Raw genomic sequence first — 288,358 nt, 5'->3', positions numbered from 1 at the left:
AATTGGGAGGCTAATTCCTTTCTGTCACTGAGTCACATGACTCCAGGGGCAGTTTCTGTCATAGACCACAGGGTGAATGGCGCCCCCTGGATTTGTGCAACACAATCACCTTGCTTGCAGCATCTACTCACCTACCCACCCCAGCCTGTCCCCATCTTTAACTCACTAACTTCTAACTTCTGCTTCTTCAGGACTGAGCTCTCTCTTTTTTTAAAAAAAATTTTTGGCCGTACCATGTGGCATGTGGTATCCCCAACCGGGGAACCTACGCCCCCTACATTGGGATCACAGAGTCTTAACCACTGGGCTACCAGGGAAGTCCCTCTTCCGGATTGAGCTCTTCGTCTCCTCCTCTTCCAGGAAACCTGCTCTGGCTCCCAAGGCCGGGTGAGATGCCCCTCCTCGCCTTGCACAGCACCCGGTGTCTCCCTCTGCCAGAGCACTGATCACTGTACTGAATTATCTGGCTACCCATTTTTCTCCGCCACTGGACTGTAAGCTTCTTAAGGGCAAGAACTAGGCCTCCCTCTCTGTCTCTATTCCCACCTCCTCCCCTGGGGCCTGGGCAATGGTAGCCATTGAGTAAATAGCTGCTGAATGAACTAGCACTCTGGGATGTCGAGCATTGTACAGCTGGAGAACGCTGGCAGTACAGCTGACTTCCCTGCCTCACCCGCAGAGGACACGGTGCTTGTTTAATTATTTGTGTGTAGGGGGCTTTCAAACAGATGTTATAACAGCTCGCTTAGCAAAGGACAGTGATTAGGGTTTTCTTTTATTAACTAAATAGACAGCACCCAAGTAGAATATTAAAAGCCAGATGGCACAACTTTCATTTTCTGTATATCTGGAAGGGCTGCACTAAAGTTGCCAGCATTGTCCTGTTTAACCTTAAGTTCAATCTCAAAAGATACTCTCTACCCACTTCAGGCCCAAGGCAAATGCATAGAGTTACACAGGCCTAAGGTCGCCGGGTAGGTGAACAAGGCCCATTGTGACTCAATGCGTTTACCTCCACTGCACACCCATTTCCCTTCTACCCTAGTTGGGAAAAAGCCAAGGGTAAGATGGAGGAAGGGGTCTGTTATGTGCTAAATTGTATCCCCCAAAATTCATATGTTGAAGCTCTAACCCCAATACCACAGAATGTTACTGTATATGGAGATAGGACTTTAAAGAGGTAATTAAGTATAAAATGAGGCCCTCAAGATTGGCCCTAATCCAACCAGACTGATGTCCTTATAAGAAGAGGAAAGTTGAGCACACAAAAGGGACACCAGGGGCATGTAGGCACAGAGGGACAACCACTTGAAGAGGCATCAGGAGGGTGGCCATCTATAGGCTAAGGAGATTGGCCTCAAGGAATCTAAGCCTGCTGGCACATTGGACTTTCAGCCTTCAAAACTATAAGAAAATAACTTTCTGTTGCTTAAGCCCACCAGTCTGTGGTATTTTGTTATGGCATCCCTAGCAAACTAAGACAAGGTCCAATCATCCGCAAACCTTGGGCTCCAGTTCAGCTTTGGGACACTGGGGAACCCTCAGAGTCATCCCTGGGCCCTAATCATCTGGGCCTCTGACATGCAGCTTGACCAGGTTTGTAATCCGCCCCCAACAAGCACCCTGGACCCAATGCCCATTTCTCCATAGCTGAATTCACTTGTCTTTTTTCTCTTTCATTCACTTCCTCCTTCACTCAATCACTCACCAGTTATGAAGTGCTACAAGCGATATAGCACATTGCCCTCAAGGAACTTAATGTCTTGTAAACGCTACATATCTACCCTGTAGCGTGAGGGATGAACTAGGTGTGTGGCATCACTTCTAGCTGAGGTGATTGGACTGGTCGCTGAAAAAGGAGGAACATTAGTCTGCATAAAAAGGATCTCAGACTTGCAATGCAATATGGTACAGCAGTAAAAGCTTAGGCTCTGAAGGCACTCTGCCTGAGTGTTGCAGTTAAGAAGATAGACTCTAAGGCTTAAATGTCTGGGTTCAGATCTGGTATTTATCAGCTCAATGACCTTGGCAAGTTACTAAACCTCTCTGTCCCTCAGTTCCCCAACTGTAAAATGGGGCTATATAATAATACCTATCTCATAGGGTTATATTAAGATTAGATAACTTAATACACACAAAACTCTTAGATTAGTGCATGACACATAGTAATCACCAAATAAATTTTACTGGTATAGAATTTAGGGACAGAAGACCCGGCTTTCAGTCTGTCACTTACTGGCCATGTATCCTAGACCTAATCAGTTCTGCTCCAGCTTGCTAATTTCTACCTGACCAGGTGCTTGAAAGGATCAAGTGAGAATATCAACATTTCAGGGTGTTGGAAACTGGGGGGCAGGGGGTATTATTATTGTGGTAATTGAGTTGAGCCTCAAAAGATGGTGAAGATTTAATATGAAAGCTACTATTCACGGAGCACTTAAGCAGGGGGGGTGGTCAGGAGTCCAAGGGTGGTACCCACGGCAAGGTAGCATCAGCAGTGGCATTTTAGTTAGACTGACCCTGAGATGTGAGCTACTTGGGGGTCTCCCTGCCCAGCTTCCCTTGGTCCCTGACCCTTTTCTGAACTGGATAGCCAGCCTTTCCAGTTGATTCTGTGAGCAACCTGCTATCTTTTCAATAATTCCCTCTTCTGAACATAACTAGAACACTGAATGTCTTTTAAAAAATTTATGTATTTCTCCCATCAGCCCTGAATCGTATTGTTTTTACCCCCATTTACTGATGAGGAAATGGAAGTTTAGGGGGGCAACACAACTTGCCCAATTTCACACTGATAGTAAATGACAGGAGCTGTCCTTGGCTCTGAGTATGGACTTAGCAGCGATGTCCCGGGGGGAGAGATTAGTGAAGAGCATTTTAGGTGGAAGGAACCCTCAAGTCAAGCCCAGATGTAGGACAGCATAAGGGAGAGTTCAGAAAACTGTGAGTTTCTAGACTGCCAGGAGTAAAAGGTTGATACTGGAGATGGTAAGAAACAGAATTGGAAAGAGAGCTTGGGATTAGCAGTGTGGATTCCATTTGTTGGACACCATGGAACCGCTGAAGACTTTGGGCTTTAGGAGGCAACTATGTTATATGTTAACCTGAGTGTAAAGAACTTAACTGGGGAAGAGCAGAGAGAAATTTTATAGAAAGATTAAGCAAGTCTTGGCTAATTAATGATTAAATAGTGAGGAAGAGCCTGGTGACTGAGAGGCTATTTACATCCTTGACAGAAATGGGAAAGCCTGAGCCAGGAGTGGTTTGGGGGAAACGAGAGGATGGAGCATTCTGTTCCAAGGGAAGGACCTTCTTTCTGCTTCTACTAGGATTAGTCTTCCTTGAGTCCAGGCCACACTATCATAATTCCTAGGCTTTCAGCCTCTTATTTCAAAGCCCTTGTCATTTGTCATTTCTCTATGTGGTTTAAAAGCCCAAACCACCTGGGATTGGCTGATAGGACTGTGGCTTCATTTTGGGAACTGCGCCATTACCCACAGGTGTGGGAAGCGATGGCTTATTTGAAAAGTGGAATCCTAGCCAGTTGGAGGCAGTCACCTCTCTGTGCCACCACAGCCTAGTTATGGTTATTAATAACGAATGGCTCTCCCATCTCTGGTTCCAGCAGCCCAGCAGGACCACATCCTCTTATAGTCTGCTGCCCTCTTGCTACAGCTGTCAGGAGTGACCCAGCTGACAGCCCTTTAGCCTGCATTTCCATCTATCTCCAGGGCTTCTTGTGCCCAGCCCTTGACATAGCTCTGCCAGCTTTTGTGATTCTAGGAGAGGGAAAAGGGGGATGAGCCAGCTCCCAGCCCTCTGGCTAGTTTCTCTGAGTTAGGTCAGAGGAAAGATGATTTTGACCCAGCGTGGTGGTTCCTCTCGTTCTCTCTCTCACTCTCCCCTCCCATCTTCTCTATCTTCCCTCCCTCTTCTTCTCATCCTCCCTATCTCCTTTGTCTCAACGGCCTACGTATTATTGCCTCAGCATCCTTTTCCTCTCCTTCTTTCATGCATTCAACAAAAATTGAGCCCCTACTGCATGCCAAGACCTATGCTAGGTGTTAGTAATACAGATATGAATAAGACACAGGTTCTGCCCTCTGAAGAGCAATGTGGGAAGATACGCAATGCTAGAAATAAGACCAGGACATAATTAGAACATAGAGGACTGCCTTGTTCACATTGGAAACAGGAGAGAAGACAAAATAGTTTCCTGGAGGAAGTTATACCTGAACAGAATCTGAATGATCCCGTCATGTGGAGGAAGGAACAGGGCGAAGGTATTCCAAGCAGAGAGGGTCAGCAGAAGCAAAGGCATAGAGGTGAGAAACAGCATGCTGTGTGGAGGGAATAAGCAGTGTGGTGATGCTGAGATGTGAAATGAAAGGCAAGTGGTGGTAGCTGAGGAGCTGGAGCACAAGGAAGAGCAGGACCTTGTACGTTATTTTAAGTGCTTAGTCTTGATCCGGTAGACAACAGAGAGTCATTGCAAGATCTAAGACAGAGAAGAGGAATGGTCATGTATGTTTTCAGAAATACAGATCACTCTACTGCGGTGTGAGGGATGGGTTACAGAGGGACAAGACCATAAAAGGGGAACCCAGTTGGGAGGCTGTTGCTACCATCCACGTGAAAAATAATGGTGGCCTAAACTGGAGCAGTGTGGAAAGGAGAGAATGGAATTAAGAAAAAAAATCAGGAGATAAAATAGGCAGGGCTTTGTGATCAATTGAATATGGATGATTTATGTGAAGGAAACTTCAAAATGATACTCAGGTCTCTAGTCTGGGTAGCTCTATGGATAGTACTAACAACAGCAGTAATAAAAAGAGCAATAAAATGGTGGTGCCGTCAGCTACGATAGAGAATCCAAAAGGTGGTGCTGGTTTAGAAGAAAATGGAGCATTTCCCCTTTTGGACATGTTGAGTTTAATTTGCCTAGGGAGTATCCAAGAGGTGATGCCTAGCAGGCATTTTGAAAGGTAAATGCTTCCATTTTAATATTAAAAATTTTAAACATTTTGGGCTTCCCTGGTGGCGCAGTGGTTGAGAGTCTGCCTGCTGATGCAGGGGACACGGGTTCGTGTCCCGGTCCGGGAAGATCCCACATGCCGCGGAGCGGCTGGGCCCGTGAGCCATGGCCGCTGAGCCTGCGCGTCCAGAGCCTGTGCTCCGCAACGGAAGAGGCCACAACAGTGAGAGGCCCGCGTACCGCAAAAAAAAAAAAAAAAATTAAACGTTTAAAGCCCTGGGGAGTGTCTGTGCTAGAGATTTAGATGTGAGATTACACTGAGGATATTAGTCATGGCCTGCCATGACCACAGCACTTCTAAGGGAACTTAATGCAGCCACTGACTGATGTCCAAGCAGCTATAGTTTGTGCTACATGATCCATCTAACCTGCTCCCCACACCTGCCGTGCTTGCAGCCAATGGAACCAAGTATGTCCCTGACCCAAGGGCAGCCAATCTGTAAACTGACCAGAGATTTATGACCCATGGCCTGGTGAAAAAGATAAACTGGGATTATTAGAATCTCTCTCTCTTTTGAACTAAGGACTACAGAGACTTCAGGCCAGTTAACACTGGAAGTCGAAGATGGAAGATTGTAGAAAATTGGGACACGACAAGCTGAGGCCATTTGAAGCTGAAGTAAGAAGGGGATGAAAACAATGGATAAACAGAGGATATCAGGCAGTAGAAAGAGAAGAATGGAGTAGACACTGGACAAAAGGATACAAAAAGAGAGAAAGTGAGCATGTGGCCCAAGAAAAAGATGGAGGGACTTGCCCATTCTTGAAGCTGCTTCACTACCTGATAGAGTTCCCGTCTCAGTCTATGTGCAGCCTCAAATCAAAGCCCAGCCATCGAGGATAATTTGAGTGAGGGTTTTTTTTTTTTTCTCCAACCAAAAGAGGAGTTACTAACATGAGAATGAATGAGATCATGCAGGGAGAAACTAGCACAGGATGAAAGCAGGGGGCTAAGGACAACACTGGGGAATACCAACAGTGAAGAGGTAAGTGGCGGAAAAGGAGCCTACACACGTGCAGAGGGATAAATAACGTGTATTACAAGGAGAACAGGGGGCTGTGGAAGCCAAGAGCCTGTTATTTTTTTTCTTTAAAGAGGGAGTGGTCAGAAATCTCAAAAACCTCTGAGAGATTTGCTAGGAACTGAGCAGTGTCCATTGAGTTGGCAAGGAGTAGTGATTTTTAGCAAGAGTATTTAGCAAAGTAGTAGGGGAGGGACAGAAGCCAGACTTTAGCTGGTTGAGAAGTGAATGTAAAGAATGTGAACATAGCATATGTAGAATACTCTCCTGAGAAAATTAGATGAGAAGGAGAGGAAAAGAGACTGAATAGTAGCTAGAAGGGATCAAGAAAAAGGGCCAAAAAAAAAGGTTTGGGTTTGTTTTGGCTTTTTTGTTCTGTTTTTATAAGAGAGGCTTGAATTTTTAGGCTGAGAGGAAGAACCCAGTTGAGGAAGAGATATAGAGGATGAGGGAGAGAGGGATCATCTGACAGAGTAAGGTCCTGGAGGAAGCAGGAAGGGTAGGTCCAAGGCCTGGCTAAAGGTGTTGGCCTTAAACAGGAAGAGGGTACCTCACCCCCTGAAACTGGGGGAGAAGAAAGGAAGGATGGCTGTGGATGGAGAGGAGACTGTAGTTGATGGGAGTAGGAAGTTGGAGAGATCCATCCCAATGTCCTCAAATTTCTCAGTGAGGTGGTAAGCAAAGTTTTCTGCCAAGAGGGAGGCAAGCAGGGTCAAGTAAAGGGACTGAGGAGGGTAGTGAAAAGTTTGGAGACATCATCGAGAAGAGTGTGAGAGGGATTGGACCATGGACAAGTGAGAGGCCTGATGAGTGGGCTGCAGGCCTAGCTGAAGAGACTGGAAGTTTATAGGAGCAGCAGTCTCCAGAGTTGTGGGATTTGCCTCCAGCAGTGCTTAGCCATTCAATCGTAGGAGCAGAGAAGTCGCGTTGTGCTGTCCCTAGTTGGGGTTTGGTTGGGTGTGTGTGAATGAAGTGTAGGGGTGCTAGCAAAGGGACAATAATGCTGAGGGGGCATGCCATGGGGTCCTGCTTTGTAGAGGAGGAAGGGAGACCAAGAAGGGACTAACAGACTGGGAGAATGGAGAGCTCATGAGACTGAAGGAGGCAGAAAAGCAAGTGTTAGAAGGCTGGGAGGTGTGAACCCAGCATGCTCCAGGAACTGTTCACGGTCCTGTTGGCTGGATCGTGGGACAATAGCAGAGACTTGGAGAGAGAGGAGGTCAGAGTGGTAAGCAGGGCTTGGCACAGGGAGACCTCATGGGTCACCACTGAAGTTGGATAAGTTGGATATTTCAGAGGAGGCACAAGCCAGACAATCTCACAGAGGTGGTTTTACAAAGTGAGTTATGGAAAGAAATAGACATCTAGAGTCCCGCTGGGCCTTTCCCTGAATTCTTGTATTCTCTTCTGATGATTTCCAAGGTTATGTTCTCATCCTAAAATCTGTGGTGCAAATCATCCCCCCCTGCTCCCTATATAAAATTGGGGTGGCAGGAAAATTAGATTAATTCTTCACCCAAGGAGAACCAGTCTGTTGAAAGAGCCCTGGAACCCTGGACCTCAGCTCTACCACCAACCAGCTGTCTGTACACGTCTCCATCTCTCTGGGCTTCTTTTTCATATCTATAATGAGAGAGAAATAGTACCTGTCCTGCCTATTTCCTAAGGTTGTTGTGAAGGTGAAATGAAGTGGTAGATGTGGATGAACACATTGGATGTTTATTAGCAGAGTCTGGCCAGGTTTGCTTTGTGTCTTTCCTTTACAAACTTCTGCTTCCTTCCCTCATTCCCAATCCCCACATGCCTGCCAGATCCCCCAGAGGGCAGGCCGGTGCCGATAGGAGTCAAAGAAACAGTCTCAGCAGCTCTAAATCAAAGGCTCTTTCTTTGCCAAGGAAAGGGTTTTCTTTGCTTTTTTTCCTCCTCTCCAATACATCTGTCTGACTCCGCCGTTCCATGACGAGGTGATTGGCCTTGCCCTTGGGATGTGCCAGCTCAGCATGGGACAGGGAGATGCTGCAAGATTTGATGCCTCCCTTTTAGATACATGTTTAATTCATTGCTGCAAAGACTTGGATAAGTAAAACACTAAGCTCCCTCCGACGGGGTTTCCTGGAGAGAGGGATTCCAACAGCTTTTAAAGGAAATGTCAAAGTGCTAAGAGTTCAGGCTTCAAGCAGCTTAATGCTTTATAATGTTTCGGAGTGAATGTCTCCTGGATTCTTAATGCCTGGCTTATTTGGAATTGAAGATAACTGATCAGCTAGTCAATCTGATGAACATGCGACAACCAGTCAACTCTGGAGAAAGATGAATCCATCTCACACATTGCTTTATACCTTTTCCCCCACCAAACCTTTTAGCTGAGTTACTGATCAAGCAATCAATATGAATTAGGCACCACTGTATGCACAGCTCTGTGCAGGGTACCACAAAGGTCATACCAAAACAAACAAACAAAACCAAAATACATATTCCATACTGTGATGGGCTGAATTGCGCCCCTCCTCAATTCATATGTTGAACCCCTCACCCCTAGTAACTCAGAATGCAGCGGATAGGGACGTTAAAGAGGACATTAAGTTAAAATGAGATCATTAGGGAGGGCCCGAATCCAATATGACTGTGTCCGTATTAAAAGAAGTTAGGACACAGGCAGAGACACCAAACACATGCTCGCACAGAGAGACAACCACGCGAACACACAACCAGAAGGTGTCCATTTGCAAGCCAAGGAAAGAGGTCTCAGAAGAAACCAACCCTGTAGACACCTTGATCTCGGACTTCTAGCCTCTACAACTGTGAGAAAATACAGTTGTTTAAGCCACTCAGTCTGTAGTATTTTGTCATTGCAGCCCTAGCTGACTAGTACACATACTGTTGTGGAACTTGTAGTAAGATGAAAAAAAGCCTCATGTAACACTTTACTTATGCTTGTAATATCTGGGAGGGTGTGTAGATATAGAAAAGCCTTTTCTATGACCAATCACAATTAAAATATGGAACTCAAAGAATGGTATACAAATTGTCTTGACTTTTCCAAAACCTCAGGTCTTCTACTAGGCAACACATAGGCATCTGGAAGGGGTATCTGGCATCCCTTTGCTCTATAGTCTTTCTTTCTCTTCTCTTCCACAGACCCTTGGGTCTTTTTCTAGCCTGCTTCTCAGCTCCAGGTTCCTGGCTCTATGGGTTATGTATGTAAAAAGCCCTCATGTCAGTAGTTCTGTCTACAGAACCATTCAGGGTACCAAATGAAAACGTAGATTCAGGAACTTCACTATTAATAATTCAGGTTCAGTAGATCTGAGCAGGGACTAGAAATCTACACTTAGATTTTTCACTGTGAGGTCTGCATACAAAAGGGTATATATGTTACATATGTATAATTTAAAGAACCGTAATGCAATGAACACCCATGTACCAAACACTGAGCTTTATAAATAGAACATTTCTCTGTGTACCCCTCCCCAGTTGCATTCCTCTCTCTTCCTCCAAGAGGCAAGCACGTTTCTGAATTTTATATTAATTACTTTTTGCTTTTCTTATTGTTTTCCACGTGATGGTATCTTTGAATTAGAAAAAAACTATCTTGCTTGTTTTAGGAATTTATATAATGATGTCATACTATTTATATTCTTTGGCAACTTGCTTTATCATTCAACACTGTTTTTTTATTATTTAAAAATTTTTATTTTATATTGGAGTATAGTTGATTTACAATGTTGTGTTAGTTTCAAGTGCACAGCAAAGAGATTGTTATACATATATCAATTCTTCTTCAGATTCTATTCCCATATAGGTTATTAAAGAATATTGAGTAGAGTTTCCTGTGCTATACAGTAGGTTGAGTTTTCTTAATTCAAAAAATTTTGCACTTCAGAAACAGCATTAAGTGCAGCTTATCAATTTTTTTCATTTATGGATCATGTTTTTTGGTTTCAAAGCTAAGAATTTTATGTCTAACCCAATGTCACAAAGATTTTCTATCTCTTCTTTTAAATGTTTTAATTCACTCTTATACTTAGGTTTATGTTCCATTTCTTTTTTTCTTTTTTTAAATTTATTTTATTTTTGGCTACATTGGGTCTTCATTGCTGCATGTGGGCTTTCTCTAGCTGTGGCGAGCAGGGGCTACTCTTTTTTGCGGTGCACGGGCTTCTCATTGTGGTGGCTTCTCTTGTTGCGGAGCTCGGACCCTAGGCACGCAGGCTTCAGTAGTTGTGGCACACAGGCTTGGTAGTTGTGACTCGCGGGCTCTGAAGTGCAGGCTCAGTAGCTGTGGCACACGGGCTTAGTTGCTCCGTGGTATGCGGGATCTTCCCGGACCAGGGCTTGAACCTGTGTCCCCTGCATTGGCAGGTGGATTCTTTTTTTTTTTTTTTTTTTTTTTTTTTTGCAGTATGCGGGCCTCTCACTGTTGTGGCCTCTCCCATTGTGGAGCACAGGCTCTGGACGCACAGGCTCAGTGGCCATGGCTCACGGGCCTAGCCGCTCGCGGCATGTCAACACTGCTTTTGAGATTCATTCATGTTGGTGCATTTGACTGTAGTTTAGTCATTTTCATTGCTATGCAGTATTCCATTTTGTGAGTACAGCACAATTTACTTATCCATTCTCTTGTTCATGGTCATTTGGGTTGTTTCCAGTTTTGTTGTTGTTATTGTTTGTTTCCTTGGCTATTATAAATAACATTGCCCTAAATATTCTTACATATGTCTCTTGGCTCATAGAAATCTTCACTTTTTAACCAACTCTCCAAATTGGGTCTGATGTAACTGGTCCAAGAAACACTATCTATGGTCTTTCATGCTCTTCAGAGTAACACATGTACAACATAAACCTCTCTTGCTAGTATCGACCTCATCTTGAAGCATGACTCCAATGTTTCATTTTGGAGGGGGAAAACGCTGAATCTTTTCTTTTATTTGCAAAAAGCCCACTCTTAGTAAGAGGATAAAGTGCAAGGAAAGAAGGGGAAGAGTGGAAAGAGTGGGAAGAAACTTCCACATGTCACGTGTTCAACTATGTGGTACAGATTATAAGTGTATGGATACTTACGGATAGTTATTCAGAGACAGCAACCAACTCTAGTCACATACTAGGTGTCAACTTATTCATTCACTAATTTAAAAATCAAGGTAGATGAAACGAGTTAGAAAAGGCTTCCTGAAGGAAGCATGACAAGAACTAGGGTTTGAAAGATGGGCAAGCTGGAAATTGGGTTGAAAAGTGGAGAAGGTGTCAGTTGATAGCCAGAGTTTGCTTAAGAGAGAGAAAGCTAGAAGGCCTATGAGGCAAATCAGAAAAGTAAATGGTGAGACCAGGGTGGGGTGGGGTGTTAAAACCTGCCAATCCAGTCCAACAAGGGCATGGCAAATCTAGTTCAGTTTTAGGAAACCACTGAGATCCAAGGGAATCCTATCTGGGGAACTCAGGGAGAGGGCACAGCTTTGGAAGTACTGGGTGGAAATCATGAGGATATCGGAATCAGGGTACTCTAGAAAATAAAGCTCAAAAAAGTGATCATGGAGTCAAGGATTCAGGAGAACAGGGCTGGTAGAAATAAGGAGAGAAATAATTCAGCTCTAATAGAGGGTTCCTCACAGATGTCAAAGCCATCTCCTTGCTCTTCTAGATATTAAATTCTGTCTGATACCTTCTCTATTCTATACAACCCTCTACTGTCCATTTCCATTCTCAACTGAAAACCTCACCTCCCACCGCATTGAGAAAAGACAATGAATTAAATGAGAACTTCCTTACTTTCTCACCACCACATCTACCCACCTACCTCTACCTGTACCCTTGCTTTCTGATATATTGGATGAACTGTCTGCTGTTAAAGACCATTCCTTTCACTTGTGCATTGGATCCCACCTAAATCAGTTAAGATTAGGTTCATCTATGAGCAACAGGGGTCCAAAATAATAGTGGCTTAGACAAGAGAGTTTATTTCTCTCACACATAAAGGAATGAAAGTAGGCAGTCCAGAGTTGATATGGTGACCCTGCTCCACAAAATCTTCAAAGCTCATGTGCCTCTCAACTCACTGCATCCCTTGGATGTGGCCCTTGTCCTCAAGGCCCAAAATGGTAGCTTGAGTTCCAGCCATCACATCCAAATTTCAGGCAACTGGATGGAGAAAAGGACAAAAGATGGGACAAAGGGCATGTGCCAGCTGTCTTTCAAAGAAGGTTCCCAAGAGCTGTCACATGACACTTCTGGTTATATCTGATTAGCCAGAGATAGTTATATTGCCACATCTAGCAGCAAAGAAGGCTGGAAAGTATAACCTTTATTCTAGTAGGTCATGAGGCCAGCTATGAATTGGGAGTTTTATTATTGTGGAAGAGGAGGAGACAGTTATTAGAGGATATCTAGAAATCAATGCCATGGCATCACTTCTCTCCTTTATGAGGACTTTTGCCGTCTCTACTGAATAATTATTTTTTTAATTATTTATTTATTTATTTTATTTTGGCTGTGCTGGATCTTCATTGCCGTGCACGGGGTTCTCTAGTTGCAGTACGTGGGCTCTCTAGTTGCAGTGTGCAGTCTCTAGAGCGCACAGACTCAGTAGCTGCATCGCGTGGGCTTAGTTGTGGTATGTGGGATATTAGGTCCCTGACCAGGGATCGAACCTGGGCCCCGTACATTGGGAGCACAGAGTCTTAACCACTGGACCACCAGAGAAGTCTCTCTAGTAAATAATTCTTAGCAACATACAATTCTTAGCAGCATATAATTCATGAGTTAGCATTTACTATCCCCTAAATAAACTTTTCCTTGACCCTCCAGCTGCTTCCTCACATTTCTGTATCCATTAACAGAAAACATTCTTGAAAGAATTGCCTACACATGCAATCTCTTCTTCCTCACACCTTATTTCATCTTAAATCCACTCCAGTCTGGCTTCTATGGCCATCAATCTACTGAAACCACTCTTGTCAAATCCCCAGAGATATCTATGTTGCAAAATCCAATGATCATACAGAGTGAAGTAAGTCAGAAAGAGAAAAACAAATACCGTATGCTAACACATATATATATGGAATCTAAAACAAACAAACAAAAATGGTTATGAAGAACCTAGGGGCAGGACAGCAATAAAGACGCAGACGTAGAGAATGGACTTGAGGACACGGGGAGGGGGAAGGGTGACCTGGGACGAAGTGAGAGAGTGGCGTGGACATATATACACTACCAAATGGAAAATAGATAGCTAGTGGGAAGCAGCTGCATCGCACAGGGAGATCAGCTCGGTGCTTTGTGACCACCTAGAGGGGTGGGATAGGGAGGGTGGGATAGGGAGGGTGGGAGGGAGGGAGATGCAAGAGATATGGGGGCATATGTATATGTATAGCTGATTCACTTTGTTATAAAGCAGAAACTAACACACCATTGTAAAGCAATTATACTCCAATAAAGGTGTTAAAAAATAAACAAGTAAATAAATCAATCTACTTGTGATCTACAAAGGAGCTTGAGAAAGGGTAGAATGACATAAAATTAAACAAAAGGATAAAAATAATCAATTTAAGACCTTGTACTTAACCCTTCAATCCCTTTTTTTAGGTGGTCCTTCTTCAGTAATAATAATAAAACATGGGGCTTTTGACCGCCCCCCAAAAATATCCAATGATTATATTTTTGTCCTAATTTTATTAGCCCTCTCATTAGCATTTGACATAGATGATCACTCCTTATTTCCTTGAAACTTTTCCTCTTTGGCTTTGTAAATACCATATTTTTTTACCAATCTTTACTTCTCAGTGTCCTCTACCTGAACTCTAAACATCAGAGTTACCCACGTTTTATCTTGAGCTCCCTCTTCTCTTCTCTCTCAAATCACTCCTTAAGTGGTTTCATCACTGTCTATGGCTCTAAATACAATCTTTATGCTGATGATTCCCAGTGAAGACCCTAAAAATACTCTAAACTTCAGATTCATATATACACCTGCCCATTTAAAATCGACACTTGGACTTCTATTGGACATCTCTAATACGACACCTATAAAATAGAACTCTTGACACCCTCCTCCCACCCAATCTGTCTTTCCCCATGTTTTCCATCTTAGAAAAATGACACTAACTTATGTCAGAAACCTGGGAGTCATCATTGATTCCTCCTTCTCTCTCACTCCCCAAATTTAATCCATCAGCAAATCCTGACCATTCTACATCCAATATGAATTTCTAATTCATCCAGTTCTCCCACCTCCACTTTTACTATCCTAGCCCAAGGGAAACTCATCGCTTGCCCAAACTGTAAGATAAGGTAATCGTTTAAAAATGGAAATTAAATCATGTCACTCTCCTGATCAAAACCCTCTACTGGATTCCCATCACACTTAAAATAAAATTCAAACTCCTACCAGATATGGCCCCATGCATTTCTCCTACTCTTCTCCCCTCAACTTACTATGCTTCGTCCATATTGGCCTTCTGTATTTGCGTTACGTATCAAGCTCTTTCTAGCCTTGGAACTCTTTCATTTGTAGTTCCCTCTGCCTAAAATGCTTTTCCACTGGGTTCTTCACATGTCTGCTTCCTTTTAAAGCTTCAAGTCCTGAATCAAATGTTACTTCTTCATAGAGGTGTTCCCTAAATACCCTACCTAAAGTAGTTCCTTCTTACTATTAATATTTTCTATCAGATTTCTTCAATGGTAATGTCACAGTGTGCAAGGCCATGAGGTCAGAAACCTTGTCTTTCTCATTTACCATCATATCCCAGCACCTAGCATAGTTCTTGGCAGTGCACATGTCACCAGGCTCAAGAGATACGTAACAACTATTTGTTGAAAAGATGAATTGATGAATAGGAGTTGTCTGAATCCCCTTTTAGTGGTTGAGAGGGGAGGGGAAAGTACTAGGGAAGCAGTGAAGTTGGATGGACCCAGCAGAGCTGCCAGTCCAAGCCTAGAGCCAGAGTTGGGGTCCTGAAGGGACAGCTAGAGGAAATGCTGTGCATACACACTTGAGCCAAGTCCTTGAGGAAGAATGGAATCACTAGATGGGAAAAGGAAGATTGTAAAAGAGGACAGAGCCAAGACTCAGAGGCAAAATGGAAACCCAGTTGGAAGATGTTGGGAGTGAATGAGAAGGGTCCTAGGCAACTGTCAAGAACATTACTAGAGAGAGAGGCTGCTAACCATAAACAAAAGATTGACTAAGAGCTGAGAGTTCAAATGAGGCTGAAGACCATGTCAATGATCTTCAAGCTTGGGTAATCTTCTCCAGCAGTTCTCAGAAAAGGTAGATTATAGGACTGACTTTGGGTGGAGGCTTATAGGGCAGGTGCAGCCAGGTCCAAAAACAAATATCAAAAAAGAAAAAGAGCTGGTGAAGTGGGATCTTACAGTTTAAGGATGGAAATTGGAGCTTAGAGATTCAGAGATAGAGCGGTGGGTGATGATGAGGTCCATAGCGTGGCTAAGGCAGTGGGTGAAATGGGACAGAGCTGAAGATAACCTGAGATGAAGGTGCCAAGAAGCTAAGAGTTGGGGCTTCCATATGGGGCCCGCGGGCTAATGACAGGAAGGGGAGTACAGAGGAGTACCAGAATCTTCCATGGATCTGGGGTAGTGACCAGGATGCCAATAAATGATAGCAATGAGGAGGCATAGGAGTAAATGGTGTGAGAATGAAAGAAGGAAGAAATGTTGCACAAGAGTGAAAGAAGGGCGCTAGGAAAAAGCTGGTGGTGTCTCTCGCTCTCCGACTTTGGGAGAAAGAGCAATTCCCACAGGAGACAGCTCTAGGGGAAATGTTTCCGTTTGTATTGTTCCCAAATCAGACTCTGAGATAAGGATTCCAGCATGAGTACTCTGTTTGGGAGGTGATTGTAGGAAATTCCCATAAAGGAGTGGGGAAGTGAGATATGGGAGAGAAGAAAGCCAATAAATGGGTGTGTTATAAAGCAAATTACCACTGTGGATAACTGGAGTTTAATCATGCTGGAGAATTCTAGGAAGTACAGTAGAACATGCATCTCAGAGTTATCCCGCCTGAGGGATAACCCTCTCCTGTCAGTTATTGATTCAGAGATGTCTTAGGGAGGTATGCATGCCCTGGTACTTCTGGCTTCTATGTGCAGGCAAAGAGGACTCTGGGGGCTGGAGAAAAAAGTCCAGGCAAAGAGACAGAGGAGCTGGTAGTTGGAAGTCAGACTAGCATGGACAGAAATATTAAAAGCCCAGAAGACATAGGTAGAGCATCAACAACATCTGCTGCAGGAAGCAATGTGCAAGCAGGGAGCCAGGACTCAGAGCAAAGAAGTGGACAGACCATGCTGTAAAAAGAGTGAGAGTGAAGGACATAATTTACTTTTGAGGGGACATTTTTAAAATAATCATATATATTCTTTACTTCAGTGTACAAATTCTTTAACACCTTCTAATGCTCAAACCGTACTCAAATATTTTGTGTGTGTGTGTGTGGTACGTGGGCCTCTCCCTGCTGTGGCCTCTCCCGTTACAGAGCACAGGCTCCGGACGCGCAGGCTCAGCGGCCATGGCTCACAGGCCCAGCTGCTCCACGGCATGTGGTATCTTCCCGGACCAGGGCACGAACCCGTGTCCCCTGCATCGGCAGGCGGACTCTCAACCACTGTGCCACCAGGGAAGCCCCGTACTCAAATTTTGCCCAATTATTCCAGAAATGTCCTTTACAGCTGGTTTGTCCAAATCAGAATTCAGTCCAAAATCATGCATTCATCTTAAAATGTCCCTTACAACTCCTTAACTTCAGAACACTCTTTTTTAATTTCATGTTAACTTGACTTATTGAAGAAACCAGGCCAGTTGTTCTGAAGAACGTCCCACTTTTGGGATCTGTCTATGTGCTTGCTTGTGGTATTATTTAGCTGTTCCTCAATCTCCTATATTTCCTGTAAACAGGACATTAGGTCTAAAGGTTTGATCACATTCAAGTCCAATATCTTTGGCTACTATACATCAACGTGGCATTGTGTAACATACTGCAGCACATCAGAAGACACACGTCTGGTTGCTCCACCGGTAGTAACGCTATGACTGACCACTGCATCAGCATGATGGCAGCCGGATCCATTATAGAGTTATCTTTGCCTCCCGATGCCCAGAAAATAGTCTGTGGACTGTTACTTTAGCCCCACACAGATGTCCAGCTCCTCATCAACTATCCACACAATAGTTTTAATCCCACTTGACAATTTTTGCCTGGATCATGAATTCATGACAGTTTTAAAAATAGTTTCTTTTTTTTTTTTTTTTTTGCGGTACGCGGGCCTCTCACTGTTGTGGCCTCTCCCGTTGCGGAGCACAGGCTCCGGACGCGCAGGCTCAGCGGCCATGGCTCATGGGCCCAGCTGCTCCGCAGCATGTGGGATCTTCCCGGACCGGGGCACGAACCCGTGTCCCCTGCATCGGCAGGCGGACTCGCAACCACTGCGCCACCAGGGAAGCCCTAAAAATAGTTTCTTAATTCTATCACTCCATCTCTATTTACTAGCTGGCATTCTTCAAGAAAGAACTTCCTTTGTTCAACCAGGGCAGCCTAGGGCAGCGGTAAAAGTATGGACTTTAGAGTCAGACTGTCTATATTCCAATCCTGGTCCCACCACTTGCTACCTGTGTGACTAAGTCACTTAACTGCTCAGTGCCTCAATTTCCTTATCTGTAAAATGTGGTTGCTATGAGAGTTAAAGGAGGTAGTATTACTAAAGCAATCAGAGTAAGGCCTGGTGCATGGTAAGTACTATGTAAGTGTTAAATAAATACAAAGTAAAATGAAACTATGGCTATTTAATTATGCTGAAATATAGTTCCTACTGAAAAGGCAGGATAAATGCTTCTTTCCATTTAATTATCAAGTCTCAAAGTAAGGATTTGGTTTAATAGCTGCCACAAGGGGTGACAAATGAGCAGAATGAACATTATTAACGAGCGCAGGGAAAGATTTTGGAGGGAGGGGAGCTGGGAGAAGAGCCCAGAATGATAATATATGTGCAGGATGGGGCTGGGAAATAGTCTTCCCCTCCTTTATTCTCCATTTTGCAGAGCCTCAGTCAAAATCACACATGACCAGGGCCGCTAAAGGAAATAGGAAACAGAGCTCCTATCTAAAGGACAGGCGCTTGGCCATTCATGCACATCTGCAAAAGATATTCACACTTTCTCTTCATTTACTGTTATGACTATACGGTTGCATTGTTTTAATAGAATATATATTATACAATATAAAATAATATAAGAGTTTTCAAATTCAGAAAACAAAGCTTGGAACAAAACAACACAAAAGTTATTCTAGCCCTATCTTCTTGATTTATTAAGTAAAAAAGTGAGGGACTTCCCTGGCGGTGCAATAGTTAAGACTTCACGCTTCCACTGCAGAGGGAACAGGTTCGACCCCTGGTCAGGGAATTAAGATCCCACAGGCTGCATGGCCAAAAAATAAAATAAAATACAATAAGCCCATATTTGGGGACCCACTTAAAAATGTTCCTAGGTAGGGCTTCCCTGGTGGCACAGTGGTTGAGTCCGCCTGCCGATGCAGGGGACATGGGTTCGTGCCCCGGTCCGGGAGGATCCCACATGCCACGGAGCAGCTGGGCCTGTAAGCCATGGCCGCTGAGCCTGCGCATCTGGAGCCTGTGCTCCGCAACGGGAGAGGCCACAACAGTGAGAGGCCCGTGTACCGCAAAAAAAAAAAAAAAAATTACTAGATAAGTCTGGCTTCATGGGTGTGTGTCCCATGCAGTCCCACAGGGTCCCACGCTCAATAAGGCCCAGGCTTAGTTTAATCTTCTGCTGTCACTGTCTTGGAATTCTTAATAGCTCTTGAACAAAGGACCCTACATTTTCATTTTGCACTGAGCCTTGCAAGTTATGTAGCCATTCCTCTTCCTAGGGCCTCTCTGAGCCCCTGACCTTGACTCCAAACCAGCAGCCAGCCTGCACCCCAAAGAACAGCATAGGTGGGTAGCCTTTTGCATTTCTAAGCTCTCTGCTTTTTAACTTTGGGGCTGCTATAAGCCTTGCTCTTCTTACTGGCAGCTTTTTTATTTGGTTGCCTGTGTGGCTTGTTCCAGTCTCTGTCCCCTCCTGGGGCTCCTTTTCCTCTTCAGAACCATTGATGAAATGCATTTCTCCATGGGCAGTGCTCCTACCTACACCCCCAGGAACAGGCTTTCACCGGAGTTGTGAGGACTGTCTGTCTTATCCTCTTCCCCCTCAGTCTGAGCATTCTCTGTATTGCTTGTTGCTTATTACTAAAATAAGACACATGGCCAAGAAAAGAAAAGAAACCTCCCCAGCTCTACCAGGCAAGCATTTTATCGATGTGTAGCCCAGCTCAGCTCTGAGGCTCTGGGACGGTTGCCTCTTCTCTGAGGCAAGAGAGGAGAAGCAAAAAGAGGCAGCTGAGTAAAGGATACGATTATCCAGTTCCCCCTCTGTCTCTCCGTTCGAGCTGCCCGTGTTTTACGCCAGACAAACGAAGGGCTAAGCCATGTCATGGGGGTTTTTTTTGTTGTTTTTTTTTTTGTTTTTTTAATGTCTGAAACTATTATATTAACCTATTTCCATACAAATAACCCGAAGACAGTTTAGTATTAGTTGTTTTTTGTTTGTTTTTTTATACTGCAGGTTCTTATTAGTCATCAATTTTATACACATCAGTGTACATATGTCAATCCCAATCGCCCAATTCAGCACACCACCATCCCCACCCCACCGCAGTTTTCCCCCCTTGGTGTCCATATGTTTGTTCTCTACATCTGTGTCTCAACTTCTTCCCTGCAAACCAGTTCATCTGTACCATTTTTCTAGGTTCCACATACATGTGTTAATATATGATATTTGTTTTTCCCTTTCTGACTTACTTCACTCTGTATGACAGTCTCTAGATCCATCCACATCTCAGCAAATGACTCAATTTCGTTCTTTTGTATGGCTGAGTAATATTCCATTGTATATATGTACCACATCTTCTTTATCCATTCGTCTGTCGATGGGCATTTAGGTTGCTTCCATGACCTGGCTATTGTAAACAGTGCTGCAATGAACATTGGGGTGCATGTGTCTTTTTGAATTATGGTTTTCTCAGGGTATATGCCCAGTAGTGGGATTGCTGGATCATATGGTAAGCCTATTTTTAGTTTAGTTTTTTTTTTTTTTACGGTACGCGGGCCTCTCACTGCTGTGGTCTCTCCCGTTGCGGAGCACAGGCTCCGGACGCGCAGGCTCAGCGGCCACGGCTCGCGGGCCCAGCCGCTCCGCGGCATGTGGAATCTTCCCGGACCGGGGCACGAACCCACGTCCCCTGCATCGGCAGGCGGACTCTCAACAACTGCGCCACCAGGGAAGCCCCTATTTTTAGTTTTTTAAGGAACCTCCATACTGTTCTCCATAGTGGCTGTATCAATTTACATTCCCACCAAAAGTGCAAGAGGGTTCCCTTTTCTCCACACCCTCTCCAGCATTTGTTGTTTGTAGATTTTCTGATGATGCCCATTCTAACTGGTGTGAGGTGATACCTTATTGTAGTTTTGATTTTCATTTCTGTAATAATTAGTGATGTTGAGAAGTTTTCATGTGCTTCTTGGCCATCTGTATGTTTTCTTTGGAGAAATGTCTATTTAGGTCTTCTGCCTATTTTTGAATTGGGTTGTTTGTTTCTTTAATATTGAGCTGCATGAGCTGTTTATATATTTTGGAGATTAATCCTTTGTCTGCTGATTCATTTGCAAATATTTTCTCCCATTCTGATGGTTGTCTTTTGGTCTTGTTTATGGTTTCCTTTGCTGTGCAAAAGCTTTGAAGTTTCATTTGGTCCCATTTGTTTATTTTTGTTTTTATTTCCATTACTCTAGGAGGTGGATCAAAAAATATCTGGCTGTGATTTATGTCAAACACTGTTCTTCCTATGTTTTCCTCTAAGAGCTTTATAGTGTCAGGTCTTACATTTGGGTCTCGAATCCATTTTGAGTTTATTTTTGTGTAAGGTGCTAGGGAGTGTTCTAATTTCATTCTTTTACATGTAGCTGTCCAGTTTTCCCAGCACCACTTATTGAAGAAACTGTTTTTTCTCCATTGCATATCCTTGCCTCCTTTGTCATAGATTAGTTGACTATAGGTGTGTGGGTTTATCTCTGGGCTTTCTATCCTGTTCCATTGATCTATATTTCTGTTTTTGTGCCAGTACCACATTGTCTTGATTACTGTAGCTTTGTAATAGAGCCTGAAGTCAGGGAGTCTGATTCCTCCAGTTCCATTTTTTTCCCTCAAGACTGCTTTGGCTATTTGGGGTCTTTTGTGTCTCCATACAAATTTTAAGATGATTTGTTCTAGTTCCGTAAAAAATGACATTGGTAATTTGATAGGGATTGCATTGAATCTGTAGATTGCTTTGGGTAGTAGAGTCATTTTCACAATATTGATTCTTCCAATCCAAGAACATGGTTTATCTCTCCATCTGTTGGTATCATCTTTAATTTCTTTCATCAGTGTCTTATAGTTTTTTGCATAAAGGTCTTTTGTCTCCCTAGGTAGGTTTATTCCTAGGTATTTTATTCTTTTTGTTGCAATGGTAAATGGGAGTGTTTCCTTAATTTCTCTTTCAGATTTTTCATCATTAGTGTATAGGAATGCAAAAGATTTCTGTGCACTAATTTTGTATCCTGCTACTTTACCAAATTCATTGATTAGCTGTAGTAGTTTTTTGGTGGCATTTTTAGGATTCTCTATGTATAGTATCATGTCATCTGCACACAGTGACAGTTTTACTTCTTCTTTTCCAATTTGTATTCCTTTTATTTCTTTTTGTTCTCTGATTGCCGTGGCTAGGACTTCCAAAATGATGTTGAATAATAGTGGTGAGAATGGACATCGTTGTCTTGTTCCTGATCTTCGTGGAAATGCTTTCAGTTTTTCACCATTGAGAATGATGTTTACTGTGGGTTTGTCGTGTACGGCCTTTATTATGTTGAGGTAGCTTCCCTGTATGCCCACTTTCTGGAGAGTTTTTATCATAAATCGGTGTTGAATTTTGTCAAAAGCTTTTTCTGCATCTATTGAGATGATCATATGGTTTTTATTCTTCAGTTTGTTAATATGGTGTATCACATTGATTGATTTGCATATATTGAAGAATCCTTGCATTCCTGGGATAAATCCCACTTGATCATGGTGTATGATCCTTTTAATGTGTTGTTGGATTCTGTTTGCTAGTATTTTGTTGAGGATTTTTAAATCTATATTCATCAGTGATATTAGTCTGTAATTTTCTTTGCTTGTAGTATCTTTGTCTGGTTTTGGTATCAGGGTGATGGTGGCCCCGTAGAATGAGTTTGGGAGTGTTCCTTCATCTGCAATTTTTGGAAGAGTTTGAGAAGGATGGGAGTTAGCTCTTCTCTAAATGTTTGATAGAATTCACCTGTGAAGCCATCTGGTCCTGGACTTTTGTTTGTTGGAAGATTTTTAATCACAGTTTCAATTTCATTACTTGTGATTGGTCTGTTCATGTTTTCTGTTTCTTCCTGATTCAATCTTGGAAGGTTATACCTTTCTAAGAATTTGTCCATTTCTTCCAGGTTGTCCATTTTATTGGCATAGAGTTGCTTGTAGTGGTCTCTTAGGATGCTTTGTAGTTCTGCGGTGTCTGTTGTAACTTCTCCTTTTTCATTTCTAATTTTATTGATTTGAGTCCTCTCCCTCTTTTTCTTGATGAGTCTGGCTAATGGTTTATCAATTTTGTTTATCTTCTCAGAGAACCAGCTTTTAGTTTTATTGATCTTTGTTATTGTTTTCTTTGTTTCTGTTTCATTTAGTTCTGCTCTGATCTTTATGATTTCTTTCCTTCTGCTAACTTTGGGTTTTGTTTGTTCTTCTTTCTCTAGTTCATTTAGGTATAAAGTTAGATTGTTTACGAGATTTTTCTTGTTTCTTGAGGTAGGCTTGTATAGCTATAAACTTCCCTCTTAGAACTGCTTTTGCTGCATCCCATAGATTTTGGATTGGCGTGTTTTCATTGTCATTTTTCTCTAGGTATTTTTTGATTTTTTCTTTGATTTCTTCCGTGATCTCTTGGTTATTTAGTAACGTATTGTTTACCCTCCATGTGTCTGTGTTTCTTACATTTTTTTCCCCTGTAATTCATTTCTAATCTCATAGCATTGTGGTCAGAAAAGATGCTTGATATGATTTCAATTTTCTTAAATTTACTGAGGCTTAAGTTGTGACCCAAGTTGTGATCTATCCTGGAGAATATTCTGTGTGCACCTGAGAAGAAAGTGTAATCTGCTGTTTTTGGATGGAATGTCCTATAAATATCAATCAAATCTATATGGTCTACTGTGTCATTTAATGTTTGTGTTTCCTTATTAATTTTCTTTTTGGATCATCTGTCCATTGGTGTAAGGGAGGTGTCAAAGTCCCCCACTATTATTGTGTTACTGTCGATTTCCTCTCTTATAGCTGTTAGTAGTTGCCTTATGTATTGAGGTGCTCCTATGTTGGGTTCATACATATTTATAATTGTTATATCTTCTTCTTGGATTGATCCCTTGATCATTATGTCCTGTCCTTCCTTGTCTCTTGTAACATTCTTTATTTTAAAGCCTATTTTATCTGATATGAGTATAGCTACTCCAGCTTTCTTTTGATTTCCATCTGCATGGCATATCTTTTTCCATCCCCTCACTTTCAGTCTGTATGTGTCCCTAGGTCTGAAGTGGATCTCTTGTAGACAGCATATATATGTGTCTTGTTTTTGTTTCCATTCAGCAAAACTCTGCCTTTTGGTTGGAGCATTTAATCCATTCACATTCCTAGAGTCTGTCATACAGAGTGAAGTAAGTCAGAAAGAGAAAAACAAATACCGTATGCTAACATATATATATATATATATATATATATATATATATATATATATATATATATATACAATCTAAGAAAAAAAAAGGTCATGAAGAACCTAGGGGCAAGACAGGAATAAAGACACAGACCTGGGCTTCCCCGGTGGCACAGTGGTTGGGAGTCCGCCTGCCGATGCAGGGGATGCGGGTTCGTGCCCCGGTCCGGGAGGATCCCACATGCCGCGGAGCGGCTGGGCCTGTGAGCCATGGCCGCTGAGCCTGCGCATCTGGAGCCTGTGCTCCGCAACGGGAGAGGCCACAACAGTGAGAGGCCCGCGTACCGCAAAAAAAAAAAAAAAAAAAAAAGACACAGACCTACTAGAGAATGGACTTGACGATATGGGGAGGGGGAAGGGTAAGCTGTGACAAAGTGAGAGAGTGGCATGGACATATATACACTACCAAACATAGAATAGATTGCTAGTGGGAAGCAGTCGCATAGCACAGCGAGATCAGCTCAGTGCTTTGTGACCACCTAGGGGGGTGGGATAGGGAGGGTGGGAGGGAGGGAGACGCAAGAGGGAAGAGATATGGGGACATATGTATGTGTATAACTGATTCACTTTGTTATAAAGCAGAAACTAACACACCATTGTAAAGTAATTATTCTCCAATAAAGATGTTAAAAAAATAAAATAATCCATTCACGTTTAAGGTAATTATTGAAATGTATGTTCCTATGACCATTTTCTTAATTGTTTTGGGTTTGTTTTTGTAGATCCTTTTCTTCTCTTGTGTGTCTCACTTAGAGAAGTTCCTTTAGCATTTGTTGTAGAGCTGGTTTCGTGCTGCTGAATTCTCTTAGCTTTTGCTTGTTTGTAAAGCTTTTGATTTCTCCATCGAATCTGAATGAGATCCTTGCAGGGTAGAGTAATCTTGGTTGTAAAGTTCTTCCCTTTCATCACTTTAAGTATATCATGCCACTCCCTTCTGGCTAGTAGAGTTTCTGCTGAGAAATCAGCTGTTAACCTTATGGGAGTTCCCTTGTATGTTATTTGTCATTTTTCCCTTGCTGCTTTCAATAATTTTTCTCTGTCTTTAATTTTTGCCAATTTGATTACTATGTGTCTCGGTGTGTTTCTCCTTGGGTTTATCCTGTATGGGACTCGCTGCGCTTCCTGGGCTTGCGTGGCTATTTCCTTTCCCATGTTAGGGAAGTTTTCAATTGTAATCTCTTCAAGTATTTTCTCTGGTCCTTTCTCTCTCTCTTCTCCTTCTGGGACCCCTATAATGTGAATGTTGCTGTGTTTAATGTTGTCCCAGAGGTCTCTTAGGCTGTCTTCATTTCTTTTCATTCTTTTTTCTTTATTCTGTTCAGCAGCAGTGAATTCCACCATTCTGTCTTCCAGGTCACTTATCCGTTCTTCTGCCTCAGTTATTCTGCCTTTGATTCCTTCTAGTGTAGTTTTCATTTCGGTTATTGTATTGCTCACCTCTGTTTGTTTGTTCTTTAATTCTTCTAGGTCTTTGTTAAACATTTCTTGCATTTTCTCGATCTTTGCCTCCATTCTTTTTCCGAGGTCCTGGATCATCTTCACTATCATTATTCTGAATTCTTTTTCTGGAAGGTTGCCTATCTCCACTTCATTTAGTTGTTTTTCTGGGGTTTTATCTTGTTCCTTCATCTGGTACATAGCCCTCTGCCTTTTCATCTTGTCTATCTTTCTGTGAATGTGGTTTTTGTTCCACAGGCTGCAGGATTGTAGTTCTTCCTTCTGCTGTCTGCCCTCTGGTGGATGAGGCTATCTAAGAGGCTTGTGTAAGTTTCCTCCATGGGGTTTTTAATTATAAAAGATTCAAGATATTCTGCCCATTATACTTCATTTCCTATCACCAAACACCTTTCCACAAATGGTCGACACCACTTTTTCAACACACTAAACTCTAATCTTCACCCTTTCCCCATCTATGGTCTTAGTACAGTAGTCCCCCGTTATCCGTGGGGGACTTGTTCCATGACCCCCATGGATGCCAAAATCCATGGATGCTCAAGTCCCTTATGCAAACTGGCAGAGTATTTGTATGTAATCTAAGTACGTCTCCCATATAATTTTTTTTATTTTTATTTTTTTTTGGTGGTTCGCGGGCCTCTCACTGTTGTGGCCTCTCCCGTTGTAGAGCACAGGCTCCGGACACGCAGGCTCAGCGGCCATGGCTCACAGGCCCAGACACTCCGTGGCATGTGAGATCTTCCCAGACCGGGACCCGTGTCTCCTGCATTGGCAGGTGGACTCTCAACCACTGCGCCACTAGGGAAGCCCCCTCCCATATACTTTAAATCATCTCTAGATTGCTTATAATACCAAGTAAATGCTATGTAAATAGTTGTATATATAATGTAAATGCTATGTAAATAGTTGCCACAGGGTGGCAAATTCAAGCTTTACTTTTTGGAACTTTCTGGAATTTTTTTCCCAAGTGTTTGCACGCAGAGTTGGTTGAATCCACAGATGCAGAACCCGTCGATACAGAGGGCCAACTGTATATGTTATTCCTGCTCTGACAGCTTGCTGTACACACACACACACACACCAGCATTCTCCTACTTGAATAAGGCTTTATGTCTAAGGTCATGCCTTTTGCCCTTCCTCCTTTGGTTCACTCTCTTTCCTTACCAGGAGAAAAAAGAAGTTTTCATTAGGGCGGGGATAATCCTCAACAGTGTATTTTGTTTGTTTATTTCATTTTTTTTTTAAGTAAAAAGACGGATGAATAATAGAATCAATAGAAAAAGTAGTAGGAGTACTAGTACTAATAGTCATAATAGTGAGTGCCTCCTATGGGCAAGGAATGGTCCGTACATTGCTAATACTAATGACAGCCCAGTGATTTAGGTTTTATTGTCCCCATTTTACGGACAAGGAAACTGAGGCTTAGAAATCAAGGGAACTTGCCCAAAGTGGACACCTTTTAAATGACAGAGCTAAGATGCTTAATGCCACTCTGTTGACACAAATGCTTGGTCACCACACTGCCTCAGTCTCCTTTCTGTTTAAAACAGAGGGACCATAGCATCTACTTTTGTTTTATCAGGGCTCCACTGGCTGGGTAGCCATAGAATTTCCACTCTTTATTTACATGCGGACAGTAAGTGCTGGGGTCCTCCTCCGCATGCACACCCTTCTTTCCATCATGTTATATATTACAATAGCTTTCACTAGCTACTTGTTATGTAAGATGTTCCACGTGACATCTCTGCTTTGCCCTCTTTCTTACAGTCCCTGAAGCCTCTTAAAGATCTTTCTAATGTCCTCATACCCTCATCCATCAATTTCTATTTTATAGGTCTAGCCCTCCTTTGATATTTCTCTGTACATCATTTTCCTGGCCTTCCCTTTTAGGTCTTTGCCCTTTCTTTTTCCCACTACCTCTTCGTTGTCATGCCCTTTCCACAGGTCAGCCTCTCCTGATACTGTATAGGCTGTGTTCCATGATGTCAACTCCTCCTATTAGTGTTTCAGTGTTAGCAGGAGGAATTTGAAGCCTGCCCCCGAGTTGTCTTCTTCTGTTATCTTACTTTGAAACAAAAAAGCATTAAACTGTAAGTCAATTCTGCATTGATCAAGGCTGGCTCCCGTCCCCACTGCCTGGCTGTGACCACTGAATGCTGAAACTCTGAGTTTTCTTCTGTGGTTGATCTATTGTTGCACAGGGCCAAGAAAAAGTCGTCATCAACAAAACTGCACACCTTGTTGGCAGAAGTCAGGCAGAAAAGCTGGCAGCCAAAACTTGCTCAGTTCTACCTTTCTTTTCTTTTCTTATTCTACCTTTCTTTTCTAATGATAACTTTAACCTCTCTAATTTGCTTCCTTTTTATTTCCCTACTCCTATTGCATCTTACTGTTTTCCCAAGTGCAGCCAGACAGCCCTTATCCCTCACATTTGCATTTTCTTTTTTCTCCTCTCCTTCTGTTCTGCTCACTTATCCCTTTGGTTTGATTCTCACCTCAGTTTATTTGGATTATTCTTTTAGCTTTTTAAAAAAATTCAGCAAGCACCTATTGAGTGCCTACTGTGTGCCGGCTACTAAACTAAGCGCCGGTTCCTGCCTTCAAAGAGTTCAGTATTTCCATGCGCTCTGAATACTTGTGCAACCCCTGGGTGGAAGAAAGAGAGAGATTAAAAGAGCATGTTAGTTGGTCACCCATATATACACAGGGTGCAGAAAAATGCACAAAATGGCCTTTATTCCCCGTTTAAATCACACATTCTAACCAATCCGAATCTATAGGACATGTTGATTTTGAGTGGCCCCTTACTACTCCACTCAATTCTCACTTCCTCATTGGGCACAAGACCTCTGTTCTAGATGCTTTGGAGCACTCCTCCCCCTCTTGCAGTCGGTGGGAAAACTTTCCCTGCCTCTTCTCTCCATCCACCTGGACCTCTGGGAACTTCCCTGTCTGATGTGGGTGTCTAGATTGGGTAGTCACTCAGCTCCGTCCAGTTCCAAACTTGAATGGAGATGAAGAAGCCTCTCCAGTCCTGTGAGTGGCGGGGGATGGAGAGAGCAGAAACCAAAGACTGGCCTCGGGGTGGAATCTCTTTGAGAAAGCTGAACATTCCACACCGTCATTGACATTCTCTTGGCATGCCTTTTTGCTGGATTATGATGCTAGAAGAGTCTCTGTCCCTTTACCTATCTTGATTTACAGTAACAAAAACCCCTCCAATTAATATAGCTTGAATTTTTTGCCAGCCCTTGGTTAGGGAGATAATGAGAAAAAAACATGTAATCTGCTCTCTTTCCATTTTGGGAAGTGTGATGTGCTCTGCCTGGGTGTTGCTGGAACTCTGCTTGCTTCTCCGAAACTCCCCCTTTCCATCCAAGCACTTTGCACCCCTTTGTTTGATATATAGTTCCTTTCTCCAAACTTCTTCACAACTGCAGTTAGATACCTAATAGGCTCCTCAAATTTAAAAGATCCCAAACTCAGTTGAGGATTTCCCCCATCCCTGAACCTGTACCTCTCTCATTTTTCCCCATCTCAAAAGACGTCACCCCGATTAACCTAGTTGCTCAGGCTGAGACACTGGGAGTCATCCTTGACCCTCTCTCACACTCCATGTCCAATTCATCAGCACAGCTTACTCGCTTTAACTCGCTTTGCGTTTAAAATGGATGCTGATGGGGATGCGCCAGCCCAGCTGCAAGCGAGTGAGCGCCCTTCGGGGTCGTCTGGGCTCCCCGCTGCCATGGCCGAGCGGTCAGGAGGGAGCCGGCCCCCGCGAGGCCACCAGGGCCTCGGTTTAAATGTAAGACTGGGGGCTTCCCTGGTGGCGCAGTGGTTGAGAGTCCGTCTGCCGATGCAGGGAACACGGGTTCGTGCCCCGGTCCGGGAGGATCCCACATGCCGCGGAGCGGCTGGGCCTGTGAGCCATGGCCGCTGAGCCTGCGCGTCCGGAGCCTGTGCTCCGCAACGGGAGAGGCCACAACAGTGAGAGGCCCGCATACCAAAAAAAAAAAAAAATGTTAAGACTGGATGTTTAGTTCTCCTTCTAAGCCATATTGTTCCAACAAGCTACAGAGTCATAATGTGGCAAAGTATCCTTTTAGAGAGGTGAATATTACGGAAAGAAAACGGCTGACAGAGGTGGGAAGATTGTTCCAGGGCATGTGTATATTGAAGTACAGTATGATTAAGAATACAAAGCGGGGCTTCCCTGGTGGCACAGTGGTTGAGAGTCCACCTGCCAATGCAGGGGACACGGGTTCGTGCCCCGGTCCAGGAAGATCCCACATGCGGCGGAGAGGCTGGGCCTGTGAGCCATGGCCGCTGAGCCTGCGCGTCCGGAGCCTGTGCTCCGCAACGGGAGAGGCCACAACAGTGAGAGGCCCGCGTACTGCAAAAAAAAAAAAAAAACAACGAAGCGAAGGACAGAAAGGTCATGATAAAACAAGGTGAGCAATACATCCTGGTGAAGAAGACCAGCGATGCCTGGTTGCAGGTCAAGTTGGACGAGAACTCCAAAGCGTTTTATGTGCCTGCCCAGTACGTGAGGGAGGTCGGCCACAGAGGCCTGATGCCGCCTGTGCAACAGGCAGCGGGGCTGCCGCATCATTCTGTGAAAACGATGCAGAGTCTCCACCTTCAGAGGTCAGCAGAAAATGTGAACAAATTGCCCGAGCTTTCAAGTTTTGGAAAGCCATCGCCGTCTGTTCAAGGAACAGGTCTTATTCGTGATGCCAATCAGAATTTTGGACCCAATTATATTCCAGGTCAGACTGTCAACCTCAGCCTGAACCTGACCCATAATAATGGAAAGTTCAACAGTGACTCACATTCTCCCAAAGTTTCTGGCCAGAATAGGACACGTTTATTTGGTCACTTTCCCAGTCCAGAGTTCTTGGACGTAGAGAAAGGTGGCTTCTCCCAGGAACAGTCTTGTGATTCAGCAGGAGAAGGCTCGGAACAGATATATCAAGATTCAGAGTCCGGTGATGAGCTTAGCAGCAGCTCCACTGAGCAGATAAGGACGACAACACCTCCAAATCAAGGGCGGCCAGATTCTCCTGTCTACGTTAACCTGCAAGAACTGAAAATATCCCACTCGTCTCTCCCCCCGAGCCCCGGAAGCCCAGCAATTCAGATTAATGGAGAATGGGAACCTCATAAAGATAGTTCAGGGCATTGTTATCACTATAACAGAGGAACACAGGAAAGAACTCAGAAACCCCCTCGTTGGACTCGAGATACAAACATAAGCAAAGGAGATTCCCAAAGTCCAGGAGATCAAGAGTGGCTCAAGCATGTTGATGATCAAGGTAGACAATATTACTACAGTGCAGATGGATCTCGGTCAGAATGGGAGTTGCCAAAGTATAATGCCTCATCTCAGCAGCAAAGAGAAATTATTAAAAGTAGGAGTCTGGACAGGCGGCTGCAAGAACCAATAGTGTTAAAGTGGAGACATAGCACCATTGTGTTGGACACCAATGACAAGGAATCTCCAACTGCCTCAAAACCCTGCTACTCTGAAAATGAGTTTTCTCCCTCTTCACCAAAGAGCCAAGATACAGACAGCAGTCCAAAGGGTCAAGAGAAATATGGATTATTAAGTGTAACAAAAGTTACTGCAAATGGGAAAAAGGTTCGAAAGAACTAGTTGTCTTCTTGGGCCGTGTTGCAGGGTTCATCTTTACTGTTTACCAAAACTCAAGGAAGTAGCACAAGCTGGTTTGGGAGTAATCAGTCCAAACCAGAGTTCACGGTGGACCTTAAGGGGGCGATGATTGAGATTCAAAGGATAAATCCAGCAAAAAGAATGTATTTGAGCTGAAAACCCGTCAAGGAACAGAAGTGCTGATTCAGTTTGATAATGACGCTGTTATCAATGAGTGGTTTAAAGTTCTTAGTAGCACTATCAGTAATCAGACAGTAGAACCCGATGAAGCAATTGAGGAAGATATATCAGATTCACCAGGAATAGAAAAGCATTGATCAAGGAAAGGACCATAAGGATCTGAAGAAATTGCGTTCCACAAAAGTATCTAGCAGAGATTCTTCAGAACAGAAAAAAAAAAACAAGAACAACTTAAAGAAGTGTCTTACACGACGCCCCACTTTGCAAGCTGTTCGTGAAAAAGGTTATATTAAAGATCAGGTATTTGGAACCAATCTTGCTAATCTGTGTCAGAGAGAGAATGGCACAGTGCCAAAATTTGTGAAATTGTGCCCTGAACATGTTGAACAATATGGGTTGGATGTTGATGGGATTTACAGAGTTAGTGGCAACTTTGCAGTGATCCAGAAGCTGAGGTTTGCAGTCAACCATGATGAGAAATTGGACTTGAAGGATAGTAAATGGGAAGATATTCATGTCATCACTGGAGCACTGAAAATGCTTTTTCGAGAATTACCAGAACCTCTCCTTACATTTGATCATTTTAATGATTTTGTTAATGCAGTTAAACAAGAACCAAGACGGCGTGTCTCTGCTGTGAAGGATCTAATCAAACAGTTGCCAAAGCCAAATCAGGACACAATGCAGACTCTGTTTAGACATCTCAAAAGAGTTATAGAAAACGGAGAAGAAACCAGAATGACGTATCAGATTATAGCAATTGTGTCTGGTCCCACTCTGTTAAAGCCAGAGAAAGAGACTGGTAACATAGCAGGTTTATACCGTCTACCAGAATCAGATGGTAGAGTTAATTCTTCTCGAGATAAATTCCATCTTCAGACGTTGACTCTTACTGAAGACAACCTGTGGAATAGAAGCCAGATTTCATCAGATTCCAAGTCCTTATACCTGATGTATTTTATGTTTGGACCAAGCAGTGACTCTTTGATTTTGCACTTTTCTGAGGGACCGGAAGGGAATGGGAGAGTCCAGATGTGTGATAGGCCCTCATATTTGCTGCTCTGTTGCAAGTTGATAGAATTGTGTATACGTTTGAATTAATTTTATCCTGAATGTTTGCACTTCATACTCTGAATTCCAGTAAAAATCAAAACTTGCGATTCTAACCAGTCATATACACTGGATAATTTGGTAAGAATACTACATTTTTTCTCCTCAAACTGGATAATGTAGAATTTCTTCTTATGATTCAATAGGTTCATCACTCTATAAAACAATACTTACTATCAGTTATTTTGAAAATGCTCCTGGGCATTTTAAACAAAATGAAGTATATCTGTTTTGAAACCTGTGTATTCTTTTTTCAGGGTTTCTTGCATACAGTGGCATTCTGACTGCTAGGACCCATTATAACCCAGATGCGATCCCTTGATGAAGGCTTGCTGTCTTCACGGAGTAGCACAGCAGCACACTAATAGTACTTAAAACATTGTAATATACTGGACTTTAATTTAGCATAAGCCGGTTCAGGGTATTTTGGGGCTGTCTGTGCTACACTGACTTGTAGCTAACAATCCTAATTCTATCTAGTGCCATACTGAGTTCTTGGTATGACCCTGTGGAAACCAACATTATTTGTTGTAAATACAGGCTAAAGACTCACTGTCCTTTAGCTTATGTATATAATTGTGCTATATAGTCTCAGAGCACATTCTAACCCCTCATTTCTAATCACGATATTGGTCATTCTTTTCTGTGAATATCAGGTTTCCTCCAGAAGTAGGCCGTTATTTAAGAAAGTTAACTGTGTGCACTTTTAGATTTTAATTACATTTACAGGCAAATCACTGTAATGCAAATGGTACTGGAAAAATGCTGAATAGACTTGCTAAATGGTAAATGCACTACAAGAGGAACCTTTTAGATTATTTAATATGTACAGAATACATTAGAAAAAATTTATTACAGAATTCTAACTCTGCAATACGAATAGTGGAAACCCATGTGTAAATTAGATGGATGTCAGATCGAAAATGACTTAAATTTGAGAATTTCTTTTTACACTACTATTGTAGATTGGTTTGTATAATAAAACAGGGTTTGGAAAGTTTTGTTACAGAGAGCATGGTCTGCTGAAGATTTTTTTAAATGTATTTTTCTAGATTAACTGCTGTATATGAAATGTCTAATCTGAATAAAGAAAACTATAAGAGGTTTAGAGATTTTTCCATTGGAAATGTGCATTTTGGTTTTTAATTTTGGTGTGGTTTTTTTTTTTTGCATTTACTGGCACACTCTTATAATACCTCATTTTTTAAAAAATCAACTGAATCCAGTATTTCCTGTGGCAAATGTTTTCCTCATTTCACACCTTTTGTGCTCCCTGCCATGCCACTGCCTCTACCACCCACCCCTACCCACCCCTCCATTCTTTATTTCTTCATCAGTATTTGAAAGTGAATGATTTGTAACCAAGACTCTTTTTCTTAGAGTTGCATCTATAATTTACAGATTGCTTTTCTTGGGAAAAAATATTTTTTGTATGACCTGTGTAAAAACCTCTCACCTGAGTTTTGTGGTGAAAATGTTGTTTGTTGTCATGATCTTGTTAAACTGATAACAAACCAAGCTACTTGACAGCGATGGAAAAGCAGATTGTTTTGGGTAGGGAGAAAAAGCTCCCAAATGAGAATGTTTATATTTGCCTAAAGATGTCCTTAACAATATACAGTATGCTTTCGGCCTGGCCTATATAGTGATTGCATGCCAGGAAAACGATTAGACTCAAATCAGTGTTCTTTCTCTTGGTAGTTATGACATATCAAAGATTAAAATTGTCCTGTGTTTCTTGTTTCAAAGTACACATGTGTGTATGTGAAGTCTTAAATGTTTTCATAGTCCACAGCTAATCAGCTTATTGTAATATTGTATGTATAAGGAGATCAATGTCTTGTGCTTTCATCTTTTGTGAATTAAGAATTCTCACTTGTTTTCTGGTCATAACAAAACCAAAACAAAAGAAAAATAGATGCTGAATCCACCTACTTTTCACTGCTTCCCTTGCTGCCACCCTAGTTGGCACCACCATCTCTTACTTGGACTCACACAATAATCTCCTGTCTTGCCTCCCTACTTCACCTCCCACAATCCATTATCTCCACCACAGCCAGAGGGATGCTTGTAAAAGGTCAATCTGATACTGCCAATCCCCAGATCAAAACACTCTAATAGCTTCTCATCACAATTAGGGAAAAATACAAAGTTCTTACCCCAATCTCCAAGGCCTGCTGCAGATTGGCCCTTGGCTACCTCTCTGACCTCATTTCCTACCACTCCTCCTTTTAACTCACCTTACTTCACTGGTCTCCTTTGCTGTTTTTGAACATGTCAAGCACCTCCAGGCCTTCGTATTTCCTGTCTCCCTAGCCTAAACTATGTTTCTCCTAAATATCCACATGACTCATATCCACATTTTATTCAGGACTGTTCACTCCTTGGAGGGCCTCCCCAGCACATACTGCCTAAAATAGCACTCTACCCCATCACTTCCTGTCTTATTACCTGCTCTATTTTTTTTCATAACACTGATGAGATTAAATTATATGTGTAATTATTTGTTATCTAATTATCATCAGAACACAAGCTTCATGAGGGTAGAAATGTTGTCCATTTTATTCACTTCTATATTCTCAGCTCCTAGAACAGTGTCTGGCACATAGTAAGAGCTCAATAAATATTTGTTAAATGAGTGATTATGTGGAAGGGGCCTAACTTAGCAGCCTAAATTGGATTCACCCTTGGACTCACATATGTATTGTTCTGTCTGGAGGGTCTAGGAGGTGGGTCCACTGAGAAACTATGTGTTTAGAAGCTGAAAGAGCTTCGCAGGAAAGATGGCATCCTAATTGAAGAAAGAATGGACATCTAAGATCCCTCCTAGACCTCACAGTTGAGGGGGAGGGAAGATGTTGAGTATAACTCTCAGGTTGTAATTAATCAGAACATTTCAAAATAAGAAATAACAGAACCCCAACTCAACCCACCTTAAGCAGAAAAAAAAAGGATTGCTTTGGTTCAGAAGGCTAGGAAGGAGCCAAGGTTGGAGACTCAACATTGTCAGAACTCTCTGGGTCTATATTTCCTCTCTGCTTCTCTTTCCCCATTTGTCTCATCCTTTCTTGCAGACTGGTCTTCTCCATATTGAAAGAGACATGGCTGTCAGCAGGCAAAGCCTTACAAAGAGAAATTCTATCTCCCAGAGTCCATGGATCTATCCCAGGGAACATTTCTGACTGGCCTTTTGTTGTTGTTGTTCATGTGCCCATCATTCCATCCAATCACTGTTGCTAAGAGAATGGATGTTCTGTGACTGGCCAGCTCTAGTTCACATACTTATCCCTGAGGCCAGGAGTAGAGGCTATAACCAGTTGAAGGGGAGTGGAAAAGCTCGCTGGGAAGAGCAAAACCCAAATAACAACAACGACAACACAATACCCACCAGAGGGCACTACCCTGGTTATCTTCTGATCTACCTCCTGGGACTCACACCTGAGTCCTAAGTAGAGAGGGCTTTGTAAGAGTAAGTACCAATTTAAAGGACTATTTCACTAAAATCTCTGTGGGACGTTGAGTACACAGGGCACATCAGAAGCACTGGCTTTAGTAGTTCCAGTTGGGTGGGAAACAGCTTTGCGACAGCACGAGCAGCGGCCACCTCAATGCATCAATGCCTTTGTTACAGGCATCAGAAGACTTGGCAGCAGATTATCACCCCAGGGAGCTACACAGAAGGAAGGGAGGAAATGGTGGAAGCCACTGGGGAGTTGAAAGGATATCGTTAATGAACCTATGTCACAGACTTCTGGGAGACTCGCAGAAATAGTTGGATTAGTGAAAGGCTTTGAAGAGGGGCAAACACAGGCAAGGGCAGAGTCAGAGAAATTCCTCTCTGTGATTATGTTGTGAACTTGATTTTGCTTCCAATCTGTTTGCCATGTCAAAAGGATGTCCACAGACCACAGAAAATAGGGACAGTATATCACCCAGTGAGGCCCCATCCCCCGGAGCCCGTAGCATTGTGCTGAAGTCACAAAAATCTGGGAAGCTTCGAAATAAGGCAGGGGGCAGTTGGGTCCCATTTCTGAGATCCAGTGGCACATCCCTGGCTGAGCCACGATGTGGACCCACCTAGCTGTTCTGATTCAGGAGATACCTGTCCCACTCTGATTTTATCTCCACCTATTTCTCTCTTCTTAGCTTGAAGCCCAGCCACAGACCCATACCACCATTAGACCAAGATTCCCCTGACACTGCTTTCTGCCTGGTTTGGACCTCTGCAGGATTACTCTTTCCTGTCTATTCAGACTCCAGACCTTGTCTGTGTCCTCCAGTTTGGTTTTACACCCTGGATTCAGACCTTGGCTTCAACCTCATAACTCACGGTAACTAGTTCCCTGGGCATTCATTCTAGCTCCCCTATTCACCTGCTGGCCCAGCCTGGCTGTGAGTCCTGGCTTGCGTTGTTTGGCAGCCACCCATGACTTAGCACTGACCATGTCCTTCCACCCTACTCACCTTGTCACTTGAATTGCTTTCTCTACCCACCCTTAGAATATAAAGATGCTGCTCACGTTGGTACATAACGTCTTCATATTTCAGCAGCCTGTCTGGCTGGAGGAAACTTCATAACCTCCCCTGGCAATCCATTCCACTGTCTAATCACGCTGATAGTCAAGGTTCTTCCTTCTGCCATACCATTTAGTAGAAGTCTGAGTGCTACTGAACAATAATCATTCTAAATGTCACCCACCTGGGAGAGATGAGAACAGAAATCCTCAGGGCCGCACTATTTGGAATGTGCCCAGAATGTAGAAACACCTGTTTGAGATGGAAATTGTGGTCCCCGAACATATGTCATTGATAAGCCCAGGGAACTATAATAGTCACTCCCAGAGCTTATTGGGATAATATGAGGAACCAATGAGGTCACTTTGTGGCTCCTGAGCAACTGAGGTTCTTGAGGAAGAAATCCTCAAACTGGAGGTAGAGAAAGGCATCCTTCCGTGGACGGCCCGGCTAATGCAGCTTGTAATGTCCAGTCCTGTGCTTGGCAAAATAGATCCCAATTCATTCATTTTTACTTCTCCCCATTTCAACTGTCACCCCCCTCCCTCCTCAAGTCCAGGCACCCAGCTCCTTCTGCCTAGACAAAAGTCATAGCTCCTATCTGGTTTCCCTGCTTGTTCTCTCTTGTTCCCTCTCATTTCCTTCCATTCTATTTTTCTCACAGCTGTAAGGAAAGATCACAGAGTGATCTTTTAAAAATGTAAATCAGATCGTGTCGCTCTCCTGCTTAAAATCCTTCAAAAGCTTCTCATTTCGCTTAGAAAATCCAAACTCCTTCCCATGACTTATAAGGTCCTCCAGGATCAAGCCCCTGCCTACCTCTCAGACCTCTTCTGGGGCTACAGTCTCCATTGCTCACTATGCTCTAGACACACTGAATGGATTTCATCTTCTCCTACGTGAGCTCTTCCTTCTCTGGAGGGTCTTCACCCATGTGGTTCCTTTTGCCTGCAGTGCTCTTTCCTGGGCTTTTCTCAAGGCTGGATCCTTCTCAGTTTTTAATTCTCGGCTAAAATGTCACCTCCTTAGAGAGGTTTTCCCGGCCCACCCTTGCTATAGAAGTTTTCTCCTGACTGTTTACTTCCTTCTTTAGCATCCACTACAATTGCAGTTGTTTGATGTGTCTATTTATCTATTCAAACTCGATCTTCCTCACTAGAACGTAAGTTCCAAGAGGACAATGCCATGCTATCCCTAACCTTACCACAGTACCTAGCGTATAATAGACATTCAATGAATGTATGCTGAATTCATGTTTTTAATAGTAAGTGCTCAACATAATTTTTAAATGAATGAATGTTGTAAAAGTAGAGGGCATCCCATGGAAATTAAAAAGAAAACAAAGGAATATTAACAATAACTCTATGCCCGCCAATGTGATAACTCAGATGAAATGGACCAATTCCTTGAAAGACACAGTTACCGAAACTCAGACAAGGAGAAATAGATAACCTTAAAAGGCCTATATTGACTAAAGAAATGGAATCAATAATTAATAACCTTCCAAAGGAGAAAGCAACAGGCCCAGATGGTTTGACTTGTGAATTCTGCCAAACATTTAAAGAAAAATGATATCAATTCTCTACAGTGTGTTTCAGAAAATAAAAGCAGAGGAAACCCATCCTAACTTGTCCTGTGAGGTCAGCATCACCCTAATATTAAATCCAAACAAAGACATTACAAGAAAGGAAAAGTACAAATCAATATCTCTCATAAACATAGATGCAAAGATCTTCCCAACTTGATCTATAGATTTAACTCAATCCCAATCAAAATACCAGAGCATTACTTTGTGGATATTGACAAACTGATTCTAAAGTATATATGCTAAGGTATTAAGACCCAGAATAAACAACACAATATGAAGAAAAAGATGAAGAAGAAAGTCAAAAGACTGACACTCTCCAACTTCAAGACCTACTGTAATCAAGACAATGTGGTATTGGGAAAGGAATAGACAAATAAATCAACATAACAGAATAGAGCACCCAGATGTAGACCCACAGAGGGTGGGGAGAGGAGAGAAATCGGTGTGGGAGATTAAGAGGTAGAAAATTCCAGTTGCAAAATAAATGAGTCACTGGTATGAAATGTACAGTGTGGGGAATATAGTCAATAATTATGTAATATCTTTGTAGGGTGACAGATGGTAACTAGACTTGTTGTCGTGATCATTTTGAAATGTATAGAAATATCGAATCACTATGTTGTACAACAGGAACTAACATAGTGTTGTAGGTAAATTATACTTCAAAACCAAACAAACATACAAGGAAACCCATAGAAAAAGAGATCAGATTGTGGTTACCAGAGGCAGAGGGGGAGTGGAGGGGGAATTGGATGAAGGTGGTCAAAAGATACAAACTTCTATTTATACGTAAATAAGTACTAGGGATGTAATGTACAACATGATAAATATAATGAACACTGCTGTATGTTATACATGAGAGTTGTTAAGAGGGTAAATCCCAAGAATTCTCATCACAAGGAAAAATATGTTTCTCTATTTCTTTAATTTTGTATCTATATGAAATGATGGATGTTCACTAAACTATTGTGGTTTGTGGTAATCATTTCATGTTGTATATAAGTCAAATTAGTATGCTGTACACCTTACTAATACAATGTGTTGTATGCCAATTATATCTCAATAAAACTGGAAGAGAAAAAGAAATAGACCCACACAAATATAGCTAACTGATCTTTGACAGAAAGATAAAGGTGATTCAATGAAGAAAGGATAGCCCTTTCAACAGATGGTGCTGGAATAACTAAACATCCACAAGCAAAAGAAACAAAAGAGAGAGAAAGAACATAGACACTGACCTTATACTTTTCACAAAAATTAACTCAAAATGGATCTTAGATCTATATGTGAAGTGCAAAACCATAAAATTTCTAGTAGATAACATAAAAGAAAATGTAGGTGACCTTGGATTTGGTGATGATTTTTAGATACAATACCTAAAGCATAGTCCATGAAAGAAAAAAATAGTAAGTTGGACTTCATTAAAATTAAAAAGTCTTCCCTGTTAAAGACACTCTTAAGAGAATGAAAAAACAAGCCACAGACTGGGAAAAAAAATATTTCCAAAACACATAAGAGATAAAGGACTAATATCCAAATATAGGAAACTCTTAAAACTTAGGAAACAACCTAATTTAAAAATGGGTGAAAGAGCTGAGAAGAAACCTCACCGGAGACATATAGATGGCAAGTTAGCATATGAAAAGATGCTCAACATCATGTCATTAGGGAATTGCAAATTAAAACAATGAGATGCCATTCACTACACACCTATTACAATGGCTAAAATCCAGAACATGAACGCCACCAAATGCTGGCAAGGAGGATGTGGAGCAACAGGAACTTTCATTTGTTGCTGGTGGGAAGGCAAAATGGTACAACCACTTTGGAAGACAATCTGGCAGTTTCTCACAAAGCTAAACATAGTCTTACCGTATAATCCAGCAACCACACTCCTTAGTAGTTTTCAAATGAGTTGAAAACTTAGTTCCACACAAAAACCTGCACACAATGTTTATTGTGGCCTTCTCTATAATTGCCAAAACTTAGAAGCAATCAAGATATCTTCCAATAGGCAAATAAATAAAATCTGTTACATCCAGATGATAGAATATTATTCGGCAAATGAAAAGAAATGAGCACTCATGCCATGAAAAGACACTTAATATCACTTAATGCATATCTCTAAGTGAAAGAAGCCAGTCTGAAAAGGCTACATACTACATAATTCCAACTATATCACATTCTAAAAAAGGCAAAACTATAAAGAGTAGAAAGGTTAGTGGTTGCCAGGGGCTAAGGCTAAAGGGGAGGTATGAATAGGTAAAGCACAGGGGATTTTTAGGGCAGTGAAACTATTCTGTATGATACTGTAATGGTGGATACAGTATTATACACTTATCAAAATGCATAGAACTGTACAGTACAAAGAGTGAACCCTGATGAAAGCTATGGGTTTTAATTAATAATAATATATTATTATTGGTTCATCTATTGTAACTAACATAGCGCACTAATTCAAGATATTAATAATAGAGGCAACTGGTGCGGAGGGAGAGGGGGTACATGTGCTTTCTGCTCAGTTTTTCTGTAAACCTAAAACTGCTCTAAAAGATAGTCTATTAATTTTTAAAAGTGGAGGGAATGTGTGAGAAACAGTTCTGGAAGGCGCAAGTGAGGAGACAGAAACCCCTGGCATTGCCCAGGAGATGGAGGTCGATGGCTAAAGGGATAGTTAGTCTCCAAAAGAATTGCAAAAACCCTCCTCCCACTAAAACCAGCAGCACATGCTGGGTTCCACCACCAGTCTTAACCCCACTCAGATATCAAGCTTTACACAGCAGCTAAATCCTAGTGGGACAGTCTCAGATAAGAACAGGAACCCCTCTGCCATTCACAGCCTCTCCTGTTTCTCCCACTGAAGTCCCACTGAACTGTTATCAGGCAGTTAAACTAGGCCTATTGAAGAAATTTCCCCCATAATAAGTCCGTTGATTATAGTCTTCCAAATGGAAAGAGGGGAGAGAGGGAGGAAGGAAGGAAGGAGGAAGGAAGGAAGGAAGGAAGGAGGAAGGAAGGAAGGAAGGAAGGAGGAAGGAAGGGAGGAAGGAAGGGAGTTAGTGATGATTTATATTAATTGACTTTTTACTGGCTCAGGGAAATTCTGCCCATCAATCTTTCACACCACAATGAGAATGAAATAATCTCCCGGAAAGCAAAGGAAAGGAAAGGAGGGAGGGAGGAAGGAAAGAAAGAAGGAAAAAGAGAGAAAGGAAACAGTTAATGAAGAACTAGAACTTCTTTTACAGCTACCTTTGGTGGAGTACATCCATTCTGTTACAGTGTGAGATATTCGCATGTCTCTTGATTCATATATCCTTCTGTCTCATTGGAAAAAGATATGATAAACACATTCACGCTGCAGTCTGAGTGACTGGTACTGTGTGTTCTCCTTATCAGAACTATTTGTAATTACCTAGGGATTCTCGGAGTCACACATTAGGAAGAAATCAGACTCCTGGGAGAATTCTAAGCACTACTGAGTGGTGGGCCCCGGGGGGAAATTTTATCCCAGGCTTCTTGCTCAATCTTATCTTCTAGGCCCTAGGATATTGAGGCACAATAGAAAGAGGAGCTTGTACGGGCTCAATTTTAAGAGTTTCTGTTGCTGTGCTTAATTGTGACAGATGATTTAGGAGGGAGACAAGTCGCATGGGCCAGAGGGGAGAGGATGAGATCGAGCTCTGTTCCCGCAGCCCTCAGAGAGTTGCAGGGGGAGGAGACTGAATGCTCGCGGCAGCTGAGGTCCCACCTGACATGAGGAGGTGACTGGAATTGCAAAGCTGGAAGGCGCTGCTAGGAGAAAGGCAGCTGAGTGAGCTGTTTATTCAACAGGCACTAGAAATGAAGTTTGGCACCTCGTTTGAGAACTTCCAGCAGCGTGAAGGAAGCTGATTCATTTTTTCAGATCAGACTTAATCGTTGTTCTGTTTATTTAATAGTGAGATAATAACATCTTATGTTTATGAACTGTCTTATAGCCTGAGGGAGTCCACAGCGCTTTACAGACTTCAAAATCAGAAAGAAACTCGACAGGGACTATGTCTTCCACCACTGAAATGCCGTCACCTGGGGGCTGGGAGATCAGGGAGGGGAGGGATTGGCTCGGGCAGGAGCTGGGTCTTTACAATGACAAACGTTTCCTGGAGTAGCTCCATAGGCCAGGATTCATGTCGCTGATGGGCAGGGCTACTGTACAGGTTGGGACAGGGTGTCCAACACAGGACAACCAGCTGAGGGGTCCCTTTGCCAAGCCGAGCACCCTTGCGAGGGTCTGCATCTGCCTAGGGGAAGGGATACCCTATTTCCCATTCACAGAAAGAAGCGTTTCTAACTCTAATTAATGAAACTTATTTCACTGTAATGTGTATTGGCTAAGGGTGGCCCTGAGGAAGGGATCTCAAGGTGTGTGTTGTGAGAAGGTTGGGCTGCAGTTTGGTAGAAGTGAGGTAGAGCCCCACCCTGACGTGAAATAGCTGTGCGACATGTTCATTCATTCATGTCTCCAGGCGTCCATTTCCTCACCTGGAAATGACGGAGTCACAGTAGCTGATTTTTGAGAAGGGCTGCTGAGATGCACAACTTCAGGGGGCGCTATGCCCATTGTTTCTGAAGAACCGTGAGCGCTACAATGGAGTCTAGGCTTGACTGGGTGATGGGAGGGCTAACCGTTCCCTGTGTGTTTAAGTAAACGCTGCCACTTGCTTCAGGCTCTCTCACATCGGGAAGCCAATGTGCCCTGCTCCCCTCTTTCTTTGTACACAGCACTCATCCCTTCTCGACACCCCCAGGGTGTACACTGCTGTGTTGTACATAATCTCGTAATATTTTCTCACTTATTTATATCCCTTATTAGACTATGATCTCTCCAAGGGCAAGGTAGGATCTTTTTCTTCCCCGTCTTTTCATATTTGCCCTCTGCCCGTCCCCCAAGCCCCACACACAGAGTCTCTGTGGCTCCTGCAGCTAATTAGAGGCATTTAAGCCGGTTTGTCCCCTCTCTCCTCTCTAAAACTTAACTTTGAAGGAAAAGATTGAGGGTGGGAGTCACCTGGGAGACCACTAGGAATCACCCATTTCCCATCTAGTGCCCTCTTTGGCTCCAGGAGGCCCCTTTCTGATGACCCGTCACTGCAGAGGCGGGGGGAGGGGGCCGGAGGACTAGAGATTAGCCGATCTCTAAAGTCTCTTCTGTTTCCAGCTTCCTATGAAAACATGCTCGTTGCCCTTAGTAACCGGCTATGCATAAATTTATGAATGCATCTAACCCTTCTTAAAAGGTATTTACACATAATTTCAGCTTACGCTAACTCGAGGCTAATGAATTTCATACATTTGTTTCCTGTTGCATAAAATCACATTTATTTGTGGTTTTTGAAGCGTACCCCTTTCAAAACCTCGAGTGGGCTCTGATAGCATCTTCTAGATGTCGTGACCACATCTGCCTTCGCCATCGCTCCCTCCCCCAGCTCTGCTATGTCTCCCTGCATACAGAATTCAGAGGCAGGCGGTCTTTGTGCAAGGGGAGGGACAGATCTTTCCCGAACAAGCCCAGAACTGGGTTGCCTGCATTGACCACGGTGGTAGGTGGCTATCTGGCTTTAAAAAAGATCCTCTGGGACACAGTTCTTTTCTCCACCTTTTCCAGTCATCTCTCCCCGACTTATTCCCTCTCAGCCAGTATTGAAGTGGGTTTTGAAAAGTGGGACACAAACTCCAAACAAGCTGGACAGCTCTCATGGATCCTGGAAGGGTCTTTGGCTGCATTCTAAGAGCTCCCAGCTTTTGAGGAGATGGTGTTTTCCCCTGAGATTCTAGAGAAGTATGGAGCCTAGGGCATAGCAACAAGATCCACCATCCAGAAAAGATTTCACATTAGAATATGTACAGCTGGCAAAGCTGCTACAAAGGGAGAGAGAGAGAGAGAAAGAGAGAGAGAGTAACCTGAAGAAAAGAGAACCAGGCTAGTATACAGAGGACTTGTGTCTGGAGCTGAGCAACACTGTTGGATTGCTAGGTGGCTAAGACCTCAGTTTTTCCATCTGTCTTATGGGAAAATATGAGGATGAATGACCCCGCAAAAAAATAAATATTTATAATCCCATCCTCCCTTTAAAGAGGGTGGCTACTGGTACACAAAAAAGAAATGTTCTTAAATCTGTGGAGGCCTAGATGATTAATCTGCTAGATGCTCTAATAGAGTGAGAAGAAACTGCATGAGAGGTAGGAACACAATCTAGGAGGAGGAGTGTAAAAAGAGCAGAGAAGAGAGGAGAGGGAGCAGAATGCAAGGGGTCTGGCAGAAGCCTCCATCCTGGGATCCCCTTCCTGGGACTCTACCCCCAACATCAGTAAAGTCTACCCAGACTTGCTGAATACTGGAGACAAGTAGATTTCTTTTGGAAATCAAAGAAGGGACTGAGGTTGTGCCTGACATCCCAAGGCAAACAAAAACAGCAGATGCAGAAGCTAGAAGCAGAGTGGGGAACAGAGGAAAAGAAGCCCTCCAGAATGGCTGACACCCCTTCCATCACACTGAACTGTCCTTGGGGTCTGCAGTGTCCTTTCTTGCCAGGAGACTGTGGTTAGATCTAGCCACTTGGTCAGATTTCCCTAACCTGAAGTCTCTGGGGAGAGATAGCTAGGGGTGGGTGCAGGGGGACACTAAAGAGGCATCAGGAAAAAGATCCTGAAACACTCTTTCTCTTGCACAAAGGTGCAAGCTGGCCTTAATTTACTTAATTAAGAAAGCCACTGGAGGGTTTTTTTGCCATCACAAAATGAAGTCAAAAGAAAAGAAAAGAAAGGAAAATCTGCAAGCTGAGGTGATGTGCAGATTTGGCTCCAATAATTTTTACATTGCCGTCCCTCAAGTCCCCAGACCTCTCGAAGAAACCCACACAGATTTCTGATTTTGAGGCACCTCTCCCTTAGATCCATCTTTTCACCTACAGATTCGGTTAGTGCTGGAGAGCTGGGAGAGGCAGGATAGATGGATCAATATTTCTGAGGGACCCCCATTCTGCTCCCTGAGACGAACAATGCCCTGAGCATCAGCCAGAATGTGATGCTGTGTTGAGCTCAAGATCTGGGCCCAGGGGTCCTGCTGACCTCTCTTTTCTGGATAGCTGTGAATCAGGTGCACTGGTGGCATTTCCTCACACAGCCTGAGACGTTAAAATTACATAGTAGTAGTACAGCCATTTCTGTTACAGACATCAAAAGGGAAGGGTGGTCTCAAGCAAGAAGGACACATCAACCTCAGTGGCCTGCCTTCCCCTCCTGTCTTCCACTCTCCATCTGCCACTCCTCCACCTCTACAGGCATTACCTAGAATCCTGAACCAGGACGGATGCTGGCCAGTTGTGGACAAATCCTCAGTTTAGCAGAGGTAAGGTTGGAATTAGAAAACAAATGCAAACACATAGACATGGAGGCTTTGACAGCACAGGCATCTTCAGCCAAAGCCACAAAACTCTATTCAGAGCTTAGGCCCGGCCCCAGTTCCTTTGCCTCACTAAAACCTCACTCTGCACAAAGGGTGAATGTTAGGCCAAGCCACTCAGACTTCTGGCCCAAAAGAATTTTGAGTTCGTGCAGCAATAATTGCACAATGGGGCAGAGAAGAGGCCCACACACAAAAGAGGTAAGGGGACACACACAAACACACACACACACACACACAAACACACACACGTGATCCTTAAACAAATGTATCAACAACCGCCATAAATGAGCCATAGTACTTTGTGATCTTAATGCCATCAGTTGAGCTGAGAAATATTTTTCATTCTGACAGTTAAGGGCCCGGTTGACTCAACTGGTTTGACTCTGCCCCCCATCCTGTGTGCTATCTGATTCACCCTTGGATTGGCTGATAGCTGGACATTGGGATCGCTCCTTGGCCAGTTGTTTAGTTTTGAGATTTACCTCTGTGGCAGAAGGTTTAATCTGCTCAGAGAGGGTTTGTTTTGGGCTTTTGAAACAGCCATACTCCTCTCCTCTGATAATTATGGGTTATTTCAGAAAGGGGAGCTTCTAAGAAAGCTCTTACTGGATCTGAACTTGGGCCACTCCCAGAACTGTTTGTTTCATCTGGTCCATCGCTCTGCTTACTGCCACCTACACAGATAGGAAGCGTCCGCTGGGACTGAAATTTACAGGCCCCTTGCCCATCATCCAAACTGCTAGATCCTGTCTTCTGGAAGCTGATATCTACTGATAATTGCAACATTGAGGTATGTACACAAGATCCATAAATACTGTTGGCCTACTGAAAATAGTCAACCCAGAGCTGATATGAGCCAGAAGAAGGTACTAGTTGTAACCTACCTACACCAAGGAAACCCAACATACAGCCCTGGCTCAAAAATGAGCCATGCAGAGTCGAGAGCTGTTGCCATATTTAATAATGTAAACAACCTAGGGTCATGGGAGAAGAGGGAAACCAAAGTAAGTTTTTTCAGAGTGTCTCCCAACTAACCAGTAGGCAGATGTGTCTCTGAAATCTTCCTTCAGCTCCTCATGTGAATCAGGCAATGACACAAGTGACCAGCAGAGAGGACAGTGTCATATTATGGATAGAAGCTTGGGCTTGCTGGGAGACTGCCTGGGTTCAAACCCCCCTGGAAGCACTTACCAAAACTTCTTCTGGAAATTAAAGAAGGGAGTAAGGTTGTGTTTCTCTTACTTAACTTACCAAAGCTCTTTGAGTCTCCATTTTCTCATCCATAAAATGACCATAGTAATAGTACCCGTTGGGAGTTTCAAATAAGATAATTCATGTAAATATTTGTCATAGTTCCTGGCAGAATGTGAGAGTTCAGTAAACACTAGTTGCTTTTGTTTACGGGGTCCAGGGGTCCAGGGAACCAGGAGCCCATAGCAGATTTTGGCCCCTGCTTCTAATTCCAAAGAGTGTGTCCCTTTAGGTCTCCAGAATCCTAATATAAATTGATATCTCCTGCCATTGATATACAGTGCCCAGTCACTGGGGGACTGGATTTTCAAATCGGAACTGGTGGTATGTTAGTTACGGTTCTCCAGATAAATAGAACTGATAGGATAAATAGATAGATATAGATATAGACATAAATATAGATATAGACACAGATATAGATATACATAGAAATTTAGTATAAGAAACTGGATCATGCACTAATTGAGGCTGAGGACTCCCACGATCTACAGTCAGCAATCTGGAGACCCAGGAGAGGTGATGGTGTAGTTCTGGTTTGAGTCCAAAGATCTGAGAACCAAGAGAGCTGATAATATAAGTTCTAGTCTGACACACAACACGCTTCAGACCCAAGAAGGGTCAATGTTTCAGTTTGAGTCTAAAAATGAGAAAAGATGGATGTCCTAGCTTATCAGTCAGGCAGGAGGCGTTCCCTCTTACTCAACCCTTTTGTTCCACTCAGGCCTCCAACTGATTGGATGAGGCCCACCTACATTAGGGAGGGCAATCTGCTTTACTCAGTCTACTGATTCAGGTATTAATGTTATCCAGAACCCCCTCTCCACAGACATACCCAGAATAATGTCTGGCCAAATGACTGGGCACTCAGTAGCCCAGTCATAAGATTAACCATCACAGGGGACATATGCTAAACTCCCAGTAGCCAGTGTAGTCTGTGAACCAGCAGCACTGTCACCCCCAGGGAGCCTGTTAGAAATGCAGAACCTCAGGCCCCACTTCAGACCTGATCAATCAGAATCTGCATTTTGATAAGATCCTCAGGTGATTCATATGCACATTAAAACTTGACAAGTGGTGAGATAAAACATTAAAAGCTCTGGTTCTCAAAGTATGGTCCTTGAAGAGCCAGGTGTATTGGCATCACCCGTGGGTTTTTCATAAATGCAGATTCATAGACCTTATCTCAGCTTAACTGAGTAAGAACCTATGGGAATGAGGCCTACAGAACTGACTTTTAACAGGCATGTTAAAGTTTAAGAACCACTGAGTTACAAGTAGACTCTTTTCTCTATAAGCATCAGATGACCTGATGCCTGAACAACAGAACATTCTTTCAGACCATTGACTTGGTTTTCTTAAGCTGATGGATTTGACTCCACCATTTTTCTCCTCTCTGAGCTCTTTCATGCTTATGACTTTATTGCTAGTCACTTGGTTGGGGGGATACTGCCATGAGGTCTTGCTCGATATCCCAGATAGTACAATTTCCCATCAGACTCTAAGCTCTGCAGCCACCATTCCCACCTCCCAGAAATGACCAGTCTCCACAAGGGTGTTGGAGAGGGTACTTGAGTCAGTGCTGGAGGAAGAAAAGTACGGACCCTGGATGGGAGCTGAGAGGATTCTAAGACGCTCGAACCCCACAGCCCCTCCCACACGTAACCAGGTATAATTCTATTAGCAGAGCTCATCCTGCCTCCTGCCTCTTTGGAGGAGAAACCAACCTGAGTGATCTAGAAATGCCTGGATCTGGGATTACCTTTTTATTGACCCATAAAAGATACAAGACTTGGCAAGACCGAGAATTTTTCAAGGATTTTATTGTTTTAAGAATATAAAATATTGCTGTTGTTTGTGGGGAGTTGCTTAGAAATTGCCCTGATATATTTCTGACAACTGGTATATGTAAATGTGTATATACCTATTTATGTGTGTGTATTTCCTTAAGAATATTCATAGTTTGCAATGTGAGTTTGTCTTTACTGTTATGAACTCTCTTCAGGCCCTGGGAACCTTAAAAATCAAACAGTAATCTTAAAGCTACTGCTAGGCCCATGGGGTCCTTAAATAAGTGGAAGGGGAAAGAGAAGGCCGTGGGTCCCCAAAGTTTGTGACAAATGTACCAGTTACTGTGGGGAGATCTTGGGGGTGCCAAGAAGTTGGCTAATCCCTTTGCCAATACGTTTTGATCCCTGCTAAACTTCAAATACTCCTGGGCTTTTACTCTTTAGTTGCTGATCACATATCTCAGAATGAATATATAAATCCATTCTTCAACAAATATTTTTTGAGCTTTGTGCCAGGCACAAGGTTAAAGGAGAAGTTGGAAATTCAAAAGGGAGAGGATTAAGAGAGAATCCCAAAGGGATCTGGGATAAGGAAAAAGAAGGGCTGAGTTCTTGGGCTCCTTCTTGCCTGGAAATCTTTTATTCATTCATTCAACAAATATTTTTTTAAGTACCTACTATTTGTGAGACACTAGGCACTAGAGATAGAACAATGAATATGAACGGAACAGACTCAAATCCCTGCCCTCATGAATCTTACATGATACTGGAGAGAGATAAGCCATAAAGTAGTAAGGAATATATATAGTATATTAGATTGTTATAAATACTGTGGGAAAAAGTAAAGCAGGATATGGGGATAGAAATGTCAGGAGTTGCAATTTTAAATGAGGCAGGGGCAGAGGAGGCCTCACTGAGAATGTGGCGTTTGCGCTTAAGACTTAAAGGCAGTGAGGGAGTGAGCCGTGTGAATACCTTCAAAGGCAAAGGGAAACAGTCAGAGCAAGTCCTGAGGTAGGACTCTGGCTGGTATGTTTGTGGAGCAGCACAGAAGCTAGAGTAACTGGAGCAGAGGAAGCAAGGGAGAGAATTGCAGGAGATGAGGTTGGAGAGTCAATGGCAGAGCAAGAGGTCTGATCAGGAGGACCTTGCAGGCCATTGGAATGACTTAGGCTTTTACTCAGAGTGAGGTGGGAAGCAGTTGAAGGGTTGTGAACAGTGACAGGATCAGAGTTTATCAGGTCATTTCTTTAAATTAAAAAAATATATATATGTACATGATGAAAATATCAAACAGTGCATAAAAGTATGCAGTGGAAGGCAGAACTCTTTTCCATCTTTTCATCTATCCCTACCTGACTCTTTCTCCAAAGATGAACACTACTTTCAGTATCTTGAATAACCTTCCAGAAAAAAAAAAAATACATATGTGTGTGTGTGTGTGTGTGTGTGTGTGTGTGTGTGTGTGGAGAGAGACAGAGAGAGAGAGACATACTTCCTTTATTATTTACACAAATGGAATCATACATTTTATACACACCATAACTTAGAGATTTAGTCATTGATCCATATAGGTGTATCTCTCCTAATTCTTTTTAATGGCTGCATAGCACTACACTGTATGGCATAATTTAGTAAATCAATTCCTTATTGATGGATATTTAGGTTGTTTCTAGGGTGTTTTGTTTTGTTTTTGTTTGCTATTATAAATAATACTGCAGTGGGTTTACTAATAAATGCCTCTTTGGGCACAATAATAATAATGACAGCTCACATTTGTTGTATGCTTATTATATGCTAGGTACTGTGCTAAGTACTTTATATGTCTTATCTCATTTTATACTTATAACAACTCTATGAGGTAAGCACTTGCTCTAGATTGAATGTTTGTGTCTTCGCCCCCAAAATTCATACGTTGAAAACCTAATGCCCATGTACCCTAATGTCTAATGTGATGGTATTAAGAGATGGGGCCTTTGGGATGTGAATAGGTCATTAGGGCAGAGCCTCCATGAACGGAATTAGTGCCCTTCTAAAAGAGGTCAGAAAGACCCCCTCGTTTCTCCCACCATGTGAGGACATAGCAAGAAGGTGGCTGTCTGCAACCTGGAAGAAGGCCTTCTCTCGAACCTGACTATGCTTGCACCTTCATCTTGGACTTACCAGCCTCCAGAACTACGAGAAATAAATTTCTGTTGTTTATAACTGCCCAGTCTTTGGTATTTTTTAATAGCAGCCCAAACAGACTAAGACAGTATTATTATTATCCCAATTTTGCAGATAAGGATACTGAGGCTTAAAAAAAAGTTTGAGGAACTTTCCCAAGGTCATAAAGCTAAGTCGTCAAGACAGAACTTGAATGCAGGCAGTCTGACTCCACAGCCTGTGCTCTTAATCACGATGCTATTTAAGTGAAATTGCTAGGTCAGAGGATATGTACATTAAAAATTATAGTAGCTAAATTGTCTGTTCCCCTATGCCCTCATCAACACTGGATAGTATCAATCTTTTTAAACATATGCCAGTACAGTAGGTGAAGAAAGGGCATCTTGCTGTTTTAATTTGCATTCTTTTGTTTAGGAGCAAGGTTAAACTTTTTTTTATATGTCTATTTGCCGTTTGTATTTCTTTTTCTGTGAACTGGCAGTTCATATCATCTGCTTGCTTGTCTTTGGACTTGTTGGTGTTTTTCTTGTTGATGTGTTTGATCTCTTTGGAAATTAAGGAAATTAGTCCTTTGTCATCGTGCTGCAAATATCTTGTTGCAGCTTGTCATTTGTCTTTTGACTTTGTTTATGTATATTTTTGCCGTGCAGAAATTTTAAATTTTTATGTGGTCACATTTATCAATTTTTTTTACTGATTTCTAGATTGGTGGCCTGCTTAGAAAGGCCTTCCCCTTTCCAGGATTATATGTATTTAAATTCTCCCATATTTTCTTTTAGTACTTTTAAGGTTTCATTTTTCACATTAAAATCTTTGATTCATCTATAATTAATTTTGATATAAAGAGTAAGTTAGAGAATTCAGTTAGCCCATTATGCAAATATAACTTTTGAATAATTCATCTTTTCCCCCATTGACTTGACATGACATCTTTGAAACGTACTAATTTCCCACACGTATTGAGGATTGTTAAAAGGCATTTTTTTTCCTCAAGAACTCAACTGTTTTAAGGTAGCATCATAACATGTTTTTATATCTGATAGGCCTTGTTTCTCCTCAAATGTTGTTCTTTCAGAATTTTCCCGACTTTTTACTTACCCTTTTCCCCTTGAGTTTCAGTTCCCCCTTTTGCCATCTCTCCCCTACCAAGAACGACAGCTTATCCACACAATCTGGGTATCGTTTGTTCATTCAACACATATTTACTGGATATTGCCAATTGACAGTGTGTTAAGGACTAGAGATATAATGATGAATAATGACACAGTCTTTGCCCTCATGAAACTCACAGTCTACTGGAAGTTGTAGATAATCAACAAATAATTACAAGACAATGTGGTTGGTGTAATTTCCTGAGCGAGGCAGAAGTACTGTGGGTCCCTGGCAAAAAAGTAACTAATCTGGACTTGAGACGGGGGAAGGGGTCAGGAAAGACCTGGAGTAGGTGACACACAAGCTGACCCTTGAAAGACAAATACGAGTAAACTAGGTAAAGGGGAAAGAAATGGATGGGGGTTTCAGGGAGAGCAAGCCTCTTGTGAAAAAGATCAGAAACGTGATGAGCTTGACAAATCACAAGGAGCAGTTAGTTGTAGCCAGAGTGTAAGATGTGTGGGAAGTGTTGGGTTAGGGTCAGAGATGTGACATATAGCTGGAGATGCAGGAGTAGGGTCCCGTGTAGAGGGTCTTAAATGCTGTGCTCAGTAAGCTGGACTCTACCCAGTGGGCAAGAGGACTCCATTGAAATGTTTTAATCAGAGGAGTGACATGATCTCATTCTCATTTTTTTTTTTTTTTTTTGGTACGCGGGCCTCTCACTGTTGTGGCCTCTCCCGTTGCGGAGCACAGGCTCCGGACGCGCAGGCTCAGCGGCCATCGCTCACAGGCCCAGCCGCTCCACGGCATGTGGGATCTTCCCCGACCGGGGCACGAACCCGTGTCCCCTGCATCAGCAGGCGGACTCCCAACCGCTGCGCCACCAGGGAAGCCCCGCGTTCTCATTTTTGAGTAATCACTCTGGCTGCAGGGTGGAGAATGGGTGGGGAAAGGGCAAAAATGAGAGCAGGGAAATGAGTTAGGAGGCTTATGCAGGAAAGTAGCCCAGATGAGACATGAATTAAGGATTAGCTGGACTTGACTAGTGAGAGGGCAGTATCAAGATGCTTTCCAGGTTTTTTTTTCTGTAATAACCTATAAGGGAAAAGAATCTGATAAAGGAGATATGGTATAACTACATATATTATATATAGAGATATAGATATATATGAATCACTTTGCTGTACACCTGAAACTAACACAACATTGTAAATCAACTATACCTCAATAAAAAATAAATAAAAATAAAGTTACATCATGAAGAAAATAAATATAGAGCTACATTGTCAAAAAACAAACAAACAAACAAAAGAATGCCTTCCAGATTTACTGAGCTAGGACTTAGAAAGGGGAAAAGGCTTGGGCGGAATGTGAAAAGACAGCGGGTCCTGAGGAGTGCCCAGTGTTATGAATCGATTCCTTCCCTTCCTGCTTCAAACGTGATCTATCCTGTGTCCCAGTACCTCAAAAGCTCTGTCCTCCCTTTCTAATTTACGCTGGGGGTGTTGCAAGCTAGTTATTCTTCCCATGCACGGGCAGCGTTTTCATTTGACAGCTACTTTTAAGGCTTTCATCTATAAAAATGATTCTAATAATGAGAGTTTCAGTCAGACCAACTGGGGAAGAGATTTTTGGCAGGAGGGCTTCAAATTATACCATAGCCTGCAGCCTGCTTCCCAAAGCAGGTCCTGGTCTTCTGTTACCCTAAAGTCAGGTCTGGCTTTCTCCCACAGCATAGGCCAGTGCAAGGTGGAGGGAGGAGAGGTTTGGACCCTCGACTGGTCAGAGACTGACCCAGACATCAGCAGAAATAGGTCACATGCCTCGCTGGAACTATCTGTCTGCCTTGGTCTAGTCTCTCACATGTCAGACTCCCTCCTCCCCAAAAGAAATGTGACCTTAAGGATCTGGAACAAACAGTCCTGGGAGACAGGGAGTTATTAGATGAGCCCATCATTGAGCCCTTGAAACCAAGCACAGCATTTACAGCAGAAAGAAAACTGGCACTCTGGATTCCGAAGGAGGGGGGGAGGGCAGCCTGACATCAGAGGAGAGGGATTTGCGTTGTCATAGCAACCATAAGAGTTATACTGTATTGTTTGTACCCAGAATTTAAGAGATTATCCTTGGGCTAAAAAAAACAGATAGTGTCACCCCTTCCACTTCAACATCACCATCTCAGGACACCCGCCACCTTCCTGTGGGGAATTTTTATTTGTTCATTCGTTATATGTCACTTGGGTATTTATTGATTTACTAATCTGCCTTCCTCCATTTTTTTCTCCTTTTCTTCCTTGCATCTGACCAGCACAGCCAGAAGGGGCCATTTGTCTTCACGCAGATGGTGCCAGTAAATCAAACTTCTGGCTGGTGGAAACTGGGGCCCTGGAAAACCTCCCAAGTTGGGAGGTGTCCTTCCCACGCCTTAGAGCTGCTTCTCGTGTGCCCTGGGAGGGAGCAGGGGGCGGGGGGGCGCGTGTAAAGGAGAGCTTCTGGGGAAGGGCTCTTTGTCCAAAAAGGTGACAGAAAACCAGGCACGTCCGGAACCCAGCAGAGGTCTTTTTCCCGGTCCAAGCCTATATTGGGTTATTGGGTAACTTTGACAGCTTCCCTCCTAAAATGGCATAGTCTCAGTCTGTAGTCACTAGGCAGGAAGCTCACCCGAATTACAGGCCTTAAAAGTGTCAGAACAGGATTAGGGACTTGGTTAATGGGGAAAGACCTTTTCTGAACCATTACACAAGCAGATAGGAATTTCCTCATCTCCCTGTGTTTCTTCCTATGTCTCAGAGGGATAAACTGAGACAGGAAAGGCACTGCCAGCAGGTTTCCAAAAAAATGAATCAAAGAAGAATCTAGAAACAACACAGCGCTTATTAATTCCCTGGCTCCAGTTAACCCTTCGTCCTATCGATAACATTGACATCACCTAGATTTTTAATCCCGAGACTTAATAGACATCCTGTTTATTAAGCTTTAAAAGTCCTTTTCTCTCTTTCCCCTTCCTGGCTCAGTAACTCTCACTTTGGAAATCTCTGGAGATTTTCATTTCCCGAAGAGCCTCCTGTCATCTCTTACAGTAAGTCTTTTCATTTCACCTCGTTTAAGTATATTGGCTGGTTTAGAGGCTTAATGGCGATGAAGAAGATTAAGTCCAAATTTAATAAGCATTAAGAGTAGAACAACATCCTTTATTTCCTCTGGCTTCAATAATCATTGCGTTTGGGTTTTTTATTTGTAGTGGAAAAGTTCAGATGACCCAAAGTGGGGGAAGGAGGTGGGTTGTAGAGAAGGGCACGAAGACGTTTAGCTGGCTTTTTCTAAAATCTTGGTCGCTGCTTCCTCAGTGGCAGCAGACACATGGTTGGAGGGTGAGGGGTCTGGAAATGATCCGGGAAGAATGCAAGGTGAAGCAGGCACCCAGGGAGGAAGGAGAGCCTCCAAGCTCTTCCCTAGTTTCCAAATGGGCTCTTTATTTCACCAGCAAGATTGGCTTCCAGAACACTCTGGGTTCTCCAAGTCTCTTGGCATGGGTGTAGACAACAAATCTCTTTTCCTGTTAGTACAGCGAAGACCAGATTAGCATTTTTCAAAAAGAGCTTGACTAGGAAATGAAGGGAAACACAATACTAAAAAAAGAAAATGTAAATGCATAGAAATGAGCACAGAATCTAAGATAAAGTCTAGCCCCAGATTGGCTCGACTGGCATAGACAACCACACACACACACACACACACACACACACACACACACACACACACCCCTGGTCCTTTCTCCTCCTCAGTGCTATTTGTGGAATCCTGCCTCAAAAGGCCCCCTTTCAGGCCTTGAGTGCTCCTCTTATGCATTGCAGTCTTGGCTCTCTCTATTACATTCTTTATCCCTCTGCTTTCTGATGATCTCAATGCATATTTGTCTCTTTCTAGTGGACTGTAAGCTCTGCAAAGACAGGGATTAATCATAATCACTCTTGTACCCACAAGGTCTGGCATGTGAAACCATCCGTAAGTGATTGTGGAACTGGAGTGCACCAGATCAGATCCTGGCAACCTAGAATCATGTCTATCCTTGGAAAGGAGCTCCTCTAAAAGCAGAGTTCTGAGAACAGACAATGCTTTGCATTCTAAGCTTATATCTGTTTGACCCCATGTAAGCACACTTCTGGTAATTTACAAAAATAGTACTGCCTTGTAATTGTATAGGACTCTGTGCTTTTCAAAACATGTTTCATGCACTATCTCATTTGATTCTCCTAACAACCTTATAAGGAAATGAGAGTTAGAGAGCTGTAATAGCTAGCCCAAAGTCACAGAGCTATATAATAGCAGAGTTAGGACTAGATCTAGGTATTCTGATTCTTAATCCAGTAGTCCTCCTAGTCTGGTGTCTTACATCCCCAAAGAGACCTTTTTTGGTTGAGTCCTCAGTAAACTCAGAGAACAAGTCTAAGGTTTGCCTTATACCATTCGCTCTGTCATCCACCCACCCAATATGGCATTAGCTCAGGGAAAGAGACCAATGACCATCTGGGGGCAAGCATACAGCAGAACCTTGCTAAATCAGCACTGAATGCCACGACACCCAGCAATTCTATTTCTAGGAATATACGCTAACAAATCATCCAAATTCAAAACAACTTTTTTACTAAAAAAAGTATGCTGGCCAAGCAAAACACAACTGTGAGCAAAAATCAGCCAGCCAGTGGGCTGTCAGTTTGCTACCTATGAAATAACTCGACCGGTGTGTAAAGATGTATGTATGCATAAGGGTGTTTGTGACAGCTATGTTACAATGAGAAAACATTGGAAACTACCTAATGTCTAACAATAGGGGAAGAGGTGAAAAAAAACGAAGCCGTATCCATACCGTGGACTGTCACGAGGTCAATAAAACCAATGATGTGATATCGATCTGTATTTATTGACATGGAAATATATCAATGACATTGCGAAGCTTTTTAAAAGGCAAGACGCAAATCAGCATTATAGTATATCATGTTTGTAACACACTACACTTCAGAAAACAGTCTGGAAGGATATTTTTTAAATGTTAACCATAGTAGAATGTGTGACCTTGACATTGGAAGGTGGAATGCTATGCGATCTTCATTTTTGCTCACATATATTTTTCTGTAATGAACATATATTACTTTTGTCTTTAAAATATAACAGGGATTTCCCTGGTGGTGCAGTGGTTAAGACTCTGCGCTCCCAATGCAAGGGTCCCGGGTTTGATCCCCGGTCAGTGGACTAGATCCCACATGCATGCCACAACTAAGAGTTCACGTGCCACAACTAAGGAGCCGGCGAGCCGCAACTAAAGAGCCCACAAGATGCAACTAAGGAGCCCGCCTGCTGCAACTAAGACCTAGCTCAATGAAATAAATAAATAAAATATAAAATATATAACACATTATTTTGAAAGAAAGAACTGAATGCCAACCCTGCAATTTATGGGCAACTGATTTTCAACAAGGGTGCCAATACATTTCAATGGCTCAGAAGTAGTCTTTTCAACAAATGGTGCTGGAACAAGTGGATATTCACATGCAAAAGAATGAATTTGGACCTCTATCTCATACCATATATAAAAATGAATCTGAGACCGAAATATAAGAGATAAAACTATAAAACTCTGCAGAAAACACAGGTGTAAAATCCTTTCTTCTTTGAGTTGGAGTATTGTCTTCACATTAGGTGACATTTTTTCAAAAATATAAATATCCTCAGGGAGTTGTTTAAATAAATTTTTTTAGGCCCTGGTCTGTAGTAAGCAATACTTTGTGTGTGTATGTGTCTGTCTGTCTGTGGGTGGTCTGTGTTTGCATGTGTATGTGTCTGTTTCTCTGTGTATGTGTGTCTATGTCTGCATGGGGGACAGATGTGCACAGAGGGTGAAGGAACCTCCACCATTAGCCTTTGAATAGTGTGGCCATGAGCAAATTGCCATTTTCGGGGCTTGGTGGGCAGGAGTTTACTTTCCTAAGGAAACAGAAGTGAACGGCAACCTGGACTAGTTACATAAGAAGGGGCCCAGCTGAAATTTGCTGCTGAGCAGAGGCGAAATCTTGCTTAGCTGTGCCTTTGGAAGCACAGCTTTCCCCATTCATTGCCTGAACTGTAGCCATCTTGGTTCCTTGTGGGTAGAGTTGTTCCACCCCCATCTACCCCACCCTGATAGTAATACTTCTCTCTTTGTATTAAATTGGAGTGTTGCCTCTTCTGCCTTTGCTCTTCCAGGTAGGCCCATTTTGAGTTTGTTATCTTAGGTCAAGTTTCCTAGAAACAGACTCTGAGGCAGAGACTTGCATACAGGAAGGTTGTTAGGGAGTACACTCAGGGACCTCTGCCTGTGAGGGAGTGCGGAAAGCAGGACCTGGGGGAGGGAGAAGGCAAACTGGAAAGCCACAGCTGTTCCTATGGCGAGCTCTGGAGCTGGGATAGCCTTTCAGGGTTGTCCAAAATTGAGGCAAGGGGTGTGAGCCTTTGGTGAGCCTTTCTACTGTCATTAGATGTGTGCTGTTTACCACACCCCACCCTGCCTAAAAAAGCATAACCTAGGGCAAGGTCACCTTTGACTAATAGCAATGGCAAGAGAGGGTTACAACTGTGAGCCATCAACAACCAATGCTTCCAGCATCTGTAGAATTTGGGATGGAGGGTAAACTGTACCACAACATCCACTAGTTATTGACCTGGCCAGACCTCAGAGAAAGCTTTAGAACAGGTTGCTGTAAATCTTTCACCTCCACCTATCTTCTAGCACACATTCTTTCATGGCTAGAAGTGACATTTGAGAAGAGTGGTACAGGATGCCAGGATTTTGGGCGTGAGCAGCTGGGGAATACACAAAAATTCCTTGGCTTGAGCAAATGGATGGATGCTGTGTGCGGTTTATTGAGATGCATAGGAAAAGGCTTGGGGCAGAAAGAAATCAAGATTTTAGTCTTAGACAAGTTAGGTTTGAGATGTTTGTGAAATATTCAAATGGAGATGTAAATTAGGTAATTGAATATCTGAGTATGAACTTAGAGAAGTCTGGGATGTTGCTGTAACTTGGGAGTTAGGATGTAAATTGTGTGGAAAGCCATGGGCATGAATGAGATCACTTTAGGAGAGAGTGTAGAAAGAGAAGAGAAAATCTAGAGCTGAAGCTTCAGGAAACCTTCAGTGTTTAATGGCTGGATAGAGGAGAATGAGGAGACAGAGATGGAGTAGCCAGAGAAGTAAGAGGAAAACCGTGAGAGCACTGGGTCACAAAAATCCATGGGAAGAGAATGCTTCAAAAAACAAGGAAGAGTATATAAGAATAGATATACATATATATGTATAACTGAATCGCTTTGCTGTACACGTGAAACCAACAGAACATTGTAAATCAACTAGACTTCAATTAAAAAGAGAATTTGAAAAAAAGGAAAGAAAGTTTGAAAGCTAACCCCCCCCCTATTGAGGATGATTACAGAGACAGAAAAAGAAATAGGGAAGTGGTCAGTAGTATTAAATATTGCTGAGAAGAGAGGCAAACTCAGGATAGAAAAATTTCCGTTGGATTTAACAACATGGGAAGCCATTGGTGATCTTTGTGAGAGCTGTTTTAGGAGAGTTATGGGGACAGAAGGCCAGATTGGAGTGGGTTGAGGAATGAGTGGAATGTGAGGAAATAGAGGCAGTGAATATATAAAACTCAAGAAGCTGGCTGTGGTAAGGAGGAGGGAAGAGCTACAGGGCAGTTAGCTGAAAGGGTATGTGAGTTTGAGGGATTTTGTTTGCTTGCTTGCTTGCCTGTTTTTGGATATTTAATGGAAGTATAACATACATACAGAAAAGCACAAATCAGATGTGCTTGATGAATTCCCACAAACTGAACACACCCACATCACCAGCACCCAGATCAAAAAAAGAACACCTAAAGGCTACATAGTGTATGATTCAACTATTCAGCATTCTGGAAAAGGCACAACTATGGAGAAAATAAAAGATCAGTGGTTACCAGAGGTTAGTGGAGAGGGAGGGATGAATAGGTGAAGCACAGAGGATTTTTTAAGGCAGTGAAACTAGTCTGTATGATACTGTAATGGATGTCATTATACATGTGTCCAAACCTATAGAACGTACATCACCAAGAGTGAACTCTAATGTAAACTACAGACTCTGGATATTATGATGCATCAATATAGGTTCACTTTGGTGGAGGATATTGATAACGGGGGAGGCTATGCATGTGTGGGAGCAGGGGGGATATGGGAAATATCTGTACTTTCTGCTCAATACTGCTGTGAACCTAAAACTGCTGGAAAAAATGAAGTATATTTTTTTTTACAAAGAGAGAGAGAACACCCCAGAAGTCCCCTTGTAACCTATTTCAGTAACTAGCCCCTGCAAAGATAACCATTATCCTAACTTCGAATACCATGGAGTAATTTTCCTTATTTTTGACTTCTAATGAAATCATCCAATAGGCACTCTTACGTGTCTAGCTTTTATCGCTCCACATTGCTTGTGAGATACATCCATATTGTTGTGTGTTATAGTAGTGTATTTCGTCTCATTGCAATATATTATTTCATTGTGTTAATTTAGTCATTCTACTGTTGAAGGGCATTAGGGTCATTTCCAGTTAAGGACTACTAAAATACTACATTCTTGTGTGTATATATATTTTTTTAACACTCAAAAAGTCTTAAATGTGTTTCAAACAAATCACTTTTCAGAAAGCACTCAAACATTTTAAAACGTAACTTTGTAAACACACACAAATCAAAAAAAAAGAAAAGCTAAAAAAAAAAAAAAAGACACCATCCTAGGGTAGAATCCTACAAAGTTAACTTCAGGAATTTCAGAGCAATTTATTGATTCTAAATATTCATAAAATGTTTCTAGTTATATGCCCGTAGATTAAATGTTACAATGAGAAAGTTGCTTGAAAGGGAATCCCCTCTGTCACTCTCTAAATAATTTTCCTACTTCAAGTAATTCATGAGCTCATTTATGGCCACATTCTTTAAATGTTAGCTATAAAATAAGCCAGCACTTAAGTACTGGACAGAAACTTTTATTTCCAGGACACATGTGAATAGGCAACAAGTCAAACTCAAGCATTCTATTTTTTTTCTATTTTTTTTATCAAGGTGAAATTCACATAGCATAAAATTAACCATTTTAAAGTGAACCATTCAGTGGAATTTAGTATGATCACATGTTGTGCAACAACCACCACTATCATGGTCCAAACTATTTTTGTCACCCCAAAAGGAAACCCTGTGCCTGTTAAGCAGATGCTCCTCACTCCTCTTTCCCCCTCCCTCTGCCCCTGACAACCACCAACCTGCCTTCGGTCTCTATAGATTTATTCTGGCTATTTCATATAAATGGGATCATACAATATGTGCCCTGCTGTGTCTGTGTGTCTCGCTTCTTTTCACTTAGCATAGCGTTCTTCTGTTTGTTTGTTTGTTTGTTGTTGGCTTTTTGTGCTGTGCCATGTGGCTTGCGGTATCTTAGTTCCCCCACGAGGGATTGAACCCACGCCCCTTGCAGTGGAAGCGCAGAGTCTTAACAAAGGGACTGCCAGGGAAGTCCCTAGCATAGTGTTTTAGAGGTTCATCGCATGTTGTAGCTTGTATCAGTACTTCATTCCTCTTTGTGGCTAAATAATATTCCATTGTGTGTGTATACCACAATTTGTTTATCCACTCATCCATTGATGGACATTTGGGCTGTTTCCACCTTTTGGCTATTGTGAGTAGTATTGCTATAGATATGATTTTACATCTTTTTGAATACCTGTTTTCATTTATTTTGTAGATATACCTAAGAGTGAAGTTGCTGGGTTGTATTATAATTCTATGTTTAATTTTTTGAGAAACCACCAAACTATTTAGTTCAATGGCTGAATCATTTTTCATTCACACTAGCAATGTACAAGGCATCCAATTTCTCCACATCCTCGCCAACATTCATTATTTTCTTTCTTTTTTTTATAATAGCCGTCCCAGTGAATACCAAGTGGTATCTCACTGTGGTTTTGATTTGCATTCCTGTGATGACTAATGATGTTGAGCATCTTTTCATGTGCTTCTTGGCCATTTGTATGTCTTCTTTGGATAAATGTCTATTCAAATCCTTTGCCCATTTTTAAAATTATTTATTTATTTATTTATTTATGGCTGCGTTGGGTCTTCGTTGCTACACACAGGCTTTCTCTAGTTGCGGCGAGTGGGGGCTACTCTTCATTGCAGTGCACAGGCTTCTCACTACGGTGGCTTCTCTTGTTGCAGAGCACAGGCTCTAGGTGAGTGGGCTTCAGTAGTTGTGGCATGCGGGCTCAGTAGTTGTGGCTCGCGGACTCTAGAGCGCAGGCTCAGTAGTTGTGGCACACGGGCTTAGTTGCTCCATGGCATGTGGCATCTTCCCGGACCAGGGATTGAACCCGTGTCCCCTGCATTGGCAGGCGTATTCTTAACCACTGCACCACCAGGGAAGTCCCCTTTCCCCGTTTTTAAATTGGGTTGTTTGTCTTTTTGTGTTGAGTTGTAAGAGTTCTTTATATATTCTGGACACTAGACCCTTATTAGATATATGATCTGCAAATATTTTCTCCCACTTTGTAGGTTGCCTTTTCACTTTCTTAGTAATGTCCTTTGATCCAATGGAGATGATCATATGGGTTTTTTTTCTTTCCTTTTATTAATGTGGTGTTTTACATTGATTGATTTTCTTATGTTGAATCACCCTTGAATCCCGAGGGTAAATCCCACTTGGTCATGGTGTATAATACTTTTGATATGCTACTGGATTCAGTCTGTTAGTAGTTTTTTTGTTTTTTGCTTTTTTTGAGGATTTTTACATCTATATTCAGAAGTGGTATTAGTGTATATAACAAACATTCTATTTTAGAGAGAAAAAGAAAAAATATACCAATACACTTTAGTCAAGAAACAAAACAGGGAAAAGGCAAAAATCACACTGCAGCAGTTATAACCTTGAACAGTATTTTGTTACATTGAAAAATATAATTGGCCATACATCTTGCAGGGGAATTTCCCTCAAGAAGGATCCTGCTTAATCTATCTAATATAATTAAAAATGATTAAATCCTAAGCTCATCAAATCATCTTAGAGAAGAAGAAACAATGCCACAGAAGTTAAATGATTTCCAGGAGTGGAATTGCTGGATCATATGGTAGTGATTTCCATGTGGTGACATTTATGGTGAGCAGGAATGGGCACTTTTATTTTGTAACGATTCACCTAAAGCACTTTCCCCTTCACCACTCTATCCTTTACTACCAATCTCCAAGGCTTCAGTTTTCTTACTTAAAAATCCATACTACCAAATTTTCCCTTGCTTCTAACTAATATATATATATATATATATATATATATATATATATATATATATATATATATATATATATATATATATTCTGCAATTTAACCAAAATTTCCCCCATATTCTCTTTGGTAAGACTAGAAAACAACCAGTCAATATTACCTTTCACATTCTTAAAGAACAATGAACCATGTGCCAAAGTTCTTTAACATTTACTTTGTTAGTATTATTTTCCCATCCTTTTGGGCTACTGTGTTCTGGACCAGTACCAGTTCTCTACATCTCTCAAGTATGCTCTAATGTCCTAATAGAGGGGAATTCACAGGATAAAGCAACTGTTGGTTGTGAAGGTGGATGTGATATTTTAAAGTTTGAAAACTGGCATGGAAATAGCAAACCTATTTGAAATGTTCAGGTTGAAATGTTCAAATTAAGAAGAATGCTGAGAGACAGGAGAGTAAAAACGTGAACAATAATGGTTTAATTCACATGCATAACTCAATCGTCTTTAGTAACTGGGTGGAACCAGAAGTTGCGTGGAAATAGGATGGTGAAAACTAGGGAGGAAAACTATCAATAAGTAAGAGTCTTTTCAAAGTTCAGATGAACTATAAGTGAATCAATTTGGATTTCTGCAAAATAATTTGCACAGTGATCTGCCACGTGTCAGGCTTAATGTGACATGCAGCTACTGGTATCCTTATGAAGAGGTGCTGAAGGGCCCAACGCTTTGGCATTTTTCAGTGGTAATTTCAAGCTCTGTAATTCCAGTTCTTTGACAGCAGCACTCTGGTTCTACTGTATTTTATCCTTTTGAACTTTTCCCACTTTTCCCTGCTTTTGGTGGTTCTTTATCCTTCTAGTGTTTATTCTCTGTGGTTCGTGCAAACCACTGCCTCCTCCTGCCCACACTGCTTTACAGTGACCAATGGCAGTGACCACCACCACTGCTGCCACCGTCTGAAGACAGTTGATAGCTCCCTCTCACTTCCCCTTTCTCAGGCTCTCAGGGACCATGACAGCAGTGACAGGCATGTACATATCTTTTGGTAAATGTATTTGTACTTATGTTTGGTATATGCTTAGAAATGGAATCCCTGGGTCATAAGGTAGGATGTATATTTAGCTTTAGAAGATACTGCCAAAGAGCTTACCAAATGTTTGTACCAATTTATATTCCCACCAGAGATGAATGACAATTCAATTTTCTCTTCATCCTCACTAACAGTTGGTATTATCTTTTTTTTTTTTTAGCCAATCTGGTGGGTGTGTAGTGGTATTTTATTGTGTGCTGTTATTGTTGTTGTTTGTGTCTTTCTTTTAATTATTTTGAAATAATTTTAGACTAATGAAAATGTTACAAAAATATTAGAGAATTCTGTATACCCCTCACCTAGCTTCCCCAAATGTTAACATATTATATACCCATACTGCAGCTAGAGAAACCAGGAAATTAACATTGATACATTATTTTTTCTTTTTTTAAAAAAATTTATTAAATTTATTTATTTTTGGCTGCATTGCGTCTTTGTTGCTGTGTGCGGGCTTTCTCTAGTTGTGGCCAACGGGGGCTACTCTTTGTTGTGGTGCACAGGCTTCTCATTGTGGTGGCTTCTCTTGTTGCCGAGCACAGGCTCTAGGCACGCGGGCTTCAGTAGTTGTGGCACATGGGCCTAGTAGTTGTGGCTCGCAGGCTCTAGAGAGCAGGCTCAGTAGTTGTGGCACATGGGCTTAGTTGCTCCTTGGCATGTGGGACCTTCCTGGACCAGGGCTTGAACCCATGTGCCCTGCATTGGCAGGTGGATTCTTAACCACTGTGCCACCAGGGAAGCCCTGAGACATTATTAACTAATTTATAAGCTTATTTGAATTTTGCTAGTTGTCCCACTAATGTCCTTTTTCTGCTCCTGATCTAATTGCATCTAATTATCATGTCTCCTTAGTCTCATGTCCAATCCGTGCCAATTCCCTCAGTCTTCGTCTTTCATGACTGTGGTAGGTTGAATCATGGCCCCCAAAGATGTCCATGTTCTAATCTCTGCAACGTATGAGTGTTAGCCTACATGTAAAAGGGACTTTGCAGGTGTGATTAAGTTAAGGTTCTTGAGATGGGGTGATCACCCTGCATTATCCAGGCGGGCCCAATGTAATCACAAGGGTCCTTATAAGGGGGGAGGCAGGCAGGAGGACAGAGTCAATAGTAGAAGATGTGACAATGGAAGCAAAATGATGGAGCAATGAAAAAAAAGGGAGTCACAAACTAAGGAAGGCAGGCAGCCTCTAGAACCTGAAAAGACAAGGAAACAGATTCTTCCCTTAGAGACTCCAGGAGGAGCACTGCCCTGCTGACACCTTGACTTTAGACTTCTGACCTCCAGAATTGTAAGAGAATAAATTTGTTTTGTTTTCAGCCACTAAGGTAATTTGTCACTGCAGCAATAGGAAAATATTACAATGATCCTGCACTTTTGAAGAGTACTAGTTTTGTAGAATGTTCCCAATTTGAGCTTGTCTGATGTTTTCTCATGATTAGATTGAGGTTATGATTTTTTTTGGCACTAATATCACAGAGGTAATGCTGTGTCCTTCTCAGTGCATCATGTAAGGCAGTGCATGATGTCAACATGCCCTATTATTGGTCATGGTAACCTTAATTACTTGGTTAAGGTAGCGTCTATTAGGTTTCTCCACTATAAAGTTATTTTTCCCTTTGTAATTGATAAATATTTGAAAGGAGCTACTTTGAGGCTGTCATACTATCCTGTTCCTCCTCATGTTTTGCCCAGTAATTTAAGCATCCATCAGCGTTTCCTGCTTGAAATAAATATTACTGTGGTGTTTGCCTCATGACGATGATCTATCTCCATTATTCCTTCTACATTTATTGATTGGAATTCTTCTGTAAGAAAGATCTATCCCTCCCCTACTTTGTTTATTCACTTATTTACTTACATGAGTATGGACCCATGTATATTCGTTTTATACGGGCCCTTTTTATTCTATGAGTTATAATTCGTTGCTATCATTATTAACTTTGTTGTTCAGATTGCCCCAGACTTGGCTTCTGAGAGTTGCCTGCTCTGTATTCTAAATTTTCTTCTGAAAGCTTTATTGTTTTACCTTTCACATTTATATCTGCTATCCATATGGAATTCATCTTTGTGTATAATATAAAAAGAGGTTGACATATAATTTCTCCTGTATGCATAATCAAGTGATCCAGCACCATCTATTGAAAACACTACTCTTTGCCCCACTGAACTGCAATGTCATCTTTGACATAAATCAGGTGACTATAGATATAGATTTGTTTTAAGTTCTCTATTCTGTTCCATTGGTCTAATTGTCTGTCCTTGTGTCTATACCACATGATCTTAATAACTGTAGCTAGATATAGCTTAGTTTCTGGTATTATGTCTTGTTTTGTTCTTCTTCAATATTGCCTTGGTTATTCTTGGCCCTTTGTATTTCCATATAAATTTTATTTGGTTTGTCATTTTCATTCTTTCTTTTTTTAAAAATTTTTTGGCCACACCAGGCGGCATGCGAGATCTTAGTTCCCTGACAAGGGATGGAACCCGTGCCCCCTGCAGTGGAAGCAGGGAGTCCTAACCACCGGACCGCCAGGGAATTCCCATTATTTTCCACCATTGGAAAAAACTTCTGGGATTTGATTGGAATTGTCCTGAATTTCTAGATCAAATCAGCAAGAATTAACATGTCTACAATATTGAGATTTACAATTCGTTTACAATCTACCCATTTATTTAGGTCTTTTTTACTTCTTCTCAAACGTGTTTCAGAACTTTCTGTTTAGAAGTTGTGCACAATTTTCCTAGTTTCACTCTTAGGTATTGAATATTTTTCAACGCTATTATAAATGGTTTAGGTGTTTTGCTTTTGTTTTGTAACGTACTTTTAATTTTTAATAAACCGATTTGAGAATCCAAAATTTTAAAAAATGTCTTCCCATAATGGCAATTAACAAAGGAGAGTATTCCACAATTATTAGATGAGTCAGAATGTGAATGAATATAATGAGAAAGATAACAGCACTCCAGACTCAGATTATGACAGTGAAATTGATTCTGTAAGTGAAATCTCAGATTATGAGTCTTCAGATGAAGATATATATCCTAGATAAATTTTCTCAAACTCAAGAATTGATGAGTCTATAATATATCTCTAAAGACAAAAAGGAATGATTAAAAAGCCCCCCAACATATATACAATGGAATATTACTCAGCCATAAAAAGAAACGAAATTGAGCTATTTGTAATGAGGTGGATAGACCTAGAGTCTGTCATACAGAGTGAAGTAAGTCAGAAGGAAAAGGACAGATACCGTATGCTAACACATATATATGGAATTTAAGAAAAAAAATGTCATGAGGAACCTGGGGGTAGGGCAGGAATGGAGACGCGGACCTACTAGAGAACGGACTTGAGGTTATGGGGAGGGGGAAGGGTGAGCTGTGACAGGGCGAGAGAGAGTCATGGACGTATACACACTAACAAACGTAGTGAGGTGGATAGCTGGTGGGAAGCAGCTGCATGGCACAGGGATATTGGCTCGGTGCTTTGTGACAGCCTGGAGGGGTGGGATAGGGAGGGTGGGAGGGAGGGAGACGCAAGAGGGAGGACATGTGGGAACGTGTGTGTATGTATGGCTGATTCACTTTGTTGTAGAGCGGAGGCTAACACACCATTGTAAAGCAATTGTACCCCAATAAAGATGTTTAAAAAAAGCCCCCCAAAACAAAACAAAACAAAAAAGACTCACAAAAAAAAAGAATGACAGTTAACAGGAAATATTTTATTATGCAATATTTTGTGACATGGACCTGAACCATCCCTTTATGGGAAGAGGCCATGTGACTACATTCTATATTGTTTATGATGTTTTTGTGCCAAAATTTACTTGATACAAAATTATTTGTTATATTAAAATCCTTCCTAAATGTTTTTATAAAGTTATTTGTCTTCATTCTTACTTCTGTAAATTACTTGTTAAGATGACAAAAATATAAATATCAAAAAGTGTACATTGGATCCAGATTCTAAATGGGATGGCTATTTCTGCTGATATACTGAGGATTAAGGTGTATTGTTGTTTTTATTCGTTTCTTTACAATTATTTATCTCTGTAAGGTATATCCCACTGGAGATGTACAGTCAAATTACTGTTTTTAAATTTTTTGAATAATTCTATCATTAGATAGAAATTTAAGTCAATTTGTTTTATGTTAATTTTTTATTTTTAAGGGTTGCTTTTTTAAAAATAAACTTTTTATTTTGGACTAAATTTAGATTTCCTGAAAAGTTGCAAAGATAGTACAGAGAGTTCTTGTATACCACTCCTACAATTTTTTCTATTGTTTACATCTTACATTTCCATGGTGCTTTTGTCAAAACTAAGAAACTGTTGGGACTTCCCTGGTGGTCCAGTGGGTAAGACTCTGCGCTCCCAATGCAGGGGGCCCAGGTTCGATCCGTGGTTGGGAAACTAGATCCCGCATGCATGCCACAATTAAGAGTTTGCATGCCACAACTAAGAAGTCAACATGCCGCAACTAAAGATCCCGGGAGCAGCAACTAAGAGCCGGTGCAGCCAAAATTAATTAATTAATTATTGAAAAAAAGAAACTGTCATTGGTACATTACTATTAACTAAACTCCAGAGTTTATCTGGATTTTACCAGCTTTTCCACTCATGTCCTCTTTCTGTTCCAAGATCCAATCCAGAGTAATGGTATAGTTTTAAAATTTTTATTTTCAAGTTGTTTGTGCTGGTATATAGAAATACAATTGATTTTTGTTTATTGACCTCATTAACAATGACCTTATTAAATTCACGTATTAATTCTCATAGTTTATCTGTAGATTATTTTGAATTTTCTGGGTAACCAGGTGTATCATCTAAAAATAGTAATGGTTTTAATTTTTAATCAACTTTATTGAAATATAATTTACACTTAATAAAATACACCCATTTAGAGTGAATAGTTGATGAGTTTTGTCAACTGTATACACCTTGTGGTCTTTCTCAATTAATTTCCACAGCCCATTCTTGGCCTCAGCAACACTATAGATTAGATTTGTCTTTTCTAGAGTTTCTTATGAATGGAATCATACAATATATACTACATATTTTGCACTTGTTTTTTTTCACTTGGCATAATAATTTTGATGTTCATACATGTTGTAGTGTATCAGTAGTTGGTTTCTTTTTTAAAAATATTTTAAAACTTTCTTGAGGTGTAATTGAAGTACATTAAACTGCATATATTTAAAGTATACAATTCACTCAGTTTTGACATGAACACACCTGTGAAACCATCACCACAGTTAAGATAACAAACGTTTCCATCATCCCCCTAAAGTTTCTTTGTACCCCTTTGTAATCCATTCCTCCTCCACCTTCATCCCCAGACTTCTAGTGGTCTGCTTTCTGTCACTGCATGCTAGTTTGCATTTTCTATAATTTTATATTAATGGACTCATGCAGTATGTACTTATTTTGGCCTGGTTTCTTTCACTCAGCATAATGATTTTGAGATTCATCCATGTTGATGAATATACCAATAATTTGTTCTTTTTAATTGATGAGTAATATTATGTTATATAGATTTACCACAATTTGTTTTTCCATTTATCAAATGAGGAACATTTGGGTAGTTTCCAGTTTGGAGTTATTATAAGTAAATCTGCTATGAATATTTGTATACAAGTCATTGTATGGACATAGGCTTACATTTCTCTTGGGTAAATACCTAGAAGTAGAACACCTAGGTCACGTAGTAAGTTTACCTTTTTAAGAAATTTCCAAACTGTTTTCCAAATTGGTTGTACTGTTTTACATTCCCACTAGCACTGTGTGAGAGTTCCAGCTTCTCCCCATCCTCATGAACACTTGCTATGGTCAATATCTTAAATTTTAGCCTTTCTGCTGGATGAGTAGTGGTTTTAGTTTGTGATTCCTTGATGACTAAAGATATTAAATATTTTTAATGTGTTTATTTGCCATTCACATATGTTTTTTTGTGAAGTGTCTCTTCAAATCCTTTGCTCGTTATTTAAAATTGGGCTGTTTGTCTTCTTATTGTTGACTTGTAAGTGTTCTTTATAAATTTTGGATACAATTCCTTTATCTGATTTATGTATTGTGAATATTTTCTCCCAATCTGTGACTTTCTTTTTCATTTTCTTAATGGTGTCTTTTGAAGAGCAAAATTTTACAACTTTGATTAAGTCCAATTTATTAATTTTTATTGTGTGGTTTGTGTCTTGGTGCTCTAAGAAGCTTTTGCCTACCCCAAGATCATAAAGATTTTCTCCTATTATTTTTCTTCTAAGGTTTTATATTTTAGATTTTATGTTTAGATATATGATCCATTTCAACTTAATTTTTGTGTCTAAGGTGAGGTAATAATAGAGGTTCAGTTTTGCACTAGGATATCCAGTTTTTCCAGTACTATTTGTTAAAAGAGTATATTTTCCCTATTGAATTACTTTGGTACATTTGTAAATATATATATATATATATATGTATATATATAATTTATATATGTTGAATTTATATATATATTATATTTTTACATATGTATATGTGTATATATATATATGCTATTCTGTTCCACTGATCTATCTATTCTTACACCAATACCACACTGTCTAGATTAGTATAGTTTTATAGTAAGACATTTTAATTTAGAGAGGAAAAAATCATCAAATCATCCATAATTTAAGGAGGAGATAGAGTTTTGTTCTTTAAGACACCATACACACACACACACGCACACGCACACACACACAGATTTCTCTACCCTCCATCCTTGCAACAGAGTTACGTCACAATTATTGTTTAAATTGATACTGATCTTTTTTTTTTTCTTTTTTGGCTGGGCCACGCAGCTTGCGGGATCCTAGTTTGCCGACCAGGGATCGAACCCACACCCTTGGCAGTGAAAGCTCAGAGTCCTAACCACTGGACCGCCAGGGGATTCCCTGACACTCATCATTTACATTATTATGACTATGTTAATATCTTTCATTGCTGAGCCAAGTAGTATACTATGATTATATTTTCTTTCTTCTACATGCTTTTTTCTCCCTAGAGTGAATTGGTCCTTTTAAAAAAAAAAATTGTGGGCTTACTATTTGGGTATTATCAATATTCTTTTAATTATACTCTCCCAAGAATATTGTTTTTTACCGTGGTCAAAGATATCGTATTCTATCAGTTCCGTTTTTTAAATAGAGACATCTGTCCTACAGGTCTCCATCTTCTTGCTCCAATTTAGAGTCATTGCCTTCTAGGCCGGCTACACAGTTTTGTTTTGTTCTGTTTTGATTTGGCTGCGCTGCATCTTAGTTGTGGCACACAGGATCTTCGTTGTGGCATGTGAGATCTTTAGTTGCAGCATGTGCGATCTCGTTCCCTGACCGGGGATCGAACCCGGGCCCCCTGCATTGGGAGCTTGGAGTCTTATCCACTAGACCACCAGGGAAGTCCCCTGCTACACAGTTCTCATCTTACTGCCTCCTTTCATTCCCCTTCTATGATGAATCTCCTATTTCCTGGGTTGCAAATGTTCCTGTTTCTTGGAGCACTTCTTCCAATCACTTCCTTAGAAACGGTGCATAGGAGTTAAGTTTTCTAAGAACTTGCATGTCTGAAAATTTATTTATTCTACCCTAAATCCTGATTAACAGTTTTGCTGAACATAAAATTATTTTTAGAAAGAATTTCCCCTTAGAATTTGGAAAACATTTTCCCATTATTATTTTTTTTGGCCATTTAAAAAAATTTATTGGGGTATAGTTGATTTACAATGTCGTGTTAGTTTCAGGTATACAGCAAAGTGAATCAGCTATACATATATCCACTCTTTTTTGTTAGATTCTTTTCCCATATAGGCCATTACAGAGTATTCAGTAGAGTTCCCTGTGCTATACAATAGCTCCTTATTAGTTACCTTTTTTATATGTAGTAGCATGTATGTGTCAATCCTAATCTTCCAATTTATCCCCCTCCTCATCTTTACCACTTTTAAGCATACAGTTCAGTGGTAATAAACACATTCATCACATTGAGCAACCGTCACCACCATCCATCCCCGTGAACACTTTTCATCTTCTAAAACGGAAACTCCATACCCATTAAACAGTAATTCTTCATTTCCTCCTTCCCTGCCCCTGGCAACCACCAGTATATTCTTTTAAAATATATCTGGACAACCTATGTTTTCACCAATTGATCAAAAGGCAAATTGGATGTCTGTGTTAATGGTATCATAAAAACCTCAAATATTAGAATACTATCACAATCAATCTAGAAATCCTTCATATTGGTGTCAATATGTGGCAAATCTACTTTTTGTATGTCGCTGCAAAGAGGTACAGCTAGATGTCAACTGTGATGCTCATTCACTGGTGGTTAACCTTCCATGTCCCTAAATCTTTCTGTACCATCTTGTTTTCACTGAGACCAATCTATTTTTTTATTTGCTTTAAAATATTTCATTGGAATCCTTTGGGTAAGAACAGATAAAGGCCACCTAATTGATTTTGGTCCCCAAATTTCTAGACAGTCCCCTCCCTCCACTCCAGGAGGTTGACAGCTGCTCACGTGGGTTAATGCAGGAAAGATGTGAAGTTCCGAGGATCTGTCCAACACCAGGTAGAGAACATCCTTTGTGTGAGCGAAATTCACAGTACCCAGGTAGAAGGCACGCTACTCTCCACTTCTTGTCACAGCTTGTTGATGAAGTGGCAGGAACCATTACCTGGGCATCCCAGCTATCCCAACAGCACTTCTCCAGGAGGAGAACTCCAAACTTCAGGCCTTCAGCCACCAGGCTAGCCCTGAATCTCTGTGAAGGGGCACTGCCCCGGCTGCTTCCAAAGCTCTCAAGCTTTATTCAAAAATAACAAACCAGTGAACGTCTTAAAGCCCCTCAAGGTGCTGTGGACCCTCCTTCGAGAATCAGGGGCCTGGAAAGAAACCAATGAGTTAGCAGAAGCCAGGGCGACTATCAGACGAGTCCCCCCTGCCCTGGCCTGGGTCAGTTCCAAGCAGTGGAGTCACAGAGACATCAGAAACTCTAGTCTGTAATGATAGTTCACCCTGCTCAGCCCGAGAATTCGGTCCCCTCAGTGTCCAACACGGCCCTGAGGTACCTGAGGTACCTGTACGCCGGCAGCTGTGCAAAGACGGCGCAGGCGGTTGCCTTCTTGGAAGGTTGCACAGCGGCCGCCAGGCGGATCACAAAGCCACCATCTTCGCCCTCCCATTATTTTTTAATTTTCAATATGGCTGTTGAAAAGTCTGATGTCATTCTGATTCCCCAATCCTTTGTATGTAACCTGTTTTTCCTTTATGTAAACTTCTACTGTCTTTTATTTATCCCCAGCATTTGAGTTTTCACGTCCTTTTTCATTAATTGAGCTGGGCACTTGTTGGACCCTTGCAATCTGGATCCTCATGTCCTTCATTCCCAGAAGTGTACACTATTTCTTTTATAATTTGCTCCTATTCATTTTTCTCTTCTCTCTTCCTAGAACTCTTATTGATTAAATTTTGGCCTTCTGGATTGATGCTCTAATGTTTCTTATCTTTTCTCTCTGATTTTCTATATAACTATCTGTTTACTTTCTGGGTAAGAGTCTTTATCTTACAACTCTTACAGTGATTTTTTAAAAAAATCCAGTTATACTGTTTTTAATTTCTAATAGCTCTTTCTTGCTCTCTATTCGGTTTTTTTTTTTAAGAATTTCTGCTTATTGCATGAATTATCTTACCTCTCTAAGGGTATTAATTATTGGTTTTTAAAAGTCTCCTGCTCTATGCATTGTCTCTGTTTCCTTTGAGTTCTCTCCCCGCCCCCCCCCCCCTTTCTCTCACTCTTTTCTTTCTTTTGTGTTAAAGGCTTTCCTTAAATGCCTGGTGATCCTCTGTTGTCCATTTATATTTTATTTTTTTTCAGCCTTCCCTCCTCCGTCCATTTACTTTAAATGCAAGTTCTTCTAAGGCTTACTAACTGGTAGGCTTCACTGTAGATGACTGTTCAGGAACCCAGACATCTCACCGGAGGAAAAACAATAGTCAATACCAGCAATCTTCGTTTGCATGATTCCTATATGAACAAGTTTCAGCTTCCACCAGTCCCCCAATAGCACAGTTCAAATTTCAATTACCAAAATATATTAACTGTAAGCAATTGCATAAAGTACAAACTGTGCTGCTAGCTCTTCAGCCCACAAATCACTATGTAAATAACAGATGTGCATCAGAACCATGTCACTGGACTTTTCTGGTGGCGCAGTGGTTAAGAATCTGCTTGCCAATTAAGGGGACACGGGTTCCATCCCTGGTCTGGGAAGATCCCACATGCCACAGAGCAACTAAGCCCGTGTGTCACAACTACTGAGCCTGTGCTCTAGAGCCCGCAGGACACAGCTACTGAGCCCGTGTGCCACAACTACTGAAGCCTGCGCACCTGGAGCCCGTGCTCCACAACAAGAGAAGCCACCACAATGAGAAGCCTGTGCACTGCAAGGAAAAGTAGCCCCCGCTCGCCACAACTAGAGAAAGCCCGCACACAGCAACGAAGACCCAACACAGCCAAAGATAAATAAAATTGAAAAAAATAAGAGACCATATCACTTCTTTCAAAGCCCATTGGTGATTGGTCCCTGTGAATCTATTATTCAGTTCATGCAAAGACTACAAAACATGTACTGTAGTGTTGACGCCTTGTCTCCTGGTGATAAACCCCACTGCCTTTTACAAAAATGGATAATCAAAAGGGGGAATTGGCTAACAAAGATGAAAGTACAGCCAAAAAATGAAAATGCTGGAAATGAAATTGGGTATGATTCGAAAATGGCTACAGCAAAGCAAAACAGGACAAGACCTAGGCCGGCATGAAGCTATGGTACAAACAACATTGGACAAGATTGATCAATATTTTCTAAAAAGGTAAAGTTACATCAACTTTTAGTTTAAATTGCACTAGGGACAGAAAGCTGCTTATGATTGAAATGGAGTATTTACTTCTACTTTGGATTAAAGATTGTAATAAAAAAAATCCTCATCAATCTGGCTAGTGTTCAGGCCAAAGCACTGAAGTTATTACCAGTAAAGGCTGCTTTAATCATTTCCGAAGTTGACATGAATTGATTAATATTAATTTACCTGGTGAAGCTACTAACACAGATGAGGGTACTGCTGTAAAATTTGCACCAAGATTCCAAGGCTTAGTTGAGGCAGGTGGTTATAATGATCATCAACCACTTGATGTTGAGGAGAGAGATCTCTTTTAAAAGGCAACTCCAACAATAACTTACATGACAAAAGATGAAGGATCATGAAGTGGCCATAAAGGAGAGATTCTAGATATGCAGCCAGAGAAACTTCATCTTAGTGAGGATGAGCTGATCAACATAAATCAGGAAAGTTGTTGTGCAAAAAAGGATGAAGATGTCTCAAAGGAAGTGATGCTGGCAAAAAACTTCACATTAAAGGACCCCTCAGAGATGTTTCACAAGATTGAAAGTGCAAAGGATAAAATGATGGAAGCTGATCCAAATTTAGAAAAGAGTATGACAATTTCCAAGCCAAGGCATAGAAAAGATGCTTGCTCCATATTGTAAATTATACTATGAGAAGAAGGCAAGCACTGTTCACACTACTTCTTGGTAAGTTTTCCCCTCTAAAGAAAATAATAAAGCACTTTCATTCTCAATGTTCCTAATGTTTTAAATTGCAGAATACTAAGTAAATATCACTTTTACATTTTCATCATTTCCCTATACATTTATACCCAATGGTAAGAGAGTTTTCTAACATTTTGACCAAAAAATGTTAAAGGTCATGAGATAATTGTAGTTTTTCCCATTGATTATTAAAATCACTTTGCATGGTCCAGCTTGCAACGGTCATTTTTATGGTCTCACCCTGCCATGAATGAAAGACTGCCTGTATCAGTAGATCTCTTCTCTGGGCCGTTCAGTTTCTCTGGAGAGCAAACTTCCAATCCCTTGCCTAGTGACTACTATATATCTAGCTGCTAACATGCTTGGAGCTACGTGACACAAGAGGTATTGGCGGTGGGGGGCGGTTTCCACCATTGGATATGTAGACTTTTGCTTAATCACACTATTTTCAAATGGTACCATGCTCTGTGCCTGATAACCCCCAAACCAAAGTGTCTCTGGTTCAGTTTCTCTGTGGAATAAATCTCCTATCTCCTACCAGGATGGGGGAAGAGGTTCGCGGTGGGCCAAGGGGGTGGGGAACTCTTTCTTACACAGGTTTTCAAGTAAACTCCTTCTTTTCACCTCTAGTCATTTCCCATCCTTTACTCATTAACTAGCACCTCCAATTCCTGAGCCTCTCTGGAATTCTGTAGGTGCCTTGGCTTGCTTCTCATCAGCATCATCATTTTCATGGGTTTACTATTCAACCTTTTCAGCTCTGCTGTCTCCTCCAATTTCTTTCCATCTTCAAAAAATGTGTTCATACTCTCTTATCCTCTGTGGTCTCCTTTTCTGCAATTTGTTCTCATGGGTTTATACTTGAAATTTTTTTTCTTTCCTCCCATTTTGATGGGGCTTAATGAGGGAATAGGTAGATGTTCAATATGCTATGTTTAACTAGAATAATCTATTATCATAAATTTACAGTGATGCCAGTCTGCCTTATTGTATTAACTTCTTTGGCAGTGCTTGGGTGCTTGGGTTAAAGAATCAAGAAACTAGGGGCTTCCCTGGTGGTGCAGTGGTTGAGAGTCCGCCTGCCGATGCAGGGGACACGGGTTCGTGCCCTGGTCTGGGAAGATCCCACATGCCGTGGAGCGGCTGGGCCCGTGAGCCATAGCCGCTGAACCTGCGCGTCCGGAGCCTGTGCTCTGCAAAGGGAGAGGCCACAACAGTGAGAGGCCTGCGTACGGCAAAAAAAAAAAAAAAAAATCGAGAAACTAGATAATAGGGTTCATCCATAATTAGGTTTTTACTAGACAGGTGCAGCAAAAATTGGAGGTACAAGAGAGTCTGAGGCAGTGGCAAAATGTTGAAATGATGAATTATGTAAGCAGAATAAGGATGGAAGAAAAGAGAGATTGATGGACTGATAAAATTAAGGGGTCAATATACTGAAGGTGCTGATTAGGTCAAAAGAGTCATAGTTGGAATATTTGAATAAGTAGTTAAGAAGAAGAGGAAGCTGTGGTCATACAGTGGGGTGTTTGGGTCACTGATTTTAGAGATTGAACAGTCATGGGTAGCTGACGTGGTATAAAGGACAAGGTTACTGGAATGAGATACCAAAGAATGGAGAGGCCAGATGAATAAGTTGGCAACATGGATGTTGCACAAAGGTCATCATAATTGAACTCTCTTAGCAGGTAGGCCTTTTGGAGAGCAAAAATGAGGAGGAGGTGGTGGAGGAGTAGGAAGAGAAAATTGTTTTGATTAGGATTAAGTTCAACTTCTAATGACAGAAAACTCAAGAATAGCCATGGCTTCAACAGTATAGTTTCTCTCTCATGTGAGTGTCAGGCTCATGGTGGTTCTGTCCCGTGATGTCCTCAAAGATCCAGGTTACTTCTAGCTCAGCGTTCTGCCATTCCTACAGTATGGCCCTTGTCTTCATGGTCCAAAGTGGACCTCCAACGTAGACCTCCTACCACCACATCTGCATTCTAGAGAGGCAGATGAAGGAAGGTTCAAAGAAGAGGCAAAAGACATGGGCAGCTTTCTTTTATTTAAATTTTATTGAAATATAGTTGATTTATAATGTGTTAATTTCTGCTGTACAGCAAAGTGACTCAGTTATATATATATATATATATATATATATATATATATATATATATTCCTTTTCCTTTTCTTTTCCATGATGGTTTATCACAGGATATTGAATATAGTTCCCCATGCTATACATTAGAATGTTTTTGTCTATCCATCCTATATATAATAGTCTGAATCTGCTAATCCCAAACTCCAAATCCTTTCCTCCCCCACCCCTTCTCCCCCTTGGCAACCACAAGTATGTTCTCTATGTCTGTGAATCTGTTTCTTTTTCATATATATGTTCATTTATGTCGTATTTTAGATTCCACATATAAGTGATATCACATGGAATTTGTCTTTCTCTGTCTGACTTACTTCAGTTAGTATGATGATCTCTAGGTCCATCCATGTTTCTGCAAATGGCATTATTGCATCCTGTTTTATGGTGGAGTAATATTCCATTGTATATATGTACCACATCTTCTTTATCCATTCATCTATTGATGGACATTTAGGTTGATTCCATGTCTTGGCTATTGTAAATAGTGCTGTAAAGAACATTGGGGTGCATTTATCTTTTCTAATTATAGTTTTGTCTGGGTATATGCCCAGGAGTGGGATTGCTGGATCACATGGCAACTCTATTTTTAGTTTTTTGAGGAACCTCCATACTGTTCTCCATAGTGGCTGCACCAATTTACATTCCCATTTACAGCGTAAGAGGGTTCCCTTTTCTCTACACCCTCTCCAACATTTATAACTTGTAGACATTTTAATGATGGCCATTCTGACCAGTGTGAGGTGATACCTCATTGTAGTTTTGATTTGCATTTCTCTAATAATTAGCAATGGTGAGCATCTTTTCATATGCCTATCGGCCATCTGTATGTCTTCTTTGGAGAAATGTCTATTAAGGTGTTCTGCCCATTTTTTGATTGGGTTGTTTGTTATTGAGTTGTATGAGCTGTTTGTATATTTTGGAAATTAAGGACATGGGCAGCTTTCTTAAAGAAGTTTCCTAGAAGCTGACATACGTCACTTAAGCTTATATCCCAGTAGCCTGAACGTTACATACCACTCACTGGCTCACACCCATGGCCACTTCTAGCTGGAAGTGAAGAAAGGAAATATAATTTTTTTTTCTGGGAAGCCATGTACTCAGCTAAAATTTCTATCACTATGGAAGAAAAGGAGAATGGATATGAGGGGCCAAGCAGCAGCCTTTGTAACAGCCCTGAAAATCAGATATGAGGGGAGAACTGAAACAAAGATTTAACTAGAGAGGAATATTCCCACCATTAAGTGATGTTCAAAATTAACCTTAAATTCTTTACGCTGCAATGTTGCCTCACTTTCCTTGAAAAAATTAAGTCCTTGGTATTTGTTAACAGACAAGTCAGCAGGAACTCAGAGATATACCGAATTAAATAATTATCTCTTTAGAGTTACCAAGGGGTTTGTGAACTTGCCCTCTCTTAAATAATAATAAAGGCTACTGTGGGTAGCTAAAAATGGCCCCCGAAAGAGACCCACCTCCTAATCCCTGGAATCTGTGAATGCCACCTTATGGCAAAAGGGGGGGGCGGGGGCGGGTGGTCTTGGCCGATGTGAGTAAATGAAGCATCTTGAAATGGGGAGATGTTTTGCTCCCCTCCTCGTCACCCCACTAGCGAGGGAGAGAGTCCCACCTTTAGGGTTCTGGGGATGGTCAAATACATGGCACCTGACACTGGACAGATGAGATGGACAGCAGTTATTAGTCACATATAGTCACAGTCCAGAGGAGGAGGACACCAAGTGCCATGCAGGGCCACACGGAGGTTGCACTCAGGAATAGAGTAAAGCAGAATGGACTGTGGGAGGCTGACAGGCTTTGTAGTAACAGAAGGGTGTGGTACCCTTTGGTTCCCAAGGGAGACTGTGATTGGTTTGTTTGAATAATTTCACAGGCGGTCAGGGAGGCAAAACAAGTTAGGTTGAGGACTGGGCTGAGTGAGGTTCAGCTGATCCAGCTGATAGGGGGACTCACCAGTTGGGATTCTTTCCTGCTGGATGAGAGAAAGCAGTTAGGACTTTGAGGCCCTGTGAGTCTCAAAAATATCGAGGGAGCACATGAAATTCTAGGCCTTACACTACAGGAGGTTATTCTGCATTATCCAGGTAAAGTCTAAATGCAATCCTGCATATCCTTATAAGAGAGATAGAGAAGGAGATTAAACACACAGACAGAAGAAGAGAAGGCAATGAGACCACAGAGGCAGAGACTGGGGTGATGCAGCTACAACCACAGAATTCTAGCAGCCACTAAAACCTGGAAGTGGCAGGGAATAGATTCTCCCCTAGAGTCCCCAGAGGGAGTGAGGCCCTGCTGACACCTTGATTTCAACCCAGTGAAACTGATTTTAGACTCTGGCCTCCAGAACTGTGAGAGAATAAGTTTCTGTGGTTTTAAGCCACCAAATTTGTGGTAATTTCTTAAAGCAGTGCTATGGTCTGAATGTTTATGTCCCCTATAAATTCATATGTTGCAGTCCTAATGCCAACGTGATGGTATCAGGAGGTGGGGCCTATGGGAGGCACTTAAGTCATGAGGGTGGAGCCATCATGAATGGGATTAGTGTCCTTATAAAAAAGACCCCATAGAGCTCCCTTGCCACTTGCACCATGTTAGGACACAACCAGAAAAAGCCAGAGAGTGGGATTTCATCAGAACCCAGCCATGCTAGCGCTCTGATCTTGGATTTTCAGCCTCCAGAAGTATGAGAAATGAATTTTTGTTGTTTATGAGCTACGCAGTATGTGCTGTTTTGTTATAGCAGCTGCAGGAAATTAATACAGCTACCAACCCTTGAGTGTTTACTATGTACCAGGGACTATGCTAAAGCCTTTACGTGCGTTATCTCATTTAATCCTCACAACAGCCCCAATAGGTAGATACTATTGTTAACCCTGTTTTACAGATAGAGAAACTAAGGTTTAGAAATGATCAATAACTTGCCCGATATCATATACCACTCAGTGGTAGACTGAGGGTGCTTCACCAAACTTCCATGGACCTAGAGTCCGTGCTCTTAACCACTATCCAATGTTATAATTAGAATATCCAGTTTTAGGACCTTGCGAAAGGCTCCCCGAGAGAATGGGAAACAGGATGGTGAAGTTTGGATGGTGGAGGAAGCCAAGGCATAGAAGCTACCAGGGAGTGAACAAATAACTCTCAGGGTGTACAGACTAGCAAAGCAACTATTAGTTTATTCATTCATGCATTCTATAAATATTTACTGAGTGTCTATTATGTGCTTGACACTCTGCTGGATGCTGTGGGGATAAAGATGATCAACAACTGAACTTCTCCTTTCTGAACACTCTTACCTCCTCTGCCCCAGAGTGAACCACAGGCAGCTTTCACTGGCCAGAGACACTGTCCCAAACTCTCTGCTGAGGGCCACCTTGAGCTTTCCTGATTCCGAAACCCAGCCATCCAACCCTCAAATCACTCAAGCCTCCCAGTCAAGGAAGGTCAGAGTCACGGTGAACCTCTCTGAAGTGCTTATCACTCTCTAGCATCTCCTTAATCTACGGATAACCCTAGGATTTCCTTGAACCTCTTTTTCACCTACTGGTCACAGAGGTCTTACACTCTAGGGCTCCTCCAGCTTTGGAAGGAGGTTTTCTGAACTGAGTTTGCATGAAAACTCTCTAATATCCAAGAAAGACAGAGGAACCATTAAGAGGCATGTGATGTTCTTCACTGCTTGCCCTGCAACACTGCTTTCTGAGCACCTATACTTCACCCCTTGCTGCCTTCATCCACATATTCATTAGTTTCTGCTGATGAAACCAATAAAATTGGTATAGATGAATACAGCTATGTGTATGCATAAGCTTGGTCTATTTCCCAGTATGTAGACTGTCTTATGATAAAGCTTCCATGAATACATTGCATTGTAAAAGCAGGAACCGCATACAAATTGACCTTTTATCATTTTAAAAGACCTTCCCTGAGGACTTTCTAAGCATAAATGCAATGGAAGAAGTCACAAAAGGAAAATATAGATAGACATGACAAAGTCAAAATCAAAAACTTATGTGCATTAAAAAAAAAACATAGACTGCTGGCAGGTAAGTAAATTGGTACAACTTTCATGGAGGGCAATCTAGTAATGTATTAAAAGTCTTTTAAATGTACTTACTATGTCACCCAGGAATCCCACTGCTAAGAATTTATCCAAAGGAAACAAATAGGTATGGGCACAAAGATTTTGCTATGAAGATATTTATCAGTTTTAATTATAATAGCAAACAGTTTGAAGCAACACAGATGTCCAATAATAGAGAGCTGATACACTGATATGATGGAATACAGTACAGACATGGAAAATCATATCTTAAGGAATATTTTTTATAGGAAGTGTTATCTTTTTAAATTTATTTTATTTACTTATTTTTTGGGCCGTGCCGTGCAGCATGCAGGATCTTAGTTCCCCCATCAGGGATCGAACCTGGGCCCCCTGCATTGGTAGCATGGAGTCTTCACCACTGGACCGTCAGGGAAGTCCCAAGGAATATTTAATGTCATAGGAAATACTCAGATTATTATTAGGTAAAAAAAAGCAGGATATAAAAATGTACACACAGAATTTTTTAAATTAAAATAAGTATATGTACTCATTAATTATACAAATATTTATTGAAGATCTAATGTGTGCTGGGTACATTGGCAGATTCTGGGGATACTGTGGTGGGACAAACAGACACAGTCTTTGCCTTCATGGAGGAAAAGAGACTAGAAGGAAATACACCAAAATCCAAATCCTTAAAGGTACCTGTCTCTGGGTGGGATTAAGGGTGATTTTAATGTTTCTCTTGATCCCTCTCTATATTTTCTATAATTATATAATGCTTTCATAATCAGAAAAAAAGTTATTTTTAAAAAGTCTTCCTTCCAATTGAGGCCAGCTACTATGTCCTTGTGAAGCCTAATATACAAAAATATCTTATATCTAAAGAATTCTTGACAATTTGGATCACTTCCATGGCTGTCAGCTCTTTTGATCCTCACAACAATTTTGTGAAGATAGATAGGGCAGGGATTGCCGTGGCCATTGTATGGATAAAGAGACTGAGGCAGAGAAAGCAAGTGATTATCCTAGAAAATTGTGTTTGGGCTAGAATCATAACCCTACGTGAAGTTTCAGGGATCTTTTATCTCTGGTGTGTTTCCCTAAAGATTTTGTGAAGGATGGGGCCTCCCAGGGCTTTGCTCCAAATTCTTTTCCAGGCATTTCACCCACTGCCCAGGCCACATTGTCATTCCCTCTTTTTCTGAAGTGACTGGATACCATGGAATTCCAGATAAACAAGAGCAATCGTCAAATGATTTTACCTCTAGTGTCTCAAAACTTTAAAATCATGGAAGAGAAGGGACCTTGGAAAGCATTCCAACCTCCCATCAAGCTGAGAAGATTTCTTGGAGGGTACCCCTGCTCCTGACGTGACTTGTCCATCTCTCCCTGCCAGGTATAGGTACCCTTTCTTTCCCACCCCTTTTGGGAAATCTGCGAGGTGGCTGTTTGGTTGAACAAATGAATTAGACCTAATGTCTTCTGGCTGGTAATGGAGTCATGCCTGAATACCAAACTTCCCATGATGTTGGCACTGTAACTAGGAACTCTGAAGACACCAAACCGAAATGAACTGTGGGATTTCAAGCAGCGTAGCAGGCTAGCGAGGGAGGTATCTCTGGTCAAGATCGTATTTTGGCAGATCTGCTAAAGATTTTAGAAAACCAAGGCAAGCTCCCTCCTCCCACTGCATATAAGATCAGCCCCATCCTCAGGGAGCTGGCTCTGCTGGAAGGGAGGACTGGGGATCCAGGCCCACAGTGACTCACCCTTCTGGGGTTAGTGGGTGTAGCAAGGTACAGTGTCCGCAATCACTCAGGAGGAAGCAAGGGAGCCTGATGAATGGGGAAAGGAAAGAGTTGCTAGTGGGAAGATTTCCAATCCTTCCGAGAGAAAAACAAATCCAATTCCTATTCATTCACCTCCTAGTTCCTGCTTCCATGCCTCCTGGCTTCCTTGAGTCAATGGCAAATCTGAGCCCTTTGTTGTCATCTTCTTTGCCTTGGTTCTGGTCTCTACTTGAGTTTGCTGAAGCTGCTGCTGCAGACCACCTTCCATCCATCAGCACAGCTGACTCCCAGTTTGCTGCAAGGGAAAATTGAGATTTTGTCACCCTGGTTCTGCTTCATTGCCTCCATTTCAGGGCTTGCCCCCTGAGACATGTAGCTCTTCCCTCCAACCACCCCTCTACCCCCATGACTTCTCCCCAAACCTAAAACTTTTTCCCAAAGCATTGTTTTTTTAGAACCAAAGGCACTGAAACTTGGACTTAATTCAATGGTGGCTGTAGTGGTCACCTGCCTGGTGTGGTTTCCCATGGCATCAGGAAAAGATTTCCCGTCCAGAAACACAATTCCCCAATTGCTTGTCAAGGCAATAATAATAATAATAACTAATATTTATGAATAATCAAATATGTGCCAGGCACTGTGCTAAGCAATTTACATGTGTAAATCATTTAATCCTCAAAAAAGTAATAGGCACCACTATTATCCTCATTGTACATTTTTTTTCAGTTCAAGATGGTAGGCTGAGCACAAACGTGTAAGTCCTCTCCCTCCAGAGACCTTATTAAAATAATAGTACAGAAATTTTAAACTGCATAAACCCACCACAATAAAGAGAACAGGAGGGGAGCCGTCAGCGGATGTGAAATTTAAATAAATTTCTGAAGTCAGAAAGCATCTGGAAGAGTGCTAACTGATGAAGCACAGTGGAGCAAACAATCAGCTTAAACTATGTGTGGAAGTGCTGCAGCTAAAGAGGCAGCCTGCCTGCCTTGCAAACCTTAGCAAGGTTTGGCCTTGCTAAGACTGCAAGGATGACAAAGAGTGAGAGTGAGAAGGGAAGCTGACAACAGGGCCTCACAACTGAAGGTCTGTACAGTGCAGGGTTGACCCCCAAACTCCTACATGGAGACTGTCCAGCAGCCCAATATTTACTTGCCAGCCTAAAAACAAAGGGTTTCTTCTTTACAGAAACTGAACAAAGTATTTAGACAGAATTAGGACAACTAGTTGGGTGTTAGTGCCTCAGACTTAGGCCTTCTGCAGTTTGGTATCTGGACCTTTCTCCCCCACCACCATCCCCCCATCAAAGATTCATAACCAGCTCCTCTCCCATCATCCTTAAGCAAAATCTGCCTATTGACAAGGTCTGCTCATGCACCCAGCTCCCAGTCAGACTCTCTACTGCCTCATTTCAAAAGATGAATGGGGTGGGGCGGGGGGCACAAGGGAGGGATACATTGGAAGATTGGGACTGACATATACACACTACTATACATAAAATAGAGAACTAATACGGACCTACTGTATAGCACAGGGGACTCTACTCACTACTCTGTAATGGCCTATATGGGAAAAGAATCTAAAAAAGAGTGGATGTATGCATATGTATAACTGACTCACTTTGCTGTGCACCTGAAACTAACACAACATTGTAAATCAACTCTACTCCTTTAAAGAGCTCACCTGATTAAGTCAGGCCCACCCAGGATAATCTCCCTTTTGATTAACTAAAAAGAAATTGATTGGGGACTTGAATTACATCAGCAAAATCCCTTCACCTTTGACATATAACCTAATCATTGGAGTAACATCCCATCATATTCATAGGTCCCACCCACACTCAAAGGGAGGGGATTATACAGGGTGTGTACACTAGGGGGCAGGAATCTTGACGGCCATCTTAGAATTCTGCCTACTACAGAGGATTGGAAGATGAAGATAAGGAAATCTCCCACAATGAAGAAAAAAGATGAGAAATAAAGGAGGGAAGAAAAACAATAAAGAAGAAAAATTCAAGGGGACTTCCCTGGTGGCACAATGGATAAGACTCCTCGCTCTCAACGCAGGGGGCCCAGGTTCAATCCCTAGTCAGGGAAATAGGTCCCACATGCATACCGCAAATAAGAGTTCACATGCCACGACTAAGGAGCCCACCTGCCACAACTAAGACCCGGTGCAACCAAATAAACAAATAAATATTAAAAGAAAAGAAAAATTCAAGAGGTTCAATGTCTAACATCTAACTGTTAGAAATTCCAAAAAGAAGGAAAAAGAAAATTATCAAAGGAGTACTATGATCAAATTTCCCAAAGTTGATGGAAGACATGGGTTTTCTAATTAAAAAGCCAACTAAATGTAATGTAGAATTATGGTTGACCCTTGAACAACACGGGTTTGAGCTGCCCAGGTCCACTTATTTTTTTTCAATACGTACTATAGTACTACAGGACCAACCGAGGATATGGAGGGTTGAATGTAAAGACGTGCAAATATTCAACAGTGAAGAAGGTTGGTGCCCCTAACTCCTGTGTCGTTCAAGTGTCAACTGTAATTTTTTCAAAGCTACAGTTCCCAGCCATGTGCAAGGCTTATATACTGAATCCTAGAAAATGCTTATGAAAGAAATGAAACCTAAGTAAGTGGGGAGACATACCTGTTCATGGACTGGAAAACTCAACATGGTTAAAATATCAGTTAACCAAATTGATCAATAGCTTTAATGTAATGTCTATCAAAACCCCCAGAGGTTTCCTGTAGCTATAGATAAGCTTATTCTAAAATTAATATGGAAAGGGAGAGGAATTAGAAAAGTCAAGACAATATATGAAAAAAAGAATAAAGTTAGAGGAATCACCCTGATTTTAAGATTTATATAAAGTTAAGTAATCAAGACAATGTGGTATATTGGTGAAGGGGTAGGCACATAGATTAATGGGACAGAAGAGAGTCCAGACAGAGACCTATAAAGAGACAAAGGTAAAAAAAAGAAAAAAATATTTTAAAAAGAGAGAGACAAGGGTGCAAAGGCAATTCAATGGAGAAAACAGTCTTCAACAAATAATGCTGAAAAAATTAGAAATTTGTATGTTAAATAAAGAACCTTGATCTAAATCTCATACTTCATATAAAAATGAATTAAAATGAATATTCAATCTAAATGTAAAAACCTAAGACTATAAAATTTTTAGAAGACATAAGAGAAAATCTTCATAATCTTGGGTTAGGAAAATAGTTTTTAGACATGGTTCCAAAAGCTTGATCCACAAAAGAAAAGAATTGATAATGTGGACTTCATCAAAATGTAAAACTTTTGCTCTTTGAAGAGAATGAAAAGACAGGCTAAAACCTGGGAGAAAATATTTGCAAATCACATGTCTGACAAAGGACTTGTATCCAGAATATATAAAGAACTCTTACAACTCAATAATAAGATTTATTGAAACAAACAAGTTTTTAAAAATGAGCAAAAGATTTGAAGTGCCACTTTACAAATGAAGATATAAAAATGGCTCATAAACACATTAAAATGGTCATTCAGGAAATGAGAATTAAAACTTGTATGGTCAGACCACCCAAGATGGCTCTTCCCTTGCTCTCTGTACATCCCCTGCTTTACCTATGCCCTACTCACGTGACTGACCTTCCCTCTTAATCATAGAGCCTAATCAGTAAATGCCTAGGTGCTTGCCCCTGGCTCCAGCTAATGATTGTTCTAATCTTTAGATCAGAACATCTCCACCATGATAGTTTACAAAGGGGCAGTAAGGGATGTGCTCCTCTGCTGGTTTCCCAGGTAACTGATGAGCCAACCTGATGTCAATTCCCTCTATAATCGGTAACCTCCCCCCTCCCCCGCCCCCCTGCAAAGACTGCTGCCGTGTCCTGCCCACCGTTTGCACACTTGGTGGGGTGTCACTTCAGACGCGTAAGGTCCCCCATTCATTAAACCCTTGATGTCTCTGTCGCTGACTCTGGGCTCTTTCTTCAGTCTTGAAGCTGGGCAAGTACAGGGCTTTCAAGCCTGCGGGATACAGCCCAAGAAAACTGCACACAACAATGTACCTGTACACAGCCACTAGAAGTTAAAATTAAAAGGAATGTCAATACCAAGTTTTGACAAGAATGTCAAACAACTGGAAGTCTGATTGTTGGTGGGATTTTAAAATGGTACAACCACTTTGGAAAGCATTTGGGTAGTGTCTTATAAAGTTGAGCATATACCTACCATATGATCTAGTCATTCCACTCCTAGAGAGAGAGGAGGACATATGTCCACACAAAAACTTGTTCCCAAATGTTCTTAGAGGCTATATTTACAATTGTCAAAGATTGGAAATAACTCAAATGCCCAGTAAAAGCAAATGGATAAACAAATTTTGGTATAGCCGTACCGTGGAGTACTACTCAGCAATAAAAAGGAATTGACTATTGATTCTCTCAATAACACGGATGAATCTCACAAATATGATATGTGAAAGAAATCAGACACAAAACTATAAATACTTCAGGATTCCAGTTATAGAAAATTCTAATCTGTAGTGACAGAAAGCAGGGCAGTGGTTGCCTAGGGATGGGAAGAATGAATTACAAAGGGGCCAGGGAAACTTTTGGGAATGTTGCATATACTCAATATCTTCATTGTGGTGATTGTTTCACAAATATATACATACGTCAAAACTTAGCAATTGTACACTTTCAACGTGTAATTTATTGTAGGTCACTTATTCCTCAATAGAGCTGTTTTTAAAGATTGTAAAAATCATACTCATTTAATTGAACAAAGATCACACATGAAGGATACATATGTATGATTCCATTATATGAAGCTGGAAACCACAAAAATGTTTTATTTTACTTTTTTATTATTTTTTAAAATCTGGGGGCTTCCCTGGTGGTGCAGTGGTTGAGAGTCCGCCTGCCGATGCAGGGGACACGGGTTCGTGCCCCGGTCCGGGAATATCCCACATGCCGCGGAGCGGCTGAGCCCGTGAGCCATGACCGCTGAGCCTGTGCTCCGCAACAGGAGAGGCCACAACAGTGAGAAGCCCGGGTATCAACAAAAAAAAAAAAAAAAAATCTGGCCTCTTTTTATTTTTTTTCTTTTTCTTTCTTTCCTTCTTTATCTATCTATTTTTAATTTGGTCACACGGCTTGCGGGATCTTAGTTCCCCGAGCAGGGATTGAACCCACGCCCTCAGCAATGAAAGCACAGAGTTCTAACCACTGGACCACTAGGGAATTCCTTGTTTTAATTTAATTTGAAATCAGAAGGAAAAATGAACTTTTAGGTCAAAGAAAAGGCTTTAATATATAAGATGAATATATTTGTCTTTATACTAATACAGCCATAAAACATCATTTTTGATCCTTTCTTTTATGAAGAAAGGGCCCATGAAAATCATAATACCTCCTTGTCTGCAGTGAATTATATATATATATATTTTGTGTGTGTGCGTGTGTGTGTGTGTGTGTGGTACGCGGGCCTCTCACTGCTGTGGCCTCTCCCGTTGCGGAGCACAGGCTCCGGACGCGCAGGCTCAGCGGCCATGGATCACGGGCCCAGCCGCTCCGTGGCATGTGGGATCTTCCCGGACCGGGGCACGAATCCGTGTCCCCTGCATCGGCAGGCGGACTCTCAACCACTGCACCACCAGGGAAGCCCGTGAATTATATTTTTAAAGTCACAATAATGTAAACAGTATTTATTAGTTGTCAACTTTTAGAATCAACAGATAAATAAAGCATGGTGCATATAATCACAGCTATAGAAGAGTATGTAAATGTTATCAACCTTGACAAGGTAAAAGTAATTACACATTTGACAGAAACTAGAGGTAGAAGGGGGAAAGAGGTGGAGGGCAGGGTACAGACTTAAACAGTTCCATCTGATAAAAGTGGGGAGTCAAGAGACGCAGTCTATAGTTGATGGAACAACACATAAGGGTTTACATACATTATTTAATGTTACAACTGTACTTAGTAATAGAACTACAGTACTATATACCTACATTGCGAGGCGTGGAGAATGAAAGTGCGTGTACTGTTGACCACTGCACACTCATCTATCATAGGAGAAATGCAATAGATGAATGTTTCAAGTTGATAAATCAAGAAAAGAGGACAGAAGCATATTATCTAGAGAAATAAAGGTCAATCCGCAAAAGAATTCAAAGAGAAAGGTTAAAAGTAGCAGCCTCGTGGAACTGAAGGTTGAGGAGAGAGGATGGAAGGATGCTGTTTGTTATACTCGAAGTTGTTCTATAGTGTTTGTGTGGGTTTTTTAACCAGATGCGTGTGTCATTTTGATAAAAATGAAGTCAACTTCTCTCGCCCCTGTTATTCTCTGCTTGAGCACTGATCCCAACTTGTAACTACTTTAGTTATGTGTGTGATGACTCAGTTATTGTCTTTCTTCCCGTTAGACTGTCAGCTCCACGAGGACAAGAAAAGTCTGTCTCTTTTACCACAGTGCCTGGCACAGAATGTGACCCGGGAGTCGGGGTTGTACCACACATACCACGCTGGGAATTCCTCATTCAAAGGTCTGTCCAAACTTTCCCTTTAGGACAAACTGACAGTTGAGATAGAAAATGCCCTGGCGGAATTCCTTGGCAGTCCAGTGGTTAGGGCTCCGCGCTTCTACTGCAAAAGTCATGGGTTCGATCCCTGGTAGGGAAAGTAAGATCCTGCCTGCACCACATGGCCAAAGAAAGAAAGAAAGAAAAGAAAATGCCCTGTTGTGGAAAGGCAATGCCCACGCAAGGAGAAAGAGCAAGGATGTGCATTAGATGAGAAAGGGTCTACAGCCAAATAATACCCCAGAAAGGGCTGGAAACCTTTCCTAGTGGGGGTGTTGTGAGCTGAGGAAAATCAGGTATGTACTTATCCCTCCAGCACTGAAATCCTCTTAAAAAGAACATCAGGGCTTCCCTGGTGGCGCAGTGGTTGAAAGTCCGCCTGCCGATGCAGGGGACCCGGGTTCGTGCCCCGGTCCGGGAGGATCCCACATGCCACGGAGCGGCTGGGCCCGTGATCCATGGCCGCTGAGCCTGCGCGTCCGGAGCCTGTGCTCCGCAACGGGAGAGGCCGCAACAGTGAGAGGCCCGCGTACCGCAAAAAAAAAAAAAAAAAAAAAAAGAACATCAAGGAGTGCCTTGAAGGGGAAAAGAAATTCTAAACGGACCTCCTGCAGGTAGAGTAAAGAATGGGGAAGAGCAGAGGCACCTCTTAGGCTAGGTGAGATGAGCCTCCAGCATTTTGACACCAGCTGGGAGATGGCCTCCTTTCAGTTGGCCTGGGCTTGTGTCTGCCGGTAAGCAGAGGCAGGTCCAGAGGATGCAGTTGATCTGGCGGTCCTCCCTGACAGCTCTGAAGAGGAATCTGGAAACTGCTTGGTGGCCGAGCTGTAGATTATCTGGGGGTCAGAACAAGAGAGGCTGGAGTAGAGAACAAGGGAAACAAGCTGTCATAATCTCATAGAGCCACTTCCCTAAGAACCTGGGGGATGCCCGGGCAATGGTTTGGGCAAACCTGCTCATTTCCTGATTAGGCGACTAAAGGTGACCTGTGAGGCCTCTCCCTCCTGACCTCAGCCCCACGCCTTACCACTGCAAGGTCATGGGTACGGAGTTTTTTTTATATACATTTATTTATTTATTTTTGGCTGCGCTGTGTCTTTGTTGCTGCGCACAGGCTTTCTCTAGTTGCTGCGAGCGGGGGCTACTTATCATTTTGGTGGGCGGTGGCTTCATTGTCGTGGAGCACAGGCTCTAGGCACTCGGGCTTCAGTAGTTGTGGCATTTCGGATCAGTAGTTGTGGCTTGCGGGCTCCAGAGCACAGGCTCAGTAGTTGTGGCACATGGGCTTAGCTGCTCCACGGCATGTGGGATCTTCCCGGACCAGGGCTTGAACCCGTGTCCCCTGGGTTGGCAGGCGGATTCTTAACCACTGCGCCACCAGGGAAGTCCCTGCGGAGATTTTTGAGGTTCAGACAAGCCCTCAGAAACCCCCGTGGGCTGACTGGGTTTTCCTGGAGAAAATGTTCTTATAATGAGGGGAACCTGGGAACTCCCCTGGCCGTCCAGTGGTTAGGACTCCATGCTTCCACTCCAGGGGGCCCAGGTTGAATCCCGGGTCGGGGAACTAAGATCCTGCAAGCCGTGTGGCGTGGCCAAAAAATATAAAAATTAAAACTAAAAAAAAAGAATGAGGAGAAAGCCCGTGTGCAGCAATGAAGACCCAACGCAGCCATAAATAAATAAATAAATACATAAATTGTAACAAATTCAATAAAGACTTTATAAATAGTCCACATCAAAAAATATTTTAAAAAAATAAAGAAAATCAGATACCTCAAAAAAAAATGAGGGGAACCCAGAAGAGGCCAGCATGGAAAAGGGCCAGTGAAAAATCTGGGGTGGGAGGCAAGATGGCTCCCAGGGAGAAGGTTCCTGGTCAGCAGTCCTAGAGACATTTCCCCCTTTCCAGGGAGGCAGCAAATGGTTTCAGGGTTTCAGCTTTGTCTATCAGGTTCCTGGAACCTCCTTCTGGTCAGGTTTCCCCGGGTTGGGTGAGTTTGAAGATATTCAGTAGGCACTGTGGTCACTCTCTTTCTAGAATAAGTCAAAGACAGGAGTTTATTTGATCCAGTTTGAACTACTGCTGAACGTAGCTCTGTCTGCGGCTCCTCCTCAGGAGACAACTGACAGGTTCATTCAGGTGAAGGAGGATGGGGTATTGTAAGGAGAGAGATGAATACTGAGGCCATTTCTCATAAGTGGGGAGGGCTTGGCATGGAAAGCACAAAAAAATGCCCCTCCCGTGCTGGGCATGGTTCTCAGGGCCTAGGGCAAAGGCAGGACATGATGTTCCTGCTCTCAGTGATTGCAAAAGCTGGTGGCAGCACACAGCTTGCTGCCGGGCTGGCAGCTTGCACTGTCCTTGCTACCACCCCCAGGGACCCAGGAGTCTCAGGCCTTAGAACGCAGCTACTACACTCTGGGCACCGAGGAATCTCTCAGCCTTAGTATAGTATTGTATAGGGATTGAGAGCCGAACTGCTTTCTTCCTAATGTCTAACTCGTTTCTTCCCAGCTCCTGCACCTGGCTTGGCTTCCTTTTCTCCGAGTTGCTCACCAAATACCCAAATGGAGCTGCACATTCAATATCATCTTCCTCTCCTGTCTCTGGAGGCAGGACAGTCGTTAAGGACACACGCTCTGGAGTCAGATCACCAGGGTTTGCAAGCCAACTCTGCCAATGGCCAGCTGTGTGGCCTTGCACAGTTTACTTACATTTTTTGGTGCCAGGTTTTCATCTCTAAAATGAGAATGGCAACAGTCCTTAACTCGTACAATGGTGAGGATTCAGTGAGACAGGTAACGGGCCTGACGCCTAGTTAGGGTTCAGTATGTTAGCTATTATTATATGGAATGAAAAGTCCTTTATTCCCTCTCGCATTCACCGGCTCCTCTAGCTTCAGATACCTGCTCATCCTTTCCCCAACGGCACTCTTCTCCAGTCATTGTGAGCCTCTCAGAGCCACGTTTTCTTAAAGAAGAGATTTCCCTTAGATCCTTTCCATCTCCTGTAGACCCTAGCGCCGGATAATCATTGGCAACCAGAATTGGAAAGACCTTTTATAAATCATCTAGTTTCATTTGTTCTTTTTGCACATGTCAAAAGTCAGAGCCAGAAAGATAAAGTGACTTAATAAAGATCACGCTGAACTAGAACCCCAACTAGCCCTACAGATATTAGCAACGTCAGATGCCAAGGTCCAACCCACATTTAATTCTAGTAGATTCAATGTATACCTGCTAAGGATCTGCTATGTACGTGTGTGTGTATGGTAGTAGGTCAGGCGCTGAGAGGGTTATAAAATTGTTTCAAGTCACCTGTCCTGCTGGAAAAGTTGGATCTCGGGAGGCTGTGAGGCACTGTATGTCTTAGGAAACCAGGGGTCTCCATTCTTTGCTTTATATACAGACATGGATCTATAAATAGATCTTGATCTAGATCTAGTTTTATGTATATATTATTTTGTATATAGTTTTGCATATGTATTGTACATGTGAATATACAAATATACATATAAGTATATATTATTGAATTTAGATTCACCTGAGGAATTTAGTGAATTCTCCCGCCATCTTTTTTTTTTTTTTTTAGCTGCTCCGCGGGGCATGTGGGATCTTAGTTCCCCGACCAAGCATAGAACCTGTGCCCTCTTCATTGGAAGCACGGAGCCTTAGCCACTGGACCACCAGAGAAGTCCCTCCCCTCATCTTTTTAAATACCATCCTTCTGCCCTGGTACAGTGGGCATATCTATGCCAAATGATGGGGTGTGTATACACTCATAAATGGTACTACAGTAGAATTGGTCTTGGGGACAGGTCCCTCTGTAAAGCGGGATGATAATAATTCCTGACCTCACAGTGTTGTTGTGAGAATTAGATGATCTAATACGTGTCAAGCATCTGGGACAGTATTTGGCACACAGTAAGCATCAATAAAAGTTTGTTGTTGTTATTTCACCTGACTGTCTACTTGGCATCTCCTCTTGGGTGTCTTAGAGGCAACTCAGGCTTAACACAGCCAAGACAGAACTCTTGATTTCTACCCGCAACATCACTTCTCCCCCACTTTCCGTCATCTTTAGTACATGGGCACCACCAATCATCCAGTTGCTCAGGGAAAATCCAAGTGTCGTCCTTTAGGTCATCCTTTTACCTCATCTCTTATACCCAATCCTTCAATACAGCTTGTCAAACTCCCAAATATATCCAGAATCTATCTACTTCTGTCTCTTTCCACTGCTGCCATCTTAGCCCAAGCCAGCATCATCTCTCACCTGGATCGATCCTTCACATATATGCCAACGATCTACTTAAAGTAGTTTTTCAGATCATGTCACTCTCCTGCTTAAAACTGTTTAATGGCTTTCTATTGGATTTAGACTAGAATCCAAACCCTCACCATGGCCTGTAAGGCCCTCCAGGATCTGGCCTCTGTCTCTCTCCAAACTCATCTCCACATTCACTGGCCTTCTTTAGGTTCTTAGTTCACACTAAGCTAGTTCAAGCCTCAGGGCCTTTGCACTAGCTGTCCCTTCTACCTAGAATGTCTTTATCCCCAGATCCTCATATGATTGGCTCCTTTTATCATTCAGAATTCAGGTTAACTGTCACGATGTTACTTCCTCTGAGAAGCATTTCTCCACTACTTAATCTAAAGTGGCTTCCCCCTGGGAATTCCCTGGCGGTCCAGTGGTTAGGACTCTGCACTTTCACTGCTGAGGGTACAGGTTCAACCCCTGGTCAGGGAACTGAGATCCCACAAGCCACGCAGCACAGCTAAATAAATAAGTAAAGTGGCTTTCCCCCATCACTGTTTCATTTTCTTCATATCTGAAAATATCTTATTGGTTCATTTGTTGACTAGATTTTGTCTCTCCCTCCCTTCTAGAATGTTAGCCCCATGAGAGCAGGAACCTCATCTGTCTTATTCACTATGTGTCCTCAAGTGCCTAGGAACATCACAAGGTTAAGGAATTTATGTTTAAAAGGATTCCTTTTAAAAATTGTGATAAAATACATATAACATTTACCGCTTTAGTCATGTTTAGGTTTACAGTTCAGTGGCATTAAGTACATTCACATTGTGGTGCAACCATCATCGCCATCCAACTCCAGAGCGTCCACTACCTCACTTAAGTATCCTAGCAATTCTGTGAGGTAAGTATTATTATTATTATAATTTATAGATGAGGGAAAGGAGGCACGGAGAGATTAAGCAACTTACCCAAATTCCCACAGCTAAAAAGTGACAGAGCTGGGATTTGAACCCAGGCAGTCTGCTTTAGAGCCTGTGCTCTCATCCACTGGCTTTCTGTACTAGATAAGTAAAGAAGATGCAGGGCAAGGCATGGGGCACGTTGTGGCTGTTAAGACCCTGATGAAAAAAGAAAGTCACAGTTAGTAGCTTCAAAGCATGCCTTGAGAGTATAGAGAAAGTAGTGAAAGGGTGGCCCTTTTTTTTTTTTAAAGAATAATTCGTTTTCGTGTTTTGTTTGTTTGTTTGTTTGGGGTTTTTTGGCTGCGTTGGGTTTTCATTGCTGCGCGGGCTTTCTCTTGTTGCGGCGAGCGGGAGCTACTCTTCGTTGCGGTGCATGGGGCTTCTCATTGCAGTGGCTTCTCTTGTAGTGGAGCACGGGGTTTTGGCGTGTGGGCTTCGGTAGTTGTGGCACACAGGCTCTAGAGCGCAGGCTTCAGTAGTTGTGGTTCGCGGGCTCTAGAGGGCAGGCTCATTTGTGGCACACGGGCTTAGTTGCTCCGCGGTACGTGGGATCTTCCCGGACCAGGGCTCGAACCCGTGTCCCCTGCATTGTCGGGCGGAGTCTTAACCACTGCGCCACCAGGGAAGCCCCAGGGTAGCCCTTTTTAAGATGCTGGCTCCTCAAAGGCAGTTTTATTTGTCATGGCAGAATAGAGTGGTGGTGAAGTTCATGGGCTTTGGCATCAGATAGACGTGGGCTTGAGTCCCAATGCTGCCAATTACTAACTAGTAAGTTATTTCACTTGTCTGTGCCTCTGTTTCCTCACCTATGGTCAGGGATAAAAGCATTTACCTCATAGAAATGTTTTGAGGATTTAATGAGACCGTTGATGTAACCTGCACGGCACCATGCCTGGCAAGTGGTAAAGGCTCAGTAAACATAGGCTCTTGCTCCCCAACCAATAAATGGTGCACACCCCTCCCCCAACTAACCCACTCTTTTGATTCAAGAGATCTCCCAGGCCAGGCTGAAGTTACACTTGAATAACTTCCTGGGCCATCAAGGTGACTAAAAGCGATCCCTCCCAGAACAGAGAAAGGTTCTTCCTTCAGCTAAGGACACATTCCCACTGCCGCACTTCGAGCCCCGGAAATAATGCATTTCTGACTTTCTTAGAACAATCACCTTTTCCCAGCTTCCAGCTACTCAGGGTTCAGGAACTCAGAGCATCTTGCTAGGCAAGCGCAATCGTTTTTAATCATAAAAAGGACATTTACATGCCTTTTTTTAGTAAAGTTTAATCTCAGGGAACAGGAAGTGAAATCAATGTCTATTTGGCTCAACTGCAGACACTGAGCCACCAGTGGAGGGAACGTTGTATGAAAGACCAACTTCCCTGACTTCCCAGTTTTTTTCTTGGCTACCTCTGAATTGATTAATTTCAGAGAAACTGAAGACGGTCCAAGGAAGGACCACCAAAATGATTAATAAAAGGCAGAAGCTACTGAATGGTGCTAGGAGCTTCCAGTGAAGGGCAAGAAAAGGGGATGGGGAAGGGGAGGCCCTGAAGGCTGAAAACAAATCAGCCACCGGAGACTGAACAGCTGCAGGCAGCCTGAACCCAGCTACCTCCCTGGCCCAGTATCGGGCCAGGCACTTTGGGAGATCAAAAGGAGCTCAAGGCTTGGCCTTTGCCCACAAAGGTAGGGAGACTGGGCTATGCCCGCAAAAGGACAAATTACAGTCCAAGCTGAAAATACAAGTGCTGCAACAAGGCACTCACTCTCTGATACATGCCAAATGGCTGGTGCAGTGAGAAGGGCTCAGTACTCTGAGGAGGATGGGACCTCCACAGATGATGGGGCAGAGCCTGGGGGAGGGACACGATGTGGCCGGGCAGAGAAGAGGGAGAGCAACATAGGCTGGGGAAAGTGCAAGATCAAAGTGCAGGAGGCAGGGTAGAAGCCAAGAAGAGTGAGGAGCCATGCCTGGTGGAGTGAGTACTTCTTGGTATGGACTAAGCAGGAGATGGGCGCTAGCAGAGGAGTTTGCATTTTATGCTACAGGCGGCTGAGCAGGGGGGGTGTCTTGCCACCAGCCCTGTTTTGGCAAGATGGCTTTATTGAGGCATGGTGGATCGGAGGTGGAGACAGAGAGACCAAGTCTAACAGCACAGCCCTGAAGAAACCTCCTGCAGCTGCAACCACTGAAAATGTACTCAAGCGCAGAGAGGGGCCAGGCCTCAGTTGACAAAGCAGCTGGAGCCCAAGGATCTCTCCAAAAGATGCAGTCTAGCCTCCACACCCTGAGACCATGGCCTCCGTTCTCTCAGGCCCACCAAGCCCATGGAGCTGGTCATCATTCAAAGCACAACTCAGCAAGCTTAGGCCCGGACCAAGGACAGATTTCTGGGCAGATGATATCTCTGTTATAAATAGAGAATTTGACTCCAGGTGGGAAATTCAATTTGTGGGAGCAGATGAAATCTTCTGAAACCAAGATCTGATTTCCTGAGCAAATGTCCTTTGGTCTTAATGAACAAGAGAAGGAGATAGGGAAAATAAGCTATAATTAGGGTTTTTCCTTAAATAGGAGGCTTCTTGGATTACCAGGGAACTGCCTGCAGTGCCTTAACAAATGCCTCCCATTTCGGAGCCATGACTTTTGAGGCAGAGAATGCCATTCAATATCGCTGCATCACTTAGGGATGGTTGCAAAGTGCTTTTCAGCTCTTGTAATTCATTAGGCATCCCCATCTCCCACCCACTCTCCTCTCCCCGTCCTTTCCTAAGGCCCACCCCACCAGGAACATGGCAAGTCTTCTGCAAGTTGAAGAGATGAGAACTTGCAGACAGAAAGGTTAATCAATTGACTTCAGGCCAAACACAGCAAGTTACTGACAGTCCAGCAGTGAGAATGTTCTAGTCAGGCCTTTCTGGGGGTTATTGCTTTAGCCCACTAAAACACACAAACCAATGTCCACTTTTCCTTGCAAAGCTAATTTTTTTTTCTTCCCTGTCTGGTGAATGGCAGGCAGAGGAACAGAAAACGAGGTCCAGGACTTCCCTGGTTGCGCAGTGGTAGACAATCCGCCTGCCAATGCAGGGGAAACGGGTTTGAGCCCTGGTCCGGGAAGATCCCACATGCCGCGGAACAACTAAGCCCGTGCGCCACAACTGCTGAGCCTGCGCTCTAGAGCCCATGAGCCACGACTACTGAGCCCGCATGCCACAACTACTGAAGCCTGCACGCCTAGAGCCCATGCTCCGCAACAAGAGAAGTCACCGCAATGAGAAGCCCGCGCACCGCTACGAAGAGTAGCCCCTGCTCGCCGCAACTAGAGAAAGCCCACACGCAGCAACAAAGACCGAACGCAGCCAAAAATAAATAAATAAATAAATAAATAAATAAATAAATAAATAGAAAAAAAAGAAAATGAGGCCCAGAGAAGACAGAGTGAAGAAAAGAGAAATTAGTGACAGACAGAAAACGTGAATGGCAGAAGCCAGCTGAACCTCCAGGCCTGGTGTTCCTGAGCCCCGTGCTCAGGTGGAGTCAGCATGGAAAAGAAGGAGGGCCACTGTCACCAGGAATCAATCACTTCCTACCTGTGTGGTCCTGGACGGTCAGTTAGTCAGTCTGAGCCTCAATTTCCTCATCTATAAATGGGAATTATAGCAGCCCTACATGCCTCACAGCGTTATTGTGAAAATCAAATAAAAGCCAACTAGAGATTGTCTGAGGGTGAACCAGGAAAGGCCTCCATACTCTCAAACTCCTCAGCCACCTGCCGGCGTGTCAAACATCCCCACCGTTCATCACACTTTTGGAGAAAGACATTGATAACTTAGCTCTGGACAAGAATGCAAACTTTTGGGAGGGGAACTATTGGCCCATTAGCACTCACCATCACATTAGCAAGAATTCATTTATCAGGTTACTGGGGACCCCCAGGGCTTTGGGGGGAGGTAGATTTAAACACTCTTTCTCCCCTAGAGTCTTTCAAGGGACATTTATCTCTGGGTGTGTTTTCCTTCCAAAAAGGTCCGGGTGCATCCTTTTGTAAGTTTGCATCCCCATGAAAAGCATTGGGCAAATATTCAACCCTCCTTTGGGTTTTTTTCCAGGGGGACCTTAGGCACAGAGAGGTTAAGTCAAGCATCCATGACCACACAGTGGCCCAGCCAGGATGGAGAGCCTATCAGATCAGAAGGACCCAGGCCTCTGCTCACCAGCCTGGGAACATTTCCTGTCATCCATCCAGTTTCTCCTTTTCAAGTTTCACCCCACTCCCACCCCAACCCAGAGAGATATGAGTAAGGGTGAGGAGGCTGGGTCCTGGCAGCAGTGTCCCAAGCACACACCCGGAATCCCTTGTGGGGAAGATCTGTACTGGTGGCGGCAGCAGTAGCAAGCACTTGGCATCTGACGGGCTCTGTCAGCATCCATTGAAATTGGTGTTTTGCTTCCTAACTCCAGGAGGGCAAACATGCCTAAGATGCCAGCAGTGGGGAGAGAAGGAAGGCGTGCGAGGAAGCGATGGGTGATTCCCCAGCGTCTGTCAATTCAGCTCCTACTCCAAGGCCTCCCTGAGCCACTGGCTCTCTCTCCACGGGGCTCCCTGTGCATGAGGGAGGTGGGCGGGGAGGGCCAGTAGTGCAGAAGATAGAGAGAGAGAGACAGAAAAAGAAAAAGAGAGACAGACAGGCAGACAGACAGAGAGACACACAGAGAGAGAGAGAGAGAAAGGAAGCTCCAGAGTAGGGCCAGGGCAATGCAGGGCTGCTGGTGGGGAGATTTCCTTATTCCCTCCCTTCAATGGCCTCTCCTTTGGCCCTGGCCCCCGACTCTCCCAGAGCAGCATTCTTTCTCCTCAGCCTTGTTTTGGCTGTGCTTGGACGCAGGTTTGTCCCAAGGCACTTGCTAAATACAGAGTCTGAGGGTCCAGGGTGTGGCCCAGGAATCAGCATTTTCATTGCAACAGGACCACAGCTGGGGAAAGGCTGAGGTCGAGCTCGGACACCCTACCCCACCGCACCCCAAGGAAAGGTCCCTGGTCACTGTCTCATCCCCTCACAGCTCTGCCCTCTGAGAGGTGACAGGCAATCTGATAGATTTATTCAGGTGAGTTCATTAACGGGCGCTAATGACTTAATGTGCTGTCCATTCCAGATAACGTGTGCAATTTACCAGGAACTTCCGGAGCCTGGGCCTTAACCCAAAGGAGAATTTCTGGCACACGCAGCTGGGGGGCGGTGAATGTGAGTAAGGGGAAGGCTCGCATCGTGCCAGGTGGGAAGCTGCCGCTGCCCTCTGGCACCTAAGGGTACAGCTGGTTCTGCTGCGGGTCCTGCGGGAGAAATTGAGCTTCACGAGAAGACAGGCTCCCCCTACACTCTTCCGCGCCCCAACACTCCAAACTGTTCCAGTCATTCTTTCTGTTCACCGCTGTCTCCAGTAGAGATAGTGGGTCAAAAGCAAGCAGGCTCTGGGATGATGCGTTCATTCAGAGCTGCTTGAATGGGGGTGTCTGTACCTCTTGTGGGGTACACAGAGCCATGGGATAAACACAGTGCACTTTTTTTTTTTTTTTTTTTTTGCGGTACGCGGGCCTCTCCCTGTTGTGGCCTCCCGGTATTGTGGCCTCTCGCGTTGCGGAGCACAGGCTCCGGACGCGCAGGCTCAGCGGCCATGGCCCACGGGCCCACGGGCCCAGCCGCTCCGCGGCATGTGGGATCTTCCCAGACCGGGGCACGAACCCGTGTCCCCTGCATCGGCAGGCGGACTCTCAATCACTGCGCCACCAGGGAAGCCCCCGCAGTGCACTTTTATGGAGCTTCAATGTATGCAAGGATTTTAGAGCTATGCAATACTTACGTGGTAAGTCAAACACCAGCGTACTATGGAGAATCTGAAAATTCATGTTTCTGAAATAAATTGTGAGACTTTGAAGAAATCTGACACTTTGGGCCATTTTGGCCTTCACGGCCGGATTCTCATTTATTCCGTTCTTAAGGACTCGGTGTGTGTGTGTGTGTGTGTGTGTGTGTGTGTGTGTGTGTGTATGGGTAAAAGTTGAGAAGCACTGCCAGTTACAGTCTGTGTTTCCCTAAGTATAGATTAGTTTATCGGATTATCTAAGACTAGGACAAGGGATGGATACATTTTGATGGGGGACAGAGATTGCATTTGGGAAACACCCAGAGCCTGAGGGGTTGTCTAGGGAAGTGCACGCAAAGAGGATCCAGGAAGAAAGGAGCTTATTGAGGGGAGGTGTGGGGGGATGCTAGGAAATCTTGTTAAGCCAATCTCCATCGAGTAACTGAGATGAGCAGAAGCAGGGAAGGCTAGGGAGCCGGCAACAGCAAAGAGGTCTGCGATTTATGGATGCAAAGAGTGTCCCTCTGACCCCAAGCCTCAGAGAGGCGCCAAGACCCCATTCTGGTCACAGCGCACCTCTGTAGGAAGAACTACAGTTCTTCCATCTACAGGGGCATGAATTGAGACTGGGAAGCTGGGAGCTACCTGGGACCCACAGAATGAGCAGGTGGCAGGGCCCGCCAGGCAGCTGCGTTGGAGGGGAGAGGGCACCAGCCAGCGAGCCTTGGGAAAGGACTGGCTGGCAGTTTGCAGCTCATCAGCCCAGGAGTTGGTCCCTTAGTGTCACCCAGCCCACACTGGGTCAGCAGGCTCAGTACACAAAGGGCCACTAAAAAGCCCTCTTAGCGACAAATCCTAGTGACAATTCCTTTGAAATGGCCCTTTTCCGTCTGCATTTTTCTCTGGTTTCTCTCTGGCCTCCTGCTTTCCTGGTAGCTCCCAGTTTCCCCAGGAGCTCAGGAAATCGGGAGGTTCCTCTCGATTTTTCTCCACCCACCCTGTCCCAAACATCAGGGCCCTGGTTGGCCCCAGATGCTTTAGGATTGGTGGGTGTCTTGCCAAAAGGCAAGATGGAGACCAAGGGACTGGGGCTGAAAAATTACAAAGTGAGTGGTTTCCTCCTTGATGGTTCTGATTATGCCATCCCTCCTTCTACCACCCCAGGGCCTGCCTAGCCAACTGCGAGTGGGGGCGGGCCTTGCTGCTCAATAAAAGTTAGCAAGTATCATTATTATTACTATTAATGCTCATTCTGTGGTTGGAATCCAGGTTCCACTACTTATTGCTCTTTGAGTCTTGGCTACTACCTCCTCTGTAAAAAAAGGATGATCATGTTTCCTAAGTAAGAGGGTTGTGATAATTGTGAAATGAGTTAATGCATGTAAATCTCTCAGGGCTGACTGGAGGTCCTACCAGGGAAGTGGAACTAATTGTATCCCCTGGGATGAAGAACCATCCGCCTTTTCCTAGGAGCATTAGCAGAGCACCCAGCTCAAAGTGAGTGATGGGTCGATAAATGGTAATCATTATTACTATTATTACTGAAGACCAAGAGAGTCTCTGTCCATTTATTCCTGTATTCTCAGTTAAAGGTGAGTTGAGTTGCTTGGTTGTTAACTGTCGATTACAGTCCAAGGTGCCAGTGAGGCTGGGCTGCCTCCATCCACTCTCAGTGTGCAGGGGAGAAAAATAGTGCCACTTCTTAGCTTCTTCCCAAGGTGTTGATTTCAATAGGAAATAGACTTCTGGCTGGAAGATCGTCATTTGTCATCCAATTGTAATGAGATTTAAAGAGACTAAATGTTTATCCAGAGGGGATCTTCCTCACCAAATTTCAGTGTGACTGGATTGAGGGTCCCAATTTTACATGCAAGTGTTTATTTTGCTGCATTTGGGCACAGGGTTAAGAATGTTGAAGAACCCTCTCTGTACCCTGTCTCCTGCTCTCCCTCCTCCTTGTTGAGCATAGCGGGTGCAGACAGCTTGTCAAATAACAAAACCAGAAACAAATCCTACTGGGAATTCCCTGGCGGTCCAGTGGTTGGGACCCCGCGATTTCACTGCCGAGGCCGCGGGTTCCATCCCTGTTGGGGAACTAGGATGCCGCAGGCCGCACAGTGTGGCCAATAAAACCCAAATCCTACTATGTGATTCTGGATTCTGGGGAGGGTAGGGAGGGTGGGCGGGAGGGGGAGTTCAACTTTTGGAAATGAAATCCACCAGTGTGCATGTAGGCTCAAAAACTCATTTTGGACAAGAGTAAGACACAATGCAAATGCTACATCACTTCAGGACTTCCCTGGTGGTGCACTGGTTAAGAGTCCGCCTGCCAATGCAGGGGACATGGGTTTGAGCCCTGATCCGCGAAGATCCCACATGCCGCGGGGCAGCTAAGCCCGTGCGCCACAACTACTGAGCCTGAATGCCACAACTACTGAAGCCCGTGCACCTGGAGCCTGTGCTCCTCAACAAGAGAAGCCACCGCAATGAGAAGCCCGCACACCACAACAAAGAGTAGCCCCCGCTTGCCGCAACTAGAGAAAGCCCGCACGCAGCAATGAAGACCCAGCGCAGCCAAAAATAAAAATAAATAAATAAATTTATTTTTTAAAAAACCTACATCACTTCAGACAGGAAACAAGCAGAGTGAGAACCAAACGGGGAGCCTTTTAGTAGGCGACTAGGAGGCAGATTCCTCTTGAGAAAGAATGACAGCTACCATTAACTGTGATCTTTACATCCATTATCTCATTTAATACCCCCAATAACTCTGTGAAGTAGGTTCTGCCAGCATCTCCATCTCACAGGTAAGGCTTAGAGAGGTTAAGTGACCTACCTAAGCTTACACCTCTAATAAGAAGCAGATTCCAAAAGCTGTGTACTTAATCTCGATTCTAAACTGTACCTTGCCTCACTCCTCACCCAGGAGCCCTCACACATGCTTATGTCCAGTGATACAGTCCCTCCCAATACTCTCTCCCCTTCAGTACCCCTTATTTGCTTGTGTCTACTGCACAGCAGAATGACTGGAGACTGGCATCTGCTCCCAGCGAGCCCAGCAAGCAGCAGAAGATGGCTAATCAGAGTTGTAAAATGCATTTGTTCTAGTTATTAACCCGTTGAGTTTTAATTGTAAGAACTGGTACAAACCAATTTATTGGTATGTGTTATTAATGTTAATATTAATAAGGAACAAACTGGGTAAGGATCAGGGAACTCTGGAGGGGATGCCCCCGCCCCGGAGACACCACCCCAAGGAAACCAGCTAGGGACCGTCTGGCTGCAAAGAGCATTATTCATACTAGACGGCTGGTTCCCTGCTCCCTCTCCAGTCCCTGGAGACAGGAGGCCAGCTCTTCCCTGCTTCTCGTCACCTCTCTCTTTTGGAAGGATTAGAAATCAAGTCTGAGTCACTTCTCTAGCTAGACTAGACTCTTTTTTTTGGTACTAGCTCAGTGTGTCTGTGGCCCCACGTGTGATCCGTGTGTCCCCGTGTGTGTGTTGTGCTCTTCAGAGCATCTTCCTGTGTGTTGGTCTGCCTGTGCGTTTGCCCAGGAATGCTGTGTGTCTCTCTCCCTGTATGTCTTTACTTTCACTCACCATCCATTTTTAATAATTCCATTGGCTTGTTTTTCAAGCCTAGGCTAACCCATCCAGATGCAGGGAATTTCCATCCTTTTTTTCACAGTAGGAAGTGCCAGGAAGGAAGCAAAAAGTGTGCTCAGTGGATAGATGGGCAAATCTGCTAGTCAGCTACTCCACTGCCGATCCCAGCTGCGGGGAGCCACAGAGCCCTGCACTGGGAGCTCTCCTCTGTATCCTGGAAATTCCACGCAGCTCACAAGACCATCCTCTTGCCCCATGATTGCCCCTCAGTAGCCCTCCAGCCTCTTCTGAGGCTTTACCCAAATGCTTAAGTAGAACTGGAGATGGGGAAGAGATTCCAACTGGAATGGGTCCCCTTTTCCCAACAGCCTCCCTTCCAGAGTCCAGGCACACGAGGGAAACTGAGGAGGGCTCACTTTTCACCCTAGAACTGCTGAGACTCAAGTGTGCCAATGTTAGTTGTGTCTGCGAGGGGCCTCTGGCGTGCAAAAATTCACCACGCATTTGGCATCACCAGAGCCTTCAACTCCACCCTTTCCTTCTGTTTTTCTTTTCCCTGGCCTCAACTTTGCCCTCCCAGACCCACTGTCCAGTTTCCCAGTCCCTCTGGGTCCCCACTGAGGCTACCTTTTAGGGGAGAAGGAGAGCGGCCTTTCTTCTAGATCCCCAGAACTCCTCCAAAGGGGTCTGGAGCCACCTGGGAGACCAAGAGCCTTCCTTGAATCTCGGTTGCTACATGTTTAGTATTCACAGCGTGTCTCTTAAAAATGTCCTGAGATCATTCATCAGGCACTGTGCTGTGTGCCTGGTTGCTCTCCTTTGGGAGTGTGTGTGTGTGTGTGTGTGTGTGTGTGTGTGGTGTGCAGGACCCTCCCTCCATCTGCTGTTGAACACAAACACGCACACACATGTTAACCTCCTTCCCTTCTCACCAAACCAACCGCATGCTCTAAGCGGACCTCTGCCAGCTGGCAGATCGCTCCCTTCCTGAGGTGGGCTCCCGGGCCGGGCCTGGGCTCGAAACAGCTCGCACTCCAGTGCTGGGGAGAGGCGCTGCGAGCTGGAGCCGGAGCCGAAACTCAAGGTGCGTGTGGACGTTGGCGGTGGCGACCAGAAGGGGAGCTGCAGGGAGGGCAACCCCAGCAGAAGGAGAGCAAACAGGGGGCGAGGGGGTGCTCGGGGAGGCAAGGTCAGGGGCCGGGGAATGGAGTCCCGAAGCGAGCGTTCCAGTGGCCCCTTCTCGGCAGTTCACTCCCCGCCCCCATTCCCCCCACTTTCGCGGGTGCACTTTGGAAATTGGCTTGCCCTCTTCGCTGCCAGCAGTTCCCCGCAGAGCCCAGGCAGAACGGTCAGGTTCAAAAAGTGAGGCAGCGCCGGGCTGGGTAGCTGGGTGGCTGGGTTGTATCCTGGGAGATTCTTTCTCCAATTGTCAATTTTGTGCGTATTTTTAGTTGTGACCCGAGCCGGCAGCTGTGCCTTTAAGCCGCGTTCCCATTCGGGGAAATCGACGCCCGCACTTGAGGGTCGGGAGGCGCCGGAGAGGCCCCTCATTCCGTACTCCCCCCTTTCCTCCCCCTCCCCTCCCCTCCCCCGCCCCCTCTCCCCTCCCCTCCTCGGCCGTCCGGCCGCCTCGCCGCCATCCGTCACCTCGCAGCCTGCCGCACTCCTGGAGCGAGCGAGAGACGAGCGAGCCACGGCGATGGTGCCGCCCGCGGCGCAGCCATGGAGCCCGCCCGAGGAGCCCGCGCGCGCCGCTGCCAGCCTGCCCGCAGCCCGCCGCCTGCGCGCCAGCTCCCCGCGTCCCGGGCCAGCTGCTGCCGCCCCGCCAACCTTCGCCCGCCCCGCCGCCCGGCGCCACTGAGCCGCACGCCCGTGCCGGGCTCGGGGACACGGGCGCCCTAGTCCCGCTGCCGCCGCCGCCGCCGCCGCCGCCGCCGCGCCACCGCCGCCGCCGCGCCGCCGAAGAGCAGGAGGAGGAAGAGGAGGCGGAGGAGGAAGGTAAGAGGCGCGCTGCCTAAAGGGAGGCGCACCCGCAGTCTCAGCCCGGCTGGGGGTGAGGCGCGGCGGGAGCGTGCCGCCCTGGGCAGGCTCGGGGAGGCCGGGAGCTTGGGCGCCCCCGGCAGCCGGGGCCGGGGCGGGGGGCTTCGAGCGTCGGGCCGCCCGGAGTTTGGGCGGGCGTGGGGAGCGGCCGGTGGCGTGCCCACTGACCGGTGAGTCGCCGGAGTGGCGGGCTCGCCTCGGCCGCTGAGGGTGCGGGTTGAGGAGCCGAGCGCAGGGGAGCGCAGCGCGTTCATTATGGAGCCTTTGTGTGCGCGCCGGGGCCGTGGGCACAGTTGCGAGAGCCGGCGAGACGCGGGGCCTGGCTGCTGGGAGGGGGCCCCTTAGCCGGGGTGCCCCGAGAAGCCCGAGCCCCCGGGCTGCCAGAAACAGCTGTCTGAAGCATGTGCGTGGTTCCCGGGGCCATGTTCACACGCGGACACGGACGCACACACGCACACACAGCCGCACCGTATACCCGGCGCTCAGCTTACACAGTCACCCTCATCCAAAGGTGAAACACACACACACACACACACACACACACACACACACACACAGAGCTACAGTTGCCCCCCTCCCGCCAGGAAGCAGTCACCCAAACACAAACAGCTACATGCACCCCCTCCCCAGCACTGCTAACACATGCACACACACACACACACATACACACACACACACACACACGCTCGCTTCTCTATCCCCCAGCCGGGTGCTTTGGAGCTTGGAGTGAGTGTATGTGAGTGAGTGTGTTGTCTCAGAGTGTCCCTGAGAAACTACATGACAGCTGCACCTGCTGCCCCCCAAGGCACAAACACACAGCCCCCCATACCCCAAGCTGCTGTAGAGCCCTCTACCAGGGCCCTTAAGAACTCCATTCTGGCTAAAAGCGTTCCCAACTCTTGTAGTCGTGCCCATCCACACCCGAGCTCCTGGGCTTCTCTTGCACACCCAAACACACACACTGAAACCACTGCAGGGACAAAAATGCTTGACACCTTCCGTTAGAAGCAAGTGGCATCCCCACCCTTGTCTTGTAGCTGCCACCAAAGAGCCCTTGATCACGGTGTACGCTGGATTCTGCCAGACCTGCCCCCTCCTCTTGGCATCTTAGCCCAGCTGCAGAGCCCTAGAGTCCACCGGGTGGTCTCAGCATCCTGCAGCTCTTGCAGAGGGCAGGGCTGTCTCTGGACTCTTGCCTATTGGAGAAACTGCTATAAGAGCAAGGCTCCCTTGGGGGCGCCCTTCGTGTCGTGGAGGGTGGGTGAGTCTATGCTGACTCAGAGAGGAGCCCCGAGTGAGTTTTCCCCACTGGAAGTCTTGGGGTAAAAGGCACACACTTTGGCCTTGAAGGCCTGGGGTGCTGTGGCGATTCAGCCACTGGGGCCCTCGGCTGGGGGACCTTGCCCCTCCTTCCCTTTCCCTGCCCATCAAGCTCACTGCAGGAGAAACGGGGAACCCAGCCCTCAGCTTCCTGGGAGCTGAGAGAGGCTTCCCAGGAAGCCTTTGCTATTTCCACTGAGCGAAAGGCTCTCAGCTCTCCCCCGGGAGACCTCAGCAAGACTTGGCCATGCCCGGGCAGACATGCCAGCTTCTACCCAATTTCGTAGCTTTTTTTTTTTTTTTCACGTGAGAGAAGCAATTCAATCTCAGCAGCTTGGCATGAGGGCACCCCTGAGGTGAAATAAGACATAATGTATGTGTGGAGGGGGAAGCAGGTTGGGGGGAGGGAGGGAGGACTAGTGGGTTTGACGGGTTTAAGTGGAGATGCCGAGTCAGACTGTAGCCCTTGGTAAAATCGTGACAGAGATGCTTCGACGTCAGAACCCCTTCCCTGCACCCCTCCCGTCTGCTGCTCCAGGCGCCTCTGGGTCCCCTCCCCCGCCCCCCTAGACGCTTAGGTGGGGCTTTGCTCGAAGCTCGGTCAGATCTGAAGACAGAATCCCTGTCTGGCCAAGGTGTTAATAGCTGATGGTGGTTTATTGCCTTCCCCCTTCAGTTAACATTTGCATTTTCAAAGGAGGCTGAGGAGCGGCTCCGTTGGTGGTGATTTCAGGCACCTGTGGCAGGACCCAGGCAGGAGCCGCTGTGGGTGGATGGCATCAACCGTCTCTGTCTGGCCCCGAGTTATGCGTGATGTGTGTGTGGGAGTGGGGATGTGGGAAGGTGGGATGTAATTATGGAGGACTTGGAGGCCCACAGAGAGAAGGTTTAAATTGATGTGAGAGGCAATTGGGAGCCACTGCAGGATTCTGAGAAGGGAGGGATATGATCCGAGCAGGAGAGAAACACTCCTTGCTGCGTGTGGAGAGATCCTCTCCTCTCTCCCACCGGCAGTCACCACCACAATTGCCTTACAAGTGTGAGCTGATGACCACCAGAGAGAGGAGGCGGGCCAGAGTAGGGGGGTAGGTGCCCCAGGTTCCTGGCTCTTAGCATCTCCCATATCTGAGGTGCCCTGCAGACTGGCTGGGCTAGCTGCCCAGAGCCAGCCAGTGCCCCCATAAACACCAGCTAGTGATGCTGTCGTTGCTGTGGCTTCTGAGAATGCAGTGGAGCTTCTGCCTCCCTGGGTGAGCGGGCTGGGGACTCCTAGGAGGCTGTAGGCCCCATTTTGAATGAGTCTGAGGACCTCACTCTCTGGTGAACGGCGCAGTCCCAGGGTCTTGGGAAGTGAGCTGTGTGGCCTGATCGGGGGATTTTGCCACCAACTCAGTCCTTCGGGAGCCATGGTAGATTGAAAAAGTGCAACAGGAAAGCCCTGGGATTGCTGATAACAGCAGCAGGCTGGGCAAGGCAGGAGAGCACAAGGGGTCGGGGTTGGGGGGTGTTCAGGGGGGCAGGGGCAGGGGAGAGGCATTGGTCTGGCACCGCCCCACTGCAGCAGTACCCCCCTTGGTCCTTGGAGGGAAGCACAGGTGGATGCAGGACAGTGGAAGCACTCTGTACCCACCCCCTACACACTCTGCAGAAATGACTGGGCTCCACACCCAGCACCAGACGAGGCACCCTGAGAGGGCAGCACCAATGCAATGGAAGAAGGATCCCTGTTCTTTTGGAGCCTTTAGGCTAGATGAAGTCACAACACACACACACACACACACACACAAATTGCACACGGTACCTCCAAACAGACACGCACACACAAGCACGCTTGCGCTCACATGCACATAACACACACAAAAACACACACACCTGGAGCAAATTATGGGAAATGAGGCTCAACGCTGACAAGCTCAGCTTCTGGGGGCTGTAGGGGTTCATGCCTTCAGAGGTCCTGGCGATCCCTTTTAGGGGGGCTGAGAGGGTCCCCATCGATAGTGGGCGAAGACCCTTAGCTCTGACAGGCCCCTGAGAGGAGGCCACACCCAAGATAGCTTCAGCCCTGGTCCAGCCTTAAGGCTATTAGCATTCGAAGCAGAAAACTCTGTTCTGGCTCTTCTCTCAAAGACTTCTGTTTTCCTTCTTACCATAAATTCAAAAAGGAAAACACTCTCTTGCCTTATCAGCAGCCAAAATGAAAGACTCTGAAAGTGGGCTGGACCTTGCAGCCCTGCTGTGAAATCTGAGGGCTGGGGCTTAGGGAGGGGAGGAGAGGGGAGGGGAGGGAAGTGCACCACCTTCCCTCCTTTCCAGCCCCCCTTCAGCTGAGCTGGTAAGGAGAGGGAAGGGATCTTGGGGTCCAGTGTGGTTTCCCACCCACAACAGGCAGCGCCCCCTTTTCTGAGGGCACCATCCTTACGGTGGAACATTAACAGTCCAGTGGCACGCTAGCGCCTGCTCCCCTGGGCAGTTAGAAGAAATAGCTTGGGAATCAGTGTGGGCCTGACATGGGGGCAGGGGGAGGCGAGGCAGGGGTGCTGCCTGTTACATGGAGGAGCCAGTGTACCTGTTGTGTTGCGTTGAGGAACAGAGATGAGCAGGTTTCCCTGGGAGCATCCCTAGCTAGTCACCTTTTCTGAGCCTCAGCTTCACCTCGGCATTAGCCACACTGCTATAGCCATCCCTAGCTTTTTGAAGATGCTGTCTGCCTGGTTGTACTGTTTGGGTCTCCTTCCACCTCAGTGACTCCTCCTTTTTTCTCTGTTTTGCTAGTTACTCTCCTGACCTCAGATCTGAGTGTCCTCTTCCTCTGTGTCTGCTTCCTCTGTTGGCAGCTGGGGGTCATGGCTTCCCCCTCACCCCTCTCCTGGCCGCTCCCACTTCTCTCGCCCAAACTTAACCCCTCTCCGCTATTTCAGTCCTCTATTTCCATCTTCTTGCTGAACATTTCCCCTTGGATAGTCTGCCATCATGTCACAAAACTCAGCGTTCACAAACTCATCTCATTGTCTCCCAAAGATGCCTTGCTCCTCTGACCTCTCTGTTACATACAGAACCATCTCTGATTCTACCCTGGTCCACCCTGACCCTGCCACCACCTCATGTCTACACTGTACTAGTCTCTTTCCTTTCCGGTCCATAATACACCTGCCAGATTAATATTCCTAAATATCCTTTATTCAAGACATGTATGATCAATGTCTTTGAGAGAGTGATACCTGTAGGGTAAATTTCAGCTTCCTGAGCCTGGTATTCAAGGCTCTCCTTGAGTGGGCCTAACACTGTGTATTCTTTGAAGCTTATTTCCTACTCTTTGCCTACATCATGGATTCTCACATTTTAATGTGTCTCAAAATCGCTTGGGGGAACTATTAAAATGCAGATTCCTGGGTCCCACCATCTGAGCTTCTGCTTCAGTAGGTCTAGAGCCTGAGTCCAGGAATATGCACTTGAACGGACTCCCCCAAGTTGTTTGTTCACGTGCCCGACGCACAGTGATGCCAAGTAAAACACCGAAACGTTGGAGTTTGGAACAGTGAAAGGTTTATTGCAGGGCCAAGCAAGGTAGTCGCATGGCTCATGCTCAAAACCCCCGAACTCCCCAATGATTTGGGGGGAGAAGTTCTTAATAGGCAAAATTAGGGGTGAGGGCTGCAGGATGTGTGACTTTCCTCTGATGGGTTTCTTCTGATTGGTGATGAGGTAGCAGGGTGGTGCTCCACGAATCTTGCGCTCAGCCTGAAGTTACCATCCGGCAGGGAGCCTTAGTTCCTGCAGAAGAACTCAAAGATATTGTTATGTACATTCCTTGAGGAGGGGCCACGTTCCTGCTCCAAGGCTGCACTATTGTTTCTGGACTGCTCCTCCCTTGTTTCTTCATTGCCTCCCTTCCCTGATTAGCAACTGTTTGAATCTGCCCTTTTGAACTCGGGGAGGTCTAGGGGGCTGAAGCCTTTATTCTGCAAATAAGAAACTGACAGATGCCTGAAAGGCTTTTGTACCCTGGGGGGCCCCACAGGGTCCTGCTCAGTTTCAAAGTGATGCTGATGTTCTTGGTCTACTTAAGAAACACAGTCCTACGTGGACCCTCTACTCTAGCCAAGTGTCTTTCGTCAGGCTCTCCTAAACATGTCTTTTGTACATTTTTTAATTGCAACTGTGCTCTTGTTCATGCTATCCCACTCACCAGGGCCCCTCTCCTCTCTGCCTGTGCTCTACTTCTATCCAATACCACAATACCCGTCCTTCAACTCTCATTCAAATTCACCTCCTCTGTGAAGTCTTCTCTGATCATTCTAGACTGGAGGCCTTTCTCTCCCTCCTCTGAACTCCTGCACTTACTGTCTGTAAAATACATTTGGTAAGTACATCACTGATACACTTCACTATTACTGCTTGAATCATTAATTCATATATCCCTCACATGCAAATATAACTTATTATATGTGTATGTCTGGTCTACATTATAAGTTCAACAAAGGAAAAAGCCCGGTGTTTTTCATCTCTTTTTTATCTCCATAGCACACAATGCCTTACACAATGTAGGTGTTCAATAAGCATTTCTTGGATTGGATTGAATACTAGTTAATAGTAGATAGGGATTCTATCACATCTCCCCCTGCACATCAGCTCCATAAATGTTTATTGAGCACCTATTATGTGCAAGGTGCTGTGCTAGTTGCTAGAAAGGATATAAAGATGAAGGAGGCCTCTTGTCTTCCTCCGCCTCAGTCATCTTTGCATTTACAGGGCCTAGTGCATACAAGAGGTCCTTACCAGATATTTATTGAGTAAACAAATGAATTAATGAGTGAGTGAAGAAATGAAGTTCAGACAGGAATCATTTGAGCAAGGACATAGGGTAGATGTCATAGAGAAATGAGGTAGGAGTAGAAGATAAAGCTAGGAAGGGGGTCTGGGATATAGTGGATGACTACCGTTTTTGTTTTGTTTTGTTTTGTTTTTGGCCTCAAGGCATGCGGGATCTTGGTTCCCCCCCACCAGGGCTCTAACCCACGCCCCCTGCAGTGGAAGCAAGCATGGAGTCCTAACCACTGGACTGCCAGAGAAGTCCCTTGTTTTTGTTCTTTATTATGAACATTTCTCCCCCCAAATAGAGAAAATAGTATAGTAGCTCCATATACTCGTTATCCACATTAAGTAATTACCAGAACTTGGCCATATTTGCTTCACTCATCTTTTTTTTTTTTCTTGGCTGAAGTATTTTAAAATAGAGTTTAAACATCAATGATGTCATTTCACTGCTAATACCTCTCTATGCATATTTGAGAAGAGTGGACCTTTTCCCATATAACCACAGTCCCATTAACACATCTAACAACAGTAACAATAGTCCTTTTTATTATCCGCGACCCAGTCCATACGTGAATGTCATCAGCTGTCTCAGGACATGTGTTACAGTTGGCTTGTTAGAATCGAGATCCAAAAAAGCTCTGCACATTACATTTTGTCATTATGTCTCCTAAGGCCCTTTCGACAGTCCCCTGTCTCTGACTTGTTAGAGAAGTCACGTTAGTTGTTCCGTCCACCATCCCACATTCTGGTCCGCTTGCTTCCCCTTGTTGTCATTTAGCTTGTTCCACTATCTCCTGCATGTCTTGTAAGTGGAAGCTATCTCTTTTTTTCTCCTTTTTTTCCCTTTGGCAGATTGATTAAAAGGGGGCCATCCTGGAGACGTGAAGACCAGCTAGGAGGCTGTTACAGTAGCTGGCTGGGGATAGAAAGAAGGAGGTGGATGGATGGATTTTGGAGGTAGAAGAAACCTGATTTACCTACCAATGGGATGAATGGGGTGAGGAAGGAAACAGAGTCAAAGGTGATTCAGAGGTTTTGAGCCTGTGTGATGGGGAGAGTAATAATACCATCATATCATATCTGAAGGATAGGTTTTTAATGAGAGCAGCAGGAATCATGGTTAGATGAAAGGAGGAACTTTCACACAGTAATAAGCCGTCTGCTCTGTTTTTTCCTGATAACACTGTCTTTCCCAGAAAACTTTGATTAGTGGTATAGCTAGAAATTTGGGCCCTCCAGTAAAAGAAGATCGGAAAGGAACTCCTCATTTTTTCTTAACTGCCAAATAATTAAATTTCCAGGCCTCGAGCCTTGGAGGAGGGGTAGTGTGTACACCAATGGACAGAGAAAAGGTAATGCTGACATCACCCAGGCAGATCAGCCAACTGTCGCATATCATCGTGGATATCACAGTCACCAGTCTTGGGTGGAGGACCGAAGGATGCCAGGGCTTGGGATATCTGTAGACTCAGCCAGTGAGCATAGCTCAAGACCCAAGTTCTTCCTTAGGGTCCCCTGAAGTCTCCATCCCACACCCAATTTCCATCCAATAGGGAGCCTGCAGCCTCTTAAGCCCTCAGTGGGCCATGGCAGCAATGGTCCTGCCAAGGTCAAAGATTGCCCGGCAGCCCCGGGAGATTCACTGGGCTCTGAGAAAGTCCCCACATTAGCTGCCTCAGTAAGAATGTGCTTCAGCTGTTGAATCAGATCAGGTGAGAACTACTCTCAGCTCCATGCTATTGGATCCTCATTCATAAAACCTCTCCCTCCACCTTCCCCCAGCTCATCTTTCTTCCTGCTTTCTCTTCTCCTCCTCCCTTTCTGCTCCATCTCTTCCAGCATACATTTATTCTCTTGAGTTAATCAAACACTGGCCCCTGCAGCCCACTGTGTCTCAGACTGATCACTTAAGCAGCATTATTGATCGCTCTGAAAGCCTTGGGAGGTAGGAGTGGACTGAAAACTAGAGATGCATCGCCAATTGGCTGGCTAGGCCTCTCTGGGCAGCCTCAGCTCCTCAACTGCCTGGAATGTCTTGAGAAAGTGGAGGCAACCGACGGAGAAGATCCTCAGAGGGCCTTCATTCATCTCATCCTTCCTTCTTCATTTTGGAGTTAAGGAGTGCTCCTGGGTCTAGCCCAATGCCAGTGTTCTGGTGAGAAGGAGAGAGCCAAGGGTCTGCTCTTTAGAAATTCATAATTTAGCAGAAAAATCATACTTATTCATATGAAGCAACTAAGAATAATACAAGTTGGGAAATAATTATGTACCACATTACATGCTCTCGACAGTAAGCATCACAGGGGTTCAGGGCACAGAGAAAGTGAGCAGTGTGGGCTGGATTGGAGGGAGAAGGGCTTCTCAGAGGAGCTTGAACTTGAGTTCGGTTGTGAATAATGTGTGAGATTGAGACTGTTGGCTAGAAAAGGAGTAGGCTTCCAAGGGGGAGGCATGCTTATGAAACTGTGCACCTCAGATTGGGACTTGGACCCACGGTCTTTTAACTGAGATCACACACCTGGTCTCAGGACTTAATGAAGCTCAGGTTCTTGATGTTTCATCGCAGAAAGAACTCGGTGAGAGACAAAGTGATAGGTAAGAAGTGGATTTATTTAGAGAGAAACACACTCCACAGACAGAGTGTGGGCCATCTCAGAAGGTGAGAAAGGCACCAGGGTATGGGGTTGTCAGTTTTTATAGGGGTGTGTAATTCCATAGGCTAATGAATGGGAGGAGTATTCCAGCTATTTTGGGGAAAGGGGTGGGGATTTCCAGGAATTGGGCCACGGCCCACTTGTCCACCTTTATGGTCAGCCTTGGAACTGCCATGGCACCTGCGGGTGTGTCATTTAGCTTGATGACGTGTTACAATGAGCATATACTGAGGCTCAAGGTCTAGTGGAAGTCGACTCATGGACCATCTTGGACCTAGTTGGTTCTAATCAGTTTATGTCATGTCCTCGGGCTATGTCATTCTTTTAAAGGTTGTGCCCTGCCCCCTTCCCTCCTGTTTCAGTTAGGGGAAAGGCGGGGAGGTGGAGAGCTCTGTCATGGTGTGATCAGGGAAGAGTGAAGAGATCTGACTAGAGGAGAGGGTGGGTGTGGAGGTGCGGTGGGGAAAAATGACTTACTGGGGAAGGGGTACCTGGATTTAGGGGATCTTTGATGTCAGCGGAAGGAGTTTGGACTTGAGGAGGCCCTGGAGGGCTATTGGCCGATTAACTGAAGTGTTCTAGGATGGGTAGCCCTGCCATAGGAAGCAGACTTGATTGGAATAAGGAGGGATTGCTACCAGCTTGTAAATTACTACAGCAATCCAGGTGAGAGGTACAATAATTAGGGTGGTGGCAGTGGGCAGAGAGAGGAGGGTCAGATCCAAAAGGCATGGAAGGCATTGGCGTGGCTGGTACACCACTAAGTAGATTCTCCTGACTTGTTTTTGTCTCATCCACACCCTCCTCTTAACCTCAATACTTACACATTCTTTTTGCCCCCAGGCCTCAGGGCCTTCGGTGGCAGAATGTCACTGGAGCTAAGACAACAATGGGTTAATTGAACTATCCCGAGTAAAGAAGATTTGCACCCGGGCCTTCCATGCCCCGACCTGAAGGAGTGAGCAGTGGGGAGTCTGGCCACAGAATCTGGCTGAGAGGACAGCTGAGCTGGAGTGCTGGGAACAGGGAAGTTGGGGGCAGGGGCTGTCTGTTTCAAGCTCCCAAGACCTGTGACAGAGGAGACACCTTTCAACTGCCCTGGTAGAATCAGGTTGAAAATGCCTCTGCGCGCTTGGGATCATCCCAGTGGAGGTTACACCTGTGCCGCGGCATGGCAAGAGCTACCACAGCACTTTAGTGCCAGCTGGAGCCCTGTTGTTCCAGCTGGTATGAGAGAAATGAGCGAGGAGCCCACAGGTGGGTGGGAGGGTGATGGTAGAGGTCCCTGCCTGCTCATTTGCTTCCCTCACCAGCTCTCCCCTGCCTGCCCAGCCCACTGAATTTCATCCCTGGGCAGGTGTCTCGACCAAGTCCCCCATCCCTGGGTAGGAGGGGAATAGAGAACTGCGATAAAGGGATATTTGTGGGACTTTAGCCCCCTTCCTCTTACCGGTTCTTCTTGTGGGAGGGAGTGATGTCTTCTAAAGGTGAATGAGTGGAGAGTAAGTCTGCCCAGGCTGTGGGCTCCTAACCGCCAAGGGAACTCACCTCTGGGGGCAGGACCACCCAAACAGGCCTCTCTGTTTGCCCTGATCCAAACCCACTGGGAAAACAGAGGAACAGATGGCTAGACTGGTGGATGAACACGCGCACGCACGTGCACACACACACGATGCGTAGTCTGTCGACCAGCGGTCTCCAGCATTTCCCTGCTGGAGGTTTGTGTTCTGATTTCTGATCAGTCTTCTGGTTGCTGGTTTGAGGTAGGGGTGATGGTTGGAAGGAGGGTGCTGAGAAGTGGGCAGGTGTCCCGAGTGGAAGATGCTCGTGGAAGTGCGCGATTGGGAGGAGGGAGTGCAAGTCACCGAGGAGGGTGATTGTCCCATTTATGACCCTTCACGTGGAAAAGCCCATTGAAAGCGGAAAAGAAGAGGGCACGGTGGTGCCAACTGGCTTAGGAGGCAACCAGGGAAGTGTCAAGACCTCTCATTTTGGAAATCCTGCTGCAATTTGCACTCTGCTTCTCTCCCAAGTTTTGTCTTTCATCTATCCATTTCCCCTTTGGTAGTCATTCTCTTTATCTTCCCCCTTCTAACCCAGACCCAAGCAAGTCAGTTACAGATGAATTTCCAGTTGACACAGGGGGAAACTGAGGTACTCAGATTATTATTATTTTTTCCTTTTTGGCCACGCCACGCGGCATGTGGGATCCTAGTTCCCCAACCAGGGATTGAAACTGTGCCCCCTGCAGTGGAAGCTCGGAGTCTTAACCACTGGACCGCCAGGAAAGTCCCCCAGATTATTTTTTTAATGAGACTTGCCTCCGATTCTGTATCCAGACAGCCAAAGTCTGGATCTTGCGTTTGTGGGCTGGGACTTTGAAAACCAGCCCACTCAAAGGGCTGGCGAGGGCGCTGTGTGTCGCATTGGCTCTGTTGCCACTCTCGGTGAAATCACAGAGAATGCAGATATGATTAATAAAGCGACTGTGTTCCATATTCATCTTGTCACCTGGAGTCAAGCTGTAATCTTTCGAATACGCAGGGAAATCACTCACTGACAGAGAGAAGGTGGGGGTGTTTAAACAGACCCACCAGCCTGCTGTTGCCACACAGTTTAGTGTCTGTCACCTGCAAAGTCCAAATCAGAATTGGCTGTTGGGTCTTTTTCCTTTTTCTTCCCCCCTTCTGTCTCAAGTGGTTTCTACAGTCAGTCTAAATACAGCTTGTCCTGCTTTGGAATTCTGGGTGATTGCAGGAAATGATAAAGCCTGGCCTTTAACCTAAGCTCCAGTTCCATTTCACGATTACCTTTAAGGACATTTTCTCTTAGGAGTTTACCATCACTTTAGATTCATCATAGCCAAAGCGAAACTCAGGATCTCCTCTCCAACCTTTCCCTCCACGCTGATCTCCAGCCCCGAGCCCTTCCCTGGATCTCCGCCTCTGTTAGTGACACCATCACTCTTTCAATAGCCCATGGGCTGAGACTTGGAATCAGTCCCCCCCTCCCCACTCCTATCAGTCACCACCGTGTCTTGGCAGTTGATCTCTCACAAGTGCCTCGTGAATGCATGCCTTCTTGACCATTGCCACCGCCGCCATCGTAGCCCAGGCTCTTGTTACCTCGTGCCCAGATTACTGCAGCAGCCTCCTGACTGGTCCCTCTGCCTGCTACGCCTACCCACCTTCCCGCCAAGTGATCCTTCAACACTGCTGCCAAAGGAATCTCCTTAAAACATCTTTCATCATGTCACTTCCCTGCTCAAGAGCCTATAATAGCTCCCTTTTGCTTACGATGTCAAATAGAAACTCCTCTCCCTGGTATCCAAGGCCTGCCTTCCACAAGAGCTGAGCTTCACCGTATAAATATATATTCCCTGTGACCCATTTCTTCCAGACCCCGAAGCTCCACGAGTCTCCTTACTCTCTGTGCCCTGCTGTACCCCCACTCACAGCTTACTCCTCTCTGTGTACTCATCTTCCTGCTGTTCCCCCACCTGCAGGGCCCCCCTTTTTCTCCACTCTGGAAATCCTTCCATTGCATCCTCTAAGACGCTCAAGTCCAACCTCTGCTGTGAAGCCTTTCCTGATTATTCTCACCCTCATTGGTTGCCCTACTTTTTTTAATTATAAAATTTCCCTGATTATAAAAAGTAATACCTATACAGAGGAGAAAACTTTGAGAATACAGAAAAATATAGGAAAAGCAATTGTCACCCACAGTTCCCCGTCTTCCATTTTGGAATCCGGACAGCTAGGGAGTCAGCTCTTTACGACAGAACCTGGGCCCCCTGCATTGGGAGCATGGAGTCTTAACCACTGGACCACCAGAGAAGTCCCTTCAGGGGCCTCTTTGATCCATGTACCACGCCGGGTGGTGCTGGACACACGGACACATCGTAGGGGCTCAACAAACCCTAGTTAGTGGGTGGAGGGGAGATGAGCCGTACATCATCCAGTCTGTACCTCTCTGCCCGTTGCGGAGGGAAGAGCGGCACACACCTAGGTGGTGCTGCTACTTCCTCTTCCAGGGGAGGAATGCAGCCGGAGAGAGGGCACTGCACATCCAGAGAGAGCGCTGAGAGGTCAGCGTTCCTGGTGCCCCGGAACTCTGCTGCCTCTGATGACACAACCCCCTTGCTCGGTGCTGGGTTTTTTCCCCCTTCAGGAAGCCCCTGGCTTTGAGGTGAGAGCTTTAGTTCATCCCGGTGGCCAGAATGAGCTTTTCCTAACATGCTGGCATTAAATTGCAAGAATCAGTAGCTTACTTTGTCCACCATATCAAATTGAAACGTCTCATCCTGGCCTTGGAAAACCATCTGCCCGTTCACTTTCCTTCCCCACCCCATCTTGCTAAGGTATCTCTCATGGTTTCCCAAATTAACCCCTTCACTTGAGCCAAGCCAGCCAGTGTGCCATACCCTCAAAACCCTACTTCCCTAGTGGAAGGATGTCTGACAGTAGGTTATTTGCTACCAGCATCCCCCCACCTCAGTCCCAAGCCCTGCGTAACATAGTCCCTCTACCTTGAATCCTGTCCCTGCTTCTCTCCACCACTGAGGTTCATGACCCCATCGACACATACTGCCACTGACCTGAGACTCAGTGTGCAACCTTCTCAGTCTTTGTATAATCATTTTGTATTAAAATATTATGTGCTTGCTATTATATTATTATATCAAGGTGTTGCCCAGCTAGTTCCCATATGCATTCTGTGAAAAGCATTAGGCAGAGTAGCTACTCAGGAGCCAGCCTTACCAGTTACTGTATTCCATGGTTTCGAAAACACAATTTTAACCTTTTTGAAATTGAAGTGCTTCTTGGAATCCATGGTGCATTGTAGGCTAGCCGGCAGCATCTTTTCTTCCTCAGGGAAACCTAAGAAAATGTTGCCTCTAATTTCTATAGAGTCAATGAAATAATGGTACTAAGTTACTTAACCTTTCCGAGGCCCAGCCCCTTTCTCTGCAAGAGCTGTACTTACATCAGAGAGGGCTGTTGTTGTGAGGATTCAAAGATAGTATTTATATAGCACTTAGCACAGGGCCTGACACTTTGGTGGAGGTGGAATAAATGTCAGCCATTGTAATCCCCCAACTTTATAAACTGTAAACCCCTCAAGGGCAGGGACATACTTTTTGCTCTTCTAGCAGATGGTGTGATGTGAAGGGTAGAAAAAGGTTCCCTTTCCAAAAATATCTCCTTTACTAGACTGCCAAACAGGCGAAATTTCAACATTAATCACTCCTTTGAGTTAAGGCATTATCTCCTAAAAACCTCTGTTAAAATGCAAATATGCCACTTGGGAAGGTAACACATTAATTCATTAGCATTCATGATCCCATTAGTGCAGATTAGTTTATCAGATCAACTAGCTGGCACGAGCAACCTGTGAGAGCCCTAGTCAGGGGGCTAGTAAGATACAGGACTTCAGGTGGGAGTAGAGGATTGAGGGGGACAGGCAGTTCAGAGCTTGGGCCACCTCCCACCTGCTCTTGCCTTTTGGGGTTGGTTTGTCAGCAGGACTGTGACTCTGGTCTGCAATCAACTAAGAAAGTTCTCAGTGACAGACAGAAACACATGGATAGAAGGAAATGTGAGGTTGGGAAGACAGTCCTAGAAGATCATCTAGTTCAGTCTCCCTTTCACGTTTTCACTTTCATCAGCAGGCCATCCACTGCCTCCTAAGGTAGCCCATTTGATTGTTGAAAAAGTCTAATTAGAACATTTTTTTTTATATTGATCTGAAAATCTTTCAGTAACTTCTTTCCTTCCTCTTCCTCCTGGCAGTGCCTTTAAAGTATCTGAATATAGCTATTAGGTTTCTTCAAGTCCGTCTGTCTTTTGACTTCTATTTTCTTTGACTTTCCTGACTAAATCTGTCACTGAACCGAACTTGGGTCCATTCCCTGTGCACAGTAAAGCCAATCTACTGATACTGGTTTGTGGTGAAGGAAGGTACAGTGTTTATATGCAGGCACCAAGCAAGAATGGGCAGCTCATGCTCAAGAGATGCCAGCTCCTGGATGGCTTTCAGGGAAGTGTTTTTAAAGGCAACATTTGGGGTGAGGGCTGCAGGGTGCATGGCTTTCTTCTGACTGGTTGGTAGTGAGGTAACAGGGTGGTGGTTCAGGAATTTTAATCATCAGCCTTCTGGTTCCAAGCAGTCTTGTGGTCAGCATGTAGTCACCATCCTGGAGGGGGGTGGGGGAGAGGGGGTGTCTTAATTTCTGCTGAACAGCTCAAAGACATGCATCAGGTTGTTACGTATATTTCTTGAGGAGGAACTAGGATTCTGTTTTATGGCTGAACTATTATCATTACTTTTATGGCTTAAATGTTTTCGCTTTGTTTCTGCATTCCCTCACTTCCCTAATTAGTAACCGCTTCTGCCTGCTCTTTGGAACTCAGGGAAGGCCTAGGAGACCTTTTCCTACAACAAGAAACAGGGACACAGAGGGACTTTTGTACCCGGTAGGGCCCCACAGGGTCCTGCTCAGTTTCAGTCCCCCTTTTTCTTTGATACTCCGCAATTCTGAGGGGAATAGGGGCGGGACAAGAAAGGGAATAACGTTCTGGATAGAGAGGATAATCATAAACTCTCAGGGGAGCTGGGTTTTAGGGGGAGTTGGTTTCAAATCTACCCAGTTTGCTCAATGATTTTTTTTTACTTTATTTACTTTTAAATTTTAATTAACTTTTATCGGAGTATAGTTGCTTTACAACGTTGTGTTAGTTTCTGCTGTACAGCAGAGTGAATCCACTATACGTATACACGTATCCCCTCTTTTGGATTTCCTTCCCATTTCGGTCACCACAGAGCATCAAGTAGAGTTCCCTGTGCTAATCAGTAGGTTCTCATTAGTTATCTATTTTATACATAGTAGTGTATATATGTCAATCCCAATCTCCGAATTCATCCCACCCCCCCCCTTGGTATCCATATGTTTGTTCTCTACGGCTGTGTCTCTATTTCTGCTTTGCAAAAAAGTTCGTATGTATCATTTTTCTAGATTCCACATACAAGCGATATTATACGATATTTGTTTTTCTCTTTCTGACTTACTTCACTCTGTATGACAGTCTGTAGGTCCATCCATCTCTCTGCAGATGGCACAATTTCGTTCCTTTTTATGGCTGAGTAATATTCCATTGTAGATGTAAGGCCAACTGGCCCGAGGCAGGGGAACGCAATCAGACTCACAGGTTGCATCAGACTGAAACTTTCCGGACCACCCAGTTCCAGAAACTGACCTGGAGACTTTCCGGACCACCCAGTTCCAGGAACTGACCTGGGGACTTTCCACCCGGCCCAGCCTTCCCGCCTTTCGAGGGGTGGGACTAACGGTCCCAAGACTGATGTGACTGGCACCAGATATTGCCACGATACCCGAAAAGACCACCAAATAAGGAATACCCTGCGCCCTCCCGGATTCACCACACCCCTTTCCCTTCTTCCCCTATAAATTCTGCCCAAACCCTCGCCCGGGCGCGACTTCTCCGGCCCCTTTCTCTCGGACCAGTGAACCTCGCCCGGGAGCATTCCCAAATAAAGCTTGTTTAAACTCTCCCCTGTTTCTTGGTGCCGTTCCTTACAGTATATATGTACCACATCTTCTTTATACATTCCTCTGTTGATGGACATTTAGGTTGCTTCCAGCTCAGTGGTTCCTTTTGTGGTATGGTTGTACAGCTGAGCTTCTTAACCTGGAGGTCCATGGACCTCCTGGAATTGTGATATAAAACCTTGGCTAAGTGTGCCTGCATGTCTTCCACCCTGTGTTCATAGCATTCAACACTGGTCCAGGACCTAGAAGAGGCCTTATAGCATCTTAGTTACCATTCTTTGATAACACTCCGGTTTCTGAGGATGCTTCTTAGGGGTCTTGTCCAGAACTGAACAGTCCTCCTGGGGTCCTCTAACCAGCACACAGTAGACACAGTGATTTTATGAACAGCTTGATATCACATAGTTCTCACCTTTGGAGAGCTGTCAGAGAGAACATCTTGTTCTCAGGTAGCCGACTCTCAACAGGACTGTCACCTTTTTCAAAAGAGCTGCTTGCTACCCACCCCTCAGCTCACCATGCTGAAAGCCTCTCAGCTCTTTCAACAGGAGCTACTTGAGGTTCCTACACTACCCTTGTAAGCTGCTCTACAAAAAAGAAAAAAAAAGATTCCGTGGCCAAATAAGTTTGAGAAATGCTAAATCCCCTTCTTAGATCTTCACAACGCACATTACCATATTAAAGGCTCTGAGAAGTCCCACAGTAGAGAAACCTGCTATCCTTGTTTAAGGTTTTCAGTATATATTTGACCACAGACCACCACCGGCCTTCTCTTTTCCTTCTCAAATACAGTCTGTGAACATCCGCACAATAGCTTTGGAGGATTCAGCTTTCAGCCATGACCCAACAATTCACACCCGGGTGCACAAATGACTCGCTGCACCCAAGGTTCTGCAGAAATGGGACAGGGCTGGGAGAATTTTGTGGTGGGGAGGGACAGGGAGAGAGCACTGGGAGTCTGGGAGAAAGCCTCAAAATGGGGAGAAAAACAAGCCAGGGGATGCTGGAGACTAGCTCCCCCTACCTCCCAGTTTTACCACGAGGCTGCCCTGGTAGATGCTCTCGGCTCTGAGCCAGCTGAGCAGAGGAGAGCAGCTTTGGCCGGGCCAGTCCCCTGCAGGGCCATTTGTGGTCATTGGCTTCTCAGCTGGGGCCTTTCCACTTTCATTCCCTGCCCGCTGCTCTCCGTTCCCTCCCTGGGCCTCTGGAGTAGTTTCAATTTCTCAGTCTACTAGTTGATCCATTTCATTTGGGTCTTGTTCTTTCCTTTTCCCTTCAGTGGGACTGAGGGGAGGCTTTTGAGTTCTCTGTTGCCAAGGGAAGGAACGAGAGGATGGCGTGGGGGGAAGGCAAGAAGAAGAACATGGCCTCTTCTGCAGGACCCCGGGCGAGTCTGTATCTTCCCTGCGTTCTCAGAGCAGGAACGGGCACTTCTATAGCCATCGCTGGGCCTTGGGGAGGTAACAAGGATACCCCGGGAGGCAGGGAAAACTCCTGTCTTTTGCCAAGAGAATCTAGGAAGCGTTGAGGATGAGAAAGGCAGGGGGTGCCCTCTGGGAACCAGAGAGACACAAGGGTGAAGGAGTCCAGCTGATAGCTGTTGAAAGTAGCTCCGGTGAGAGAGAGACAGACAGAGAGACGGAGAGGATGTATTTAGAGAAAGTACACATGTACATGCCTGTGTGTGTGAAGGTAAATCTGCAAGGTTGTTGGACCTTTCCTGACTGAGGAGGCCTACGGGACACCTGGACCTTTACAGGGGTGTCAGGGTCACAGAAGTGACTTGTCAGTAGGGAGAAGGGATGAAATCTCCGTAGTGCGATAGCCCCTTTCACCCTCAGTGAAACAGACAAGATGGAGCAGGGTCATTTCCCTCCACGCAGGGTGCAGGAGTGTGAGTTGTGTGTGAGCGCACGCACGCACGTGCAGCCGCCCCTGGGGACTGGGCCCCTGGGGACCGACCGTGCAGAAGGCCTCTCAGTGGATCCATTTGAACCCCCATGCCCTCCCCCACTGCCCTCAGCCTGGAAGGGCTTGCTGGTACTGAGAACCCCCCTAGGATCTGATCTTGCCTAGTTTCAATGCCTCTAATGCCAGTGACTGAACCTCCTCGCTAGGCAGTTTATTTCGCTGCCTAACTGCATCAAGGTTAGGAAATGGGCTTTTCCCTCTCACTAGATTCTTTCTATTTTTAGACAGGAAGACCCCAGGCTTTCCTTCTCTTATCTCTCTCTCTCTCTCTCTCTCTTTCTCCCTCCCTCCCTCCCTCTCTCATGCCAGGTCACTGAGGCCTGCAGTAATAGTCCACATTCCTACTCACACAGAGACCCCCAGAGTTTGCTTTGAAGCCTCAAAATGTCCTGACCACCCTGCAGTTTGGATATCACAAGTGCCCCCTCGTGATCCAGGACCAAGATTTCCTTTTCTCCGACATATGTGGGCTTCAGCTTTTGCCTGTCCGGGTAGCTCCTTCCATCTTTCCTTTTGATTTTGCTGTACCTTCTCCCCTGCAAAGACTCTCTCCACTACCCAGGACCTGCAGAAAACCTGCCAAACTCCCCACTCCTGCCTTGGACTCCCACCCCACCCCGCTCACCCCTTTGGAAGGTTCGAGACTAGAACATGGTGAAGTAGAAAAACCCATGCCCACTCTGCAACTCCCCATCCCCGGCAGCCCGGTACCTAGGAGTAGTAGTACAGTTAAATGGGTTGAAAAAACTGAGTCCTGGGGTAAGACATCCCAACAGTTTTACTCTACAAGTATGGTCTCAGGATTTACTTATATCCTGTGTTATGCTACATGCCATGGAAAACTGAAGACTATGACATGGGCTTTGCCCTTTGGACACTTGTTCTCAACTACTTCAAACAAGGAACTTCCAGGTGAAACATCTTTTTCATTCAACCAACAAATATTCAGTGAGTATCTCTTAACGTGTCCCACCATGTTATAGGCACGGGGAACACAGTGGTGAACAGGAAAGACAAAATCTCGTTGCTCGTGGAGCATACAGTTCAATGGGAACATATGTTTTGAAAGCCAGCAAATAAATATTAACTACTTGTATCGATAACTGCCAGGAAGGAAAGAAACAATGGGCGGAGATGGAGAGTAACAGTCAGGAAAGGTGTTTCTGCAGAGGTGACGTTTGAGCTCAGAATTGAATGGCTCGAGGACAGTCCATGCTGTGCCTCAGACAGAGACTTCGTATGGGCAGAAGGAAGTGGGGAAGACTTTCAGGAGGAGGTGGGGTTTGGCTGGCTGAAGTGCATGGCTCAGAGCTTTGACCACTGAGAGCTGCTTTTCCATTCAGGTAGAGCATTCCTAATCTTCTCCTTGGAATCTGAGATGACCACTGTAAGAGGAAGGGTCTGCAGGATTCTTCCACATGATCTGACTCTAAAACCTTTTCTATGTCACACCTAGTCATTTCGAGCTAGAAACTTTGAGGCTTTTCAGGTAGGACAAAATCAGGAAGATAGCTTATGGGTGGGGGGAAAATCGGGATTATTGTAGCTAGAAGTATGGTGGAGAATAGAAAAAGATACATGGGCTGGGGCCAAATTATGGTAAAGATTGTGAAGAGGACTTTGGACTTGATCCAGTAGGCAGTGGGAAACTGCTGTTAGTTTTTGAGCATGAAATGAAAGGAAGACAGAAGGAGATAAAGGAAAGGTCCTGACAACTTGGAATAACCGTAATCCATCCTTTTGCCCTGTACACGTGGGCTCCCCTAGAGGAAAACGGTTATGACCCTGGGTACAAATCCCTGCTCTGCCACTTACTGACTCTGAACTTGGACAAGTTACTTAACTCCTCTGTGTCTCAGTTTCCTCCTCTGTAGAATGGGGTTATTGTGAGGATTAAATGAGTTAATCATTATGAAGTGCTTAGACTTTTTAAAAGATTGAATTATAGTTGATGTATGACATAAGTTACAGGTATATAATATAGTGAATCGCAATTTTTAAAGGTCATACTCCATTTATAGTTATTATAAAACATTGGCTATATTCCCTGTGTTGCACAATATATGAAGTACTTAGACTTTAGCTACTATTATCCAAGGAGGAAACTGGTATGAGGAGGTACAGTGTGGATATTGGCATGAACCTTGAGTTATTTTGGTCACAATTTGATCAGCTGGGGATTCTAAGAAGCTGCGAGCATTGCCTGGGCTCAGGACCCAATGTATACAAAGTGTGGGACTTCTGCCCCAATAATCTTTTCCATTAGCCTTCTACCAACATCTAAAATCCCCACTGTTCTTTAGTGGTGAGCTAGAGACTCAATTGTTTTTTGTTTGTTTTGTCTTTTTGGCTTTAAAAAAATAGATTATTTATTTATTTATTGGCTGTGTTGTGTCTTCATTGCTGCGTGTGGGCTTTCTCTAGTTGCGGTGAGCGGGGGCTACTTTTCGTTGTGGTGTGCGGGCTTCTCATTGCAATGGGTTCTCTTGTTGCAGAGCACAGGCTCTAGGCATGCAGGCTTCAGTAGTTGTGGCACACAGGCTTCAATAATTATGGCTCACGGGCTCTAGAGCGCAGGCTCAGTAGCTGTGACACACCGGCTTAGTTGTTCCACGGCACGTGGGATATTCCCAGACCAGGGCTCGAACCCTTGTCCCCTGCATTGGCAGACAGGTTCTTAACCACTGCGCCACCAGGGAAGCCCCGACTCAAGCGTTTTTAACTGAATTAAGGTATCCTCTTAGCTGGATGTTAAAAAAAAAAATCAAAACATTAGGTCATTGGCCATTGTTACCTGGGATAAAGCAGAGCTTTGAGGGAATGGGATACTAGCTGGTGTATTAGTTATCTATTGTTGCATAACAAATGATCCCCAAACTGAGCCATTTAAAACAACAAAATTTATCATCTTACAGTTTCTGTGGGTCAGGAGTCTGGGTGCATCCTAGGTGGGTGGTTCTAGCTGAAGGCCACTCAGGAGGTTGTGGTCAAGTCGTGAGTCAGGGCTGTCATATCTGAAGACTCAACTGGGGCTGAAGGATCTGCCTCCAAACTCACTCACGTGGCTGTTGGCAGACTTCAAGAGTTTTAGTTCCTTGTCATGCCTGTGGGCCTCTCTGTTAGGTGGCTCATAACATGGCAGCTTGCTTCTTCCAGTATGATTAATCAGAGAGAGAAGGCAGATGCATGACCAAGGGTGGGCCAGCCCAAGGCAGAAGCCGCAGTCTTTTGCAAACCTTATCTCAGAAGTTATCCCATCAGTTCCACCATATTCTATTCATTACGTATGAGCCCCGAGGTCCAGCCCAAGCTCAGGGCGAGTGGATACACAGAATGTAAATATGAAGAACTGGAGATTATCAGGACCATTTTAGAGGCTGCCTGCCACAAACGGATGAGGATTTATGGTAGGTGTTACAAAGTGCCCAGTGAAGTGGAAAGTTGGAATACCCTGGCCAACTGAGGGTCAGCGTAAGTCGTTACTGGACTTAGTGATAGCCAGAGATATTGGATACCAAAGGGGCAAAGAGAGGAATGAAAAGGTAGCATGGGCGGTAGCTGGGAGGTGTTTGACCCACACCTGCAGTTGCCAGATGCCCTGCGATGCTCCTCTGATCCAGGCCCATATTTGTGCAGAGGTATCAGCGCCCCCAGCCCTTGCCCACAAGACCCACCCTATGGGCGTGGCCAGGGAGAGAAGAGGGAGCTGGGATGAGGTCCAGGAAGCCCAGTGGCAGCAGAAGCAAGAGGGGGGAATGCAGGTTCAGCAACTGCATTTGTTTGCAGTTGGGAAAGTTGTTAATTTTAGCTTCACACAAGGGGCTGAAGCAGGAGGGTTTGTCATATCTGCTGAGCTAGCCCTTGGCTGCCTCCCACAGGCCACTGCCGCCGTGTCAGCTCCAAGCCGCTGTTTGCAGGGTGGTGAGCTTGGCTAACAGTAAAGAAGGGCTGCATGGGCTGTGGGCTCCCTTGGGTGTGATGGGTCTGGGCCTTGGGTAGGTGGGCCCAGCCAGCCCTGGGCAAAGCAGTGCTGTGGGTAGCAGCTGCCTGCTGGCGCCTCCTCCTCCCTGCTGTCGCTCCTGTGTTCCTGTCCTGGCTCTACCACTTGCTGATTTTGTGACCTAGGGCAAGTCGTTTTATTTCTCGGTGCCTCCATTTCCTCCTCTGCAAAATGGAGATAAATAGTCCCTAGCTTTCAGGGTTGTTGTGAGGAATTGTGAGCTCATGTAGGGAAAGTACCAATAAAGGGTAGCTGCTATTACTTATGTACCTGGCTCTGACCCAGGGCACCCAGCCCAAATGAGGCAGATCTCTCCCAATGCAGGCCCCATTTCCCAACCCAATAAGGACCCCTCTGAGTGTGTCTTCTTCTGCTGAGGGCTTTACATGGTCTATGAGTTAGGCACGCTAATGATCGCCATTTCACGTAAGAGGAAACTGAGGCTCAGAGAGGTGAAGTGACTTGCTCAGGGGCGCACAGCTAATAACAGGTGGCAGAGTTGGGACCATGACCCAGGTCATGGTCCCAAATTTGCCCTTTTTCTATCCTACCCACAGTTAGTTGGCCCTGAGTCCGATTTCAGGATGTGATGGAGGTTGACAGTGGGACCAGAGGTTGGCTACAAAGGGAGAAGGCTTGGGTCCAGATCATACAACCCTTTGGAGCCCCACAAACTCGACTTTGTATTGCAGTTTCTACTCCATCTCCACATGACTGAGCCAGGAATAGAGGTTCTAATTTGTGTAACAACACTCTCCCACCCTCACCCCTAACACACACACACGCACACGCACACTTTTCTACCAAATGGCTAATTTCCTTTCGAACACATTTCTGAGATCAAGAAACTGGGAGGCGGATGCAGGTGTGTTTGAGGACCTGTTCAAAATGCTAAGCTCCAAGAGCACAGTCAGCGTTGCAGAGATGCAGATCCCCTCCCCTCGTTCGTTACCAAGGGAAACCTCGGTCCCTGCAGCAGGAGGTGGGGATCTGGGCTGGCCACAACTTGCCCTGGACTCACAGCTCACGACAGACTCATCCTCTTCTTTATCCGCAATAGCTGCAGAGAGGGAAGAGCTTGAAACCCTTGGAGTCTGAGGCAAGGAATTAGGAATAGAGAAGATTCCAGAATTGAGGCTTAGTGTGGAGAGAGAGGCAGGTGAGGTGAGGAATATGCAGATCTGAGAGGTCAAAAGAGGATCAAGAAAAAAAGCACAAGGGTTGAGAGAGGCTAAGGGAAAGGGAAGAGAAAATCAAGGAAGAGTGGAGTTTGAGAGACAGGAGGAATGGAGGGAAGCTAAGGAGGGCAAACTCAGATAGCAAAATGCAGAGAAAACCTGAAAGGGTGGCCTCCGCAATTGTCCTGCAGGGCGAACACAGGGGCAACAGTCTCATTGGTAGGGAGTTGAGGGGCCTTGACTGGAAGCTGCCTTTGTGCACATGGTTTTCACTTAGGTTGCATATTTCTTGGGGGTAGCTTGCAGGGGGCAGGTGCTTGTTAGAGAATGATGGGGAAGGCTGCTTTCTCCCCTAGCCACCCCTTGGCCCTGCTGCCACTAATGAGCAACATTTATAAAGCACCTCCTATGTGCAGATGAGACTGAAGAAAATCAAATAACAAGAAGTAAAGAAAAGGAAAGAAGCAAAAGGGTCTACAAAGGCTGCAACAGGTTAAACTGCCTCTGAGGGGGTAGAGGGCAGGGGTGCTAATGCAGGCTTTCTGCTCGGCAGCCCGAGGAGGACAAGTTGACTAAATCAAGGCCTGGTATGGGAGACTCCCCAGAGATGGGGGTATATTCCAGAATCTTATTTTACAGAAGTATCAGGCCCACCTCCACCAACAGCAGGGCTAGCTCTGAGTTTAGAGTAAGGCCACCAAAGGTGTTTGAATGTGTGTGTGTGTGTGTTGTGTATGTGTGCTCCCAGAGAGGAACACTTCCTCTCCCAGTACACAGACGCATTGCACACCCATGGATAATACACACGGTGTGTGTGAAAGGGATTATGCTCTCTGTCCGCTGTCTGGGTGGCAGTGGATCTTTACTTGGCCTGTGAAGGCCGTTTAATCCCAGCTCTCTTTCCTCCCTGAGCTCCTGTCAAGTGTCTTGCTCTGCTCTGTGGAAGACGGGCCCCAGCTGGGAATGTGTTTTTGTTTTCTGCGGTTCCTTTTTCCTCTGCCCCAACCTTAGCCTGAGCTGCTATTTCCTCAACAACATCCAAAGGGGGAAGCAATCATTGGTTTGAGAAGAATCTCCGAGCCAATGAAATGTCAGCTCGGCCATTGTTTCCAGATGCCTAAAAGAGAATTATCCGTAGATGGAGCGAAACCTCTGTTGACCAGAATATTTGGGAATGGGCAGATAATAATGCAGTTTTCTGGTGGATTGAGGGTTTTCATTTCAGTTCATTGTTGAAATTCTCTCTAAAGTCTGAGGCCCCTTTCTTGCCTTGGAATGTAAGGCTCAGTGAAATGGATTCTGTTTGATGACTAAGGACTTCGCTTTCTAAATGTCAGCCCCGATGTTTGGGGTCACAGGAAGATAGTATGGTATATCAGTCAGAACACTGATTTTTAGAAGTCAGAGGATGCAGGTTCCACTTCCGGTGCAGCCACATACTAGCAGCGTGACTTTGGGCTGTGGCTTATCCTATTAGAGCCTCGATTTCCTTGTCTGTAAGGTGGAGTTTTGTTATTTTTATAGGATGGAGAAAGTATAGGCGAAAATGTGTACTGAATCCAGACTATCCCCTGATAATTACTTACTTGAATCATTCCCTCATGCAGGCTTATTTCATTAGCCTTTGCCTCTTTTACCAAACAGCCAAGTGAACAAAAAGTGTATATGATCAATTGATGGATCAGAAGATTGGACTTTTGTCCCATTTCTTAACCCCCCAAGGACACACTGCCCCACACCATTCAAACCCCTTAGCTTCCAGTTCAGTTGTAAGCACCTACCCGATGCTTAGTCACGTTTGACATCTGTGCCTGTGTTGATGCCTTCATCCCTCCACCCCTGGCCAGGCTGCAGGTTCATACGGGATCCCCACTTTGAGACCTGGACAAGCACAGGGCCTGGCATTCAGTGAGTGCTTAATGCATGGTAGTTGCTGGTCCTAGTATCATTATTCTTTGGGGACTACCTAGAAACTGGGGAAGACAGTAGGAATGAACATGGGGTCTCCAATTCCATTGGGACTGCTAGAATTGTATGTGTAATCATAGCAAGGGGAATAGCAGAGCTGGAAGAGACTTTACAGATGAGGAAACAAGGTCAGAGGTGGTATGCTGGTGGCAAATCTAACCATTGTCCCTTCGGAGAAGATAGGGGAGAGGGAAGCAGAGAGACCAAAGCTGAAGAAGGTTGTGGTCTGGGCTCAGTCTCCTCCCTGGTCCTTTCCCATCGGCCTGTTGGCTGGGATTAGTTCACCTGGTTAGACTGAGGGTTTAGGATAAAGGAGGGACTGGCCTCCGGGGTAGGAGTCCAGGCCTAGGTTACTTGGGGAACTTGGGGCCTTGAGAGAGGAAAGCAGGGATGAATGGGGCACCCAGGCTAAAAAGACAGCCAAAGGGCATCTACCCAGGGATGGGGGCAGGGAGTGGTAGTGGTGGCATATACATCTCTCCTTCAAGACATCCAGCCTACTCCCCAATTTTGCCCGAGGACATCGGAGGTATAGGCTTTGCCCCAGGGAATCCCTTTGGGGCCCCAGGAAAGAGGAAGAGCCAGCTGAGTGCCCAGGGCTGTTGGCATCCTGGCTCAGTGATTCTGCAGACAGAGCTGAGCTGGTGGTGGGGGCCAGGGCAGCACCTACTGCAGAAAGAACTGGGGGGCGAGGCCAGGCAACCGGCACACCCAGGATAGGACTGTCACAGAGAAGCATTCCCATCTGGATAGCTCTAGAGAAGCAAGTCTGGGTAATGATAAACTATGAATTTTATGCATGAGCTGAACATTGAAAAACTTCAGCCCCAAGCTCCCGGCTAGCATCTGAGCCAAATCCCACTCGCACAGCATTTAATCAGCTTCCTGACAGATCCCACTAAAAGAGAGATGAATTTACGAGATTGATTAGCTAATACCCAAGTGTTATGCTTACTCCGTGATCCAGGAGCACCAGGCTGGGGCCTCTAGACTTTCTGCCACTCAGATTCTGCAGCTGCTGTGATGGCAGGTGGGCCTGGCGTCTGCCCCCTGGGAGGGGACTGAGCTGCGTTGTTCCTGCTCTCAAGCTCCCTCCCCAGCTCGGGATGCCCCCATCCCCAACCCAAGATGCATCTGGGCCTTGGGAAAGAGTTATTCTATTCTACTCTTTGTCCTCCGTCTTCTGTTATGGTCTCAGCTAGTTTATTGCCCATCTCCACCCCACGCCAAGGATGCCCTCTCCATGTCTCTCCCAATCCAAAGCATGCCAACCCTTCAAGGCCCGCCTGGAGTCTCCCCTCCTCTAGGAAGCCTTTCCTGACTGTCAGAGCCATCAGTGAGCTTCCCCTTCTCCCAACGCCAAAGGCCCGGTGTTGTCCGAGCCACAGATAGTCACAGACCGTGGTTAGAGCCAAAGCAGAATTTAGCAAGTTCCATCCATCCCCACTTGTAAATGCTAAATTTATTTAACCACAAAAGTAATGCGTGCTCATTACAAGTCAGAAACCACAGAGAAGCTTCAAGAACAAAAAAGTATCCATCCCCCTCTCCAGCCCCTCTGATCCTGTCCCCTCAGAAAATCAATATTACCAGTCTCTTCATTCTGTCTCTACACTCATACACAGCTTCTTCATTTTACCTGTAAGGAAACTGAGGCCTAGAGAATGTGAGGTGATTTTTCCAAGATCACACAGCTGGCTAGGTGGCCGAGCTGGGAGCAAGAACCCAGGTGTTCAGGCTCCCAGTTCCCGGGCCAGAGCTGTTGTGGGTTAGTTGCCTCCTTAGAGAGTTGTGTCTCCCCAAGTGAATTGTAAACTCAACTGAGGGTAAAAACAAACAAAAAACCAAACCAAAACAACAAAACCCCCAGAAAACCATGTGTTCTCTCTTGCATTTCCCACAGCACCTAGCGCAGTTTCGAGCATCTGGTCCAGGATGTTTACTAAATGTTTGTCTCCTCGTTTTAAATCCTTTCTGAAACAAGACACAGTATAAATAAAGAAAAAGAAAATGTTTGACTCAGTGCCTGGTTGTGCTAGACTGCAAAGCCAAGCCGTGCAATCATACAGAAATTGATTGTTAAGATGGCTGGAAAAAAGCAGCTGAAAACTCAAGTGATTGGTGACTGTGCACAGATATCTGGAGCCAGAGACAAAAACGGAGACCAAGGAGCTCAAATATTTGCGCTAACAGAGCCAAGAACCTAGTTTGAGGAGAGGTGGGGGCAGTGCTAGAGGTGGGGAGGGAGGGCCCTCGGCACCCCACTTGCTTTGGGACCTATTGCTCCCTGGGCCAGCGGCCACGTTGGCTGTTGCCGTCCTCCATGTGCTGATGAAGGCCCCCTCGGCTGTGGCCAGGTACTTACAGCTCCTTTCGTGTTCCGAGTCTCGAGAACCTATTTTATATGGCCTTTTTACTCCTTTGTGGAGTCAGTCTGGGATTTGTACGGATTTATTTGATATGTTTGTTGATTGCTGATCAGGCGTAAGGGTAGAAAAGGCAGCTGGAATGAAGGCTCTCACCCCCAGGAGTGTCTCCCTGCCCTGGGGCGCTAGGGCGGGGTTGGCAGCTGCCTTTGGCATATCAGCTGATCTGGAGGTGGAACCCTTTGGAAAATCATAAACACGAATTGAATTTTAGAGCTGAACCAAAATTTCAAGATCATCTAATAAGGTTATTAATGCCCTACATTTATACAGCCCTCCATGGTTTATGAAATGACTACATGTGACTCCTTCCCCTCATTTTACATGTAGAACCCTTTGCTTATTTAAGAAGACCCCGACAACTGGATAGCAGATTGTTAGTTGTCTTCAGTGTGAGAATGACGTTGTGATTATGTGGGGATTTTCTGATTCTTAGGAGACGAATGATGAAGTGTTTAGGGGCGATGTGTCATCATGTTTGAAACTTAGTAAACTGATACAGCATTTAAAAAGATATAAATAGGGATTGGGGACTATGGGGAGTTGTTTAATGGGTACAGAGTTTTGGTTTGGGATGGTGAAAAAGTTATGAAAATTGATGATTGCGATGGTTGCACAGCAATGTGAATGTACTTAAAGCCATTGAATTGTACACTTAAAAATGGTTTAAAAGATAACTATTATGGGGCTTCCCTGCTGGCGCAGTGGTTGAGAGTCCGCCTGCCAGTGCAGGGGACACGGGTTCGTGCCCCGGTCCGGGAAGATCCCACATGCCGCGGAGCGGCTGGGCCCGTGAGCCATGGCCGCTGAGCCTGCGTGTCCGGAGCCTGTGCTCCGCAACGGGAGAGGCCACAACAGTGAGAGGCCCGTGTAACGCAAAATAAATTTTAAAAAAATAAATAAAAATAAAAGATAACTATTATGTTGTGATATTTTACCACAATTAAAATATATGTAAATATACAGAGATAGATAAAGCAAAAACAGCAAAAATATTAATAAATGTTGAATCTAGGTGATGACTATAAAGGTGATTATTGTATTGGTCTTAGGGCTACTTTAGCAGCTTTGTATATTTGAAAATATTCGTAGTAGAACATAGGGAATAAAAGAAACTCTTAGTATGAGCAGGCTTATGGAGAAATGGACACATGGTTGTTGGAAGCAGCCAAACATTGTAACAGAGATGAGTCACGGGCCTCAAGGGCACGTGGAAATTTGGGACACGTGATGGAGAGGAGGCAATGATGAGTTGCTGTGTGGTTGGCCATTGTTGGTTGGTTGACGGGTATGATGGCAGAGCTCAAACAGTTTTCCACTCTGGATGTTACCTGGGGTGCGTGATAGGAAAGTTGTCACATGGAGGGTCCCTAGGTTGCAACATAACACAGCTCATGTTTATGGGTATCTCAAGGGCTCTAAGTTATTCAGAGACTGGCTGTCCAGTTTCTGCCTCATCCCTTTCTCTGGGCCATGGAGATGCTTGTGAGTCTTCCTTGATTGATGGACACAGAAATAGAAGTTGCTAAAACTGTCATCAGTTCATTTGGTTGGTTTTGTGGACTCATCTCCACTCTTGAAATCTTATCAAAATACACATCCTCTAGGTGGGTGTCAGAAGGGCTTGCTGAAAGGTGATCCATAATGGCTTGGTGGTCCAAGGTTTGGCGAGAAGAGAAGTCAAAAGGAAAGACCTGTGATTCGGTCACCCAGCTCTACCTTCGCGTGTTCTGTCGGCCATTTGAGCCTTTGCTGGTGAGAGACAAGGATCTAGCCCAGTGCTGGGGGACCTTCCAGATGTTCTTGGCTGGAGTATGAAGGTGCTATCCATCTCACTGCTGGCAGGGCTTAAGGTCAGTTCAGAACTCAACAAACAGAGCCATTAGGGTGGGGTCTGGCCCTCCCAAGCACATGACAAGCTGTAATTTGTAAGGGTCACTTTGCCCCTGCTGTTGCTTTGCTAGACCCACCAGGTTCAGGCCTCATCCCTCCTCAGCAGACACAGATAGAAGGGCTTTTGACTGCCCCTCCCAGTGCACAAGGGACAGGGACTTAATTTGCATTCTCCTTTGGCCAGCATTTGCCTGGTGTCTACATTAATCACCATAAAGGATAAATGGCACCAAGAGAATGGAGCAAGCCAGAGAGAGCAAGAACGAGAGAGACAGAGAGACAGAGAGCGGGCGCACGCTTGAGCAAGCAGTGAGGCCTAATGGGAGGGGAACAGGATGGTTTGCAAAAGAGCCGGCCAGAAGGAATCTGTGGTGAGTTCTCACTTCAGCCTCTTGAAAATTGGATCCCCTTCCACGTCATGTTTGATGGCCATGTTCCAAAATAATGGAGTCTGGGGCTGCAAGAAATCAGGCTGTGAGCAGGGCCTGATGCAGTGTCATCATAACAAATGAATGCAGGTGGGAGATTGGACAGACCTGGATAGGATAGAATTCTGGAGATGATTGACTAGTTCAATTTCCTTCCGAATCGTACACAGAAGGAAACCGAGACTCAGCGACGGGAAGGGACTTACCCAAGGTCACCCAGCTAATTAATTAGTCCAGGTGGAGCCCCTGAATCCTATTCCAGTCCTCTGTTTATAAATCATAACACACATTATGCTGGCAGGCAAAACCCCCGTGAGCTGAGAGTTCTTTTTTCTCTCAAACATCTTTGCAAGGTGGCCCTGACAGAAGCTCAGTCTTGGAAGAGGCTCGCCCCTCCTCCCTCCCTGTCTTACCCAGCAAGGTAGCCATGCTCTGGAGTCAGGCCAGGATCCAGTAGGTCCTCGCTCAGTCTCCAGCCCACCCTCAAGCCCCGCCCCCCGCCCCCCTACCTTTGTCAGCAGAGACTTGCTGGAAAGGCCACTCCGGGATAAAGATAATGTCAGTGAAGTGCTCGTTAGTAGGTAGCTGCTGGCTGACTACGGGCTCAGCCATCTATCTCCCTTGGTCCTGGGCTGAGGAGCTTGATCTATGCTGCACCTGGCCCAACTCTCCCCTTCAACTCTGAGCCGAGCGGTCACCAGATTCTGCCCTGGGGTTCGTAATTTTTCCCACCCCAGCTTCCAGGGCCACGGGGTCCTCTGTTGAGTTGCCGGAGAGGAGGGGTCAGGAAGCAAACGTTGGGGCAGGGGGTGGTGTGGGCTTTTCATAGTCACAGACCCTCAGAACAGGAAGGGACATTGATCTGCCTCCAATGTATAGATAAGGGAACTGAGGAGCACTGTCACAATAATATAGCTTACTTAGGTTCCACTTTAGAGCAGAGCCACAGAGAGCTGGCTTTCATACCAACACTATTGGGCAGGGTGGTTACATGGGGGCTCTGGGGGGAGAGGAATGCAGGTGAGATGGGGGATGCAAAAGACATGTATATATTGCACAACAATATGAAAGTACTCAATGCCACTGAACTGGACACTTAATTAAGATGCTAAATTTGATGTTATGTATACTTCACCACAATTTAAAAAAATATATAAAATAATTCCTGGATAAGTGTTGGTGATAGAATAAATATAGGTTTTTTGTATGTATTGCATTAAAAACGTTGACTCCTAAAACACACACACACACACACACACACACACACACACGACATGCGTATTGCTTCCATGACAGAAAAAAACACAGAAAAACAAAAAGTTGCAAAGTTGCTGACAGGCAGAAGGACCTAGAAAATAACTCTCTCAAAAAGGAAAAGGCCTCTCTATCTCCATCTCACCATGTAGCCTCCCAATGGTCTGGTACCCCAGCCGGGTTCACCGTTGTCCCTGTCCAACGGTGAACCCAGCTTTCCTTGCTTCTAAACCGGTGAGGATGGGATGTGGGCAAGGCTTTCGGCAGCTCAGTCTCTCTGCGCCTCAATGTGGAGGAGTAGGGGAGTTATTTGTTGCAGTCTGGGTTGCCACATACAGTTGTGCAGGTTGTGAACTGCATAAAGGTGATTAGACAAAGAGGTAAGTAGGGGAGGAAATCCCGCCCGTAGTCTGCTCCGCAAATCATGTGCCCTCGTGCCGGGCTGAGTCCACCTGGATGAAGGGGTACATTTTTCATCTGACAAAGCCATATGTTCATGGGGCTGTGTTCACCCAGAGGGAGTAGCTTCTTCTAAGCTTTTTACACAAAGGCACTGAATAGACTACTGGCGGCTCTGGCTGCCATCAGCCATGGGCTCCTGTGCTCCATGGTGACCCACCCTTAGGTTCCTAAGTCCCCCCCTGAGGCTCTCCCCCTCCCTGTGTACCCCCTGGTCCCAGGCATTTTGTTCTTGCTAGCCATCTTCTGAGCATGAGGGCGGGCCCACCTCAGGAAGACTCCCAGATTTCTCAGCTCTCTCAGCCCTGCATTTTCTGCTCCTGTGCTCTGCCCACCTGTTTGGCTCAGCTACCACGTCTTGGATGCCCGTTCCCTTCCTGGTAGTCTGGTACCAACTGTTTGTCTGAATCGTGACTCTGACGGCCGTGTCCCCAGTTTTCTGCGCCCTGCCCTCCTAGCTGCCCCTGTGTAGTCAGTTGTGGCAGCCAGCACTCAGCCCCTAGGCCTACGGGGCCCCGGTGCGGGGGGCTTGCCTTCAGCACGCCAGCTCACTCTTGCTCCTGCCTGCCTATCTGGATGGAGGCCTCCTGTTGGTGCTTTTCACTGCCAGAGACCACGTGTGCCAGGTGGGCGAGGAGGACGACAGTGGCCAGGGGCTCTCGGCTGGACAGCTTTGCTGTATCCACATAGTGCCTGTCAAGACCCCACCCTGTCCTACTGAGCTGCAGCGGAGGAGCTGTGGCAGGGCCAGGAGCAGGGAGAAACCTGCGTGTCGAGGGGAGGACAGGTTAGTCCTTGGGATCCAGCAGTTCCTTCTGGTGATGCTTAAAGCGTCCCCTCCCACACTGCGTGAAGGCCCAGGCCCAAGGCTTCCAAATGAGCTCTCTGGGCCCTCCCAGAGGCCAGGGGGTTATGGTGCCAGATGGGCCTGAAGCAAACTGCCCAAAGTGCTTCTGAGACGAGAGGGGGCTCAGAAAGGGGCCTCGGGTCAGAACCAGCGCTGGGCCAGCCAGGGGGGAGGCGACAGGGAGGGAGCCCAGTTCCCTAAACCTCTCCACTCTGACAAGGAGGCCAGCGTCTTCTCAGCTGAACCCCTTCAAATGAAGACTAGCAAAAGCCCTTGAATCAAGAAGAATGCGAATGGAACAGCTAAGCATTTTCCCTCTCTGCCTCCTCCGTCGTCTCCAAATCCCAGAGCTGGAAGGAGCCAGACAGTGGAAGAAGGGGCGGGGAAAGAAAGCAGAGGGCCGGCCATCAATCTCCTGCCCTGACAAGCTGCGTCATCCCTGGCTCCTGCTGACTTCCTTGGGGCAAGGGGGAGGGGAGCTGGGTTCGGGTCTCGGCCAAGAGGAGCAGGGGCATTGAGACAGGACGCAATCGGGTGCTGGGTCCTAGAGCCAGGGGCCGGGGCAGAAGGTGGGGGCTCCTCCGGGGGTGCAGAGAAGCCCAGCAAGCCTGGGTCCTTTAAGGAATGTACAGACCAGGGCAAGTCCAACTCTAGATGGATACCAACTGGACAGGGAGCCAAGCTTTGTAGAGTCCAACAGTAGTCCCTCTGCTGCCTCTCAGGGAAATCGAAGCTGCTGGTTTTCCCAGTGCCTGCTTCAGCACCATCCTCCACTTCCCGGACTTCTCACGGTTCAGTCTGCTCCCCAGACGTGGGTGCAAATCCCAAAGGAGATGGTTAGCTAATTGGGAAGGCCGAAGATCTGGTCATTCCAAGAGGTAAGGGTTACAGAGGGAACCCCAGATCAGTTTGCTCGCAGTCAGAAATGTCTGCTTCCGGGTTCTTTGAAGTCTTCTTGGAAAGAACCGCACACCCTGGAAGAGTGTTCCAATTTAGTCACGCCAGTGGGCTAAGCCAACCAAGTAATTTGGTGAGGGGGAAGGAAAGGGGCAGGCGCCGTGGGATGGAAGGGCTGCTTGTGCCGTGGAGCTTGGGTTCCTCTGCTGGTGAGGCGGGTCTTCAGGAATCCGGTTTAGGGCTGAGTGCGTCCTTGCAGGGATCCCACTGCAGGAACTTGTCAGTTGAGATCTTCTTTGCGGGGGTGGGGAGCTCAGGGACAGGGACACCGGACAGATGGGGGGCCAGGGAGCAGAGGGAAAGGTCGAGGCAGAGGAAAGAGTTCCCAAACAAGCATCTCCCAGCTTCGGAGAACGATCCTGGACCAAATTAAATGTTTAGTACTGCTCAGATGTAGTAGGTGTTTATATTTTGTTCAATAATGTTAGAAAATATGCAGGTTCCTTCCCAGGTTTAATTGGCTTGCTAGGATTTAAAAAGCACTCTAGTTCTGTGTTCAATAAGACAGGAATCCCAGTTCAGTGAAGGAAAGGGTCAGCAAATTAACAGGCTTCATTCTTTTTTTTTTTTTTGAATTTTAGAATTTTATTTTTTTTTATACAGCAGGTTCTTATTAGTTATCCATTTTATACATATTAGTGTATACATGTCAATCCCAATCGCCCAATTCATCACCCCACCCCCACCCCACCGCTTCCCTCCCCCCTTGGTGTCCATACGTTTGTTCTCTACATCTGTGTCTCAATTTCTGCCCTGCAAACCAGTTCATCTGTATCATTTTTCTAGGTTGCACATATATGAGTTCATATATGATATTTGTTTTTCTCTTTCTGGCTTACTTCACTCTGTATGACAGTCTCTAGATCTATCCACGTCTCTACAAATGACCCAATTTCGTTCCTTTTTATGGCTGAGTAATACTCCATTGTATATATGTACCACATCTTCTTTATCCATTCGTCTAACAGGTTTCATTCTGATGTGGAGTTTACAGCCTGTTCCATTCAAGCTCCTGCCTCTTAGTAAGTCACCCTGGGAAACGGAGCTGTGACCACAGCTCACTGGTAGCCTCTGAGACCCTAGGCTTTTGGAAGCCTCACCTTATCTTAGGCTTTCCCCGTGTGGAGGGCAGGAGCGGACGGAGGGAGGGCCACAGGGGAAGGAGGACTGTTCCTCCTTGGTTTCATCCTGCTTAATGGTTTTCCCACTGAAAAGCACTCATTTGTCACATTTCGCTTCAGGAGGTGTCACAGGATGATCCATCCCTCAGGCCTGGACCTATAAAAACCAGGAAATTGGCACCTGCAATCTGCCTTTCTCTGCCTATGTCTTCTCTGGCGGAGGCTAAAGTGCCACTAAAATGCTGACTCCTGCCTTATCCGTGATGAAGTGAGCTTTTAACAGGGTAGCTTGGCCTGTGGAGCTTATTTTCTTCAGAGCTGTATTGAAGGGGTAAAGAGCTAGAAAGGCTGGTGGAGGAGTGGGGAGGAAGACACTGGTGGCTGGATGTCAGAAGAACCCCGTGAAGCCGGGGGACGCCTGGACCTTTCCTGGGTGCCATCTCCAGTCGCCCACAAAGAATGGATCCAGCTGTTCCCGACATTTCTCAGACGTGGATCTCCATTCATCAGCTTCATGGCTAGCCATCTACTCACAAGGTGTGCTTTGAGGACCTCCACAGGTCCCTTCCACCCCAGAATGTGTTCTCCATGCTTTGTCGTTATTGCTGTGAGTCAAGGCATTTGTCCTCCGAAGCCCTTTGTTAAAATACCTTTTTTTTTTTTCGGTCTGAGGAAAGTTTTCATATATCGGATTCATTGGCTTTTACCTGCCAAAATCAGGCTCACAAAGAAATGGGATCCAGGGAAAGTAATGCTTGATGGGAAGGGGAGAGAGGTTATATTTGTGACAAGGAGAAGCATAATGGGCTAGCTGAGCCGAGAGTCATAATTGCTCGGGCAGGGAGGGAGGACTGGGCAGTCGAGGAGGAAATCAGACAATGGGCATCACTTATCCCTGTAATCCAGGCGTCCCCGTGGTCCTCTCTGCCCAGCAGATCGAGATCCTTCCAAATCGCCATCCTCCCAGACCTCTGCATTCCCAGGGAAGGCCTCCCTTCTCCTCATCGCTCACCCCCAGCACGTGGTTCTCCTGAAAGAGTTCCATTTGGAGCAGTGGTTCTAAACCTTGGCTTGTTCAGAATCACTTGGGGAGCTATTAGAAGCCTTGATGCCTGGGCCCCACCCCAGACTAATTATGTTAGAATCTCTGAAGGGAGGTCCCAGGGGCATCCCAGGTTTTGAAAAAAGCTCCCTCGGGTGATTCTGTTGTACAACTTGCACAAACAACTGAGAATGTAAACGTAGGAATCCTAGACCTAGGGAGGCCTTGGTCATTTTCCCAGTCAGGCTCTAGCTTCCCAGCATGTTCCCCAGTTCCCTTCTCTCTCCTCCATCTACTCCTCTCCCCTCTGCTCCCCACCAACCCCAAAGTTCTGTTCACTTTCACCACCTGGCATTATGCTGTCTCTTCTGTTGCCTTGACTCTTGCCTACCAATGCTGTCAAGGCAAGTAGCTTATCAACATCTTTTCCTAAAGACAGTCCCCGTTCTCTCCTTAAGAGGGATTCTGGTGCCAGCTGGTGAGATGATTGAAATTTCACCCCAGATCCACTTGGTTTTGACAAGGACCCTGGATGGCCTCTTCGCCGTATCTCCACTGGCTCTGAGAACGATCACAGACGCGTGCTCTGCTATTTCCATCCAAAGAAGCAGGGCCCACGTCTTGCAGGGGAGGCCCAAAGTTGGCAAAGCATTTAGAGAATGACTGTCTGTGTATCCACTTGAGGGAGTCTTTGTGTACTTGTGGGTGTCTAGCCCTTATGGCTAATATTCAAATTTGGCCCATGTGCAGGCTTGACGGGACTTTCCTAAGTGCCGATAAAAACGTCCTTGATTCATGACCTAAAAAATAGATAGATAGATACTCTTGCTACAAAACTACTTTGAGGTGAAAACGTAATGTTTTAGTCAGTGGATGGTTATTGGGCACTATCGTATGCCAGCCACTGGACTAGGTGTTTTGGATTTGATGGTGACCCAAACCTGCATGCCTGCTGCTGGCAGTCTAGAGGGTTTTAGTCATCTTTTTTTGGAACTACTCTTCTTGAACAAAAAGGCACTATTTTAAAAAAGAAAAACAAACACTTTAAGCTCTGAGTCAGGAATTTCTGTGCACTGGAAATTCTCAGCTCACGAGTGGGTTTCTGCATATGGGCCTGAACAAGTTATTTCCCTTTTGTATGTGTGAAATGGTAATGTGTGAAAAGGCACGTGGTGTGTATGTTCACCTTTTATGGGCCTGTGATTCTCAGATTGGACTGTAAGGGCACCTTGACTCCTGCCACTTCGCTCTCCAGAACTCTCTCAAGTTCTCAGACGTTGGGTGGCTAGTTAGCCGGCTCACAGCTATTGGTGCTCGCAGTGCACCGGGCACTGGGCTTCCTACTCCACATGCATCATCTCTTTCCCTGCTCACAACAGGGAGGTAAGTAGAATTATCGTCCCCATTTTACAAATGAGAAAACTGCTCACCCACTAGTCAGTAGCAGAGTCAGGATTCAAACCCAGGACCATCAGACCCCAGAGCCTTTCAAAGCACACCCCCTTGCGATGCTACTGCCAAAGCAGGGCTGAGGCAAGGCAAGCTCCCTCACCATCAAGAACAGCAACATTATCACTGTCATCATTGTCATGGTCATTGTCATCCTGTCATCATATCAGCGATCATTTGTCAAGTACTTTCTTTGTGCCAAGCAACTGCACTAAACAGCCTTTATTAATAATAAAAAAGAATAACACTAATAGCAGGTAACAGTTAAATTGGATTCCTATTCTGTGTCAGGCACTGTCCTAACCATCTTACCAGGATCACCGTAATCATTCCTCACCAAATCGCTGGGAGATAGATCCTATTCTTAACCCTGTTTTAGAGAGGAGAAGACTGAAGTTTCGATGGGCTAACTTACCCCATGACCTCACAGCTAGTGTGAGCAGCGGAGCCCAGGTGTGGTCTCTGTCTGACTCCCAGGGCAGGAGTTCCCATCCCTCCCTGTTTTCCAGTTTGGAAACGCTGTCTGCCACTGGCTTCTGATAACTGGAGAGCTCTCTCGGACCCATCTGCTAATTGGGATAGGGGCTGGAGTGACAGGCCACCACGGGTGTGAGCAGATGCCCTCCTACATGAACTGACAACCCAGTCCCTTTCCATCTGGCAGCCAATGCCATGAGAATGAGAAACCTGCCCAGAGAGGGCCTCCCGGCCAAACAATTTGTATAGCAGAACTTTGGGAAAATACATAGCTGAGACCTGTACAGGTGGAAGCCGGGTAAACAAGAAGACTCTTCTCTTCATATTTTCTTCTTCCTCATTCTATGAGGTTGGGTTTTATAGAGTGTATATTCTCTCTTCACTGCACTTCTGGGACACCCTGCCCACTGACATCTCTTACTGATGCCTCTTCCTTCCTCCTCACCCCAGCTAACCCCTGAGTCCCTTACCTCCCATCTGCTTTCAGTGCCATTTGCTCATCTTATTTCATTCCTCTTTTGAAAATGCCTGCCCCTCTGTGCTCCAAATCTCTTCACTTTTCCCTTTCATTTCAGCTCAAGCCACATTAAGGTTGTAAAGCATTTTGGAAAGTGGTGAGTATGGCAGGAAGGTAAATAGAGTTGTATAGTATTTTGCTGTCATTGAGCTCGGAGTCTTTGAAAACCAACGGCAGTTCACAGCCCTGGCACACCTTTGTCTCTGCAGGGCTATTAACCAGCCCTAGATGAGGGCTATGGCCACGACCCAAAAATATAGACTTCTCAGATGATGTGAAATCACTCCAGGTAGGGTAGTATTAGCTAGAGCAGCACTTCCCAAATTGGTTTCCACAGTACCCAGAGTGTGAGGGATTAATAGGTACCACGAGAGAGAAAGGTTTCCGAGTACAAATGAGTTTAACAAATGCTGGGTTAGATAAGCTCAACTTTACTACAGGGTTTCACAGAGCCCTTAACATACTAATGAGAATCATGAATCTCCAAGAGGACATTTAGAGCCTCGCCACCCAAAGTGTCATCTGAGGACTGGTAGCATATGCATCACCTGGGAGCTTGCTGGGAATGCAACATCTCAGGCCTCCACCCCAGACTTTCCGAGCCAGAATCGGCATTGTCACAATATCCTCGGTCGATTTGTATTATGCACATTAAAATTTGAGAAGCACTGATTTAGAGAACCAGGCATTTCTCCCACTTTTTTGTCCATGAAACGCATTTATGGAGCCTCTTCTGGGATCGGTGTTCCTTGCAACATACTTTGGGGGAAGTGCCAAGGGTAGAAAGCCCTTCATAGGAATTTCTCATTGTCTAGAAACTCCATAGAAAGACATTAGCCAGAGCAACAGTTAGAAATTGGGGGACTGATTCATTGTACATGACCCAAAGCCTCACTTTACAGAAGTTTCAAGACTTGTGTTACCAGAAAGTCTTCCTATACCTCTACGATCCCAATTAACTCATTTCCTGGGGCCTTTTTAAGCATCGCCGCGGCTGTGCTGCTTTGCCTATTCTCTGGGCCAGATCAACCTGTTCGTTTCTGAAATCCAGCATCTTCTCCAGAGTGCTACAGCTCAGGATCCGAGCCTCCAAAGAACGTGCCTGGTCCCCTGCTGTAAAACGTTAGAAAGGCAATTTTATAGGGCAACTTTTCAGTCCAGTGTGTTCTGTTCAGTTAAGCTGTTGTTGTTTTTCTTTAGGGCCTTTAAGCTATTGTGCCAAACATCGAAATAACGCTAGCTATTTTGTATTCAGATCTTGTGACTCATTTGAGGGCATTGTTAATATTTTATAAGAAAATTCTCCTTTTTTTCCGCTCACATTTGTGATTTTCAAGTGTGTTGCTGCATTGCATTCATAAACGTGCTTTTTATTAAGTCTCAGGCCCCATTTTTTTTCCTCCTCTGAGAAACACATCTCCAATTTTATGTTCAAAGTTAAACGGAAAATAGGCTTTGATATGTGAAATTGTGATTTGTGAGAAACTTGTCCAGGTTGCAACCGTTCTGTACAGTAAGGGACCGACATGCCCAAGCTCTGGTTAGGTCACGGCAAAGCCCTCAGCAAGGTTTCCTGGATGTCATCACCAAGCACTCTCTCAGTGGCCACTTTCTCTGGCTGGCCAGGAATGTTTGCTCAGAGTACAGGAAGAGGAGGTAACAGGAGCAGTGGGATGGTACTTAGAGATGTGTGAAAGCAAAAGACACATACACCATTAGGCCCTTTGGGCTGGAAGGCCTGCCAACCCCAGAGGTTGCCCACTCTGGGTTTAGAACCATGATTCTGACCTCTCCCACTCTCCCATGTGAGCAGAAGCAACAGAGTAAAGAGGGAAGAGACTCTGGAAACATCTCCTCACGCTGGATCAGGAGATCCAAGGCTTCCTTTGAATTTCCTACCTGCTCAATGATGCTGACATTGCCAATTGATGCCAGTAGTTCCTAAGCTTTCTAAGTATCAATACCCATTTGTAATGTTAAAAATTTAGCACACTGCCGACAGTAGTGATTCTACTTGCATTTTTTTCTCTCTCTGCTGACAACCCACAATTGGTGTATTTGAGAATTTTCCTTGCAAGAAATCCACAGGCCTTTCAGGGGTCCCAAGGCACACAGACTGTCTCTATAGCTTATACCTGGGTGTGAATGAAGACAGCAGCTACCATTTCTTGAGCACAGGACTTGACATTTTACATGCATTTATTTCATTTAATGCTCCCAATACCTTATTATCTCCATTTTAAAAATAAGGAAATTGTGACTCAGAGAAGTACATGACTTACCCAGAGCAAGTCCCAGAGGCAGAACCAGGGGGCAAAAGCCCAGATCTTTGGGACCCCCAAGTCGTACTCTTTATTTCTCAGGCTGGGGGACTGGAGAGGCCCCAAATGCTGGGGGAGAGGGGAGCAAATGGGCTCCCGAGGAGGAAACAAGAAAGGACTAGGGAGTTGAAGAGTGATGGGCAGAAGCATTTGCCTCATAATTTTGCCCTGAGCTAGTCCTGCAAACCAGCCGAGGTTAAGGTGGCCCTCATAGGCCACTTGGAGAGATAATGACAGAGCCCATTTCTGAATCCACCTCTCTACATACAACATTCTCGTAGACAGACTGTTCCAACAGCTCGCCTCCTTCGCAGTCCTTGGTCACCCCAGGCACACTCCATCCCTGGGCCTGCACCTCTGCGGTTCCTTGTGTCAGGCAGGCTCTGCCCCCAGACAGCTACAGGGCTCGCTCCTTCCCTTCAGGACTCTGCTCAGTTGCCACCTTCTCACAGAGGCCTTCCCTGGCCACCCTGTTTAAAATGGCAACCACTCATCCCTGATTCCTTGCTTCATTTTTCCTCTAAAGCACCTTCTCACTCTCTAAAATATCATGTAATGTTACCTATTTATTTGTATATTGCCACTAGGAGGCAAGCGCCACGAAGACAGGGATTTTTTAGCTACGTCGTTCACTGCAGCGTCCCCCGTGTCTAGAACAGTGTCTGGCAGGTCGTAGGAGCTCAATAAATGTTTGCTTAATGAATGTACAGATAGCTTGAAACATGGCTCCCCACTGCATCCTAGCTACAGAGACACATAGGTCCTCTGAGATAAAACAGAAGATGAGCAGAAAAAAGAATGTGCGCCTTCATCGGTGAGAGGACCTGGGGTGGGAATACTCTATGCACAAAATACCCACGGTTCTCAATCTGGCTAAAGCCAACGACCCATATTCTGGACACTTCTTATAGCTATTTTACTCTTAGTATCCACTGATTGAGAAACACATAATGACCACAAAGTAATCTAAATATGTGATATTTTTAAAGTAATTTTGTTCATCATTATGACATCTGCCTCACATTTGGAAAATAGTGGTACATACACGTGTGAGATGTTTTAGGATGGTGCTTAAATGCTTAGTCTCTGGCGTCTGTCAGCTAGCGTTTGATTTGCAGCACTGCCAAGTATCACCTGTGTGATATTGAGCAAGTTGCTTAAACCTTTGCCTCAGTGTCCTTTTCTGCAGAACGGGGCTAACGACAGTACCAAGCTCACAGGGTTGTTATGAAGATGCAATGAGATGTTGCATGTCAAGCTCGTGTAAAGCGTCTGGCATGTAGTATAATGCTCCCCAAATGGAAGCTGTTATTATTATTATTATCATCATCATCACCATCATCATCATAGTACGGTTATTGATTGACATATCCACAGGTAATGCTTCAAAGTGTATGGATGTGCTGCAGTATGCTGCAGCCCAGGAGTCCTGGGCATACAGTTCTGGGGGTCAGTGTGGTGGACACTAAGTGTTGTTGGCAGTCAAAGAAGAGGGCTTGGTAGCTGGGTGAATAGGGATGTGGACATGGTGAGAAGGGGAAGTAGACAAGAGGGAGAGTGGCATCATCTTGGACTGGTGGCTTGATGTATGCATTCAGAGAGGAAGCCAACAGTTACACAGGTGACCTTCCAACACTTCTGAAATCCTGACTTAACCAAAAAGGTTACTGAGGAAGACAGGTAAAGATATATTACTGAAAGGCCCTGGTATATGTTTCAGGTGTTTTATGACGTGCAAGTATTAGCTCTTCTAGAGTGGTAAGGCTGCTCTGATCATCACCTTGCCTGGCCTTGCATTCCAGAGAATTTTGAGCTCCAGATGGTAGCCCATTAGGGGCAGGTTGGATCTGGGTGACCTGGACAGTTTCTCTGCACTATTTCCGTCCTCACCCCCTGCCCCCAAATCGGGGCTTCAGAAAGCTGTTTCTAAACCAATCTGTGGGGTGGCAGCACCATGAGCAACCAGCTGAGGTCCTGGGGAGAGCTGAGCTGGGGGCAGCAGTGGGTAGCCAGTGGGCCAAGAATACTGTCCTCTGTGACATTTCATTACTGTGCCCTGCAGAGCGCGAAGCACAGGGCAGATTACCCCGGGGGTTCAGTGACTCCTGGTGGTTCAAGAGCTCAAACAAGAAGGAGGTCAAGGATGGAGCTCTGTGGGGGGCGGGTGGAGGAGTGGCCACCTTCTGAGGCTAAACATTATTAGACAGGAACCAGTCCACCCATGGAGAGAACACACACGCTGTGCCCATAGGCTGATTGATTTGATGAGGGAGTTGAGTACGTTCTGTGATTTTTTGCTCAAAATGGGAAATAGAGCCAATTAAACTTCACCTTCCCAGGGAAGAAACGGGGAACCCCAGCTTTCGGTTTTATTTTTAGAAGCTGATCTTTCTGGAAAGATAAAAACTCCAATGGCACTTGGCAACAGGCCGCAAAGAGGCTTCTTTCTGACCTTCAGGTGAAAAGCTCAAACTCTTGTGCAAGTCAGTAATTTTTGTCCTCAAACCAAGGATCTTAAAAAGATAGCTGTCAGTAGTGTGCAAATTGACTGGAGCCCCCTCCCCATTTCTCCTAGAAGCCTTGACTCCATTCTCATCACGGTGCGAGGATCCCATGTCCAGTCCCTTCTCCAGCCTGATGGGGAGCTCTGCTCTGGGGCCTCATTTGCATAGACAAATGCAGACTGGCATCTGTCAGCTTAGCACCTCAAGCCAAGGAGTTGGAGCGGCGACAGGAAACCTTCTGGGCAAATACCCTGGATATTGGATTCAAAAATGACAGTGTCAAATTAGGGCTAATTTGCATAGGCTTATCAGGTTAATTACTACAGTGTCTCCAGGAACTTGAAAATCCTTGAATTCTTATGCAACCAGAATGCTCAAAGTCTGTTGCTATGAAACTTGGAGTGTAAATTACCATGAATATCATTAATCTGTTCACTAGGAGGTTAATTTGCAATTTGTTGGCAAATCACACGTGGGTCTTATAGCAAGAGTGTGGGTGGTGTTTTTGTGCCAATGTGTGGCCCCGCCTGTGTCTCTGGATGTGTGTGTGTGTGTGTGCGCGCGCGCGCGCATGTGCACGCACACGTGCATTGGGATTGGCACTCCGGGAGCTCACATTTTGGGTTTTCTCACTGCTCCTCGATGTCACCTGGCTCTTCTGGCATATCTTTGGTTCTAGGGCACGTGTTCTCAGTGTTGGAGGACTGCTGTGCGGAGCAGTCCTCAGCCCAGTGCCAGCTTACGAGACATCATCTCCTCCTGAGACAGAATTGCAAAGGTGTCCGTTAATGCTTTAAAATCATCTGGCTTTTCTGAAAGATGCTCTTTCCCGTTAATGGCTCTCAAGTTGTTTTTTTGCACGCAGACAGGTTGCTCCTGGTTAAGGAACTCAGATCATCCAGAGGAAATGGGGCAGGGAAGTTGCAGTGGGGTAGGAGATGGTGACCAGCATCACACTGAGCAGAGCTGGGGGAGACTGCTGAGCAGGGCTGGGAGGGGGGTTTCCATGGCTGCCCTGGGCTATTGTTAGTGGAGGGTGGCAGGGTTGATGATACAGATCTCACCCCAGCTGTATTACTGTTGGAACCCTACTCACACAGAAGTGGCTCCCCAGCTAGCCTCCCAGGGCTCAAAATCCCCTTTGGATGGGGGCATCGGAGATTCAGATATCTCATCTGGGAAGGAAGACCTAGTGGGAGAGCAGGGCCTGACATGTTTTATGGGGACATAAAACATCTCAGTTTTGATGCTCACGAGGGATGCCCCAGGAAGTGCTCAATGCTTTGGGGACACCCTGAACAGCCTAGGGGATGGAAGCTCATGGGTCCATCATAGTGAGGGGCTGTTCAAAGGAGCAGGGCCATGCTGAAAGTTGGGGAAGGCTCCAAAAAACGGTCACATCCATCTACCTTACAGGTGAGCCTTAAAATAGGCCTGGGAGGGGCACAGAGAGTTTGTGATGCTGGTTTGAAGAATTTAGGGAGCCACACAGAAGCAGACTTAGAAGGTCTGCTGGGAGCCAGGGAGCCCCCCGAAAATGTGCCTTGAACCTTTCTTTCTTTTTTTTAATTTTTTTATATATTTTTTGAAATTAAATGATTTATTTCACCAACTATTTCAAACATATAATTTTCAACATGTGGCATTAGTCAGTTTTCTTTTTCTTTTGTCTTTTTTAACATCTTTATTGGAGTATAATTGCTTTACAATGGTGTGTTAGTTTCTGCTTTATAACAAAGCGAATCAGTTATACATATACACATGTTCCCATATCTCTTCCCTCCTGTGTCTCTCTCCCTTCCACCCTCCCTATCCCACCCCTCTAGGTGGTCACAAACCACCTAGCTGATCTCCCTGTGCTACGCGGCTGCTTCCCACTAGCTATCCACTTTACGCTTTGTAGTGTATATGTGTCCATGCCACTCTCTTACCTCGTCACAGCCTACCCCTCCCCCTCCCCATATCCTCAAGTCCATTCTCTAGTAGGTCTGTGTCTTTATTCCTGTCTTACCCCTAGGTTCTTCATGACCTTTTTTTTTTCTTCTTAGATTCCATATATATGTGTTAGCATACGGTATTTGTTTTTCTCTTTCTGACTTACTTCGCTCTGTATGACAGACTCTAGGTCCATCCACCTCACCACAAATAACTCAATTTCGTTTCTTTTTATGGCTGAGTAATATTCCATTGTATATATGTGCCACATCTTCTTTATCTATTCATCTGTTGATGGACACTTAGGGTTATAAAAACAAAACTAAGCAAATGGGACCTAATGAAACTTAAAAACTTTTGCACAGCGAAGGAAACCATAAACAAGACCAAAAGACACCCCTCAGAATGGGAGAAAATATTTGCAAAAGAAGCAACTGACAAAGGATTAATCTCCAAAATTTACAAGCAGCTCATGCAGCTCAATAACAAAAAAACAAACAGCCCAATCCAAAAATGGGCAGAAGACCTAAATAGACATTTCTCCGAAGAAGATACACAGATTGCCAACAAACACATGAAAGAATGCTCAACATCGTTAATCATTAGAGAAATGCAAATCAAAACGACAATGAGGCATCAACTCACACCAGTTAAAATGACCATCATCAAAAAATCTAGAAACAATAAATGCTGGAGAGGGTGTGGAGAAAAGGGAACCCTCTTGCACTGTTGGTGGGAATGTGAATTGATACAGCCACTATGGGGAACAGTATGGAGGTTCCTTAAAAAACTAAAAATAGAACTACCATACGACCCAGCAATCCCACTACTGGGCATATACCCTGAGAAAACCATAATTCAAAAAGAGTCATGTACCAAAATGTTCATTGCAGCTCTATTTACAGTAGCCAGGACATGGCTTGAACCTTTCTTTTCCCCACATCCCCCTTCTCCCAGTTCATTCAACCAGCATTTACTCAGCACCTATACTTGTTCTGGGCACTGGGGATCCAGTGGACAAGTCATGCCCTGCCCTGCCCTCAGTGAGCTCATATTCTAATGAGGGGTAGACTTTTATAGTAACTCCACCTGGGGAGGCAGATGAGGCTCAGAGAGGGTTTCCCAGAGAAAGTGATTTGAGCTGAGTCCAGAAGGATGTGTAGGAGATTGCCAGGTAGACAAGGTGGTGGAGGGCATTCTGGTGTGCAAGGCAAGGCTGCCTTCTCCCTAGAGTAGGAAATGTCATCTCACTTAGTAAAATGTCACCCAGAACCTCCACGATTGGCACTAAAAAGAGATGGTTTCAGCGGGAAGAAGCATCAGTGAGATTCACCTTCCCCTGTAACACTGACGCATCCCAGGGCTCTTTCAATACTCTACAGTATTGTTTAGATCAGGCTGAAAGTTTCATATGTCAAAGGCTAGGAGATGACAAGATTCCGGGAAACCAACATGGAGAATAATAATAATGAAAATAGCTAACGTTTGTTGAGCACTTCCTTTGAGCCAGGCACGATTCTAAATGTATATGTACACATATACTCATTTTAATCCTCCTAATATGACCATGAAGTAGACATGGTACTATTATTAGCATTACGCCCATTTCACAGATAACGGCCAGGAAGCTAGACTAGACAATCGGCCCTAGAAGATATCGCTCAGTCATCTTTCACTGTTGGGGTCCCCTGGGGACCCATTCCTCCTTCCTAACTCCCAGCCCACCTCCATGGACCAGAGAGCACTTATAGTCCCAACCACCAACAAGTGCCCTCCCAAACTGGGGTGCCCAGCCTTCTCTCTCCCCACGTTAAAGAGGCAGTGCACAGGAATGGCGTGGAGGGATCATAGGCACAGATGCCTACAGGGCCAGACCTAAAGGAGTAAATGTATTCACTAGGGCAAGATTAGATGTATGCCCAAGAAATGTTTCATTCTCCTCTTTATTATTCTTTTAATAAAAACAGGAAATCCAAAAAAGAGGGGATATATATATACGTATAGCTGATTCACTGTGCTGTACAGTAGAAACTAACACAACACTGTAAAGCAACTATACTCCAATAAATTTTTTTTTAAAATAAAGTGGAAAAATAATAAAAAATAAAACCAGGAACACAGCACTACAAGAACAATATTAAATGGCAGCTGACACTTGGCCCCATGATTAGAGGACAGAAGGAATGATGGGGGCTGGGGGGACTGGGAGAGCGCATCCCTCATCCAGAAGGGCTTTTGCTGCTTAGCGCCAGCTGATCCTGGTTAGGTGGGACTTTAAGGCCCAGGGTTGCCAGGTAGGATTTCTGAAGAGAAGTCAGAAATCCTGATTCTTGTATGAAATCTGAGGATTTATAAATCTTAGCAGTAAATTGTAAAATTTTTGAAAACACTGAGCTGGCCAAACAAAACATACTTGCTTACTAGCTGGGTGACCTTTGGGCAAGTAATGTAACTTCTTGAGCCTCAATTTCCTAATATGTAAAAGAAGGATGAGTCTGAGGATTAAATGAGGAAATGTAAGTGAAAGCCTATTACATACTAAGTGATTAATCCACGATAGCTATCTGGGTGGATTATTATTCCTAGGAGTTCCCGTGTCTTACCTAAGGAGCACCTCTTTCTAGGTGATTGACATGAAAGTCTCTAACCTTCACCTCAAGAGAGACCCCCATGCCTTACTCAGGGGAATTCAGCTTCACCTTTATAGGCAGAAGATACTAATGATGTGCTTACCCAGCAATTAGCCAATATGTATATATGGAGAGGGAGGTGCATTTCTTAATGTCCCTTCACACAGCAAAATCAGGGCTGACTGATTTACAAAGCCAGTCCAGGGCTGGGGAGGGACGGTGAAGGCCTGCAGAATGATTTCCTTCAGGCAGAAAGGAGTAAACTGAGGCAGGGAAGCTAGGCCATAGTTCCCATCCCAGTCTCCCTTCAGTTCTTATCGGGGACACCCAAGGCTTTTTTTTTAAGAAAACTCTTGGCTCCTAAAACTTTTACACTCTCATCTCTAATTTTCACACCTTCCTTTCAAGCAGTGGTTCTCACTCCTTGCAGCTTTAAAAAAATACTGATGCAGGGGGCTTGACCCTCAGAGGTCCTATGAGCCCTCACAGATTCATAAGTAAAATTGCATATGGGCTTGTGTGCATATGTGACCTTTGTGGGGTCTTGGTTGGGGCCTCAGAGAACAGTGTCGAAGATGAATGACATAAGCATGCGGGGTCCTATGGAGAAGAGCTGTGGTTCTAGGCCTGCTCGGCCATCACACTGTATCTCCGAGCAGACAGGCCTTCTCAGCTCTCCTGAGCCCCGGTTTCCTCATCATTGCCGCAGGAATCAGTAATCACACTCGCTGTGTTTCCTCAGGTGGTTGTGAAGATGTACTGAGCTACTAAAGCCTCTACCAGAAAGGGCTTTGAAAAAGCCCAACCCCTTCTCCACAGGGAAGGGCCTCTTATTACAAGATTAAGGAGGGTGTGGTGGGAAGGTAACAGAGGCAGCACTAAGCACGACACATCGACACATCGAGAAAAGGCCACTTAGGTTAACAAAGCAGCTCACAAATGAGAGCAGATTAACACGGGGCCCTGCCAGGACAGAACATTCACACCACAGGGGCAGAGCACCCATTGGAGCAGCCAGGCCTCAGCAGGGAAGAGGAAGTAGAAGAGCAGAGGGCGGGGAAACAGGCCAAGGGAGGGGGGTTTCAATGCTGAGGAGGCTGGCTCTGGCTAAGAGCAGAAGGGAAGTGGTCAGCTACTAAGGAGGGAAAGGAAATGGTGGCAGGCACCCCAGGTAGGCCTGGGGAGCAGATAAGAGCTCCTGACAGGCCTTGGTGAGGTGGCAGGGGCAGGGGGGAGGCCAGGGAGGGGTACAGAATCAATGCCCCGTTCAGGTAATAGTCGAAAGGAGTGTCCCTCCAACTTCAACACGTTTGGTTTCATCCTCTGGCAAGTGCATCCAGACCACAGGACAGAGAGTCACCAGGGCAGCTGCTACTAACTGCAGAGCCAGTCACCCCCAACACCCCTGCTCCCTTCCTTTTCTACCTTCTGTGAAACAACCAGGACCCACGTGCCTCAGAGGCAGGAAGTGGGGCATACCTTGGTCCAGAAAGCCCTTGACACATCTTCACAGAGAAATGGCCTGGAAGGGGTGTGAGACTAGAGTGGAATCCTAGAGTGGGGTGATAATACAAATATTAATTATATGGCCTATAGGGCTGACCAGACAGAATGATCAGCCCCTGCTGGGCCAGGCATTAACCCTTTACTTGCTGGATCTGAAGGAGGTGGGGACAGTTGGAGGGCATTCAGGGCTGTGAAAGGGAAAGTACAGGGCCATACATCTAACTAGCACCAGAGCTGGAATGAGCAGCAAGATGTCCCCGCTCCCAGCCTGGTGTGTTTTCTGTGGCTTCCTTTGCTATTATTCCAAGTCTTCATTATAGTTGAGGGAAAATGCCAGAATATCCTCAGGGCCAGCCTTACACATAGGTAAACATGATGTGATCAAATATGTCTCCCCGATTGCCTGTCACTGTGCCTGAAATTTCACCATGAGTGATTCATTCCTTTGGATCTTGAAGCTTTCTGGTCTTTCAGGGGGATATAGATGGGGGATTTATTGACAATCACCGAGGAAGGGCTTTGCAAATTGGACTCAGGTTATATAGCTGGGGGGAGAGCAGCGGCAGCTGGCCCAGGGAGGAAGATGCAGGCTGAGACTCTGAATCCAGGGCCCAGGCCACTCTGAGGGGGCAAGGAAGGAATACTTGATACACCCACACCCAAAGCTTCGTCACACCCTGGCTTGGGCACTCAGGAAACGTTTGCCCAGGAGACTGTATTGTGACCCAGGAGACCTGAATCACTACTGTGTGGCCCACGCTGGGGAGGAGGGTGGGAGAGTGAAGAAGGATAACATCGGGCCGTCTGGCGTGGCCGCAGGGGCACTTTATTAAGAGGAGCAGCCTGGGCGAGATGGATGTGACAACGGAATCTATGAGGACATTGAGAGGCGCCTGGAGACTGCCAAGAGATGCTGGGTTGGGAGTCTGCACCTCCCCCCAGGGGCCTGCTGACTGGAGGTGCCCTGGCCCAAGTCCGGGCTCCTTTCTGTCTCTCCCTCTGACTTCCATCCTGGTTTGGCTCCAGAGCTGTGTAGTGCAGCTCTGGACTCGCCCGGCCATGGTCCCCAGAGCCCTCTCTTTTCTGCATCGGTTCTCTATTTTTATATGGAAGGGGCTTCATGTTGACAGTCTGGTGGGAAGGGGGAGAGGGAAGAAGGAAGGAGGCTAGCAGGTTTGTCTGGAAGCTGTTTGCCTGGTAAGACCCTGTATTTCCTTAGACTGTGTGTTTACTTGGGGTAGCTGGGGGTAGGGGAGAGTGCTTCTTGGAAATTTGGGAATTTGCCTTGTAGCTGTGTGTTGCATAACAAGTGTAGTAGTATAATTTAGACTATAGGTCTATTTGAGGTTGCTTGCAGGGCTGAACTGAGCACACTGAAGACCCTCCCAGAGGCTCCCCTAGTTCTGTTGCAGATCTCAGTCATCTGGGCTGAACCCAGAACCCCTAGCTTCCAAAAGAACAGAGAGAGCATCCACCCTCAAGGCCACCACTGCTGTCTGACGTGAGCCCTGTGCTTCCTGAAAGGGTGTCTCTGGGGGCCTCAAGCGGTTTCTATCTAGACACATCCGGCGGGCTCGATTTGGGGGGAGGATGCTGCTGTTAACAGGAATTAGAGACCCAGAGGCAAAACTGTCCCCCTGGTTCCACTCAGGTTCCCCAAACAATCTCCCTGGCTTAAGACCAGGTCATCACTAACCCTGGTGTCATGGGCACTGCTGATGGAAGATGATGTTTCACAGAGCAGAGACTTCTGCCTGAGTGCAGAATCAGTGACTTGGGGAAGATGGAATTCAGTGCAATCCATTTGGGAAAGTCAGCCAGGATTTCTCTTAAGCTTTACTTCCCAGCAGCCCCCTCCCACCTTGGAGACAGACTAATCCCTGACATTTGTCTAGTGGCTTTATACTTTTCAAAGCTCCTTCACATCCATCGTCTCCATTGAGTCTCAAAACTCCCCTGTGAAATAGGATGGGAAGGTGTTATTATCCCTGTTTGACCAACAAGAAAACTGAGGTCCCGAAAGGATACATGACTCACCCAGGGTCACACAGCTATTTAGTCAAAGAACTAGGACTTAAAATGTGTTTCCTAACTGCCAGCCCTGTGTGCCTTCCACCTCCCATGTAGACTCCCCCATAGAACTGTGGAGGTGCCCAGCACCTACCATGGTACCTGACACGCAGTAGATGCTAATAAACATTTGCCAAATGAGTGACTGAGTGGATAAGCAGGGGCAAGGCAGGGAGGAATACAATTTCTAAAACTGCTCTCTTTTTTATGATCAGAATACAAGGGCAGGAATTCGGTGTTATTTCATCATGTTGACCAGGAAGTAAGGAGTAAGAGATCTTTCCCATTTCACAGATCTCACTGCCTATGGCAGGGTAGCTCCCAGAGAGAAGCCACGGGGCTCAGTCTCCCAACAAGGCTGCCTTCCACTCATCCTTTAAAGAGGAGTGGGTGGTGTGATCCCCGCCAGCGGTTCCCCAAGGTTCTGCGGTGGGTGTCTGAGGACACTGGTTACTTGCTCCTTTAGGGCCTCGGCACCCGCCACCTTTGACCCTTCTAGCATAACCCACACCTCACAGGCTCACTGCCTGTCTCTTGGATCACACCTGGGCCGAGACTACCTCCTAGACCTTTTTCTGTCTTCCACAAGGCCTGGCACGTAGTAGGTGAATTGTCTGAGGTAAAAAGGGATGACCGCTCCGTGGCACCAGGCACTGCAGTCAGGATCCCACCTCCCAGGGCCCCTACCCCACCTCCACCAGCAAACTGGCCTGGAGTTGCCACCTGTCCCTAGTCCTGGCAGGAAAATGGGGGAACAGGAGGTGGAGACCCGGGTATTCAAATAATTGCTTTGCAGTGGCACAGAGTGGCTTTTGAGGCAGGCAGCGTTGAATTTGCGACCCTTCGGGTTTCCGATCTCTCCCCCACCACTCACTACCAGCTCCTGCATTTGGGTCTATTTCCTTTGCTCCCCTGAGCCTCGGTTTTATTTTCTGTACAATGGGGAAGGTGCTGAGGTGAGAAAATGGATGGAAAGCACAGTGCCCGGCGCTTAGTAAGTGCTCACCCAGTGGCAGCTGGATTATCCGCACGTCACTGTAGTTGGAGCCCCCCCTCGCCGGCTCCCCTGCGGGGGCCTGTCCAGGGTAAAGGGTGAGGGGGGAGCTTCTCCGCGGCGGATTGCGGGCGGGGGGCGGGCGAGAGGCAGCAGACGCTGTGTTTACCAGCTGCCTCGCTAGTTCGCCACCTCAGCTCAGCCGCGGCTCTGGGGCCGAGCCAGTCGCCTCCTTCTTTAAGATTCTGGTCACAGCAGGGGCTGGGTTTCTAAGGCAGGCGTGATCTCTCTCTTCCTACAGACGCCGCTGCCGCTACCGTCGGCACTGGGCACAGCCCGGGGCAGCGCGAGGGGGAGACGGCCAGAGGGTGGCCAGAGGTTTCCCCGGGCAGGGCAGCCGCCCAGCCCCGGCCCGCAGGGGACCTCGACAGTAAGTACCGCGCTCCGCGCAGCCGGGTTTGGGATCGCCTGGGAAAGGACCAGAAAGCGGGGCGCCCAAGCTGATGAGGCCGGGGTGTGTGGGGTTGGGGGGTCGGCAGCCGGGTGCTGGGGCCCTCGCCAGCCCCACACAGCGATTCCGGGCGGCGCTGGCATGGGTCCCTCGTCCCGGGTGCGTGCCCGCTGGGCTCCCGCAATCGATGGACCGTGGACGGAGTTGGCGCGTCCGGAGCCGACATCCCTCCTCCCCACCATCCGCCAGCCCCCCACCGCCAGTCCCTAAGGAGCCATTCGGGTTGACAGGCCACCCGCGTGCCCCATCGCGGCGCCACCCGCGAGGAGATTGGAAGACAAGATGCGCGGGGCCGAGGGTTTGGACGCCCGTGGAAAAGTGGCGGCGTGAGCGGAAAGTTTTCCTCTGGAAGTGGCGGTGGCGAGGGGGGAGGAGAGCTAGAAGCCGAGAGGCACACGCCGGCGGGGGCAGGGGCGACCCCTGGGGGACTCGAGCCCCGCCCTCCCCGCAGCAGCCCTGTCCCAAAGCTCCGCACCCCCGCGGGAGCCCGACGTCAGAAGTGCGGGGGCTTCTAGGCGCGGCTTCCCCAGGGCCGGCGCACCCTGGCTGGCCTGCCCTCGCGTGGCCTCAGCGTTCACGAAGCATCTCGGCGCTGAGAAACAAGACCGCCCGCCCGACAAGGTGATGCATTATTTGTAGAAAGCTTGGCAGGTGGGAATATGCAGGCCCGTACCTGTCACTTTCTTTTCCTGAGCTGTGTAAAATTCTAGGGTGGGGGGGACGGTGGTGTCTGAGATCACAAAGGTGAGTTTATCCAAAGTCACAGAGTCCCATTCTTAGAGAAGACCCAGATCTCCCTTATGCTTCCCACCCCCGCCCCCCGGATTCTCATCTGTACCAAGAGTCCTGATGATCATAATAGCTACTGTTACTGTGTGCCAAGCATCGTGCTGACCTCTTTAGGTAGTAATGAGAATTCGTGTACAGTCAGAACTGTAGCTGGCATTCACTCGGTGCTTTCTGTGTACCCGGCACAGTTGTTGTAAGTGCTTTACGTGTGTTGAATCTTCACAACAACTCTGTGAGGTAGAACCCGATATTTTCCCCATTTTACAGATGAGGAGATTGAGGTGGTGGAAATTGAGGGGTGGACAAGCCCAAGGTCCCACAGCGGGTGGGAAGCAGAGCTGGGCTTCCCCCCCACCGTGTTCCACACCCCCACTTCTTACGTCTGCACCCCGACTGTTAACCACTAGAAATAGGGTGAGAATTTGACTTTAATGAAGTAATAACACAGGCTTTGTTTTCCCCACAGTGCAGCTTATTTATTCTGTAGATCTGAAGTCAGGGCCCAAGGTCCAAAGAGATTTGAACCAATTTTCAAATCATCCTCATTACATTCTGTGGAGAGAGGCAAACCAAGTGGACTGTAACAGGACAGCAGATCCTATTAGTACCTAAACATAACAATGATAATCGTGATTGCTAATAGCCTCTAGTGATTCAACACTTACTGTGCACATTTAATCTTCATGTAGGTACTTTGAAATAGGTACTATCATGAACCCCATTTTGTAGATGAGGGAACTGAGGCTCAAGAGGTTAAGTAACTTGCCACAGAGTTCGGATTCCAGCCCAGATCCTCTGCCTCCAAAGTCCAGATTAGATCTCACCTCTGGCAGATTTGTGCCAACTCCTTGAGCCATCTCGTCCTCCGCCAGTTGTCCAGAGCCCTGCACTGTTCCCTCCATTCCCCAGCCCCCTGTTTGCACTGAAGAAAGGATTGTACAGGTTGGTGGAGAAAGGGCTTCCTAAAGAACATGGAGTGTTCTGCATGGATTTGGGTTTTGTCGTTGCACTAAGTGCTGTGCCTGTAACATCAATAAGTTGTTCTGCTTTATAAGTTTTATTAATTGGACAAGTGTCTGGTCTGCTGGCTTGGAGCTGTTAATCCAACATTATGGCTCTATCTGAGTACCACTGTTAGGAATTATTTTCTGAAACATTTTTAGAAACTTATTTGCAATGCTGAGCAAAGCCATCTTCCCACCTCCTGCAGAGGGAAAGGGGGCTTCTCTTTCGGCCAGGACTTCAGTAGCAGAGACTGCAGAAGACACTTGCGTAGAAGTATTGCTATTCCTATTGATTTTTGTCCCTCCTTCCCCCAGGATGGCCCCTGTGAACTGAACAGAATGTGGCCAGGTTCCGAGGGGCTCTTCCTGAGGCACGTCTGGCCCTGCAGTGGGGATGTTTGTAATTTCCCACCATTAGCCCTGACCCATTCACAGAGCTGGCTTCCACAGACCCTCTTCGGTGTGGACATAACAGCGTGTGAGCTTCGTGGCTTTGGTCTCCATTACTATGGCTGAACTTCAGTGTATCTGCTGGCGGTCCACCCCTCCTGCCCCCTCCCATGAGGTGGGGGTCTTCCACGTGTAGCTTTTGGGTGGTGCATAGGATGTGTGGCTGGTAATCCAGTGCTGGGCTGTGTCGCTCGTCGTCTCTGTGGCCTCTCCTGGGTTCAGTGCATCATGTCAGAAGGCTGCACGAAAGAGGCCACTGGGTAGCACTAGTCCTCTGCCCTCATTCCTGTGGCTAGAAATTACAGATTCACTTCAGTTTTGCCTGCATTTTTTCAATGACTTATTTTAATTACAGTGGCTTAAATACCTAGAGGTTTCCCTCTTTACTGAATCTTCTCCTTTCCTGGAATGCCCTTCTCTGCCTTGTCCATCTGCTGGACTCCTGTTCACTTTCACCACTCAGCTTGGGGTAGTGCTGGGGTCTGGTGGGAGTCATGGGGAGGGGGCAATGGCCCTTCTCTTTACTCCCATAACATCTTCTGCTGACCCCTGTGGTTCCAGGTGACACATGATTTTTTATCTGTCTGTTGACATACCTGCCCCCACCTCAGACTGCAACCTCCCTGAGGGGAAAGACTGGCCCTAGTTTCTCTTCAGTGCCTGGCACTGTACCTGGCACATAGTAGATGCTCAGTACATTTTTGTTGTGTATATGAATGAATGCTATCTAAGAGCCGGTGGAGGGAGTCCCTGACTCACAGCAAGGGACTCTGCTATTATTCCCCTTACAAGAAGGCAGGTGGGAGCAGAGCTGGCATTATGCTGTAACAGAGAGTCCCAGTTCTGTGGATTTTAATCACTGAAAAAATACAAATACACCGTAATGCCAAAACCTGAATGCTTGGGGAAGGGCTTTTCTGGTTAGTAGCACGTTCTGGGTAACTGAGGGTTAGGTGAAAAAAAAGTAGGTATTTTTCTTTACCCTTTTTGGGTCTTTCTACAGTGTCTGGGTCTGGTTTTCTAGTGAAAACCAGAATTAGTGAATTGAGTCTGGGGTCCATCATTGAATCTGTGTTGCCAAGTACGTAGCCTGTGGGTTCTTGGGATTCCCTAGGATTCTGTCTTCCCCAAGCCTGGTTGCAGAATATGGCGTAATCACCTTACCACCTTCACCCAAAGACAAGCCTACAAGCCCTTTGAGGTTTGCAGTTTTACTGCTACTCACATCCTCGAAACTGACAGGGGGACCCAACTAATAACATGAAAGAGGTGCAGAGTGTTTGGTGCTAGAAAATCAGCACCTGCTCTTGCCCTTCACTTTTATCCTTAGGCGGAGGGTTCACCAACCTTGCTTCCCCTTTTCTGATACCATAGGATCTTCCCTGTGCTTTAGGAAAGACCTTCTAATTCCTTCCTCCCTCTCAGCAGGAAGATGCAATTAGGCAGAATAAAAGGTGTCTCGTTGCCCTGAGGCTGTAGTTTCCATCTCTGGACATCTCCAAACGGGGTGACATGAGTTTACCAGGCCTCTGCTCACATAGCCTCTTTTGTTAAGTTGCTTCTTGGCCTGATTTCTGCCCTGTCCCCCCTCCCCCTGACTTAATGGACAGAGCTTGAAGCTGGTGCACAGGGCAGAAGTCGGGCCTTGCTCGGTTTGCTCCCTCACAAGAGGTTTGCCTGGTGCCTGCTAGGCATGGTGCCTGGGCTTCACATACCACCCGCATCATCTCAGGCAAGGAGGGGGCAGATGGGCCATCTAGGCAAAGCAGTGGGAAGGATGTGCCTTTCTCTGTCCAGCTACGACTAAGCTGGCTTGCCCCGAGGGGGCACTGGGGAGGGGACCTTATGCCCCAGCAGAGCCAGACATGAGAGAGGGAGCGAGAAGAAGGTTTACTTGCTCGCTGTCTCCCTGTGTCAGCTCCAGCTACTTGCTCCCCCAGTCCACCTCTCCCCAGCACCCCTTTCCCACTCGGGCTGTCCTCTTCGTGCCTCCAGCCACGCCCCCGCCCCATCTGTCTCTGGGCCAGTTCTCCGTGCCCTCCCTCTCTACGGGCCCAAATCTGACCCCTCCTGTAATCCCCCGCTGCAGTCCTCCAGAAAGCCTTGGCCTGCTGCTTCTGGAAATCCGCAGAGAGTGGATAAGGGCTAAATAAATAACTTCCCAAGTCCCCGGCGACTCTGAGATTCTCCAGCTGTTTGACCAGAGTCAGGGGTTGGAGCCTCCCAGGCTGGCGGCCCGGCCCATCATCGCTGCCTGGCAGCCTCACAGAGAGGAGGGAGGTGGCACAGCCAGCCCACTGAGTAGGCCCTCGTTTGGCTTCAGGAGGCTTTGCCTGGAACCCTGTGCAGCCGGCGCCTGCCAAGCAGCCCCCAGAGGGCCGCTGTCTGAGCCCTGGGTCTTTGGCTGCGGGGGAAAGCTACTTGTTGGGATGTTCCCAGCAGCTCCTGTCCACACCTGCTCCCCCTATCTGGCCTCCAAACCTTGTTTACGGTTCAGCCCTGGGCAGACTAGAGGCTAGGATCTGAAAAGAGAGAAAGATCTGGGTGGCCAGGGACCCTCTGCCGGCTTAGTATTCTGTGCCAGAGCTCTGCAGCCCAGCCTGGCCTCGGAGAGATGTGCTCACTGAGGGGAAGAATTCAGGCCTACCGCTCCCTTCCCTGCCAACTCCACTTTTCCCATCATGACCATTCCCTCTCACCTTCTGGAATTCTCTCCCCTTCCCCTTTTCTCCTCTTGATCTCATTCTCTTTTGCAAGAAAAATACAGCCTCTGGTGGCTGGGGAATTGGCCCAAGCTGAGACGGTGTCCTGGGTCCTCTTCCTCAGGCTATTTCGGATTTGCCCCTTGCTCGCCACATCCCCAGCTGTGAAATGGGGCGGGTGCCGTCCTGCTGTCAGTGTGGCAGAATAGCAGTGCCCTTCCCCAAAGAGCTTGATCGCCCGGAGTCCTATACCAGAAGGCTCTCATTACTGCGTGGCCCACTGCCGGAGCCTGAGGGCAGAGCTGGGGACAGCTCGAGGGCATTTTGAGAGCAGGCGAGGCACAGGACTGGGCCGCCAAAAAAAGCTAAGGCAAATGAGAGTCGGCGGGCACAGTTTCTCTGCCAGGCTTGCCTTCTCCAGGCCTGTCCTTTCTCCTTCACTGTCTCCAAGGCCCTCCTCTTGTCTCATTTCTGCGCTTCTGTCTGGGTTTCTCTGCTTCATCTCGCCTCTCCCCTCCCTCCTGGCTCTGTCTGGCCCCCTCTCCTGCTCAGCCGTCTTCCCTTCCTGTCCTCACCTCTCCCCCTCTGGCTCGGTCAATCTCTGTCTCTGCCTACTTTAGAAATACTTGGTGTGGTACGTGGAGGGTGGAGGCGGGGTGCCCAGAGCCCCTTGGAGTGACACGACAACTCCTTCAAGCTCCCGTGTTGCTCCAGTCCCCCTCACTGCCTCTGCCAGTGACAGGTGAGTGGGGTCTATAATGCAGGCACTAACTCCGCCACAGCTCAGTGTCAGCAGCTTCAGACCTGGTGACCCACGCTGCCATATAGCATGAGCCTCACATCTGTCACTGGGCTGGCAGCCCCAGCACGGAGGGTTTAGGAGCGTGTCTGGGCCTATTAGACAACACGTTTGAGTCTATTGGATGTGTAGCCCCTGAGGGGGAGAAGTAGGGAGGGGAGGGGTCGGCTGTTAAGAGGGTCCTCTGCAGTATCCTCTCAGAAGCCTCACGGGGTCGATCTTTTGTGAGGTGACTCCAGTCTCCCAGGTATTTGTGGAAGGACAAATGGCTTTGGTCTCTCTACCTGCTCCCTTGTGACCTGGTAGAACAGGTGACAGGTGCCTCCATTCCAGCCCTCAAGGGAAAAGCAACTGCTTGGACAACCAGAAAACGAATCCAGACGCCAGCAGGTTTTCCAGAAGATCCCTCTCCAGACTCAGCTAAGGAGGAAGTTGCAGGGCCATGAAGACCTGGAGGGAAAGAAGGAGGCTCTCAGGAAGGGAAAAGACTATCTATCCAAAGTCATCCTGCCCACCCCCTGGGCCTCTGGCCATCCCGAAAGAGGAGTTGTTTGCTCTTTAAAGAAAGTAGCCGTTAGATTGCCCACCCTGGTACTCCTAAAAGGACTGGAGGCATTCTGGCTCCCACTTCTTCTTAGACTGTAGCCCTCCTCTTCCTTTTACTCCATTCTCTCCCTATTTTTGTCTTTGGGCAGAGATGTTGAAGGGTTTCTCCCGTGGACCAGACTCCCCAACTAGAAACCTATCTTTCACAGGCTGAGGCAGAACCAGTAGGCATTTGATAATGGTTTGCATGGAATGGCCAGAGGATTCTAATCCATATACCTCAAAATCACTCCTACCCGTGCATCCATCAATCCATTTAGAAAATATGGGACTTCCCCGATGGTCCCGTGGTTAAGACTCCATGCTTCCATTTGCAGGGGGCATGGGTTCCATCCCTGGTCTGGGAAGTTCCACATGCTGTGCGGTACGGCCAAAAAAAAAAAAAATTGGAACTTCCCTGGCCGTCCAGTGGTTAAGACTCCACTCTTCCAATGTAGGGGGCGCGGGGGAACTAAGATTCCCACATGCTGTGCGGCACGGCCAAAAAATAAATAAATAAAAAAGAAAATATTTATTGTAGCACCTACTCTGTGCCAGGTACATACTAGGTGGCAGAGATACTCTGTTGAACAAAAGAGACATAGTCAATTCTCTTACAGGGTTTACAGCCAAATAATAACAGAAATGAATCTATAATTACAGGGCCTGGTGAGTCTCACGAAGGAAACAGATCGGGTTGCAGTGTTAGGAATATCAAGGGGCAGAGTTCTCAGGGAAGACCTCTGTGAGGAGGTGATATTTACATGGAGACCTGAAGGATGAAAGATGAGCCACGTGAAGAACGGGGAGAGAGCCTTCCAGGAAAAAGGAGTATGGAGTGGGAAGACCTCGAGGTAGCATAGAACTTGATGTGTTCAGAAACTGAAAGGAGGCCAGTGGGGCCAGATTGTCCTAGGCAAGAGTACGAGTAGCATAAGAGAAGTTTGGCAAGGAAGAGAGCACAACAGGGCCTCGTAGGCCACGGCAAAGGACTTTGGATTTTCTTCACTTGCAGTGGGAAACGTCTACAGGGTGTTAGGCAGGGGAGTGACGGGATCTGATTCGGGCTTTTGCAATATCTGTAGTGACCAGGCTTAAAAGGGGGCAGCAGTGGCTACAGAGGGAGACCAGGAAGGAGGCTACTGCAGCAATCCAGGGGAGAGATGATGGTGGCTTGAACTGGGTGACAGCCATGGAGATGGAGAGAGTTGGTCAGATTCTGAAAGAACAGCTGCAAGGACGTACTGAAGGGTTAGAGGTGGGGGGTGAGGGAAAGGGAGAGACAGAACTCAAGAATGACTCTGAGGTTTCTGGCTTGAGTCATTGAAGAGGTGATGGTGCCATGTACTAAGATGAGGAGGGCTGAGGGAGGCCTGGGCTTGAGGGGGAAAAAAAATCAAGAGTTCAGTTTTGGACATGTTAAGTTTGTGATTCCGGTGAGACATGGCAGCAGAGATGTCAGAGTAGATCATTGGAATGTAGGAGTTTGGGAGCTCACAGAAGAGGTGTGGGTAGAATTGGAAATTTGGGAGTTGTCTGCACATAGATAGATTGTATTTCAAGCTAGGGGACCGATGAGGTCACCTGGGAAAGAGAGTAGAGAGAGAAGAGCAGGCCTGTGACCGAGTTGAGAAGAACCACAGTATCCAGTGATTAAGTGGAGGAGGAGAAACCCACAAAGGAGACTAAGAAAAAGTGGGCAGAAGGGTAATTGGGTGTCAGGAAGCAATCACAGAAGCCAAGGGAGCAGAGTGTCCCAAGAAGGAGGGAGTGGTCAACTGTGTCCAAAGCTGGTTAGAGGCTGAGTAAGCTGAGGGCTGAGAGATAACCATGGAGGCCATTGGTGACCTTAACAAGAGTGACTCGGTGGAATTGAAAGATGTGGGAGCCAGATTAGAGTGGCTTGAGGAGCAAGTGGGAGACGAAGACGTGGAGAAAATATGTGTAGAAAACTCTTGAGCAATGTTGCCATGAAGGGGGGCAGGAAGTGGGGCAGTGTAAGGGGATTGTGGAGTGGAGCCAGGTGGTTTCTGTTAGTTTTCTTAAGGACGGATGGTTTCCGTCAGTGTGCTAGCACGATTCTGGAGAGGTGAAGAGATTGATGACTTAGGGAAGAGAGTGAATGCCCAAAGGAGTAAAATCCTTGAGAAGTTAAGAGTACCCTCTATGGTACCAGAGCATAACTGAAGAGATCTGCCATTGATAGGAGAAAAGAAAGATACTCCATTTTAGTAGAAGGGGAAAAAGCAAACACAGGGACAGGTGCAGACAGGGTGGTGTGTAGATTTGGTGGTGGTAAGATGAAGGAGCTCTCATTTGATGGCTTCTGTTTTCTCAGTAACATATGGAATAAGGTCATCAGCTGAGACTTGTTGGGACAAATGGGGAGGTGGGGAAGGAAGATCTAGGAGAGAGGAGGAGCTATGAAAGAGTCATCTGAGAGAGTGAGAAAATAGTGGCCAGATAGCATTGAGAGCCCATACCAGGTTTGAGACCATGGGTACAAAGTGAAAGCCATCTACTCAAGTGTGTGGTTTTTCTCCAGCTGCCTTTAGCTACTTGGATACAGGCATGGATAATGCATATGGTTGAGTTTATTGAGGAGTGGAGTTTGCAAGGGAAGAATAGCAGAGGAAGAGGAAGTAAGGAAGTTGAAGTTGTTTGCAGAAGAATGATGTGAACATGAAGGGAAGTGACAATAAGAAGGAGAGCAGAAAGTGAATAACTAGGGGCAAGTGCTTAGGGAGGCCTCTCTGAGGAGATGACATTTAAACTGAGACCTGAAGGGTGAATGAAGAGTTGGCTCTGCAAAGAATGGAAGAACAGATTTCCAAGGAAGGGAATAACAAGTGAATAGGTGATCTCGATTAGTCCTGCAGTGGGAGTCCCTGCAGAGGTACACTGGCAGGATAGATGGGGAATACAGAGTGGGATGTTGGCAAGGGAGATTGGGGAGGTGGTCGAGTATCTGATGACGACCCCAAATCTAGGTGTAATGATGGAGCGAGTGACTGAGTGAAGGTAGAGGAAGCAGTTTTTGGAGGCCTCTTCATCACCCTGTGGATGTTGAATTCACCAGTGGTGGTATCAACAGTTGGAGTGGGCACACCCATTAGGGTGGCTATTATCAAAACAATGTTTAATATTAAAAAGATAGAAAGTAAGAAGTATTGTCAGGGATGTGAAGAAATTGGAATCCTTGTGCATTGCTGTTAAGAACATAAAATGGGGGACTTCCCTGGTGGCGCAGTGGTTAAGAATCCGCCTGCCAATGCAGGGGACACGGATTCAAGCCCTGGTCCGGGAAGATCCCACATGCAACTAAGCCCATGCGCCACAACCACTAAGCCCGCGTGCCACAACTGCTGAGCCCTCGCGCCTAGAGCCCATGCTCCACAACAAGAGAAGCCACTGCAATGAGAAGCCCGCGCACATCAACGAAGAGTAGCCCCCGCTCACCACAACTAGAGAAAGCCCGCGTGCAGCAAAGACCCAACGCAGCCAAAAATAAATAAATAAACAAATAAATACATTTATTAAAGAATGTAAGTGGTACAGTCACTGTAGAAAACAGTATGTCAATTCCTCAAAAAATTAAACATAGAATTACTATATGATCCAACAATTTCCCTTCTGGGTATATACCCAAAAGAAGCGAAAGCAGGGACTCATATTTGTACACCCATGTTCACAGCAGCATTATTCACAATAGCCAAAAGTTGGAAACAACCCGTGTCCATTGACAGATGACTAAAATGTGGTACACATATACAATGGAATATTACTCGAACTTAAAAGGGAAAGGAATTCTGATTCATGCTACAACATGCATGAACGTTGATGACACTAGCCTAAGTGAAATCAGCCAGTTAGGAAAGGACTAACGTTGTATGGTTCCACTTATACGAGGTTCCTAGAGTAGTCAAATTCATGGAGCCAGAAAGATAGAATGGTGGTTGCCAGCGACAGTGGGGAGAGTGGAATTGGGCATCAGTGTTTGATGGATACAGAATTTCAGTTTGGGAGGATGACAGAGTTCCAGAGACAGATGGTGGTGATGGTTGCACAGCAATATGAATGTACTTGATGCCACTTAACTGTGTCCTTAAAAAATGATGAAAATGGTAAATTTTATGTTGTGTACATTTTCCCACAATGAAATAAAAAGTTAGGGGATTCCCTGGCGGTCCAGTGGTTAGGACTCGGCGCTTTCAGTGCTGCGGGTGCAGGTTCGATCCCTGGTCAGGGAACTAAGATCCTGCTAGCGGCACAGTGTGGCCAAAAATAAAATAAAATAAAAAGAGCAGAGGGGAAGATCCCATGTGACTAGGAACTGAAGTCCTCAGTGAGTTGTGGGGACCACCCAGGATATCATAGACAGCAGTGGGGAGGGAGATAGAGTGGTAGAGGTGGGCGGCAGGCATGTTCCTCAAGGGAGCAGGATTTTTGGCAGAGGAAGGAGGAATGGCACTGGCAAGCAAGGAGGCACCTGCACCTACCTCCGCCCGCCACAGGCCCTGAAGGTCTTGAGATTTGAGAGGGAAAATAATCCAGCTTCTGCTTGAGAGGGCTGGCGGGCAAATGATGTCCTCAAGGAATAGACCAGGCTTCCATTGAGAAAGAAGGTGAAAGTGCACTTTCGGAGAGTAAATGAAAGATATAGTGGGGGTTGCTGTTGACCAAGAGTTCCTGAGGGCACAGCGGAAGGGTTTGAAGAGAAGAGAAGTGTGGCATTAGGGGATGAACAGACTCCTACGGGGATGAGAATCTTGGGTTCTGAGGGATGACCAGAGTTGAGTGGACTTCTCTTTGGTGTTGACCGAAGTTAACAGGCATGTGAGGCCCGCTGGGCTGAGTCTCCCGTATGGGAAGGTGGACTCATAGGCAGGTAGGAAGTCAGTTCTGCGGCTGGAGTCTCTGATATGCCCCTTCTACTGTGGTGGCTTCAAGGCAGGCTGCTCTGACAGAGAGCACTGGCGTGGCCCTCCGTTCACTGGCAGAGGAGCGGTCTGCTGACTCTCCCCCCGCGTCTACTCATTGCCTTCTACTTAGCCCACGGGTTCTTGGCCAAAATCATGTGGGAAGATTGGCTCTGGATTTGGACGGACCTGGGGTGACATTGTAGCTCCACCACAGTGTATACAGCTGGGTGTTCCAGAGCAAGTTTAACTTAATCTCTCTTCACAAATTCTCAGTTTCCGCATCTGTAAAATGGCGATAATATCTCCTACTTGGGGGGTTGTCGCGAGGCTGGATCGAGGCAGTATATGCACCGTACCTGGCACACTGCGAGTCCTCAGTGAATGGCAGCTGTTGTTTTCAGTACCGTGCTCTCTCAGCATCTTCCTCAACTTACTTCCAGATGTTGTGTGTCCTCAGGCTGTTCTTTTGATAACCAAACTCTTCAGTAAGGCTAAACGGTGCGCCATCTCTCCAGATCTGTCTCTCCTTTTCCCTAATGCAACCTTAGTTTTCTTATTTCATATACTTTTAGAGCCCTCCCTGTTCTTTCCTTTTCTGATTCAGGCAATCAGTTCTTTGTTTGCATGGCTTTATGTATTCTTTCTCCAAGAAAGCATTTGTGTTTTCTTTTTTCTTTAAATTTAATTTAATTTAATATACAGCAGGTACTTATTAGTTATCTATTTTATACATATAAGTGTATATATGTCAATCCCAATCTCCCAATTCATCCCACCACCACCACCACCTCCGCTTTCTCCCCTTGGTGTCCATACATTTGTTCTCTACATCTGTGTCTCTATTTCTGGCTTGCAAACCAGTTCATCTGTACCATTTTTCTAGATTCCACATGTATGTGTTAATATACGATATTTGTTTTTCTCTTTCTGACTTACTTCACTCTGTATGACAGTCTCTAGGTCCATCCACGTCTCTACAAATGACCCAATTTCGTTCCTTTTTATGGCTGAGTAATATTTTATTGTATATATGTACCACATCTTCTTTATCCATTCGTCTGTCGATGGGCACTTAGGTTGTTCCCATGACCTGGCTATTGTAAATGGTGCTGCAGTGAACATTGGGGTGCGTGTGTCTTTTTGAATTATGGTTTTCTCTGGGTATATGCCCAGTAGTGGGATTGCTGGGTCATATGGTAGTTCTGTTTTTGGTTTTTTAAGGAACCTCCATACTGTTCTCCATAGTGGCTGTATCAATTTACATTCCCACCAACAGTGCAAGAGTGTTCCCTTTTCTCCATACCCCCTCCAGCATTTGTTGTTTGTAGATTTTCTGATGATGCCCATTCTAACTGGTGTGAGATGATACCTCTTGTAGTTTTGATTTGCATTTCTCTAATAATTAGTGATGTTGAGCAGCTTTTCATGTGCTTCTTGGCCATCTGTATGTCTTCTTTGGAGAAATGTCTATTTAGGTCTTCTGCCCATTTTTTGATTGGGTTGTTTGTTTTTTAAATATGGAGCTGCATGAGCTGTTTATATATTTTGGAGGTTTATCTTTTGCCTGTTGATTCTTTGCAAATATTTTCTCCCATTCTGAGGGTTGTCTTTACATCTTGTTTATAATTTCCTTTGCTGTGCAAAAGCTTTGAAGTTTCATTAGGTCCCATTTGTTTATTTTTGTTTTTCTTTCCCTTACTCTAGGAGGTGGGTCAAAAAGGATCTTGCTGTGATTTATGTCATAGAGTGTTCTGCCTATGTTTTCCTCTAAGACTTTTATAGTGCCCGGTCTTACATTTAGGTCTCTAATCGATTTTGAGTTTATTTTTGTATATGGTGTTAGGGAGCGTTCCAATTTCATTCTTTTACATATAGCTGTCCAGTCTCCCAGCACCACTTATTGAAGAGACTGTCTTTTCTCCATTGTATATCCTTGCCTCCTTTGTCATAGATTAGTTGACCATAGGTGTGTGGGTTTATCTCTGGGCTTTCTATCCTGTTCCATTGATCTATATTTCTGTTTTTGTGCCAGTACCACATTGTCTTGATTACTGTAGCTTTGTAGTATAGTCTGAAGTGAGAGAGACTGATTCCTTCAGCTCCTTTGATTTCCCTCAAGATTGCTTTGGCTATTCGGGGTCTTTTGTGTCTCCACACAAATTTTAAGAATTTTGTTCTAGTTCCGTAAAAAATGCCGTTGGTAATTTGATAGAGATTGCATTGAATCTGTAGATTGCTTTGGGTAGTATAGTCATTTTCACAATATTGATTCTTCCAATCCAAGAACATGGTTTATCTCTCCATCTGTTTGTGTCATCTTTGATTTCTTTTATCAGTGTCTTATAGTTTTCTGAGTACAGGTCTTTTACCTCCCTAGGTAGGTTTATTCCTAGGTATTTTATTCTTTTTGTTGCAATGGTGAATGGGATTGTTTCCTTAATTTCTCTTTCTGAGTTTTCGTTGTTAGTGTATAGGAATGCAAGAGATTTCTGTGCATTAATTTTGTATCCTTCAACTTTACCAAATTCATTGATTAGCTCTAATAGTTTTCTGGTGGCATCTTTAGGATTCTCTATGTATAGTATCATGTCATCTGCCAACAGTGACAGTTTTACTTCGTCTTTTCCAATTTGGAGTCCTTTTATTTCTTTTTCTTCTCTGGTTGCCGTGGCTAAGACCTCCAAAACTATGTTGAATAATAGTGGCAAGAGTGGACATCCTTGTCTTGTTCCTGAGCTTAGAGGAAATGCTTTCAGTTTATCACTATTGAGAACGATGTTTGCTGTGGGTTTGTCATATATGGGCTTTATTATGTTGAGGGAGGTTCCCTCTGTGCCCACTTTCTGAAGAGTTTTTATCATAAATGGGTGTTGAATTTGGTCAAGAGGTTTTTCTACATTTATTGAGATGATCATATGGTTTTTATTCTTCAGTTTGTTAATATGTTGTATCACATTGATTGATTTGTGTATATTGAAGAATCCTTGCATCCCTGGGATAAATCCCACTTGGTCATAGTGTATGATCCTTTTAATGTGCTGTTGGATTCAGTTTGCTGGTATTTTGCTGAGGATTGTTGCATCTATATTAATCAGTGATATTGGTCTGTAATTTTCTTTTTTTGTAGTATCTTTGTCTGGTTTTGGTATCAGGGTGATGGTGGCCTCGTAGAATGAGTTTGGGAATATTCCTTCTTCTGCAATTTTTTGGAAGAGTTTGAGAAGGATGGGTGTTAGCTCTTCTCTAAATGTTTGATAGAATTCACCTGTGAAGCCATCTGGTCCTGGACTTTTGTTTGTTGGAAGATTTTTAAGCACAGTTTCAATTTCATTACTTTTTATTGGTCTGTTCATATTTTCTATTTCTTCCTGGTTCAGTCTTGGAAGGTTATACCTTTCTAAGAATTTGTCCATTTCTTCCAGGTTGTCCGTTTTATTGGCATAGAGTTGCTTGTAGTAGTCTCTTAGGATGCTTTGTATTTCTGCAGTGTCCGTTGTAACTTCTCCTTTTTCATTTCTAATTTTATTGATTTGAGTCCTCTCCCTCTTTTTCTTGATGAATCTGGCTAAAGGTTTATCAATTTTGTTTATCTTCTCAAAGACCCCTCTTTTAGTTTTATTGATCTTTGCTATTGTTTTCTGTTTCTATTTCATTTATTTCTGCTCTGCTCTTTATGATTTCTTTCCTTCTGCTATGGGTTTTGTTTGTTCTTCTTTCTCTTGTTCCTTTAGGTGTAAGGTTAGATTATTTGAGTTGTTTCTTGTTTCCTGAGGTGGGATTGTATAGCTATAAACTTCCCTCTTAGAACTGGTTTTGCTGCATCCCATAGGTTTTGGGTCATCGTGGTTTCATTGTCATTTGCTTCTAGGTGTTTTTTGATTTCCTCTTTGATTTCCTCAGTGATCTCTTGGTTATGTAGTAACGTATTGTTTAGCCTCCATGTGTTTGTGTTTTTTATGTTTTTGTTTTCCCTGTAATTGATTTATAATCTCATAACATTGTGGTCAGAAAAGATGCTTGATATGATTTCAATTTTCTTAAAATTACCGAGGCTTGATTTGTGACCCAGATGTGATCTATCCTGGAGAATGTTCCATGTGCATGTGAGAAGAAAGTGTAATCTGCTGTTTTCGGATGGAATGTCCTATAAATACCAATTAAATCTATGTGGTCTATTGTGTCATTTAACGCTTGTGTTTCCTCATTAATTTTCTGTCTGGATGATCTTTGCATTGGTGTAAGTGAGGTGTTAAAGTCCCCCACTATTACTGTGTTACTGTGGATTTCCTCTTTTCTAGCTGTTAGTTTTGCCTTATGTATTGAGGTGCTCCTATGTTGGGTGCATATATATTTATAAATGTTATATCTTCTTCTTCTTGGATTGATCCCTTGATCGTTACGTAGTGTCTTTCCTTGGCTCTTGTAACATTCTTTATTTTAAAGTCTATTTTATCTGATATGAGGATTGCTACTCCAGCTTTCTTTTGATTTCCATTTGCATGGCATATCTTTTTCCATCCCCTCACTTTCAGTCTGTATGTGTCCCTAGGTCTGAAGTGGGTCTCTTCTAGACAGCATATATATGGGTCTTGTTTTTGTATCCATTCAGCCAGTCTGTGTCTTTTGGTTGGAGCATTTAATCCTTTCACATTTAAGGTAATTATTGATATGTATGTCCCTAGTACTATTTTCTTAATTGTTTTGGGTTTGTTTCTGTAAGTCCTTTTCTTCTCTTGTGTTTCCCACTTAGAGAAGTTCCTTTAGCATTTGTTGTAGAGCTGGTTTGGCGGTGCTGAATTCTCTTAGCTTTTGCTTGTCTGTGAAGCTTTTGATTTCTCCATTGAATCTGCATGAGGTCCTTGCCGGGTAGAGTAATCTTGGTTGTAGGTTTTTCTCCTTTATCACTTTAAGTATGTCCTGCCACTCCCTTCTGGCTTGCAGAGTTTCTGCTGAAAGATCAGGTGTTAACCTTATGGGGATTCCCTTGTGTGTTATTTGTCGTTTTTCCATTGCTGCTTTTCATAATTTTTCTTTGCCTTTAATTTTTGTCAGTTTGATTATTATGTGTCTTGGTGTGTTTCTCCTTGGGTTTATCCTGCCTGGGACTCTCTGTGCTTCCTGGACTTGGGTGGCTATTTCCTTTCCCATGTTAGGGAAGTTTTCGACTATAATCTCTTGAAATATTTTCTCTGGTCCTTTCTCTCTCTCTTCACCTTCTGGGACCCCTATAATGCAAATATTGTTGCGTTTAATGTTGTCCCAGAGGTTTCTTAGGCTGTCTTCATTTCTTTTCATTCTTTTTTCTTTACTCAGTTCTGCAGCAGTGAATTCCAGCATTCTGTCTTCCAGGTCACTTATCCGTTCTTCTGCCTCAGTTATTCTGCTATTGATTCCTTCTAGTGTAGTTTTCATTTCAGTTATTGTATTGCTCATCTCTGTTTGTTCTTTAATTCTTCTAGGTCTTTGTTAAACATTTCTTGCATTTTCTCGATCTTTGCCTCCATTCTTTTTCCGAGGTCCTCGATCATCTTCACTATCATTATTGTGAACTCTTCTTCTGGAAGGTTGCCTATCTCCACTTCATTTAGTTGTTTTTCTGAGGTTTTATCTTGTTCCTTCATCTGCTACATAGTCCTCTGCCTTTTCATTTTGTCTATCATCCTGTGAATGTGGTTTTCGTTCCACAGGCTGCAGGATTGTAGTTCTTTTTGCTTCTGCTGTCTACCCTCCCAGCATTTGTGTTTTAATTTCAGTGCTATAATCCAACAGAATGAAAGCACCTCATCCTTCCCACGTAACTGTGGCCCTCTCATCGTCTGAGAATAGCATTGTAAAGTGTGGTCCATGAACAAGCAGCCTGGGCACCACCCTGGAATTTGCTAGAAAATTAGACCTAACTCCAGACCTACTGTATCAGAATTACTGTAGCAATACCCCCAGGTGGTGCATATACACACTCAAGGCTGAGCTGCACTGCTAGAGTAAGGAGCCCATTGAGGGCTCTTTTAGCCGAAGAAGGGTTAGTGTTCAAGGTCCTAGTAAGGCGACACCCAGAGAAGCTCCTTCACAGTCCCAGGGAAGGAGCTCCCATCCCTGCCACAAGGAGAAGATGGCATCTCCTGGGGTCCCAGCTGCCATGCAGGATCTCTGGAGCTTCCAGGAGAATCAGACTCCTGTGACTGGAATCAGAGAGCTAATTGTCCTCATGTGGCTCCATTGCCTGCCAGTTGCAAGGGGAGTGACAAGACTCCCCAAGGAGCTAACCAAATGTAAAGAAAAAGGAGCCAAAGGCAAGGAGGGATGAGGAACTAAAAGCTGATGCCTGGGAGTTTAGCTGTTAGAAATGTAACAGCTTCCTGCCGAAAAGTGCAGGGGAGAGAGCAGCAGCTGAGAATCAATCCATCTTCTTCTCAGTTCACCTGTCCTTCAGCCACATCCTGCCTAGCAACAGTTGTCAGCATGAGCTCCAGCCACCAGTCCCTCTTTGGACAGTGATGGGGAGATGAATTTAGCCCCGAGAAGGACTGGAGTCAGGGTGTCCACAGGGAGGCAGGTCGTCTAATCGTTGGGACAGTTCCCTGGAAAACGAGGGGGCAGAGCATATCATGGGGCTGCCACTTAGAGGCAAGGAGTTGATGGGGGAAGGGCCTGGATTGTAGGAAGCAGGTGAAGTTTATCTTCAGCTCCCGTCCTCTGCCCCTCCAGTCACGCTGAATGATGCTACCAGTAACATTGCCACCTCTACATCTACGTGATACATTAAGCCTTCCAAAGTGTTTCTGTAACCATGATGTCATTTCATTCTCCCAATGACACTGAGTGACTGGGATCAGAGACAGATGAATTAAGATGTGGGCTGGCCGTCCAGACTCAGCCAGGATGTGGAGAGCTTTGGCTGCAGGGTTGGGCCAACCCTGCGATGGAGACTGAATAGCCAGAGGGTCCAGGACCCTGAGTGGGTGTGGGTGTGGGTGCTGGGATTGTGGGCCCTGTGCAAGAAATTTGGCTCTAGCCGAGGCCCTCACTGGCCTCCACCTTGGAGTCTGGGCTGGAGGAGGATCAGAGACCTAGCCTATTTGGCAGGACAGTTAGCGAGTGTGAGGCCATAATGGATGTGAAAGCACCATTTTTCTGATGAGGTAATGGGTGTAAAAATGAAAAAAACACATGGCTATAAGGTGTTGTTATCATTTGGCAGAAGATAAAAGGCTAGACCTTTACCCGGGTCACTGACTAGAGAGGGCAAGCCTGGCGCAGGGTGAAGGGACACCTCTGGGGGCCTTGGGTAGGAAAGGGACAGATTGAAGGCACTGCGTGCTTTGGGGCAAACAGAAGAAAATAGCAGATCCCAGAAACAAAGCTGGGCAGAGGGTGGGGAGAGAGGACCATAAGCTTTGGCTGCTTCATAGTTTTGTTCAGGGTTGCCCTGTTCGAAGGGACCGGAAGGCAGAAGCCAAGCATCTTTCAAAGTGCGTATTTCCCCCAGGATGGCAGTCATGTGACCCGTGGACAGCTGAGCTCCCGTCATCCGTCACCGCTTGACTTCAGTGTCACTCCCAAGTCTCTAGGCACTCAGCAAATTTCAGAGGGACTGAGCCGCAGACACTGAAAGATGCAGACCCCATGAGGGCAGGGACAGCTTCCATTTGCATTGCAAAATGGCCTTCTGGTCAGTTAAAGGAGGTATTTCTTCCCTGACCACAGAAGCTGGGAAGGCCCAGACAGTGTGAAAACATGGCTGCTTGCAGAACTGGGGGAGGATCCAATTAGGGACAGGTAGTCCAGCTCTGTTAGGGACAAGCCGGGGACAAATGTGCTCCAGTCGCACCTGGAGACATGCCTGTGACTGTGGGAGAAATAGCCGGGTCCCTTGTGGGGAGATGGGGGCCACCCACAGACAGAGCTTAGCCTCTTGTCACTCTTCCCATCACTGCCCTTTCCTGGCCATCCAGCACGGTTCCCGTCTCCTCCTGGGAGCCCTCTCTGGTCCTCCACCCCCTTCTCTGAACACACAATTTGGGCCTTAATCGTGGACTTCATATACTATTCTCAGTTACCACTCTAATTCTCTTGTTCAGTGTACACTTGTCTCTCTGACCTGCCCCCTCTCCCCCCGCGCCCCCTGCTAGACTGGAAGATCTTTTTGTGTGTGTGTGTGGTACGCAGGCCTCTCACTGTTGTGGCCTCTCCGGTTGCGGAGCACAGGCTCCGGACGTGCAGGCTCAGCGGCCATGGCTCACGGGCCCAGCCGCTCCGCGGCATGTGGGATCTTCCTAGAGCGGGACACGAACCCGCGTCCCCTGCATCGGCAGGCGGACTCTCAACCACTGCGCCACCAGGGAAGCCCTAGACTGGAAGATCTTTGAAGGCAGAGATCTGTAACTTCTTGGGCCCCCCAAAGCTCCAGCTGTGTGAGTAGGCCCTCGATAAATACCTGTTGATGGAGTAACATAGTCAAAACAGGAAAGCAGAACACTTGGGTCACAAAAGGCTCTTAGCTTGTTGGGTCCCCTGGCACCAGGAGTGTCTGTTTTCACGAGGATTGGTGGTGCCTCAAGGCCCAATGGAGACTGGCGTGTCATCAGCTTTGGAAAAAGAAAAAGGCAGCAAAACCGAGGCTGCAGTGGCCCAGGGGCCCTGCATGCAGGACAGGGTAGCAAGCACTCCCACGGGTGCCTGGATCTTCCTTGCAGTGTCCCTGCTCCCCATGCCCCAGGATGTGCAGCCCGACAGGCTCTCATCGTCCAGATTGCCCTGGCTGGTGCCCTTGGCGGAAATGAGCTGGTGTCATCCCAAGAAGAGGCCCCTTTAGTGCCACTGAGTTGAGGTCGGATGACAGGAGGGAAAGGGCTCGTTTGGGAAGCAGCTGTAGGGGTGAGGCAAGATGGCGGCTACAGGAAGATGTTCTCTGGCTCCCTTCGAGGCCAAGTGCCTGCCTGCCTGCTACCAGGAGCAGAAATGAGAGAGGTGCCAGCCTGAGGCCACCCTCACTGAGCCCCTGTCCTGGGAGGGTCCCTATCCAGAACACCGGCCAGCCAGGTTCCAGCTTCCAAGTGACTTTCTGTTGAAGAGTGACCATTTGTCTTACCAGCATGAGAGGGAAGGAGCCAGTTTCTGAACTCATCTTCAGCAGGCTTGACCTCATCTTAGCAGCTCCTTCCACCTCCCTCAGGGGCACCAGACAGGGCCCAAGCCAGCGTGAGTGCAGCCAGAGTTGATGTGGTCGGAGTCAGACCAGCCACAGTCCGTCTTCCTGCCTGAGTTCTTCTGTGAAAGAGACAAGCCCGGGACTGTGAATTTCTCTCTTATACGATTACTCTAAACCTACCGAATCTGCGTCCTGATAAACAACCTAATTGCTTACAACCACTTGCTCCCGAGGAATCTGGGATTCTTCGCTAGTCAACAATCACTCTCACAGTGTCAGAACCTCCCACTTCTTTTCCAAACCTTACACTAGTTTGATTAATTAGCTCCTGGCCCTCTGTATCTTGTTCACAAGGGCACTGCCTGGAACCTTAATTTTTGAGAATATACACACCTAGGCTAGGAAACTCAATCCCTTTTATTAGGCCAATTCAGGGGGCTGAGGCTCTGGGCCTCTTGGGTCTGGTCCGCTCTCTTCTACCTCCACCTGCCCTCTCCTGCCTGCTGGCCATTTGTTCCCCTTTTTGCCTCTTCCCTTGCCCCCGCACACAGTGCCTTCACAAAGCCCAGGGTCCCCCACGCCCTCACCCCTTAGGGCTCTTCATTCAGATAGTGAGCTCAGAGCCATCCTTGGCTTCAGGATGCTTCACCCTGGCCCTTACTGTAGACCCTCTGTAAAGTCCTAGTGTAATTCCTAAGCTTCAGTAAGTTGCGCCGTCAGCATCAGGAGTGCTATCTATAATCTCCCCCGAGTCCTGAGGCAGAGATTTCTCTTCTCCCAGCTCGTCTGGGTTCGGGTCTTCCGGCAGCCACAGGAGGCAGCTCCCCTTCTTGCCCATGGGAGCCGCTCTCCAGCTATCCCATTAACTGAAATAAGCTGGCGTTATGCACGGTTGTGTAGGTGCGGGTCCTCCACATGAGCCCGTTTGTTTACATATGGCATCTCAATAGTTTATTTTTATATATAACCTAAGGGACATTAAAGTTTAAGATTACACAAGGACTTCCTGAAGGTGCTCCACATTCTGAAATGACTTCACATTCCTTCCCCACTTCCTTGCCTGTTTTGTGGTCCCTTCCCTCAAGGTTCTGCTTTCTCTTAGGGAGTTAATAGCCAGTTCAATGGGTGATAACCTTTTGAACTAACTAGCTGTTAGTCCTTTTTAGGACTGACTCTAATGTCAGGCTCCATGACGCCAATTTCCTCTGTTGGCCCTGGCCCTGTAGACAAGTGGCTTCTCCTTTCTAGACTCTTCTTTCTCCAGTCTGAAATATGAGGCAGTCCTCACCTCTGCTGGTGCCGGAGGATGTAGGAAGTGATGTGCGTGAACTCCCTGGTGCCGTGGGCAGCACCCTTATCGGCGTCCCTCCCAGCTGCTTCTGAGGCTTAGTTGCCTTTGCGTCTTGTTTTGCTCCCGTCTTCCCCTTCCCCTCAGTCATGTGATACAGGAAGAGAGCGCAAATGATATGGAATGTGAGCAGCTGCCAGCAGAGACGCTGCGACAAGTGACCATTCACCGGGACCCTATATATGGCTTTGGCTTCGTGGCCGGCAGTGAGAGGCCTGTGGTGGTGCGATCTGTGAGGCCAGGTAGGTGTCCCTCAGAGTGTCCCCGTGGCCCTGGCTCCTACCCCCCAACACCCACACATCGCCCCAAAGAGCAGAGCACCCGAGTATACTGTGTTGCCAAGGAACTCATGAAGAGTGGGTGAAGACTTGCCAACCAGTACCTGTGTGATGGAGCTAGGCTTTTAAGACTTACCCACACGCACCACCGAGGCTGCTTGGGCTCTAGACAGAGGCTGTAGCTGATGGTTTGGTAGGGTCTGGGTCTTAATAAAACTTCCCTTTGCACAGAACCTTCATAGGAGAGCCATACTGCCTTGGATGAGGAATACTCATCCAATTCAATTCAACAAATATGTATTGATCGCCTACTCTAAGCCCAGCAAGGTTATAGGGAAATACAAGACAGAGTTCCTGTCCCCAAGAATCTAACCATCAGGCTCTGGAGACTAGTACACGTTCATGAAATAGGTCATCCATTAAAGACTGGAGTCAGGATATAGACCATAGGTGGGAGAGGAGAGTGAAATCTCTGAATGCCACAGTGGCAATACAACACCTACCATTGTTGTAGGTACTACTGTGTGCTTTACATCATCTTGTTCAATCCTCACAGCTGCGCCCACAAGGTAAGTAATACCATTCCTATTTTACAAATGAGGAAACTGAGGCATAGAGGGAAGGGAAATGACTTGTCCAGGGTCACTCTGCTAGGAAGCAGCAGAGCTAGGATTTGCACTTAAGCCTGTGTGATGCCATGCGGGGGGGAGCAGGGCTTGAATGGGACCATGCGGGGTGGACCAAGCGAGAACCCCACCGGAACTGTAAAGCCTGCTGTCACGAATGAAATGGGAAAGGGCCTGAGCACTGTTTTGTTCTGAATCTTGCTCGGCATTGACAGAAAAGACAGACCGAAAGGAGCTCTATTCCTGACTTGCTGGGCCTGAGGCATTAGATGTTTACAACAGTTTCTCGCTCTGTCAAGAGGAGCAGCCGGAGTACAAACTGGTCTAGCAGAAATTTGATGAATTTTGCAATCCTCCAAGGAAAAGAAAAAGATTTTTGTAAGCTCGCTCTTCAACTAGAGGGCATAAAGTAAAAAAACAATTCAGTACAAGAGTTCATGGCTGACCTAAGGCTCCCGAGTCAGTCATGCAGTTTGGCGAAAGGTTTTTGAGTCTCTGATCAGAAATCAAATCTGTCCTGGGAAAGAGGGACCCAGATAAAACTTAGTAACAGACCACCAGGAGCCCCTGGTTTAACTCCAGAGGAGACAGAATCCATAAGGTTGCTGCAGGTGGTATGAGAATGTAGAAGAAGGGGTTGGAAAAGTGGAGAGAAGGAAAGCCACAGGGGAGACCACAGGAGGCCACGGGGCCGGCAGGCTGATTGCAGAGAACTTGTTTTTGAGAGAGCAAGAAAAGAGAAGATGCATCCTATAGAGGAACAGTTATGGTTGAAGAAGCCAACAAACCATTCCGTGAAAATAGTAGTAAACTGAGCTTACGACTGCATCAGAGACCAAGGCTTGTGATGGAGATTGAGTTCCATGAGGACCTCCTCCATTAAAAGGAAGGAAGGAAGGAGGGATGGATGGATGGAAGGAAGGAAGGGAGGAAGCAAAGAAGGGAGGGAGGGAATAGGTAGAGTGGCCTCTACCTAAAAGATTGGCATAATTGGCAGAAGTAGATAGGAGGAATGAAATGAGTTGAAGGAATTGTCCCTTGGAGGATATGATAACTACCATTTATTGAATTCTTACCAACATCAATCAGCTGTTTTAAGTGCTATACATTCATCATCCCATTTATCCTCCCAACATTCTCATGATGTTACGTTTCCATTTCACAGATGAGGAAAGAAAGATTCAGAGAGATTAAATGTCTCGTCCACAACTAGTGAATTGCAGATATGAGGTTAAGAGTCTGGGCCTGGCTGGCTGGCTGCAAAGAGTGGACTCTTCACCACCATGCTCCCCATTTCTGAAGTCACTGTGCTGTCAGGAGACTGGGCCTGCTGGCTGAGCCACACTTAGCACACAGGCCCCACTCTGCAGAGCCGCTGAGCTGTGCTCAGGTGACACAGTGGCCTTGTTGTTGTTCATGTTTGTGGAATTTGCGCAGCACACTTCTTTGTAGAGAGAGGAATAGTTGGGATCTGGCCCTTTTGAGTGGATCCCAGTAAGCGTCCAGGCTGGTTTGAGAGAGGCATGTCGTTAAACATCCCTTTCAGGTTTGAGTTAAGCTGGGTCCAACTTCTCGTTCTCCCTGAATCTCTAAAAAGCTTTCCTCCAAGAAGGTCTTTGCTAAACACCACGAGCAGCATAGCCCGGGGCACCCCTCAAACCCACCCTTCACCCCAAACAGGAAGGTAAGGCCCTCAGGCAGGTCTGCTTTCTAAACCTTGACAGTAGAGATGGGAAGGAGGGAAAGGAAATTTCCAAGTGTCTGTGATTTAGGGTCTATGCCTTGTTCCCCTCATTTCTTGGAGAGTAGCATGTCTCAGAGGTGAAAGAAAATAAACCCTTCAGGTCTTTTAGTCCATCCCCTTGTCTCCAGGCAAGTGAGCGCCTACATCCTTCCAGACCAGTGAGTTTGGATATTGTTCAAGTAAGAAGATTCCTCGCCCCCTCCCATCACCTGTAGCCCCTCCAATAGTCTGGAAGCCATTCTCTGTGCCCAAGCAGATCCCTCCTGGTGAAACGGAAGTCTGTGCTCCTCTCTAGACCAAAGGAGGGCCACTCCATTCTCTTTCTCCAGTCCTCTGCCCTCCATCCACAACAGGCAGCAGTGGCCCGGGGCTCAAACAGCGGCCCTGCCACTGGTGCCACGCGGCCCACAGCGTCGCCTGCACCCACGTCAGCTCCCTCAGGCAGTGTCAACTCCCTCCCACCCAGGCCTGCGCTTTCCCAACCCTCACGCCTGTCTCCTCTCCTCTGCAGGAGGCCCCTCTGAGGACAAGCTCCTGGCTGGTGACCAGATTGTGGCTATTAATGAGGAGGACGTGAGCGAAGCCCCCAGGGAGAGGTTCATAGAACTCATCAGGTAATAGGGCCTTGGCAAGAGCTGAGTACGGCCCTCCCCATCCCACCAGTGGCGTAGCCATGGCTGCCACAGCTCTCCCTGGCCCTGAGAGAGGAGCCCTCCCAGGAAGGGCAGCCCGAGCCAGGGTTCCTGGCTACACAGGACATCCGGGGCCCAAGGGCCCTCACACACTCTGGCTTAGCCTCGTCCAGTGATGTGAGCAGACATCACCGCTCACATCACTGGACAGCCTCCTGCCAGAGCTCACCTCACCTCCCTCCACCCAACTACTCCCCTTACCCATGCCCTTTGGTTTTCGACTTGCTGTGCAGTAAGTGACCAATGAGAACAAGTGAGTGACCAATGAGAACAATGAGTGACCAATGAGACAGACCAAGTGAGCAGTGAGAACCAAACAAGCCATTCAAAGGACATTCTGAGATAAGTACAATGTGACCAAGTCACTGTTTCCCATCCCCCCCCCAAAAAAAACACAAGAAGAAAATCCAAATCCCTGGCCAGTGGGTTGAAGGAGGGAACCTGCCATTGTGGATTTTGCTCACAGTGTGTGTGACCCCTTAGTGCCCTCCCCATATGGGGGCAGGTGAGAGAGAGAAAGGGGTGTTAGCAGGACCACCACCCTCTGTCCGTGGAGTAATCACATTGACTTTTCCTCTCCTTTACCTCTATACACACCAAGCTACCACATACCACACACACACACACATACCCCCACACACACACCCCCACATACCACACACACACACATCATGCACTACAAACATGCCTGCTCTCTCACACACACACACCACATACCACACACACACACACACACCATGCCGCTACATACCTTCCCACACACGCCATGCCACCACATACCACATACATACACACCATGCATACCACATACTACACACCCACCCACATGCACACCATACACACACACACACAAAACGTGGCACCACACACACACACACACACACCCACATACCACACACACACACACATCATGCACTACAAACATGCCTGCTCTCACACACACACACACCACATACCACACACACACACACACACACCATGCCGCTACATACCTTCCCACACACGCCATGCCACCACATACCACATACATACACACCATGCATACCACATACTACACACCCACCCACATGCACACCATACACACACACACACAAAACGTGGCACCACACACACACACACCCCCATATACCACACACACACACACATGCACTACAAACATGCCTGCACACACACACACCCCACATACCACACACACACATCATGCACTACAAACATGCCTGCACACGCGCACACACACATGCACTACAAACATGCCTGCGCGCGCACACACACACACCACACCCCACATACCACACACACACACATCATGCACTACAAACATGCCTGCACATGCGCGCGCACACACACACACACACACACATACACATACCGTAGGCACTCCCACATGCCCACCACATGCACACACAGCACCCCCACGCCCCCTTGCATACACGTGTTGATAAGGAATGAGATGGTAGAGACGATGGCTCTAGATTCCACGGGCTGACCTCAGTTTGGAGGACCTGGGCTGTCTCCCCTCAAATGGAACCCTGTGCTCGCCCTCCCGCTCTCCCTCTCTGCCTGCTGTAGTCTGTTCCATCTCTGCGTCCGTCTCCTCAACCCTTCTTGATTTGGAGTGTTTCCATCCCACTTGTCTTTCTTGTTCTCCCAAAGCCCACCTGCCTCCAGACCCCCTCCCTCCCCTTCAAAGGCAGAGGAGCGGTACCCCCTTGCTAGCTCTGGAGGGGTTTGCAAAACTCCCTCCTGAAGTCCAGAGCAGGTCTTCCTTTACATGCTCCCCCTCCAGCTTAATATCGTGGAATGTGTCTGGTCCCTGATGACCCTTAGTTTGTCTCTTCTCCAAGTTCAGTTTGTCCATTGCATTCCCCCACTCTCCACCCTTCACCCTTCACACTCCACCACCACACCAATATGGGGTGAGTTCTTTCAATCCCATCAGGGTATACTGGCGTTCTTTCAGGCTGACCCCTCGGAAGTCTTTGCTTTGCTTCTAGTGGATATCTTTGCACCCCAGAACAAGGTAGCCTGATTTTGTGAGGGAGCCCAGAGCATTTTCTGGGTCAAGACAGAGCTCACTCATTTGATAACCTCAGGGGCTAGCAGATCATTCATTCATTCAGTAAATATTTATTATAATGAGTGTCTACTGTGCATGAGGCATTGTTCTAGGCACTAAATATACAGCAGTGAATAAGCTAGATGAAAATCCTTGCCCATTGGAGTTTACATTCTAGTGGAAGGAGACACACCATAAGCAATAAACATGATAAATAAGTATTGTACAGTATACTAGAAGTTGCTGAATGTTATTGAAGAATAGAAAGGGGATAAGGATAAAGAAGATCAGGAATGCTGGGCACAGGGGTGCAGAGTGCAACTTTAAATAGCACGGCCAGTGTCGGCCTCAATGAGGAGGTGACATTTGAAGAAAGACTTGGAGACTTCCCTGGCGGTCTAGTGGTTAGGACTCCATGCTTCCACTGCACAAGTTTGATCCTAAGATCCTGCATGCCGCGCAGCATCGCCAAAAAAAAAAAAAAAAAAAAAAAAAAGACTTGAAGAAAATGAGGATGTTAGAGAAGGCAAGAAGAACCCAGCATAAAGGCCCTAAAGCAGGAGTGTGTCTGGTGTGTTTGGGGAACAGGGGAGAAGCCAGCGTGTGGAGTGGGGTAAAGAAGGGGGAGAGTTGTAGCTACTGCAAGGACTTTGGCTTTGCTCTACATGACATGGGGAGACGTGGCAGGGGCCGGAGTACAGGAGTCACATAATCCGATTTACACTAGGCACCTGCCCTGGTCAAGAGACAGGATTTTCTATGGTGTTTTCCCTGGAATACAACTCCTTCCTTCCCCTGGGAGCTTCCCAGACCCTGCAGATGATTCATCCCTGGACTCTGCCTCATTGAATATGGGAAATGGTCCAAGTCCTTGAGCAGGGAGCCTTGGCCTTTCTTGAATACCCAGAATCAAGGGTATCTTGACTCTGCTTCCTGAACACCTTTGTTCCCAGAAACATTTGAAAAAGGCCAACAAAGAGAGGGGAAGCTCCTTCAAGGCGAACTCTTTCCATTCCTTCAGTTCTTTTAAAGGATTATGTATTCCTGGAAGAGAATTTTCATACCTCACAGCTTGTTGGATCATTGGCGTAATTCTTGTCTGAAGAGTTTCAAATTCTTCATCCTTTTGAATATTTGCTATCTGGAGAGTCTTGCCTTCCACCTGTTGCTTCCTGGCTCTCATTTTTTTGGTCCTTCAATTAAAACAAATCTGCTGAGTATGAGTCATGATGACCAAATGACCTCCTCTGGGTTTTTCCTTTCAGTTTCTCCTCTTGCTTAAATACCAAATTGCCAATAATCATGGTACACATTTCCCAGGACTCTGACTGTGCTCCCTTTGAGTTTCATAATTCAGGTCTTTAGTTTTCCTTGAGAACTTTTTAGCCTATAGATAAAATTGCTCCTAGGGTTTGAGGATTTCTACAGAGAGAATGTGAGAAGGAATATTAAAAAAGACCTGAAAAATGACAACCCCAGAGATAATGGTAATACCGTCTTCAGACGCCTGTGTGAACCTATATGTATGGCGTATGTCAGCCGCCACAAATGATGGCAGGCGAGGCAGCCATGCACATATTTAGATTGCCCTCTGTCCTAATCCATGTACCTGAATGCAGCCCAGGGGAGAATTCTGGTGTTGCTTCTTGTGCTAGATGAGTACCCAGTGCATGATACACTACTCTCCTGTTCCCTCTTCTCTCTGTAGGAACGCTAAGGAATTCATCGTTCTTACAGTTCTGCACACTCATCAGGTGAGTGAGCCTCTTTGCCATCCGCCCTTCCTCCTGACTGAGACAAGAGTATCCCCATATCGGAAAGTTATAGCCATGGGAGAAGGAGAGGAGAGAGACGAAGACCAACATTGTTGTGAGCCAGGGATTTAGGAGTGAACTTAGAAGCATACTTTCGGAACATCTTGTCTACACTCACATCCCAGACTTGAGGATTTTGAAGGGCTACACAGTGCTTTGTTCTGTCTTGTGCTCTCTGCTTTGCCCCACTTAAGCTGCCCCACCCCTGCCCCAGTTCCAGACATATTTTCTACCTCCTTTTTGCTGTGCCCCATCAAAATTTCCCTGTCCAGTGTCCGATTCCCTTAATCCTTGCAGATGGTGGATGCTAATCTTATTTACTCATTCACACAGGTGTATACTAAATGGCCTACAATATGTGAGACACAGTACTGTTTTGGGGGATTTACTGTAAAGTTGCTGGGGAGGTACAGTTGGACAAACAGGTTCATCTTTGTCCAGGTTCAGTCACTAACTGGCTATGTGACCCTGCGTGAGTTAGTTCCCTTTTCTGAACCTGTTTCATCATCTGTAAATTGAGGGATTTAGACTAGAACAGTGTTCCCTGAACTTGCCTGATCATAATAGTCACCAGGACTGTTTATTAAAAGTGAAAGTCGGGCTTCCCTGGTGGCGCGGTGGTTGAGAGTCCGCCTGCCGATGCAGGGGACACGGGTTCGTGCCCCGGTCCGGGAAGATCCCACGTGCCGCGGAGCGGCTGGGCCTGTGAGCCATGGCCGCTGGGCCTGCGCGTCCGGAGCCTGTGCTCCGCAACGGGAGAGGCCACAACAGTGAGAGGCCCGTGTACCGCAAAAAAAAAAAGTGAAAGTCCCCAGACCCTTCTTCTCAAAAGTTGAAATCAGAAGGCCCAGTGTCCATTGCTAGTCACATCCTTTTAGTCATCTTAACTCAAATTCACAAACCCAGGTGCAAAACTTCTGCATGCAAAACTCAGGGCCCTCCTCCCACCTCCAGCCTAGTTGTCCCTTTCCAGTGTCCCCAACTCTACCCTGCACCCCAGCACTTATGTCCCAACCCCATCGCATAGCCACAGGGGAGGTCACATCTGTTGGGGATGGGAGACATGAAATCAGAGGAGACTTCACAGAGGAGGCTGCACCTGAGCTCTACCTTGAGAGATGGGGCAGGATTTCCCAGGCACAGATGGAGGGAAAGATTACCCAGAGAGAGATGACATTTCTGTGCAAAGCGAGGGGCAGTGCATAGATGCAAGGCATGGGCTCACGAGTCTGGAAGACGGGGTTCAAATCAAACTCTGGCATTTACTGCCTCTCCTCATGGCCCCCAGCCATCTTCTGTGTCAATGTGAACCACACACACAAACATACAGACACGCTTTCTGGTATTTAGGCCTTTCTCAATTCCAATTCTCCTGTCTCAGGGCTTGCAAGCTCTACCCCTCAGTGGGTGTTACCAATAGGCCCCTCCCTCCCCACCTTACTGCACATGATTAGTTGCCTAGTGGGCAGTGGGCAGTCAGCCCTCATTCCCCAATCACCTGCCATGAAAATGGCTACCAGTTCCCCCCAAAAATGATGCTTGTGGCGTGGTTGGAATTTACCTCTCTGATCAGAGACCCATCGTGGGTTACTTTGTTAGTCAGGTCTCCTCAAATGTCACTTCCTTGTACAAACCTTCCTGGACTATCCTTTCTAAGATAGAATCTACCTGCCACTATCTCCTGATACTGCTTAATTTTCCTAGCAGAGCTGAAATATTATATTTTTTTAACTTTTTGTTTTGAAATCATTGTAGAGTCACAGGAGGTTGCAAAGCTAGTACAGTGACATCCTTTACCATGTTTCTCCCAGTGGCTACATGTTACGTACCTACAGTACCATATCAGAACTGGGGCACTGATGTCAGTACAATGTGTGCGTAAGTTTCAGTGTCACTCTATCACATGTGTGGCTTCGTGTATCAACACAGTCAAGATACTGGACAGTTCTATCACTGAAAGGATCCCACATGTTGCCCTTTTATGGTGCCCCTACTCACCACCCTCAATCCCTGTCAACCACTAGTCTGTTTTCCATTTCTGTAATTTCATCCTTTCAAGAATATTATATAAATGGAATCATAGAGTATGTAACCTTTGGTGGTTGGCTTTTTTCACTCAGCACAATGCCCTTGAGATTCATCCAAGCCATTGCTTGTATTAATAGTTTGCTCCTTTTTATTGCTGAATAGTATTCCATGGTATGGATGTACCACTGTTTGGTCATCCACCCATTGAAGGACATTGGGGTTGCTTCCAGACTTTGGCTAGCCCAGTTAAAGCTGCTATAAACATTCATGTACAGGTTTTTGTGTGTGTGAGCATTAAGTTTTCATTTCTCTGGGACAAATGCCCAAAAGTGTGATTGTTCAGTCATATATTAAATGTATGTTTAATTTATTAAGAAACTGCCAGGCTACTTTCCAGAGTGGCTGTATCATTTTACATTCCCATGAAACATTATACTTATAGGTGTTTATTGTCTGTCTCCCTCAATAGAATGTCAGCTCCACGAGGGTAGAGGCTGTGGTTCACTGCTGTATCCCCAGCGCCTGGAACAGCAGCTGGCATAGAATAGGCACTCAATAAGTATTTGTTGGAGGAACGAAGGAAATCCAACTTCCAGCCATCACGGCAACCTAAACTAAAACTAAACTAAACTCAAGTGTCCAAACTTAGGTGCAGAATGAAGAGCCTAACATCCCCCTGCATCTCTGTCCCAACTCTCATCCCAGTGCCCCCAACACCCCTTTGTCCCCCAGTTCTTATGCCCCCACTGCCCATCCCATGGCCTCTTTGCCATGGCCAGGCTGCTTTCCTTCTCTCCTTTGTACATTTCTTAGTTCTCACTGCCCTGCAGACTTCTGTCCTTGAGACTCATGTCTTCCAAACACCTTTGCCTGACTAACCTCAATGAGAGTTTCTAGTTCATTCATTTGTTCACCAAACATTTACTGAATGCTTACTATTCTAGGCACTCTTCCAGGCTTGGAATATGGCAGTGCACAGGACAGACATGGTTCCTACTCTCAGAGAGCTTACATTCTAGTTCTTGGCCTTGTGCTCTCTAAACCCTAGAAACATTGAAAAGTGGGTGAGCACATATACACAGGAGTGTATATTGTAAAAACAGGAGTGATAGGTAAAACAATTAGCAACCTGTACAGGAGGGGCCTTCCAATCAAAATGTAAGCCAGCCACAGGCACTGGAGCATAGTCTTACAGGCCGTCTAACTGTGCCAGGTGTTAACCCTTTAGTTGATCTTTTATAAAGAGGTCCCAGGGGAGAGGTCAGGTGGCACCCGGGAAGCTTAGGGCGCTGACTACTTACCAATCAGTGGGAGAGAATCCCTCAATAGTTTACAACACGTATGGCCATACCAGTGCATCCCAACCAAATGTCAGCCTTGCATACACGTACAGTCGATCCTCAGTATTCACAGATTCCGTATTTGCAGATTCGTCCACTGCCTAAAATTTATTTGTGACTCCAAAATCCATACTCACGGCAGTTTCCTGGTCATTTGCTGACATGCACACAGCGTGAAAATTTTGAGTCTCCCAATGCACATTCCCAGCTGAGGTCAAACAAGACGATGCTCTGTCTTCTTGTTTTAGCTGTCCTGCAGAGCTGTCCAGAGGATGGAGATGGTAGGGGGCAGTGCAGTGTAGTGCAGGAAGCTCCAGCTCTGGGGACAGTTGGATGGGGTTTGAATGCCAACTCTGTTAATGGGGCAGCTTCAGGCAAGTCACAACACTTCAGAACCTCATTTTCTCCTGGTGAAATAAAGAAAATCGAATCTACCAGGATGAGTTGTTTTTAGAATTTAAGATTATAATCTATGTGAGATACACACACACACTTCCCCCAGGAACAACTGTTCAGTATTCATTAGTTCAGCGCTCACACAACTATGAATAGCAGAAATCAACCGAGAGAATCTTCTCTCACGTTAAAGTGAAAGCTTCTTGAAGACCCCCAGCACATGTTCACTGTTACAGCTCCTACATCACAGAACACGGTAGCACTTGGCATCTCATGGGTGCCTCTTACCAGACTCTCATGTTCAAGCTTGACAGTCTCCAGAAGAAAATCTCCTGATAGGTCCAGGTTGTGGCCCAAGAATCTGTACTTTTAATAAGAGCCACAAGTAATTCTGATGCTCAGTAGAATTTGGGAAACATTGAACCAGACAATCTTTAAGGCCCCTGCCACTCCTACATTCTGTGGCTGATAATGGTCTAACATGGTGGTTCTCTACTGGTTATACATTTGAACCTCCTGAGAAGCTCTTAAACATATTGATCCTTGGGGTCTAGCCTCGGACCAATTGAATTAGAAGCTCTGGGGATGGAGCCCAGGTATTGATCTTTTGAAAACTCTCCCCAAATGATTCTGATATGTAGCCAGGGTACACAGTCTAATGTGTAGTCTCTTTCTGATGGCATTTTCCTTTTAAAGGAGTGACTGTTACCATGACAGATCATTGGGGAGTATCTTGGGCAGTCATAGGGAATCCTTTCCCAGGGACCCTCAAACCATACTGCATAGATAGCCACTTATTAAGTCTATATGTATTTAAGAGTGTTCTTTAATCTTTGAGTGACCAACTATTCCCCGTGATTGACTGAATATGTATTCATTTTGGTACCCTTAGACCTTGTCACATCGTATGCCCTCAATAAATATTTTAAAATAAAGTACTGGCTTGTGTCCTAGAATAGCCCTGGCAAAGCAAGCAGACAGTCCCTTCAGATGAAACCCTAGTTTTCTGGTTTTGAAAACTTAGCCTGTACCCAAAGAGTCTCAGTCCCCTCTGCTTGGAACCACCTGTCCAGAAAAAAAGCCAAAATAATGGGAACCACCGCAGAAGAATTAGTTTCCACAGAGCTTCTTCAGTATACTGCTTGGCAGAGAGTAGGTACTCAAACCCTATCTGCTGAATTGATGAAGTAATTTGATATTAACCCTAGCAATCAACTACTGCCTTCTATTTGCCTACTCTGCGCTTGGTGCTAGGGGAAGACACAGCAATATAAAATGTCATCTCTTCTTTTGCAGCCTGGTTAGGGAGATGAGCAATGATGGTGTGGATTCACGAGGAGTACTACAGGAAACCCAGGGAGGGGAATGACGAGGTTGGGGAAGGGTTCAGGACCAAGGTAGAGTTTGAGCTGGGTTTTAGAGGTGGCATTTAGCTGAGCAAAAGGGACGCTGGGGGCCCTGAAGGGTGGGGATGGTGAAGAGATAGCATGAGGTAGACACAGAAGTGGGAAGAAGCCCCATGTGTCCAGGGAGCTGTGGGCAGAACACCCGACTAGGCGATAGATGGGGAGTGAGGGTTATGTGTGGTTTGTGGGGGACCTTGGAAGCCAGAGAGAGGACATGTTCCCCTCTAGGCAGTCCTGAATGCAGGAAGGAAAGACCCCTGGGTCCCTTATCAGTGGGCCCCTGACACCAGGATGGCCCTCCATTGTCTCCGGCTCCCACAGTGGTTGCTATGGGAATTGCTTATAAGTAGGCTCAGGTGTCAAAGAAAATGAGGCAGCAGAAAGGGAAATCAGGAGGCTGTCAAAGCTTCAGGAACCTGAGCTCCGTGTTCTTAAAATCCTTTCACAATTATCAAAGTGCGGCCCTATCATACACTAAAACGTTTGGCCATATACCTGTCTTTGGCCAAGGTATAAGTGAACACAACCCTGAAATCTGCACTAATAGAGCCACCAAATTAAAAAATGGTCAAAGAATCACCAGCTGCTTAATTCAGTCCTGAGGGAAAAGCAGCCTCTCTCTTCTGTTGCTTATTCCACGGAGCCGCTGGCTTCATATTTACTTCAAGGGGCTTGCAATGGCCCCGGAGGTACTTAGCAATTCTAGTCCCCTGTTTCAGGCCAAAATTCATTTCAGCCAGAAAGGGTGCCCATTGCAAAATGAGACTCGCAGCTGCTTGGAGGAAAAATGGGGTCAGTCAGGAGCTCAGATGTCCCAGCTTTAAGGTACTCAGTCTATGCTTAGTGCGTTAGGACATTTCCAACAATTCCTGGGCACTACCCTCTCAGAGATTCTGACTTTTGAAGTCTGGTGTAGGCCTAGAAATCTGTGTTCTCTAATGAGCATTTCCCAGTGATTCTTATCATCAGGTAAGTTTTAGACATAGTGGGTGAGTGCATGCTAACGAGTTAGTGCAGGACTCTGAATTTCTTCTGTAAAGGGCCATATAGTAAATACTTTAGGCTTTGTAGGCCTAACGGCTGTGTTCCAATAAAGCTTTATTTACTAAAATATGTGGTGGGCAGGAGCTGGCCCACACAGGCCCATAGTCTGCTGGCCCCTGAAGTGGGTTCATTATTCCTTCTAGGTACCACATTTGAATGTTGACCAGGGCCTTCCCAATTCTCAATACTTTAATTCAAATGAGCGACTCTAGTATCAAGAACTTCAGGCCCCATATTTGCACTTTGAAGATGCTTTGGGACAGGGTGACCTTTGAGAGCCCCTCAAGTCACACTGCAAGACAGGTGTCACCTGTGTCGCAGCATAAAGCTAGACATGACTCTGTGACATGTAGCAGAGACCAGCTGGCAACGAGTGAGTCACCATCAGTGATCAAGGCTGAAGACCGAGAATAGGATGGAGTCTTAGAAACCAACAGGACAAGGGTCAATGAGGAATGAGGCACAAACAAGCTGAAAACAGCTGTACAACAGACACTGGAAATGACTGTAATCCTTGAGGATAGCAAGGAGGCTGTCCCCTCTCCATACGTGATACATAAGAGGGTACCAGTTAGGGTTCTTCATTTGTTCAAATCCATTCACTAGGACCAAGGTAGAACCAGACCAGTGAACGAAAGACCAGGAATGGACTTCCAGCTTCAGTCTGCTGTGGGGGATGGTGGCTAATCCAAGACTCAGAAAATCTGGGTTCTGTTTTTTGCTCCACTACTCAGTTATTTTGATGCATTGAGTAAACTGTATCCTCTTCCCTGGCCTCCGTTTCTTATGTAAAAATGAAGGGTGGACTAAATGGCCCATTCAGGTCTCTAGACATGCCTCATTCCACACTGTGCACGAGGGCATTCGATGACGGATGATCACAGAGAAAAGAGAGGGCGGCTGTCAGGTAGAACAGAGTTCACCTACCTTGTGTCTGGCACCTCCGGTGGAAATGTGACTACTGTGGAGACAGAGTCAAGCAGAGCTGCCTGAACAGAAGTACAGATCCTTCTATCTTGCCCCTCCCTTTGCTCCTGCCACAGCCCACAGCCTCCACCCAAGATTTGAGCACCAAGTTGTGCAACACAAAGGCATTTCTCGACTTCCATGAACAATCAATACTGTAATCACTTTCTGCAACGATCTCCAGCCCTGGATTTCCTTGTGCTATATTGTCTGCTGCCAACAAATTGTCTCTGTGGCTCAGGAGGAGAAGTCTAAGGTTCCTTTAGCTCAGTGGTTCCCAACCTTAGCTGCATTTTGAAATCATCGGAAGCTTAAAAAGATACCAATACCTGGGCCCCAGCCCCAGGAATTTAAAAATGTTTTAAAAGCCCCGGGGTTTTTTTTAAAGCTCCTCCCTCCGGTGTTTCTGCCCTCTAGCCAGCACTGAGACTCAGTGGCTATCTGCAGTCTGCCCTCTGTGGGGAGTGAGATTGTCGGCTCTGGAAGAGAACACAGCTGGGACCAGGGCCCAAGAGCTGACGAGGACGTTTGTTGCTGGTGTGTCTTTATCTTAGGGCCCTGCCCTCCTGTGGCTGATCTAGTAAATGAATCCCAACCGCAGCGTTAATGGCAGAAAATAGCTTAATGTATTGCCTTCCCAGCTGGTGGGGACCCTTCAGGGCCTTAACACAAAGGAATGCTTGATTGTAGCGCTCGCAGGCTCCACGTCAAGACTGGTAGGGGAGATGGTTTGAAGGAGCCCCAAGCCTGATTTCCCCCTTCCTCATCTCAGTAAATGGCATCTCCATTCTTCCAGCTGACTCCTCTGTCTCACCTCCCACAACTAGTCCGTCAACATAGCATCTTGGTTCTATCTTCAGAATCTAGCCAGAATCCACTCACTTGGGATCATAGCGCCATTATTACCATCTTGGCCCAAGCCTCCATCATATTTTAAACTGTATTCCTGCAGTAGACTCCGAACAGGTCTCCCTCCTCTGGCTGCCACCCTCCCTCCTCTGGCTGCCACCCTCCTGTACTATTTTCCACACAGCAGACAGAGGCATCCGTTTTAAATGCAAGTCAGACCCTGTCTGCTCAAAACCCTCCGGTGGAGCAAAATCCAAAGTTCCTGACACGGCTTACAAGGCCCTACGTGATCCAGCCCCCAGACTCCTCTGCGGCTCCCCGCTCAGTCATTCCACTCCGGCCACACTGGGCTTCCTGGCTGTTCCCCACGCACCCCAGTCCTCCTCCCACCTTAGAGACTTTCTTGTTCTTTCTTCCTGGAAGGCTCTTGCTCCAGATGTCCTCATGGCGGTCTCAACCTCACTTCCTTCAGGCCTCTGCTTAAATGTCACGTCCTGGAAGAGGTCTTCCCTGACGGTTCCGTCTAAGATAACACCCCGGCCGCTCCCCACCCTCACGGCCTCAGTCTCTGCTGTAGTCCCTCACTCTGCTCGATTTGTCCTCGTGTCCTTATTTGCTACCTAAGAGACATTTCTGTGTTTATTGTCTGTCTGTCTGTCCCTGCTAGGATGGGCGCTCCCTGAGGCCAGGGAGTTTTGCCCATCTTGTTCACTGCTGGATCCCTCATCACCTGGAACTGTGCCTGGTACAGAGTGGGCCCTCCCTAAATTTGTCACACGGATGAATAAATGCCCCCAAAGACATGAGGGTGCCCCTCACCAGGGCTCCTGCATTTCCTCAAATCCACGGCCCACCCAGGAAAGACTTAGTTTCCAGCATTTGCTAACCATGCGTCCTGCTGAATTTGTGGGAGCTTTCGAAAACTGGAGAGCCTAGCTGATTGAGCATTTCTTATAGAATTGGATGAACAAAGTAGTGGAGAGCCCAGAACTAGGAAGCCAGGACACCTGGGTAAAATCCCTAATGGCTCTACTCCCCAATAGTGTAGAAATAGTGGAGAAATCCTTTTGGAGGGCTAGACCTCCTTTCTTCCACATCTAAAATATTTTCTATGAGCCTCCATCCTAGGGGCAGGGCATATCTTTGAAGTGAATAAGATTATTTCTGTAAATCCTTTGCGATGTTCATATTCAGACATAATAAAAACCACCATTTAGGTATATCTCACATTAAGAAAATCAAATATTTAAAACTTCAGTGCATGTTATTACAAAGAATTTTTGCAAACTCCCCTAGGCCCATTAATAATGGGATTCAACTTACTCCAATTCGATTCATGCCCAGCTTACAGAGAACATACCAGTCACCTAAGGAAGCACTTAGCACATTGCCTTGCACCTAGTAGGGAATCAATACTTATTTATTGGCTTATTGATCAGCAGGGCAAAGGGTACCCATACGGAGACATCTTAAGTCCCGTGCAGCAAAGGTCGGGTTTTTCCCAGGGATGGAGAACTCACCAGCCCTCTCTGTTCTTTTTCCAGTCCCCCAAATCCGCCTTCATCAGTGCTGCGAAGAAGGCCAAGCTGAGATCCAATCCCGTGAAGGTCCGATTTTCTGAGCAGGTGGCAATTGGAGAAACAGATGCAGTAAGTGCAGCTTCGGCCTCCTCCCCGCGGCCCTTGGCCAGAGTCGGCCTGGCCGTCGAGGTCTCGCTCTGGGCCAGTTGCTCATCTGCTACTCCTCAGAATGGACAGCATTATGATGAAGGGGTTGGAGCGGGGACCTCGGGACTCTGGGTGGGTATTGAGTGAGGGGTGTGTGGCATCCAGAGAAGCCCTGGGCATTGTGGGGAGAAGGGATATGTATCAATACTCTCAGAATCCTCACGGTGCTTCAAGAAATTTCCGTCTCTAGCACAGTGCTCCATAAACATTGTTTGGCTACTTGAAGGAAGGAAATAGTGGTTTTCTGAAGAGGTGGTGACATTGAGCTCTCTTCACGTTGAAGTGATCCCACAGCTCCAGGTCTCAATTGGAGAAGACTGTGCAATGAAGGGTGAAGCAGCCTGGGGGAAATGATATAGACTCATTAAGTCACAGAGCTTTTAGTAGGCACCGGCTGTGTTCCCAGCGTTACAAGGGATGCAAAATAAATGCCTGTTCCCTGCCTCTGGATACCTCTCAGTGATGTTGGGAGTACAAGCGGCTCAGACTGAGACAGTGTAGAATCCACCGCAGGGTGGTATGATTTCGAGGAGCAGGTGATGCTTGACCGCCCATGCCATGCAGCGGCCAATCTGGGGGGTCATGGCCAGCCCACTCTTTCGCACTGCTTTGTGGGGTTAACGTGAACTGAGCCATCTGTTCCAGATAAGCAAATGAGAAGAGGTGGGTGGAGCGCAGAAAGATGTGTATTAAGCGGCCATGGATAACTCCGAGTCCTCTAGGAATCCGCAGAAGTTGGTGACATCCCATGGGGGTGGGTGAGGGAAGGACAGCCGGAGCTAACAGGCACTGTGTGCATTTACAGGCTGTCCTGGGCTGGGCTCTCGGGAGGCCCGTGGCATTTCTGTAGTGAGGAACAGCTGCAGCTGAGACAAGCTAGGAGGCCCAGCCTGAGTGGAGAAATCAGTAGGTTGCCAGGCACCCCTATAGTTCTTTGAGGCAGAGCCACCCAGACGAAGGGATGGATAGAGGACAGAGGTGTCTTCCGTCTCCATTTCCCTGACTCTCATACCCAAACTCCACCTAGGCCCTCCTCCATCCCTGTTCAAGGAAGGCTGTGAAGCCCAAGTGACAACTGGGCCCCATTGGCTAAGCCATCGGAATAATTGGTGGCTGAGCTCCGTGTCGGTCACAGAAGAAGAGGTTGAAGAGAAGCCGGGGCCAGTGAGCAGAGAGGAAAGGGAGTGGTGTGGAGTCCTTGTGGATCGGAGTAAAGCAGATCCTGAGGTCCAAGTCACTAAGGGGACATCTGTGTCCTGAACCCTTGAACACCCAGAGGAAGTGAGGCTTGAATTTGGAGAGTACAGATAGGTACAACCTATCCCGTCTTGGCATCACCGAGTAACCCACCAAGGCCAGGCCACCCAGTGAAGAATCCCTCCTCTCCTCCCCCTCCCCTTCTTTCCCTCCTTTTTCCTCCTCTTTCTTCCTCTCCCTTCCCCACTCCCCCTTCCTCCCCCATGATTCCCCTCTCCACATGTCACGTCTAGCCACAGGCAGAAGCCGGCCCCCACTGCAGACCAGTCTGCACATAAATGCCCCAGTGTAGCTAGAAACCCCCCAGGGTTACTCTGTCGCTCCAGGACAGGCTCCCGGACAGGCCACCAAGCATGGTGGAGGCTCTTGTCTGGGAGAGACACAGGGATCAACCTTCTCACTCTCACTGTGCTCAGGAAATGATGTCACAATACACGCCCACCACCACCACCCCAGTGTGGACCGTAGCAGCTTCACCACCGGTCAGGTCCCGGGGGGAGTCCAGGCCCAGGTGACTCCCAGCTACCCTATCATCCCTTTCTCTTGGTGTTCCAGCGCTTTATTAAGTAGCCAGAGCAAAAATAAATCCTGTGGGTGTTCCTTGCCAGCTCTATTTTTAAGCACGATCAATTAAGTAATTATCTGAGTCCAACCCAGTGTGCTAAATAAAACCAGCCACCGCTGAGCGTCATCAGCCTGGGAATCCGGGGCCTCTGGGCTTGGCGGGAGCGAGGCGTCTCGGGATCAGGGAGAGGACCGGGGAGTCACTTTTCCAACTTTAGATCCCATCACTCCCCACTGTGGCTTGACTCCATCACGAAATGATCTGATGTCACGATAGCACCACTCCCCTCCTCCTACCACACCCTGACCCAGGAGGACTTGCTTATGTTTTCATACTTTGTCCGTGACAGTCCCTAGATCTGGACTGTTCTTGTCTGGCCTCTCTAATAGTCCATGCCTGCCACCTCCTTTAAAATCAAAATCCAATTCACCTCATCTGGGAAACCGTAGCTATCTTATACCTGTTGGTTTGGTTTGGTGTTATTGTTGTTCTCTAGTGGATTTGCGTATGTGTGCCAGGTCACTAATAGTGTAAGGCTAGACCCTGGTCCTCTGCGCTTGCTGTAGCCCCGGGTATTCGAAAATGGGCTTTGGGGGCTTCCCTGGTGGTCCAGTGGCTAAGACTCTGTGCTCCCAATCCAGGGGGCCTGGGTTCGATCCCTGGTCAGGGAAGTAGATCCCACGTGCCGTAACTAAATGATCCCGCATGCCGCAGTGAAGATCCCTCACGCGGCAGTGAAGATCCTGTGTGCCACAACCAAGACCCAGTGCAGCCAGATAAATTAATTAATTAAATATTTTTTTAATGGGCGTTGCCAGTGGTTCTCAATCAGCGTCAGTACCGCCCACTCTCAGAAAGCTTTTCGGAACATCTGAGGGTGTTTGGGGTCATCCCAACGATTTGGCATGCTATTGACATTTATTATCTCAGAGTCAGAGACGCTAAATGTCCTGCAGGGATTATGGCAGTCCCTGAATGATGAGTTGTTAGAGGTATGCAGGCATGAAAGAGCACTGTGGGTACCGGGAATGGTAAGATATGACTCTGGAAAAGTAGGCAGGGGCCAGGTCACAGAAGACCTAGGATGCCTTGAGGGAGGGAGACTGGCAGAGCAAAGGCATGGACGTGGAAGTGATCTCGATGTGTGAAGGGCCAGGTGGAAAGGCAGGAGTCAGGAGATAGGAGCAGGTGAGTGAGGCAGGCTCCTAAGGCCTTCCATCAGCCCTTCAGAGTGCGGTGGTCTCTATGGGCCAAGCCCCCTCTGAGCTGCGGAGCTTTGAGCCACAGTAGACTGTGGATGTGCAGTGACATCGAATGAAGGGTGAGCTTTGGATATGGCCCAGTGTCTTCTTGGAGAATTCGGTTCTGGTCTCCACGTTAACATTATCACTGATGGGTTCTTTCCTCTGTATCTCTGTCCTTCCATACCTTTGGTTCCCTGTCTCCTTCACTCACTCCTTTCTCTTCCTTTCCACGCCCCTCCTCTGGCTTCCCTCCTCCTTCTAAATGAGTCCCCCTCCTTGTCCTTTCCCTGCCTGTTCACAGAAGATGATGAAGAAAGAAGCTCTTCTCCTCATCCCCAATGTCCTGAAGGTTTTCTTAGAAAATGGGCAGATCAAGTCGTTCACGTTTGATGGCCGGACCACTGTTAAGGTACCCACAGGGTCTCCTCTCCCGGATTGGTGTTGTCCTCTCTTAGGAGGTGCTCTCCTCTGGAGCACACACCACTGCTGGTCCTTGGGCTCCTCTGAGTCTGCACCAAGCCGCTTGCTACCAGAGCAAGGTGGTCTTGGTCTTTGAACTCCTGCTTCTGGGAGCACCCTGTTGCAAAAACATACAGTCCTCGGATGACTGTGGTGAGGGAAAGTTGAATGCCCGACTGTGTGCTAGTGACTGTTTGTGTGTATGTGTGTGCGTGCGTGCACACATGTACACGTGCATGCATGTGTGTATGCATGCATGTGTGCACACATCTGCTAACTGTTTCGTGTCCATGTTACACTGCGTCCTTCAAGGAGTGCTTAGGAGCTAAGGAGTATGAAGATCATTAAACCATTTATAAAGCAAAAGTGATTTAAATGGATACAATAACACCTACGCAAGTTTACACACAGAAATCAACAAACCATCTCTCAGGAGATTAGCTTAGCCATGGCTTGCTTTTTAAATACCAGCCAGCTCTTAAGCACTGAACCAAGATTTGAAAAGTCCACCAACAGTCCCTTTGGCTATTCCTTTCCCAGGAAGAGCAATTAATGAGCTCTGATTCTTAACGGCTCAGCCAGGCATCTAGAAGTTGTAGTTATTCCCTTAGTCCTGAGGAGGAGAGGCGATGTACTATTAACCCTCAGGTTCAGCTCTGCTCTGGGATAGAAATATCTGCTCCTGCTTCTTCTGGATTCTCTCCAGAAAGAGAATGCCATCCCCAGAATGAATGTTTCCATGCAATCAGTGCTGCCTGCCCAGAAAACCCACCTTGGCCCACGAATGTCCTGAGGTGCCCCTGCTGGGGCTAAGACAACCCTATAAATAAAGCAAGCCCTGGGCCAGGAAACTTTCCCTAAGAGGAGTTATCAGGTGTTCAGAATTGGCTTTGCCAGCGGTTCTCAGCCAGGGTTGGCACTGTCCCCTCCCAGGTAGTTTTTAGGAATGTCTGAGGGTATTTGGGGTCATCCCCATGGTTTGGCATGCTACTGGCATTTGGCATCTCGGGGTCAGAGATGCTAGATGTCCTGCAAGGAATGGGACAGTCCCCGAATGATGAATTGTCCTGTCCAAAGTGCCAGTAGCGCCCGAGTTGCAAAAGCCTGGGCCTAACCCGTGTTGATTGAACCGAGAGTTTCTTAGGAAGGCTTAGGCCTGGGTGGGTCCCCCAGGGGACTTAGGACCAAAACACACTCCTTAGGGTGCCGCAGAATGGTCTCTTGACTATCGAAGGTTTCCGTCTATGGGAGGGACATTGAAACTAGGCCACCCAGGGGTGTCCAAGTTCCCCTCCTCCAGATGTGGGTATCTCTCTGTGTCAGAATCCTCCTTTGTGTTAAATCATGGACCGGTATGTCCGTTGTCGATCTGTCTCCACACTGGAGCATTTACTCCTCTCTTTCCCCGTGGAGGCTCCTCTGAGCGTCCTCCCACCTCACAATGTCACCGCCGTTAGTGCTTCCAGGTAGCCCCAGCCTTCCAGGACAGCAGCGTCCCCTGGCTTGTGACCTTACCATGACTTCAGGGAGGGTGCACTGGCTGTTCATTGGAACTTGGACAGGCTGCCAGGCCGCTTGTCCCAGAGAGGTACCTGGGTGAATTGACAGCCTGGCATGGGAGCTGTTAGACTTGTAACACTGGTTGGCAATCACCAGCTTGGCCGTCCACAGTCCCAAAGCAGCCGAACTGCAGAGAAAATCTCATCTCTCCCTGCCAGCACTTCAGCAACACTGGCGCCTCTGTGACTACTTGGATAATACAAAGAGATATTCTCAAGTACCCACCAATTTCCAGCCTAACATTTGAATAGCTAAACAGCTGTCAATGTTCACTGAGGGGCTTGTTTGGCAACCCTGGCTGGAAGGGAGCTTCGCATTCCCAAGCCTGCTTCTTTCCAGCCTTCGGGGGCTGAGCGATGCCGATTCTACGAACACACACGCTGGAAGCCAGTGTATGCTGAAGCCACAGCAAATAGATGGTAGAAGTCTCAAAACTGACATGTGGGCAGCCCCCATGGATCTGCTTCCAGACACCCTAATATCAAGAGTAGGGCAGCGGAGCAGAGTGCAGAAGTAGTCAAATTCATGACTGTACATAAAACACATGACATTGTTCCTCTGCGTGGATGCATTTTTCAAGTTGCTAAATTGATCGTCTCTCAAAGCCAGCTAAATCAAAGATGAACATTTTGCCAGTAACTCCAGTCATTCAATTTAGGTTATGAATCCAGAAATCGTCTACTTTTTAATCATGTAATTGTGGCTTTGGCTTTTGTTAATTCCTAAGTTGCCGGACAAACCAGAGTGAACGTTCTGACTCATGTGAGAAGCTGAGGGAAGAACCAACACAGTGCCTGGCACTTAGGACACACTCAGGAGACAATTTGTTGAATGAAAGGAGAGAGGGGGGGAGGAAGGACCATGACCTTCTTTTGCCATATGCCTGGCCCGGCCAAGTTCAGAAATACCTCCCTCCACCCCCTGCACCTGTGGTGTTCCCCAGGGCCCAGGCCTCTGAACAGCACTCCTGGGTCATTCTCCTCATCCTGGAGCGCCATGCCTGGGCTACCATAAAGGCCAGTGTCTCTGTCTGGCCCACTTTCCCAGCCTCAGCCTTCTCCCCAGGACTATCTTTCTGGATGTTCAGTCCCCGTCTCCCATTTTGGGTCCTGTCCTGCTTAGAGTATCTTAGAGCTGGAAGGGATCTCTCTCTCAAGGCTCTTTTGTCTTCCACAGGATGTCATGGTGACATTACAGGACCGGCTTTCCCTGAGGTACATTGAGCACTTTGCCCTTGTCCTTGAATATGCCGGGCCAGAACAGAACCACAAGTTCCTGCTTCTCCAGGACAAGCAGCCCCTGGCTTATGTAAGTAACTCCTTTGTCCTGGCCTGATAGCTTTGCAGATGGCCTTTAGTAGAGAAGAGGCCACCAGGTACTCTCCTTCTGGAAAATTCATCATGATACGCTCAGCCAGCTCCCAGAAGTCCCAATTCTCAATCAAGATCTTTATGACCCACCCACAGAGGCCTTTTCAAATGTCTCTTGGGAATTCCCTGGAGGTCCAGTGGTTAGGACTCTGTGCTTTCACTGCCAAGGGCCCGGGTTCAATCCCTGGTCAGGGGACTAAGATCCCACAAGCCACACAGCACAGCCAAAAAAAAACTCTGTAAAATGTCTCTTGTGACCTAAGAAAGGCATGACAGTTGTTAGTCTTGGCGGTCACTAGTGGGGAAAGCATGGGGTGGTGATTTACCGCGTGCAAGACTGAATTGAGCAGTGTCAACTCCACTGTCTCCTGGAGGTCCTGCTAGACTTTTCCTCCTGCGAGGGGAAACTTTACCTTCAGGGTGAAGGCTGTAATATGGAAGGATGAGCGAGTGGAGTCTAGTGAGACCTCTGAGGCTAGGACACACGTGGGCTGGGAACGGGCTGGGTGCGACCAAGCATAGACAGCATGTCACCCGTGTCAAGTTCCAAAGTAGAGTAGGAGAAAGTGTCTTATCTTCCCAGCCTCTGGAAGAAGGCCAAGGAAATCCAGGATTGCTCGATAGTATTTTACCAGTGGTGATGCACCATGGAGAGCAAGAGAGGCAACCAGGGCCAATCAGTGTTCCCAGGGAGTGGAGACTTCCTTCCCTGGTGGTCCAGTCGTTGAGACTCCGCGCCTCCAATACAGGGGACGGGGGTTCAATCCCCGGTCAGGGAACTAAGATCCCACATGCCGCGTGCCGCGGCCAAATAAATAAATAATTTCTCAGTTGCTTCAAAAAAAATATATTCCCAGGGAGGGAGGGAAGGAGTTGGAGAGAGACGGCTGGGAAGAAATGTCTGAAGGAAGCGAAACAAAAGCTGAAATCAGACACGCAAAAATGAAAGGATTTAGGAAAGAAGAATTCTTCAAGTTTAGCTCTCAGCCAGATGCACTTCAGAGACTCACAGGTTCCCACCTGTGAAGGAAAGGTGGGTGTCCTGCCTGGAGGGATGCCTAAGCGCCTCCCCACCCCTCAAGGGGCCTTGTGGATCCAACTGGTCTCTTGTTCCAAATGGGATTTTTAAGCATTTTTATTACAAAAAAATCTCAAATATACACCAAAGTAGAAGGAATTGGATAATGAACCCTCATTACCTATCCCAGCTTCAGCAGTTACTGGTATATTGCCAGCTTGTTTCAGCTACACCTCCAAATGGGATTTTAAGTCTTTGATTTGCTTTCTCATAAGCAACTTCCTTTGCTTGAGGCTGAGCCCCTCTGCAAGGCAAAGGCATTAGCCCCGCAGCAAGAAGAGTCAGAGAAGTTGCCAGGAGCCCTTGCTTCCTACCTCATGTCCTGGGCCTTAGGTTGTTGATAAAGGCCAAGTCGTGGATAAGTGGTTCGAAAATTCTAGTCACTTTGGGTCAGAAGGGCAGAAAAGACTTAGCTCCTCATCACTTTCCCCAGTGGTAATTGGGATCAGCCAGGCCCTGCCTTGAAGAGCCGCCGAGCTGACTCCTGGCACCCAGCCACTGATCCCAGCTCTCTTTTCCTCCCACCTCTCACCCCTGGGATTCAGGTAGTGCAGCGGACACACTATCATGGAATGAAATGCCTCTTCCGGATAAGTTTCTTTCCCAAAGACCCGGTGGAGCTGCTGCGTCGGGATCCTGCTGCTTTCGAGTACCTCTACATCCAGGTAGAGTCTGGCTTGGGGATACACAGACAGACAGACCAATGGACAAACAAGCTGGCAGGCTGTTCTGCCATCACAATGAAGTCGCTATGTAAGTTTTTCCAACCTTCAGGTAGCTCTGAAGGCTCTCTTATTTTCTGCTACCACCGTAGGCCATGGTCAAGTTGGTTGGCCTGGCAACCTGAGCTGGCTCTGGCTCCAAGTCTTGTCTGTTTGTCTAGACAGATCTTATCAGTTTTCAGGAGGAAGCAACCCCAGTAACTCTGGCATCTTCACAGCATACCCCGGTTTAACAAGTGCATTTGAGTAACAGGAGGTCCCAATCCCCAATCCCGAGCTCCACTAAGGAGATGGTTCCCAGTTCAGTTCATCCAGAAACGTTTGCTGAGCACTTCCTCTGGGCCAGGCCCTGTGCTAGGTGCTGACAATCAAGGTGGTCAAAGAACTATCCTAGATCGCTAGAGCTCATAGGCAGATATGTGCACAAATAAAGGCAGTGTGACAGGCACGCACCATGAGGATGGCAGGGTACAATGTCAGTAGGGGCACTCAGGAAGCAATTTGCCAACTCTCCCTGGGAGGAGCACGATGCAGGCTTCACAGAGGAAGTGATGCATGCGTGCTGTTAGCCTTGAAAGATGAGTGGATGTTTGCTGGGTGCAGAGATGGATGTTTAGTTCAGATAGTTTGGAATTTGGTGACAGGACCTTGTCCACCCTCTCTCTCCCCTCTGTGATGATGTGTTCAGCTGTATTCCTTTTCTATACTGAACAGCTTTAGTGAGGTCTAATTGACGCACGGCAAACTGCACGTATTTAAAATGGCAGTGTGATAAGTTTTGACATATGTTTATATCCACGAAACCATCACCGCACTCAAGATATTAAACACATCCAACACCCCCAAAAGCCTCCCCAGGCTCCTTTGTAATTCATACTCCCATCTCCAGGCGGCCACCGACCTGCTTTCTGTCACTGCAGATTACTTTGCGTTTTCTACAGTTTTATACAAATGAAATCATACGGTGTGAACACTTATTTTGATCTCACTTCTTTCACTCAGCATAATGGTTTTGAGGTCCACCCGTGTTGTTGTGTGTATCAGTAGTTCATTCCTTTTCATCGTTGAGTAGTGTTCTATCGTATGGATGTATAAAAATTTGTTTACAGTTCACCTGCTGATGGACATTTGGGTTGTCTCCATGTTTTGGCTACTACAAATAAAACTTCCATGAACATTCATGTACAAGTCTTTGTATGACATATGCTTTCTTTTCTCTTGGGTAAATACCTAAGAATGGAATGGCTTGATTCATACGGTAGATCTATCTTTCTTTAATTTCTTGAAGAAACTCCAGTGCTGTTTTCCAAGGTGGCTGTACCATTTTATGTAAGCGCCAGCCGTGTGTTAGAGTCCCAGTTTCTCCACATCCTCACCAGCACTTGGTGTTAGCAGTATTTTTGAAGTTTCCGTCATTCTAATAGCATGCAGGGGTATCTCATTCTGGTTTTCATTTGCATTTCCCTCATGACTAATGATGTTGAACACCTTTTCGTGTGCCTCCTTGTCATCATACAGCTTTTTTGGTGAAGTGTCTATTCAACTCTTTTGCCCACTTTTTAAATTGGGGTTGTTTGTTTACTTATTATGGAGTTTTGAGAGTTATTTGTGTATTCTGGATACAAGTCATTTGTATGTTATTTGCAGTTATTTTCTCCCAGTCTCTAACTTGTCTTTTCAGTCTCCAAAGAGTGTCTTTCACAGAGCAGAAGTTTGAATTCTGATGAAGTCCAATTTGTCGATTTGTTCTTTTATGGCTTGTGCTTCTGATGTCATATCTAAGAAGTCTTTGCCTAATCCAAGGTCACAAAGATTTTGCTCTTAGTTTTTTCTAGAAGTGTTATCATTTTAGGTTCTACATTTAAGTCTGTGGTCCATTTTGAGTTAACTTTTATATGTGGTACAAAGTATTGACCAAAGTTCTTCTTTTTTCCATATGGATATCCAATTGTTCCAGCACCATTGATTGAAAAGACCATCCTTTCTCCATGTAGTTGCCTTTGTGCCTTTGTGAAAAATCAGTTGCCTGTATATGTGTGGGTCATTACTGAACTCTCCATTCTATTCCATTGATCTATGTGTCTATCTTTATGCCAACATCACACTCGTTTGATTACTGTAGCTTTATATTAAGTCTTAAAATCAGGTAGTGTGTGTTCTCCAACTTTGTTCTTTTTCAAAGTTGTTTTGGCCATTCTAGGTCCTTTGCATTTCTATGTGAATTTTAGAATTAGTTTGTTAATTTCTACCAAAAACCTGCCGTGATTCTGATTGAGATTGTGTTGAATCTATACATTGGTTTGAGTCTTCCAACCCATGAACACAATATATATCTATTTAGGTCTTCTCTAATTTTTCTCAGCAGTGTTTTCTACTTTTCAATGTACAGGTCTTTCACATGTTTTGACAGATTTATCCTTAATTATTTCGTTTTTTGATGCTATTGTAAATGGTTTCGATTTTAACTTTAATTTCTGATTGTTGCAAGCATGTAGAAATACAGTTGGTTTTGTATATTGATCTTATATCCTGCAACCTTGCTAACTCATTAGTTCTAGTAGTTTTTTTTTTTTTTGTAGATTCCATTGGATTTTCTGCATAGATGATCACTGATGGAGTATTCCTTTTACACTCTCTCCTATGCTGTAGTGATACCACTGTGGCTCTCTAGTCTCTTAGCTCATCCTGGTTTCACCTCAGCACAATGGGCAACTGGTCTAACCAAGGCTGAATCCTTGATAGCTGGGATTCTGACCTTCAGGGTTTAGGGTTTGTCATACCTTTGGCCAGTAGTTCCAGGAGACCCTTTTTAGGATAGCATAGGGAAGACTGACTCATCACTGCTTTGATCTGCAGACCCCAAGGAAAGAATATCTGCCCCATCCCTGCAATCCATCTCTCACTGTGGGCTTCTGGGCCAGAGACCTGTAGAGAATCCCTCCCAGTGTCTCTCTTCCTTTGTTCCCATCTGAGCTGGTAGAGGAGCCTCCGATGGCTGGGGCTGGGGGGCGGTGAGTATAGGCCCCAGAGAAAAGGCAGAAAGGTCTCTTGTAACAGGAGGAAAGAAAGGGAGTGTTGCCATGTCTCACTTTTGCAGCGCCCTAGATGTTCTGACCATTTGTGCCTTGCCATTGTGTGTACCAGTCACTGAGAAGGGGGCTGTCCAGTATCCGCTGAATGAAGCAAATAGTGTCTCTGAGACCTGAGGTTCCTCTGTTACCTCTTCCCCAAGGGCAGAATCTTCCTCTTCCGCTTGATCTAGGATGCTTACTTACACCACGAGTTTTTTCTAGGATATAAGGGAGTCCGTGGGGTGGGGTGGGGTGGGGGGTGGGGAGGGAACGTCTCCTTTAACTGACGGGTTTGGACTGCCCTCTCTCACAGAGTCGGAACGATGTCATCCGAGAACGCTTTGGAATGGACTCCAAGCCAGAGATGCTTTTGGGCCTTGCTGCCCTCCACATCTATATCACTGTCTCAGCTACTCGACCTAGTCAGAAGATCTCACTCAAGAATGTGGAGTGAGTTGCGCCAGGGCCCTTCCGGATGGGGGCAAATAGCTGTGTAGGGAGAAGTTGCAGTGGTTGAGCTGTGCTCTGCGTTTTAGGAATGTGGGCCTGGGATGGGAGTGAGAATTGGAATTCCTCACACCTAGACCAGGATGCCCTTGGGCTACAGCTTCTACTAGAGAACTGTGGCCAATGTTACTCGCCTGCCTCCAGCCCCTCTCTGTCTCTCTCTCCTAATCTCCATTCCTCCATCTCTGTCTCAGATTTCAGCTAGTTTCTGTCTTACCATTTTGCTTTCTCTGTCTCACCTTGTCTCTCTAATTTCTTACTTTTCTTCTGCTTTTAGGAAGGAGTGGGGCCTGGAACCCTTTCTTCCCCCCTCCCTCCTACAGGGCATCAAAGAGAAGAACCTCCGGAAATCTCTCTCTCAGCAGCTGAAGGCGCACCAAACACATCCTTCCAGCAGCACCAAGGTATCCAGAGTAGGCCACCGGGCATCCTGCTCGGGCACTAGTGGCCATGGGGGACTCCTGTGTGGTTTCCCAGCAGGTGTGGTCTTCTGGGGAACCCTCCCCACTGTTTTTGACTTGGATACACATCTAGCTTGGCCAGATATGGGGCATGATTGTGGAGAGGGGTTTTCCCCAAGCCTGAGACACCCCCAGAGACTGCTCAGTGGCAAGTAACTGGGAGAGCCCAGGGTCCTCAAAGCAAAGGGACAAAGGTGCAGGAGGAGAATATTCTTGGGTCGTTCCACCCATTTAGTCAGTGCTGATGAAGCACTTGTGGTGTGGACAGCACTGGACCCTGGGGAGACATGTTTCCCGTGGAAACAACTGCTCTGTCCCTCATCAGCTTTCTAATTCATCAGCCCTGGTACAGGGAATTCTGGGAGATAAAAGCCCAGCCCCATGGGGCAAGGCCTGACCTGGAGAATGGGTCGCCGGGTGGCGGGTGGAGGACTCAGGTCACTGCTGTGCTCTCCCGCGCTTTCCCACTCCCTGCCTTCCCAACCCCGCAGGCCCTTCTCAGGCTTGCAAGGCTCAGTCTGCTTGCCTAGGAGGCAGGCGGGTGGTGAGGGGCACCAGAATCCACATGCAGATGGAGACACTGGACACAGTTGCCCCCTTATATTCCACCCATGCCAGATTCCCTGCATTACCAACTAGCTTCTCTTTTAAGATGCAGATTTCCCCCGAGAGTTAAGCCATTCCTACTTTGCTGTGCATATTTAATCAGATTGTTTTCTTCCCAGCTGAGAGCTTCAGGGCTCCCAACCATCTCCTCAGCAAACACTTTTTCTGAGCGCCCCCCACCCCCAGTGCTTGGGCTGGAGATACAAAGATGAAGAAGGCCCGGTCTCTGCCCTCAAGTCAGGCACAGGCTGGTGGGGAAACAAGAGGCAGTCACAACACAGTGCGACCAGTGCAGGTGCCCTGGAAGCGCGGAGGAACAGCAGCCAGCGCAGCCTGGAGGAGATGGAAAAGGCCAGGAGTCGGTGCATTTGATGCCAGAGTTGGGTGTTAAAGGACAGATAGAAGTTTGTCTAGATGAGTTGCGGGGAGGAATACTTTCCCAGGCAGGGAGATCCAAAGAGAGCAGCAGAAACCAGTGCGGAGGGTTCAAGGAAGCTGCCTGAGTGGGGTGCGGGCAAGAGAGGAGGCCAAAGAGGTTGGCAGGAACCTGTTCACGGAGGGCCTCGTGTGCCGTGGAAAGGGGTTATCCTTCACCCTGTAGGCAGCATGGAGCCACTGAAGGCTTTAAGCGGCCAGTGGTGTGATTATGTTTTAGGCTGTTCCCTGTAACTGAAAATGTGGAGGGATGGAGGGAAAGGAGTGTTAGTACTGAAGGTAACCCGGCTGCCACCGTGATGCAAGTGGGGGACATCCAGGCAATGATCACGGGGCTAGAGAAGAGGGATGGGTAGGGTGGAGAGGGACTTAGGAGGTAGAATCAAGATGATCTGGTGACTGGTGGCCCTCAGGTGAGAGGCTGAGGGAAGAGTCCAGTGTGACTCACAGGTTTCTGGCTCAAGTGCCCGGGGGATGCGGGTACCACTGATGGAGACTTTTCTGTCAGAGGAAGAGCAGGCTCGGGACTTAGAGGTGCTCAGGATAAAGGTACTGAGTGCGACCCCCAGTTGGGGAGGGCCAGTACCTAGTGGCCATCAGGGATCTCAGGAGAGAGGTATAGATGTCGTGGGGTGTTGGAGTTGGGGAAAGGCGTCGAAATTAACCGAGGAACAAAATGAGTAAGCTGGATTCTTCAGGAATGAAGATCAGGGGATAGGAGGAGGGTTTAGGAAGGGAGATGGGATGCTAGAGTCTGGCAAGAGCTGTCCAAACTGGAACCTTCCTGTGGTTCTCCCGAGTGTCCCACAGTGGGGCTTTCTGACTGGTCTGACTAGTGCCTGTCCTAAGCTGTTGACCCTCCTTCCTGCGAACATGGGTTTGCTTTTCCTGTGCACCTCAAGTTTCTCATATTTCTGAGTCGGTTGTTTCCACAGGGCTCTGCAATTCAGGCCAAACTCCAGTATCTTCGAATTCTGAATGAACTTCCGACGTTCACGGGCGTTTTGTTCAACACTGTGGGCCTGGTCAGTGAGGGCAGCGAGGGGGAGGGAACCCTTCGGGGGCGCTTGTCCTTGGCTGGGGGGACAGGAGAGACTCCATTAGATCTTTCAGGTGGCATGCTCTGTCCTCTTCCTCCTTCTTCTCCCTCTTCCCTCCCGTGGTGTTCTGGTCCCGCCTCTGGTAAAATGGTGAAAGTAGGAGGCAAAAAAATAAAATAAAAAATTTCAGGAATTCCCCGGCGGTCCAGTGACTAGGACTCCACGCTGTTACTGCCCAGGGCCTGGGTTCGATCCCTGGTTGGGGAATTAAGATCCCGCAAGCCTCGCGATGCGGACAAAAAGAAAAGATAAAATGTAAAGTAGGAGGCTATATTTGTTAACAGTATCCCTCTAGGCTCTTTTGTGCCCCCTTTTCTCAATTTCAGAGGTTAGCAAGCTTTTTTTATAAAGGGCCAGATAAGTGAATAGTTTAGGCCTGGCCGGCAGGCCATGAAGGTCCCTGTCGCAACTACTCAGCCCGGCCGTTGCAGCATGAAAGCAGCCGTCGACAACGCATAGACACATGGGCCTGGCTGTGTTCCAATATCTCTTTGTTTACGGGACACTGAAATGTGAATTTCATGTGATTTTCACATGTCACAAAATACGGTTCTTTTGAATTTTTTCCAAGCATTTAAAAATGTATAAAACCATTCTTAGTCCGTGAGCTGGACAAAAACTGGCAGAGGGCTGGATTTGGCCTGTGGGCCAGAGTTTGCCGACCCCTGCCCTGTTTCATTGCTCTTACCCATATTCCCTCAATCCCCTAGCCCAGACGTCCCCCCTCCCTGCCAGGGCCTTCACTATAGCACCGCTCCTCTCCAGTGGGGCACAAGTGGTCCCCCTAAGACTGTGCCCCAGGCTAGTTTACCCTAGTGAGCCTCGGTGAAAGGAAATTCAAATCATCTTGCTGACTGGATCCAGGTGCTTGTCACGCTCTGGGGAACACGCTGTCATGCTCGTGGGGCAACTGATGGAAAGCCGCTTACCGAAGCGTCTAGAGCAGATGGAATAGGTTCCTCGGGAATGATGCTAATGCCAGGGAATGGGCCGGCAGAGGGCTCAGGCTTGATGGCGTCAAGGAGCCTATCACGACCACTTAAGGGAATCCAGTCCATCAGGCGCAGAGGTGGCCACTTACATACTGGGATTTGAGGATTACGGAAAGCCCAGTGCTGAAATTCTTATAGGTCATTCCTCTGGGGTAAGACTGCTGTAATGCCTATTAAAGGGCAAATATCTTCTTAGGGAGGGAGGTCCCCCTCCACTCCTCCAGTCATTAAGCGCCCAGTCAACCTTTGACACCTTGGGCAGAGTTACTTTGTCACTTCAGCTTTTAGCACCAGGTGAGAAGTGCAAGTTCAAGTGGCTGTTGGTGAGGGAGGGTAAAGACCAAACACAGGATGTCACCTGTTCAGACAGAGCACCAGGTGGGAGCCTTGAGTGGCCTGAGGCAACAAATGGAAAATCCCTGGGGCTTGGTAGGAAGAGGGTGCTTCCAAGGCGCCAAAATAAACCTCACCTATTTGACGATTTTGCTAGAACCAGCCCTGCTGCTGCCCTCTTCACTCTCCCTTCTGCTGAGGCTAATGTGTCCATTTGGACCGATGATCTGGGGCCCTGGCCTGAGAACAGGGGCATCCCAGACCATTTTCCCTTCGAGGTTGTCCTCTGGCCCTGGCACTGAGCTCCAGATGTTTCCAGACCTTCCAGCAGAACCGGTCCAACGCCTGTTTTCTGTTTCCTCCTCCCGCCTCCTCTCCTCACTTCCTCTGCCCTTCTTTCTTTGAATGCTGCCCACCACGCTGGGGCACCAGGATGAGAAGCAGTCGGCCACCACCCTCCTAGTGGGACCCCGTCACGGCATCAGCCATGTTATTGACCTCAAAACCAACCTCACCACTGTGCTGTCCGAGTTCAGCAAGATCAGCAAGATCCAGCTGTTCCGGGAGAACCAGGGCGTGGCCCGGGTGGAGACCAGCATCATGGATGCCAAGGTAAGCGCGGCTTCGAGGGGCTACTTCTTCCCAGGAACAGGCCTTGGGAACAGAGGAAGAAGTAAACTTGAGAAACAGAGTGTCAACCCATTAGGTGAGGTTCAGTGATTCTGAAGTGGTTCAGACCCTGGGCCTTTGGGGGCTCATCTTTCTTTCTGTTCTCAACCCTCTGGGACACCGTCTTGACCCCATATTAAGATCAGGCGGTGCTAGGGAAGGCTAGAAAGTGTCTGATCAACCTGTGACAGGTTTTCAGCAATGGGCAGGGGGATTGGGGAACTCGGAGCTACCTCCCAGGCCATTGCTTCCCAATCTTTCTCGTGTCACAGCACACAGAGAAAATTATATTCATGCAGGACACTGGGTTAAATGGACCAGCCCCGGGGACTCTGGCCACCCCAGGCCCCGCCTGGCTGCCCCTGAGGCTGAAGGGATATGTGCATGCCAGTTAGGGAGCTCTGCCGTAGGCGTGCACACTTGGATCCATGGATGAGAGGGTGTCTGAGTATGTGGACAGAACCAAGGGGGCCTGGGGAGACAGGGAGCAGGCAGAACCTCGTCCCCATTTCACCTCCCAGGGTCTGGCTCTTCTCGAATCTTAGAACCTTTCCCATAGATCAGCTCGTTCAGACTGGCAAGCAGCTGTCGCCTGTGCAGAGTCTGACAGCCGTGGTCAGCCGCCTCCTCCATGGCTCTCCTGTTTCAACACCCAGTGACCAGTGTGGGTGGCGGAAGGCCGGCCTGCCAGCTGGCGGATGCTCTTAGAGGAGGTGCAAGTTTCCTTTCTTAAAGGATTTCCCGGGGGGAGATATTGTTAGCAGATTAACAGGTGGAACGTTTGCTCTTTCTAAAAGAGCAAATTATTTATTTGTGTCTTTGTGAAACCCAGGAAGCTTTAATATGTTGAGTTTTCCACCTGTGATTCACAGGCTTCCCATTGGTTTAGGAACCTGGCCGGAGCTGATATTTCATTGGCTTGTGGCCACTTCCTCAACCAATGATTGCTGCCCTCCTCAGATGTTGCTGGGTAAAAAGCCAAACGGACAGGTAGGGAAGCGTGGGAGGAAAGACAAGACATGCAGGGGAGATATGGCTTCCTGAGAAATAAAAAGGGTTTAAAACTAGAAACACCTTTCCAACCAAGTCTCCTATGTTCTACGAGTGATTCTCAATGTTGGCTACGCAATAGAATTTCCTTGAGAGCTTTTAAAAAATACAGATGACTGGACCCTACTCCCAGAGATTGTGATTTAATTGGTCAGGGTACAGCCTGAGCGTCAGGATTTATTTCTTTTTCACTTCCCAGGTGATTCTGTAGTACAGCCAGGTTTGAGAACCACTGACCTCTGGGTCCAAAGCTCTGGGAGGAACCAGCCCAAGCAGGGTCAGTGGATGTTGCCTGAGTGAGGAACACTATTCTCATTTCTAGGAGTGATCTGGCCACAGTTGTGGGCATGAATGCTGCCCAGGAGGGGTCTCGCTCTTAGTGGGGAGACTCACAAAGGCACATGACCTGCCTTAATCACACCACATTGGAACATGTATGGAGTTCTGGAATCAGACAGACCAGGTTCAAATCCCAGCTCTACCACTTCCTAGCTGTGTGGCCTTGAAAAGGTGTCTTAACTTCTGTGAACCCTGATTTCCTCAACTGCAAAATGGAGTGCCTTCCTCCATAGGTTGTCGTTCAGGATTAAATGAGAAAATGTAGGTAAAACGTCTTAGGACACTGCCTGACACAGAGTAAGTAGTCAACAAACGAGACCTGTTATTTTTCCGAAGCAAAACAGCAATGAGGAGAAGTTCATATGAAGTAAAATTTTGTAGGTAAGTGTGGTGTGGAACATGGAACAAAAGAAGAGGAAGGGGTTAACCAGAACTGGCTTCCCACAAGAGGGTATTTGAAGCTGGATCTTGAAGTGATAGGCATGGATTAGCAGGGAGAAGTGGGATGTGTTCACAGGAAGAGAGTAAGCACAGAAATAAGTAAGCCATATGTGCAGGTCGATAAGCATAGTTGCTTGACTGGAGAGGAGAATAACGAGAAAAGAGATTGGAGAGAGATTGGCAGTGGGCAGAAGAAGCTGGTGAAAAGCTTCGAAGGCCAGTCTGAGGAATTGAGAATCCTAGTGGGAATCCACCGTAGGCCCTTGAAGAGAGGAGTGACAGGATGGAAGCTGACTGGGACCAATGTACCAGATGGTTGTCTGCAAGGCTAGTGCCAAGCCAGGGAGGCGGGGAGGGGATCGTAGTGCTAGTGCAGGTGTGAAGTGACAAGGGCAGGGCCTGAGCTGGAGGAATAGCAGTGGTAATGGAAAAGAAAGAGTGAGGATGAAACGTAGAATCACTAAGAGTGCACGCGTATCCCCTTACACATTCCTGTCTTGCACACACAAAGCATAAGTCATACGTAACCCTTACTGCCTGCTGCCTATATCCTGAGTGCACTGAACGACAGTGCTGCGCACGCAGCACACGGACGGTCCAAATCGTGGGTGGGTGAAGAGGTGAGAGCCTACGTCGCAGGATAAACAGGACATCGTGTTGGTGCATGGAGGGGGCTACGAGAAGGTTGCACTTTGCTGAGTGAGTGCTGTGGAGGCAAGAACTCAAAGGTACCGGTCCCCTGGGACTCAAGGACCGTCATCTTGTACACTTACTCCTCCAGACCCCTGGATTCCGATTTTGTTTCCCTGTTTTCAGGGATGCTAGCATGAGGTAAGGCTACCCCAAAGCCAGTCCCCTCCCTAGCTGGCATCCCAAAGTGCTGGCTGTGTTTGAGCTCCCAGGGCACCCCAGGAAGGAGATGGGGCTAGAGCATGTCAAATTAATGCCTGCTGTACCTTCTCAGGGCTGGCCATGCCGCCAACTCCATTCTCCTTTTCCATTTGAAGATGGCCTGGGCATATTTAATTACAGTTTTCACTCAGCTTACTTGCTCTTAGTGGGGCAAACGTGAGGTAGTATGCAAATATCTTTCTTCAGGAGACAGCACAGTCTGGGAATGAGACAGCTCTGGGCCACTACCATACCCCATTACCACAGGAGCCCGTAAGGGGGGAAAGTAAACCATCAAAGGAAAGTCCCAAGGGATCTCTTGCGGTCCAGTGTGTCTCCTCTTCTCGTGTTTGAGCCTCATTGCTCTCGTGCTTTCTGTCGGGACAAGCATTACATTAGACGTCATGATCATTAAAATTCTATTTAAAATAAAATGTTGTTTCTGAAGGTTTCTAAGAAAACCTATCCAGTCTCTTTGCTTGCCTGCCTTTGATTTGATTTTTACCCCTGCTGGCAAAAATTGCTTCTGTGTCCCTTTTGCCAGCTGCATTTGGCCGGTGCTGGGACCCAGTGGGCTGTGGGTGGATGCAGACGAGAGGCTGCTGATGTGCTGTGCTGAACCAGTTCGGGCTGTGTTCGGCCCTCTCTGGGCACAAGGTTTTGCCTTCATGCTGTTTTATTACCGACATTGGGCTGTATTGCGGGTAAGAGAGAAGAGGGGAAATTGAAGGCAGACAGTTAAGTCCATCAGCCAGTTAGGCACTCAGCCTCCGATCTGTCCATCGGCCAGCAGACCAGCCAGCCAGGCGGCTAACCAGTCAGGATGTCAGGCTGGGAGGCATTGTGCCTGTCCTGCAGACAGCTCGTCAGCAAGGACATCAGCGAGTCAGGCTACTCTGCAGCCAGCTAGTCTATCAGTCTCTCCATCAGTCAGCCAGCCAGTCAGCCTGTGCTTTGGTCCAGTGGTCTCTCATTCTGTTTGTCAGCCAATGCCATTTCCTCAAAGAAGCTCCCTCCAGCTTCTGAAACCAAAGTAGTCACACATGTACACATTCACACCCACCCATCCACCCATCCCCCAGTCCAGGGTATTCTGTGTTCTGGTAGGTCTCTCTACTTTTCCTTCATAGTGCTTATCATACCTTGCAATCATATTCCTCTGTGTGATTATTTCATTTATGTCTTTGTTTTTTTTTTTTTTTTTTGGCCACACCACGAGGCTTGTGGGATCTCAGTTCTCCGACCAGGGATTGAACCCAGGCCACCACAGTGAAAGCGCTGAGTCCTAACCACTGGACCGCCAGGAAATTCCCTTCATTTATGTCTTATTTCCTGATGGTTCATAAACTCCACGAGGGCAGGACCTGCGTTGGCCCCATTCTGGGATGCACAGCTGCACATCCCAACGGGTCGCGTGGTCCATGAGCCATCTAGCCAGTGCGTAGCAGCTTGCTGGGTGGACAGAGTGGGGCACGGGAGCATTTCAGTCAGAGGGAACAACATAGGTTAAGGTATGAATGGGTAAAACGACAAGGCCTCTCTAGCACCCTGTAAATGAGGTGGTGTTGCTGGAGCATACGGTGAGGGACGGTGGCGGGAGGAGGGCAGAGTTAGTGGGAGATATGCTTGGAGCTATAGGTTGGGTCACAAGAGGCTTTGTGTGATGTTGGAAGGCAGTGGGTTTTAGGTGATGTGCTATTAAAGATTTTAAGTGAGAGTTGTGTTTTAGGAAGACACTCAGGCAGCAATATGGAGGTGAAGTGGGTAGAGCCTAGAAGCAGAGAGGCCGATCAGGAGGCTACTGAAGGTCTTGAGGTTAGTGTGTCCCCACCTTTTCCATATCATGAAAATGCCACAATTTGTACGACCCACTGGAATAAACAGATGAGGCACCCTGTGGCCAGAGGCAACAGGACCCAGAAGCCGAGGGGCTCAGGATCTCAGCACACTTGTGACCCATTCACATATACCTTGAGAAGTTTTGGCCTTGGAGGAAGATGTTGAGGGTCCGAAATAAAGCAGTGGCAGCAGGGACGGCCTGATGTCTGTGAACGCTCTGGAGGCCAGCTTAGCAGGTCTTGGGACCTCATAGTAATGGCGGTAGCAGCTATCCATACCCAAACCTCTGTCATTGGTGGTAGGGGGTGAGGCAGAAAGGAAGGGCATCTTATTCTCCCCCACCCCCATTCTATTCCCCTTCTGTCTCTACTTTGTTGTACCCAGAGTTGACCATTCTGTTGTGATTAAGAAGCATGCATTAACTGGAGGTACAGACATCCCCTCTGCCCCTTCCAAATGGTGACCCAAAGGTAACATCTCATCCCTGGTCCCTTTCTCACTGGAGAAAGGAGACATTGCTCTTCCGAGTATGGATGGTTCCTTTTTTTTCCTGATGGTATTGAATGAGTTCCATAGGAGCATCGCTAACTCATTGCCTGTGGGGCAGAATCCGAATGCCTTACCGTGGCGTGCTGTAGAATTGGATGAACAATATTAAACAACTCAAGAGAGGATTCGATCCAGCACGAGATTGTACGATATAGACCCAGCACTGTACGAGCTCTGAGATAGGAAGAGTTCAAGGGGGAAATAGACTAGAGATGGTGACTTTGGGATCCCCAGCTCAAAAGTGAAAGTTGATGCCCTCGTGGAGAACTGAGGGCTGAGCACTGAGCCTGGGACATCGGGTGGGGAGGTTGCACAAGAAGAGATGGAGGTGGTCAGAGATTATAGAACCAGAGCACAGTGTCACCTCACAGAAACAGAAGCCAAGAGAAGAATTTCCAGTGGACAAGGAGATCACTGTTGACAAATGAAACAAGCTGAAAGGTGTGAAAATGAATACAGACAATTGTATTTAACTGGAAAGAAGCTTTTCTCTTAGATCAGGTGGCAAACTATGGCCCATGAACCAAACCTGACCCGCCACTGCTTATTTCTGGAAACAGTTTTCTTAGAATACCGTCACATCCATTTGTTTAGCTTACAGATGATCTATGGCTTTTCTCACACTACAATAGCAGAGGTCTTGCAACACAGCCCGTGTGTCCCACACGGCCTAAAATATTTACGATCTAGCCCTTTGCAGAAAAAGTTTGCCAACCCCTGGTCTATATGAGCTGAAAATATTCAACTCAAGCTATGTGTCAGGATCCTGAGAAATAGCAAAGAAAACTGGTACAACTTTAGCTAAAAGCTGAGCTGGTTTGGATTCAGAATTGTTCCCAAGGTGATGATCCAGCCAAAGAAGGCTAGTCTAGTTGGTGACCAAGTTCCATCAAGTCTTCATTATGTCCCTTTTTACTGCCAGTACCCTAGTGGGGGCCCTAATCACCCCTCACCTCACTCCTCACCCCTCACTAGTCAGAGAAGAGACTCATTCCCTGCTCTTAATTCTTTTAGCTCTTAATGCCTGGTCTGGGAACCCTCAAAAGACGAGATGCCCCATGACCCCATGGCTCCCTCTTCAGCCAGTCTTCAGTGGTCTTTATCTGGAGGCCACTGCCCTATGGCAGGGAGAATACTCTCATGGCTGACCTCAGTCTGACCCAGATTTATTTTCAAACCATAAAATTACAATGCAGATATTGGGAAGGTTTCTTAAAAAGGTACTGATTTTTTGGGTATATCGTTGCCAGGTCTCTGAAGCAGTCAACTAGCTAACGCCAAGATTAATTTGACTGATTTACGGTCAGGAACAGAAGTCAACAGGGTATGCTAGTATTTTCCAACGTGGGTTAAACAAGACAAAACAGAAAAAGCAACCCTACTACCATGAGATGTTCTATGAAAATAGATTTTTCCATCAAATAATTGGAAAAAGTTGGAATACTAAAGCCCTCTGGAAGTTTCACAGTGCACGTTAATATATTAAAGGATCTGAGAATTCCCATAAGTATAACTATCTGCATAGCTTTGTTTAACTCAGCATTTCACCACGTATTTGACCAAGGAACTCTTTTAAGGAGCACCAGTTAACATCGTGAGAGCACTTTGGGAAACAGAGGAAAACGGGGGGGAGAGCATGAAGGTCTGAGCAGGACTGCAGACCATAAAGACTTTGTGGCCCAGAAGACACAGTGAGAACCAGGTTGCCCAGAGTGTCCATGTCCGGGGGGCTGTTCTGGGTACCATAACGGGTTATAGCGATGAGCAAGAGATAGCTTGTGCACTTGAGGAACTTCCTGTCAAGGATGTTCCCCAACCTAGCCTAGACTCCCAGGTTCAGCCCTGCTCTCCCGGCAGGCCTGCACATCTGCTGAGCCCCAAAAAACCCAAACAGCCACACAGCAGTCATGTGATGTTATATTTTAGTCTTTTTCAGTAAAAGTGGTTCATTAAATGTGTAATTAAAGGTTGATTTAGTTTTGATACCTGGGTAAGAATTTACTATAAATGAATTCTCAAATCAGAAGAAATTATTTGTCAGGCTATGTGCCTTAATTTGGGGTTCAGAAAGTATGTTCTCATAACTATGCAAGTCATCTTGCCTTTGCTGTTGTTCTGTTGGACACGCACCTGCTCCGCTCCTTCCTGTGTCTTCACATTTCCTCCCATGTCTCCCCCAGCCTCTGGTGCTGTTGATGGAGTGGCCCGAAGCCACCAACTTTGCCTGCCTGATTGCGGGGTACTGCCGCCTCCTGCTGGATTCCAGGAAGATGGTCTTCTCCAGGCCTGCTAGCCAGCCTCTCCCACCTCCAATGATCAAGGCAGGTAGGGCTGAGTCTCGGTTTTCAGTGTAACAGAGGCCCTTTGGACCCTGGAGACATGGAATGCTCACCCCATTCTGCCAGCGCCTGGTTTACCAGGAGCCCATGCTGTACCACTGCGTCCTACGTGGCACAAGACAGTGGAAAAGACAGCTGGCCTTCAGATGGGCCTGTCCCACAAAGGATGCCTGTGACAATACCTTGTGTCTTAGTTGATCAAGGAACGTAAGATAAAAATAGCAAACGAGCAATACGTAGAGCCAATTCGAGAATTGCATTGGATCTAAGGCAAAGCTTTAGAGCTACAGTGATCTAAGAGAGATGCACGGGTGTTCTGGCTTAGTTGAAAGTGGAGGTGGAAACTGAAGCTAAAACCTTTCTTTGTCCATCAGAGTCGGCATTGAAAGAGCTGCCTGAAGTAAGAGGCCATGGAAGGCTGGGATAGGAAAGGCTGTGCAGGCCCAGAATGCAATCCAGCAGGAGGCTTGGAGATAGGAGGGGACGATCACTGAGAACAAACAGGGTCAAGTGCTGCCCCCAAACAGAAGGCTTCCCAGTTAGGCAACTCAGTACAGCCACCCCTCAGGGCTGTCCTGGTGATGACACAAACAGGGGCCTCAGGACAAATCGGCCCAGTCCAGATGCTGCTGCCCCGAACCAGAGTAGGAGGAGAAGGGGGAGACCCAAAGAACAGGTACTCTACGTATTAGACCCGAGGCTTTCCCCATCCCTGCACCCAAACATCACGGGTGGAAGCTGAGACTGACCACCCAGGAGTCACCCTCCTCACGTGCTGATGGCTCCATCCACTTGCCTTGCTGCTTGACTCTTTCTTCTCTCTTCAAAGCTGTCTTGGTTTACGGCGTGGTCCCATGTGATCTAGAGCGAGGAGTTTGAGAGTAGAAACACTCCTTTTTTTTTTTTGGTGGTGGGGGGCCATGCTGCACAGCTTGCAAGATCTTAGTTCCCCGACCAGGGATCGAACCTGCAGGGCCCCCTGCAGTGGAAGCGCGGAGTTCTAACCACTGGACCGCCAGGGAAGCCCCTAGAAACACACTCCTGATGGATGACCAGCACCCCGTGGGCCGTGTACCTACACCCACCCTCTCACCTCATGATCTCTTCATCACGAACGTCGTGACAGGCCCACGTTTACATCTCGTCACGTCCACAGGAATTAGAAGGCAATCCACCACAGATGTGGGAAAGGATAGGTGGCCTCAAAGCATATGAAGGAGGCTTCACATAGAGAAGCAAAGGAACTGACTTAGAATAGAAGGAGCCCAGGGGCTGAGCTGCCACACGCCTCCAGGTGAATAGCTCTGAAGCGGTGGCCATCTGTACTATCAAATCTCAGATGGCCAAAGGAAAGCAAGGCCGGCATTAGCTTTGTCAGTGTCCCCTGTGGTCTTCCTCTCTGTCATCACACCCAATGATACCTCTTACTGAGCAGGATAGAGAGGGAGAAAGGGAAAAGGGAAGCTGTTCCAAAGGCAAATCGATTTCTCTTGGAGGTGTTGCAGCCTGGAAAGGAGACTTCTAGAAATAACGGGCATGGCTTTAGAGCCCCTCCCTGATTCCTGAGAGCCTCCTTGGGCCTGCAGAGTGACGGGGGCTCAGGCTGCCTCTAGCACAAGGCCTCTCTGTCCATACAGGAGCCACATGGACCACGGTGGTGTCCCTGCTGTTTGCAGTGCTTCACTTCCCCAAGGCCCTGAGTCCACGCTTGGGGCCCAGATGTGTGGCATTTGGGACTGTTAGATGCTGGGTTCAACAGCAGCCACCCAGTGCTCTTGGCCAGTGGGACAGGGTGAGCCTCACAGCTCCGCTTGTCGGGGGCTGGTATGCACATCTTATCCCATGGCCCCAAGGACGGGCAAGGGGGACAGCAAGCGGCACCACTGAGGAGACCTCTGCCCAGGTTACAGTGAGGGGCCATCAGTCCCTGGTACAAAGTTGAGATGGGTTTCCTCCATTGGCCCGCACTTTCATATCAGAACAGAAGCCCCAGTGCTACCTGTTGTTTAGCAAAGGCCTATTGGAAACAGGAATCTTGCCAACCTCAGCGGGGCTTTTCCCTCGGGGGCCAAAACTCCAGCCTACTCAGGGCCTGGTCTCTCTGGCCGGCCCTCTACTCTCGTTCCTCTGCAGCCGCTGGCTGCCAGCTAGCCAACTCAGTGCTCAGCCGACTGGGCCAAAAGGATGCTGTTAAACCCACAAGTGGAAAAGGGAAAGCATCACCTCTCCTTTGAGACCGAGAAAACAAAAGGAAAATGGGGAAGTGGGATGGAAGGGATTACCTCTTAGGCTTTATCAGTAGTTTCCCCACAGTAGGTATTTCATTTATTCACCCAACAACTATTTCTCGATTATTCATTATGTGCCAGGCCTTGCGGATAGAGCCATGAGTAACAGACGTGGTCCTTGCCCTCACTGAGCTTACAATCTAGTGGGGGAATACGGACAGATGGTTAAAGGGATAATGTCAATGCAGTAAGTACATTTGCATTTATTTAGGGGAAATTCAGCTGACACAACAGAACAACACCTGGGCTTGAGAAAGGCTCAGACAAATACCACTTCTCCAGCTGTACCGCTGGTGGGAAATCCAGAGGCAGCTACCATCTCTCCAGCCTTGAATTCACTTGTGTCCTGGGGAAATCCAGGAAAATAAGGCTTTGGGGGCCCCAACTGGGACCACAGTTGGAGGAACTCACTCTACATTTTCTCCCATGGTTAGAAAACAGTTTGGTCTAGTGAATTGAATATTGGTTAAAGGCTACTACATAGCCCATGCGTGGCTTACTGATTTTCATGAAGTTAAAACTCCACAACATGCAGAGTGCTAAAGCTAGACTGAACATAACAGACTCTTTTTTTTTTTAATGATGATTCAGAAAGAACATGAACGTATTCCAAGTCTTCTAGGTCATTATAACCAGTAATGATCATCGGACCATAGAATACAGCAAGGCCAAGTAATAGAAAGCTGGTTGGGTCAACATCGTGCTGTGTGTGTGTGTGTGTGCGTGTGTGTGTGTGCGATATATATTTGAGCATATATATATGCTGATCTACTTGGATCACCGTCCTGTTTCTTTGCAAGCATTTCTTTTAAGTCAGCCTGCCGAGTGGCTGAGTACAGAGCGATAGACTAGGGCATCCCTCTTGGGGAAAGCTGATGAGCAATTTACAGCAGATTCACAATCTGAGAGGCATGCTGTCCCAGCCATCAGCCTACCGCACCTGGCTTTACTGGCATTTCTAACCTTCTGTCCAGAGGAGATTTGGGCTTTTCCAGGCACATTTTCTCCTCCACACAGCCCCATGCTGCTTCTTGGATCTGCAAATCACAATACCGAGTGGCAGGCTGCGCATCACCTGGCCTTGATAACCTGATGCTGGGAGATGTTTCCGTCTTGCAGGGAGGGAAGCCACCGTTAGACTTCCAGATCTTGTCTGAGAGAAGTCACCACCTGCTTATTGGACACGCCCATGGGAGCCACCTCGGATGGCAGCTTATTGCCAGGCTGGCTATGCTGATTGTTCAGCTGTGTCACAGGGAGTTAGCACGGGTACATGGCGAGGACCCATGGACAGTGCCTGCGGGTAGACTTCCTGAACTGATAGTTTGTGCTCCTGGCTCAGTGCTCCCCTAGAGCACTTCTTACCTAAGGCACAGAGGTCATTACATACTACTCCCCCAGCTGACCCAGAGTTCCCTAGATACAGCCACTATGATCTAAATTGAACCCACTCAATGTGGTTACATTGACTGTATAGAGAGGCAACATGGCTTATGGAAAACAGCAGGGGTTGGGATCTGAAGTCAGAAAGACTTGGGTTCCAGTCCCTGCTCTGCCATGTCCCAGCTGTGTGATCATGAGGATAATAATAGTTCCTGCCTCATGAGGGATTGACAGGCTCGTGTGAGATAAACCCCATAAGGTCCTTTCAAGTACAGAGCACATTTTTGCTCTTTTTATAATGATTGGGAGTTCATCATGTACCCAGGGCTGTGCTTTTTTTTAAAAAAAATAACTTTATTTAGACATAATTTCTAAGCCATAAAATTCACCCATTTAAAGTTCACAACTCAGTGTTTTTGAGTATATTTAATATATTCACAGGGTTGTACAATCCTTGCCACATTTTAATTTTTATTTTATTTTATTTTTTTTGGTACGTGGGCCTCTCACTGCTGTGGCCTCTCCCGTTGCGGAGCACAGGCTCCGGACGCGCGGGCCCAGCGGCCATGGCTCACGGGCCCAGCCGCTCCGCGGCATGTGGGATCCTCCCAGACTGGGGCATGAACCCTGTCCCCTGCATCGGCAGGCGGACTCTCAACCACTGCGCCACCAGGGAAGCCCCTTGCCACATTTTAAAAAAAATAAGTTTGTTTATTTATTTGTTTGTTTGTTTATTTTTGGCTGTGTTGGGTCGCAGGCTTTCTCTAGTTGCGGCGACCGGGGGCTACTCTTCATTGCAGTGCGCAGGCTTCTCATTGTGGTGGCTTCTCTTGTTGCGGAGCATGGGCTCTAGGTGTGCGGGCTTCAGTAGTTGTGGCTCGCTGGCTCCAGAGCGCAGGCTCAGTAGCAATGGGCTTAGTTGCTCCGTGGCATGTGGGATCCCGGACCAGGTCTCGAACCCATGTCCCCTGCATTGGCAGGCAGATTCTCATCCACTGCGCCCCCAGGGAAGCCCCTTGCCACAATTTAGTTTTAGAATGTTTACACCCCTTCTAAAACAAACTCTGTACCCATTAGCACTCATTCCCATTCCCCCACCCAGCCCTAAGCAACCACTAATTGACTTTTCTGTCTCTATAGCTTTGCCTATTCTGGACATTTTGTATAAATGGAATTATATAATATATGGTCTTTTTGTAGCTTGGTTTTTTTCACTTAGCATAATATTTTCAAGGGTCATCCATGTTGCAGCATGTATCAGTACTTCATTTCTTTTTGTTGACTAATAATATTCCTTTGTATGGTTAGACCACATTTTGTTTATCCATTCGTCAACTGATGGACATTTGAGTTGTTTCCACCTTTTGGCTGTTATGAATAATGATGTTATAAACATTGATGTACAAGTTTTTGTAGGGACACATTTTTTCATTCCTACTGGGTATTTATATCTAGGAGTAAGATTGCTGTTCTATGTTTAATTTTGAGAAACTGCAAACTGTTTTCCAAAGTGACTGCATCATTTTACATTCCCATCAGAAATGTTGGAGGGTTACAATTTCAACATATCCTCGCCAACACATGTATTGTTCATCTTTTTTATTATATCCATTGTAGCGGATGTGAAGTGGTATCTCACTGTAGTTTTGATTTGCATTTCCATAATAATTAGTGATGTTGAGCATCTTTTCGTGTGCTTATCGGTCATTTGCATATCTTTTTTTGTGAAATATCTATTCAAATCCTTTGCTCATTTTTAAATTGGGCTATTTGACCATAAAAGAGAGTTTATTTCTGGACTCTCAGTTCTATTCCATATAACCTATAATGTCTAAGTCTTATGCCAGTACCACAGTTTTGATTACCATTGCTTCGTAGTTAAGTTTTTAAATTGGGACGTATGAGTCCTCCTGCTTTGTTCTTCTTTTTAAGATTGTTTTGGTTATTCTGGGTCTCTTGTGATTCCATGTGAAATTTTGAATTACCTTATCAGTTTCTACAAAGTCAGCTGGGATTCTGATAGGGACTGTGTTGAATCTATAGATCAATTTGGGAAGTATTGCCATCTTAGCCATATTAAGTCCTCCAGTCCATGAACATAGAGTCTTTCCATTTATTTAAATCTTCTTCAAATTTCTTTCACAAATGTTTTGTAGTTTCCAGTATACAAGTCTTGTACTTCTTTTATTAAATTTATACCTAAGTATTTTATTCTTTTTGATGCTATTATAAATAGAATTGTTTCCTAATTTTACAATTAGATTGTTTATTGCTAGTGCATAAAAATACAATTGATTTTTGTATATTAAGCTTTTATCCTGTATGTAACCTTGCTGAGATTATTAGTTCTAATAGCTTATTAGTGGATTCCTTGGGATTTTTCTTTATATAAGATCATGTCATCTACAAATAGAGATAGTTTTACTTCTTCCTTTCCAGTCTAGATGACTGTATTTCATTTTACTGTCTAATTGTCCTGGCTAGAAATCCAAGTATGGTGTTGAATAGAAGTGGTTAAAATGGAAATCCTGGACTTTTCCTTATTTTAGGGGGAAAGTTTTCAGTCTTTCACCATCAAGTATGATGTTAAGCTTTGTTTTTATTTATTTATTTGTTTGCTTATTTATTTATGGCTGTGTTGGGTCTTCGTTGCTGTGCACGGGCTTTCTCTAGTTGCAGTGAGCGGGGGCTACTCTTCATTGAGGTGCGCAGGCTTCTCATTGCGGTGGCTTCTCTTGTTGCGGAGCACGGTCTCTAGGCGTATGGGCTTCAGTAGTTGTGGCACACGGGTTCAGTAGTTGTGGCTTGCAGGCTCTAGAGCACAGGCTCAGTAGTTGTGGCACACGGGCTTAGTTGCTCTGCGGCATGTGGGATCTTCCCGGACAAGGGCTTGAACCCATGTCCCCTGCATTGGCAGGTGGATTCTTAACCACTGCACCACCAGGGAAGCCCAGCTTTGGTTTTTTATAGTTAACCTTTATCGTGTGGAGGAAGTTCCCTTTTATTTTGTCGAGTTTTATCATGAAAGGTGTTGGACTTTGTCAAGTGATTTTTCTGTGTCTATTGAGATGATCATGTGGCTTTTGTCCTCTGTTCTATTAACATAGTATATTATATTAATTGATTTTTGGATGTTAAATCAACCTTGCATTCCTGCAGTAAATCCCACTTGGTCATGGTGTATAATTCTTGGTATATGTTTCTGGATTCAGATTGCTAGTATTTTGTTGAGATCTATATTTTGTATCTAAATTCATAAGAAATATTGGTCTGTAGTTTTCTTGTGATGTCTTTGTCTGGTTATGGTAGCAAGGTGATATTGGCATCACAAAATGAGTTGAGAAGTATCCCTTCCTTTTCTATTTCTTGGAAGGGTTTTTGAAAATTTACTATAAATGCTTCTTTGAGCATTTGACAAAATTCACCAGTGAAGCCATTTGGGCCTGGACTGACAGACTGACTGACTGACTGGCTGACTTGATTGATTGATTTGGGGAGAGTTAATTACTAATTCAGTTTATCTTCCTGTTATTGGCCTATTCAGACTTTCTGTCTTCTTAAGTCAGTTTTGGTAATTTGTATATTTCTAGGAATTTGTCCATTTTATCTCAGGTTATCTAATTTGTTGGTATAAGCTTATGCAAAATATTCACCTTATAAATGATTCCATACCTGTAGAGTCAGCAGTGATGTCCCTTCTTTCATTCCTGATTTTAGTAATTTGAATCTTCTCTTTTTTGCCTGGTCTGTACAGCTAAAGGTTTGTTATTATTATTGATCTTTTCAAAGAACCAACTATTAGTTTCATTTATTTTTCTCCATTTTTGTATCCTCTATACTTTATTATTTATTTCCTTCTGCTTGCTTTGTTTTAGGTTTAGTTTGTTTTTTTGTTTGCTTTGTTTTGTTTTGTTTTGTTTTTGGCTGCGCTGTGTGGCTTGCAGGATCTTAGTTCCCTGACCAGGGACTGCACCTGAGCCACAGCACTGAGAGCGTCGAGTCCTAAGCACTGGACCACCAGGGAATTCCCATAGTTCGCTCTTCTTTTTCAAGTTTTGTAAGGTGGAAGGTCAGGTAATTGATGTGAAATCCTTCTTCTTTTTTAAATGTAGGTGTTTATAAATTTCCCTCTAAACCCTACATTAGTTAGATCTCATAAGTTTTCATATACTGTCTTCATTTTCATTCATGTCCAAGTATTTTCGAATTTCCTTTGATTCCTCTTTTGACCCATTGGTTATTTAGGAATGTTTTATTTAATTTCCACGCATATATGAATTTCGCAAATTTCCTTCTGTTATTAATTTCTAATTTAATTCTGTTGTGCTCAAAAAACATACTTTATATGATTACATTCCTTTTAAATTCATTGAGGTCTATTTTATGACCTAACATATGGTCTGTCCTGGAGAATGTTTCAGGTGTACTTAAGCAGAATGTATATTCTGCTACTGTTAGGTGACATATTCTATAGATTTCTCTTTTTTTTTCTACATCATTATTGGAGTATAATTGCTTTACAGTGGTGTGTTAGTTTCTGCTTTATAACAAAGTGAATCAGTTATACATATACATATGTTCCCATATCTCTTCCCTCTTGTGTCTCCCTCCCTCCCACCCTCCCTATCCCACCCCTCTAGGTGGTCACAAAGCACCTAGCTGATCTCCCTGTGCTATGCGGCCACTTCCCACTAGCTATATAATTTACATTTCGTAGTGTATATAGTTCCATGCCACTCTCTCACTTTGTCACAGCTTACCCTTCCCCCTCCCCATATCCTCAAGTCCATTCTCTAGTACGTCTGTGTCTTTATTCCCGTCTTGCCCCTAGGTTCTTCATGACATTTTTTTTTCTTAAATTCCACAATATGTGTTAGCATACGGTATTTGTCTTTCTCTTTCTGACTTACTTCACTCTGTATGACAGACTCTAGGTCCATCCACCTCATTACAAATAGCTCAATTTCATTTCTTTATATAGCTGAGTAATATTCCATTGTATATATGTGCCACATCTTCTTTATCCATTCATCCGATGATGGACACTTAGGTTGTTTCCATCTCCTGGCTATTGTAAGTAGAGCTGCAATGAACATTTTGGTACATGACTCTTTTTGAATTATGGTTTTCTCAGGCTATATGCCCAGTAGTGGGATTGCTGGGTCATATGGTAGTTCTATTTGTAGTTTTTTAAGGAACCTCCATACTGTTCTCCATAGTGGCTGTACCAATTCACATTCCCACCAGCACTGCAAGAGTGTTCCCTTTTCTCCACACCCTCTCCAGCATTTATTGTTTCTAGATTTTTTGATGATGGCCATTCTGACTGGTGTGAGATGATATCTCATTGTCGTTTTGATTTGCATTTCTCTAATGATTAATGATGTTGAGCATTCTTTCATGTGTTTGTTGGCAGTCTATATCTTCTTTGGAGAAATGTCTATTTAGGTCTTCTGCCCATTTTTGGATTGGGTTGTTTGTTTTTTTGTTATAGAGGTGCATGAGCTGCTTGTAAATTTTGGAGATTAATCCTTTGTCAATTGCTTCATTTGCAAATATTTTCTCCCATTCTGAGGGTTGTCTTTTGGTCTTGTTTATGGTTTCCTTTGCTGTGCAAAAGCTTTGAACTTTCATTAGGTCCCATTTGTTTACTTTTGTTTTTATTTCCATTTCTCTAGGAGGTGGGTCAAAAAGGATCTTGCTGTAATTTATGTCATAGAGTGTTCTGCCTGTGTTTTCCTCTAAGAGTTTTATAGTGTCTGGCCTTATATTTAGGTCTTTAATCCATTTTGAGCTTATTTTTGTGTATGGTGTTAGGGAGTGATCTAATCTCATACTTTTACATGTACCTGTCCAGTTTTCCCAGCACCACTTATTGAAGAGGCTGTCCTTTCTCCACTGTACATTCCTGCCTCCTTTATCAAAGATAAGGTGACCATATGTGCGTGGGTTTATCTCTGGGCTTTCTATCCTGTTCCATTGATCTATCTTTCTGTTTTTGTGCCAGTACCATACTGTCTTGATTACTGTAGCTTTGTAGTATAGTCTGAAGTCAGGGAGTCTGATTCCTCCAGCTCCGTTTTTCATTTTCAAGATTACTTTGGCTATTCGGGGTCTTTTGTGTTTCCATACAAATTGTGAAATTTTTTGTTCTAGTTCTGTGAAAAATGCCAGTGGTAGCTTGATAGAGATTTCATTGAATCGTAGATTGCTTTGGGTAGTAGAGTCATTTTCACAATGTTGATTCTTCCAATCTAAGAACATGGTATATCTCTCCATCTATTTGTATCATCCTTCATTTCTTTCATCAGTGTTTTATAATTTTCTGCATACAGGTCTTTTGTCTCCTTAGGTAGGTTTATTCCTAGATATTTTATTCTTTTTGTTGCAGTGGTAAATGGGAGTGTTTTCTTGATTTCACTTTCAGGTTTTTCATCATTAGTGTATAGGAGTGTCAGAGATTTCTGTGCATTAATTTTGTATCCTGCCACTTTACCGAATTCATTGATTAGCTCTAGTAGTTTTCTGGTAGCTTCCTTAGGATTCTCTATGTATAGTATCATGTCATCTGCAAACAGTGACAGCTTTACTTCTTCTTTTCCGATCTGGATTCCTTTTATTTTCTTTTCTTCTATGATTGCTATGGCTAAAACTTCCAAAACTATGTTGAATAACAGTGGTGAGAGTGGGCAACCTTGTCTTGTTCCTGATTTTAGTGGAAATGCTTTCAGTTTTTCACCATTGAGGACGATGTTGGCTGTGGGTTTGTCATATATGGCCTTTATTATGTTGAGGAAAGTTCCCTCTATGCCTACTTTCTGGAGGGTTTTTATCATAAATGGGTGTTGAATTTTGTTGAAAGCTTTCTCTGCATCTATTGAGATGACCATATGGTTTTTCTCCTTCAATTTGTTAATATGGTGTATCACCTTGATTGATATGCGTATATTGAAGAATCCTTGCATTCCTGGAATAAACCCCACTTGATCATGGTGTATGATCCGTTTAATGTGCTGTTGGATTCTGTTTGCTAGTATTTTGTTGAGGTTTTTTGCATCTATGCTCATCAGTGATATTGGCCTGTAGTTTTCTTTCTTTGTGACATCCTTGTCTGGTTTTGGTATCAGGGTGATGGTGGCCGCTTAGAATGAGTTTGGGAGTGTTCCTCCCTCTGCTATATTTTGGAAGAGTTTGAGAAGGATAGGTGTTAGCTCTTCTCTAAATGTTTGATAGAATTTGCCTGTGAAGCCATGTGGTCCTGGGCTTTTGTTTGTTGGAAGAGTTTTAATCACAGTTTCAATTTCAGTGCTTGTGATTGGTCCGATCATATTTTCTATTTCTTCCTGATTCAGTTTTGGTAGGTTGTGTATTTCTAAGAATTTGTCCATTTCTTCCAGGTTGTCCATTTTATTGGCATAGAGTTGCTTGTAGTAATCTCTCACGATCTTTTGTATTTCTGCAGTGTCAGTTGTTACTTCTCCTTTTTCATTTCTAATTCTATTGATTTGAGTCTTCTCGCTTTTTTTCTTGATGAGTCTGGCTAATGGTTTATCAATTTTGTTTATCTTCTCAAAGAACCAGCTTTTAGTTTTATTGACCTTTGCTATTGTTTCCTTTATTTCTTTTGCATTTATTTCTGATCTGATTTTTATGATTTCTTTCCTTCTGCTAACTTTGGGGGTTTTTTGTTCTTCTTTCTCTAATTGCTTTAGGTGCAAGGTTAGGTTGTTTATTCGAGATGTTTCCTGTTTCTTAAGATGGGATTGTATTGCTATAAACTTCCCTCTTAGAACTGCTTTTGCTGCATCCCATAGGTTTTGGGTCGTCGTGTCTCCATTGTCATTTGTTTCTAGGTGTTTTTTCATTTCCTCTTTGATTTCTTCAGTGATCACTTCGTTATTAAGTAGTGTATTGTTTAGCCTCCATGTGTTTGTATTTTTTTCAGATCTTTTCATGTAATTGATATCTAGTCTCAGAGTGTTGTGGTCGGAAAAGATACTTGATACAATTTCAATTTTCTTAAATTTACCAAGGCTTGATTTGTGACCCAAGATACGATCTATCCTGGGGAATGTTCCATGAGCACTTGAGAAAAATGTATATTCTGTTGTTTTTGGATGGAATGTCCTATAAATATCAATGAAGTCCATCTTGTTTAACGTATCAGTGAAAGCTTGTGTTTCCTTATTTATTTTCATTTTGAATGATATGTCCATTAGTGAAAGTGGGGTGTTAAAGTCCCCTACTATGAATGTGTTACTGTCGATTTCCCCTTTTATGGCTGTTAGTATTTGCCTTATGTATTGAGGTGCTCCTATGTTAGGTGCATAAATATTTACAATTGTTATATCTTCTTCTTGGATCGATCTTTTTATCATTATGTAGTGTCTTTCTTTGTCTCTTCTAGTAGCCTTTATTTTAAAGTCTATTTTGTCTGATATGAGAATTGCTACTCTAGCTTTCTTTTGGTTTCCATTTGCATGGAATATCTTTTTCCATCCCCTCACTTTTAGTCTGTGTGTGTCTCTAGGTCTGAAGTGGGTCTCTTGTAGACAGCATATATATGGGTCTTGTTTTTGTATCCATTCCGCCATTCTGTGTCTTTTGGTGGGAGCATTTAATCCATTTACATTTAAGGTAATTAATGTTCCTATTCCTATTTTCTTAATTGTTTTGGGTTTGTTATTGTAGGTCTTTTCCTTCTCTTGTGTTTCTTGCCTAGAGAAGATCCTTTAGCATTTGTTGTAAAGCTGGTTTGGTGGTGCTGAACTCTCTCAGCTTTTGCTTGTCTGTAAAGGTTTTAATTTCTCCATCAAATCTGAATGAGGTCCTTGCTGGGTAGAGTAATCTTGGTTGTAGGTTTTTCTCCTTCATCACTTTAAGTATGTCCTGCCAGTCCCTTCTGGTTTGCAGAGTTTCTGCTGAAAGATCAGCTGTTAACCTTATGGGGATTCCCTTGTGTGTTATTTGTTGTTTTTCCCTTGCTGCTTTTCATATGTTTTCTTTGTATTTAATTTTTGACAGTTTGATTAATACGTGTCTTGGTGTGTTTCTCCTTGGATTTATCCTGTATGGGACTCTCTGTGCTTCCTGGACTTAACTATTTCCTTTCCCATATTAGGGAAGTTTTCAACTATAATCTCTTCAAATATTTTCTCAGTCCCTTTCTTTTTCTCTTCTTCTTCTGGAACCCCTATAATTTGAATGTTGGTGCGTTTAATGTTGTTCCAAAGGTCTCTGAGACTGTCCTCAGTTCTTTTCATTCTTTTTTCTTTATTCTGCTCTGCAGTAGTTATTTCCACTATTTTATCTTCCAAGTCACTTATCTGTTCTTTTGCCTCAGTTATTCTGCTATTGATCCCTTCTAGAGTATTTTTAATTTCATTTATTGTGTTGTTCATCATTGCTTGTTTCATCTTTAGTTCTTCTAGGTCCTTGTTAAATGTTCTTGCATTTTCTCTATTCTATTTCCAAGATTTTGGATCACCTTTACTATCATTACTCTGAATTCTTTTTCAGGTAGACTGCCTATTTCCTCTTCATTTTTAGGTCTGGTGGGTTTTTATCTTTCTCCTTCATCTGCTATGTGTTTTTCTTACTTCTCATTTTGCTTATCTTACTGTGTTTGGGGTGTCCTTTTTGCAGGCTGCAGCTTCAAAGTTCCCGTTGTTTTTGGTGTCTGTCCCCAGTGGCTAAAGGTGGTTCAGTGATTTGTGTAGGCTTCCTGGTGGAGGGGACTAGTGTTTGTGTTCTGGTGGATGAGGCTGGACCTTGTCGTCTGGTGGGCAGGTCCACGTCTGGTGGTGTGTTTTGGGGTGTCTGTGGACTTATTATGATTTTAGGCAGCCTCTCTGCTAATGGGTGGGGTTGTGTTCCTCTCTTGCTTGTTGTTTGGCATAGGGTGTCCAGCACTGTAGCTTGCTGGTCGTTGAGTGAAGCTGGGTGTTGGTGTTGAGATGGAGATCTCTGGGAGATTTTCGCCATTTGATATTATGTGGAGCTGGGAGGTCTCTTGTGGACCAGTGTCCTGAAGTTGGCTCTCCCACCTCAGAGGCACAGCACTGACTCCTGGCTGCAGCACCAAGAGCCTTTCATCCACACGGCTCAGAATAAAAGGAGAAAAAGTAGAAAGAAAGAAAGAAAGAAAGAGGGCTTCCCTGGTGGCGCAGTGGTTGAGAGTCCGCCTGCCGATGCAGGGGACACGGGTTCATGCCCCGGTCCGGGAAGATCCCACATGGCGCGGAGTGGCTGGGCCTGTGAGCCATGGCCGCTGAGCCTGCACGTCTGGAGCCTGTACTCCACAATGGGAGAAGCCATAACAGTGACAGGCCCGTGTACTGCAAAAAAAAAAAAAAAAAGAAAAAAAGGAAGGAAGAAAGGGGATAAAAGAAAATAAAGTAAGGTAAAATAAAATAAAGTTATTAAAATAAAAAAATAATTATTAAGAAAAAAAATTTTTAATTAAAAAAAAAACAGACGGATAGAACCCTAGGACAAATGGTGAAAGCAAAGCTATACAGACAAAATCTCCCACAGAATCATACACATACACACTCACAAAAAGAGGAAAAGGGGAAAAAATAATAAATCTTACTCTCAGAGTCCACCTCCTTAATTTGGGATGATTCGTTGTCTATTCATGTATTCCACAGATGCAGGGTACATCAAGTTGATTGTGGAGCTTTAATCCCCTGCTCCTGCGGCTGCTGGGAGAGGTTTCCCTTTCTCTTCTTTGTTCGCACAGCTCCTGGGGTTCAGCTTTGGATTTGGTCCCGCCTCTGCGTGTAGGTCGCCAGAGGGCGTCTGTTCTTCACTCAGACAGGATGGGGTTAAAGGAGCCGCTGATTCGGGGGCTCTGGCTCACTCAGGCCGCGGGGGGAGGGAGGGGCACGGAGTGCGGGGCGAGCCTGCGGCGGCAGAGGCCGGCATGACACTGCACCAGCCTGAGGCATGCCGTGCGTTCTCCCAGGGGAGTTGTCCCTGGATCCCGGGACCCTGGCAGTGGCGGGCTGCACAGGCTCCCCGGAAGGGGGGTGTGGAGAGTGACCTGTGCTCGCACACAGGCCCCTTGGTGACGGCAGCAGCAGCCTTAGCATCTCCCACCCGTCTCTGGGGTCCGCGCTGTTAGCCGCGGCTCGTGCCCATCTCTGGAGCTCCTTTAAGCAGCGCTCTTAATACCCTCTCTTCGTGCACCAGGAAACAAAGAGGAAAGGAAAAGTCTCTTGCCTCTTCGGCAGGTCCAGACTTTTCCCCGGACTCCCTCCCGGCTAGCCATGGTGCACTAACCCCCTGCAGGCTGTGTTCACGCAACCAACCGCAGTCCTCTCCCTGGGATCCGACCTCCGAAGCCCGAGCCTCAGCTCCCAGCCCCAACCCGTCCCGGCGGGTGAGCAGACAAGCCTCTTGAGTTGGTGAGTGCCGGTCGGCACCTATCCTCTGTGCGGAAATCTGTCCGCTTTGCCCTCCACACCCCTGTTGCTGCGCTCTCCTTGGTGGCTCCGAAGCTTCCCCCCCTCCGCCACCTGCAGTCTCCGCCCGCGAAGGGGCTTCCTAATGTGTGGAAACCTTTCCTCCTTCACAACTCCCTCCCACTGGTGCAGGTCCCGTCCCTATTCTTTTGTCTCTGTTTATTCTTTTTTCTTTTGCCCTACCCAGGTACGTGGGGGGTTTCTTGCCTTTTGGGAGGTCTGAGGTCTTCTGCCAGCGTTCAGTAGGTGTTCTGTAGGAGTTGTTCCACGTGTAGATGTATTTCTGATGTATCTGTGGGGAGGAAGGTGGTCTCCGCGTCTTACTCTTCTGCCATCTTCCCCCTTTCTCTATAGATTTCTGTTAGGTCCAGTTGGCTTATAGTGCTGTTCAGGTCCTCTATTTCCTTGTTGATCTTCTGCCTAGTTGTTCTATCCATTATTGAAAGTAGGGTATTGAAGTCTCCAACTATTGCAGTTGAGTTGTGTATTTCTCCTTTCAATTCAGTCAGGTTTTGCTTCATGTATTCACGGCTCCATTGTTAAGTGATGGCACCATGCTTTTGTGATGACTGTAAGCACTAATAAAAAGCAACACTGACACATTGACCCTGTCCAGCTGGAATTTGAAGGGCATTTGAGACTTTTTTTCCCCAGCATCTTAAGAATCATGATGAACTATAGGGTAATGGTTAGAAAATATGGGCTTTGCATAAAAAGAAACGAAATTGAGTTATTTGTAGTGAGGTGGATGGACCTAGAGTCTGTCATACAGTAAAGTAAGTCAGAAAGAGGAAAACAAATACCGTATGCTAACACATATATATGGAATCTAAAAAAAAACAAAAAAAGGTCATGAAGACCCTAAGGGCAGGACAGGAGTAAAGACACAGACCGACTAGAGAATGGACTTGAGTATATGGGGAGGGGGAGGGGTAAGCTGTGACAAAGTGAGAGAGTGGATTGGACATATATACACTACCAAACTTAAAATAGATAGCTAGTGGGAAGCGGCCGCATAGCACAGGGAGATCAGCTAGGTGCTTTGTGACCGCCTGGAGGGGTGGGATCGGGAGGGTGGGAGGGAGGGAAACGCAAGAGGGAAGAGATATGGGGACATATGTATATGTATAACTGATTCACTTTGTTATAAAGCAGAAACTAACACACCACTGTAAAGCAATTATACTCCAATAAAGATGTTTAAGAAAAAAAAGAAACATGGGCTTTGTAGACCCTCAAACCTGGGCTCAAATCCAGACTGCCAGGGCATTCCCTGGCGGTCCAGTGGTTACGACTCTGTGCTTTCACTGCCAAGGGCCCAGGTTCAATCCCTGGTCGGGAAAGTAAGACCCCACAAGCCACGTGGCACGGCCAAGAAATAAATAAAAAGAATCCATACTGCCATTCACAACTCATGTGACCTTGTGTAAGTCACAAAACGAATGGATCAGTTTCTTTGTCTGTAAAATGGGGATAATGATAGCACCTACCTCACTGGGTTGTTGTGAGGATTAAACAGGATCATGTTTATGACCTTAGCCTAAGTTAATGCCTGCCATCTGTCTGTCTGTCTGCTGATAGCAAAGGGAATTGGCATTGTCTGAGTATATTCTCACAGATAACATGGGAAGGGGTCCCCAAAACAGACTAAAAGAGAGAAACCAGAAAGAAAGCATTTGCTGTGGATAATTCTCAGATGCACACACTTACCATCGTTAAAAACTTTTGACTAGAACATTTTGCCACATGTATATAGAGCAGGCAGCCTAGCCCTGTATGAATACAGAGAAGTGCTATGATTTGAGGAGTTGACAAAAATGCTCCCCCTACCCTCCTCCCACATCCCAGCGTATCCCTCATATGCTTTACACATTCAGATACACTGAATTTTACTAGTAGAGCTCTATTCTTTTAGGGTCCCTCCATCGAAAATCCTCTTTGAAATACACACTCTTGGGATTGTACTAGCCTATTTTACACTTACCCACTGAACCACTCCTAACCTGTCAGATTCATTTCCTTCTGCCTCAAGAGATCCAGCATAACACGAGTGTAACAGAGCACTGGGGGTGGTTCAGATTCTGAATAGATTGGGGTTTGAGACAGGGACAGTTCCAGGGGGGACATAAAACAAACCTCACCCTACAGCTGACTCTCAGACCAGACATACCCGTGTAAGAGTCCAGCTGTGCCCAGATACCAAGGTGTTCACCCCCACCCCAGCCCATGCCTTTTCCCATTTCACAGGTGATGGGGCTATTAGCAGCCCAGGCCATTTGATTCCACTCACTTTACTTTCAGGGGCAGCAGCAGCATGGCTGCCCCTTGCCCTCCTCTCTAGCAGCCAGATAGTGCTCCCTCTCAGTACCTACCACCCAGCTGGGCTCCAGAGACCCAGGCCCGAGACTCCAAGGAAACTCAGCCACAGTCCTCAGCACCAGGGCTCATGTGTTGATTCTCTTTCTGGGTTTAGATTACATGCACAGCGCCCACCGCCCTGTCACTGGGGGCCACCTGGGGAAAAAGGAGAGTAGTTATGTGGGCAGCATGGGCACCAGCCCCAGGAAGTCGAGCCGCTGCACACCCCCGCCTGCCGACTCTGAGCTTGTCAGCTTTTGCTACCTCCACATGCGGGAACAAAGGAAGGATCAGGAAAGCCGGACAGATGTCAATGAGAACTTAATCTTCTTTGAGGAGACCAGGCCCCGGACCAAGTCTGACCCCACGTCCAAGAGTTCTGGCCAAGGTTATGTGATCCCTGATGACTTTGATGCAGCTAGCCTAGACCATGAGCCTTGTGCCAGCAGGGCCCGTTCCTACACTTTGGACAATTCCCTTGGGGCTGAAGCCCTGAATTTCTACTGTGACTCTTGCAAAGCCAAACTCCAGGAGCAGCTGGGCCCTCGCAAAGGTGGGAGGTCTGGCTCCTCTCGTGACAATATGGTAGACTTGATGTCCCTCCCACCCCCCGGGAGTGAGGAGGAGGAAGAGGAGGAAGATGAGAGCACTTCGCTGTTGCCTTCCATTGCTGCCCCACCTCCTGGTTTCCGAGACAACAGTTCTGATGAAGAGGACCCCAAGCGCCGGGCCGTCCAGAGCCAGGAGCAAGGACGCCACCTGCATGGGCTCCTGTACGATGAGATTCCGGTGACACTGATTGACAGCGTGCAGACCCGGACAGTCCGAGATCATGCCCAGGAGCTAGATGATGCCCTGGTGTCCACTCTGCAGGCTCTGGAAGCCCTGGCAGCCTCAGAGGATGGACCACACCCCCCAGCCCCTCAGACTGCAGGTAACAGCGCGTTCCTCCTCCCTCTTGCCTCCCTTTCCTTCTCTTGGCCAGGCAGACCCAGCAGGTGACATTTCTTCTTCCCAAGCAGAGGTCAAAGTCAGCGTGGTGTGTCAGGGCAGTGGATGGGCCAGAGACAGTTCAGGTAGGGTCGGGGGAGCGACGAAGCTGCGGCAGGGATCTACTGCTCAGCCCCCGCTAGAGCTCCGGCTCTCACCATTCCTATCGCTTTGGAAATGTCTTGCCGATGGACCCCAGGGATTGGGGCCGTGACAGCTACGGAGCCAGGCCAGGATGGAGGATCAGAGCAAGATTGTGAGACATATAGAAGACAGGCAAAGAACATACAGCATGCATATGACTGGAAGAAAAACAAAATGACCAACTAACCACCTAGGGACCTGGGATCAGGGGAGCCAGGAGCCCTCACCGCTCAGGGCTGAGACCTTTATCCGCCTAAGAGCTTTGGCTCTCAGACGCATCCAAGTCCTGGCTTCTTCACCACTTTCAGTGTCACCTTTGCTTTGGCAAGGTACTTAACCCTCTCTGAGCCTCACTTTTGTCATCTTCAATGGATTTGAGAACAATAGTCCTATCACGTAGGGTTGTTGCGAGGATTAAATGAGATTGTTCATGCAAAGTACATAAACACTACCTAGCACATAGTAAGGACTCTGTAAGTGGTAGCCACTATCATTGTTATTATTATTCGGCGGGCAAACTATACAGCATGCATGCTATTCCCTGTTATAGACCCACATACATCCATCTTGTAGACAAACACGGATGTCAGACATGCACCCATAGTCACACATACATCCTTCCACACACATATGCCTTCAAACAAAGAGGTCAGTGATACAGTGACAGGAAGGAAATAGGGAGGAATAAGGCATATGAGAAAGCCTGTGAGGCGAGGGCAAGTGTGGACAGAGAGGGTGAAGCAATTGGGGTCAGAGGGAACCTCGCTGACCAGAGCGAGTACCTGCCTTTTCTGTATGTGAGCGCATCCTTGGTGTCGGGCAGCCCCCATGTGTTCGGCCCCCAGGCCTGGCATTTCTCTTTGCTCAGAATCTGGAGCTCCAAGCACTGGCTGCTCCCAGGCTAGAGGCCCATGTGATAGCCAGAGAGAGGCCAAGCTCAGCTAAATGGCCTCAGCTGCAGGGACTGTAGGCAGGCCTGGCCAGATGAGGAGGGCCAGAGAGAGAGGGAGCTCTCTTTGCTGGCTCTCTTCAGGACAATTAACAAAAATTTCCTAGCTGTTGAATCTAAAAATAGTGATGATTAGCATGTTGTTTTGCCTGTGATCTGCATGTTAATTTGCCATCAAACTGCCCAGATCTTCTCTAGGCCTCTTTTGTTTCTCTCTCGGATTCCAGCCCTTCATCACCCCTCTCCCAGCTTGCCTTTCTTTGTCCCCTCCCCTCCCGACCTCCCACCCTCAGCCCTGCAGGACCCCCAGGCCTGACTGGTTTTTTCCGGCTTGAAATCCTGCTGACTAACCTTGACCCTCATAGACTGTCTACATATGGTTGGAAAGGACTTGACACGAGTAAGTGCTGCAGACCCTATCCCTGTCCCTCCAGGTCTGATTGTGCTGGCCACAATCACCCCTGAATCGTCGCTGGACTCGGGCCACGAAACCAACTCTTCGGAGCTCACGGACATGTCGGAGGTGATGTCAGCCATGAAGCAACACCAGAATACCACCTACTTCCTGGCCCAGCATCTCAACAAGGACAGCCTCCTGGCCCGCAAGGACCTGCCCTTCCGGATCCAGAGCTGTGCAGCCCAGGCCGTTCTCACGGCCCCTTACTCTCTCGGGCGCCCGGATCCCAACCCATCCCTCCAGCCAGCTGTCACAGGCCAGAGTCCTGGTGCCCCTGGTGCTCGGAGGAAGGTGCCCCCGTCAGAGGCGCAGCCACAGAACGAGCGAACGTACGCCCTGGCTGTGCACCCAGCACTGTCCCCTCAGCTGAGTGAGCAGAAGAATCTGAGCCTGCTGTCCCCAGTTCCTGAGGACAAAGGGCCTGGCCACACTCGGGCGGGCCTAGAGATGTCACTGAGGGCGGCCACACCGTCCCTCAGTGAAGAGCAGGTCTCTGAGCTAAGGGAGAGCCTGCCCAAGGAGGTCAGGTTGAGCCCCAAGCTTATCCTGGACCCAAAGGGCAGTGTGACCCCAGCCATCATCTCGGCCGCCCTACAGCAGGTGGTTCATACTAAGAGTCTGTCTGCCCCTGGCGGGGCCTTGGGGAGCACCCCCAACAGTGGGGAGAGGTTAGAGGCCAGCATGGGGAGGTCAGAGGTCAGCATGGGAAGGCCAGAAGTTAGCATGATGAGCGGCAGTGCCAATAAGAATCTTAAGTTCAAAATGAGTCCCAGTGCTCCAGAGGCCTCACAGAATTCCCAGCTGCAGCTGAGCCCAGAAGTCTCTTCCGGCTCCAGAGCGCCCACAGGCAGCCGAGCTGATAGCCTGCACCTCTCCTCACAAGAGGACAGGCTGCCTATTCAAAGTTTCCCTCCCAAAAGCTATCTTTCTCGAGTGAGTCGAGAGTCAGTGGGCAAGCAAGGTACCGGGGAGGTGGCAGGCAAGGGCGGGCCTGAGGGTGCTAAGCCTTCCCTGCACAAGCAGGGCACCGTCTCCGGCCAGGGGGAGAAGGGGCAGCTGGAGAGCACCCTCCAAAGCAGCAAGCTTGAAGACACCAGCCTGGTCCCCCGAGCCGGCTACCCCATGGTTCTGCAGAGCCCCAGCTGTCCGCCGCGAGGCCAGAGCCCCAGCTGTCAGCAGCGAGGCCAGAGCCCGCTGAGGCCTCAGGCTGCCAGCCGGCAGGTGAGCACCATGCCCTCCAGAAAGATTGAAACGACCCTGGATGGAGCCCACTTGGCCTCCGAAGGCCCCACCAAGCCCAAATCGTCCCGGGGCCCTTTCCGGCTCCGCAACTTATTCTCTGCCACCTTCCCAACCCGCCAGAAGAAGGAGACCGATGAGCGGCAGGCCCAGCTGCAGAAGGTGAAGCAGTATGAGCTGGAGTTCCTTGAGGAACTTCTCAAGCCACCAAGCCAGGGGGAGCTGTCGGGCACCGAGTACCTGCAACCCCCAGCTCCAGGCCGCTGCAGCTGCCAGCTCCGCAGCAGCCCCGTGCAGCAGGGGCCCGGCATGTCCCGAGAGCAGAGGCGCAGCTGTGATTGCAAGCGCATGTGCCGGGGGGCCCGGCCTCAGGCCCCCCAGACGCCGGTGCCCGGCCTCCGGGGGAGGGAGAGGGACAGGGTCCCCCCGACCCAGAGGCAGCCAGAGGCCGGCCTAGGCTTGAGCCTCGGCAGCCCCACCAGTGTCCGGCGCATGCGCTCCACCAGCCTGGAATCCCGAGAGTGCCGATCGGACCCTGAGAGCGGGGTTTCATGCCTGACCACATGTGCCTCGGGGGGCGAGTGTCTAGGAGCTCCCAACTACAGGAAACTGATGCGCCGCTACAGCATCAGTGAGCTGGACCAGGGCGACAGGGCCTCGCTGACCTCGGACGTCTACCCGCACCCACCCCTGGGCATGCTGCCCAGGGAGGCCAGGGAGGTAGAGGCAGGCCTCCCCCTAGGCGTGGGTCCCAAAAGCATGTCACTGGAATCCCCGACCCTGGGAGACCCCTCCTACGTCCACGTTGCCCCTGAGACCAAAGGCCCCAGACAGATGGCCGTGTTCTCACTGCCGGAAGAGGTGTACCGGAAGCCCGCGGAGCTGGACGAGGACAGTGAGAGTGGCAAGTGCTGCTCCATCCGCTACTGCTTCTACTACCGCAAGTGCGACATGGCGGATGACACCAGCGATGGCAAGGACGAGCTCTCCTACTCCATCCCCATGAAGATCCTGCCCGGCATGAAGCTGGACGAACAGGTGGTGCCCGTGGTGAGCAGGACCCTGCAGGTGCTGGATGCCGCCACCTGCAGCAGCCCGGAGGCCTCCCGCACCCAGGAGATCGACCTGCGGGTGTCCACCTTCGAGGGGAGCCTGGCCAAGATCAACGCCCTGCGGGCCCATGCCTACGGCCTGCCTGACGGCTTCCTGGCCGCCCGGCTGGACACCAACGAGCTGCTGACGGTCCTGAGGCAGTGCGTGGCCAGCCCCGAGGCCCGCGCCCCCAAGCCCTACGTCTCCCAGATCTCTGAGTACAAGCTCGAGCTGGCTCTCAAGTTCAAGGAGCTCCGGGCCTCCTGCCGCCGCGTGGCCAACGTGGACAAGAGCCCCACTCACATGCTGGCGGCCATCACGGGCAGCTTCCAGGTGCTGAGCAGCCTCATTGAGACGTTCGTGCGGCTGGTGTTCATCGTGCGCTCTGAGGCCCAGCGCCAAGAGCTGCTGGCCAAGGTGGAAGAGGTGGTGAGGAACTACACCTTCCTGCTGCGCGCAGCCGAGGAGTCCACCGCCCGGAGCCTTAAGCAGCAGCAGCAGGCAGCAGCCGCGGGGCACACGCCGGGATCCCCCACTTCAGCGACTGTTATGAGCACATTCACCCGCTCCTTAAAAACCCTTATCAAGTAGGCCATCTGCCCGGGCCTGCCCCCCTTCCCCAACCGTGGCCCCAGGTTTGAGCTTTGTGGTCTTTGCATCTTGTGGTGAGTATAGGTGTATGCTGGGCCAGTCAGGGTCCCAGAGCCCTCAGTCTCCAGGGAGTGACAGCTCCGTGCATTGAGGCTGTCCCTGAGGGCTCCGGGCAACTGCCACCCTGGGTATCCTCACCCCTTCCCTGGCCTCTGGGCGTCACTGTGAGGGCCAAGGCCCCCCCTCCCCCGTCACCACGCCCGCCGCAGATCTGTTTTGCCTCTCTTCTCTAGGGCTGAGACGTGACGTCGGGTCCACTTCCTGCTCCATCGTGGTAGCCAGAGGGAGGCGGGCCTGAAGCAGGGGGCCCGTGGGCCTTGAGCTCCTCTTGGCTCCTGTGCCCCTCTGGGGAGCAGTGGCAGTAGCAGCAGGCCACAGCGCCGAGCGAGCGGAGAGGCTCGGGCACGCAGTCCAGACGTGCCCACCCACCCTGGGCTCACACTAACTCGGCAGGAGCCACCCCGGAGGGCTTGTGCCCGGGTAGTGGGTCTGCAGAAAACAGCCGCGCTCAGCTGTTTGTGGCCGGCCCAGCAGGCTGGCGGCCTCAGGGAGCGCTCGCCCCCGGGCCCAGTAGCTCCACACCAGCCATCCCCAAAGTGCCCTGCCCCTCGCTGACAGGCAGGGCGGCTCAGTCCACTAGGGAGCAAGCATCTGGGATCACCCCGCTCATTCTGGGTAAGGTACCTGGTGAACACGTCTGCCCTGGGGAGACCCAGCGCAGGCCTCAGAGCCCGCCTGGCCCAGCCCAGCGCAGGGGCTGTCGCTGCCGGCGTGCGGCTCCTCTCAACATCTCTCTACCAGACAGACTGTCCTTAGGAGTCCGACTTAGCTACAGATGGGGGGTGGGGGGTGGGGGGTGGGGGTGGGGGGGAGGGGTCAGGGGGGCTGTTGATGACTATATCTTAAACTTCTGGAAGCTAGCGTGATATGTTAACCCTGAGTATATGCTTTTGGCTGTGTATTGACCCTGTGGATTTGTCTCTCTAAGAAAAGAAGCTGAGCGCCTTACCTGGTGCAGTCCGGCACCTCTCTCTCTCTCTCCCCCGCCACTCCCCCGGAGTCATCTGGAAGGGAATCCACACTGTTTAGCATCCTCCTTGACACACATCTGCTGCCGTCACCGCCCCCACTACAGCGTTCCTGGGAGTGAAGACACGGAGTCCCTACTAATTGCCCATTGTAGGGAACAAAGAAAGCCAATGTTTCTTCTGTATAGATTGCTTCTCATCCACCTCTCCATACCCCCCATTTCCCACAAGCTCGTGCCCTGTGTCTGCCTCTCTTTCATCATTCCGTGAGAGGCTTACGTGAAACCTTCCGTTCTTATGTGAGTTTTATAAAGATGTACACTGTGCTTAACCCCCACCCATCCTTGGTGTCCCCGAGTGCGATAAAGGACCCCCCAAGTGGCGCTTCCTCCCGGCAAGGATTAGGGGAGCTCCTTCTGCAAAAGCCAGCCCCCCTCTTCCTTGCCTCTCCTCCCACAGGACCAAGTTGTTTAATGGGCCAGAGATGCAGCCAGTGGGGGACCGTTGCCCCCCGCGACCACCGCGACCCTGCCTGCTGACGTGGTCTGCCTCTTCTCCCAACATCTTGATCCTGCCCCTTCACCACTCAGGCCCCACCTGTGTCATTCATTCCACCGCCATCCTTCACCTCTCCCTCGGCTTCACGGAGAGAACATATTTTCTAATGTCTGTATATAGTATATATACTACATAAAATATATAAATTCTATATTATACTAATTTATGTCTTGTTTTTCAAACAAGAATGATTAAATCTATTCATCTTACTATCCCAATAAGCCTTTGCAATGCCTCTGTGTGGGTGTCCTTGTGTCCTTGAATTGTTGGTTGCTGGGTGCTCCCCCAGGCCTCTGCGCCCATCTACCTGGGCCCTGGTGGTTGAGGAGAGATGAGGATCCTGCTCCTCCCGCCTCCCCTTTGCCCGTCTTAGAAGTCTCCTGTTGGTCACGGGAGTTGGATACTGTCTACTCCTTTCTCTTGACCTTGGGTCCTTTGGCTCACCTGGCCACCATGGCTGTGACCTCAGAGCTGATGGGTGGGCTGGGCACATAAAAACAATGTGCTCCTCAGCACCGGACAGCCTGGGAATTGGGAGATAGGGATTCAGGTCAGCTCTCAAATTGCTTTGGGAAATGGGGCCTCTCCCTCTGAAACGTTCCCAGTCACCTCAGAACGTAGCTTGACTGCCTTGTAGCTCAGGCTAGCCAATCCCTTGCAATGGCCTCTGGCGATTTCTTGGGAGAGGGTATTTCCATACAATAGAAGCAGCAGGACCCTAAGCAGAGCTGACTTCTCTGGCTTTTCAGAGAGTTACCTAATGGTGGGTGATGATTCTATTTCTCCTGTTCTAGGTCCTTCTGGTAATCACAGGTCCCCTCTAGCCTATGAGATGCCTTTGTGCCAACTAGAAAAAGATTCTCCCTGCAGGACCTACCCACCGTGATGAATTAGAAAACAACAGCAACAAAAAAAAAACCAGTCCTCTGGGTGATGCTAGACCTGTGAGCACAGGTCTTGGTAATTTCAGCCCCACTTACTTTGATGGCCGGTTGTACAAACTATACAACCATTTACAGTAGCCCTGATGAGTAACTTCCTTCCACAGCTTGGGCACAGATGCTTTTTCTCATGTTTGCAAAAGTCGTGGCTAAAGTGGTTTGGGAGAGGGCAGACAGCAGAAGCAAGAAGAGCTAAAATTCTGCAGCCTGTGGAAGGAAAACCACATTCATAGAAAGACAGACAAAGTGAAAAGGCAGAGGACTTTGTACCAGATGAAGGAACAAGATAAAACCCCAGAAAAACAATTAAATGGGGCTTCCCTGGTGGCACAGTGGTTAAGAATCTGCCTACCAGTGCAGGGGACATGGGTTCGATCCCTGGTCCGGGAAGATCCCACATGCCAAGGAGCAACTAAGACCATGTGCCACAACTACTGAGCCTGCGCTCTAGAGCCCACAAGCCACAACTACTGAAGCCCACGCGCCTAAAGCCCATGCTCCGCAACAAGAGAAGCCACCTCAATGAGAAAGCCATGCACCACAATGAAGAGTAGCCCCCACTCACCGCAACTAGAGAAAGCCCGCATGCAGCAACGAAGACCCAATGCAGCCAAAAATAAATAAAATAAAATACATATATTTATGTTAAAAAAAACCCTTAAAAACAACTAAATGAAGTGGAGATAGGCAGCCTTCCAGAAAAAGAATTCAGAATAATGATAGTGAAGATGATACAGGACCTCGGAAAAAGAATGGAGGCAAAGATCGAGAAGATGCAAGAAATGTTTAACATTGTTTAACAAAGACCTAGAATAATTAAAAAACAAACACCTAGAAGAAGTAAAGAGCAAACAAACATAAACAATACAATAACTGAAATGAAAAATACACTAGAAGGAATCAATAGCAGAATAACTGAGGCAGAAGAACGGATAAGTGACCTGGAAGACAGAATGCTGGAATTCACTGCTGCAGAACTGAGTAAAGAGAAAAGAATGAAAAGATATGAAGACAGCCTAAGATACCTCTGGGACAACATTAAGCACAACAACATTCACATTATAGGGGTCCCAGAAGGAGGAGAGAGAGAAAGGACCAGAGAAAATATTTGAAGAGATTATTGTCGAAAACTTCACTAACATGGGAAAGGAAATAGCCACCCAAGTCCAGGAAGGGCAGAGTCCCAGGCAGGATAAACCCAAGGAGAAACATGCCAAGACACGTAGTAATCAAATTGACAAAAATTAAAGACAAAGAAAAATTGTTGAAAGCAACAAGGGAAAAATGACTAAGATACAAGGAAACTCCCATAAGGTTAAGAGCTGATTTCTCAGCAGAAACTCACCAAGACAGAAGGGAGCGACATGATATATTTAAAGTGATGAAAGGGAAGGACCTACAACCAAGATTAGTCTACCCAGCAAGGATCTCATTCAGATTCGACGGAGAAATCAAAAGCTTTACAGACAAGCAAAAGCTAAGAGAATTCAGCACCGCCAAACCAGCTCTACAACAAGTGCTAAAGGAACTTCTCTAAGTGGGAAACACAAAAGAAGAAAAGGACCTACAAAAGCAAACCCATAACAATGAAGAAAATGGTAACAGGGACATACATATTGATAATTACCTTAAATGTGAATGGATTAAATGCTCCAACCAAAAGACACAGGCTCGCTGAATGGATACCAAAACAAGACCCATATATATGCTGTCTACAAGAGACCCACTTCAGACCTAGGGACACATACAGACTGAAAGTGAGGGGATGGAAAAAAGATATGCCATGCAACTGGAAATCAAAAGAAAGCTGGAGTAGCTATACTCATATCAGATAAAATAGACTTTAAAATAAAGAATGTTACAAGAGACAAGGAAGGACACTACATAATGATGAAGGGATCAATCCAAGAAGAAGATATAACAATTATGAATATATATGCACCCAACATAGGAGGACCTCAATACATAAGGCAACAGTTAACAGCTATAAAAGAGGAATCGACAGTAAGACAATAATAGTGGGGGACTTTAACACCTCACTTACACCAATGGACAGTTCATCCAGAAAGAAAATTAATAAGGAAACACAAGCTTTAAATGACACAATAGAACAGATAGATTTAATTGATATTTATAGGACATTCCATCTAAAAACAGCAGATTGCACTTTCTTCTCAAGCGCACGCAGAACATTCTCCAGGATAGATCACACCTTGGGTCCCAAATCAAGCCTCAGTAAATTTAAGAAAACTGAAATCATATCAAGCATCTTTTCCGACCACAACGCTATGAGATTAGAAATCAATTACAGGGGAAAAAAAAACTGCAAAAAAAAAAAAAAACATACGGAGGCTAAAAAATACGTTACTAAATAACCAAGAGATCACTGAAGAAATCAAAGAGGAAATCAGAAAATACCTAGAGACAAAGGACAGTGAAAACACGAAGATCCAAAACCTATGGGATGCAGCAAAAGCAGTTCTAAGAGGGAAGTTTATAGCAATAAAAGCCTACCTCAAGAAATAAGAAACATCTCAAATAAACAATCTAACCTTACACCTAAAGGAACTAGAGAACAAAGAGCAAACAAAACCTAAAGTTAGTAGAAGGAAAGAAATCATAAAGATCAGAGCAAAAATAAATGAAATAGGAACAAAGAAAACAATAGCAAAGATCAATAAAAATAACAGATGGTTCTTTGAGAAGATAAACAAAATTGATAAACATTTAGCCAGATTCATCAAGAAAAAGGGAGAGGACTCAAATCAGTAAAATTAGAAATGAAAAAAGAGAAGTTACAACAGACACCGCAGAAATACAAAACATCCTAAGAGACTACTACAAGCAACTCTGCCAATAAAATGGACAACCTGGAAGAAATAGACAAAGTCTTAGAAAGGTATAACCTTCCAAGACTGAACGAGGAAGAAATAGAAAATATGAACAGACCAATCACAAGTAATGAAATTGAAACTGTGATTAAAAATCTTCCAACAAACAAAAGCCCAGGACCACATGTCTTCACGGGTGAATTCTATCAAACATTTAGAGAAGAGCTAACACCCATCCTTCTCAAACTCTTCCAAACGAACTCTGCAAACGAATCAATGGACAAAGGATTAATCTCCAAAATCTATAAACAGCTCATACAGCTCAATATTAAAAAAACAAACAACCCATTCAATAAATGGGCAGAAGACCTAAATAGACATTTCTCCAAAGAAGACATACAGATGGCTAACAAACACATGAAAAGATGCTCAACATCACTATTATTAGAGAAATGCAAATCAAAACTACAATGAGGTATCACCTCACACCAGTTAGAATGGGCATTGTCAGAAAATCTGCAAACAACTAGTGCTGGAGAGGGTGTGGAGAAAAAGGAACCCTCTTGCACTGTTGGTGGGAATGTAAATTGATACAGCCACTATGGAGAACAGTATGGAGGTTCCTTAAAATCTAAAAATAGAATTACCATATGACCCAGCAATCCCACTACTGGACATATACCCTGAGAAAATCATAATTCAAAAAGAGGCATGTACCACAATGTTCACTGCAGCTCTATTTACAATAGCCAGGACATGGAAGCAACCTAAGTGTCTGTCAATAGACAAATGGGTAAAGAAGATGTGGTACATATATACAATGCAATATTACTCAGCCATAAAAAGGAACGAAATTGGGTCATTTGTAGAGACATGGATGGATCTAGAGACTGTCATACAGAGTGAAGTAAGTCAAAGAGAAAAACAAATATCGTATATTAATGCATATATGTGGAATCTCTAAAAATGGTACAGATGAACCGGTTTGTAGGGCAGAAATAGAGACACAGATGTAGAGAACAAACATATGGACACCAAGGGGGGAAGGGGGGTGGTGGTGGTGGGATGAATTGGGAGATTGGGATTGACATATGTACACTAATATGTATAAAATAGATAACTAATAAGAACCTGGTATATAAAAAAATGAATAAAATAAAATTCAAAAATTCAAAAAATTAAAAATAAATGAATGAATAAATAAATAAAATTTAAAAATAAAAAAATATATATATAGTGGTTTGGAAGCCAAGCATGGAGGAGGAGCCAGAGACAACACAGTCAGACTGGGAGCTGCCCATCAGGGATGTGCCTGCCAGGGATACTGTCCCACAACATCACGTTGGGACTCAGGAAATTGGTGCCAGTATAAAGTGAGGCCTGCCACCACTCAAGACGACCTGACTGGACAGTCCAGAAACTTGGGCTCCTGAACTACACTGGTAATTCCTTAAAGTCAGAAAGCATTCTTATTCGGTTCTATACTCTGGGTACCCACCCACCCGGTACCCACCCGGCACATAGTAGTTCTTCAATAAGTATTTGTTGAATGCATGAGTGTTGAATGAGATGACTGCCGTGAGTGAGTCCCCCCAGACCTCTGTACCTCGTGAAAAGGGTCCTCTCTCCTCTGGGAATGACTAATCCAGGTCAGTGCAGTTGGACGAGGCCAGGCAGCCTGGCATCCTCCTATCAAAGATGAGGAGAGAGGTCCATCACCCAGCGTCCCACGCACTCAGCTGAGTTTCACCAACTACTTTCCAAAAGCTTTGCCAACTCCCCAAGCTCCTTTTCTGTGGTCCCAGGGCCTTTCTCTGCAGAGCTGGGAGCCCTGAGTGGGGGCTGGCAGGGACATCTTCTCCCCAGTATCTTGCTCACCAGCTCTGGCCTGAGCTGGAGCCTGAAGCTGAAGCTCTCCAGCCATCCCATACCTGACACAAATCCCCAGAGCCTGACTCCTGCCTTTCCAACTTCAGTTCATTCAAGGAAAATGGGTTCATGCTATTGGTGTGGGCCCAGGATGCCTGTGGTGCTGGGACAGTCACATTTTTTCCAAGCTGTTGTCAAGGCACTGCGGATAATAGGCAATTTCATCAACAATGATTTGAAAGGACCTGCCTCAGCCAGAGCTTTACTGCCCAAGGGGCGGGGAAGGATCAGCTGCCCGCACTGGGAAGAAGCATGAATTTAGCATAATGTCTTAGGATCAAATTCCTCCAAACAGCCACTAGGATGGCAGTAATAACTGCACCCCATGCCCCATCCTGTAGGCTGGAAGCCAGAGTGTGGGTGTGTCTGGAGCAAGGAGGAGGTCCTCCATGGAGTGGGAGGAAATGGACTCTGAGGGTTCAATCTCGGGCCGGGGCAAAATGTCCTGGATTCCAGATTCCAGGCGGGTCTCTTGGTTTCAATGCCCTGACCTCCTGGAAGCCACCATTAGGTGGAAATTATGGAGGCCTGCCTTCTCACAAGTACAGAACTGCTTGTTTCACTTTGGGTTTCTAGCAACTGCTTCCCACTCATGACCACGTGCCCACGCATCAAGTGCTGCCCACGCTCCCAGCATCACAGGGACATCCTCTGACACCCTCGCTGACGTTTCCAGCTGCGGGTTCTAGACCTACCACTTAGCAATGTGCTCCGTTTGAGCTTCCCTGCCCTCCTGTCTGTGATGTCTGTCCTTCTGCATGTTGACTCCTCATTCCTATGTTCACTGCTTCGGCTGAAAGGGATACGTGGCTGTAGTAGGTCGGGAGCCTTGCACAACACAGAAAACTTGACTGCTGCCCTTAAATGTGCACAAACAACTGTGTACAAGCATTTACCCTATGCCAGGCACTGTGTTAAGTACTTTACATGCAAAATCTCACTTTTTAAAAATTTATTTATTTTTATTTTTGGCTGTGTTGGGTCTTTATTGCTGCATGTGGGTTTTCTTTAGTCGCAGTGAGCGGGGGATACTCTTCATTGCGGTGCGCGGGCTTTTCACTGGTGGCTTCTCTTGTTATAGAGCATGGGCTCTAGGCCCGTGGGCTTCAGTAGTTGTGGCACGCGGGCTCAGTAGTTGTGGCGCACTGGCTTAGTTGCTCCGCAGCATGTGGGATCTTCCCGGACCAGGGCTCGAACCCGTGTCCCCTGCGTTGGCAGGTGGATTCTTAACCATTGCGCCACCAGGGAAGCCCCACAATCTCATTATTTTTAAGTTTTATTTCTTCTTCTTTTTTTTTTTTTTTTTGGCCATGCCGAGAGGCTTGCAGGATCTTAGTTCCCCGACCAGGGATTTAACCTGTGCCCTCGGCAGTAAAAAGAGTCCTAACCACTGGATTGCCAGGGAATTCCCCACGATCTTATTTAATCGCCTTAACAATCCTTTGAGAGAGATACTATGAGCATATCCACTTTTCTTAGGAGAAAGCTGAAGCCTAGAGAGGCTAAATCCCTATCCTGAGGTCACACAGCTGGTAAGCGGTAAGCCAGTTGGTTTCCAAGCCCACCCCAAGATTTCACCTGCTACCCTGCAGTACTCAGCCCAGTGCCGCCTCTGAAGCCCTTCCCCTGAAAACAGAGGCATGGATGCAGCCACACTCATCAGAGGATAACCTGTAACAGTTGTTCAGGGTACAGGCAGCCTGTGGGTAACCAGACATTGGTAACATTGGGGTGTAAGGTGTGGGATACAGCAAGCCCACCTGACTCTCTTCGCCAGGCGGCCCTAGTGCCACATGCCTCTCGGAACCAGGGGGTGGAGTGGTATCTGTGCATGAAAATTTGTGGGTAGAGCAGCTGTGTCCAAAAAGGCACCATCAAAATGAGGGGACCCCCCTGTGTTCCTCAAATTGGGGTCTGAGCTCCCAAGGCTGTGACCCATATTCCTTATGCATTTGCATTTTTCTCAAAGATTTTGGAGGCAAATATCACACAAATGATATCTTCAATGTTTTTATGTAAAAATATGGATCGGAATGCAGAAGTTGCACACCCTGTAAAGAAAACATCATTTCAAAGACACTTGAGACTTGTGCCTGATACTTCTGGTTTCATTCCCATGTCCACCTTCCCAGCGTCCAGGTTCACTCTCCTCTACCCCAGAGATGCTTTGGTGGAAATGCTGGACACACTCAGGGTCCATCAGATGAACTAACTAGTGGTGTGGGCCCCAAGGGGAGGACATCTAGGACTGGCCTATTTCCATGGATCTGGGCATAGGTAGGGGTCAGGCACTTCCCTGGGGATGAGAGACCTGGCATAACAGGATGCCAGGAAGGAGATGGGGCAGCGTTATCAAAGCCTCCTTCTCAGTCCCAGTGTTGCCTCTTATACACTTTAGCACAGGGTCAGCTCCAGGCACAGACTGAGGGGAGCCAGATTCTGTGCCAGCCGAGATTTCCGCATCTGTAATGAGCAAGCAAAGCAGGGAGGCCATGTGGGCTAAGGTGAGCCATTCCCCCTAGAATCAGGGCTTGGTTCATATCTTCAGCCCAGCCGCTGACTTGCCATATGATGGGATACAAGTCATTTCACCTGCTTGGGTCTCTTCTCTAAAATGAAGATGACTGAGTCTTCAGCCTCTCTCTGAGGCTCGGAGGATTAATGATGTGGTGCTGAATAAAACCGCTATAAAAATCCCAAATCCTAGCCATATGAGCTTAACAAGTACAAATTGAACCGCCCCGTTTGCAGCTCGTCCACAGAAACTAATTAAGCTTGCACCAAGAGCCTAGCACTAGAAAACTGGGTGTCTGTTTCCTTCAAATATCCATTATTTTCTGTCAAAACCACCTTCCCCTAAAAAAGGCATATTTGAGGCCTGCCTCCTCCCTCTTGGGCCTTTCTTTTGAAATTGGGAAGCCCACCTGCTACCTCAGTAAAGACCCACGTCCTGGGGTGGACACAGTCAGGCAGACCCAAGACTCTGCTTGGCCTTTGGCCAATACCCCAGCTTGTTTCTCTGACACCCTCCTCTCCTCTCTTCATTCTCATCCTCTTCGCTAGAAGCAGCTATAATTCAAGGAGGCTTGAACTTCTCGGTTTTCTTCATCATTTAGGCTTAGGTCACAGGAAACGGCTTTCAACTCCAAACTCTCAGCCAGCTTCCCGGTGACAGCTTCGAGTTCTAGCTACCGTGCCCAGTGTTTAGTTCCCGTGCATCCCACTCCCACCCTAGCTGTTTGCCAACCTATGGCAGCATGCCAAGGGCAGCCGGAGAAACGATTTTTGAAGACCCATGGTGGGGGGCAGGGGTAGTTCAGTTCTCAGATCATGGCAAGATGGCTTAGAAGGCAAAGCTGGCTTCGATTCCCACCTCCTGGTTCCTTTCCTACCCCCTGTTCTCTCCAGGATGTCCTGGGCCCTCAAGCATTCTTCTGGCTTCTCAATGCCCTACATGGTAATAACCCTCTAGGCCTGTTCTCCCTTCAAAATGACATCTTCCTCTCCCCAAGTAAAAACTGGTCTTATGGGCATGTGTTTGGTTTTGAGCCATCTGATTAACACACAGAGCAATAATGCTGTGCCTCAGGGCTTCCTACAAAGTGAGATTTAGTCATATCCAATGCAGGACGCAATGAATCTGATATTTTAATTGGTATGCATGCCTGTGACCTTGGTAACGGGGCTGCTGGAAATCCCTTCTCTCAGTGATGGGATTATGCCAGTGGGGAGGGTCTGAGCCACCAAGGTAAACAGTGTTCTCTTCGCCTTCTCTAGAACCCTAATCACTCAATCCCTCAGCCTGCCCACTTGTAAACTCAGAAGCCCACCTGTCTCTCCCTACCTCATATAAAAAATATTATTTTTTTGGCCAAGCCACAAAGCATACAGGATCTCAGTTCCCCAACCAGGGATCAAACCCGTGCCCCCTGCAGTGGAAGTGCGGAGTCCTAATCACTGGTCTGCCAGGGAATTCCCCTCATTTAAATTGGAAGATAAATCTGCAGTATGGGCAGGCTGTTTTGCAGTTTCTTGGAGGTAACTACAATTCCTGCTTCCTAGTACAGTTTATAGGAAAAAAGGGGAAAAAATGCTATATGGCAGTGGCATGACCCTTGGCCCCCAAGGACAGGGGAATTGCTAGGAAAGAGAGGCAAAGACAAGCATTCCTGCCCCTTTTCTAACCTGGTACAGCAGGCATGTATGCCTCCAGGGACCTGGAAAAATTCAAAGAGCCAAGTCGAAAACAGACAGATGTTCCTCCTGCTGAACAATGGAAGAGGCTTTGATCTGACTTGCAGTTTCTGCAGCCCTGAGCCCACGCTAGCTTGGCTCTGTTAACAGAGCTGCATTAGGTGCCAGGAGATTTTGGTTCTACTTGCAGCTCTTCCAAGAACTAGCTGTGTGACCTTGGGCATTCACTTCCCTTCTCTGAGTATCAGTGTCTTGCCATATAAAAGGAGTGGGTTGAACTAGAGGGCCTTTTAGCTTTAAAAAAAGCACATTTTCTCGACATTAAACATTTTTTGGACAAAGGCAAGTGCTTCTAGCATCACCCAAACACTCCTCAGATCAGTAATTAAACTGGGAGAACTCCCCAACTCATAAAAGTTAAGCACCAGAACAGACCACAGAGCCTGCTTGGCCCTGCTGCTTTCATCTAATTCCCTTCTGTCAAGGGGGGCTGAAATCTCCCATCTCTTTTAAATCCCCAGATGATTCTAACTCACTGGGATACTGAACTTGTACAATAAAGCCTATATTCACAGGAAACCAACTCACAGGCACCCTAGGAGAGTGAAATGCATCTAAAGGGTCCAGGCAAATCCTAAGGTAAAACAGCGAACTTTGTTTTATGAGATAAATCTTCTGGAACAGGCAGGGCTGCTTTTAAGATAGACTTTTGTTGGGAATTCCCTGGTGGTCCAGTGGTTAGGACTCTGCATTCTCACTGCCAAGGGCCTTGGTCAGGGAACTAAAAATCCCACAAGCCATGCCACACAGCACACACACAAAAAAGATACTCGTTTGTTAATAAAACCATGATTTACATGTATGCCCTTCGCTCTTTCAAAGGACTCCTAAAGTGAATCCTTTTGAAAAGCCATTAATACTCACCTCCTAATATATCTTCGGTGTAAATCCAGTTTTTCAGTTCAAATCCTTAAGCGTTTAAAATACATCCAAGGGGACTTCCCTGGTGGCACAGTGGCTAAGACTCCGAGCTCCCAATTCAGGGGGCCAGGGTTCAATCCCTGGTCAGGGAACTAGATCCCACATGCATGCCGCAACTAAGAGTTTGCATGCCACAACTAAGGAGCCCACATGCCGCAACTAAGACCCAGCACAACCATAAATAAATAAATAAATAATTTTTAAAAATAAAATAAAAAGCATCCAGGGACTTCCCTGTTAAAAAATAATAATAAAATAAATAAAATAGAAAGCATCCAGGGACTTCCCTGGCAGTCCAGTGGTTAAGACTTCACCTTCCAATGCAAGGGGTGTGGGTTCGATCCCTGGTCAGGGAGCTAAGATCCCACATGCTTTGTGGCCAAAAAAACAAAACATAAAACAGAAACAATATTGTAATGAATTCAATAAAGCCTTTAAAAATGGTCCACATCAAAAAAAACCTTTTAAAAAACTCCCACAAGTGAAAATAAATAAATAAAAATAAATAAAATGCATCTACTCTGAGGGTCTGTGCAAGAGGCTGTGGGAAATGCAGGGTCTCTGGCCTCAAAGAGCTTGCATGCTTGCTGAAGACACAGAGAACATAAGTTTGGGAGTCCAGGTCCTAATGCAAGGGCTGACTCCTGAGAGCTGGTGCTCTCAGCATGGGCTGCAGCACACTGGGCTGTCTCTACAGATGTGATGTGCTTTCTGGTGGCCTGAAAGCCCTCTGATGTGCTTACAAAAGAGAGACGCCCACCTGCCATCAATTTGGCATTGAATTAGGCTGAAAATTCGAAGCTGAGGATATGAATAATGACAGGCCACACTGGCCTCCAGAGGGAAAAATCTGAACATAGGCAGTAGACAGAAAAGAGAAAATGTCTTGAAAGAAATGCTAATACCCAGAAGGAGCAGGAAAGTTTGCTTGAAGATGACAAGGAGGTCCAGCTAGTCAAAGGTGACGCTAGAAGGAGCCTTGCGTGAACTTCCCTGGCGGTCCGGTGGTCAAGACTCTCCGCTTCCCTTGCAGGGGGCGAGGGTTCAGTCCCTGGTCGGGGAAGATCCCAGAAGCCCGCGCGGTGCAGCCAAAAAAAAAAAAAAAAAAAAGTCCTGCGCACTGGGATTGAAGTGGCAGACCCAGGAAAGATTCTGCTGCAACTCCTTCCTTCTAGTCCTACAGGGGGAATTCTTTCTCTCTGCCTGCTGTTAAAGGAGTCATTTATGAGTCTGTAAAGCTTCTCAAGGAAAAGGTCGTGTTTTATTCATTCCTGTAATCCAAAGGCTGAGCACTGTTATTTTGCCCATAGTTGCTGCCGAAGAAATACCTACAGAAGAAGTGACTGATTGAATAAATGGATGAATTTAGACCCTCCTATAATGCCTAGAATTTCAAAAGGAAGCAAAGCCATGCCTACCCTATGTGGGGAGGGGAAGGGAGGGGGCCCTTCCAAGGAGGTGGGTGTTTACAAAATTCTCCCAGGGGTCTCAGCTTTGGAGTTAGTTGGAAATGTGAAATATGGACAAGAGGGCATTCCTCAGCCTTTTCTAGAACAAAATAGTCTGCTCCTGCTCCTCCCTTCCTCTCCAATTTGGGGATCAGGATTCCAGCCCTTTACCTTCAGCACCCGGAAACCGGTATTCAAAGCTCTCCACAGGCCTTCCCTGGTGGCGCAGTGGTTGAGAGTCCGCCTGCCGATGCAGGGGACACGGGTTCGTGCCCCGATCCGGGAGGATCCCGCATGCCGCGGAGCGGCTGGGCCCGTGAGCCACGGCTGCTGGGCCTGCGCATCCGGAGCCTGTGCTCCGCAACGGGAGAGGCCACAGCAGTGAGAGGCCCGCGTACAGAAAAAAATAAAAAAAAGCTCTCCACAGTCTGGTTTTGTATAGGTCAGGGTCAACCAGAGAAAAAGACCCAGTAGGAAGTGTATATTAAGGGATTTCTTGTAAGGAATTGGCTTATACCTTTGTGGGGCTGGCTCAGCAAGTCTGAAATCTGTGGGCAGGCCATCAGGAAGGGCAGGCTGCAATTCCTTTTTCCTCAGAAAAACTGCAGTTCTGCTCTTAAGACCTTTCAACTGATTGAATCAGACCCACCCAAATTGTCTAGGAAAATCTCCTCTACTTAAAGACAAGCATTAGGAATATTAATCACATCTACAAAATACCGGGACTTCCCTGGTGGTCCAGTGGTTAGAAATCCACCTTCCAACGCAGGTTCGATCCCTGGTCGGGGAACTAAGATCCCACATGCCTCGGGGCAAATATAAGCCCACGCACCGCAACTACTGAGTGTGCTGTAGAGTCCGTGTGCCTCAACTAGAGAAGCCTCATACCTTCACAGCAACCCCCAGATTAGTGTTTGATTCAGGAACTGGGACCACAGCCTAGACAAGTTGATACATAAAAGGCTTCTAGTTGCCTTTCTTGCCTCAGCTCCCAACACACCTTCCCTCACCTCACCTCACCCCACTTGTGCATTCGCCTTCCCCAGGGCCTTTGATAAACCTGAGTCAGGAAGGGGGCAGTGCACAACCTTTAAAAGAACGACATAGCCGTTGAGGACACAACATAAACTGGTTAGAACCAACTACGCCGATGGTGGAAGATGCTATTTCCACTAGAAGCTGAGCCTCATTATATGCTCATTGTAATACGTCAGCATGCTAAATGACACACCCAGGAATTCCCTGGTGGTCCAGTGTTTAGGACTCCACGTTTCCATTGCAGGGGGCACGGTTCAATCCCTGGTTGGGGAAGTAAGATCCTGCGTGATCCCTCATGCCGTGCAGCGAGGCCAAAAAAATAAAAAGACACACCCACGAGCGCCATGACCATAAAAGACCAAAAAGTGGGCGGTGACCCAATTCCTGGAAATCTCCACCCCTTCCCCAAAATAGTTGGAATAATCCTCCCACTCATTAGCCTGGAAGTTACCCAGCCCATAAAACTAACCACCCCGTATTTCAGGGCCCACACTCTGTCTGTCAAGTATGTTTCTTCCAAGGCTGCTCTCACTTTCTGAGACGGGCTGCATTCTGTCAATGTGTATCTCTCTAAATAAACCTGCTTTCACTTTACTATGGCTTGAATTCTTTCCTGCGCAAAGCCAAGAACCCGTACTTGGCAGCTCGTCCCAGGGATTCACCTGAGACCTGGGACATGACCATCCTTTTGCACCCCTTCTTTCTCTGCAACAACCCTCTTCTCAAGGTTGCAATCCTTGGTCTTAGGAGGCCCATTTCCTGCAAGACCCTTCGCACATCCTCTCAATTTGATTGCATTTCTCACGGCCCACCCCCTATACTTAACCTTATTTCTGTAACTATCTGTCTTGCCTGCTAGGGGGAAAGGATTGTGTACTGTTCATTCTCTGTATACCCACCCTCCAGAGGCCCTGGCATATAGAAGGATCTCAGCACATTTCTTTTTTTTAATAAATTAATTTAATTTAATTTATTTATTTTTGGCTGTGTTGGGTCTTCGTTGCTGCACGCAGGGTTTCTCTAGTTGCGGCGAGCGGGGGCTACTCTTCCTTGCGGTGCGCGGGCTTCTCATTGCGGTGGCCTCTCTCGTTGTGGAGCATGGGCTCTAGGCACGCGGGCTTCAGTAGTTGTGGCACGCGGGCTCTTGAGGGCAGGCTCAGCAGTTGTGGTTCACGGGCTCTAGAGCTCAGGCTCAGTAGTTGTGGCGCATGGGCTTAGTTGCTCTGCGGCATGTGGGATCTTCCGGACCAGGGCTCGAACACGTATCCCCTGCATTGGCAGGCGAGTTCTTAACCACTGCGCCACCAGGGAAGTCCCACAGCACATTTCTTTTGAATGATATCAAACTTACAGAATCCATCACCATTTACATATGACTCAGCATACTCTTTTCAAAACCTCACATCTTAGGATTCTTATGCCAGCTTCGCACACATTGTTCCTATTCTGATGGCCTAATTTGTCCACGTTCATCCATCCCTAAAGGTCTGAGGACATTTTTTTCCTAGATGACTTTAACTCAAGTCTCCTTTAAACTTTCTCCTCAGGACTACCTTACCTTAGATATGGACTAAGACACCTATCTCCCATGCCCTAACATTGCTTACCTTTCTAGATAGAGACAAAAGGAACAAAGACAACAGCATTTTTCCCACATACATTTATATTCTCGAATTCTCTGATTAGATTACTTAGTTTTTGCCCTAATGGGATTATTAGTTTTAATCTAATGAGCACAGGGCTCTTTGATCATTTATCTGGAGAGAAGGTCCCTTGTGTTCATAAAGTTCTCAAAGGGGTCCATGATTTCCAAAAGGTTGAGATTCACATCTCTCATCCCTCTTCTTAAACCCTACAGCTACTGGCCCAATTAAGGACATTACTAACTTACCCTCCCAACCTGATTTGCCTTCCTCCGATCTCTTCCCTATTATTAATTCACACAGTTAAATTTACCAAAAGCACAATTAGGATCATGTCATTCCCTTATTCCAGAGTAGTCAGTGGCTTCCCACCACAGGCAGAATAAAATCTCAACATGGTACCTGATACTCCAGCCAAAGCAGACTACTTCCCTTTCCTCAAAACCTCTACTTCTTCACCTTTGCTTCCTGCCAGGGGAGAACCACCTCCTGCCAATCATTGCCTGTTGTCAAAAAAAATTTAATCGAACTAAGAAAGAAATGGAAAATTTTATTCAAGCCAACCTGAGGATTATAATGTGGGAGACAATATTTCAGAAAGCTGTGAGGACTGTTCAGCCCGTTAAAGGTCAAAGCACAGTTATATATAAGTTTTTGAGACATAGGGTTATACATCAAGTCCTATATTGACAGTTTACATAATCCTGATCTGTGCATACAAAGTGAGTAGTGGGTCATGGTGAACCCTTACAAGACTGAGAAGGAAGGTTATTTCCTAGGGAGGTCTGGTTAGTGCAGATACACAATACACACTAAAAGGGAGGGAGGAGGCCCAAACAGGCAGAGAAACATTTAGTCTTGCCACAATATATGCATTTTATTTCATCACTGTCAAAACCCTGCCCATCCTTCAAGGCCTAGCTCATGTGCTTCCACTGCCAGAAATACCTCCAGGATGTCCCAGGCAGAGGTGATATTTTTTACTGCTGAGTCTGCATATGACTTTGTTTGGGTCGGATGTCTAGTTATACCTCCAAAATCCCCTTTTCCTCTGCATCCTGAGTACAGGGCCACCTAACAAGACATTTCTTAGTCTTTCCTGCAGGTAGGTGTGACTTGCAACTAAGCTCTTGCCACGTGACTAAGCTCATTCCAAAGGGATGTGATGGAAAATGAAATGAGCAAATTCCACGTGACTTGTTTAAAAAGAAATCCCTTGCCTCTTCTCTTTCCTCCTTCCCATGGGCTGGAACATGGATGTGCTCATGACCTAGCATGGAGCAGAATTGTCGCATTGGCCTGGGAGCATGTTATGCAAGAGAGAAATAATCTGTGTTATTTGAGCGACTGTGTTTTAGGGTCTGTGTTACAGCAGCTTACCCTTTACCCAAACACAGGGTTCTCTATGGTAGTGTATTAAATTGTGCCATGTCTTATAAATATTTGTATAAATGTCTCATCTCTACTAGGAAGCCATCTCCTAATTGGTCTCTCTGCTTCTTATCTTGCTGCCTACGCTCTATTCCTTTTAAGAGAGCAGTCAGATCATGTCATTCTTTGGTAAACACCCTTACTCAGTAATAGCAAAACTCCTTAAAATGACCTACAAGGTCCTACATGGTTGGCACCTTCCCACCAATTGCTCTTAGTTCACTGATCTTATTTTTTCTTACTGGTGTGCTCTACCCCTTCGGCCCCAACACTCACTCTGCACCAGACACATTAGCCTCCTTACTATTCCTCAAACAACTTAGATGCACTCCCGTCCTAGGGTTTTTGCTGTACCCTCTGCTTGTCCCAGATATCAACATGGCTCATTCCTTTAACTCCTTGAGGTCTTTGCTCAAATGTCACCTTCCCAGATAGGCCTTCTCTGACTATCCTATTTAAAATTAGACTCCTCCCCTTCACCACCATCATGGCACATTTTGCTACTTCCTTGCTTGATTTTTCTCCACATCGCTTATCACCACTTGATATATTATACAATTTCTTCATTTACATGTTTATTGTTTGAGAATGTAAACTCTATGAGAGCAGGGATTTCTGATTGTTTACTGCTGTATTCTCAGTGCCCAGAACATGGCCCGGTGCACTAGAAGTATTCAATAAATGTTTCATTAAATATTGAAAGAACAAATTCCTTGGAGGCAAATACTTTATAGTCCCCTCAGTGCCTAGTGTACTGCCTTGTATGCAATGAAGCACTCAGTAAATCTTTGATGAATGAAATATGATGGAAGACTACTAATATTCTGCCTTGCAGTCTACTTCCTTCTTCAAGTATCCCTATACACCTAGGCCTATGTTACATTTCTGAACTCGTAAAATTATGACAAAAGGTCAGAAGGAGAGGTCCTCTGCGGACACTGCTGAAAATGGCAGGAAGGGAAAGCTAGGATGCTGCTTTAAATATTTTCTGCCTTTGCCACTTGGACAAATTCCTTCCCATCTCTGGTCTCAGTTTCAACCATATGTAAAATGAAGCCAGTAGACTAGATGATTTTTTTTTTTTTTTTGCCGTACGCGGGCCTCTCACTGCTGTGGCCCCTCCCGTTGCGGAGCACAGGCTCCGGACGCACATGCCCAGCGGCCATGGCTCACGGGCCTAGCCGCTCCGCGGCATGGGGGGTCTTCCCGGACCGGGGCACGAACCCGTGTCCCCTGCATCGGCAGGCGGACCCCCAACCACTGCGCCACCAGGGAAGCCCAGACTAGATGATTTTTGAAGTCCCTTTTATTTTTACAGCTTGTAGTTATGAGCATTATGGCACTCATAACTAAAATTGTATGATTCTAAAATTGTATGATTTTTCTCTTACTTCTAACCCATGGTTGGAATATGCTTAATGAAAATGTGGTGAGAATAAAGGCCCTCTTTGGTCCAATTAGCAGTTATCATCATAAAAATAATAAAATAGTGGTGTAAAAGGACACATTAGTAACACGCAGAATATGATGCTGAGGACAACATGAGGCAGACAGGACCAAAAACCAGGTTTTCTGATTCCTCCGGGGTTCTTTATCTGAAGTCCCATAAGTATTCTAAATTTTCTCTCCTTTCCAAGGGTCAGATAAATCAGAACTTTATTGCCCAGATATCGTGGAAAATCCATATTTCATCACTTGTTTGAACATACTTGGTCCCAGCGCCGAAAACAAAATGAGACTTCTCTTGCAGTGTCCCTGGATGACTCAGGTAGCCTGCCCTCAGTCACTTTCCCCTTGGGACTTGTCTGCCAGGCAAAGGCGACACTGAAATTGCTTGTTTGCCCTTTGGATGAGCCTGTGCTATGGGCGTCTGTCTGTGATGCAAACGTGCTTTAATTCAGCCCCATCCTTACAAAAAGACAAAAATCATGTTCAGAAACATGCAAACTCAATCACGTTGAGAAATCTCTCCTTCATTCAGACGAACTGTGGCTGCCATCCTGATAAACAGATATTTTTAAAAGAAACTGTAAACCAGAGCCAGGCTTGCTTTCAGGTGCTGAAGAAAAAAAAAAAAGCGTGACTTGCGGGAAAGATCTGGCCCTACGCGTCACCAGCACCCCTCCACCCCCAGCCAAGCGCGGGTATCTCAGCGTTTTTTAGTCAGCCCTCTCGGACTGCCTCGCTATAGGGGGCGGGGCGATTCCTTAGCCTCGCCCCCTTCAGGGCTTCCAGTCAATCCCTGAGACAGCCGGGGGTAGGCGGAACTACAACAAGGACCCGCCCCTCGCCGGCGCTCAGCTAATCGGAAAGGGCGGGGTGTAAACTTCCCCGCTGACTCCGCCTACCCGGCGCTAGGCAATTTAGAGCCGCGCGCCGGCGGGAATGTAAGATGGCGGAGTAGCAATGCGAAGTGCTTAGTACTGAGTCTCTGGGCCGACTCGGTTCGGGTCTCGGCGGCAGCAGCGATTACTAAGCAGAGAGTGCCTAGGGTAGTTGGCCAAGATGCCAAATATCAAAATCTTCAGCGGCAGCTCCCACCAGGACCTATCCCAGAAGATTGCCGACCGCCTGGGCCTGGAGCTGGGCAAGGTGGTGACTAAGAAATTCAGCAACCAGGAGACCTGGTGAGGATGAAGTTGGGACCCCGACCGGCCTCACCTGCCGGGGCGGCCAGGCGACACTTGGGCAGCAGAGGGTAGGGGGATGGGGCCACCGCGTGAGTTCTGAAGGGCCGGCTTTGGGGGGTGGGGTACGGGGCAGCTCTGTGGCAAGCGTGCCCCACGGGCTGTTTCCGTTATTTTACCTCTCGCGGGAGGGTCACGTTCATTCTCACCGTGCGGTTGGGTGGAGTCAAGATGGAGCAGGAGGCGAAGCTACTGGGTTTGAAGGCAAGGGCTGGAGGACCCAACGCTGCTTAGAGCGGCTAGAGGGAAAAGACGCCTAGGCTCGGCAGTGGGGACACGTGGCTTTGTCGCTTCGCTTTTGAGCCATCCAGACCAGATTGGGTTCTCTTCAGCTCTTAGACCAGCTTGCCTGGGAGATCCTACTGCGTACTGCGCCCTCGTAGTGCTTCTCCTAGAGTCTAAGAAGTAGCTTTTCAATTCGAAACGGTGTCGGTCGGATTTCCTGTTGAGGGAATTTGACATTATGTACTGAGGGCGCCAAAATTAATACTGAGGACTTCCCTTCGATTGGCAAGCGTTGGCTTTTCACATCTTTAGACTCGGAGCCATACTTAAGTTAAATCTAGTTGCTCGGATAAAATGATGCATTAACTGCATCCTGATTGCCAGCATCTCAGTTTGAGCCATCCAGAAAATCTTAGGGAACCTTAATTCTGGAATCCTTGATCTTCCCAAGTGTAGCTACTGGTCTAGACAATACAAAAGCATATTTTTCAGTACCAAAGTCTATCCTGAACTTGACCACTTCTAACGTTGTGCAGGGGATTTAGGAAACAGTTTTATCCCTGAATATTAAGATAATCGAGAAAAGGTCATGGAGTGGAAGGCCAGGAATGCATAGAGCATTGCAATGAATTGTTTTCATTGCTTTGCTAATTAAATTTGCACCTTCCCCCCACTTCTACCGTGCTCCTGCACCTTGGGGCCATCTTAGAGATAGCTTGGTCACCTGATCCTTTCAATACCCCTTCCACCTAAACATAGCATCTTCTGGTTCTGTTAGGTGTTTTTTTGTGTTTCTCGTTGGTACCCTGTTGATCAAATCAGAGCAGTTTAGGGGAAAGTTTACACCAAACCTAATGAATCAGTTAAATTAGTGAAGATTGCTTTGAACATTTTTTCCTAAATGCTTTTGTTCCCTTTTTTCTTTCTTTAAACTGTTTACCAAAGTGTAACTCCCCCTATCCTTTGTAGACTCTGCTGATAAGAGCATTCATCTGTAGTGGACAGCTTCCTTCTGGATTCTTGATAATTGTACCATTGGTTGTGATGCAAATGATAGTGCAAACATTGATGCCATTTGTAACCAGGCAGTACCTTAGTCGAAAGGCTAGCCGAGCTGCTGTCTTTAGCTTTAACCACAGCATTATGACTCATGGGCTGTAATAAAACAAAACAGGACCAGACTTTGCAAGTGGCACTATAGCTAGGGGACAAGAATGATTTTCATTTAGAGGTTTTTTTGGTTCCCCTTAGAGAACTGTGACTATTAAGTCCTTTTCCTATGCTTCATGAAAAAATACAAAGACTTTTTTTTCTTTGTGGACCCTCTGCCTAGTGCAACACATCAGGACCTGAGGCTATATTGGGAGAGGGGAGGGGGAGAACACTTTAATGTTCTACTGATTGATTTATCGGAATTAGCAGGAGTCCCAATGTACTTCCCTGAGATAAAAAGCTGAATTCATTTTTTTTTTTTTTTTTTTTTTTGTGGTACGCGGGCCTCTCACTGTTGTGGCCTCTCCCGTTGCGGAGCACAGGCTCTGGACGCGCAGGCTCAGCGGCCATGGCTCACGGGCCTAGACGCTCCGCGGCATGTGGGATCTTCCCAGACCGGGGCACGAACCCGTGTCCCCTGCATCGGCAGGCGGACTCTCAACCACTGCGCCACCAGGGAAGCCCCTGAATTCATTTTTAAACAACTGGACAGTAACATGCTTGGAAACATTGGATAAGATTAAGCCCAATGTGGAAAATTGCTGACTGGTTAAGTTGCCTTGTTTCTGGCTTAATCATTAGCTTTTTGGTTCCTTAGATGTTCTGAAATCTTCATTGAACATAATCGAATATGTTGCTTATGGAGCTTCCCCTTACCTCCCTCCCCCAACCTCTGGCTTTTCTGCACTGCATAAGTGGTAACTGCTGCCCTGTGTGACTCTTGGGATCTAAAGGTCATGGACAGGGCAGCTCAGTGGGTGCTTTGGGTCATCAGACGCAGAGATGAACTGCAGAGCCCATCCTCAAATGAGACTGTTTTGCAGCAATTTGGCTGAATCTCAGGGGTTGATGCTCTCTTGAGTAGCTTTCTTCTGAAGTCAGGATCATCCTTTGCTGTCCAGTTTTTTAGTTTTTGTTTTTTCATATATATATAGATTTAATTAATTAATTAATGTATTTATTGGCTGCGTTGGGTCTTCCTTTGCTGTGCGCAGGCTTTCTCTAGTTGCTACCAGCGGGGACTACTCTTCGTTGCCATGCGAGGGCTTCTCATTGAGGTGGCTTCTCTTGTTGCAGAGCACAGGGTCTAGGCGCGCAGGCTTCGGTAGTTGTGGCTCGCGCGCTCTAGAGCACAGGCTCAGTAGTTGTGGTGCACAGGCTCAGTTGCTCCAAGGCATGGGGGATCTTCCTGGACCAGTGCTCGGACCAGGGCTCAAACCGGTGTCCCCCGCATTGGCAGGCAGATTCTTAACCACTGCGCCACCAGGGAAGCCCCTGCTGTCCTGTTTTTGAGGAAACATACATACATATATGTGGGTGTATGACACACACAAATAGCTATGAGAGGTTAAAGGTTCAGGCTCTGGAATCAGAGAAACTGGGTTTGAATCCTAAGCCTTTCTTTGCCTCAGTAATCTCATCTCTAAAGTAGCATCTACCCAGAGTCTATTGTGACAATTAAATGAGATAGGAGTAAAGTTATTAGAAAATTGTCTAACAAATTCACAGTGTTGGTAAGGGGTGGTGATGGTATTGCAGAAAATGTGGAAAATATAGAAGAGGACAGAGGGGAGAAAAGACATCCCAAATAATTCCACCACCCAAGATAAACTTAACATTTGATTTATGAACTTCCAGATGTTTGCTTGTTTATGTACTTTTTAAAAAAAGTAAGATAGGTTGTTTATAGCTTTCTTCACTCAGCAATATATTTTGAGTAGTTTCTCTTAATATTTAGTCTACATGGTTTTAAATAGCTGTATAGTCTTGTCATGGTTTTACTATAATTTTAGATAAGCAAGTCTCTATTACATATTTAAAAGTTTTGATCTGATTCTTTTATGTGAAAACTCTTGAATGTAAATCTTTTGACTGTTTCTGATTATTTCCTTAGGATAAATATCTAGAAGGGGAATTACTAGGTTAAAGGGTATACACCACTTCTCAGGCTTGCTTTTTTTTTGGCTGCGTTGGGTCTTCCTTGCTGCGTGCGGGCTTGCTCTAGTTGCGGTGAGCGGGGGCTACTCGTTGCGGTGCACGGGCTTCTCACTGCGGTGGCTTCTCTTGTTGTGGAGCATGGTCTCTAGGCACGCGGGCTTCAGTAGTTGTGGCACATGGGCTCAGTAGTTGTGGCTCACGGGCTCTAGAGCGCAGGCTCTATAGTTGTGGTGCACGGGCTTAGTTGCTCTGCGGCATGTGGGATCTTCCTGGCCCAGGGTTCGAACCCATGTCCCCTGCATTGGCAGGCGGATTCTTAACCCCTGTGCCACCAGGGAAGTCCCTCTCAGGCTTTTTAATACCTATTGCCAAATTTGCTTTCTAGAAAAGTTGAACGAGTTCTGCTATCAGCAATGATGATATTAATAATTAATAAATAGTGAATGCTTAAAATGTGCTAGTTCCTATGCTGTGCACTTTATACACATCTAATATTTAATCCCCTCAACACTGCTCTGAGGGGGTACTCTTACTATCCCCATTTTATGGATGAAGGAACTAAGATTCAGAGGTTAAGTAACTTGCCCAACTCTGAGTATTTTCTTTAAATTTTTTGCTGTTACAGTATTCATCTGGCTTTTGAAACTTCTGAATGTACTAAATTTTTTTTTATTGAGGTATAGTTGATGTACAATATTATATGCTTCATGTGTACAACAAAGTGGTTCACAATTTTTAAAGGTTATATTCCGTTTATAGTTATTATAAAATATTGGCTGTATTCCCTGTGTTGTACAATATATCCTTATAACTTATTTATTTTATACATGGTAGTTTGTACCTCTTAAATCCCCTACCCTTATCTTCCCCTTCCCCCTTCCCTCTCCCCACTGGTAACCTCTGGTTTGTTCTCTATATCTGTGAGTCTGTTTCTTTCTTGTTATATGTACTAAATTTTTGGACTCAATTCTCTTCAATATTGTTAAATAACTTTGGTTTATTTGGTTACTCTGGATAGGCTGAGAGGGGGATGACTTTAACCTTGGTTGCCTAGGATTTTCCTAAGAACTATAACCTTTGTTAGTTAATCCCATATATTTTGCACGTGCCAACATCCATCTAAATTCTTGAGATTTTCTTAAGAATACCACAGATCAAAAGGCACTTTTAGATTCACTTTATTTCCATTTTATGTTTAACATTTTGTGCTTGTCAGATGCAATTATGTCTGATGCTAAAGGAAAGGGTAAAGGAGAAGCCAGTTTTTCTCACTGGATGGACATAGCCAGTCATCTGGCCTCCCCAGAACAGCTGGGAGAATCATTGGCCCAAAGCCATTTGGAGGGCATACCATTGGCTAGAGGGAGAGAACAAGGATTGTTACCCTTTCAATTGCTAAACCAGGTCTTTCCACCTGGTAGATGATTTTTATATATATATATATATATTAATTTATTTATTTATTTATTAATTAATTTATTTATGGCTGTGTTTGCACGCCGGCTGGCGCTACTCTTCGTTGCGGTGGTAGATGATATTAAGAGCAAACAGGTTTCAGAAACACCATCAATTCTTCTACCATCCATCACTGCCTAACTTATCATCTCTTAGAGGAAACCATAAGAATAATATTAAGGTTTTTTGGGATTCACTGAACTGTTTATTGACCGAGCTGTATAATCTAAGTGTACTTCATGGGCTTTTTTAAAGGCTTTATGCAAGTCTGTACGTCATAGCACTAACTGGAGGGAAAGATTGGTCTTGATTAGTGGGATTAGAATTATGTACAGTAAAACAAGGCAGTGTCCTAGTTTATGTGTACCACTTTATTTTTAATATAGTTAAATAACTTTTTTAAGTTATTAGATACATGTCTGGTCATAACATCCTTCTTTGCTTGAGGGTACGTGCTAGTCCTAAGTGTGGCTTTGGGAAACGGCTGCACTGTTGGTTGCTTATTAGGTGATATAATACAAAAATGGTACTGGTGATTGTTAGGTGGTGAGCTGGTGACTTTTTTTAAGAATTACTTTTCAAACCTTATGTGATGTTAGAATATACTTTTTAAAAATATCACTTCTACTAAAGTTATGTATTTAGCAAATGCTCTCTGATGTTTAAGTTGGCAGTGAAAATTTAATTTTGTAATTAATACCTTACCTGCTTTCAAGAAAGGATTTAAAGTGTTTCATGATAGTCACAGGTACAAAAAGTTTAAGTAGATACATCAGAAGCCTGTTAGAACAAAGGACTATAGTAATTGTGCCAAGAATTTGGCATAAAGTGATTACTGAATTTGATTTAGTGTTACTTTAACTGTATCCCTTGGCTTCCCTGCAGCCAAAGGGATAAAGGCGTATGCAATGGATTATGTAGTTTTCATTTTCATAAAACTCTTTAGATACTTCCAGGCACAAAATTCTACAAATTTTATGGGTGGAATCCTTAAATAGTGATACCGAGTAACATAATGAACAATGTAAGCAATTTTGTGAATATTTTTTATATTGACTTTGGTAGTTGAGGCATTTGTAAAAAGAGATAAGCCACCATGGTCTTAAATATACTGTTTTCTGGTCTTACTTGATAATAAGACAGCTTTACAGTAGATAATTAGCCCATCCCTTATATTGTCTTGGATCAGTTATCAAACTGCTCTCCCCTGGCTCCTAATCAAACAGTCTGACTGGTGAGTGAATGTCTGGAGCACAGATGATATTCTGTGTTCTTGACTGGAACAAGAGCCATAGGTTTCCCACGCCAGGTGTAGAGGACACGATTGGCTTTTTATTGGCAATCAATATGCCTGACTTTCATTCTCCCCCAGAGAAGTGGAGAGCTTGGTCAAGGAGGTGAGGTGGCAGGGGGGGCAGGGAGTGAAAAATAAAATAAAATAAAATGAAATTTTCTTGAAAAATAAAATAAAATTTTCTTGAAAAATAAAATAAAATTTCTTCAGTTTTGAAGTTGCTGGATATTTGAAGTACTCAGTCAGGGCCCTAGAGTTGTGCGCCATAAAATACAGAAGGGACTCAGCCTGGAACCTCTCAAAGGGCAGGCAGCGTTAGTAAAGGAGATCTGGAAGTCTCTTGAAACTCCCTCAGCCTCTTGTTTGGGCCCACCACAGTGAGGAACTTGCAGAGCAGGCTCACCACAAGGTGTTATTTAGTCCTATCCATTTGAGTGTTTTTTTTAAAAAACTTAACATGTAATTAATATAAAAAATCAATATATTTTTATTTTATTTATACCAGCTTCACAGTAAGGTGTGGTATTTCACACTTACTGCGCATCTCAGTTCACCTCCTCAGTCACACTAGCCACATTTCAAGTGCTCAACAACCACTTGAGGCCAGTGACTCCCTTACTGGACAGTGACGCTCTAGGGCCTACACTTTGGATAGCATGCAAGTTGCTCTCCCAGGAAGCCCTCCCTGGCCCTCTCGTGCCTGTCCATTTGAATTTAAAGCAATGTCTCCAGAAAGCAATTTTGGTATTAGCATAGTTGACATTGCTGACGGATTTACTTGTTTCCTAAGGCTGATCTTGGTGATTAATAGATGTCTGTTCAGCTGTGTCCTGGGGTCCACAGAATTGCTGTTCAGTTCATCGTGTTGCTCAGCATCACTATTTCAGGATCCTGCCATAAAATTCTTTGTAGCCATTGCATCCTGGTGGACCCATCAAGTTGTACTTCCACCCAAAATTAAATATCTGTCAGCTGGGTATCTGTAAAAGTGTATGAGCAGATCTGTCAAAACCTTTTGAAGAAACACGTTGGACCCACTTACCTCTAGTGTGAGGTGAGTTACTTTGTGAGGGACGATAAACCTCAGTCTTCTAAATTTTCACGATGGCAGGCCTGCAGAAGGTTCATAAGTGAGCAGATGCAAGAGGCAGCCTAATCCGGAGTGGTATTCATTCATTCATTCATTCTTCCTGTTATAGAACATTTCAAACATGTACAGAAGTAGAGAGAATAGTAAATGATTTCCCTGCCATGCACCCGTCACCCAGTTCAGCAGTTATCAATTCACGGCTAATCTTGTTTCATTTATTATTCCCCCTCCCCCCGCCCCCCCCACAATTGGATTATTTTGAAGCAAACCTTGATATTATGTCATATCACCCATATACATTTCATTAACCACAATACCATTTTCTTGCCTGAAACAAATTAACAGTAATCTCTTAATATCAAATAATTAGCCAGTATTCACATTTGTCTCATAAATGTGGGATTTTTAAACAATTTGCTTGAATTGGTATGCAAATAAGGTCCATACAGTGCAATTGGTTGATTTTTTTTATGTATTTATTTGGCTGCATTGGGTCTTCGTTGCTGCACACGGGCTTTCTCTAGTTGCGGTGAGCGGGGGCTACTCATTGCGGGCTTCTCATTGCGGTGAGCGGTGGCTGCTCGTGCAGCCTTCTCATTACAGTGGCTTCTCTTGTTGCGGAGCACGGGCTCTAGGCACGCGGGCTTCAGTAGTTGTGGCATGTGGCTCACTAGTTGTGGGTCGCAGGCTCTAGAGCGCAGGCTCGGTAGTTGTGGTGCACGGGCTTAGTTGCTCTGTGGCATGTGGGATCTTCCTGGACCAGGGCTTGAACCCGTGTCCCCTGCATTGGCAGGCAGATTCTTAACCGCTGCGCCACCAGGGAAGTCCCTCTCAGAATTTATTTATTATTTATTTATTTATTTATCTATTTGGCTATATTGGGTCTTAGTTGCAACATGTGGGATCTTCATTGCAGCATGCGAGATCTTTCATTGCAGCGCATGGGCTCTTCATTGTGGCACACAGACTTCTCTCTAGTTGTGGTGCGTGGGCTTCAGAGTGCAAGGGCTCAGTAGTTGTGGTGCACACGGGTTCTCTAGTTGTGGCACGCAGGCTCTAGAGTGCATGGGCTTAGTTGCCCTGCAGCATGTGGGATCTTAGTTCCCTGACCAGGGATTGAACCCACTTCCCCTGTGTTGGAAGGCAGATTCTTAACCACTGGACCACGAGGGGAGGCCCCAAGAGCTAGCTTTTTGTTTCAGTGGTTTTTCTCTATTGTTTTACTGTCTTTAACTTCATTGGTTTTTGCTCTTATGTTTATATTTTCTTCTGTTTACTTTGGGTTTATTTTGCCCATTTTTCAGTGCCTGAAGGTTTACCTCCAAACATCCCGACAAATGATTTTTCCTCTTTGTTCTGGCTACCAGGAATCTCAACTTCCCTGTTCTAATTGCTTTCTGGTTTGATTTTTACTCTTTGCTTTTATTTCTCTTGCTTTACAATATAAGCTAACCCCATTTTTTAAAAAGTAGGATCCTGGGATTGGAGACTCGGTGCTTTCACTGCCGAGGGCGTGGATTCAATCCCTAGTCGGGGAACTAAGTAACAATTGTTACTTGGATTGGAAAGGAATAAATTTTAAATAACAATTAGCTCTTATATCAGCTTCTGGCAATGGAATTACTTCTGTTGAAGAAGTTTTTCTCTTCATCAGTACAGGTTATCAGCTGTTCTGGTCTACTTGCCTACCCACGCTACACATGCACGCATGCCCGTACACCCACACACACACCCCACCTCACCTAGAGGATTAATTGGGAAAATGGTGTTGCTTTGAGGTGTCACTGAGGTTATTATTTTTTAATAAGTTATTCTTGGTAAGGATCCAAGTATGAATATTAAAACTTTCATTTTATGGTAAAATATAGTGTTACTCCATAATCAGAGTAACTTCCTGTGGAATTTTTTAAAATAAGAATTACTAATTGGACCAGAGTACAGTTAGCATAGAATGAAGGCAGGGACCACATCTGTTCTCCATCGTATCCCTGGCACCAAGCAAAGTGATTGGCGATGAACATTTATTATTTGTTCAGTGAACTGCCAATGTGGTAGATGTAGCACTAGCTTCTGTAGAAGGCATCATTATAGAATGGTAGTGATTCATTCCTTATATGAGCTTTCTACTTCTTTTGTTATATATGGATTGTGACTGTCATAGATGCTATATCAGATTTGCATTCAGTATATGAAATGAGATACAGCCTGCCTACTGAAATTATAGTCCAGTCACTTCTAAGTGCCTTAGCCAATCTTTTTCATGTCATGTCACCTATAAAAGCAGGTAATATCTGTATAGTACACTGGAGTAAACTGAGGCAGTAAATAGAGAGACTCCTGGGGAATCTCCTGAAGTCTGAGGGGATCAAGACCACATGCAGCTGTAACCCATTCATAGCATACTAGTGGGGAAGCTGTGTTTTTTAGACCTTACTGTCTGTAGATATACATTATAGTGCTTTAAAATCTATTGTTTTTGTTGTCCTTCCCTTTCCTGTAGTGTGGAAATTGGCGAAAGTGTGCGTGGAGAGGATGTCTACATTGTTCAGAGTGGCTGCGGTGAAATCAACGACAATCTCATGGAACTTTTGATCATGATTAATGCCTGCAAGATTGCTTCAGCCAGTCGGGTTACTGCAGTCATCCCATGCTTCCCTTATGCCCGGCAGGATAAGAAGGATAAGGTAGGAGCGGAATCTTTTTTTTTTCTTTAATTCTTTTTTTAAAATCAGGGGAAGCAGGAGCACTTGCCCAAAGTCAAAATCTTCCTTAATTATCAAATGTATATTTAGAGGATATTACTTTTTTTATCGTAGGCATTACCTGATTTTCACAGCAATTGGTGTGATTGGTTTGTATAAAGTAACACATTTGCAGTCTGTCTGTTTTATTCCAGTCATATGTATGTGACTTTTGGCTAACTCACTGCTATTTTTTCATTGTATCAGCAAGACTAAGCACCAGCTCCCATGGAGTAGAATATTTTTTTAAACTATGGTAGCTCCTCTGGGACCCTCTTGGTTCTAGTGGTGACCTCTTCATATAATTTGAAGTCAGTTACATGAATACTCGGTCTCATTACACACACGCGCGCGCACACACACGCACACACACTTCTCACCTTATTTGGAGTATTAGAGGATAAAGCATATATGTAAAACTTTGCAGGTCTGTTGTAATTGATGCTCAAATTTTACATACAATGCCTGGGAGAAGGCCAGATATTTTTATTTCAGTAAAATACAGTGCTCCCACAGAGTAGAGTAAAGGGCATGGGCCTTGCTATTTTATGGTGCAGCCAGGTGTGTTTACCTGTTATTAAAGGGGGTTGAGGTTACTGGAACATTGGCCTCTGGATGAGTAAGGGAGTGGTGTAATTTATAAAATAAAACTATAATTTCCATCCTGTGATGTGTCTTTAATTTTATTTATTTATTTATTTATTTTTGGCTGTGTTGGGTCTTCGTTTCTGTGTGAGGGCTTTCTCTAGTTGCAGCGAGAGGGGGCCACTCTTCATCGCGGTGTGCGGGCATCTCACTATCGCGGCCTCTCTTGTTGCGGAGCACAGGCTCCAGACGCGCAGGCTCAGTAGTTGTGGCTCACGGGGCTAGTTGCTCCGCGGCATGTGGTATCTTCCCAGACAAGGGTTTGAACCCATGTCCCCTGCATTAGCAGGCAGATTCTCAACCACTGTGCCACCAGGGAAGCCCCTAATGTGTCTTTAAATGTTGACATGTTAGATGTTACACAGGTTTGAGTATGTATGTGTTAAAAGAGATTTTAATAAAATTCTTTCAAAAAAGATTTTTAAAGTCTGCATAATTTAAATAATGGAGCATTGGAAACACTTGAATAGGCAGAAAATATGTACGTGAAGAAAAAGAAAGGTAGGGAAGGTATTTTCTTTTCTGAAATATGTATCTTGATTTGGAAAAATGATAATCCACTTCATATTTGTGCCAGATTGTGATCTACTCAAAGTCAGTGGCTATGTCACTTTTTATGAATTTCCTGGTAGCACAGTACCTTAAACACAGTAGGTGCACAGTAAATAAGTGCTTCTTGAGGAAATGAATTGTTTCTCAAATTGGCTTTTTTTTTTTCTTTCCTCCCCTCCATTTAGAGTCGGGCTCCAATCTCAGCCAAGCTTGTCGCAAATATGCTCTCTGTAGCAGGCGCGGATCATATTATCACCATGGACCTGCATGCTTCTCAAATTCAGGTATCAGTGGAAGCTAAGTATTAGCTTAGGGATTATTAGGGATTAGAAAGGGGGTAGGAGAGGACTGAATGCTGAAAACCGTAGGGAAGCAAAAACTGCCCAAGTACAGCTCAAATAAACTAGACATTGATGACATTTTCAACATCCTCACCTTAAGCATAGATCATGATCTTAGCCACGTGGGGTGGTTGGACAGGGAGGACGTCTGGGATTCTGGGAAGCACGTAGGCTTTGGCATCAGACTTAGTTTGAATACTGGCTCTGACACTAACTAGCTTTGTAACCTTGGGCAGGTTATTTAACTTCTCTGAACACACACTGCTTTGTTATTGTGAGTATCAAGTAAGATATTAAATTCATAGTATAACACCTGGCTCATGAAAGATACAAAATACATGGGAGCTGTTATTGTCATCATTAAATTTAGAGCCATAGATATTGGAACCTACCTTCTATCCTAAACAGAGTTAGGGGAGGAGAATACCACCTTATAGTTTATACTTTTTAAAGAGACTTTGAAATCATTATCATTGGAGGCTTCTGGGAATTCAGTGAGATACAGGACAGGTGATTATACCCATTTTATAGAAGAGGAACAGATTAGTTGTGAAATACAACTAATATATAGCAACTAGTGTTAGAAGACAGATCTCCTGACTTCTAGTTACTGTGACCATTTACTGTAAATGGCTTCCATTAAGTTTATATACCATAGCATCTCTAACCTGTTTACCAGTTAGTTTTTGCTCCTTAACAAACCAGCCCAACATTTACTGGCATAAGGTAGTAAGCATTTATTACCTCGTGGGTCTGCACGTTGGCTGGGTAGTTCTGGTCTTGGCTGGACTTGGCCGTTTTTTCCCAAGAGCTTGCTCATGTGCCTGTGGTCAGCTGTGGTGTAGCTGAGGCCTGGCTTTGCCCGTCGTGGCTGGGCTCTCTTACATAACCCAGATTTGAGGAGGCTGTTTTTACAGTCTGTCACACCGGGCATGCCTTCTGATCCGTTTGAATGTTGCAGTAAAGTATTCTGTTGGCAAGTTACTATTCTCTTTGTGTTCATTATTTGTAAATGGAAGAGAAGGAAAACAAGCAAAACTGACCCAGCTTCTTTCTTTCTATAGGGCTTTTTTGATATCCCAGTGGACAATTTGTATGCAGAGCCAGCTGTCCTCAAGTGGATAAGGGAGAACATCTCGGAATGGAGGAACTGCACGATTGTTTCACCCGATGCTGGAGGAGCTAAGAGGTATGGTTGAACGTCATGTTATTCCCAACGTACTGGGGAAAAGCTTTCAGACAGTTGTGTCAGAAAACGATGTTTCTCTATTGAAGTGAATTTTTCTCTTCTTGAAGTATAGTTGATTTACTATGTTGTGTTAGCATCAGGGGTACAGCAAAGTGATCTGAAAAAGACTATATATATATATATATATATATATATATATATATGTATGTATGTATGTATATGTGTATATATATATGTATGTGTATATATATATGTATGTGTGTATATATATATATACACACATATACATATATACATATATATATACACATATACACATATATATATACACATATACATATATATATAGTCTTTTTCAGATTCTTTTCCATTATAGGTTACTACAAGATATTGAGAAGTGACCGTTTTTAAGTACTTGGATGTGCCGGTAGCTAGGACATGGGCTGGATATGGTTTTACTCACTCCTCTTCTACTGGCCTGAGTCACTACCTGAAAGACAGCAGAGGTGCACAAAATAGTCTGGCATCGTGGGCTTGACCATAACCCAACAGTGACTCAGCGCTGCAGGGCTGGCAACAGCGCTGTGACCCATCAGGAGGGGGAGGAATTTGGTTTTCTAATGAATGGCACCTGCTATCGAAGCCCATGATAATAGTGAACAAGTAAGCTTTTACATACCTCCAAATGGTTGGTTAAACCGTTTTGATCCTTTAGATTAAAATATTAAGCAGGAAGGAAAAGAAAGTGTGGTGATTTTATTTAAGCCAAGCTCTGAACATTCTAAACAAACTGATTGCCAGGGATTGCCAGTTGCAGTGCTTCAGCTCACGTGGTGCAGACTAAGAGCTTTTCATTTCTTTAGCGGCTCACTCGTTAGTAATGCATTCAAAAGCGTGACACATGTTCTTGTTGTGGAAATAGAATGAAGAGCTACAAAACACAGATGATTAGGAAACGCGAATTCAGATCTTTGCAAAAGCCATTCAAACCTTCAATGACTGTTTCTCAACAACCTCTTTATTTCAGGAACGTCAACAGAACTGATAAGCTGAGAGCTTGAGTTCTGTTCTCCAGCCAGATGTATGGCTTTGTGAGTCCCTTGTCGCTAGTTACCATCTGTAATACTAGAGACGGAGCCTAAAACACATCCCCCTCATGGTGGTTGTCATACTTGGGAAAATCATCTTCCACAGAGACTTAGAAAACAGTCACATTTGAAATAAGTAATCAAGCACGATTTTCTTTCCAAAGTTGGGTACAAAAAAACTGCCTTCAGTAGATGGTTTATTGCTAAATGATTTTGTTTGTTTGTTTATAATTTTCTTTTAGTGATGAAAGATTTTCAAAGTGAATGGCTATCACGTCTGTCTTGGCAGGGTTTTTGGACTAGGTAGAGATTCCTGTGTGATTGTGACTTGCACGTAGTTCTACCATCAAGGATATTGGGAGTGACTTTTTTGAGCCCTTTACACTTTGTCAGTCACTGAGTTTGTTGGCCATTGAGTGTGGACGGTTTGGGATGCTTGAACTAAGTGATCATGCATTTGCCTCGGCTAAATAATCATTCCAAGCAGATTGGTAACTTTTTTTTTTTTTTGGCTGCACCGTGCGGCATGTGGGATCCTAGTTCCCCAACCAGGGATCGAACCTGTGCTCCCCACTTTGGGAGCACAGAGTCTTAACCACTGGACCACCAGGGAAGTCCCAGGTTGGTAACTCATGTTGTTATGTGCCCATGCAGTAGGAAAGGAGAGCACAGGGTATGGGTTGTTTAGATCAGGTATAAATGTTGCCTAGGTCGTGGTCCAAGTCTTGTTTGTTCTTTATTATATGGTCACAGGTTCTCCCTTATTCAGCACAAACTCGAGATATGTGACCATAGCCACAAGGGAAATAGGACATAATGCTCTGGTTGGATCAGTATTACATTAAAACACAAAGCGCAAAGGCCTCTTCACCCATAAGAAGGATGGCATGGTGGAGCGTGGTCGTATGTGTCACTGGGGCACCACAGTCATATACACTGAATGGATTGCTGTTTGAGTGATTACATGGTACTTTGTCGCCAGAAAGCTTTGTTTTCTATCCCACCTTCTAGTCTGGTTTTTATTGCCTTGTAATTTTTTTTTTTTTTTTTTTTTTTTTTGCGTTACGCGGGCCTCTCACTGTTGTGGCCTCTCCCATTGCGGAGCACAGGCTCCGGACGCGCAGGCTCAGCGGCCATGGCTCACGGGCCTAGCCACTCCGCGGCATGTGGGATCTTCCCGGACCGGGGCACGAACCTGTGTCCCCTGCATCGGCAGGCGGACTCTCAACCACTGTGCCACCAGGGAAGCCCTTGCCTTGTCATTTTAAAAAAAGGAATTTTGTTTTGATTTGGAGATGCTTTGAGCTGTACAGCAAGATGCCTGGTTTGCCCAGTTAATTGGTAAAACTTTTTTTCTAGCAGTCCTTAAAGGAATTCCCAAGCTTGGTGTCCAGGTACAGTTGACATTGACAGTTGGTGGATCACTGAGGGGAGTGTGATGAGGGCGTGGGCATTGGAATGGGCTGGGTACTGCTCCTCTCCCACCAAGTTCAGGTTCACTTCTCACCACATCCGCATGTCAAATTGGGGTGATCTACACTCCCAGCATTAGTTAACCAAGTCACCTCTCTCTCCCCTTTCACTGCCAGTCTAGTAAACGAACATGCCCTAGCATTCATTATACCGCTTCCTGGGACTGGTGAGGGTGTCTGTCTTCCCCTACAGTAACCCAGAATGAATTGTAATCTAAGTTTGACTAATACATTCATAAACTGCTCTCAGGGTATGGAGGCATTAGTCTATGAAACCCAGTTTGTGATGCCAATCAATTCCGGTTGCTTTCTTCCAACCCTGGGAACTGTTGGGTTTCAAGGAGTCTTCTCCCCCAGAAAACAAGCCCATCCTTTATTTCCTTTCTTTGTCCTAAGACACACACACACACACGCACACGCACAGGCACATGCACACGTTTTAACTGTGAATACCCTGTGTTGCAGAGTGACCTCCATCGCAGACCGGTTGAATGTGGACTTTGCCTTGATTCACAAAGAACGGAAGAAAGCTAATGAAGTGGACCGCATGGTGCTAGTGGGAGATGTGAAGGACCGGGTGGCCATCCTCGTGGATGACATGGCTGACACTTGTGGTACAATCTGCCACGCAGCTGACAAGTGAGTGGCTAGTGGGGGAGCTGGGGGTTAGAAGTAAAAAGCTAACTGCTATCTGAATGCCCTAATCCTGTTGATTCTCTTTGGAACTGAATTGAGGAGATGACAACTAGCTTTCTTTTGTCACCCTAGGCTAAAATTGCAATGCATGTAAATTGATAAGTATTATGTTTTTCTCTAGATTTTCTTAGTTTTATTTTTCCTTGTTATTGTGCTAAACTTTATGTAACATGAAATTTGCTGTTTTAACCATTTTTAAGTGTGCAATTCAGTGGCATTAGTTGCATTCACAGTGTTGTGCAACTGTCACCACTATATTTCCAAAATTATCTCATCATTCTAAGTACTCTACTTTTGATAGTTTTTTTTTTTAAGATTTATTTATTATTTATTTATTTATTTATGGCTGCGTCGGGTCTTAGTTGTGGCACGCAGGATCTTCGTTGAGGCACACGGGATCTTTTGTTGTAGTGCATGGGCTCTTCATTGTGGTGCATGGGCTTCTCTCTAGTTGTGGCATGCGGGTTTTCTCTTCTCTATTTGTGGCGTGTGGGGTCCAGAGCACATGGGCTCTGTAGTTTGCGGCATGCAGGCTCTAGTTGAGGCGCACGAGCTCAGTAGTTGTGGCACATGGGCTTAGTTGCCCCGTGGCATGTGGGATCTTAGTTCCCTGACCACGGATTGAACCCATGTCCCCTGCATTGTAAGGGGGATTCTTTACCACTGGACCACCAGGGATGTCCCTTGATAGTTTTTTAAAACAAGTTAAGGTAAAAATGTCCATATGCCTGAGGAGACAGAAATAGATTCTCATGTTTATATTTTACCTAAGCTAGAATCCCTGGCCTTACCTTTTGACTGTTCATTTTCGCTGCTACTACCTTCATTCGTATTCCTTCTCATCATTTGCCTGCACTGTTCTGAATTGCCTTCCCTCTGTTCTCTGCTGCCAGTCACCAGTCTCTTACCTCCCCAGTCCATCTTTCACATTGCCACCATACTCGCTTATCTTCCTAAAACTAAGACTAGATTCCCCTCATGCCTCCTTTAAAACCTTAAGTGGCTCCCCACTGCTTATAATCCAAGCCAGTATGGACAGCATTGTTTCTCATAATTTGTTTTTTAAATCTCCAGGTATCCATGCCTTGCACAGTGCGTAGCATATATGTGTAATAAATGCTTAAAAAAAAAGACTTGTGTGCTCTCCTGGTTTGGATCCTGGAGTATACATTTATAAAACTCCTTTTATCATATTAGTAAGTTAATGCTAATTGCTCTTAACAGATCAACTCCCTGAACACGGTAAAGTTTCTTTCTTGTTCATGGTATGCTCCAATGCGAGTATTCCCCTTTCAGTCTCTTGGCGCTGCATCTTTAACATTTCCATTTTGTCCAGCCAGAAAGGGAAAGGAGCATGGAGGATCATCCATGGGAGATTTTACAAGCCTCTGTCCACATTTAGATAGCCAGAATTAAGTCACATGGCCACACCTAGCTATGCAAGGGAGGCTAGGAAATGTCCAGCTGTGTGCTAGGAAGAAGAGGAGACAGATTTTATTGAGCATAGAAGTCTGTGCCACAGTCCTTCTACACTAATCCAAACCTATTCAGATAAGTTCTTAGTCTGTTTCTCTCTCCTTGCTATCAACTGAATTGTATCACCCTAAAATTCAGCCCTAACCCCCAGTGTGATGGTGTTTGGAGATGGGATCTTTGGGAGGTTATTAGGTTTAGGTGAGGTCATGAGGGTGGGGTTCTTATGATGATATTGGTGCCCTTATGAGAAGAGACACCAGGGAGCTCCCTCCCAACCCCACCACCCATTCTCCCTCTTGGTCTATGCACACAAAGAGGTCATGGAAGCGTATAGCGAGATGGTGGCCACCACCAAACCAAGAGAAGAGGTCTCAGAATGAAACCTACCTTGCTGACACCTTGATCTTAGAACTCCCAACCTCCAGAAACGAGTGAGAAATAAAATTCTGTTTAAGCCATCCAGTCTGTGGTATTTTGTTATGGCAGCCCAAGTTGACTAAGACATTCTTCTTCCCTAAGTCGGATTTTATAGTGACAAGTAAGATTACTCCTAATCAACTCTGCTTTTTCCTCTAGACTTCTCTCAGCTGGAGCCACCAGGGTTTATGCTATCCTGACTCATGGAATCTTTTCTGGCCCAGCCATTTCTCGCATTAATAATGCATGCTTTGAAGCAGTAGTTGTCACCAATACCATACCTCAGGAGGATAAGATGAAGCATTGCTCCAAAATACAGGTGAGGCTGAGATTCTTGCAAAACAAGACTCCACTGAGTATTTAGGAGGTGGTTACAAGTGTTGAATTAGGTGTCTGGGTGGGTTCTAAAGATTTCCTCCTTTGCTCTCAAGGCTTAGTCATCAGGATTTGTGACCCAAAAGGAAAAAGATCATGTGTCTAAATATTCAAACAGCTAGACCTAGAATCTCTGGAGGAGAGATCAGTACAGATACAGACCCACAATCAAACAGAAACTTTATTGGTTTCTTCTACAAGAGACAGTGACATCAATCTTTTTAACAGAAATCTCAGGTCATCTGAGAGGTCAAATAGATCCAAGGAAGAAAGATGACAATTAAACAGTTAAATTAATCAAAAGGCACTACAACACCACCTAAAACCTACAGAGCCCAGGATTCTACATTTTAACAGGCTCTCCCAGTGATTGTGATGCACACTCAAGTTTCCAGGTCCATGCTTTACAGTTTGTGTGTATCACTCTTAACTATTGGCCCCTGCAAACATAATGTGAAACTTTTAAACTGACGGTATGCTCCTTAGAACTTCAGTGTTTCTCAAAGTGTGCTCTGGAAACCACCTAAGTTAATCACCTAGGGTTCTCGTTAAAATGCAGATTCCTTTGCTCTACCCAGGGCCTACAAAAACAGAGGTCATGGGACTGGGACTTTAATTTCCCCAGGTAATTGTCAGACAATGAAGTTTGAGTGCTGTTGCACTAAAAGAACAAGGCTTTCCATTAGAAATATGGAAATATAATCCACTAGAAATATATGGAATTGGAGGGTTGATATCATTCTTAAGGATTTCTTTTTCAGCTTAAATATTCTTTTTTCATTCCTAAGAATTTTTAAATGCCAACTTACCACCATCTTGGTGAGTCTGAGTCAGAGTTTTTCCTCCATAAGCATTTTGACTCTTTCCCAAGTGGTTGGTTATATTTAAAATGTGGGTATGAAGAGCATCTGGCTGTGGGCTCCCTTGGGGAAACAGCACAGTGCAGCAGTCTTAAGAGGAAGGACCCTCATCGGGCTGCTCATCAGTGTCTGCAAACTGGCCAGTCATCTCTGTCTGTATGATACTAACCTGATGCTTGCCTTGCCCTCCTAGGTGATCGACATCTCCATGATCCTTGCAGAAGCCATCAGGAGAACTCACAATGGGGAATCTGTCTCCTACCTGTTCAGCCATGTCCCTTTATAATAGAATAAGTTCTGAGGCTTTTAAAAAATAAAGTGAGTCCCACCCCTTATTTTCCTTTGGTATTTGATGAAAAATCCAGCAGAAGACCCAACTTGTTACAGTGTAGCTTTCTACATCCCACATCAGGTATATGAGTGTTTCTCCTACATTAGAGAAAGATTGAGATTAACTGCTGAGATTTCCTACCTGTATTGTCTCGTCCTGGCTTCTTTGATCTTGTGAGCCTTGCAGCTTTAACTACAGCTCAGCTGGTACAAGATGTCAGACTTTGGAAAAAGTTGTGTAAGGATGTCTGAATGTGTTTGGGGAGCTCAGACTACTTTGCATGTGAATGCTTCAGCGCCCCTCCCCCCGAAATTGTGACAAGTTCTCTAAAGTCTGTACTAAATTCCAGCATGATCCTGGGGCAGCCTGAACCCAGCTCTGGTTGCTGAGCCCCTCTAAGGCTGGAACAGCTCTAGGGCAGGAGCCTGAGGGGAGACAACCCACCATGCAACAAATGCTTCTTGGGAGGAAAAAGCCTGATCCATCACCCTTTGCTTGGATTCTGTCACTTGGATTCTCCTTTGTCCCTGTTCCTTTCCATTTGGCCTGACCTTCTTTTCCTGGCCAAATATCAACTTGGTCCCAAGTGATCATTGTGCCATAGTCTTCTGGAAAGCAAACTCGCTTCCTACTATATAATCTATAACAATTTACATGAGACTATTTCGCTGTAGCTTAATCTTCCTTAGCCCACTACCACTGCGGTAGTAGGTTTTAGGTGGTGTTGTAGTGCCTTTTGATTAATTTAACTGTTTAATTGTCATCTTTCTTCCTTGGATCTGTTTGACCTCTCAGATGACCTGAGATTTCTGTTAAAAAGATTGATGTCACTGTCTCTTGTAGAAGAAACTAATAAAGTTTCTGTTTGATTGTGGGTCTGTATCTGTACTGATCTCTCTGCCAAAGCTTTGGTTTAAGTGTCTTGGCTGCCCAATGATAGCTCTTACTTCTTTGTTTCTGAGCTATTAACTGCATTAGCTGCATTGAGTAGACACGGCAGCGGTTTTATTCAACTGCAAGACCTTGAGCTGTCTGGGGTTAACTAAGAACTAGATGTAGTGTAATTCGGTGCATTATACCTGAATTACAGGCTGTATAATGCCTGTTGGATCTCTGGTTCTTATTCCTGGTGATAGGATTTAGGTATTTTCTCAGAGGAAGAGAGTAGTTTGTACAATTTATTCATTTTGAGCCAATTTTGCCAAATGTGGTAAGACTTCCCTCCATCAGTAGTTGACACACATTTAGCATTTAATTTCAGCCCTTCTAATTATAACGCATTCCAAAATGTTAAGTGAGTTTCTTTTTGCATCGTCAAATAAGGACACTGACTTTTTGGGATGCTAAATGCTTCTGGAGCTTTGTGAAGAGTGCTCCCTTGTCTTTGAAGCCTGGTTCTGCTTTTGTTTTTGCTTTATGTTGAATATTGGGATATTTACAATGATCTTTTGAAAAAAGTGATTGAAAAGGGACTGAATTGAGTTATGAAGCATGTTCTTTTGACCCTCTAGCCCTCTTTAACTTCAAGTCTTTGCTCTGGGAGAAGCTGACATGGAGCACTGATGCTATAACTTGCTGATTCTGCTATTTCCTGAAGTATTGGGTCAGTTGATCAGGGCTTGCCATGTCAGAATATTTTGACATCAGACCTGTACTCTGGGCCCCCTTGGGCAATCCAGTTCCTAGGATGAGGTTTTGAGGCCCTCAAGAAAGGCCCTCAGTCCCCATCTTTGATCCCTATGCCCGGGGGGAAGGTCAAGATTCAATTCCCTGTGACACCCAGTAAAGTGCCCTAAGTACCACTGAGGCCATTCTTTTTCTCTCCAGTGGGAGAGACCCAAGTGTGCTGGATGGCAAGTGATTCTTGACTGGGGAACAGTAGCAGGAACAGACCTGGAGGGGCCGGGGAGGAGGCACAAAAGCTGGAGTTGCAGGGAGAGCACAGTTGAAAGGAAATAGCTATGTAACTGCTTCTGAGCAAAAGGCATCACCAGGTTCGATTTCCCATATGCCCTAACCTCCCCTTACCCTCAGAACTGGAGAAAAGAAGATTCCTTGGACCAGGGCTGAGCTGGGCAACCCTCAAACCTAATGCCTTTATCAGAGGTTTCTTTCGTCTCAAGTTGGAGCTTTCCACGTTTGGAATAAAAGCGTTTTCTGCTCAAGAGTTTACTTAGCTTGCCCATTAATAGCATGTAGCCCTTAACCTGAGGGTTATTAGAATCATGGAAAACTTGAAATTTTAAAAAGAGAAAC

General features: G+C 45.9%; 2 protein-coding genes, 1 long non-coding RNA gene, 1 other non-coding gene and 1 pseudogene across 13 annotated transcripts; 4 read left to right on the top strand and 1 right to left on the bottom strand.

Annotated features, from left to right (window-relative positions):
* Nucleotides 1–29,091: 29,091 nt before the first annotated feature.
* Nucleotides 29,092–33,490, top strand: LOC137216607 (rho GTPase-activating protein 12 pseudogene; annotated as a pseudogene).
* A 38,503-nt stretch (nucleotides 33,491–71,993) lies between these two features.
* Nucleotides 71,994–72,066, bottom strand: TRNAW-CCA (transfer RNA tryptophan (anticodon CCA)). Its single transcript has one exon. It is a non-coding gene; the product is annotated as a tRNA-Trp (tRNA).
* Nucleotides 72,067–107,340: 35,274 nt separating this feature from the next.
* On the top strand, nucleotides 107,341–246,830 carry FRMPD3 (FERM and PDZ domain containing 3). 10 transcript variants are annotated; one of them, XM_067722484.1, is made up of 16 exons: nucleotides 107,453–107,528; nucleotides 160,178–160,306; nucleotides 182,222–182,376; nucleotides 185,294–185,396; nucleotides 189,239–189,284; nucleotides 198,918–199,022; nucleotides 202,468–202,575; nucleotides 205,362–205,493; nucleotides 207,179–207,298; nucleotides 210,740–210,876; nucleotides 211,211–211,337; nucleotides 213,371–213,460; nucleotides 215,293–215,472; nucleotides 222,819–222,963; nucleotides 240,590–241,408; nucleotides 242,992–246,830. In XM_067722484.1, the coding sequence occupies exons 3-16, from the start codon at nucleotides 182,253–182,255 to the stop codon at nucleotides 245,934–245,936; spliced, it is 5,181 nt and encodes a 1,726-aa protein (XP_067578585.1). In that variant the 5' UTR covers nucleotides 107,453–107,528; nucleotides 160,178–160,306; nucleotides 182,222–182,252; the 3' UTR covers nucleotides 245,937–246,830. The 10 variants fall into 10 exon arrangements, with proteins under 10 accessions (XP_067578583.1, XP_067578588.1, XP_067578585.1 ...); XM_067722482.1 differs by lacking the exon at nucleotides 160,178–160,306 and having other exon boundaries at nucleotides 107,341–107,528; XM_067722483.1 differs by lacking the exon at nucleotides 107,453–107,528 and having other exon boundaries at nucleotides 160,185–160,306; nucleotides 202,471–202,575.
* On the top strand, nucleotides 140,851–145,142 carry LOC137216840 (uncharacterized). Its single transcript, XR_010939870.1, has 3 exons — nucleotides 140,851–141,231; nucleotides 142,279–142,332; nucleotides 142,552–145,142. It is a non-coding gene; the product is annotated as an uncharacterized lncRNA (long non-coding RNA).
* A 19,542-nt stretch (nucleotides 246,831–266,372) lies between the features above and the next one.
* On the top strand, nucleotides 266,373–286,976 carry PRPS1 (phosphoribosyl pyrophosphate synthetase 1). The gene is made up of 7 exons (XM_067722224.1): nucleotides 266,373–266,645; nucleotides 276,420–276,603; nucleotides 278,043–278,141; nucleotides 279,263–279,387; nucleotides 282,413–282,586; nucleotides 284,696–284,855; nucleotides 285,965–286,976. The coding sequence occupies exons 1-7, from the start codon at nucleotides 266,524–266,526 to the stop codon at nucleotides 286,055–286,057; spliced, it is 957 nt and encodes a 318-aa protein (XP_067578325.1). The 5' UTR covers nucleotides 266,373–266,523; the 3' UTR covers nucleotides 286,058–286,976.
* Nucleotides 286,977–288,358: the final 1,382 nt, after the last annotated feature.

This window comes from Pseudorca crassidens, chromosome X (assembly GCF_039906515.1).
Source record: "Pseudorca crassidens isolate mPseCra1 chromosome X, mPseCra1.hap1, whole genome shotgun sequence".
NCBI classification, from domain to species: Eukaryota; Metazoa; Chordata; class Mammalia; order Artiodactyla; family Delphinidae; genus Pseudorca; species Pseudorca crassidens.
This window is presented reverse-complemented; position numbering and strand designations above follow the sequence as displayed.

What these genes read in the sequence shown, in the direction of transcription:
- FRMPD3 (XM_067722482.1), top strand. Translation starts at nt 182,253, where the DNA reads ATGGAATGTGAGCAGCTGCCAGCAGAGACGCTGCGACAAGTGACCATT. An exon ending in AGGTTCATAGAACTCATCAG is followed by an intron (nt 185,397 to 189,238) that starts GTAATAGGGCCT and finishes TTCTCTCTGTAG; the next exon opens with GAACGCTAAGGAATTCATCG. An exon ending in ATCTCACTCAAGAATGTGGA is followed by an intron (nt 210,877 to 211,210) that starts GTGAGTTGCGCC and finishes TTCTGCTTTTAG; the next exon opens with GAAGGAGTGGGGCCTGGAAC.
- PRPS1 (XM_067722224.1), top strand. Translation starts at nt 266,524, where the DNA reads ATGCCAAATATCAAAATCTTCAGCGGCAGCTCCCACCAGGACCTATCC. An exon ending in GGCAGGATAAGAAGGATAAG is followed by an intron (nt 276,604 to 278,042) that starts GTAGGAGCGGAA and finishes CCCTCCATTTAG; the next exon opens with AGTCGGGCTCCAATCTCAGC. An exon ending in AGCATTGCTCCAAAATACAG is followed by an intron (nt 284,856 to 285,964) that starts GTGAGGCTGAGA and finishes TTGCCCTCCTAG; the next exon opens with GTGATCGACATCTCCATGAT.